Below are 243,019 nucleotides of genomic sequence, written 5' to 3'. Positions count from 1 at the left end.
TTGGTTTGGCTATGATATCCTCTACAGCTGAGTAGCCCCCAGACACTCAACTAGCACATGGGAAAAATGAGCATGGTTTCAGGACTCATGAGTAGAAAGACAAACTGGATTGTTTTACAAGGACAGAGGGTAATTTTTATCGGTGGGTGTCTGACAGGAACATAGGACGTAGGAGCAGGAGTAGGCCATTCAGCTGTTCAAACCTGCTTTGCCATTTTGATTGTGGTCTCTACTCATGTCCTGTCTGCCTTGACTCTGTTGTCTATCAAAAATCTATCTAACTCAGCCTTGAACAAATTCAATGACCCAGCTTCTGGGGAAGAGAATTCCACAAGTTCACAACCCTTTGAGGGAAAAAAAATTCTCCTCATCATTGTCCCCTTAAAATAATGGGTCTTATTGACATTAGGGGCACAAAGTAGCCACAGGAGCCGCATTACTGCCCAATAAGTGACATCTCAGCCAAGGTTTCCTCAACTGCACCGCAACTGGGGAGAGAAACCTTTTGCCTGGGTGTGAGTGAGACTGTCCATGGGAACTCAGCATGCACGTGGCAACTTTGTCCCCAAATGTCAATAAGACCTCTTATTTTAAAACTGTGTCTCCTAGCGTCTCCTCTCCAACAAGTGAGAATCCAATCATTGCCTCTGGATGTTCAATGACATTACCATCACTGAATCCCCCACTACCAACATTCTGGAGGTTACCATTGACCAGAAGCTGAACTAGACTAGCCATATAAATACTGTGACTACAAGAGCAGGTCAGAGGCTAGGAATTGTGCGACGAGTAACTCACCTCCTGGCTCCCCAAAGCCTATCCACCATCTATGAGGCAGAAGTCAGGGGTGTGATGGAATACTCCCCACTTGCCTGGATGAGTGCAGCTCCCACAACACTGAAGAAGCTGGAAGCCGTCCAGGACAAAGCAGTCTGCTTGATTGACACCATATCCACAAACATTCATTCCCTTCATCACCAACGCACAGTAGCAGCAGTGTGTACCATCTAAAAGATGCACTGCAGGGATTCACTAAGGCTCCTTAGACAGCACCTTCCAAACCCATGACCACTACCACCTAGAAGGACAAGGGCAGCTGATAGATGGGAACACCATCATCTGGAAGTTCCCCTCTAAGTCACTCACTATCCTGACTTGGAAATATATCGATGTCCCTTCACTGTCGCTGAGTCAAAATCCTGGAACTCCCTTCCTAGCTGCACTGTGGGTGTACCTACACCACGTGGACTGCAGCGGTTCAAGACGGCAGCTTACCACCACCTTCTCAAGGGCAACTAGGGATGGGCAACAAATGCTGGTCCAGCCAGCAAAGCCCACATCCCGTGAATGAATAAAACAAAAGTTGTTATGATGTCAATAGTTCTGAAAATACGAGTACAATTTACAATATTGGCTAAAATGGGAACTAAGAAGGAAAGTTGGGTGCTAACCAGTCTGCTATAAGGCCAAGGGAGCAGGAGGTGAGTCTCATGAATGAGGTGAGCTTGACTAAGAGGTTTCTGGTGAGATGGAAGATAAACTAGTGTGAAGCAAGGGTTTGGAACTCGGGTGCATACTTCCTTACAGTACAGTTCAAAAGTAATTAATTGGCTGCAAAGCACCAAGACGTAGCTTGGCTGGTGGTGAGAAAGGCCCTCCCCGTCAGATCCTTCCTACACGCCAGGAGGCTCACCCCCTCTGCACGTTGCCCTCGAGGTGGCTGTGGTGGGGAAGAGACCGTTGTTCACCTCCTTGTGGATTGTGCCTTTGCAAAGAAAGTCTGGAGAGAGATGCAGTGGTTGCTGTCGAGGTTCATCCTGAGCAGCTCTGTGACACAGGACTCTGTGCTCTACGGGCTGTTCCCAGGGACACACACCGAGACAAACATCAACTGCAGCTGGAGGATCATCAACTCGGTGAAAGACGCGCTTTGGTCTGCCCGAAACTTGTTGGTCTTCCAGCACAAAGAGTTGTCCCCGACCGATTGTTGCGGACTGGCACAATCCAAAGTCCAGGACTACGTGCTGAGGGACGCACTAAAGCTTGGGGCAGCTGCCGCAAAGGCGCAATGGGGAAGGGTCGCTGTCTAAGACCTTTCTACCACAGCGCACCGAGAGACTGGGAACTGTTTAGAGCCCCTCGGGCTGTACAGATCAAAATGAAAGGCTGTAAATGATTGTAATATTGTTTGTACTGATGCACCTGGTGATACATTTTGTAAAAGTTTAACCTGGATTGTACCCTTGTAATGTTGTTTTTGAAATGGTGTGGAATGTGATTGAAGATATTTTATGAATAAAGTATATTTTTACAAAAAAAAAAATTAATTGGCTGCAAAGCGCTTTGGGGACGTCCGGTGGTCGTTGAGAAGTGTTACATAAATGCAAGACTTAATTTTATTTCCCCTTGCTGACCATAACTTTCTGCGGTAAGGAATTCCCCGCTTTTTACCCATGATTGATACATCGGAGGGGCGTGACGCCGAACGAACGTAATGACGTCGCCGCGCGTGCTGGCGCCGCTCACGCATGCGTGCTGAGTGCCAGCCTGTCCCTCTTCAAGAGGTTGTGTTGAGCTCGGATTCCACCCCCCTCCCCCAGTAACCGGACTGTGGGTTCAAGTTGTCCTAGTCACGGGTCGCAGTTCCCGTGGACAGTCTCACTCACACCCGGGGAAAAGCCTTCTCTCCCCAGTTGCGGCGCGGCTGAGGGAACTTTGGCCGAGCTGTCGTTTCTTGGGTGGTAAGTGCGATGCAGCAACTTTGTGCCTTGTCCCCAAAATGTCAATAAGCAAAGTACAACATGGGAGCCAGCCAGAGAACGGAGAACAGGGAACAGGTGGGGGGGGAAAGAGTGTGAAGGGAAATGGTGGGGTGTTAAATGGTGGGGTGAGGGGGGGGTAATAAATGGTGGGGTGAGGGGGGGGGGTAATAAATGGTGGGGTGAGGGGGGGTAATAAATGGTGGGGTGAGGGGGGGTAATAAATGGTGGGGTGAGGGGGGGTAATAAATGGTGGGGTGAGGGGGGGTAATAAATGGTGGGGTGAGGGGGGGGTAATAAATGGTGGGGTGAGGGGGGGTAATAAATGGTGGGGTGAGGGGGGGGAAATAAATGGTGGGGTGAGGGGGAGGGAATAAATGGTGGGGTGAGGGGGGGGAATAAATGGTGGGGTGAGGGGGGGGAATAAATGGTGGGGTGAGGGGGGGGAATAAATGGTGGGGTGAGGGGGGGGAAATAAATGGTGGGGTGAGGGGGGGGAATAAATGGTGGGGTGAGGGGGGGGAATAAATGGTGGGGTGAGGGGGGGGAATAAATGGTGGGGTGAGGGGGGGGAATAAATGGTGGGGTGAGGGGGGGGGAATAAATGGTGGGGTGGGGGGGGGGAATAAATGGTGGGGTGAGGGGGGGGAATAAATGGTGGGGTGAGGGGGGGGAATAAATGGTGGGGTGAGGGGGGGAATAAATGGTGGGGTGAGGGGGGGGAATAAATGGTGGGGTGAGGGGGGGGGAATAAATGGTGGGGTGAGGGGGGGGGAATAAATGGTGGGGTGAGGCGGGGGGAATAAATGGTGGGGTGAGGGGGGGGGGATAAATGGTGGGGTGAGGGGGGGAATAAATGGTGGGGTGAGGGGGGGGAATAAATGGTGGGGTGAGGGGGGGGAATAAATGGTGGGGTGAGGGGGGGGAATAAATGGTGGGGTGAGGGGGGGGAAATAAATGGTGGGGTGAGGGGGGGGAATAAATGGTGGGGTGAGGCGGGGGGAATAAATGGGGTGAGGCGGGGGGAATAAATGGTGGGGTGAGGCGGGGGGAATAAATGGTGGGGTGAGGGGGGGGAATAAAGGAGGTGGGGAGGGAGGAACGGGGGTGGGAATGGGGAGAGGGAGGCTGGGGGGACTGGGGAGGGAAATGTGGAGAGGGGGAAATGTGGAGAGGGGGAAATGAGAGGTGAGGGTGGGGGGGGGATCAAGGAGAGGGGGGAGCTGGGGGGGGATCAAGGAGAGGGGGGAGCTGGGGAGGGAAATGGGGAGAGGGGGGAGCTGGGGGGTGGAATGGGGAGCGGGGGGAGCTGGGGGGGCGGGGGGAGCTGGGGGGCGGAAATGGGGAGCGGGGGGAGCTGGGGGGCGGAAATGGGGAGCGGGGGGAGCTGGGGGCGGAAATGGGGAGCGGGGGGAGCTGGGGGCGGAAATGGGGAGCGGGGGGAGCTGGGGGCGGAAATGGGGAGAGGGGGGAGCTGGGGGCGGAAATGGGGAGAGGGGGGAGCTGGGGGCTGAAATGGGGAGAGGGGGGAGCTGGGGGCGGAAATGGGGAGAGGGGGGAGCTGGGGGCGGAAATGGGGAGAGGGGGGAGCTGGGGGCGGAAATGGGGAGAGGGGGGAGCTGGGGGCGGTAATGGGGAGAGGGGGGAGCTGAGGGCGGGCATGGGGAGAGGGGGGGTGCTGGGGGCGGGCATGGGGAGAGGGGGGGTGCTGGGGGCGGGCATGGGGAGAGGGGGGGGGTGCTGGGGGCGGGCATGGGGAGAGGGGGGGTGCTGGGGGTGGGCATGGGGAGAGGGGGGAGCTGGGGGCGGGCATGGGGAGTAGGGGGAGTTGGGGGTGGGCAAGGGGGTGAGGGGCGTTGGGGGCGGGCATGGGGAGTGGGGACAGTGGGGCGGGCATGGGGAGTGGGGACAGTGGGGCGGGCATGGGGAGTGGGGGGCAGTGGGGGGGGCGGGCATGAGGAGTGGGGGCAGTGGGGGGGCGGGCATGGGGAGTGGGGGTGGGCATGGGGAGTGGGGGAGCGGTTGGGGGTGGGCATGGGGAGTGGGGGGGGCGGTTGGGGGCGGGCATGGGGAGTGGGGGGGGCGGTTGGGGGCGGGCATGGGGAGTGGGGGGGCGGGCATGGGGAATGGGGGTGGGCATGGGGGCAGGCATGGGGGCAGGCATGGGGAATGGGGGGCGGGCATGGGGAGTGGGGAGTGGTTGGGGGCGGGCATGGGGAGTGGGGAGCGGTTGGGGGCGGGCATGGGGAGTGGGGAGCGGTTGGGGGCGGGCATGGGGAGTGGGGAGCGGTTGGGGGCGGGCATGGGGAGTGGGGAGCGGTTGGGGGCGGGCATGGGGAGTGGGGAGCGGTTGGGGGCGGGCATGGGGAGTGGGGAGCGGTTGGGGGCGGGCATGGGGAGTGGGGGGCGGGCATGGGGGCAGGCATGGGGAGTGGGGGGCAGGCATGGGGAGTGGGGGGCGGGCATGGGGAGTGGGGGGGCGGGTATGGGGAGTGGGGGAGCGGTTGGGAGCGGGCATGGGGAGTGGGGGGCGGGCATGGGGAGTGGGGGGTGGGCATGGGGAGTGGGGGGCGGGCATGGGGAGTGGCATGGGGAGTGGGGGGCGGGCATGGGGGCAGCTGGGTGTGGGGGCGGGCAAGTGGAGAGGGAGGAGTGGGGGCGAGGGAGGAAATGGGTGAGGCGGGGGCGGGGGAGGAAATGGGGTGAGGCGGGGGAGGAAATGGGGTGGGGCGGGGGAGGAAATGGGGTGGGGCGGGGGAGGAAATGGGGTGGGGCGGGGGAGGAAATGGGGTGGGGCGGGGGAGGAAATGGGGTGGGGCGGGGGAGGAAATGGGGTGGGGCGGGGGAGGAAATGGGGTGGGGCGGGGGAGGAAATGGGGTGGGGCGGGGGAGGAAATGGGGTGGGGCGGGGGAGGAAATGGGGTGGGGCGGGGGAGGAAATGGGGTGGGGCGGGGGAGGAAATGGGGTGGGGCGGGGGAGGAAATGGGGTGGGGCGGGGGAGGAAATGGGGTGGGGCGGGGGAGGAAATGGGGTGGGGCGGGGGAGGAAATGGGGTGGGGCGGGGGAGGAAATGGGGTGGGGCGGGGGAGGAAATGGGGTGGGGCGGGGGAGGAAATGGGGTGGGGCGGGAATGGGGAGTGGGGTGGGAGAGGGGAGGGCGGGGGGGTGGAATGGGGAGTGGGGTGGGAGAGGGGAGGGCGGGTCGGGGGGTGAAATGGGGAGGGCGGGTGGGGGGGCTGAAATGGGGAGGGCGGGTGGGGGGGTGAAATGGGGCGGGCGGGCGGGGGCTGAAATGGGGAGGGCGGGGGGCGGGGGGCGCTGAAATGGGGAGGGCGGGGGGGGGGCTGAAATGGTGGGGGGGGTCTGGAATGGTGGGGGGGGCACTGAAATGGGGAGGGCGGGGGGGGCTGAAATGGGGAGAGGGGAGGTCGGGGGGGGGAAATGGGGAGAGGGGAGGTCGGGGGGGGGAAATGGGGAGAAGGGGAGGTCGGGGGGGGGAAATGGGGAGAAGGGGAGGTCGGGGGGGGGAAATGGGGAGAGGGGAGGTCGGGGGGGGGAAATGGGGAGAGGGGAGGTCGGGGGGGGGAGCTGGGGAGAGGGGAGGGCGGGGGGGAACTGGGGAGAGGGGAGGGCGGGGGGGAACTGGGGAGAGGGGAGGGCGGGGGGGATGAGGAAAAGATTTGGCGAGAAGTGTGGGGGAATGAGGAAAAGGTTTGGCGAGAGGGGTGGGGGGGATGGGGAAATGGCTTGGCGAGGGGTGGGGGGGTGGGGAAATGGTTTGGGGCGAGGGGAGAGGGGTGGGGGGCGGGGAAATGGTTTGGGGCGAGGGGAGAGGGGTGGGGGGATGGGGAAATGGTTTGGGGCGAGGGGAGAGGGGACGGGGAAATGGTTTGGGGCGAGGGGAGAGGGGACGGGGAAATGGTTTGGGGCGAGGGGAGAGGGGACGGGGAAATGGTTTGGGGCGATGGGACAGGGTTGGGTGGACAGGGAAATGGTTTGGGGAGAGGGGTCGGGGGGGATGGGAGATGGGGAAATGGTGAGGGGTGAGGGGAGAGGAGTGGGGTGGGAATGGGTGGAGTTGTGGGGGTAGAGGGGAATGGTTGGGGAGTGGGAGAAGGTGATGGGAAATGGGTAAGGGGAGGATGGAGGGTTAGGGTTAAGCGAGGGGTAAGAGGAGAGGTGTGCCTGAGGAAGGGGGAGGGGGCTGAGGAAGGTTGGGTAGGGGAGGGGCATAAGGAAGGGCAAATTTGTGAGGAAGGGTAAGAGGGTGGGAAGAGTCATAAGGAAGGGTGGATTTGGGAGTAAAGGTAAGGGGGTGGAGAGGGAAGGGGAGGGGCGGTAATAGAGGGCGTTGGAATGGGGTGAAAGGAGTGTGGTGGAAGGTTGTATGGGAGCGTGTAACGGAGATGGGAGAAAGGGGAAGGGGCCAATGGAAGCATGGTTACATGGTCAGGGTAAGGGACGGGCTGGAGTAAGGGGAGATGGTTAATGGAGGGGGAGGGGATAAGGGAGTGGGATGGGGTAAAGGGAGTTGTAGGGCTAGAGGAAAGAGGAGGGTCAGTAAGGGAGGGGTGGGGGTAATATGGGGATTGGTGGTAAGGGACATAGAGGGGGGTAGGGTGGAGGGTGGTGGGGTAAGGGGAGGGGGAGAGGGATAAGGGGATGGGGTACCGGCAGGGCAGGGAGACGGGGGGTAAGAGAACGGCAGTGAAGGGAGGAGGTAGGAGGTGAAGGGGCAAAGTGGGTGGGAGGAGCAGGCGAAAGGGGTAGTTGGAGGGGGTGAAGAGGGAGCAAGAGTGAGGTGGGATGGGGTGAGGAAGGTGAGAAAGGGACATTGGAAGGGAGCAGGCAGAAGGGGGAAAGCAGTTAGGGGAGAGGGGGTTGGAGGTAAGGTGGAGGGGGAAAGGGGGCGGGGTATGGAGGAAAGGGGCATTGGGGAGGAGATGGAGCAGGGGGCATGGGAATAGGGTTTGGAGGTAGTGGGAAGAAGGGGGGTTGAAGAAGTAGGGGAAGGATAAATGTGGAATGGGAAGGAGATTGGTAAGGGGAAAGAGGGAGGGAGCAAGGGGGAGGGTAAAAGGGGAGCAGGGGAGTGTGAAGGAGGGAAAGAGGGGTTCCCTTTGATCATAAATGTTCTAAAATATTTACCAAGAGTGCTGAATTCCTGGTCTCATGTTCTGAGCTGTTGTGCCAGGCAGCTGGTGGAGTGGGCACTTGGTCCCCTGGAGTCTGAAGGATTGATTTGAGCAGTCATGGTGTCCAGATCATGATATTAGTGCTAGTGACTTGGTATTTTCAGTGTGATGTTTATGACATTTGTGGTCTGGATGCTGATAACTGATAATGAACAACTAGTGGCACAAGTGGAATGGAAATTTTTAAGATGGAAGTGACTTTTCTGGGACCGTGACATCATGATGGCCATGTTTGATGTTTTTGATAGCAGGGTGTGGGTGAATTTGGCAATGTATTTACGCATAGCTTGGGCCTCCTTTGAACTGCAGGTAATGATGCTGTCACAATAGTGTTAGGTAGGGAATTCCAGGGAAGTGACCCAGTGACAATGAAAGAAGAGTGAAATGTGTCTAAATAGGGTGTGACTTGGAGAGGAATTTGCTGATCATGGTGTTAATCAGATTGTTCTGGCTCATGGTGCTAAAGGCCACAGGAGGGGAAGGCGTTGATGAAGTTGGTGAGTTCCTGTGGTGCTTCCCATAGATCAGTGGTTGCCAAACTTTCTTATTGCATACCCGTTCCAGACCTAAACAGTGTACCGGTTTAATATTTTAACTTCTTTAATGCTCAAGCACTATACAAAAATGTACAAGTTATAATACATGTATGCAACTTAAACAATGGCTTAATAGCATTACTCTCTCTTAATGTGACTTTTGACCTTGTTCAAGCATAAGCACATAACACTTGGAATGATGATTTTGATAATTCAAATTATCATGTTGCTCAATAAATTAAACATTGAAATGTAAGGTCAAATTTTTGAGCACTCCACAGTTGGGTGAACAATACCTTAGTTAAAAACAAAAAGCTAAAAGCTACTGCGGATGCTGGAAATCCAAAACAAAAACAGAATTACCTGGAAAAACTCAGCAGGTCTGGTAGCATCGGTGGAGAAGAAATCAGATAACATTTCGAGTCTTCATGACCCTTCGGCAGAACTGAAGCATAGTTAGGAGAAAGGTGAAATATAAGCTGGTTTAAGGTGGGGGGGCAGGGGGAGAGAGAAGTTGAGGGTGTGGTGATTGTGGAGATAAGCAAGCAGTGATAGGAGCAGATAATCAAAAGATGTCACAGACAAAAGGATCAAAGAGGTGTTGAAGGTGATGATATTGTCTAAGAAAAGTGCTAATTAAGAATGGAAGACAGGACACTCAAGGTACAGCTCTAGTGGGGGTGGGGTGGAAAGACTAACAAAGTTTTAGTTTTAGATTTAAAAATAATGGAAATAGGTGGGAAAAGAAGAATCTATATAAATTATTGAAAAAAAAGGGAGGGGGGAGAAACGGGGTGGGGATGGGGGGATGGGGAGTTTAAGATCTAAAGTTGTTGAATTCAATATTCAGCCCGGAAGGCTGTAAAGTGCCTAGTCGGAAGATGAGGTGCTGTTCCTCCAGTTTGCATTGGGCTTCACTGGAACAATGCAGCAAGCCAAGGACAGACATGTGGGCAAGAGAACAGGGTGGAGTGTTAAAATGGCAAACGACAGGGAGGTTTGGGTCTTTCTTGCGGACAGACCGCAGGTGTTCTGCAAAGCGGTCGCCCAGTTTGCGCTTGGTCTCTCCAATGTAGAGGAGACCGCATTGGGAGCAACGAATGCAGTAGACTAAGTTAGGGGAAATGCAAGTGAAATGCTGCTTCACTTGAAAGGAGTGTTTGGGCCCTTGGAAGGAGAGAGGAAGTGAAGGGGCAGGTGTTGCATCTTCTGCGTGGGCATGGGGAGGTGCCATAGGTGGGGGTTGAGGAGTAGGGGGTGATGGAGGAGTGGACCAGGGTGTCCTGGAGGGAACGATCCCTACGGAATGCCGTCGGGGGGGTGAAGGGAAGATGTGTTTGGTGGTGGCATCATGCTGGAGTTGGCGGAAATGGCGGAGGATGATCCTTTGAATGCGGAGGCTGGTGGGGTGATAAGTGAGGACAAGGGGGACCCTATCATGTTTCTGGGAAGGAGGAGAAGGCGTGAGGGAGGATGCGCGGGATATGGGCCGGACACGGTTGAGGGCCCTGTCAACGACCGTGGATGGAAAACCTCGGTTAAGGAAGAAGGAGGACATGTCAGAGGAGCTGTTTTTGAAGGTAGTGTCATCAGAACAGATGCGACGGAGGCGAAAGAACTGAGAGAATGGGATGGAGTCCTTACAGGAAGCGGGGTGTGAGGGGCTGTAGTCGAGGTAGCTGTGGGAGTCGGTAGGCTTGTAATGGATATTGGTGGACAGTCTATCATTAGAAATTGAGACAGAGAGGTCAAGGAAGGGAAGAGAAGTGTCAGAGATGGACCATGTGAAAATGATGGAGGGGTGGAGATTGGAAGCAAAATTAATAAATTTTTCCAGGTCCCGACGAGAGCATGAAGCAGCACCGAAGTAATCATCGATGTACCGGAGAAAGAGTTGTGGGAGGGGGCCGGAGTAGGACTGGAACAAGGAATGTTCCACATACCCCATAAAGAGACAGGCATAGCTGGGGCCCATGCGGGTACCCATAGCCACACCTTTTATTTGGAGGAAGTGAGAGGAGTTAAAGGAGAAATTGTTCAGTGTGAGAACAAGTTCAGCCAGACGGAGGAGAGTAGTGGTGGATGGGGATTGTTGGGGCCTCTGTTCAAGGAAGAAGCTAAGGGCCCTCAGACCATCCTGGTGGGGGATGGAGGTGTAGAGGGATTGGACATCCATGGTGAAGAGGAAGCGGTTGGGGCCAGGGAACTGGAAATTGTTGATGTGACGTAAGGTGTCAGAGGAATCACGGATGTAGGTGGGAAGGGACTGGACAAGGGGAGAGAGAAGGGAGTCAAGATAACGAGAAATGAGTTCCGTGGGGCAGGAACAGGCTGACACGATCGGTCTGCCAGGACAGTTCTGTTTGTGGATTTTGGGTAGGAGGTCGAAGCGGGCCGTCCGATGTTGGGCGACTATCAAGTTGGAAGCTGTGGGAGGAAGATCTCCAGAGGAGATGAGGTCAGTGACAGTCCTGGAAACAATGGCTTGATGTTCTGTGGTGGGGTCATGGTCCAGGGAGAGGTAGGAGGAAGTGTCTGCGAGTTGACGCTCAGCCTCCGCGAGGTAGAGGTCAATGCGCCAGACAACAACAGTACCACCCTTGTCAGCGGGTTTGATGACAATGTTGGGGTTGGACCTGAGAGAACGGAGTGCAGTGAGTTCAGAGAGAGACAGATTAGAATGGGTGAGAGGAGCAGAGAAATTGAGACAGCTAATGTCACGCCGACAGTTCTCAATGAAAAGATCAAGAGAAGGTAAGAATCCAGAGGGAGGGGTCCAGGTGCTTAGTTAACTTGCTCACCCTACCCCATCCCTCACGATATGTCCTCGTTAGACAGCTTTTTGAATTGTAGCCAATAGTTTGACTATGGGAATACTCTGTCGTTGTCTGCTATCACAATATGCCATGCTGTGGGACCAAATAAAATTGAAAGTGGCAGCTATAAACCCCATGCCCTTAGAATAGGAAATTTGCAGCACAGAAGGAGGCCATATCCAAGTCCAGGTCATAAACATCCATTCACTGCCACTGTCTGGCTCCTATTCCTTAGCCAATTTTGTACTGAAGTTCCACCATTCCTTTAATTCCAAGTGGTTCTACTTTACAAGTAAGTATGTTACGTGGTACTTTATCAAATGCCTTTTGAAAATTTATATGTATATCGATTGCAATCTTCATTCCTCTTTTCCGTTAATTCATCAAAGAATTCAGTCAGGTTAGTCGGGCATGGCTTGGCTTTAACAAGTCTGTGCTGGCTGTCTCCTATTAACCCCTATTTCTCCAAACACTGATTTCAATCCCCTCCCAGCTATATATTGCCTGAATCATTGATATTCAGTTTGATACTGAGCTGAATTTTAAATCCCATATCCTAACCCACTATTTCCACCTCTGCAACATTGCTGCTCCCCTGCCACTGAAACTGCCATCCATTCTTTGTTACCTCAGCACTCAATTATTCTAATGCCCTCCCTTCCTCCACATACTCGCATTTGCCCAAAATACAGTAGCCTGTGTCAATCTGCACTAAGTCCCATTTGCCCTTCCCCTTAATGAATCTGCACTGGTTTCTGTCCCACAGCATATTTAATTTTAAGCTGCTCATTCTTTAATTTCTTCATGGGCTTGCCACATGTATCTCTACAATGACTTCCAAGTCTTCTATTACATTCCATGGCAACCTTCAGTCCTCTGATTTGGATATTTTTATATCTCCCTTCTTTACCTCATCAATGGTGGACCCTTGGTGGCCTTGGCTCCACTCTCCCTCCTAACGTCTGTATGCTCATCTTATCTCTTTTTAAAAAAAAAGCTTCTCATCTATTTTGGCCACTTATCTCTCCCTTTTCTTGCCATCTTCTATTTGTGAAGTCCCCTCAAATGTTTATCTTTCCAGACTTTATGAATGCAAGCTTTAGTCTGAATTTGCAGTTCAGGCGATTGTTATTTCTGCATGCACTTATATAAAGTGTAAAATATATCTATCATTAATAGAATTTTAAATGGCGTGTGGATTATCTGATTCTATGATATCAAGAGTTAATATTTTTTAAAAACGTGTAAACTCTGTGAATTTCTTGACTAAATCTGTGAAGTCTCCTGCCTTACATGATATGGCTCTGGAACTGACCAGCCTCGCAGGCCCCATCTAGCTCCTTTGCACTAATCAAGGGTGGCAGGGACCAGAGTCCTCTGAGTGTAGAGAGGGTGAACATTGTTCTGTTCCTTGTCTGGCAAAATGAACCTGGAGGCACAGGGATCTCGTGGGGCCTGTGGTTGGTGAATTTAGGTCTGCAGGCTGGAGCAGTTGATTACCACCCCCAACCATTCCTGCAGTCTGCACAAGTCCATTTCCAACAGTGTACCTAATACTCTCAGGAAACTGCCATCAGTCAGCAGATTGCCTTGCTTCTGCAGACAAAAGCCCAGGTAAGCGGAGGTGATGGTCTCCTCCCAGACGGTGCACTGCTCCAAGTCGTTTGGAAGAGCACAAGTTCACTGTGAAGACCTCCAATCTGTGCTAGGAAGATGAAAGAGTGGGATGAGGGGTCACTGGCAATCAAATAGCACAGAGACCTGCCTCCTTGAGACAAACCTGCTAGCCTGACCCAGGGTTACACCAAATGCCCTCCTTTCATTTGGGAAATGAAAGAGCATAGGAGGCACCCAACTTTTTTTTCTTTATGCATGTACTCAGTGAAAAAGTAATAATTTTTTTTAAAAGCTAAAAATAGTTAAATGTTTGCAGCAAACCTTGGATTCACCATTAGACAATTTCTTCCTGCAGAGTATGGAGAAATGATAAAAAGACAGAATTACAGGCTCTTCACCTGAATGCATGCAGTATTTGTATGCTAGCACATGATAGCACAAATAGAAATAAATTAGTATGATATAATGTCCATTACAGGGACATGATTGCAAAGTGACCATGGCTGGAACTAAATTCAAGGATAGGAAAGACAGGAAAAAAGGAGAAGAAGGTGGAGTAAATCTGTTAATAAAGGTACAGTAGTGAGAAATGATCTTGATTTGGAGGATCAAAATATAGAATCAGCTTGGAGATAAGAAATAGCAAAGGAAAGAAGTCACTAATGGGGGTGGTTTATAAGCTACATTGTAGGACAGGGTATAAATCCAGAAAGAATGGGGCTTGTAAGAAAGGTACTGTAATAATCATGGGAGATATTAATCTTCTTAGATTGCACAAATCAAAGTGGCAAAGACAGCTTGGAGGATGAGTTTGTATTGTGTATTTGCGACAGTTTTGTAGAATAGTAGGATCATAATAAAGGACTTAGGATCAGGATCATACCATTTTTTCTTCATTCGTTGATAGGATGTGGGCATCGTTGGCTAGACCAGCATTTGTTGCCCATCCCTAATTTCACTGCTGCCTTAAACCACTGCACTCCATGTGGTGTAGGTATACCCACAGTGTTGTTAGGGAGGGAGTTCTGGGATTTTGACCCAGCGATAGTGAAGGAATGGCAATATATTTCCAAGTCAGGATGGTGAGGGCTTGGAAGGGAACTTCCAGGTGGTGGTGTTCCCATGTGTCTGCTGCCCTTGTCCTTTAGATGGTAGTGGTTGTGGGTTTGGAAGCTGCTTTCTAAGGAGGCTTAGTGAGTTCCTACAGTGCATCTTGTAGATGCTACGTTCCTATCACTTGCCATTTCAACTCACCATATTGCTCTCATGTCCATCCTTAGCCTGCTGCGATGTTCCAGTGAAGCCCAACGCAAACTGAAGTAACAGCACCTCATCTTCCGATTAGGCACTTTACAGCCTTCCAGACTTAACATTGAGTTTAGGAACTTCTGATCATGAGCTCTCTGCTCCATCTTTATCCCTTTTTTAATCCAAATTTTAAAAAAATTGATTGATTGTTAAAATCTATTTTTTAAATCCTTTTCCCCCAACCCCCATTTCCCCCACCCAACAGGGCCACCTGTCACTTGTTTTTAACTTTGGCTTTCACATAGCACTGACCCTTGTTGTGCTATTAACCAATTCTGCTATCTCACATCAATGCCACTGTTAGCATTCTTCCGTATTTAACACTACCATTAACATTCCCTTTGTCCTGTGTCCATGACACCTTTGTCAAATTTCTCCTTAGCTCCCACCTAACCCTGACCTTTTATTTTGCTCCATCCCCTCTTCAACAGTATAAAATCCATCATATTTCTACTTCTCTTTGGCTCTGAAGAAGAATCATATGGACTCGAAACATTAACTCCGTTTCTCTCTCCACAGATGCTGCCAGACTGCTGAGTTTTTGCAGCATTTTCTGTTTTTATTTCAGATTTCCAGCATCCGCAGTATTTTGCTTTTATATTATTGTAGATGGTACACACTTCTGCCACTGCGCATCAGTGGTGGAGAGAGTAAATGTTTGTGGATGGGGTGCCAATAAGCAGGCTGCTTTGTCCTGGATGGTGTCAAGCTTCTTGAGTGTTGTTGGAGCTGCATTCATCCAGGCAAGTGGCGAGTATTCCATCACACTCCTGACTTGTGCATTGTAGACGATGGACAGGTTTTGGGAGTCAGGAGGTGAGTTACTTGCCACATGACTCCTAGCCTGTGAACTGCTCTTGTAGCCACAGTATTTATATGGCTAATCCAGTTCAATTGCTGGTCAATAGTAATGAATGCCAGGGTGCTGATTGTGGGAGAATCAGTGATGATGTACCATTGAACATCAAGTGGCGAAGGTTAGATTCTCTCTTTTTGGGGATGGTTATTGCCTGGCACTTGTGTGGTGTGAATGTTACTTGCCACTTGTCAGCCCAAGCCTGGATATTGTCCAGGGTCTTGCTGCATTTGGACGTGGACTACTTCAGTATCTGAGGAGTTATGAGTGCTGCTGAACATTGTGCATTCATGAGCTGGGTTGGATTTGTCCTGCTTTTTGTGTACAGGACATACCTGGGCAATTTTCCACATTGCTGGGAAGATGTCAGTATTGTAGCTGTACTGGAACAGCTTAGCTAGTGGCGCGGTAAGTTCTGGAGCTCAAGTCCTCAGTACAATTGCTAGAATATTGTCAGGGCCCATAGCCTTTGCAGTATCCAGTGCCTTCAGCCGTTTTTGATATCACATGGAGTGAATCAAATTGGCTGAAGCCTGGCATCTGAGAGACTAAGGACCTCCGGAGTAGGTCAAGATGGATCATCCACTCAACACTTCTGGCTGAAGATTGTTGCAAATGCTTCAGCCTTATCTTTTGCACTGATGTGCTGGGCTTCCCCATCATTGAGGATGAGGATATTTGTGGAGCCTCCTCCTCCAGTTGTTTAATTGTCCACCACCATTTATGACTGGATGTGGCAGGACTGCAGAGCTTAGATCTGATTTGTTGGTTGTGCAATTACTTAGCTCTTTCTATCACTTGCTGCTTATGCTGTTTGGAATGCAATTAGTCCTGTGTTGTAGCTTTGCCAGGTTGACGCCTCATTTTTAGGTATGCCTGGTGCTGCTCCTGGCATTCCCTCCTGCACTCGTCATTGAACCAGGATGATCCCTTGGCTTGGTGGTAATGATAGAATGGGGGATTTGCTGGGACGTGAGGTTGCAGATTGTGTTTGAGTACAATTCTGCTGCTGATGGCCCACAGCACCTCATGGGTTCCCAGTCTTGAGTTGCTAGATCTGTTTGAAATCTATCCCATTTAGCATGGTTGTAGTGCCACACAGTATGATAGAGGATATCCTCAGTGTGAAGACGGAACTTTGTTTTCAAGAGGACTGTGTACTGGTTGATCTTACCGATACTGTCATAGGCAGATGCATCTGTGGCAGGCTGGTTGGTGAGGATGAGGTCAAGTTTGTTTTTCCCTCTTGTTTGTTCCCTCACCACCTGCTGCAGACGCAATCTAGTAGCTATGCCATTTAGGATTTGGCCAGCTCTGCCTGTAGTGGTACTACTGAGCCGCTCTTGGTGATGGACATTGAAGTCCCCCACCCAGAGTACATTCTGTGCCCTTGCCACCCTCAGTGCTTCCTCCAAATGATGTTCAGCAAGGAGGAACACTGATTCATCAGCTGAGGGCAAGGGGTTGGGTGGTACGTGGCAATCAGGAGGTTTCCTCACCCATGTTTGACCTGATACCATGAGACTTCAAGGGGTCCGGAGTCTATGTTGAGGACCCCCGGGGCAACTCCCTCCTGTCTGGATACCACTGTGCCGCCACCTCTGTTGGGTCTGTTCTGCTAGTGGAACAGGACGTTCCCAGGGATGGTAATGGTGGTGTCTGGGACATCGACATACTCATGGAATCATACATTACAGACAATGTCAGGCTGTTGCTTGACTAATCTGAGAGACAGCTTTCCCAATTTTGGCACAAGCTCCCGGATGAGGGGATTGAGGGGAGACAATAGCATGGTATTAATGTTATTGGATTAGTAATTAGGAGACTTGGGTTCAAATCCCACAGGTGGAATTTTAAAAAAGATCAGTAAGGGGTGCGTGAGGAGGCAGACAACAACGCCAGAATGAGATGGAGACTGAGTGAGTAGTGAATTACGTTCACATGGTAAGTTCTGGTAAGTCCTTTTCAGGTTTTAACTATAGATTAAGAATCAAGATCTGACATAGTACTAACCTTCAAGTACGTTAGGTTTGCTTGTTAAGTAGAGAACTGCCTGGAGTGGCAGTTGTCTGTCAATCACCTGAAAGCAGTTGGCTCAAGTGGTGTTGATTAATTTAGCAGGAAGCTAAACTAGCTAGTGGCTCATCGGAAGGTCCATGAAAGAGAAAGGCTTTTCAAACCTAACGATCTGTAAGGGGCATGTGAGGAGACGGGCGACTATGCCAGAGTGAGATGGAGACTGAGTGAGTAGTGAATTAGGTTCAAGTGGGAATTCGGTGCATGGTGCAAAGAGGTGTGGTATACGTAGGAATAAATCTAAGTTAATTAACTGAGCAATTAAGTTAACTAAATAACGTAAGTAACAATGGTAAGACAGATGTTATGTTGAATGTGGGAGCTTTTGAAAGCCAAGGCGATCCAGGACAAACACACCTGCTGAAAGTATAAACAGCTAGAGGAATTCTGGATCAGGCTTATTGATCTGGAAGCCGACCTGCGGATGCTGCAGAACATAAGGGAGGGTGAGAAGTATCTGGAAACTTTGTTCCAGGAGATGGTCACGCCTCTTAGAATAGGGTCATCTGTTTTGGTCAGCAGTAAGGGACAGGAGGTTGTGACTGTGAGTGAGGCAGGTAATGGGACCGAGCAGGCAGTAGTGGAGGAGCCTCAGACCTTGCAGTTATCAAACAGGTTTGAGGTGCTCACAACCTGTGTGGACAAAAGTGAGGTCTGCAAGGTGGATGAGCTGGCTGGCCTTGGCACCATGGTACAGGAAACCATTCAAGTTGGGGGAGCAAACAGGAATGTAGGGGTAGTAGGAAACAGTAGAGTGAGGGGATTGACACTCTTCTCTACAGAGAGCGAGAGCTCAGAAGGCTGTGTTGCCTGCCTAGTGCCAGGGCTCAAGACATCTGCTCAGGGCTGGAGAGGAACTTATAGTGGGAGGGGGAGGATCCAGCTGTTGAGGTCCACGTAGGTACCAACGACTTAGGCAGGATAAGGAAGGAGGTTCTGAGTAGTCAGTATGAGAAGCTAGATATCAAATTAATTAAGCAGAATCTCAAAGATAATCTGGATTATTACCTGTGCCACGTGTGTCTCGACATAGGGGAAATAAGGTTAAAGAGATGAACGCGTGGCTCAGAAACTGGTGTGGGAGAAGTGGGTTCCTGTTTTTGGGGCACTGGCATCAGTACTGGGGAAAGTGGGGGCTGTACCGTTGGGATGGTCTGTACCTGGACGGTGCTGGGATGAGTGTTCTTGCGAATCGCATAACTAGGGAAACTAAACAGTGTGGTGGGGGGCTAGCAGGGATGAGGGATTATGCTTGGGTAGATATGGCAAATCAAGAAGTAGATTCAAGGCAGGGGACCATAATAATAATATGGGAAATGAGGGTCATAGAATAGCAGGGAGGGGCAGAGAGATAAAACCTAACAATACACCAATAGTTAAGACTAGATGTTACAAAGATAACAAAAAGACAAAACTAAAGGCTCTGTATCTGAATGCGCATAGTGTTCAAAACGAAGTAAATGAATTGATAGCACATATTGAAGTAAATAAATATCTGATAGCCATTGTGGAGATGTCGCTGCAGGATGACAAGGATTGGGTCCTGAAAATTGATGGGTACATGACATTCAAGAAGAACGGGAAGCTAGGTAAAGGTGGAGGAGATAGCACTGTTGATCAAGGATGGCATTGGTGCAATAGTTAGAGATGACCTTGGTTCAGGAGATCAGGATGCAGAATCGGTTTGGTTGGCGTTAAGTAATAGGAGAAAGAAGTCACAAGTGGGAGTGGTTTGCAGGTCCCCTAACAGTAACCACAATTTAGGACAAAGTATATAAGAAATATTGGGTGCTTGTGATAAAGGGATGGCAATAATCATGGGTGATTTTAATCTACATGTAAACTAGAAATATCAGATTGGCAGTAGTAGCCTGGATGAGGAGTTCATAGAATGCTTTGGAGAGAGTTTCTAAGAGCAGCACGTTCTGGAACCAACCTGAGAGCAGATTTGGTATTGTGTATTGTAACAGGATTAATTAATGACCTCAGTGAAGGTAGCAGCAAATACAATGTGATTGAATTTGACATCCAATTTGAAAGGAAGAAGAGTGGGTCTAAGATTAGTATGTTAAACTTAAATAAGGGCAACTATGTGGGCATGAAAGCTGAGCTTGCTGAAGTTAACTGAGATACTAGGCTAGGGGATAGATCAATAGATGTTTTTTACAACAATCGACAATGGTTTCATGGTCATCATCAGATTTTTAATTCCAGATTTTTATTTAATTCAAATTTTCACCATCTGCTATGGTGGGATTTGAACCTGGTTCCCAGAGAATTACCCTGGATTTCTGGATTACTAGTCCAGTGACAATACCATTCGTAACACCATTGGTATATCTTGGTTGAAAGTTATGAAATATATGACATATATATTTATATAATATATATGATATTAATATGTATCATATGACATATGATTATATATATTATGACAATACCATTCGACCCCTCAAGCCTGCTCCGCCATTCAGTAAGATCATGGCTGATCTGGTGGTGGTCTGAACTCCACCTTACTGTCTGCCCTGTATAACCTTTGAGTCCCTTGTCTAACAAAAATCTGTCTCACTCTGCCTTGAATATATTCAATGACCCAGCCTTCACTGCACTTTGGGGAAGAGAATTCCACATGCTAATGACCCTCAGAGAAAAAAATGTCTCATCTCCGTCTTAAAAGGGAGACTTCTTATTCTTGATTGTGTCCTCTAGTCTTAGTCTCCCCTACAAGTGGAAGCATCCCCTGGTATCCACCCTGCCAAGTTCCCCCGGGGTTTCAATAAGATCACCCCTCGTTCTTCTAAACTCCAATGGGTATAGGCCCAACCTGTTCAACCTTTCTTCTTATGATAAGCCATTCATCGCAGGAATGAGTTGAGTGAACCTTCTGTTTTACTTCTAATGTAATTATATCTTTTTTCAAATAAGGAGACTAAAATTGTATGCAGTATTCCAGATGTGCTCTCACCAATGCCCTGTACAGTTGCAGTAAACTTTCCGTTCCCTTGCAATAAATCCCAACATTCCATTTGCCTTCCTTTTCACTTACAGTACCTACATACTAGCTTTTTGTGATTCATGTACCAGGAATGTTCTAGAAACAACCACAGAACAGGCTATTTTAGACTGTTAACGTCTAATGAGAGAGGATTAATTATTGACCTCATAGTAAAGGATCCCCTAAGTAAGAGTGATCATAACATGTCTGAAACTAGTGTCTTATACCATTGTAATTGCTTTTGAATTTGTGACAGTTGGCCAAAGTGGAATGGGAAAATAGGTTTAAAGGTAAGATGGTAAAGAGGCAGTGGTAGACAATTAAGGATATATTTTATAACTTTCAACAAAGATATACCATTGAGAAAGAAAGACGCTACAAGAAGGATACACTATCCGTGGCGAACTAAGGAAGTCAAGGATGGTATCAAATGAAAGAAAAAATGTACTATGCTGCAAAGATTAGTGTTAGGCCAGAATGTTGGTAAATTTTAGAAACCAGCAAAGGATAACAAAAAAAGAGGAAGAAATTGGAGTATGAGAGAAAACCAGCAAGGAATATAAGACAGACAGTGAAAGCTTCTACAAGCATATACATAGGAAAAGAATAGCAAAAGTAAGTGTTTGTCGCTTAGAGGGTAAGACTGGGGATTATAATGGGAAACAAGGAAATGGCAGAGATTTTGAATGAGTATTTTGTATCTGTCTTCACAGTACACAAAAAGCATCCTAAGAATAGTAGAAAAACAGGGAGCAAAAGAGGCGGAGGAACTTAAAACAGTGATGATCATTGAGCAAAAGTACTCGGAAAATTAATGGGACTAAAGGCTGACAAGGCCCCTGGACCTGATGGCTTGTATCCTTGAGTCTTAAAGGAAGTGACTGCTGAGATAGTAGATACATTGGTTGTAATCTTCCAAAACTCCCTAGATTTTGGAAGGCCCCAGCAGTTTGGAAAATGGCAAATGTAACACCTCTATTCGAGATAGGAGGGAGACAGAACGGAGAATTTTGAACATAGTTTAACATCTGTCATCGGGAAAATGCTAGAATTCATTGTTAGCAGGACATTTAGAAAATCGTAATATAATCAGGCAGTCAATATGGTTTTGTGAAAGAGAAATTATATTTGACAATTTTTTTTAAGAGTTCTTTGAGGATGTAGTAAGTTAGGTGGATAAAGGGAAATCAGTAAATGCGGTATATTTGAATTTCCAAAAGGCATTCGATAAAGCGCCACATAAAAGGCACTAGTTAAGAGCTCATGGTGTTGGGTTTGACATATTACCACGGATAGAGGATTGCCTAACGAACAGAAAAGTGTGTCAGGATAAATGGGCCATTTTCAGGTTGGCAAATTGAGGGGGTGTGATGGTAGATGCTGATAGGATCTTTTCTCTCTTTCCTCTCTTGGGAGAATTGAGATCTTGTGGCCACTGTTTCAAAATAAGGGGTCACCCATCTGAGTGAGTGATGAACATTCCAACATACTGTTGCATTTCTTGATCTGTGTAGATGGTGGAGAGACTTTGAGGGATCAGTAGTTGAGGTAGTGCTCTGCCCTTCTCTTGTGACCATGGTGTTGATGTGTCTGGTTAAGCTTCTGGCCAATAGAAAGCTCCACTTTCTTGTCCTATCCCCATATCCATTGATTCTAAGTCCAAAAATCTATTGATTTATATCTTGAATATATCCAGCGACTGAGCGTCCACAGTGTTCTGGATAGAGAACTTCAAAGATTCACAACTTCCTGAATGAAGAAATTTCTCTTCCTTCAGTCTTAAATGCTGGAACCCTTTCTGAGTTACAGACTCTCCAGCTTGGGGAAGCAGCTTCTCAGCATCCACCCTGTTAAGTCATCTCATAATGTTGCATTTTAATAAGATCATCCCCCATTGTTCTAAACTCCAGGGAGCATTGACCCATTCTACTTGATCTCTCCTCACAGGGTAACCCTCTCATCCCAGGAATTAATCTAGTAAATCTTTGCCCACCATCTCAGTATGTTCTTTCTTGGGTGCAGACCTAAACTGCGCGCAGTTATCTAACCAAAGCCCTGTACAATTGCAGCAAAGCTTCCTTAATCTTGTACCCCAACTCCCTTACAATAAAAGCATTCTATTTAGGCAGGAGAGGCTTGAGGATTTTTTCACTCACTTAGCAACGTGTAATAGCACATAGATTACTTTGTTTTAAGAACCATACCCCCCCTCCTCCCCGCCCCCCCTCGTAGTGATTCTTTTGACCTAAAAGAGTGTTATGTGGCAAAACTAAATAGCTCTTTAGATTCATTCTGATTGCAAACTTCTATGTTTAACAACTTTGGCAAATAAAATATCTAATTTCCCTTCCCCCTTCTGTCATGAAGAGATATTAATGTATATAATGTTATTGGAAATTATTTTAAATTGGACATGCAGTTGTCTGTGTCTGAGAGTGTGTGTGTTAATTGGATTAAAACTTGCTAGTCTGGGTGCTTTGATGTATAGTAGTTTTGAGATGTGAAACAGTAAGTAAAGAGTACATTTGCATTTTGTTGGATAAACCATTCAAAGATTGGGGATGAAATCTTGCACCTAGCTAGGAGACACCAAGCAATATGTTTATATTACTAATAAAATTGGTACTATGAAATGGGTTTTATTGTTAGAAGAGGTTGACTTCAAAGGGCCTGGTGATACAATGAGAATTTACATTCAAAGGGAAGGCTAGGTATATACAGAAGAGTTTTGTGTGTGGAAGTCAGAGGCATTTAACACCTAACCAGCCTGTAAGCCCACAACTGTCTGCAAAGGAATCAAAACACACAATGCTGGAAAATCTCAACAGGTCTAGCAGCATCTATGGAGAGAGAAACAGCTAACGTTTTGAGTCTGTATGACCCTTCTTCAGAGCTGAAGAGAACTGGAAATGTGATGAAATTTATACTGTTTAAGGGAGGTGGGGCAAGTGGAGTTGGACAGAAGGCCAGCGATAGGTGGGGACAAAGGATGGATTGACAAAGATGTCATGAACTAAAGGACAAAGAGAGTGTTAATGGTAGTGATTAGTGCTAAAAAAGGTGCTGATCGTGGCATAAAAGTAAGAAGGCAGAATGTGATAATAGCAGAACAAGGGTGGCATTGTGTGAAAGAACAACCTGGAACAAGTAACAGATGGCCCTGTAGGGGATATGGGGTGGTGGCAGGGGTAAGTAAAGGATAGAAAATGGGATATTTGGGGGGGTAAAAAGGGGATAAAACCACAGATAAATGAATAAAAATAAAAACAAGTGTGGATTGAAAAAAATGAATGTAGAAAACGGGATTAAAAAAGGGAGTGAGGATGGAGGAGAAAGTTCATGGTCTGAAGTTGTTGAACTCAGTGTTAAGTCTAGAAGGTTGTAAAGTGCCTAATCAGAAGATGAGGTACTGTTCCTCCAGTTTGCCTTGGGCTTCACTGGACCATTGCAGCAGGCCAAGGACGGACATGTGGGCATGAGAGCAGGGTGGAGTGTTGAAATGGCAAGTGACCGTAAAGTCTGGGTCATGCTTGCGGACAGACCAGAGGTGTTCCGCAAAGCGGTCAGTCTCCCTGATGTAGAGTAGACTGCATTGGGAGCAGCGGGTGCAGTAGACCAAATTGAAGGAGGTGCAAGTGAAGCACTGCATCACCTGAAAGGAGGGAGGAGGTAAAGGGACAAGTGTTGCACCTTCTGCGATTGCATGGGAAGGGGATGAGGTGCTGGGGGTGATGGAGGAGCGGACTAGGGTGTCCCGGAGGGAACGGTCCCTACGGAATGCTGATGTGGTTGGTGGTGGCATCCTGCTGGAGCTGGTGGAAATGGCGGAGGATGATCCTTTGAATACTTCTCACCCCACTCAGCCTTTACCAATTGCTGTGCCATAACACCTTTCAAACACCGTCTTATTTTGGTTTAAAACTTAATATTGTCAGCCATTGGTTAAAATAATTTTTGAGTTAAGTGATGCTGCAGTATACATAACCATTTATTATGCACACCATTTTGATTGACTTGTATTCCTCTCCTTGCAACCTCTCTCAAAGACCATTCTGAACTGGCTAATTTAAGGTTCCCTTTGTATCCATTAGTATGTGTGTCTTGTTTTCTGTTATCTTCTCCTCCCTCTAGCTCAGTTATGCTCTCTTTCAATTCCCCATTCACTGTTACCTTGCCCCTCATGGTCCCCCATCCCGCCCATCACCGTTCCCAGTCTATATTCTTTCCTCCTGTCCATCTTGACCAGCTTGTTCTTGGGGTTACTTTTACTAACCTCCTCACCATCCTACTTTATTTCTTTCACTCTGTCCCTTCTACCCCACCAGAGGATCATTTCACCTCTTCATATTGCCAACCAGAATCTTTACTTCCTTGCAAACAGGACTACTGATACTCATGAGCTCATTCTGGATGGATCTATTGACACCCTGGTACTAACAAAGACACTGAAATGTCTTAATGTGTCACTCTGCTTACCCTGCCTTAACTATTGCAGTGCCACTGCTGCTTCTACCAGATCGTTTTGGTATCTCCCTCTTCTCCTTAAGTACTTTGCCCTACTCTATGCCTTCAACTTTTCAATGAAAATCTTTCAGTTTCTGACTTCTCCACTGAGTTGCCTTTTCTTCTCTCCTTTCAGCCTCTGTGATTGTGATCTACTTCAAATTCCACTAACCCTCTTTCCTACTCTGCCCTCTTATCATTGAATCTTACCTTTTTATAAATGCTACTCCGTGTCCTTTGCCAGTACCCACTTCCCCATCTTAACACCGTTGCCTTTTGTGACCTTTCCCCTCTGACAAGATTATCTCCGAACGCTAACCCATGTTCCCAATTCTACTTCGTCACCGTTCTATCAGGGAAGAAAAAAACACCTCTGTCTGATAAACTACTTTGTTGCCTCTACCTTCAATTCCCATTGTATCCTCTGAACCAATCACAATTTCCCACTCCCAACAGTTCCCCTGAGTATAACCCTCATCTTCATTGCTTCAAGTCAGAGGAACACAGACTTGAGCATTATTGACCTAGGTATACATCAGAATTATGAGGGCCATATGAACACTACCGTGCTTTGTTATCTTCTGTGTACTACTGGGTGGCAATTCTAGGCTTTCTATCCAAGACTAACCATCTGTCCAAATACCTTCCCCCACCTGCTCCACCCTCACTTCCAATACCAAGCACAAAGAGCCTTGGATTTATTTCTGAATTAGAGGAGCCAGTGAAGCCTAGATTGTACCACAATTCCCTTTGCCCAGATTATATTGGCATGTGTTAAATGGCACTGGCATGGAATCTTCTACTAAACTGGAGCTTATAATAAGTTAATACTTATTCAATGTGCACAAAATGGCCAGGATATTTTAGATTTTGGATACAATACTTCCTCTAAAATGCAATGCAGCCACAACAACACATGCAGAATTCCCTCACAAGGTACTTTAAAAGCCTAATAAATAAGGACCTGTGCTGCCTAACATGCAGGATAACTAACATATTGCCTAAAATAAAGTACTTTTCTGTAATCATTTGGCACTGGTATGGAACAGCTATTATTGTGAATCATTCCGGAAAATTTGAGAAACATACTGTGGCATAGCACTCCTGCTGTTTCACCAGAGCTGCTGTTTTGTGCATGATAGACTGTAGTTACACGTTCCCACCCATCTGCAACCTAACCTAATTTCCCAGGAAGAATGTGGTACAGTGACAGACATGACAAATTCACCAGTAGGTCTGCCACTCCATCTGATCTAGAGAATGTGGGACCAGCTGGATAATTCTCAAAATGAATTCCAAAGAAAGGTCTGTCGATGAATGAGAATGCATTGTTTCATAAAGACTGCATTAAGCATTTTTAGAGAGCATCCAAGAGTCAATTCAGTCCTCCAAATGCATATTCTTCATAGATGAGAGTATACAATTGCTAATGTCAAGAAGAACTGCTTATTAAATAATTACTTTTATGATGACACACAAAAGCAGCTGTTCTCATAGAATCTTGGAAACTTATTTTGGCAACTAGCCACTGCTGTGTCGCTCCTGCACAAAATGAAGCAACATGAAAATAAATAGGCTTATGAAAAACTAGTGGCGAGGAAGATCTGTTTGCTGTGTTTTCCTGACTGCTATTGGACTAGTCTTCCTGGGATGTGTAGCCGTCCTGGTCCAGCAGCAGTTACTTGTTCTGGTGTGATGCCATGAAGCAATATCATGACTTCTGTGTATGCTGCTCTTCTCTATGTACCGACGTTGTGAAGGCTCCTCATAGCATCACTACTCTGTGCATATTCAGTGTCAAAAGTGCCATGGTCAGTCTAGACATACATGTGGTGGTGGGTCTCCACAACACAGCTGGTTTGCACACCTAAGTTACACATGGCCGCTGCACACTGTTGTTCATCACTTCCAGTCAGGACCATGCTCTGTAGGTAAATGTTTTCATGTTTGTGCAGAACTGAAATCCTTGGCAGTTGACTCTTAATATTATGAGAGTGACTTGAAAATCTGCTTCCTCCTAACATTAGATTTTGTATGAAGGTTAAAAAGGGATAATAGTACTCAATCAAATAATGATATTTCACAGAACATTAGATGAATTTATAATATAAATTGCATAGATACTTTTGCCAAAATAAATTGCAGCTGTTGTCTGCATAAAAATAATGGTGATCAATATGGCCTGGACAGTTGTGTTATGAATAAATAGAATCTTACTAAAAGATTCTTACAAACACCAGCCTATAGAATGTTGATCATATTTCAACGGAATACCTGTGTTTCAACATGTCTTAAGGAAAGAGAAGATCAGTGATGTATTTTTGTCTGATGAATTTACCCCAGAAATCATTGAATTTTTGAAGACTGTTGCAAACATGCAAGAGAACTGGTAACCGTTTATTGGCAGGGGATTCTATTACATTTAGATTTTATTGTAGGGTGGCCGAGGTGTACTTTTGATGATGGAGTTGATCTGCAGACACTTCTTGGGTGGAAACATTAAGTTTATTTACAACATACTAAGCAGGAACTACATGTGTGCTTTCAACTCTAACTCTATCTCTACACTTACTCCTGAGGTAGCCCACGCTACTCTCCTATTGGTTACTACAGATCATGTGATCTTGCCTAACACGTATTATTCTTAAAGGTACATTACACACTAAATAAAACCATAGCTACTTCATTCATCCCCCTTTAACTTAGCTATCCGTATTATATTTACAAGTACGTATTTTTCAAAACAACATAATACTTACACTGGGTAAGGAATTTACAAGTTCAGTCTTTCAGGTGGTCTCCTGGTACGTGTGGAACATCTCAGCTCCACAACTTCAGATTCTTTGTCAGGAAGCTCCTTTTCTGGAGTTGCCTGAACATCAGGTGCTTCAGTGGGCACTTGCAGTTCTGTATCCTCAACTCTTACAGGAACATAAGACATTTCAGTCCTGGGTTGAGTATCCTCAACAGGAAACAGACCTGGTCATGATCATTGGTGGAACCAAATCTTGGTGATTTGTCTCCCTCTTCCTTAAACAGTCCACATATTTTTAATGATCTGGCCTTCCACTTCCACATGTAAGATAGAGGTCCAGTCACTGCACTTATTTCACCCGGAAACCACTTTGGCCCTGCCCCAAAGTTTTTCAAGTATATCGGCTCTCCCACGGTAAATTTCCTCTCGCAAGTATGCCAGTTGTGTCTAGTTTTCTGGCTTCCCTGACTCCATTCCACCTTCCCCTCTAAATTCGGCATTATTAAGCTCAGTCTCGTCCTGAGACGATGTTTCGAGAATAACTCTGCAGTGACACCTGTTGTTGTGTGAGGGTTAGTCTTGTAATGAAAAAGAAAGCGTGCTAGCTTGGTTGCCAAGGAATCGCCAGTTAGCTTTTTCATGCCTTCAATGTTTGAACTACCCTTCAGGCCAGTCCGTTTGAAGAAGGGGTAGTACAGTGCAGTTTTCACGAGTGATATCGTTGAGGCAGATAAACCGTTGAAACTCAGCACTTGTAAATGCCGTGCCGTTGTCGGAAATGACTACATCTGGTTGTCCGTGAACGGCAAAACTCTGACGTAGTTTATCATTTGTAGTGGCCGACGTTGGTGACTTTACCTCACGTACGTCCAACCATTTTGAATAGGCATCAACAATGAGCAGAAACATTGTTCCCAGGAGAGGTCCAATGTAGTCAATGTGTAACCCAGGGTCCACCTGGCTACTCCTATAGGTGTAATGCTGGCAACTTTTGCAGTTGCTGACATTGCACACTGTGCTTTACTAAACTCTCTCTTTCGCCATCCATCCCAGGCCACCATAGATAGCTCCATGCCATGGTCGTCATTTGGGAAATTCCTGGATGGGCACTATGTAGTTCAATTAAAAGTGGCTCCCTTCCCTTTGGAGGAACTATCACTTGTGCTCCCCACAATAAGATGCCATCTTGGCTGGTTATTTCATGTCTTCTGTTGAAGTATGGTTTAGTTTAATCAGATACAGGCTTCTGTGACCAACCATGTAGCCCTTGTTCTTGTACTTGAGATAGGACTGGGTCCCGACTTGTCTGATCTGTTGAGCACATGCCGTCGAGGAATCTAAGAAATTTAACAGTAAAACAAGTTCCTGTGAAAATGGGACGTGCTCATCGTTTTCTTGTAAAGGCAAACGACTAGGGGCACCGGTGTTTGCGATTTTATTGTCAGGCCTATGTACAAAAGTGTATTCATATGCTGCCAGAATTAAAGCCCATTATTGTATTCTTGTTGAGGCTATGGATGGTATAACCTTGTCCTCACTAAACAATCCTAGCAATGGTTTGTGGCCTAAAATGATTGTAAAATGATGGCTGTGTAACTCTTTTGAGTCAAAACAATAAACTAAATGAGCAAAAAGAACAAGGGAGAAAACAAGCACAGCCCCTAAGTCAGGTCAGCTGTAAAATCAAGGAAAAACTGTAAAGGAACCTTACAAACATCAAACTAAGATGTGATTAAAGGGGTCAACAAAACACCCCAGACCCCGCGGTGCCCACCGAGCACGGATGATGGCTGTGTACATGCTGGTGAAATTTTCTGATGCCAAAGATGATGGACAGGCCAACTTTTTCTATCTGCGGATATCCCTTTTCTGCTGTGGCGAGCGCTCTTGATACATAACCTATTGGCTGTTCCATGCTGTTGTCCATCCCACCCCGTAGGGAGATGCGCTACATGTGAGCACCAATTCTTTCGTCTGGTCATAATGCACTAATAGATTGGATGAGTGCACCAATTGTTCACCTTTATGAAAGCTTCTTTCTGGGGTGCCTCCCAAGATCCATGTTGGTTCTTTTTGAGTAGAGAATGCAAGGGGGGGCAGCACTGTAGACAAATTGGGCAAGAACCACCCATAATAGTTGATAATTCCTTGGAATGATTTGAGCTCTGAGGAGTTTTTTGGCGCAGGTGCCTCTCTTATGGCTCTCACTTCCTCCTCAACCAGGTGGAGGCCCTGTGAATCTACCTGGTGACCCAAATAGATGAACTCCCTTGCCTGGAACGTGCACTTTTCCTTTTTTCTAGCGCAGACTTTAATCTCGGCCTCCTTTTTGACTTCACTGTTGGCCAGACTTCTCTCAGATGCAAGCTCAATTTGTTTGAGCTCAGTCTCCCAGAATTTTATCATCTGTCTGCTTCTTGGGAAATTCTGTGACTTTTGCTTCCAAAGCCTGTTTGGCTTTATTTAGCTGACTCTTCAGCTCTTCCGTCTCATTTTTATTTACTGCCTTCTGGAAAATTGTACATTGTTGTGACTTCTCTGCCAACTTATTCTTCAGTTTGTTCAGAGAGGTGCTGAATTCTTTCTGTTTCTCTTCATACTTTTCCAGAGGTGCAAACTTTGACCTGAGGGAATCTTGTAGTGTGTGAAGGTCTTTCAACAGGTTTTCTTTTTCCCTTTGAAGGTTGCTCACTTTGTCTCTGACTCTGTCAACAAGCAGGTCTCTTCTAATTCCTTCTGCTGTTCTTCCAGGTTTTGGCTTAAGACACCTGCATCTCTTCAGGTTGTTGGGTCCTTACACGCTCCTTTTTCAAAACTGGAATGCTTTTAGCTTTTGGAATCCCAGTGGCCAATCAAGGTTGATTTCCCTTCGCTAGTTTCGCCCTAGGAGGTTTGGTCCTCTGCCTCTCAATACCTACACTGGTAGCTTTGCCGATTGGCTTCCATAATGGACAGTTACTCTGCTTATGCCTTTTACTTGAATGTCTTCGCCTGTATATGTTTTTAGCTTGGTGGCTGTTTCTTCTAAACTTAATTGATGTTCACCATTATACAGATATCTGAAGGTATGTTCCCCAGTTACTGTAGTGGAAGCTCCCGTGTCCACTTCCATTCTAATAGGCTTGCCATTTATTTTCACTGACATATTGGTTCTGCCTTTCCAACTTTCAGATTAAACGACGAGTAAATGTCTGAATTTGTTGTTTCAAGTTCTTCTACATTGTAGATTTCATTGGGCTTCTTCTTTTGTTTACAAGCCTGCTTGAATCCTCGCATTGCCTTATCATATGTCCATTTCTATGACAATAGTAGCCTTCGATTTTTTTTAAACTGCCAGTTGCTAAAAGACTGCTTGTTTCCACCTCTATTAAAATTATTCTTTGATTTTGCTGCTAAGTTATTTTTCTTTTGTCTTCAGCTAGCGGGGGCTATTTCCTGCTTCTCGGTGGAGTCTTGCTTTTTGACGCCTCTTTTGGCTGAGTTTCCTGCCCGATGTGGAGGACGGTGCCATTTTGCGTACCCTTATTGCTTTAGAACCTCTTACTATGCTTTCCATGGTCAGCGCTATCTCTGGTGCCTTCTTGAAATCCAGATTCACTTCAGACAATAATCTTTTCCTAATAGCATCCTCTTTCACACCACATACCAAACGATCTCTGAGCATTCAGAGTCATACCGAACTCTCAATGTTCCGCTAGATGCTTCAGATTTTTCAGGTAGCATGCAATTGTCTCATCCGGGGCGCTATTTCGCGAATTAGACCTGAACCTCTGCATCGTGGCTGAGGGCTTTGGTTGAAAGTGACCCTTCACGAGGTCCACTATTTCATCAAAATTCTTTGAACTTGGGGCACTGGGTGCCATCAAACTTTTAATCAAGCTGTAGGTTTTGCTCCCACAAGCACTCCAGGATCTCTCGCCTCTTCTCTTCCTCCGTAATCTCGCTCACTGAAAAAAAAACGTTCTATGTATTGAGACCAATTGTCTGTGTGGCAAGTTCAAAAGGATCAATTCTCTCAAATTGTGGCATTTTGAGGGGAGGATAACTTCTTCAATTCTAACGGAGCTTGCTACTCACAATCACTGGGTGAGGTATAGCGCCGATTTCTTTTTAACCTGAATTCTTCTATTCAATCCTGTTTTATCCTCGTTGCCAGTTTGTTGTAGGGTGGCTGAGTTGTACAATTAATGATAGAGTTGATCTGCAGACAATTATTGGGTGGAAACATTTAAGTTTATTTACAATATACTAAGCAGCAAGTACACGTACGTGTGCTTTCAACTCTAACTCTATACTGTCTCCTGAGGTAGCCCGTGCTACTCTCCAATTGGTTACTGCAGATCATGTGATCTTGCCTAACCAGTGTTATTCTTAAAGGTACATTACACACTAAATAAAACCATAATTACTACAGATTTACTGAAAGGAGTGTTACTGTCACAGAACAGGAAAAAAGCTTGGATCCCTGAAATAATATAAAGAAACAACTGCAAATGTTAACCTAAAACAAAATTAGAAAATGCTAGCAGCCCAGTGCTCTAACACAGGATTCAGGTTGTATTATGACTACAGTATCATAGAATCTTAAAGCACAGTAGGAGGCCATTCAACTCATCATACCTGTGCTGGCCCTTCGAAAAAGCTATCCAATTAGTCACACTCTTTCACAATGGTAGCCTGAAGTCAAACCTTTGTTTTGCGTCAGCACCACAGTTATATTGTACAATTCAATCTTATTTGCAATCTGAAGTCTTCAAATGGCGCCTGAGGCAAGGAAGATGAATTACAAATTGTAAAGAACCAGCAAGGTGTCACAAATGGATATGATTTATGTATGTCCTTCTTAAAAATGGGGATAGTTAGATTGTTATCTGGCTAAGTGGAAAGTGTGCATCTTTTACACCTGCTTTATTAGTAGTTGATTGGAGTGTTCTGATTTTATCACCCCACCTCCCCCCACCCCGAAAAAAATGATTGTGGCCCTGCAGATGGCACACTTCCATGTTTTTCAGTTGTTGAACTTTCCTTGCAATGATGTCAAACCTGTAAGTGATAATAGTGCAGAATAGCACCATCTATTGGGAGCAGAATAAAATCAATGTAGATCTCAGTCTAAACTGAAAGATTTGTGGATTGTAAATGGTATGAGTTTTGACGACTTTTTTGATGTTTTAAAAAAAAGACTGACATTTATATAGTGTTTTTAGCAACCACTGGACTTCTCAAAGCATTTAATCTATATTCTTCACGACCTCTCAAGCAGCATTGTGCACAAGTTCTGCTCACTTCCCACCTTTGAAGCCCACTGGCTCCCCAATCCCCAAAAAACAGATTTCACAATCCTCACCTTTGTTTACAGATTGCAGTTCTTGCCCTACCCACATTTATGACCACCTTCGTCACAGTAGCAGCCCTATGCTCTTGCGAATCTGGGTCTTATTGTATGAGTTGCAGTGCTATCAGTGGCGAGATTGCAAGGTAGTTTCAGATAAAGAAAGCCCATTTGATTTCATTATTCCACAATACCAGTTACTCTAACTTGTAGTCAAAATCTAAAAAAATAAATATATAGGAAGAAGATTTGGGAATGATTTTTATATTAAAGTAAAGCCAAATAGCCAAAGATAGAAAGGCAAGACAATTTAAGAAATAAATCTACATTAAAAAGAGATAAGGACTTGCAAGACCTGGACAATATCCAGGCTTGCGCTGACTATTGATAAGTAACATTCGAGTCACACAAGTGCCAGGCAATGACCATCTCCAGCAACAGAGAATCTAACCATTGCCCCTTGACATTCAATGGCATTACCATTGCTGACTCCCCCACTATCAACATCCTGGGGCTTACATTGACCAGAAACTGAACTGGTTGAGCCATATAAATACTGTGGCTACGGGAGGAGGTCAGATGCTAGGAACCTGCAGCAAGTAACTCACCTCCTGACTCCCCACTCCATTATCTGCAAGACATGAGTCAGGAGTGTGATGGAATACCCTCCACTTGGCTGGATGAAGCGCAGCTCCAACAAGGCTCAAGAAGCTCCACACGAACCAGGACAAAACAGCCCACTTGACTGGCACCCTGTCCACAAACATTCATTCCCTCCACCACTGACGCAGTGGCAGCAGTATGTACCATCTACAAGATGTATTGCAGCAACTCACCAAGGCTCTTTAGACAGCACCTTCCAAACCCATGACCACTACCATCTAGAAGGACAAGGGCAGCAGGCACCACCTCCTGGAAGTTCTCCTCCAAGCCACTCACCACCCTGACTTGGAAATATACTGCTGTTCCTTCACTGTCGCCGGGTCAAGGTCTTAGAATTCCCTGTCTAACAGCACTGTAGGTGCACCTACCTCACATGGACAGCAGTGGTCCAAAAAGGCAGCTCACCATCACCTCAGGGCAATTAGGGATGGATAGTAAATGCTGGTCCAACCAGTGACACCCACACCCCATGAATGAATAAAAAAAAATTAAACTGATGGCTGATCGCATCTTCAGGATGTGGCAAAATACTTTGAAGTGCTGCAACTTGGTACATAGGCAAATGTAGCAAACAATTGGTGTGTAGTTTAAAAATATATCAACTTTTAAAATTAAAATGCTATGTTTATATTGTAGGCTATATAGAGCAGATTTCTGCAATTCATTCTTAAAATATTTTGTTTTGCAGTAGATTTCTCTTCTTAGGATGGTTACTTTGCAAATCTGAGCACAATACTTTTGAGAAAGAGCAAACCGCTTTTGCAACCTGTTTTTCAGTATAGCAATCTGACCCCTGATCTCCCTCTACTTAGTAACACAATCTGCTTAAAGTACTCTGCAGGCCGTATATTCCAGAGCAATTTGTTTAATCCATGTTTTTAGAACAGGTAATTGCATTTTGATGTCTCATCTCACCAATTTTTGAAAAGTTTCGGGATAGTGTAAAGCCAATAGGAGATGAGGCCCCTCACTCCCCAGGGGGTTGAGTGTCTGTTTTGTTTCATCCTACTTGGTGGAATGCAAGCTTGTATATTGAAGCTGTGAGGCCGACCTCCATTGGCTTAAGAGGATTTCAATCTATTTTTAAATTCCAGTCAGAAAAAGAAAAATTAGAAATTGTATCCTTTTCTTAAGAAAAACAGCACATCCTTGTAACACATTACTCATCTCTTATTACTTTTATGTTCAAACTCATACTGCTGTATTTATATCAGAACCTCCCCTGCCCTTTACTGGCTCAAATCTTTGCTTATGCTGTTATGGTAAATAGTAGTATTTGATCTATACAGTAATTGACCCATTACAAAATCTTTAACAAAATTGCAGCTATATAGACTGGGGTTTACTATTTAACATACGTTGTAAAACTTCTCACTATATAGGAAAAAATAAATGATTTTAGTAACGGAGCCAGTTCTGATATCCTGACACTGTGTACAACATAGCAGTCGCTTAACTCATGTTGAGGCTTTTATTATCGCCAGTGTCTGAAAAGTGCATACTAATGCATTTGTATTCAAAGCTAATTTTGAAACAAATGGAAAAGTTCTGAGTGGACAATTGGTGAACTATTGCACAGGTCTGCATGTGAATGATGCCAGTCATACATTTTTATTGTTGTCATTTTACAGTGCACTGTAAATGTTGGAATGGACTACTATCGCTAACCATGCTTAGAAAATAAAGCAATATTGTACTGAGGTTTAATTGCTACGCCCTGATGTAAAATGCCTATCTGAGAAAATCATAATACTGTGGATACTGTACAGTCATGAAATGTTGCGTTAAGCAAACCTGTTCATTTTGAAAATGAAAATGTACATTAAACCTGATTTGCATGTATGTTTAAAGGAAGCCTGTTTGGGTGGGTGTGGAGGAGGGTGGTGTGCTTTCTGTGTGCTGTCAGCCTTGGGAAGTTGTTTGTTTCCAATGTGTGTGGCACCTCCAATCCTAGTGCAGTTGCTGGATAGTGCTGCATAGGATTTAGTAGATGGAGGCTGTTCTGGAATTTGTGTTGGTATTTTTGAAGTAGCGTGAGTCCTCCTTGTGCCAGAAATGCTGAGTTTCCAGTTGTGGTCAGTAACTGCAAGTAATGTCTGTAGAAGAAAATCACAATTCTGTTGACCAGTTTTCTCAACATCAGTTTTCTTCAGAGGCAAAAAAGAATCATCTTGTGTCATTGTCGCCTTCCATTTGGGTAAGTCAAAATTTCAGATATCTTGCAAGGAGCTGAATTAATTTACTTTGACCAATATTTTGTGTATTCTACCTGTAGTGTAGTCCAGGTCAGTTTTCAATGAATTCTACAAGCTTAAAATGCTAAAATTTTGCTGGGTGGTTTGACGTTCTCTTTGGACAACATTTAAAGGAACATTTAAAAACTATTTCTGGAGGATAATATTTGTATATGCGGAGAAAGTAAAATAGAACTCGTAGTGAAGGATCTGACACTTTCTTATTATGGTAGCTCATTCTGAATACAGATTGTCCTCCCCTCAGTAATTTATCTTTGACACTAATTTTCTCTGCTTTCCTTCTCGAATACCTCTTTGCTGAAATACAATTCTGTGGGCGCACTGTCACTCTTTGTTACCTCACCCCAGATGATAAGTGTGAGGACATATGGCCATGGGTGGCATCACAAGTTTATTTGAGCCTGTCCTCACCCGGAGATTGTACATATATAGTTCCAGTAGGGATTAGTAAATAGTGGTCAGGAACAGGAACCTACTCTAATTTTCCCTCCCTTCATGTAGAATGTTTGAGTCAAGTTGATCTCCATTGCCACAATAGCCAAGATCATCTAGCACGGCAGGGGTTAGGAATTGAGCCTGGAATTGCCCTGTAATGCAAAAATATCCCACAATTTTTTCTTTCTACTGAAAACTATAATCTTATACCTATCTGCCATCTCCTCCAGCCTCAACTCCAAAAGAGCCTTTCTTTTGCATGTTCAGTATAGGATGTTCAGACAAAAATATATGCATAACTAAACTCTTGTACAAAAGGAGGAGCTACAGTAACAACAATAACTTGCGTTGATTTTAAAAAAAATTCATTTGTGGGATGTGGGCATTGCTGACTAGGGCACTTGTTCCTAGTTGCTCTTGAGAAGGTGGTGGTGAGCTGCCTCCTTGAACCGCTGCAGTCCATGTGATGTAGGTACACCCACAGTGCTGTTAGGGAGGGAATTCCAGGATTTTGACCAAATGACAGTGAAGGAACGGTGATATATTTCCAAGTCAGGATAATGAGTGTCTTGGAGGGGAATTTCCAGGTGGTGGTGGTCCAGTATCTGCTGCCCTTGAACTTCTAGATGGTAGTTGCTATGGGTTTGGAAGGTGCTGTCTAAGAGAAGTTCCTCTCCAAGCCACTCATCATCCTAACTTGGAAATATATCACCGTTCCTTCACTGTCGTTGGGACAAAACCCTGGAACTCCCTCACTAATAGCACTGTGGGTATACCTACACCACATGGACTGCAGTGGTTCAAGGAGGCAGCTCACCACCAACTTCTCGAGGGCAATTAGGGACAAGTATAAATGCTGGTCTAGTCAGCAACGCCCACATCCCACGAATGAATTTTTAAAAAAATCAACACAAATTATCGTTGTTACTATAGCTTCTCCTTTTGTGTAAGGGGGCTTGGTGAGATCCTGCAGTGCATCATGTAGATGGTACACACTGCTGCCACTGTGTGTTGGTGGTGGAGGGAGTGAATGGTTGTGGATGGGGTGCCAATTAAGAGGGCTGTTTTGTCTTGGATGTTGTCAAGCTTCTTGAGTGTTGTTGGAGCTGCAGTCATCCAGGAAAGTGTAGAATATTCCATCACACTCCTGACAATAGTGCCTTTAAAATAATACAATGTAGCAAAGTGCTTCACAGGAGTACAAAAGCAAAATTTGACACCAGACCATGTGAACTTTGGACAAATGGCCAAAAGATTGGTCCAAGAGGTAGATTTTAAGGCACGTCTTAAAGGAGGAAAGTGAGGGAGAGAACACTTATAGGCCAGTCAGTTTAACTTTGGTGATGGGAAAGCTTTTAGAAACGATAATTTGGGACAAAATTAATAGTCACTTGGGCAAATGTGGGTTAATTAACGAAAGCCAGCATGGATGCGTTTAGGGCAAATTATTTGTAACTAACTTGCTTGAGTTTGTTGATGAGAGTAATGCTGTTGGTGATGTGTACATGGACTTCCAAAAGACATTTGATAAAGTGCCGCATAATAGGCTTGAGAAAATTAGAGCTCATGGAATAAATAGACAGTAGCAACATGGAAATGAAATTGGCTGAGTGATAGGGTTCGGAGAGTAGTGCTGAACAGATGGAGTGAGGTTTATAGTGAAGTTCCCCATGAGTTCGTGTTAGGACCCCTACTCTTTCTAGCATATATTAATGGCCTGGAGCTTTGGTGTGCAAGGCACAATTTCAAAATTTAGAAGTATTGTGAACTGTGAGGAGGATGGTGTGGAACTTCAAAAGGACAAAGGTTAGTGAAATGGGCAGACAAGTGACAGATGAAATTTAATGCAGAGAAGTGTGAAGTGATTCATTTTTGTAGGAAGAATGCAGAGAGATGACACAAATAAAGGGTTTAATTCTAAAGTGGCTGCAGGAGCAGAGGGACCTGGGGGTATATGTGCACAAATCATTGAAGGTGGCAAGATGGGTCGAGAGCGTGCTTAATGAAGCATACAGCATCCTAGGTTTTATAAATATGGGCATAGAGTACAAAAGCAAGGAGATTATGTTAAACCTTAACAAAAACAGACAAACTCAGCAGGCCTGGCAGCATCGGTGGAGAAGAAAAGAGTCGATGTTTCGAGTCCACATGACCCTTCAACAGAACTGAGTATGTTAAACCTTTATGGCATACTGGTTCAGCCTCAACTGGAGTATTGTATCCTGTTCTGCACGCTACACTTTAGGAAGGAGGTGAAGGCATTAAATCGAATGCAGAAAAGATTCATGCAAATGGTTCCAGGAACGTGGAACTTCAGCTGCATAGATTTGAGAAGTTGGGACTGTTTTCCATGGAGAAGGCGGAGAGGAAATTTGATAGAGGTATTCAAAATCATGAGAGGGCTGGACAGAGCAGATGGGGAGAAACTGTTCCCATTGATGAAAGGATCAAGAACCAGAGAGCACAGATTTAAGGTAATGAGCAAAAAAAGCAATGGCGACATGAAGAAAAACTTTTTTACGCAGCGGGTGGTAAGGTTCTGGAATGCATTGCCTGAGTATGATGGAGGCAGGTTCAATGGAGGCGTTCAAAGCCATTATTTGAAAAGGTAAAATGTGCAGGGCTACGAGGAAAAGACAGAAGCTTGGCATTAGGTGAATTGTTCCTGCAGAGGCCAGCATGGACATGATGGGCTGAATATCCTCCTGTGCTGTAACAATTGTATGATTGTGAGAAACACAGATGTAGGGAGGAAATTTTGGAGCTTAAGGCCTGTGCATGACCACCAGTAATGGAGCAACTAAAAGTGGGGAAGCTCAAAAGGCCAGAATTAGATGGGTGCAGCTATCTCGTGGGATTAGTAGGAGATTGTACAGTTAGGGCAGGGTGAGGCCTTGGAGGGATTTGAGCATGGCGCAGAGTTTTGGATGCCCTCAATTTTATGGAGGATAGAATGTGGGAGACTAGCCAAGGTTGTGTTGGAGCAGTCAAGTCAGGAGGTAACAAAGGCATTGATGAGGGTTTCAGCGACAGAAGCTGAGGATGCAATGGAAGCGGATAAAGGCTGTCTTTGTGATGGCATGGATAGGTGGTCGGAAGCTCCGTCTGGTTCAGCCTCAGCATTTCCAAGGAGAAGAATGGAATTGTAGATGGGGAAAGGAGTTTGTAGCGAGAACCCAAGACAATGGCTTAGTCTTAGCAATATTTAATTGGGGGAAATATCTGTTCATTCGGTTCTGGATGCCGAGTAAGCAGCCTGATAATTTAATGACAGTATAGGAGGCAAGAGTGGTGATGGTGAGATAGAGCTGGGTATCATCAGCATATGTGAGAAAACTAATGCTATGATCTCGCTGAGGGGCACCATGTAGATGAGGAAAAGGAGAGGGCCAAGGATAGATCCTTGGGAACACCATAGGTGACAGTGTGGGAGAGGAAGGAGAAGTTGATACTACTGGCTTTGATTAGATATAGAAGAATGGAACCAAATGAGTACATTCCCACCCAGTTGTATTAAGACTGTGACCTTTTAGAATAGTTTATTTTTCAAGAGTTTTCCTTCTGTTTGGATGTCCTATCATAGACTTCCAGCTCACTTTCCTTGAAATTTTGACCCCAAACACTTTCCACTTCTTCCTTGGCTTTTAAGAGCCTTCTTACAACCCATCTCTTCAACAGAGCCTTTGGTTGTTTGTCTTAAGACTTCCCTGAAAGCTTGATGTCGATGCCTTTCTTTTGTTCATTACCTTAGGATATTTTTGTATGCTGAAAACACTGCAAATGTACATTGTAGATGTCATTGTAAAAGAAAATTAGATTCTCTCAGTCCCTTTGGGAAGGGAAGTTAACTTTTTCATTTGCTCAGTTAGCCTTTTGGATTAAGAATGCAACACAAAATGCTATCATCTGCCATCAAACATTCAACAGTCATTTCCTCTCAACTAATGAACTTTGGTATGGTAATCCAATCTAGATACTTAAAATAGAAAATGGTTTTAACTTTAATCATCTTTCCCTTTGTGGAAAAAAATGTTTCTATCCCCTTTCTCTTTTATTCAGTTAATTACCTGACTGAAAGCGCAGGAAATATATTCAGGCTCACTGCCACTAGAAGTTGTAGGGAACTACCTAGGATTGCATTGTCTTTGATTCATTGACTTTGTGCTTTCCCCTTCTACAAAAGCATTTTACCTTTTAAGTGCATAAATTAAGCAGCAGTGAATTCTGTGTGGCAAGTCGTGCATGCCAACCTGTGGAATTCAGTTACTCTATGCTGGGTCACCTTGACAAAGGGAAAGAAAGAAACAGTGATGGGATATGTTGTTAAAAATTGAATGAGAAGGAGGAGTGGAAAATACTGAAACCTTAGTATTTAAGTCTGAATCCGTTTGCAGCACTATGATCAGGCTATCTTCCAGGAATAAAAATAGAATATGCTGAAAGTATTGAGCAGATTTGGCAGCATCCTTGGAGAGCGAAACAGTTAATGTTGGAGGTCGATGATTCTTTGTCAGAACTTCCAGGAGTTCTTGAGCTTCCTGGAGTTGTTGATCTGACCTTTGTATTGAACATCATCAACTGACAAATAATGCATTATCTGACTGCAGTAATTTAGTTTAGACCTATAAAACTCTTGAGACTGACTTTTAAGAAACTGACATCAAAGACTGTGATACTATAATAATAAAGTTAACTAAAAACATTGGACTTGATGTTTATCAATCTAAAATGCAATTGAAACCAGAATCAAGTGAATTATCAGCAACTGTGAAAAAGCTAAAAATTTAATGAAACAATCTAAGTAACTAGCACTTAACTGCTATCCACTAATCCATTCTGTTCGTGGCAGCAACATCACTTTTCAATTTCTCTTTTCAGTATTCCATGTTCAGCTTGTACTTGGACTCTGACTTACAGGAGAGCACTCTCAGCAGCTTCCTCTGCTCTTGGCTGCTGGTTCTCCCACTTGGCCCCTTGTACTGTTTCCTGTCAGGTTTGCTGAACCTGCTCTGTGACTGTCTCATCCTCCAACCTAGCACCTTGAGGCTCCATAAGTTTTCTTTCATTTACATTTGAATTGCACTGGACAATTATTCAGGTTTATAATTATTTAATGTTTGGACTTATTCTAGTGAGATTGGTAGGAGATTTAAGCTTTACTTGACATGGACAGAATCATCCAAAAAAAGGATGTTTGCCAATTCAGTGAGTGTTTAACTGAATACTATTACTGTAAAAGAAATACATTTAGGCTCCCTTATCTTTTTAAAAAAAAGAGGATGGCGTTTATTGTACTTAACTCTGGTCTAGATAAAAATAATAAAAAAAAGCTTTAGCTTTCACGTACAAGCATACAGGTTCACATACACCCACACAAGGAAGTTACAAAGTGAGAGGATAGATTAAGTGGTATTTTTAAAGTCCCATGAAAGCTAAAGGTATACGGATCTTAAAAGTTGATGATTTAGGATGGCCTCAGGTTGGACAAGGTCCCTCAGGATTCAGCGTTGAGATGGTCTAAAGATATTGGTGGCAATCTATCTTTTCTTCCAGAGACAGAAGTTGCTGATTACTTTTCTGATTTTTTTTTAATAGTCTCTGCCTGCAGCACATGGATGGTCAAATAGCAGATAGCGCTTGAGCTTGCAAAATGAGGGAGTGGTTGGGAGAGTGTCCTCTCAGGCACCTTCTGTTCCTGGCTCTTCCATTCTGATCTGTGGCCTGGAGAAAGCAGTTTCTTAAAACACAAAAGAGGGTTTGCTGGCTTGTCACTTGATCTCCTCTCTCCAACTGACCAGTTACCCAAATATAGTCATGCCTAGTGGATTCCAGGTGTCAGGTTTCAACTTGATTAGATTATGTCTGGGCAAATTCCTTTCACAGCCAGAGTCCCGTTGGCCAAGTGATTTTTGTTTAATGGCTTGCCCCCGTCTAGATGATTGTCTAGATGCCCTGTGAATGGATTAGGAGATGATCCCATTCACGCTCCTTTAAGGTAATTTTCTCTGCTGGGCTTTACGAGACAGGTTGACTCCACTTTAATGGCTTTTGAATTTGTATGGTGCAGTGATGCATCTTAGCAATTACTAAACCATCTTAGGAATTACTGTTTCAAGTTCCTGGAATGTTGTTTCAGTCCTTTTAAAACTCAGTCAGTAGTTCTCAGCCAGTAAATCTGTAAAGTCATTTTTGATATAAAGCATGGCTTTATAACAATTTGTATACAGCTACTCCCATTGCCTATAGCATAACGGAGAGGCACTTAGTTAGAATGTTGCATAGGTTAGATGTGAAGTTTAAATGTGAAACTTAAATATAAGCAATTTTTATAATTGCACTCTATTCTGAAAATCCGCTGCTGTAGATTTTCTGAACTTCGCCCTTTTAATCATTGCATTATGTTTAGGTTTTAATTTCCATGACACAGATTTTCACCAGTTATTCAGCAGCTTATTTGACTGACTGATTGCTTTTACTATCAGGTCATATCACAGGTAGTGATGAATCAGAGACTAAAGGGTATAACTGACATGTATTGCTCCAGAGTTCCCTTTTACTGCGATACTACATGAAATAACAAAGTCATTTGCAGATTTGAAAGTGAATTAAGTAGTTCTGCCGAAGGGTCGTGAGGACTCGAAACGTCAACTGATTTCTTCTCCACCGATGCTGCCAGACCTGCTGAGTTTTTCCAGGTAATTCTGTTTTTGTTGTGTAAGTAGTTCTTTATTGGATGCAAAGCTTAAGAGTTAGAATGGCAAAGTGACAACAGTCTGCTGAGCTTGTTTTGGAGTATATACTATTGAAGTTTCTGCAACATTGCTTTATTTAAAACAACAACTTACTTAACAGAGTTAGAAAATACTAAAGGCATCTTTAGCTCTCCTGGAGTTCATTTGGAGAGTCCCAGGAGGAATCTGAGAGCTATTGCTGAATTGGCCAGGTTTTTTTCACTTTTTGTCCTAGGAGTTGGTGTTGCTAGGGGTTGGTGGACAGTGTGAGGGAGTTTACCTTTAACAGGATGGGTAGGGTTAGTGGTTTTGATGGTCTTTTAGTATGTTTGCTTGTAACAAATAGTCTTATTACAGTGCTTACGAGTTTAGATTTTTTTTACATCAACTAGACAGCAAACCAACGTATCTAGCAAAAGCTAAACAAGTTTGGTATGATAATGGAATCACGGCTTTGGACAAAAATCAAGTGTAAGCCTATGCTTTTGAGAGAGGGTGAGACCTTCAACTGAGAACATTACTAAAGGCATTAAAATATATACATATATAAATCCATGGATCAACATTAAAATGTAACTGTTGAAAATGTAATATATTTGATTTAAAAGAAAAGGTTAAACCTTTATTCTGGATGATAGAAACTTCAGTTACTGAGAATAAGCGCAAGGGATTTTTTTTGCAAAAGCACCTGGAAACCTGTGGTAATCTGAGGTGCAGTACAGCTTTCAGAGAATGTGAGCAGGTTGACCATGTGACTGTAAGACCCAATAGCTGTGTAGCACGGGCTACCATGTTAATGTTAGCCTAGAGTAGGGCCTGGTTGGAGAAGCACACATCATGTTAGTGCTCTGTTGTTTGTGCAAGGAAATAGCATGTGCTTCATTTCATATTGGTCTCTGTGTCTGCAGTAATTGACTCACCTGCCGACAGATAAGCGTGAAACCGAGTCACGAGCAAAGTGACCTTGTAGTAAAACATAACTGGCAACGAGGCAAAGCACAACCAGTCGACAACACCAAGGAAAGCTGCAGAAACTCATTGTAGTGAATTAGCCATGCCCTGCAGGCCAATTGTAAGTACATTACAATTATAAGCCCTCACCGTATTCTTCGAAATTATCTTCCTCCAGTATGCTACAATTTGGCCACATTGGACCGTTTGATCAGACCACTGAAGACTGGTCACACTATATTGAATGCCTCGTGTTTTTCTTTTTGGCCAACGACATATCGGGGGAGGAGAAGAGGCGGATGATCCACTTGTCGACATGTTGCAGTAAAACATATGGCCCAAATTATGTAGTCTAACGATACTCAACACCCCAGATTTCAAGAGCTTTGATGAGTTGGTGGATCTTGTGAAAGGCCACTTTCAACTGAAACATTTGGTAACACGCAGCATTTTAAACTCAATTCGAGGTGTTGCGCTCCTGGGGAGACAGGTACTTGCTATGTAGCAGCCTTAAAACAGCTGACAGAGCACAGAGTTTGGGACATCAATTAATGACATGTTAAGAGACCGGTTAGTGTGTGGGATTAACAAAGACGCCATTCAAAAAAGGTGGTTGTGAGAGAGAAATTTAGACTTCAGCAAGGCGCTGGAGTTGACATTCGCAATGGAAAGCGTTGTCAGGGATTTGGAAGAAATCAAGGGAGCACAAAATGGCACCGTTCTTCACATTGGGAGGGAGGCAGTGGTTAGAAATGGCGCAGAAGCGCAGGGCTCCGCGGAAAGGTGGGAAACAGTCGCCATCAACAGACCAGCAAAAATCAATGGTCTAAGGGATAAAAACCACATTTGTAATAGCAGAATTAGGTCCAGACAGCCTACATACGAACAACAATTTAAAAGAACCTAGTGTTTCTACTGCCCTCACAATGGGCACATTATGCGATATTGTAAAGAAAGATTGAGGCAAAATTTTGAACACACAGGCAGAAAGCGTGAAATTTATAATGGAGAAGCCAGAAGAAAGAGTTAGATATTTACTCGCTACGCAACTTAAAAATGGGTAAAATAGAGCCAATCAACATGACAGCAGAAGTCAACAGAAAACCCATTTGAATGGGAGGTGGATATAGGCACATCCATGACAGTCATAGGGGAACACACGTTTAAGTATCTGAATGGAAGAGGCCACTCACTAAAGTTGGAAAACTCCGATGCCAGACTAAAGACAAGTACTGGTGAAAACATAGGAGTGAAAGGTATATGCAAGGTTCCAGTACAATATGGAAGCCAATCTGCTAACCTACCTCTGATAGTGGTAGCAGGTGAGGGTCGGAACTGGCTTAAGGAAATAAAGTTGGAGTGGATTGAGATTTTTCAACTTGGAATGAAAATCTTCAAGAATTATTACAGAAATACGCCTCTGTGTTTGGGGAAGAGCTCGGGAAGATTCAGAAGCTGCAAGCTAAAATCTACATGGATCCTGGAGCAACCCCCAGATATTTGAAGGCGAGGCCAGTCCCCTATGCATTACGAGAAAAAGTGGATTTTGAACTGGACAGACTGGAAAGGTTGGGAGTCTTACAACCTGTACAATTTTCCGAATGGGCAGTGCCCATTGTTCCCGTACTAAAGCCTGACCAGAGTGTACAAATATGCGGGGACTAAAAGTTGACCATTAACAAAGTGGCCAGACATGATAGGCACCCTGTACCAAAAATTGATGAATTGCACTCCCAAGCTGGCAGGGGAACTGCATATATGAAATTCGACATGAGCCATGCTTACCAGCAAGTCGAGCTAGAAAAGGCTTCTCAGGATTTTGTCACTATCAACACCTGGCTATACCAGATTACCCTTTGGAGTCTCGTCGGCTTGTGCTATTTTCCAACGGACTATGGAAAATTTATTCCAAAGTATACCCCTTGTGGTGGTTTATCTCGATGATGTCCTAGTAACAGGACTAACTGATGAAGAACACCTGGCTAACTTGGAGGAGGCATTGAAACGTTTCTCAGAAGCTGGAGTACGCTTCAAAAGGGAAAATGTATCTTCCAAGCAAAAGAAGCGATTTACCTGGGTCATAGGGTCGACTTGCAGGGCCTTCACCCTTCAAGGTGAGAGTTATTAGTGAGGCGCCAGTCCCAAAAAATGCCACAGAACTCAAGTCCTTCTTGGGAACAGTTAACTACTGCGGTCGCTTTCTTCCAAATTTGTCGACAGTACTGGCTCCATTATATGGGTTACTCAAGAAAAACCACAGGTGGGCTTGGCAAGCCCCACGACAACAGGCTTTTACGGCAGTAAAAAAATTACTACATTCAGCGGCCCTGTTGGTACATTTTGACCCAAAGAATTATTTTAACCTGCAATGTATCCCCTTGTGGAGTAGGGGCAGTACTCTCCCACCGGATGGCTCTGAACGGCCCATTGGCTACATCTCAAGAACACAGTGTGGCTGAACGAAGACGCTCACAAATAAAGAAAGAAGCCTTATCCATTGTATTTGGCATTAAATTCCACCAATACATCCATGGTCACCACTTCACCATTGTATCCAATCACAAGCCACTACTAGGCTTGTCTGGGGAAGATGAGGCAATACCGCCAATCGCCTTGGCACACATCCAAAAGTGCGCACTGATTCTAGCTGCTTACAAATATACTTTTATCCACCAGCCGGGAAGTCACATTGCCAATGCCGATGTGCTGAGCTGATTACCTCTAAAGGACAGCAATGTGAATGTCCCCATCCCTCAAGAACTTGTCTTGTTATTAGGCTTTCTGGATTTATCACCAGTGAATGCCAAACAGATCAAAGAATGGACAGACCGCAGTCTAGTTTTGCCTCACATCAGGGAACAAGTCTTGCAGGGATGGCCTAACGAGCCAAAGTCGGATGAAATGAAGCCCTGTTTTAACAGGAGATACGAGTTCACCTCCTAGGATGGTATCTTACTGTGGGGAGCAAGAGTCATTGTGCCTCCCAGAGGAAGACAACTATTATTGATAGAATTGCATAGCGATCAACCCAGCATTTCCAGAATTAAAATGTTGGCATGCAGTTACTTATGGTGGCCAGAGATGGACGCTGAAATCAAAACATGGTCAAGAGCTGCATGCAGTGCCGACAGGTGCAGAAATTGCCAGCCTCCTGCTCCCCTGCATCCTTGGGAATGACCAGGAAGGCCTTGGGTCCACCTCCATGTTGACTATGTGGGGGCCTTTTTTGGGCGCAGTGTTCCTCCTCCTTATCACTCACTCCAATGTATGAGGTGAGATCACTCACGTCGGCCGCCACCATAGACAGATTGCGTCAGAGTTTTGCGATACATGGTTTACCAGAGATAATATTTGATAGTGGAACGGCATTCACTAGTGGGGAATTCCAAAGATTTACAAGTCCCAATAGTATAACACATGTCAAGATCTCGCCGTACCACCCTGCATCCAATGGGTTGGCTGAGAGGGCAGTTCAGACCTTCAAGGCCGAATGAACAAACTAGAGGGTGAATCTGTAGTAACTAAGTTATCATGTTTCCTGCTCAGCTATAGGACTATGCCATGTACGACCACTGGTATTGCCCCCGCAGAGTTATTAATAAAGAGACGTCTCAGGACACGGTTAAGACTCATAAGGCCAAATTTAGTGGGGAGGGTAGAGAGAAGTCAGGAGGCCCAGAAAAATGAACACGATTACCACAGTTGTGAAAGAAACTTCACTGTAGGAGATGCAGTTTTTGCAAAGAACTTTGAAGATGGGCCCAAATGTCTATCAGGTGAAGTCAGTGCTGTTTCAGGACCCTTGTCCTACCATATATTGGTTGAAGGTTGGATAATCAGGAGACATGTAGATCACCTCGGGAAAAGGGAAACAGATCCACAAGAAAAGGTGTGCTAAACATTCCTGTTGGAGTCTACACCACAGGTAGAAGGAACTCCTCTTGCTTTGGAAGTACCTGTAGGACCCGTTGAGCTTGAGAGAGTTGGAGAGGCAAACTTACAGGTTCCTACTGGGGAGTCTAGTGGGCAGATAACCCCTGAGAGGGCGACCTCAGATAAACCATCCGAAGTTGTAGAACTACGGCAGTCGACATGTTTGAAAAAGCCTCCTGAGAGACTGGATTTGTAAATAGTTCATTTTTGTAAATAGTTAATGTATTGTAAAATGTGCTTTCAAGTAAAAGGGGAGGGATGTGTTAATCTGAGGTGTAATACACCTTTTAAGAGAATGTGAGCAGATTGACCACGTGGCTGTAAGATCCAATAGCTCTGTAGCGCGGGCTACCATATTAATAGTCTAGAGTAGGGGCAGGCTGGAGAAGCACACATCATGTAGTGCTCTGTTGTCTGTGTAAATAAATAGTACATGCTTCATTTTGTATTGGCCTCTGTGTCTGCAGTACATTGTAATTGACTCACCTGCCGACAGACAAACATGCAAACAGCTCGTGAGCAAAGCGACCCCATAGTAAAATATAACAAAACCCTTTGGTCAAAGTGCATATGACTGAGATAATGCATTGATTAGATCAGTTATTGTTCTTTTAGCAGTGAAAATATCTATCATGGTATCACTGATAAGAGTAATATCCATGCAGGTGCTTATTAAGAGTTTTAATTGAAGTGTCCCCCTCCTTCCAAAAGTGAATTTAGAGCATAATAGATAGGGGCAGTGGATTCCGAATCACTGGAAAAGATTCGGATGTATAAGATGTTAGTTGGCATACTGTTTACTGTTTTGAACACCTTTCTATAGAAGGGATGTGGAAAGGTGCAACATAGTTTTCCTAGGATAATACCAGGATGAGAGGCTATTATTAAGGTGAGAAGCTTGAAGAATCTGTATTTACTCATGCACAGAAATCTAAAGGGGGTATCTAATAAAAGTTCTCAGTTTTGAGAAAGTAAGCAGTGATTATTTCCACTGTTTGGTGAATCTAATGAAATCGTGATTGGAACTATCAGCTTAAAGCAAGGTAAGATTTTTTTCATGCAAAGGTGCTATGAAAGCATCGAGTACAAGTGACTATATAAGCACAGCCAATCACAATAAATAAGAGAGAAAAAAAATTCAAAGGAAATGGAACTAAAATTGAAGGCTGCTATGTAGAATTAATATTGGCACAACCATGATGGACTGTAGTGTTCTCCTCCCGTGTTGGGATTTGTGATTTTTTGATTTCAAATTTGATTCATATTTGGCTAATATACAATTAGATGAAGGCAGGAAAATTCCTATCCTGTTGAAGAAAGGTAAATCTCTGAGAAGGGCTAAATTGCCTCCCCTAAGGCCTCTAATACGATAGTTTTTAGCAAACCTGTTAAAAGGCCAAAGAAAATGATGAAGCATACTAAATACTTTCAAAATTCACTGATTATGCAGGAAAGATTCTGATCTTTTTTTCTCTACAGATGAAAGTATAATTTGGTTATTCAGAATTTGGGTCTATTTTTTAATATGCCATTTAATTCATTGCCCAAAAAGAGCTTATTGTTAATCTGTTAGAGTTTATCTGTCATATTGTCCCTGATTTTCTCCTAATTTTATTGCAGTCCCAAACCATGAATTATGTTGGACAGTTGGCTGAGCAGGTGTTTGTCACAGTGAAGGAGCTGTACAAAGGACTGAATCCAGCCACCTTGACAGGATGTATCGATGTCATAGTAGTGAGACAGCCGGATGGCACATACCATTGTTCACCCTTTCATGTCCGTTTTGGGAAGCTTGGGGTATTGCGATCGAAAGAGAAGGTGGTAAGTTCTCATATCATCATTTATTGAGCTAATCGGAACAGCCTGTTTAACAGGCCTCAATTCATGATCTAAATGCTCCAAAATATTTTTTTCTGTCTTGCATCTCCACCGTTTAAAGGAAAATCATCAGTTTACACCACTAATTGTGGTCAGATTTGTATGTAATTCACTGTTTTGATATTTTAATCCAAGTGTTCTTGAATGAAAAAAATACTTTGTGAATACTTGTGCAGATGGTGGCAGGTTCTAGAATAACACTGCACTTGGAATTTGCTGGAAGCTAACCATCTAAGTTAATGTTCTGTCATTTATATCTTTCTTGAGTAGGCTTCTTTTGCCGTTCTTTTTTATCTAGTGAGGATTGAATCTTGTTTACAGTTGTGAGACAAAATATTCAGAACCTTCTTTGAGCTTTAAGTACTTTACAAGTTCTTTTTAAAAAAAAAAAACCCATTGCTGTGCATATTTAGTGTTTTGTGAAGCATTCCTTGTCATAAATTTGTGTTTAATAATCTTGTGATCTGAGGGGAGGATATGAGATTTGGAACTTGAGTTAATGAAGGAACAATTGATTTAAGGTTATTTTTTTGAATCAGTTTTGTTATTGAAAGCGACATATGTTTGTGACATTATTCCATTTGCAAGGTGACCTTTAACCTCATGATGAGCGTAAAACAAGATTCAGTATTGGCGTCCAGTAATTCAACGATGTGAACACCATTGTATATAGCTTCCCAATTTTCATTGTGAAGCTACAAAGCTTTCTTTTGGAAAATGGAAATGCCTTTTGCAATATTCTTGTCCAATCCAGTAGGTTGCAGTCTTGCTGTGAGATATATCATTGAGTGACCTTGCACTAGTGAAGCTCATCATACATTCACTGCCAAATCTGAGGAATGGCTTTTATTTGGGCTGGAGATTTTTTATTTGTTCTAACTTGTATGAATATTATGAAAGAGATTGTAAACCATCGAAAATGAATAGTCTTGTACTGACAATTCATTTTTATTGGCTATCTCCAATATTGAAACATGCACATGGTTCTTTGCACTCTAAAATATCCTTTGAATTAAAAGGTGCAAAGCAGTTGTGTGTTTTTGAAGCACGTGACTTTGAATGCAGATTTGACTAGAGCAGCAAAACTATGAAGTGCAGACTACTTACAACGTTTCTGTTTATTTCAGGTGGACATTGAAATCAATGGCGAACCAGTAGAGCTGCAGATGAAACTTGGAGACAATGGAGAGGCTTTTTTTGTGGAAGAAACTGAGAAAGATGAGGTATGCTGCTGATCTAGAAATGAGTCAGGTGACTTTTGCAGCAGTTTATACTTTAGATTTTCATTTTTCTGACATGGGTTCACAACAAAATAATATGATGATGTGATGCTTCAAGTGAGTTTGGCCAGTGGCTCCTTGTTAGATTTGTCAATAATTGTCACTTTGCTGGTTTTACCTCTTTTAATCCAAATTTAGAAAAAATGAAACCTGAAAATCAAAGTCAAATTATATTAGCGCTAACTCCTCAAGATAAATTGATAATTGAATGTATTCATTCAATAATATTTTATTAATGACATCCTCAAAAAATTCAACTGCATTATCATACATGACTTGCACAAGACAAAACTGTCAGCTCTCTGATCAACTCATCTTAGCCTGTGTTCAGTTACCCTTGCACCCATCCCCCCCGCCTCCCCGACCCGACCTGCTCCCCCGCCCTCGCTCAATGGCAGAATGTTCAAATCAGGAAACCCGTGAAAGTTCATGTCTAATAATTCTGCTATTTCTTCACCTTTTAATACCCTGGGGTGAAAAACCATCAGGTCCTCGATGTTTATCTACCCTTAGTCCCATTTTCTCAATTACAATTATAAACTCCTTTAAAAATGAAAAGGAAGCAATGATGTGACAACTGGGGTTTAAATTTTATGAGGGTGCCAGTTTTGCTCACAGTTTTATTTTTTTCATAGGGTGTTGTTCCCATACACTTAACAACATCACCGATTCCAGTTGAAGGAGCTTATTTTACAAGGGAACCAAATTTGTCTAGTCCTGAGTTTATTCAGAATCAGGATTTACCAAGTGGCGCAGAAATTGATAACACTGTAAATAACACTTCAGCCAAAAAGAAAAGACGTCGAAAAAGGAAACACAAACCAGAGAATTCAAAGAAGGATGACCAGGAGTCCTCTTCAGATGAGCAAGATATACTTGACATGGACTTTAATTCAGAGGAGCAACTGCGATGTGTAGCTACAAAGTAGGTTAATTCTCAACCTATAAAGGTTTTTGCATTGACATTGTTTTTTTTGTGCATGACAATTAGTTACTTGTTTCTGTCTCACTCATCAATCTATCCCTGTATAACACTTCATAAAATTGTAAGACTTCTATTAAGCCACTCCTTAACCTACTCAGCTGCAGTGAAAAAAAACCCAACATTTCGAATATCTCGATGCCTAATACTATCCTAGCAAATGTGTGGTGTACCATTTCTATTGCTTGTATTTGACCTCATAAGGGGAAGCCAGAGACAATACAATTGTGCATTAATTAAGTTCCTATACAAGGTAAAGTTCAACTTAGTATCTCTGTACCAAACCTAAGAGACACTGTTCCCTATTTTGTGGCATTTGAATGGTATGCACACTAAAGTTCTGGTACTCTGCTTAAAATATTACCATAAAAACCTTGCCATTGTTACTATTCCTTTTCCCTTTCTTCCAAAATCTATCGTTTTATATTTTTCTATTGCATGTGCCACCTATGAGCCTATCCTGCTCAACTGTGTCCTCCTACAGTCTTTGTCAATTTGCCTTTATCCCCAATTTCTTAGCATTTATTTGATTTTATTTTCTTACACTGTCTTGAAGTTGAATTTTTATGCTGGTTTGCCTTCTATTTTCTCCCCTGACTGCAGAACCAACGTAAATTTGTGAGTAGATCAGAAAAATGGTTCTGGATTTTTGGCCCTGAGGAATATTCCATAATGTGTGGCTGTTTTGAGGCTGGGAAAGCTGAAAAAATGGGTTTCCTGAATGCCATGCACTGTAGGGTTTTCTTTTTTCAAATTATTTTGTCAATTTCTTGCCCACAGGCAGCCTGATTGGTAGACCAGAGGTCTGTCAGGCGAGGAAGCCTGCAGCACAAGACTGCAACCAAGGAGAGCAAGTGGGTCTAGTTGGAGAGGGTCCTAATGCTGGAAGGGGAGGTGCCACAAATGCGTCTTTGGGGAGGTGGGTCTAATGATTTGTGGGGCAAAGGGGGAGGCAGTTGGAGCGGTGGGAGCTGGTGAGGGGCAAACAGATCATGGGGGTGTGGGATTACTGACTAGCTTGTGAACCTCAAGAAAACACTTGCTTTTCCCAGCCCACAAGCAGTGTTGTAAAGGAACTAACTTTGAGTTCAACCCTTCTCGCTTCCTTTCATCTGTCAGGTTCCCAAGGTTTAGGAGACCCAACCAACGTAAGTTTAAAAATAGTATGATTGTAAAATGAAGATAGGCAGCAGCATTATGATATTAAAATAGCCAAACAGCCCCTCATGAGCAGATTGGCCATATGCCACTTGTCTTGCCATTGTCAAAACTGGAAGTGTGTGGGTTCAAGGCAGGCTGGATTCCAGCTTTAGACTTTCTGAATTTTAACCTCTGACCCAATCTCCACCCACCTGGTTTTGAGAGTTAAGACTCACTCAGCCATGGTACGTACCTGAGTTTACTTCTGCTTATCCTTCAGTTAACCATTTGCCTGTGGTCGTAATGAATTTTATATGTACTTTGATTTAGGTTTATTCAATCAGATTTTATGTTCAATAAAAATCCTGGCAGTTATAAAATGTCATAATTTGTTCACTTTAGCAAACCTGCTTTCAATAATGAAGTTCACTAACTTTTCTCTTCCTCTCTTCGCTTGTTTGTGCATTCCCAGTTTGTGCTTTTGTTTTTCCTTTTATCACAACTTAGTCATATTCATCCCAATTCACGCACAAACTGTCAAAATCAATTCTAGTCGTGGCAGCTTCCCCAAGGTACTGAGTTAACCATAATCAATGTAAAATAATGTTTTTGTCCTTCCCCAAGCCATCATTTTTTTTGTCAAACTGTTCAGATATATTCTACAGCAAATCTTTGAACAATTCAGTTTTTGTCTAAAGCAACAGCATGCATTACAGAAGAAATTGCTTTACAAGTTCAAGCAGTAACTGGGTAGAGTAATGTAACTATGCAATAATGATTTAAGAACTAGTTAACTTACAATAATTTCATATGTAGTTAATTATCCTGAGCAGATGAAGATTTTAGCACAAACTTATTTATAAATTCACCTGTGGCCATTAGCTTTTGTGTTCTGACATCTTAAGTACTTGGATGACATAATACCCATTAAGGGCGCATGTAATTTGCAACTGCCTATATTACGCCAGTTGCTGCAGTTTGGATTCAAGCCAGACAGAATCCTCTTTGCACTTGTTGGCACCTGCTTGCCTGGAATATGACTGTCCTGTTTGGTGGGGAGAAGCTCAATGCAAGTTAGAGAGTGGTGAAGGAGAAGCTCTTCTTCCTAAACATTTCAATTAAGCCAAGTACGTTAACAAAATGTTCAGCTGGCCTCCTGAGCACACGGCAAAGCAAGATTTGTTGCCATACTGGACAAACACTGCAGGCAATATTGAATGAAAACATTGAGTTTACTGCTTCCAGGGTATCTCCACTTCACTTTGGAACAGGTTTGGCACTGGATTTACGCTACTAGTTTAGCATCTGTGTGAACCTGAAATCGCTGCATGGCAATACTAGACTTGCACCCAAAGCCTGAGTCCAGGGGAACTGGAGACAGCCTTAAATATCTTTGGGTGTTGTAAGAGTTTAATTGTGCTTTGTTTATAATAGGTTCTCAGAAGCACTTGATTAACTAACATAAACATGGGGTTCATGTATAGCGTATACCATGAAATGTATACTTAAGCAGTTCTAATAAGTACACTTTTTTCCCTAAAACTATGAAGTGTGAAAAGAGTAAAATATTACATATATGTGGTGCTTATTGCATCTCAAAACACTCCATGTAAATGCTCTTTGCAGTCCAGTGCCCACGATTTGTAAATGTACTTTGCAATCTGGAGCCTATGATTGTGTCAGCAAACACAAACGTTGTGCATACAAGATCCCACAGGAATGAAATTAATGAAATTTTGATTGCTTTTTTTTCAGTGATATTAATTATGGAAGGAATGTTGATCAGGATATTGGGAAACTTTCTTTTTGTCTTTGAATAATGCCATGGAACTTTTGATGTCAAATTTCATATAGGCGTAAAGTTTATTTCACTCAGCCTAAATTAAAAAGTTGTATGTATTTTAAACATGTGCCAATCATAATTCTTTATCTTTCCTACAGCAGTGAAATGTATAATTTATTTTCTGAGTTACCCAATGAAGATTCAAGCACTTACCATTCACGTGAAATCTATCCGTATTCAGATGGTGAATGGTCTTCTGTTGAAAGGTATAGTTACTGAAGTTGGTTTTAAAGTTTATTTTCATTACCATAATGTTATGAAACTTATAACAAAATGTATTGTTTTAGCCATTCTTACAACAGACTTTCATCACCAAAAAGTGACTCAGAATTGGTTGTAAAATCACATGAAGGATCCTTTATGGGAACAGAGTCTCGGATGCAGTGGACATGGGGAGGTTTTCCACAGGTATGGTATCAATTGATAACCTTGTCAAATATTTGTACTACTACAGTTCATGCAGATTATAAAATGTCCCTGCAGCTGCATAAAAATTGCCAGTGTTCCCTGTTAAATCTTGCTGTGGACAGACAGTTTTTTAAATACACAGTACCCTCAATTTTTTTTTCATGTAGCCATTCCGACATAGTATTTAGCACTCAACAAGGCATGTGTGGTACCTTCCTGGCTTCTGTGTGACTACAGCTAAGTGGGAACATTGGAAACTGAACTTTACAAGTGGTTCAAAATGCTCATTGATTAATCTCAGCAATTTATAAGGACTCGTTTAGAGCAATGTCTTGAAACTTAACCTCACAAACATGTTGCAGATTGAAGACTATAGATGAAGATCTTGTTTGTTTTTATTGTCCATTTTTGTCAGCGATTTCACTGTTTTTAAATTGGCTAATTATGTTAACATAAGTGTTTTCAAATCTTGTTTGATAAAGTAATTACACTCTTTAAAAAGTTTTAGATTGCCAAACACTTTAATTCATATTACCAACAAAAGGGTAGTCTAAGAAAAACTTATAATAGTTTTATCTCTACTGAATGATTTATATATGTAGTATATGTATTGATTTAGTAGAAAACATTTTAAATATTTATAAAGCATTTTTCTTTTGATTTATAAATGTTCAAAGTTAACTTTATTTCAACGTGTTTATGGTGGGACATGTTCCAATCACTGCTTCATGGCTACTTAATGAAATGGCTTTCATCTTACAGGTCAGTAAAATGGAAAAGTCTGAGCAACCAAGAGTAGCTACTATCACACCTTCTGAGCATACACATTTTCGAGTCATCATGGACAGCAGTGTAGTAGATGCAACTGCTTGTGATTCCTCTGAAAACAACAATATTATAACCATTTTCAAACCTCAGCCTCGAACTCAAAGAAGCCCTGCATTGCTTGAAACATCCATGGAACAGACTGCTCCATCCACAGCAGAGCCAGCTTTTATAGAAGCCACCTCCTGGCCACTGGAGCACACAGAAGTTGTGACAGAGAATTTAGCATCAAATATTGCTGCCCAAACATCGCCATCAGAAACTACTGAAATATGTACGTCAGAAGTCCAAAACGTTGAAATCTTTCAATCCACTTCTCAGCCAGAACATGAAAGCCCAGCCATTTTAGAAAGCAGTAATAGTCCAGCCCAACAGACATTAAACCTAGATGCCAGTGTAAAAACAGAAGAAATAGATAAAAAGAAAGGTAAACACAAAAATAACATTTTTTCCGTGGCATTTTTAGGTTTTTCAGTGAGTTCTGGATATCTTTTCTAGAAATGAATGGCGTTCTACAGATTATACGTTTTACTTACATTAATATGCTTTTGGCATTATTAGTGTTAATTCATATTGATTTTCAGGAAAATATGTTTAGAGCTATTTTATATTCAAAGTTTTGATATTGAAACTAGATTTTGATGTAATAAACAACCATAAATGAAAAGAAAAAATATTTTACTAGGCCAAAAGTTAAGCAAATTCATGAATAACCTGGTATGGGTGCTTCATTTTTCAACATTTATAATAGCAGCAACCTGCACTTAAACAGAGCTTTTAATGTAGAAAAATATATCACAGGAGTATTAAAAATTGATGGAGAGCCAATGAGGGAGGTATTGGGAGGTTGACTAAAAGCTTGGTTAAAGAGAGGAGAGTCTTAAAGGAGAAGAGAGAGCCAGTGAGGTTTAGGGAAGGAATTCCAGAAACTAGGTTCTAGGCAGCTGAAGGCACAGCAACCAGTAGAGTGACTCGAAGAATGGGGATTCTCAAGCTGCTGGAATCGAAGGAACAAAGTTCTTGGAGATTGTAGGGCTGGAGGAGTTAAAAATGTTGTGAAAATTGGGTTTTAATCTTTTGGCAAACAAAAAAAAAATGCTCCTGTTTTGGAAGTTGCCTTCCTTGCAACTTGAAAATGGAGACTGGAGTTCAATTGTTGGTGAGACCCTGACTTGACCTTTACTTCGTAAGTTTATCAGGGTTTTGACCTAAGTTGGCCAATATGTAAGACCTGGCTGAGGTGTGAACAGCTGCTCCTGAGCAGGATGTCATGTTATATTGTGCTGTAGAAGTTTTGGAACTTTTGGAAGTTTTTGGAACTGTTAAGGATTAACATCCTTAATTCTCATTGGAGATCTGACCTTGTGGGAAAACTGAAATTTTTGTAACTGACGTACCACTATTGCATATATTTTGTCTGGAAGTCCTATTCATCATCAAGGTGTACAAGATGTACATTCTAAAAAGGGTAAATATCTTTTAAATTACCCTTGCAGTGAAGTAATGTATTCTAAGTAATGTATTCTGTATCTTGTGCCTCACTGCTTCTGTGTGTTATTCTACATGTAAATTAATCTGTTAGTTTTAGCTTGTACACATTGGTGTGACAGCTTGGTACCTTCTACCTTTTTTGAGAAAAAAAGGAGCATGGACTGGATATTCCAAGCGATCTCTCTAATTGATACCGTGATTTACAGGTAATTATTAATCCTGTGCATTACCCACACATTGCATGTGCAAGGGAGCAGGTTTTAGTTTGAAGTGGCTCACTGTGCACTTGGAAGTTGCCTTTCGGTATGAGCATGAAGTGTTAGGAGAGAGCCTGAACTGCTACAATGCTTTCCTGACTAAGTATGCGTTTTCTGCCTTGTTTTTTTTAAAAAAAAATTCTCCTTTTGCATGAAAATCTTTATCACAGAACCTAGCCACATTTGCTGAAGTGAGGGTAAACAAGGACATAAACTAGATGGGAAGATTGACCTGATTTTATAATGTAACTTTGATTAACTCTTTGCAGTTGTCCCACCATCAGTAGGAACAATTCAAAGTTGGAACACAAAAATGACAATGGGGTAAGACTGTGTATTGAGAGCTAAGAAAAGCTTCTCTGATGTCCTTGTGACCAAAGGCACCAAGTTTAATTTTTGGTCGGTGCTGAATGAGGTGGTTTCAGCTTGGGCTTGGGAAGAGGATTTCTACTTCTAACCGTTATCCAGCAACCCTTGCTGGAAAATATCTGGATGTTGGGTGAGAATAGAATTAGGCAACTGTATAAAGCACTCAACAATCAAATAGCCTGCAACTCTCACTGTTCAGACTGATGCATGATGACTGATCAGGTCACCTGAGGCTGCAGGCTTTTATACTACAAAAATTTTTTATGCCCATCCAAAGCTGGCACCGTTGAGAGGGGGCCAGAAATAGGCAAGGGGTGGATGGAAAAACTGGGAGTTTTTCACGGCTGTTTTATAATTGTTCAAACAACTCAGTTTTGTGATTTCACGCTTAACTGCCATAAATCCTCTTGCATACAAACTACTGTGTAAAGCTATAAAGTGTGGCGATTTGGGAAAAAATGACTTTGAGTTTAATACAAACTTTAATTTCATGGTGCTACTAGGTGCAGCACTTCAGGGAGCAGTTAATTAGCTGTTAATTGTCAGGTTGTTGGAATTTCATGTATATCTGTCAAATAGAGTTACAGATGCAGGATAATCTTATAAAGAAAAGAGAATGCAAACCAGTCGCTAAAACTGGACATTGAAAGTTACAATAATTTACTGATCTCAGCTAATTAGAAGGAAGCAGCTGCAATTACATGGATTCCTATAGGGAGGACTGTGGCCTTATCTCTTCCTCCTATCATATTTTAAAATTGCACAAAAGGTTTGGTGGTATCTATCAGTACAATAAAATTCAAAACTGCAATGACTAAACTCCAAAAGAAAAAATTGAAAATGCATATTGCATTGAAAATCATATTTAGAAATGTGGTCAAATATGTTGGACAGAATCAAGATTTAGAACACTCTGAATGGTTCAACTTTCATACCAGATTTGAGTTTGTCATTCTAAATCTCCCTCTGTGGGACATGCTCCCAATCATTGTTTATTCTATCACATATAAAATGGTAATTTTCTTCATCAGACAATGGATCTCCTGTGGTGCTGTTCATCGGTAGTTTGTGGGCCTGGGGCATGATTGCAATGATTGCTTGGTTGCTAACCTTTTGATGTCGCTTTTTACAAATCATGATGTTAGGCAGATTATCTTGAAGAGGGTATTTTTAATATAGTGGTTTATGTGGAATCTCTACATAATACGTAGAAATAAAGAATTCACAAGAGAGACTCTGGCTGTAAAGCTGATGTACTTAAGCTGCCATTTTTGCATTACTATAAAGTAGAATAAAAATGATGCTCAGATACTGATATGGAATGTTAGTGTTAGATTACTACATATACAGTTTGCATTTGTCACTATAAGGAATGTGGTTAGGGTCAGCTACTCCCACTTCTAGTCTGATCTGATGCCCATATGTGAAGCACCTTGGGATATTTCACTGTTAAAAGCCTTTAAAAATCTTTTTGAGAGTCCTCTATGCAGCCATAAATTCAAAAAACTTTTATTTGGTCTGTCCTCTTGTGTCGTTACTCAGTAGCAACTTCATATTTTATGATTTGCTGTCTGCTGTCCACCACTAAACAGCTAATCTTTCAGCCATTATGCACTTGCCATGTGGAAGCCCCTATCATCAGCACCTGCACTTTGTTACCCCTCTTCATGTCTTCAAAAGCGTTCTAAGACCTATCTCTCGGACAGTCGTTCAGCTCCCTTTTCTTCCTCCTGCTCAAAGTCCACTCATTGATCATCGTGTGTGTTCTGAGACATCATTCTAACTGTGAAGAGTGCTGCAGATTTGTAAGTTGATTTATGTCTTAATTTTCTTTCCTCTGTTTTTAAGTATTCTTGTGTTATTTTGTATCGGACAAGTGCAACTAGATAACATGACCATAATTCCTTGATTTACAGCCTCTTACCTGCCCCATCTGGACCCACCTAGAGATTTGTTTCTTTCTTGGGAAGTGGACATTGCTGGCTCAGCATTTTTGCCATCCATAATTGCCCTTGAATGTGTTGATGGTTTTGCCTTTTTTGAACCACTGCAGTCCATTTGGTGTGGGTACACCCGCCTTATTGTTAGGAAGGAAGTTTCAGGATTTTGACCCAGTGACTGTGAAGGAGCAGCTATATAATTTCAAGCCAGGATGGTGTGTTTGGAGGGCAGCTTGTAGGTGGTTGTAAATTCTTTTCTCAGACAGATTGAAATGTACATTTTAAGAATACAAGTATTTGTCCTTATAATTAGAGGTACATTTTGCTCATACATTAACACGTTGTCTCAGTTTTATGTAAATATTGGGTTAAACTTGTTACGATCTGGTTGGCAGTCAGTAACTTTTTGTTTAAAGTAGACCAAGTTTGAAATCCCAGTTACCAACTAGGAGAATAAAGCCACAAAATTCCACGGTAATAAACAACTAAAATAAACTTTACAAAGTCAGAAAAGTAAGACAATCTACAATATCTATCTTATACTCTAACATTCAGAATTAACATGAGGTAAATATGAATTAGCAGGCAAACTGTGGTCGAACACACAATACTGTACATTAAATGACAGATGCAGCCAAAATAGATCTCTCAAATTCCTGAGCAACTCATCCAGATATCAGTGACCACCGTGACTCACGCAATCTTGTTAAAACTCCGTCTCCCTCACAAAGGATTTCAACATTTTCAAAGATCTAGCCTCTGAATTCCCTCAAAAGCCCCTCCAACTTGGTCTGTCTCAATTACTTTTCACCACCTGATGGTTCAGCCTCTACTTCTGAGACTGCAGTGATTGGGATTCACAAAACTGCACTCCCGCCTCGGTTCCGGCAAAGTTCCAACTCTTTTGCAGACTGCTAGCTTCTCTAAGCTGGCAATGCCCTGGGTTTCTCTGAACTCCAGTCTCCCGGTTACATAGAGCTATAAATAGTACCCAGGGCTTCTTTTGATCCCTAACCCTTTTCGGCATGGAACCAGCGACCTTCTGCCATCTTCTTGGCTCCCCAGGATTTCTCCTGAGCCCTAACTGCACAGAATGACTCCCAGGGCTTCTCTGTGACCTGCAAACCATATGAGCTCCAAACTGCAACTGACCCCCTCTCCCAGCAATCACAAATTGAAACCAGAGAACTTTCTTGAGCTCCACCTATATAGCCTTTCAGGGTTCACTGAGTACTTTTAAACTAATTTAGCTCTAATTCCCAAAATAAACATCTCTCTGTACTGCATGTCTTTGCATGCAGTGTAGACCTTAAGTCTCCAGTTCTCCAGCTAGGTAAGCTCACATGCTGTTTTATGGCTCCATCTCTTCTGTTCTGACTCTCTTAAGCAAACATAGGTAATCTTCTGAACTGGTGGTCTGGCAATATCTAAACCCCAGCATTTTAGTTACTTTGCCTTCACAACAACAATCTTTCCAGTACTAAACATTACCACTAAAATATTAACATAAACCACGAACTAATATTCGTAACAAACTGCACTGTAGCTCAATACAGTAGGTTATGTTCACTCATTTTAATTTTGAGCTTGTACTGACCGAACTTACAATTGTACATTCAAAAAAGATTTTCAAGCTAAGCTGTTGCAGAGTAAGAAGTTGTGGGGAAAAAACAGAATATTATTGTTAGCAAACAGTGTAGTAATATTACATAGTAGATTATGACCCTGGTTTATTTTAATGAGAGGCATAGGAAGTAAGAGAAGCATGAATGTTTGCGAACTGTTTTCTTACTATATACATTGACCTTTTCAGGGCATATTCCTCATTCTTTGTCTTGTGCATTCCTTCTCTTGTCAACGAGCAACCCGAAACTGAGGGTGGTGGATATTGGATACAGTTGTACAATTGCTTTGACCAATATGCCTCCGCCTTTTCTGTTGACCCCGTTCTCTATCTTTGCCATCTAACCTCATCAGTCCCACCCTCAGATATATCACTACAAAATGCTTCAGAAAGCCTGACTCTATCAGCCCACTTACTTTCCTTGTCCCAATCAAAAAATGTGGATGGAAGGCTGCAGCTGGCAGATCTGATTTCCATCATTTTTTTTTGATCCTCGTTTGTTCACTTATCATTTTCTTTCTTGAATTCTGCATGTTTAACTATATTTGCAACTTCCATTTTTGGAAATTGGTAGCAGACACAGATTGAGTCTTGGGTAACATGCTAACAATTGAGACAGTGGCTTCAGCTGAGACCCTGTCAACTACAAACAAATGAAGTAATGGGGTATGGTGTTCCCAGGATCCTAACGGAGAACAAAATGCTGGAGCAGTTCAGCGAATCTGCACTCAAACTATTCAGAATTCTTAGTTGGAATTAAAAATGCTATCACTTGAAACACTATGTTGACTGCATTCAAATAAAGTAGCTCTTTGCGCATAGTAGATCCTTTTCAATATGACAAAAATGGGATGTTGGGCAAAATGATGTTTTGAATTGGTGTGATTTATTCATCCGCTGTTAATGATTTAAACTAGAAAGTTTATTTATGTATATACAAGCAGGTAAATAGGCAGCTGCTGTATTTCAAAATTTAGTGAATATGCAAGTTCAGTATTAACACCTTATTCTAATCTGGCACGTATAACTTTTTCAAGCAAATACATGGTAGATACTAAGATGGATTGCAATAATCGCATTTAGGTTCCTATCTTGTGTGTTTATATTTTTTTAAATGGCAACTGATATAGGTGAATGCTAATATTACATTTTTTTGTGCTCTGGGATAGGTGGACCGAAAAGAAGCCAACATCTGGGCCCTTGTGATATTTATTTGGATGACCTACAAAAGTTGGATCCTAATACTGCGGCTCTATATTTCCCAAAGAGGTACTGTGATCGAAATAGAGAAAAGGAAGATGGTGAAAGGATTCAGCAGACTAATAATAGCAGTGTCTTCATTTTCTCTGTTACTTCTAACCATAAAGTCTGCTCTACATAGGAAAAAATTTGTTCAATATTTATTTGACTGACCTGACTCTGTATGTTTTCTGTTGTGGGGATAGAAGATATTTTTTGAAAGTAAAATTTGCTTGTGTAGTTCTTTTTGACTAAACAAAAGAGTACTGATATAATGTGTAACATGATTGGCAGAACAATAGGATGAGCTGTGAGGCCCGGCACATCGTAATAAACATCAGGCCTCAATTTCTTACTGGTGCTTGTAAGAGGAAGTAGATGAAAGCAGGTTAAAGAGAGAGGAGAGATTGAAGAGAAGACAAAATGTGGGAGGGTAACAGATTCAAGCATAAATGGGAAAAATGTAAAGTATGAAACCTGAAGAGTTGGGAGCTGTGCAATCAGCTTCCCCAGATAGTTGGAAGAAACTGAAAAGGGGTGCCCTATAATTTATAGCATTGCTAAACTATTCATGATAGGTTTTAGTCTTTGAAAAATCTAATCCAATGTGTTTTTGGACAAATTCATTTTGCTGCATACCCTTTTATGAACAGTGTACTGAAAATTAAGTTGACCAAGCAAGTGATGACTCCTTGGTTTCCTAAACTGCCACCTGCTAAGACAGTTTAATTTTTTTTACGACCATATGAATTAGGAGCCGGAGTAGGCCATACAGCCCCTCGAGCTTGCGCTGCCATTCAGTAAGATCAAGGCCGATTTGATCGTGTCCTCAACTCCATTTTCCTTCCTATCTCCTTTGACTCCCTTGAATCGTATACCCAATTTTGAATAACTAATTGGAGCTAAAGTAGAGAACTTAAAAATGACACAATAATATAGCAAGCATCACTTATTGAGATAGTTTATATGAATGAAGCAAAGAGAGAAATAAAGAATGGAAGAAGTTATTGAATCTGCAGTTGGAAGTTGCATGTGCCCTAAGTTATCTTGCTGTTTTAGCAAAGCTCACTTAGTTATTGGGTCTTATATATTTGGCACTCTTGTTCAATGAGAAGTGTAGGAGAACATGCCAGAAGCAGCCCCAGGGTATAAAGATTTTCAGCCATTTTTTTGTTCGTTCTTTCCAAGATGCGGTAGCATTTCTAGTGAAATCTTGTCAAGGCTGCAAGCTTTTCCTGCTCTCTCCATTTTCTCTGTGGAGAGTGGTTTGAAAATGTCTTTCTCACTGAGCTAAGACCACTTTGCATCATGTCACTTCTGCTTTAGTGATTCTTCAAACATCTTATCTCTTTTGATACTGTTTAGCACATTTTACACTGACTTATAGGTGGCTTCTCTGCTGCCCCTGCTCCCTTTTGAGAGATGGTGCTTTTCTGCTAAACTTTGTCATGTTCATATCTGATGCACTTTCTTTGCAACCTTAAAGGCATTGATGATTTGCTATTTGAGTCACTAGATTTTTCATGCTGGTTCAGAAGTTTAACAGCCATGTGGAATGAATTTAATGGCTGCTTTGAACATTGCTTTGTAAGCATTTTTTTTTTACAGAGGATTATGTGGCATGCACATGTATACGTCAGTCAGCTTTTATGTATTTTTGCCAGTCAAATTCCACCTTAATTTGGGATGTTAGTTATTATAAGGTTATCACACCTATCAGAGTAGGAATTTATTTTTCCCACCATTCATGGGATATGTGTACCACTGCAAAGCAAGCATGTATCGCCCATCCTTTGAGAAGGTGCTGGTGAACCGCTGCAGTTCATGTGATGTAGATACACCCACAGTGCTAATAGGGAATGGGTTCCAAGATTTTGACTTGCCAACAGCAAATAAACGGCAATATGTTTCCAAGTCAGGATGGTGTATTACTTGGATGGGAACTTGCAGATGGTTGTGTTCCCATGTGCCTGCTGCCCTTGTATGTCTGGGTAATAGAGATTGCAGGTTTGGAATTTGATGGGTTGCTGCAATGCATCTTGTAGATCATACTACAGCCTGTGATAGAGGGGGTGAATATTTAAGGTGGTGGTTGGGTGCCAATCAAGTACACTACTTTTCCTTGGATGCTGTCGAGCTTCTTAATGTGTTGTTGGAGCTGCGCCATCTAGGCCAATTAAGCGCTTCCCCTCTTATTCCCATTGACTTGAATTTTACTAGGGCTCCTTGATGCCACTCTTAGTCGAATGATGACTTGATGTCAAGAGCAAGTCACTATTACCTCACCCCTGGATTTCAGCTCTTTGGTCCATATTTAGACTAAGGTTGTAATGAGATTTGGATAGTCCTGGTGGAACCCAGACTGAGTGGTGAGCTGGCTATTGCTGAGTAAGTGCTACTTAATAGTATTATCAATGATATCTTCCATTAATTTGTTTTGATTGAGACTAGACTGATGGGGTGGTAATTGGCTAGATTGGATTTGTCCTGCTTATTGTGGATAGGACATATCTGGGCAATTTTCTACCTAGTTGCATAGATAGCAGTGTTGTAGCTGTACTGGAACAGGTTAGCCAGGGGCGTAGCTAGTTCTAGGATGTAGATCTTCCGTATTACGGTCAGGATGTTGTCAGGGCCCTATAGCCTTTGCTGAATTCACTCAGCTGTTTCTTGATATCAAATGAAATGAATTGAAGTGGCTGAAGAGTGGCATCTGTGATGATAGGGATCTCAGGAGAAGGCCAAGACAGATCATCCACTCCTCACCACTGACTAATGATTGCAAATTTCTCCCTTGTTGAAACTATGCTTCAGTTCTGCTGAAGGGCCATGAGGGCTCGAAACGTTGACTGATTTCTTCTCCGCCGATGCTGCCAGACTTGCTGAGTTTTTCCAGGTAATTCTGTTTTTATTTTGTTTTGGATTTCCAGCATCCGCAGTAGCTTTTAGCTTTTTGTTTTTATCTTTATGTTTCAGCCTTATCTATTACGCTGACCTGCTGGGCTCTGCCATCATTGAGAATGGGCATGTTCATTGAGCCTTCTTCCATTTGTTTACTTGCTCCTCACCATTCATGACTGGAAGTAGCAGCAGTGCTGAGCTTTGATCTGATCTGTTAGTTGTGGAATTGCTTAGTTCTGCCTACAGCATTCCCTTGTTTGCACATGGTCCTGTGTTGTGGCTTCACTGGGTTGGGAACTCGTTTTTAGGTGTTCCTGGTGCTGCTTCTGGCAAGCTCTCCTAAACTACTCATTGAACCATGTTTGGACCCTGACTAGATAGTGATGGTAGAATGAGGGATATGCTGAGCTATGACGTTGCAGATTGTGGTAGAATACAATTCTGTTGTTGATGGCCCATAGGCGCTTAATAATTGCCCAGTTTTGAGCTATTAGATCTGTTCTGAATCTGTTCCATTTAGCATGGTGGTAGTGAAGCAAAACATTGTGGATAGCATCCTCAGTGTGAAGGCGGGACTTTGTTTCCACAATGGCTGTGTGGTGGTCACTCCTACCAATACTGTCATGGACTGGAGCATCAGCAACGGGTAGATTGTGAGGATGAAGTAGAATAGGTTTTTTCCTCTTGTCAGTTTTCCCATCTGCCTGAGGGCCAGTCTGCACTCTGTGACCTTGCTACACTTAGTGCTGCTTCCAACTGGTGTTCAAAATGGAGTTTCACTGATTCATCAGTTGAGGAGTGTGGTAGGTGGTAAACAGCAAGAGGTATCTTTGTCCATGTTTGACCTGATGCCTTGAGACTTCATAGGGTCTGCAGTCAATGTTGAGGACTCCCATCACCAATTACTCCTGACTTAGGGGTCTGGGATATTTATTGTGGTTATGACTATGTCAGGCTATTGCTCAAGGTATCTGCGAGACAGCTCTCCCAATTTTGGCACAAGTCCCAGATGTTAGTGAGGAGGAATTTGCAAGATTGACTGCGCTGGGTTAGTCCTTGTCTTGTCCAGTGCTTAGGTTGATGCCAGTTGGTCTATCCAATTTTATTCATTCTCAACTTTTCTGTAGCAGTTTGATACAGCTGCATGGCTTGCTAGGACATCGCAGAGGGCAGTTTAAATAGTCAACCACTCTACTTACTAGGTAAAAATGGCAGCTTTCCTCTCCTAAAGGACATTTTGAACCAAAAATAAAAACAAAGCGCTGGAAAAACTCAGCAGGTCTGGTGCCATCTTTGGAGATAGAAACAGAGTTAACATTTTGAGTCCAATATGTCTCCTCTTTGTGATGTAAATGGGCTTTTTGGATAATCCGGTCATTTCATGGCCATTGTTTTATTCCATATATTTTATTTAATTAATTGAATTTAAATTCCCCCAGCTGCAGTAGTGGGATTTGAACTTCTGTCTCCAGAGCATTAGTCCAGTCCACTTCTGTCAGATCCTCTGCAACTACCGAATGTGTGATAGCTGTTGAAGTTCCCAGCATAAATGGATGAATTTTGAAGTTTTGGTAAAGGTGGGCATTCTAGGCTTCGTCAAGAAGTTTAGAAACATTAGAACTTCAAATTGCCTGACTTTTACAACATTTCAGTGAAACAAAATAATCTTTACGGTCTCCACGTTAATCAGAACACATATAACATAAATAGCTTTTCTTTGTTTTCCATGAAGATTTTAATTAACAATGTCATAGTCTCTTATTGTAGCTGACTGGCGAAGAAGTGAGCCTACATACATTTCTTGGAGATGGATAACATCAACTTGATGATAGTTCAAGGTTCTCTATTACTGAGCACTTTGCAACTGATAGACTTTCAACACTAATTTGAGTAATTAAATGCAAAGAACCAATGCAAAGTAATCTAGTACTACTGTGACTGGGATGTGGGTTGTCTAGATGCAGTCTGCTGTTGGCTGCTTTGGTTTACTTTGAAGGGTAATCATAGGATGTGCAATGAGTGCATAGCAATATTGCACTCCATTTAGAACATGGTGGCTCTCATCTTTAGGTTTTTGATGATGTTGATGTCACCAATGTAGAATGTATAAAGTTAAATTGCCATATTTCAAGTATTACCATGAGTGCTTTGTAATTGGATTTGCTGATTGTGTAATTTGTCATTTCATTAGAACTACTTTTTGTTTTTAATTACTTTGTCTGCTGCTGGACTTAACTTTCTGCTTCCTTTTCAGTGAACAGGATTTTGGTTCTAAGCAGTTGAATGAACCTGGTACACATTCAGAGTCTCAATCTCCGCAATCAGTAGGAAGTACAGGTGCAGATAGTGGCACAGAGTATTTGTCTGATTCAGCTGGCGAACTGCCAGATGTAAATCTCTCCCTGTGTGGTGGTCTCAGTGAAAACAATGAGATTTCCCAAGGTAAAGTGAACTGGAGTACAAAGGTTAAAGATTGCTAATTTGGAGAATTCTAATATTTTGAATTGTGCTGGATATGGTAACAATTCTGCCTGGCTTTTGATCACTCAATATTATTTTGTCCATTTTTCTTTTAAGAATGTTTTTGCTGTCTTCTGCAAGTTGGTACTTATATATTCATTGTGTTGCGTTTAGCTAACATATTGTCAAAACTCTTACAGACTTGGTGCACTGTTGTTTCAATTTTTTGCTTTATTGCTGGAAAAAAAGAGATATGTTGTCGAAGCTTTTCATCTTGCACTCATCAGGGCAGTTGCAAGAATGCCAAATTTCAAAGGAAACAATCATTTATACTGCATGAAGAAAGTGGTGTTGATTGGTTGGCAAGTCAGCTCTGGTTGAGATGTTGCCATGGAGAATGCACCAGGCAGAGCCGACTTACCAACCATTCAGCATCCTTTTTCTCATGCAGTATAAATTGTTGTTCGCTTTGAAATTTGGCATTCTTGGGTCTGTCCTAATAAATTCAACAGCATGTCTCTTTTGTCAGGAACACTCAAGTTCTGTACTAACAAGTGACTTTTTTGATTTGTTTTATTTAAATACCTTTTTAAATACAGATGCAAATGTGTTTTGCATTGGTGCAATACTCTCTTCATTTGCAATTTGTACAGAAGTCCTCAACTGCCATATTTGAAAGCTTTCTCCTTTATTAACTGATATAGAACAAAAAACTGTATATACACTAATGATTCACTAGTACTTGTGATTTGGTCCACTTTTATCGTTATCATTTGTAGGGGACAAAATGTAAAGATTGGGCCAAGAGATTGGTGATTTTGCCATGAACGGTGTTGACCTTGATAAATTCAACACAATATTAATTGCTGCATTAAAAAAAATAATAATTGCAGTATGCATACTCATGTTTGTGTTAGTCTACAAACTAATTCTGGAATTAAAAGCTAGTTTCAGTAATGGTGATAATGAAACTACCTGATTCTTCTAAAAAGAAACTCACCTGGTTCACTGATGACATTACCACTGTACTAATTGGGCTAGAACCAGAACAGATCTAGCAGCTCAAAAGTGGTCATCCATGATGCACTGTGGGCCATTAGCAGCAGAATTGTATTCGACCACAACCTGTAATCTTATGGTCTGCCATATCACTCACTCTGTCATTACCATCAAGCCAAGGGATCAATCTGGTTCAATGAAAATCGCAGGAAACAATGCCAGAAGCAGTACCAGGCATAACCTAAAAATGAGGTGTCAAACAAGTAAAGCTACAAGCATGCTAAAGAGCAGAAACAGCCTGCAATAGGCAGAGCTAAACAATCACACAACCAACAATACCTGTCCCCGGTGTTGCGAAGGATGGGTCTGGCCACACTGCCGTGGAATGCTCCAAGTAGTTGGACCATGCCATAACCACCTGTCCTTCGTGGAAAAATTTATGCAGAGAAACACCTTTGACCACAAGTCCATTAGGCAGTAGTCGGCACGTAACGTCTTAGAGGCCCTGCGGGAAAAGGAGAGGGTGGATCCTGTCGGATGGTTCCCTGAGCAGACTGTCAAAGTCATTTGGCAGAATGCCTCATCGCCAGAACTTTCCAACAAGCACCAAAATGTAGCTTGGCTGGTGGTGAGAAAGGCCCTCCCAGTCAGCTCCTTCCTACACGCCAGGAGTTTCATCCCCTCTGCACGTTGCCTTCGAGGTAGCTGTGGTGGGGACGAGACCCATTGTTCACCTCCTTGTGGATTGTGCCTTTGCAAAGAAGGTCTGGAGAGAGATGCAGTGGTTTCTGTCGAGGTTCATCCCGAGCAGTTCTGTGACACAGGTCTCTGTGCTCTACGGACTGTTCCCAGGGACACACACCGAGACAAACATCAACTACAGCTGGAGGATCATCAACTCGGTGAAAGACGCTCTTTGATCTGCCCGAAACTTGTTGGTCTTCCAGTGCAAAGAGTTCTCCCAACCGAGTGTTGCAGACTGGCACATTCCAAAGTCCAGGACTACGTGCTGAGGGATGCACTAAAGCTCGGGGCAGCCGCCGCAAAGGCGCAGTGGGGAAAGGTCGCTGTCCAAGACCTTTCTGCCATAGTGCACCGAGGGACTGGGAACTGTTTAGAGCCCCTTGGGCTGTACAGCTCACAATGAATGTATGCATTGAATACTAGTTGTATTATAATTGTATTGAAGCACCTCAGAGTGTAACATGATGTATGTTGATAACTCCAATACCATTGTCTGATTGTCTGAAATGACCATATTGAAATGATTGTAATATTCATTGATTGTATTGATGCACCTTGTGATCCATGTATAAAAGTTGAATCTGATTGTACTTTTTGTGATGGCGATTTTGAAATATTTTGTAATGTTCTTCCATATACTTTATGAATAAAGTATATTTTTCAAAAAAAATCACACAACCAACAGATTAAATCAAAGCTATGCAGCCCTACCACATCTAGTGATGAATGGCGGATGACATTTAAACAACTATGGTAACTAGAGGAGGAGGCTCAACAAATATCCCCATCCTCAATGATGGGGGAGCCTACCACGTCAGTGCAAAAGACAAAGCTGAAGGATTTTCAACCGTCATCAGCCAGAAGTACCAAGTGGATGATCCATTTCGTTTTCCTCCTGAGGTCCCCAGCATCTCAAACACCAGTCTTCAGCCAATTCAATTCACTTCACAAGATATCAAGAAGCAACTGAAGGCAATGGATACAGCAAAGGCTATGGGCCCTGGCAGCACCCGATTAATAGTACTGAAGACTTGTGTTCCAGAACTAGCTGTGCCCTGAGCCAAACTGCTCCAATACAGTTACAGCGCTGGCATGCACCTGGCAACGTGGAAAATTGCCGAGGTATACCCTGTTCACTGAAAGCAGCCAGCCCGTCGGCCTACTCTTGATCATCAGTAAATTAATGGAAGGTGTCGCAAAAGGGGCACTTACACAGCAATAACCTGCTCAATGATGCTCCACTTGGGTTCTGCCAGGGCCACTAGGCTCTAGACCTCATTACAGCCTTGGTCCAAACATGGACAAAAGACCTGAATTCAAGACCATGAGGTGAGAGTGACTGTGTTAGACGTCCAGGCAGCACTTGACTCGGGGGCATCAAGCAGCCCTAGTAAAATTGAAGTCAGTGGGGAAAAAGAGGGAAAACTCTCAATCTGCCTGGTTGTCAGCAGCTCCAACAACACTCAAGAAGTTTGACACCACCCAGGAAAAAGGAGCTCACTGATGGGCACCCCATCCACCGCTTTAAACATTCACTCCCTCCACCATGGGCGAGTAGTGTCAGCAGTGTATACCATCTATAAGATGCACTGCAACAACTCTCCTTTGATAGCACCTTCCCAACCTTGAATTAGCACCTTCCAAAGCAGTGACTTCTATTGTCTGGAAGGACAGGGACAGCAGATGCATGGCAACACCACCCTTTCAAGTTCCCCGCCAAGCCACACACCATCCTGACTTGGAGCTATATCTGTTCCTACAGAGTATCCATAATCATCTAAATGCAATTTAAATTCGAACATGAGAATGCACTGTTTTGCTACCGATATGTTCACCGACTGGAGAGCAACAATAAATGAACAAGCATCACCAAAACAATGAATCAGAATAATTTCTTTTCCTTTGGTGAAGCTACATTAAGTGACTTTATTGCATGTTTGTATATTTGCTGATCAGTTCATGAAGTTCTGAATGACCATTTAGTTTGTTTTTTTTTTGTTAAGAATTTAAGATGTCACTGTAAAATTCTTTGCATGCATGATAGTCATTCTTAGCTGAAACTCTTCCAATGGTTGTTTATTAATTGTGCCACAGGAAAATTTGTGCAGCACATGGTCACATACCACGACCTGGTTGAAAATCCTGGAATTATTGATGATCCAAATTTGGTTATTGGAATAAATAAAAAGTAAGTTCATAAACTTCGTAACAATGTGCACTGTTATACTGCATGTTATTATGCAGCTGCGTAAATTCCTGTTTTCATAAAATGGTTGAATTCTCAGTAATATGTGAAAATTGGTTAAAATCAATTTGCTAATTTATTATATAAAGCACTTTGTGTTTATCCTGATTTATTATTGGTGAAATAAAAATAAAACCTCTGCAATTTCTGAAAATCTGAAAGAAAAATGCTGACATTACACAGCGTATCAGTCAGCTGCTGAGAACAGAATTATATCCAAACCTTGCTTTGCTCTTTGTAAGTGCTGAGTGACATGCTGTATTTTTTCAGCATTTCTTGATTTTGTTTTAGTAATTGTACAGCTACTCTGATTATTTGCAAGCCTGTTTTTCAATACTGTAATTTTCTTTGTTTCATCCTGATTTGTTCATTGCCTGTTTTGTATTTCCCATTGTATACTGTGATTCTTAATATTTAGTCAGCTTCATTTATTTAATTGTAAAGCTTTATGTGGATTTTGGACTAATTCTGGGTAACAGAATAGAAGCCAGAAATCCCTTAACCACTCATCACTACATGCAACATTCTGAACACAGTAATCAAAAGACTCAAGGTGTTGGACATCTAATTCTGATCTTAAAATTGTCACCACAAAAAAATCTTGAATTCATAGAACTGCTATTTAGTAATGTACAATAATTCAAAATGGCAGACTGAGCTTCTTGTTGGAGTATGTTGGTTTTTTGCCTCCAGCACATGCTCTCTAAACCTATGTTTCCAATTCCAAGTCTTGATGAGACGGCGAATTATTAATGTCAATAAAATTCCTCATCAACTGTAGGATGTGGGTGAACCAGCATATATAATCCTAGCTCTCCGTGGAATGGGAAAGCTATGTCAGGAAAGAATGATTTACTTTATATAGGACATTTTCAAATGTTTTTAAGTGTTTCACACTAAAAATTAATTTTGAAGTAGAATAGAAAAAAAAATCGCCCTTGTTCGCAAGAAATATAGGTAGCATTTTTTAACTTGGTAAAACAGGCCATTGCATTATTGTAAATTGGAGGTTAGAGTACTAAATTAATATTTTAAAGGTAGATTTATTTATAATAGCATTAAAAACCCTGGACATTTTGTTTTTCGTAGATATTACAACTGGGCAGTTGCTGCTCCCATGATTCTCTGCATTCAAGCTTTTCAGAAGAGCTTACCCAAGGTAGATATTACACAGTTGACAAGTTGTTCTGGTTCAACAAAAGGGTTAGAATTTACAAGGTGATTTATATGTCTTTTCCGATAATCATTAGTCAATTTTATACCTCAGAATTACCTTCTAAGTGAAATAATTATTTCTTGCCCCTCTACTCCTGAAGACAACAACCGACACTAAAATATAGTTCTCTCTGTGCCAACAACTCTTCAGCATCATTCTGAAGTGAATAATTGGTGAGTTTAGATGATGAGGATTGACAGGTGATTTGATTATGGCATGTGCTCTTGTCTCTTCCCACACTTGGTGTTCATATCTGCAGTGCCAACAGTGGCCACTAGTTAGTGATCAGGAACCTTTGCAGATTTTCCTTTTGCTCTCCCCTTTTTAGTTCTTGTGAACAGTTGTTATGCCATTACTGATCCATTGGCTGAGACCAGCTTATTCAGCATATTCAGAGATCAATCCTGGGATTCATACCACTCTGTGACTCAGTGGTGAAACACTCGATCAGTTCTATATGGCTCATCAATGCATCTCATGATGCATGTACCCACTCAGCAAAGGGGCAACTCCTAATACCATTATAAGGCAGTAGGTAAGCATAATTATCTGAGTTAGCTTTCTTTACTGCTTCTTTCCTTTGTGAACCTGTCTCAATGTTTTAAACAAGAAACTGCAGATGGTAAAAATTTAGAAACAAACAGAAAATGCTGGAAGCACGGAACAAATCAGGTAACATCTATGGCGAGCACAGGTTACTGCTTTAGGAGTGGGCTAGTCTTCAAATATTTTTAAAGCTGCTAACCAGATGAACTGAGAAACCAGCAGTGCTGTCTGGTATTGTGATTGGTCATTTTATAAACCATTGAGTATTTTTATGTCATCAGATGCAATTTTCAAGCCAGCTTATCTGGCACTTTTGATAAACATACTTTTTTTTGAGAAAATTCCACTAACTTGTATACTGCTGTGCCCATAAATAGTAAATAGTGGTAGATTTCATATTTCAAATTAAAATGTACACATGTATTATGTGTTGAGGCATTATAAGATTAGGATAATATGTTTTTGAGGAGAAGAAATGTAGAGGCTTAATGATTTAGAGGATTCATAACTATATTCTTGTGACTTGATCCATAAGTCCCTGTTCCTATTCATCTTAGGCTACTATAGATAAGCTGGTAAAGGAAAAGATGCCAAAAAAGACTGGCGGGTGGTGGTTCTCCTGGCGCAGAAAAAACTCTACAGTAAAAGAGGTATGCTTTATTTTCTGATTCTTTGTTTTGTCACTTTTAATATAGTTATGAAGCAAGAACAAACAGACAAAAATAGCATGGTTGATGATTGAGGTGGTAGCACTCAATGGGAATCTGTTTTTAGTCTCTCAATATTTATGCATGACCTTCATTGATTCTGAGGCAGCACACACCCTATGGGCAACGAATAATGACTAGATTGGAGTTTATTTGAGAATGAATCTGATCACTACAGTTGTAAACACAATATAAGAAACGAGATGCATAACAAAAAGATCTTTTCTATAAAAATGCAATACATGTTTCGGTTGGATTTTTTTTAGATGCATTTAAGGTACAGATTAAAATTCAGCTGGTATGAGCTTTGTAATGGCTTTGCTATAGGACAGCTTTGCTTTGAGCATGTGCAGAGCTTTGATGCAGTGTCTTTATTTTTTAGCCAGAATCCAGTATCAAAAAAGGTGAAGAACAGAATGAAAGAAGTGAAACTAAACAAGCCAGCTTACTTGAAGGTTGCAGGTAATATTCAAGCATCAACTTTTCTTTTCACAACCTTTACAAAAGTTAAGGCTGTTTTGAACTATTAACACTTGTTAACTGTATGTGAAACAAATTGCGGCCACAATGAGAGTCTGTGGTAAAAGGGATATGGATGTTGACTACTGTGGCAGGTGCATCATGCAGGTGCTCTGTCTTAGATGATATTCTTGAATATTCTTGAATTTGAGTATTATTGCAGCTGCACCTATCCAGATGATGTTGTGAGTGTTGCAGGTGTTGGAGAGGCTTTGAGGAGTCAGGAGGTGAGCCAATTATTGTAGACCAATTGTGCAGGATGACCAGATAAATTGCACCCCAAAACTGCACCTGGATTTCATGGTAACAGATTAAGGGTCAATGATTTTGAACAGTCAGTTCAAAGTGCAATATAAAACACGTTGGAAATGACTTACAGCAGTATTTTGATTGTGAAATCCTCATTTTGTTATGGAATGGCTGAATGGACCAGGGATCTGTATTGGAGCCTCAGCTTTTCACCATGGTTATTCATGATTTGTGTGAAGGAATCAGAAGTTGTGTATGTAAGCTTGCAGATGACAAGCTAGAATGCACACTAAATTGTGTGAATGGGATCGCAGAATAATGCCAGAGCTTAGAGTTTAATTTATATATAGAGGTTACAGAATCTTAGCTTTATTCTGAGTTCAGACATTTGAATTGATCAAGGTGGTAAAATGAGAAAAGGATTTAATTGGGTAGATAGAAACTAATTCCTCTGATGGGGAAGTCCAGAAAAAGAGGGCTTAAACTTCAAATTACACCTAGGCAATTTAAGAGTAAAACCTGGAACCTGCTCCCCCAAAAGGCTGTGGATGTTGGATTGTTGAAATTTTGAAGATGGGGATTGATAATTTTTTGTTAGGTAAGGTCTCAAGGATATGGATCAAAGGCTGGTAAATGGAGTTCTTAACAGACTATCCATGGTCTAACTGAATAGGGGAACAGGCTTGAGGACCTTGTTGAACCACTAAATACCTAGACAAGCCATCGTGAATTTTTTTTTTGTGTAAGTCAGAACTCTCGTGAAAAATTTACACCCTTCAACAATTCGCTGTAGTTTTCCTTCAGATACAAAATTTATAAAATTTAGTCTTCCTATTTCTATTTATGTAAACTGATGTTTTGTATCTTAATATCATATAGGATTATGTCAACAGATGTTATATTTATTTTCAGCATACAATCTGTAATTTGTGGTGCACATATTAACTTGTACTATATGTCGCTATGAATATTCTAATCAATTGTATAGGAAAACCTGGCTATGACAACATTAACACGTCGAATGTTGTCATTTGCTTGCATTTTAATACTTCATTATTTATGGAACAGGCCTAAAGAAGAGTTTACTTCTAGTGACGATGACTTCTGCGCCATCAAGGACCGTCCAAAGCCAGGTTCTAAATGTCGAGATTCCCCTTGTCAAAGCAGTACGGCTACGTACAAAAAATCCCTGAGGCTGTCCTCAGAAAAACTAGTAAGCAAATAGTTCTTAAATCCCTGCTTCAACCATGTTGTAATTTAAGTCGTTTAAAGAAATTATTGACCTGTTTTTATATTTAATACTTTCTGCAGCCTTGAAAGTTTATATGCAAAAGTTATTGGTTTGGGTAATAAAGAAAGAGCTGACATTTATATTGTACATATCATGATTTTAGGACATCCCAAAGTGTGTCTCAGCCTCTTAACATGTTGCCATTGTTGTAATTTGGGGAAAAATGGCAGCTAGTTTGTGTGCAACAATGTTCCACAGGCAACAGTGGGATAAATGACCAGAAGACTGTTCTAGCGACGTTGGTTGAGGGATAAAAGAACTCTGGGTGAAATCCCCTGTTTTTCAAATAATAGCATAGAATCTTCAAGTGGCTTCACTTGCATACCTGGATTTTTTATTGAGAATAATGGCAATCCAAACAACGCACACTGTTATCACATTATAAATCAATGAGCACGCGTATGCTGAAATCCAAAGTTGCAGTCAGAGTTACCTTGCTTTTCCCACATGCTGTGCTTATAACCGTACCTCACCAATCAATTTGGCATTGAAATCAATGTAAGGGCATGAAGTTGTGGTACTTCCTATTAGCTATCCGCAGAACACACCAGAAAAGGTTAGGGCTGGTGCATTCCGCTGTGAGTGATCAGTCATAATTATTGCCAAACAATGTCTTTGACCCTGAAAATTTAATTTTACAATTTTTATTTCGTCAATCCAATTATTGTTGGAAACTTTTAAAAGGTTTCTTTTTACTTTCCTGTCTTTCTCTTTTACTTCTCTCTTTCAATCTTACTTTCCCAATATTTATTTCACGTTATGTACATGATTTAAATCTAATTTATAGCTTTTGGCTTATACTTCCGGGTTTAGACTCTGTGGGCCAGGTTTTCAAAAGGCTGAGGGATTGGGATCCGCTGGGGGTGGCAATTAAAAATCATTGTCCCGGAATCCCAATGCCTCTGGGACAGATTTGAATTTTCAAAAGGCTGGCTGGCCGCGGGCGGGGGAGCAGGAAACGTGGTCACCACTAATTAGCAACCCCTTGAGCACATTAAGGAGCTTGTTAAGGGATTTGTCCGTTCACCATCGGAATTTGTAAAGCTCAATTCAGTTCTGTAAAGCAAAACTGTCTGATACACGTTAGTTCACTGTGGGGTCACTAGAAACTTTCTTCACATTGATTTATAACTGACCTTTCCTGGATCTCCTGCTCTGTAATCTCGCCTGCATGACCCCCTTGCATTACTGTGGATGCTTGCTGGCCCTCCAGGGAGCTGCCTGCTTTCTCTGGCAAGAAAGTAGCAGCAATCAACATGGCTACTGCTTGCTTTGCCACTGGCACCAGGCAGGCAACTCTTTGAGGGTTCTTGGTGCCACTAATTGGACGCCAAGCTCATCATCTGTCCCACTCGGTCTTTTACATTTGATAATAGGCAGAGTGACGCAGCTTGGTGTTGGGGCCTGGATTCATCTGGGTGTCGGGTCCCCAACCCTGCGCTGAAAATCCAGCCCTGTGTCTCTGTGAAGTTTCTTCAGTCTGGTTGAAGCCCCCACTGCTGCTTGCCCTGCTCACAGACGCCACAGATCTTCCGGGTCAGATGCTGGACGACAGAAAGTCTCTGCTCAGAAGACTGCATAAACTCTGTGGGCAGCTGTCAGCCAAGTGATCGGCATTCACCGCTCCTTCGCGGCTGGCCTTTAAATCCGAGCCATGGCCGTCTGACTCAGGTGAAAGTGTTACCACTGAGCCAAGGATGACACCATCTGCAGAATTTAAATATTTCAACCCCAGCTTCAAATTTAATTTTAAAAGTAAAAGAGCGCTGATCCTGAGCTGTGTTTTCAGGTGCTTGCGAATGGAAAGTTGAAGGTCAATGACTGGCTATCTCTCTACTCCACATCTCCTACCCCCTATCGCCCCCAAACTCCTGTAGACTGTAATTAAAAAAAAGTATAGGTGGGCATGAGATTTATGCATCGTGTTTATATTAAGTTACCAATGTTACAAGTTAACAAATTTATAAAAATGACACTGCCACGTAAAGTATGGTTTTTTAAAAATTATTCATTTGCGGGATGTGAGCGTCACTGGCTAGGCCAGCATTTATTGCCCATCCCTAATTGCCCTTGAGAAGGTGGTGGTGAGCTGCCTCCTTGAATCGCTGGAGCCCCTGTGGTATAGGTACACCCACAGTGCTGTGCAAGATGCATTTCTTAATGATTGAAGATAATAGCCCAAATTTTGCCACGGTAATGGCGGTGAAGCTGGCAGCACCATTGGGAGTTTGCACTTTCACCGAATGACGCAGAAATCCGAAAGTTGCTGTCAGTGATTCTACACTTCTCCAGTGGGTGTGTTGCTGAGTTTATCCTGCAGTGCAATCCATAAGCCTTCAGTGAATTCACGCAAACGTCTGCTTTTAAGCTGTTTGTCTCACTGCAAAATGTTGAAAAAGTTACACCTTGTTGAATGAGGTGTAACTGGGTTTTTAATGGTGTATTAAGTTCATATCTGGTAACACCCTCACTGGCCTTGAAAGCATATTTGTGGAATGTCACATTTCTCCATGATTTAAAATAAAATCACATTTTTAAAATCACATTTAGAAAGTTTGTTTTGTTTTTATCTTAATCCAGTCTTGCTCATTTCTTTTTTGCTATCTGAAATTTTAAATTCAAAGTGAAGGATAAACAGTGCTTTTAACTTTGATTTGTCCTAAGAATACTCCTTTGGCTGCTTCCCCTGCTTGATGACATCGCTGTTGCTGGATGCCTAGCGATCCCCTTGACTAGGCGCCACATGTAAACTGCCATTGGGAAAGGGGAAATCCTCACCACAGGTATTGCTAAATCTTTGTGGGCAGCATTCTTCAGGTCAGCAGTGATGCCATTGCTTCGCTGCTGATGCAAAATCCCATACAAATCAGTTCAGGCAGCTAATGCTTGTTTGGAGTGAACCAGCAGTGCTTAATTATAGTGTTGAATTATTCTCAATATATGTTTGTTTCTTTGTGTCTTTTAGAAAAGCTTAAATCTAAAGGATGGCCCAAATAATGCAGTGTTCAGTGTGACAACTCAATATCAGGGAACCTGTCGTTGTGAAGGTACCGTTTACCTCTGGAACTGGGATGATAAGGTTATTATATCTGATATTGATGGGACAATAACAAAGTAAGTGTACCTGTAACCCTAGTTATTTTTACTGAAATCTGTGTTCATTTGGAAAAAAAAAGGTCTGAATTAATAGGAATCCATATCTTAATTTTATAATTGAATATCATATTTTACTTTTGATGGGAATGTGAAGTAAGTTTTCCCCTTTCCATGCTGCGAAAAGGGATGAACAGTCCTTGAACCATATTCCAAGGCTTGCAAAATGAAACTAGTCATTTATCTTTACCAATTGAGAAGTATAGTGAAGCTCACATAAAAGCACACTTTGGTTAATTGTACAATTGTTAGGAGTGCTGATTCTTTTGTCTCCTACTAAATGCTAAGCATTCTGGTTAAATGCAAACTGGTTTAAAGCATATGCCATGTAAACACATAGATTTTCATAGCTATGGGTTGACCATTCACTCACCTAAATTTACAGATTGTACTTTAATCAACTTGATGCCTCGAGAGAAAATAACTCTTTATGACCATTACTTTGTGTTAAAGATGAGCCTATGTGAGGTGTTAATTTTCTGTTTAAATGGGATTAAGGGAGAGAGATAAAAAGACAAAGGAAAAGTGAAAAATTAAATATTTTAAAAAACCTCCAACAATAATTAAAATCTGAAAGAATGAGACACTATACTTCTAAAAGTACATTTTCAGTACCAGGGATGTTGTTTGGGAGAAATTAAGACTATGCTGTTAAAGGTGGGAGGGCATGTTGATAAGGTGATTAAAAAGCATATGGGTTACTTGAGTTTATAAATAGAGGCATAGAATATCAAAGCAAAGGTATCATTCTGGAATCTTATCATTGGATAGGCCTCAGCTGAAGTATTGTGGACAATTCTGGGCCCCAAACTTCAAGAAAAATGTAAAGGTATTAGAAAAGGGCAGAGAAGGATGTTATCAAGGACGAGGGACTCTTGATTATGAAGACAGTTTGGAAAAATTAGGACTGCCCTCCTTAGAACAGAAGGTTAAGAAGTGACCCAGTAAAGGTTTTCAGGATGATGAGAGGTTTTAATAGATTAAATGTGGAATAAATAAGCTTTGGCTAGTGGGTCAATAACTAGAGGTCCTAGATTCAAAATCATTAGAAAAAGATTGAGGGGAGGTGAGGAGAAATCTGAGCATTGTCAGGATTTGGAATGTTTTACCTAAGAAGGTGGTGGGAGCTGATTCTGTAAATTTTTAAAGGGAGTTAGGTAGGTACTTGAGGACGAGGAGCTTAGAGCATTAAGGGCAGAAAGCGAGGATATGGGAAATTTCAAAGAGCCAGCACAGGCACAACTAACCAAATGACGACCTCCTTGTACTTTAAGTTTCTGTGGTTCTATGAAAGCTGTTAGTTCATTCTTCAATATAACAGTAAAAAGGGCACGATTTTCCTTTAAACAGCAACCGTGAGTGCTGCTGCTGGAAGTTATGGGGTAGAAATTCATGTCAGGCAGTGTCGTAAAACAGGTGGTATTGGATTAGCTGCCTGTGATATGCGGTACCTGATATTTTCTTTGACTAAGGTGGAACTGAATATCAGGCGCTGTGTTTAATGGGCAGCTGATCTGATATCACTAGTTTTGTGCCACTGCCCGAGACAAATTTCTACCCCTTTATTTTTTCATCCTATGTATAAATTAACTATAAATTCACATTTGACCACCTTGGAGAAAATTCTGCCTTGGGCCTCAACCATACATACACCTGTGCTTTGGCTCACTTATGCTTTGAACTCTGATGCAGTTGAGCCATGTTTCAGTGAAATATTGAATGTATATGTTTAATACCAATGATTATTTTGTGTATTTCCAGATCCGATGCTTTAGGCCACATTTTGCCACAGCTGGGAAAGGATTGGACCCACCAGGGCATTGCAAAACTCTACCATAAGATACATCAGTATGTGTTTACATCTGTTAAATAGATAACAGGAAATTATAAAACCAGAACTTTTTGTTGACCCCTTTTATTTTTTTTCTCAAACAGCAGTTCTTGCTGAAGCATAACTCCATAGGAATTGTTGGTTGACCTCTGCTGTTCAAATGAGTGTTGCTGGATTAGTGCACCATGAAAATCATGCCCATGTTTGATCTTTCAACCACATATCCTTTTCATCACTAAGACTGTTTACTTCCCACCTCTATGGCATTACCCACCACTCCTGCCATAGCCTATCTGCTGCTGAAACTCTCACGCGTGCCTTTGTTACCTCCAGCCTCAACTATTCCAGTGTTCCCCTGACCGGTCTTTAATCTTCCACTCTCTGTGAATTTGAGCTTAACCAAGTACCTTCTACCTTAATGTTAGCTTGCACCAATCCCATTGACCTATCATTTCTGTGCTCTGACCTACGTTGGCTCATGGTTAAGCAATGTCTCAATTTAAAATTCTTACCATTATTTTCACATCCCTCCACGGCCTCTCCCATATCTATCTCTGTAACCTCCTCCAGCCCTACAACCCGTGCAATATCTGTTCCTATATTGTTGCACATCCACCTTTTCTTTCATTAGACCATTAATGGCTTTGCCTTCAGCTGCCTCAGCCCTAAACTCTGGAATTCAATCCCTAAACCCTTCTCCTCCTTTATATCAGTCTTACAAGTGCATCTCTTTGCTCAAGCTTTTTGCCACGTGTATTAATGTTTCTTTGTCTGGAAACCAGGCTTGGAGATTTTAAATAGACTCCTCAGATACTGAAGCAGTCCATGTCCAAACGCAGCAAGATCTGGACAATATCCAGGCTTGGGCTGACAAGTGGCAAGTAACATTCGTGCCACACAAATGCCAGGCAATGACCATCTCCAACAAGAGAGAATCTAACCATTGCCCACTGACGTTCAACAGCATTACCATCACTGAATCCCCCTGTATCAACATCTTGGGGGGGGGGTTACCATTGACCAGAAACTGAACTGGGCTAGCCATATAAATACTGTAGCTATAAGAGCAGATCAGAGGCTGGGAATCCTGCGACGAGTAACTTACTCCTGGCTCCCCAAAGCCTGTCCACCATCTACAAGGCACAAGTCAGGAGTGTGATGGAAAACTTCCCACTTGCCTGAATGAGTGCAGCTCCCACAACATTCAAGAAGCTTGACACCGTCCAGGACAAAGCAGCCTGCTTGATTGGCACCACACCCACAAATATTCACTCCCTCCACCACCGATCCACAGTAGCAGCAGTGTGTACCATCTACAAGATGCACAATAGGAATTCACCAAGGCTCCTTTGACAGCACCTTCCAAACCCACGACTGCTACCATCTAGAAGGGCAAGGGCAGCAGATAGATGGGAACACCACCACCTGGAAGTTCCTCTCCAAGTCACTCACCATCCTGCCTTGGAAATATATCGCCGTTCCTTCACTGTCACTGGGTCAAAATCCTGGAACTCTAACAGCACTGTGGGTGTACCTACACCACATGGACTGAAGCGGTTCAAGAAGGCAGCTCACCACCACCTTCTTGAGGGCAGTTAGGGATGGGCAATAAATGCTACCCCAGCCAGCGAAGCCTACATCCCATGAATGAATAAAAAAAATAGAATGATGACTTCCCCACTCCTTTCTTGACCCAGCCTGGCTGTCTACAATTCTAAATTGCAGGTGGCAAGGATACTCGCCCCGAGCTGGTTGGGCATTCTTTGAACATGCAGATTGTGCTCCATTAACAGCATTGCGACTCTACCTATTATTTTGACTTGAGACCTGAGCAAGGGAGCAGTGGTGGCCAGGTGAAACTTGCTGGGAACAGCAGCCAGAACGATGGACCAGTAAATTTGTAAAAACATTCTTTTTCCTAAAGTAATTTGTGATTCATAACATGAAACGGTAATCGGGGCACAGTTTAGCTAGCCACTGTACAGGGACAAAATTTGTTGTAAACTCAGACTTCGATTTAAAAAAAAATCAAATCGTATTTCAAAATTGTCGGAGGCTTGGTAGCTGTGTAGGTGTTAATATTATCAGTGAATGAACTGAATTAGGCTGGCATCCAAGTGTAATTGAATTTTCTAAGAGCAGGTTGAAATTGAGAATAGAGAGAAATTTTGTTTGTAATGTATTTTTTAGATTCCACCACCAGGTGGTGTGCAATATTGTTTTAAGCGTTTAAATTTCAGTTTGTTTTCTATATATAGGGCAGAATTTTATGTGTGACGTGTGGGTGGCGGACCCCGCACGACAGCGCTTAAAATGTCACGTGCTGAGGTCGGGCGAGCTTGCCGACATCAGCGTGCGCCATCGCGATATTTAGCTAGGTGGGCACGCGATGAAGTGCGACACGCGCCCGCCGTTAATTAAAGGCCTTGTTAAGGCCCTTAACTCTGCAATCGACGCTGATTTTGAGGTGCCTGTGCGATCTTTGGCTCTGTGCACGGGTGCATCGGGCAGGTGGCTAAGTGACTTTTTAACAAACCTCATCCACGGGCGGGATATGTGGACTCAGAGGGGTTGTTAATGTTTTACCTGAAGTATTTATTGCAGAAAGTGTTTTAAACTTGCCCGTGTGATCAGTAGCAGTTCAGATCGATTTCCAACAGCTTTCTCTGTATTTTGAAGCTTCAACTCACCAGTCTGCAGACAGGAATCTTTATCGGGCCTGCAGCTTTCCGGAGGCCACCATTTAGCCTGGGGGTATGGGTTCTGACATCTCCACTGGAGGTAGCTCCTCTGAGGAGGAAGGGTGGGCTAGAATAAGGAGGAGGCCAGGAGTGGACGATCAGCCTCCAGGGGAGCCAACTTTGGGAGGCCAGGCGCAGGCACAAGGGGCGCAGGGCCAAGAGGTTGTCCAAGGTGGAAGGGGTCGCAGAAGACGCCACTATCCTGCTGCCAGGGTATACAGGAGGCGAAGCAGCTACCTCAATATGACCGAGGTGCAGTGTCGAAGGAGGCTCCGACTGTCGAAGGGGATAGTGAACTATATCTGTCAGGTGATTGGCCCTGACATCTCCCCTGTGTAGGTGGATACCCCATGCCAGCGACTCTGATGGCCACAGTTGCCCTCCATTTCTGTGCATCTGGCTCCTTCCAGGTCTCAGTGGGTGATCTTTGCAGTGTCTCCCAATCAGCTGTCCACACTTGTGTCAAGCAGGTTGCATACGCTATGTTTAGACGTGCATTGACCTTCATCCACTTCCGCTGCGACCAGGCAAGTCAGACACAGCGAGCCAGAGGCTTCGCGGCCATTGCTGGCTTCCCCCGTATCCAGGGTGCAATAGACTGCACACATGTGGCCATCAAGGCACCAGCAGGTGAGCCCGGTGCCATTGTCAACAGGAAGGGCTTCCACTCTATGAACGTGCAGATAGTGTGTGATCACAGGATGCAGATTCTGCAAGTTTGTGTGAGGTACCCAGGCAGCCCCCATGATGCCTACATCCTCAGACACTCCCAGGTGCCGGGGGTCTTCAGTGCACCGGCTCGGCTGGATGGATGGCTGCTGGGTGACGAGGGCTATCCCCTCAGAAGGTGGCTCGTGACGCCTCTCCGCCATCCAAGAACAGAAGCTGAGGAGCGCTACAATAGGAGCCACGGCTGTGGGCTGTGGTGGAGAGAGCCTTCGGTCTTCTCAAGGTGCGCTTCCGATGCCTGGACCGCTCGGGGTGCACTCCAGTACCCCCCCAGATCGTATCTCTGTGATAGTGGTAGCATGCTGCGCTCTACACAGTCTTGTGCTGAAAAGGGGGGACACGGTAGACGATAAAGACCTTGACGCAGTGGACGCGTCTGCACATGATGAATCCAGCAGTGGCTCAGAGGATGAGGAAGCACAGGGCAATGATGAGGGGCAGCATGCTGACCCACTGCTACACCAAGGAGGCAGGGACATTCGGGACACTTTAATCCAATGAACCTTCAGCTAGCTCCACACACATGGATCAGCAGGAGCAGCATTGCCAGGCGCTTCCACACGTGGCACTTAGGGGCTACATCTTCCACCGCATCAGCTGCAACTAAAGGCTTAGTACATAAAGATAAATGTCCACTCAAAACATGATATGTCTGTGAAACAGACAAATGCAGCACAAAGGAAACACCCTCAGCCATGGTCACAAATGTGGACTTTATTGCCACCAAAAACATGAACAATCGTCGCTCTGACATTGAGAATCAAACGTTCCCTAATCTAAGGCCAACACAAAATCACCAGTGACAAACCCGTGGAGTGCCTAAACGTACCTTATGCTTTCGTTTGTGGGTGCTACGTCTAGGTGCCGCCCCATCGCTCGGAGTGGCTTGTGAGACAGCCTGCTGACTCTGCTATCCTGTTGGCCCTGATGACCTTGGCGGCTGTCCTCTGGCCCGTGGATTCTGTGCTGGCCCTGCCTGGGAGGGTGGCCAGTTCCAGAACTGGCACCTCCCCAGTCGTCGCAGCCTCAACGGATGCAATAGTCACTGGCAGAGGGGTGGAGGAGCTGCTGCCCTCATCCGGAGCGCCCTGAGAGGAGCTCACAGCGACGACAGGCAGCTGCTGCGCTGACATGAGGGCACATTGGACCGCCCTGCTCACTGCAGATGGATGGGCACCGAGCTGGGACACTTGGTGCTCAGAACATCTCCCACATTGCCAATGACCACCTGTGGCCAGTAGCGCTGTGAGGGCTTGCAGGTCAGAGCGTAACCCAATCAGATGATTATCAATCTGTTGGAAGCCCCTCTCCATGAGAGTTGCCAATCTCTCAATGGAGGAAGCCTGAAGCTCTGTCCTGAGGTTCATGCCATCACTGACACTCTGCCTGGACTCCTCCATCACAGAGACCAACTGAAGGACACCCTCATGCAACCCTGCCGGATGCTCCCGTACACCCTGCCGCTTGTCCTGCCGCTGCTGCATGGCGGACATCTCCAGAGGTACATCATCACTGCCCAACTCAGCATGTGCCTGGTCCCCTGCAGTCCTCCGGCTGCTGGCGCCATCGGCACTCTCTGTCCGTGCCATCTCCTCCAGCGATTGTGAAGTGCCCTCTCCACTGTGCCCCGGGACACTAGCCGACGTTATAATCCCCACTGATGTAGTAGTCGCTGCGCTGGTGCCTGGCTCGCTGAAATGATATGAAGCAAGTTGCAAGTGATGCCCCTCAGGTGTGGAGGGGGCGCTCTGGACTTGTTGCTGGCAGCCATGCGGTGGCGATGCTGAATTTAACAACAAGGACAGTGCATCAGTTAGCGTTCAGTCAGTAACACCATTCATCCCTTTCCCCCCAGGCTCATAATGCACTCAACCTTCAAGAACCTAAGGAGACCAACATTGGTGGGGTGGTAAATAGAGGAGGCCCAAACATTATATGTGCATAAAGACAGGCTGGTCAGATGGCCTAAGGAATGCCACATGGAATGTAATGTGAATAAGTGTGCGGTTAAGCACTTGGGCAAGACAAGCATGGTACAGGAATACGTGAGTAATAGGAGGACCGGGACCTTGCTGGGCAGACCCGTTAAGGTAGCAGAACAGGAACATAAGACGTTTAACAAGGTCAAAGCCAGACTTACCTTTATTAGCCGAGGAATAGAATATAGGAAAAGGGAGGTCATGTTGCAAGTGCAGAAAACGCTGTCGAGGCCAGAGCTACACCTCTGCGTTCAGTTGTGACCTGTGCTTCATGAGAGGGTTGGCATTGGTGTGGGGAGAGTGCAGAGGTTCCTGACCTGGATGCATGCTGGCCTGGAGAGTTGGAGTGATGCGGAAACATTGCAAACACTTGCGACATTTGCCGTGGAGCACAGGAAATTGACAGGTCACATTAATGACCTTCATACCGTTATGAATATACGGCATAGAATATTACGGCATAGAACAGAAGGTAACATTTCCCCTTGGCGCAGGGATGCCTAACGTGGTGGCATTTATTTAAGTTGAGTGCCATGAGGTTGACAGGTGAGGTGCTGAGCACCTTTTGGACAGAGTAATGTGGGATGCACTGGCTGAAAGGATGGTGGAGGTACAAACCCTCCTAAGATGCAGTAAGTCTATGGATGTGCAGCAGCGATGCCATGGCATGTTAGGCCATAGGGATAGTGGTCACAAATGGGATAAGGTGACTTTGGAAGGTGCTAGAGACGCACATCCTCAAGAGGCCGAGGGACCTTTGTGTATGACCCACATGTCTGACTGTATCAGTCTGTGAATGAGCAGTGTTGCTGCATTAACGATTGCAGCAATCATCAGTGCTTTGGATGGTGGGGAGACAGAGTGGATGGGACTGTGGGCTTCAAATACCGGGCCGCTGCACCCCAGCCTCACCGACGTGTGAGGCCCTCTTCCTTCCATCCTCGGGAAACAACACCTCCTGCCGTTGTCACACCTCTTCAAGGAGGGCAGCAAGGCAGGCCTCAGAGAAGCGAGGGGCACATTGCCTCCCTGCTGGCCTACCCTGCAGCCTGCTCCCCTCCTCCTCTGCCCTGCCCTCCTCTAGAGCCCGCTGTGCAGAACAGCCTAAAGGAGGCTGCCTGGCCTTTCTTTATACAGACTGCCAGTTCCCCTTTGGAACCGACGGTCTGTACACGCACGCTGCACATTTGAAATTCCCGCTGTACACGGGTGTCTGCAACGCGCTGGAGGCCCGCCTGCGCAAAATGGTGGTGTGGCCCATTTCGCCGGTGGAGATCAGCCACACGCCCGCCGCCGATTGGGTCCGGCCCGTCTGCCCAACAAACATAAAATTCTGCCCATAGTTTCTGCTAGCGAGGTTACAGAAAAGTTCACACACTGCCTTTTTAAAAAATGGATCCCTGAAACATTTAACTGCTAATAATTTTGATCAATAATTTGGCCACCGGGTGTTTATTTTGAAGCTATGTTTATTTCTTGTCTAAAAAGATAGGAACAAAATGTCTTGTTTTGTAAAGCTAAAAGGTTAGATTTGCAGCCAATGGATAGAAAATTTAACTTAATGTCTGTAAACAAGTACTTTAAGCAACATCAGTAAATGATCTACAGTTTACTGTTAATTCAGAGTTGGCTTCCTGCTGTAAAAAATGAATTATCCAGTGATTAGATTTAAGTAATTGGAATAAAATAGATTTGGAAGCTGTGAAATACAAATTCAGATTATCCAGAAGTTCAACTTAAATGAATTAACAGGGTAGCTGTGTTTACTTGATTTATCTTTGAGATGGTTTCTGTTTAGTTTGGTGAGGTAATACAACCTTTTCTTAAATTAGAATCTTTCTTGTTCAGATTGCAATTTGACATTTTGTGTGACTCAGAATTTTTTATTCATGGGATGTGGGCATCACAGTCAAAGCCAGCATTTGTTGTCCAACCTTAATTGTCCTTGAGAAGATGGTGGTGAGCTGGCGCCATAAACCACTCTAGTCCTGAGGCGTAGGAATATCCACAGAGGGAGATCCAGGATTTTGACGCCACCAATTTAAAAGGACAGCCTTATATTTCCAAGTCAGAATAGTGTGTGGCTTGAAGGGGAGCTTGTAGGTGGTGTAGGTAGGTAGGTAGGTTCCATGTGCCTGCTGCCCTTGCTGTTTGAGATGGTAGAGGTCATGGGTTTACAAGGTGATGTCGAAGGAATCTTGGTGAGTTGCTATAGTGCACTTGTAGGTGGTATACACTGCTGCAACTATGTGCGGTGGTGGAGCAAGTGAATGTTTACAGTGGTGGATGAGGTGCCAGCCAGGCGAGTTTCTTTGCCATGGATGGTAATTTACACACTTTATTTTTTCAATATATTTGCTATTTCAATGAATATGTGAAGTTAAGCTACTTAAACAATGTAAAATTTCAATATGTAACATTTGGTTTGAAACCTTCAATCTTGAACAATAGGTGGGTTCTGCGTGACTCTAATGCTACCTGCACCTGCCAAGGCCATGTTGACATTTAGGAAGCAATGAGTCTTTTTTTAATATAAAGCTACTGTAGCACACTTAGTGATGTTATTAAAGGCAACCTGTTTCCATTTATTTTTCTCTTGCTTACCTGAGTTTGCGCTTTTGCATTGGTCCTGCATGAGGGAAAAGCCTTGTTGAGCATTATCCCCATTTTTGGCCTGTGAATGAAATTTTTAGCTCCTGATTTTGTGCTCATTGAAGAGTAAGTTAGACTTCTGCCACTTGATGTACAAAAGATACTTGGGCTGGGATTTTCCAGTCCTACCCATGGCAGGAATCGCTGCAGGGGGTGGTCCAGAAAATTTGGAGAGCAGTCAAAAGCCTGTTGACTTTGAGTGGGAATTTCTGAACCTGCCAAAATGCCGCCCTTGCATACATATAGAACTCCATGGCCTCAGGGCATCCCAAAGCACTTTACAGCCAGTTAAATGTTTTTGAAGTGTAATGTAAGAAACATGACACCAATTTGTGCACAGGAAGCTCTCAATATTATAATGATCAGATCACCTGATTTTGTGATTTTGATTGAGGAAGAGATATTGGCCAGGATTAACTCCCCTGCTCATCTTCAAAATTGTGCTGTAGGATCTTTTCCATCCAACCTGAGAGCAGACAGAGCACTTGGTTTAACATCTCAATCAAAATACAGCGCCTCTGACCACACAGCTCTCCCTCAATACTTCACTGGAGTGTCGGCCTAGATTTTTGTGGTCAAGTTTCGGGAGTGAGGCATGAACCCACACCTTTTGATCCTGTGAGATTGCTATCATTGAATCATGGCTGATGCAAGCAAGTTATTAAGTGGACTGTAGTGAATGATTTCCTGTCACAGATCACCACTGTTCCTTTCTGCAGATTGTAACCTCACAGCTTGTGATTTTGCAGTTATTTTTAGGGAAAAAATTGAAAAGTTAGTGGAACTGGTAAAAGCTCAAATCATTGAAGCACTGAACACTGCCAAGTTGCATTCTGTCTGTCGATTCTAAATATCTTTTTTTAACTCCTTTCTCCACGTTTCCCCATGGAGTTGACCTTCATCTCAAAGTGGAAAGATTGTGTGCTGCTTGGTGTTCAGTCCATCTAATGGATGAAATGTGTATTATTGAATAGAGGGCAGAAGCAGGCCATTAGGTCAGTTAAGCCTGCACAGATATTTCCCTGCATAAGCTACCTAGTCAAATTCCACTCTTGTTAAAATCGTTGCAAAATCATCAGAGACCATGGAGTGCTTTTTCTAAGCAGCAAACATTTGTTACTAGTGAAAATTCCTCATCTTTCTCTACTATTCTCTTTGTTTTTGCAGGGTAACTTAGTTGTTTGATAGGTGGTCATGCAGAGCTCTCTGTCAAAAATATGGAATTTTTTTTTAAAACAGGTTTTTCTATTTGGATTAATGAATCCTAAAGTCTATATCCTGCAGCTTAAATGCAAGTAAACACTAGTCCAAGTGAAATAAATTGTGGTTATGCAAGACCAAGTTAAGAATACCATTATTAATAGTGTCATTTGGATTGTTATACAGGAATGGCTACAAATTTCTTTACTGCTCTGCCCGCGCAATAGGAATGGCAGATATAACCAGAGGATACTTACACTGGGTTAATGATAGAGGTACTGTACTTCCCAGAGGACCTCTTCTGTTGGCACCAAGTAGTTTGATTTCAGCATTACACAGGTAATGTTTCTTTTCAGTATTTATGTATTTGATTAATAATAAAATTGCCACCATTTATTTATGTCAGCAAATCTAATTGTGTTTTAAGCTTCACTTAAGCTTTAAGGTACAGTCATATTTAAAGGGAAAAATTCTCCAAGTGTTTGCGCTTTAAATAAAAACCTGTACCTTTTTATACTGTCATAGCAGAGTTAATGAAAAACTCACCTGTTTGGAGAATTTCACTATAACTTGTAACAGGGGAAGTCTCGACACGTCAGTTGATTCCATCCGCAAACTATCTGCAAATACCCCTAATGACTCAATCTGGACAAATCTAACTTTCTCTTGTGGTTTTCTAAAGATCACATTCATTAAACAGCTTCAACAACTGACAAAAGTTCTTTAATGATGACTTGGGTCTTCAGATGGGTATAGCATTGTGCTGGTAATTTTTACTTGTAGGTAGTAAAACTTGTTTTTCCTTTTTCGTACTATCAGGAATTCAGTTTCAAATTTAAAAAAAAAATCTAATAAAGAAGCTACTGAAATTGCAACACTTGCATAGTCTTTGCATTTTTCACATGAATAGTTTTACATTTTACTGCCTATACTTCTAGGAATTCCAGTGACCTTTTTCCAACGTCTTTAAATTCAAAACAATAAGTTATTCTATAACCCGAAATCATCTCACATGCATGGCGTGTGGGTTAATTGAGCTTCATAGCATCTGTTTTTCAGGGGCTATGTGGTCTCCTAAGGCCTCAAAATAGTGGGCTTGTAGTGCACACGCACGTCTGACTAGAAATATGTTGCCCACCACATTGGATAAGGACAAACAAAAGGAAGGCGTTTGGTAGGTGCATGTGCAAATAGGGGATCCAATGCCAGCTTCAGGTGCTCGCTGCAACATTGGCTCCATGCTGGCTGTGTCAGAGAAGATCAACCCTAAACATCACCTACATTTAAAAAACGTTAAGTACAAATGACCGTTGACACTCCCAGTTCCAACATAATCAATCTCTGGACCCCCAAACTCCTCCTCCTCCTCCCTGCCGATGCCCAATCTTTCTCACCTCCCATCCCAACCCATGACAAACTGCTCATTTGGTTAGTTTAACCTTACGAAGCAGCACGTTAAAGAGTATTTCCTGGTTAATGCATTATTGAATAACGTGTTTGAAAATGCAGTAATGGATCATTTTAATTGGCACAGAGTTTTACCCACATCTATTGAGATAGAAACAATGAATAGAATTTGAATAGAATAGAAACAATTTGAATAGAAACAACGTGTCGGGGGACGGGGAATAGGCAGGGCAATGGCACTAGGTCATAATGCTCATTTGGAGAGCTGGTGCAGACACATTGGGCTGAATGGCCTCCTCCTGTGCCATTAACAATCTGTGATAGCAAAATCTTCTGTAGTAATGTGGTGCGATATAATGCCAAAAAACTTGTTCCTTCTGTTTTCAGGGAAGTAATTGAGAAGAAACCAGAAGTGTTCAAAATTCATTGCTTGAATGACATCAGGAATCTATTTAATCCACATAGGTGTCCATTTTATGCTGCTTTTGGAAACAGGACTAATGTAAGTAAAGTATCTTTTGAAGTAAGAGCTGAATGCAAAAGCAAACAATTCCTGTCATTAAATACTATTTTAATCCAATTTCTGCCATTTTCTGTGCTCATCTGTCTCATGCATATACCATTCAACACAGTAAAAACTTCTGGAGACAGGCTGGGCGGGTTAACCTTGCTGTGGATTTCTCAAGAGGACATTGGTGTCCTGTGATCAGCTCACAGGAAATGCTTGCAGCCATAGAAAGTGGACAGTGTTGGTTATTCCATTTCTTCAAGATGGAATGTTCATACCGTGCTTGCTAAAAGTTGATAAACCGTCACAATTGAAGCCAGCAAATTTCATGCATCAGGCAAGTCTGAGGCCTGGATTTGTATCATTTTAACAGTGAAGTCAGCACTGTTTTTGCTAACCTGCCTGGCCATTTAAAAGCTTTTCTTTGTGACTGATAGCTTTATTCACGAGCTAAAGTTATTCTTAAAACATTTGTGGTGACCTTTTTTGCTGATATTCAATTGCAGGATGCTTATGCATACAAACAAGTCAGAGTCCAAGAAAGCAGAATTTTCATAGTGAATCCCAAAGGAGAATTAATTCAGGAACAAACCAAGAGCAACAAGTCATCGTAAGTAGATTTATCACTTGTATCCTTAAAAAGAGGGCATGCGTAAATTTCTTTTGTTTACGGCACTGGTACAACTATTGAAGAGGTAGTGAGCTCTGCTGATACGAATTACATTTCTTTGGATTTTTCCCCTCCCCCAACTCAAATTTTGATTTTTGTGGGTTTTCCAGGATCTTGAAGTAGGAACACAGGAACAGGATTATTGGATCAGCCCCTCCAGTCTGTTCTGCCATTCGGTTAGGACATAGTTGATCAGTAGCTCAACTTCATTTACCCACCTTTGTTCCATATCTGTATTGTTACGACTGGGCCCTGGGTGAGGCCCCCCAATTTGTTATGATCCCCAGTGAGGAGGGGTGAACTGGCTCCCTTTCTTTATTCAACCCCCTCAGTTGGTCGCAACAAGTTAATTTACAAAGGATCCCTTACCTCGTGGATACCTTTTCCCAGTCCAAATGTATTTATGTTTTAAAAAGAGCCAATTTAACCAGGCTTTCTTGAGTCAAAGAAAGAGTGAGTTTATTAGTTATTAAATGCGAGAAGAAATAATAAAAACGCAACATACATATGCACAGATTAGAAATGAGATATTGAATCCAAAAGTAAAAGTTAAAGAAATACGAATCAGCCCTTTGGCTTGTCCGTAAGGAGAAGATGGTGAAATGTTGAGGCTGTTAAGTTGGGGTGATTCCAATAGTGCTGACTTTGGCAGTTGAGCAGCTGGTTTGGAGATTCTTGGTTCTGCAGGTTAGCTGAAAGGAGTTGTCTTATTTTCTTTTCATTTGTGGCTTTGCTGACTTGTGACTTGCTTCTGGCAATCATAGCAATAAAGTTTTTACCTGCAAGTGCAGGGATGCCCAGTGGTGTTCTTCAGCTGTGACCTTCACAACGCGCACACACACACACACACACACACACACACACCAAAACAGAACACCAGACTAGCACATGGAACTAGGGTTGCAGTTGGCTTTTTTAACCCCTTTCCTTGTATATTCCTGGAAGGAGAAAAAACAAACATGCTTTGCCCAAATCTGTTTTCTTTTCAACTCAGTTCCTGTTCACAGTCTGGGATATAACTCGACAGGAGATGATTTTAGCTGAGATGGTAATCATTTTCCATTATCTCCGCAAATGCAGGAGATTATGGTTCAGTTTGCATTGTATCTTATCCTTTGACGTGCCTCTGTCTGAAGCAGGCCATGTTGCACCTTTTTAGGTGCAACATTCCATTCTCTCTGAACTAGTTGGTCAAATAATCCGCATAGGAATTTTCCAGCAAGTGGTTACCTTATAGCCTCAACCAGCTTTCACTTGTATGTCTTTTCTTAAAAAAATCGCGCCTTTCTTAAAAGTTCAATATGTTCAGAAGTAATTGGGGATAGGACCTATGGTCATGACGATATCCAATAGAAATGTATTGATCTTGACCTTGAAAATTTCAATTAACCCAATAGCCTTTAGGGAGAGCATGTTCCAGAATTCCACTAACGTTTGTAAGGAAGATGTTTTTCTTTGCTTCAGTCCTGAATGGCTTAATTCTTATTTTAAAATTATGTCCTCTTTTAGATTCCGTGAGTAAAGGAAATGGTTTCTGTGTATTTGCCTTATTGAATCCCTTTCTCATTTGAGTAGGTTACCCTTCTACCTTCTAATCTCAGGTGTACTATGATATAGTTTTTGAAGCCAAAAATAATTTATTGTTCAATGGTTTAAAAAGCATTGCTGCAAAGGAATTGGCTGGGACTACTTAGTATTGTGGGTTTCTTCCTTTCTCTCAGTAGCAACAATGAGTACTGCTGAGAAAAGCGACATGCTGTCGAAGCGTTTTGTCTTGCAATCATCAGGACAGAGGCAAGAATGCCAAATTTCAAAGGGAGCAACAGTTTATACTGTATGAGAAAAGCTGATTGGTTGGCAAGTCAACTCTGGTCGAAGTGTTGCTGTGGAGAATGCAGTAGGGAACTTTTGTCCCTCAGGCTTTTGTTTAATTCAAATAAGGTGCAATGCCTGGACATGTTCCTTTTGCCTGCAGAGAAGAGCCCTGCGTGTGAATATATGTAGCTTCCAATATGAGCCACATTGTGATAATCAATTGGTTGTTAATATAATTAAATAACAACTTTTTTCAGCAATACTCAAGTTCTGTGCTACCTAGCACCTACTTAACTATAATGAACGCAATGAGCAAATACTTTGATTTATAAACTGGAAAAGCTGTGCTGGTAAAAAAGAGATAGAAATCTAATTGGAGGTAAGACAACTACAGTAGAAGTGTAGTTGTTGTACCTAGATCGTAGTTTGTTTGTAATAGTGCTCTATGTGATTTTTCATATTGACAGTTTGAATTTTGATAGTGTAGTGAGTTAATCTTGTGCTTCCACATGTTGATTCTACTTCAGGCATTGATTTCTGCCAGCAGCTGATTTCCCAAGAACTGAGGTTGAGAAAGCTGGCTATCTGTATGTTGATAGTTATCATCTTGGTACTGCCATTTGAAATGGCAGATTCTGAAGTTTAAAAAAATATGAAAAGAAGATTTGGGGGGCAAGACATCTGCCCACTTTAGAGTTTCAACACCAATGTGTTGTTATCTGTTCTGTCCAGACTTCTTTTTTCTAAATGAGATTTGTAATTCTTGAATTCAATATACCATGGGATTTGAAGTCATGTTCTCCAGTATATTATGCCTCAACATTATTAATCTAGTATAACCACTGAACTACCATAGCAGACTTGTTAACAGGTTGCCCAGTTGTACCATGACTAACTCATAATAAATGACCTCTCAGCCACCCCATTTTTACAGTGTTAAGTTTATGGATGATGTGCTTAGCAGTACTGTTGATACAGCTTAATGTTGCAAAGTGCCTCTGTAAGCCACATAATGCAGAGCAATTTGTAATCTAACATTGTGACAATTACAATGGTATGCTCCCAATTCTGGGCTGTCTCTTATCTACCATAGTATTTTACTGCATAGTTGTAATTGTCATGTAGTGATGGAAAAAAAAATAGAATAAATGATTCACGTGTAATGCCAAAACAGCATTGATTGATTTGATCTATTGATTTGTTACTAGGGTTTACATGGGATGCTTCCTGTGTCTCATGAGTGACATTGTGACATGTTTTATATGTTGGTAATTAATAGTGTGGAAAAATGTTTTGCAGTCATTTATTAAAATGTTCTTTTTCTCTCTCAGGTATCCACGATTGGGTGAATTAGTGGAACATGTATTTCCACTAATAGCACAAGAAAGAAGCTCAGCTTTTCTTTACCCTGAATACAGTCATTTTGCATTTTGGAGGGAACCACTTCGCGAACTTGATGCAGATGAGCTCAATGAACTTAAAATCACTAAAGAATAATGGGACATTGCAAGAACTGAGAGCAACACATAGGCATATCAGTGCCTTCAATTCTAATATAGCACATTGTGATCTGTAACTTCTGATTTGAAGTCCAATGATGTGGAGAATCTATAACCTGTTTAACAGTTAAAGTACTAGTTGTAAGTATTATTCCAAGTGAAGTCAAGTGGGGTTTCAGTAGGTGCCACTTGTGACCAGTCTCGTGTTACTGTTTCTCCATCTAACTGCAATCGGAAAGTTCAGATTACAGGTAAAGCACTTTGCACGCTAAAGACTTGAGATATAAATGAAGATATGTTATAGACTGCAAATCCTTTGAAAAGCCATTGTGCTTATGGCACAGCACTTTCATCTCTATGGGAGAATTCCCATATTTTATTGTATTTCTGTGAGGATGCAGATGACAATCTCTTATTTCCTAATTTATAGATTTTCCAGTCTCCATCAAAACTGGAAAATTGATGCAATTCTCATGCAGAACACTTGTTTCTGAAGTTAACTCCTCTTCATTGCTCCCATGTCTCACAACAGTGGACCACTTTAGCGCAATGGAGCCTTTTTGCGATGCATGGATATCTAAATAAGCTGTGCCTAAAAGTAGCATAAAAGAGGCTGCCTTACATGGATGGGAGTGAGAAGGGCTGACATAGAAATCAAGCAGTCAAATCTTTGGGAGAGACTTTGATTTTTTTTTGTTTGAACTGAGCAGAAGCCTGCAAATGGAGTGAGATTGAGTAACTGGAAGTCTTAGAAAATTGGGGGAACAAATTGGATTAGAGATGATTAGAAACCTGGCCATAAACAAGAGACGGGAAGCTGGAATGAGGCAGTTGGCCACTAGAAATGTAGCTGTAAGGCAGACCAAAATGACAGTAAGTGCGGGAGTCATAATGCCTGACTGCAGACTAGAATCTAGAGCTTTTCCCATGTTGCAATAGTACAGCACAAGGCAAAGAAGAAAATGAATAGAAAATAAAACAAATCTACAGTAGTGGTAAGCAAAAAAGCATGACATAAAAGAAGTTTATGTCTTGCTCACCTTTTAAATAGTTTTATGGCCGGCTGAGTATTTGCTTCCTCTTGGTCTGCCTCTCAAAACGGAGTTCAGAGTAAATGTAGTAAATTTTAAGCTACACAATACGATGGCACATCTTAAAAAAAAATTTATTCATTCCTTTTTAAAACTGTGACAAGTAGAACAATAGCCCTGATATATCTCATGTAATCGCATGGCAAGGAGGGACATGCGGTCTATGAGAAATTTTGCCAGTGGACACTAACTTTACTAAATTTGGCAAAGGCAAAGATCTCTATTCATTTTGATTTTCTTTTTAGACTCACCATTTATAGCAGATTTAAATTCAACCAATTTTTTTTGTTCGTTTGGTGCCGTTTTGCAGTTATAAATAAAATACTGCATTTCCCTATCTGGTGTTTTGGCAGAAAACAGCTTCCACAACAAGTTTGACAAGTTGTATGCTACACATTTACTCTGGTGTGGAAGCAGTGAAATTACACTGAAATAGATCCTGTAGTACAAATGAGCAGTAAGCCATAAAGATCTTTTTATGCAAGATGTTATAATATTTTAGATCAACATGTTTAATGAACATACTGATCCATGGTTTGTGTGGTATAAATTTGATTGTGGTGCAAACCCAGTGTGAAAACTCTTTTGATAAAAATGCTACTGAAATGTGAAGCAGGATGGGAACTTAAGCTAATGAGCTCACAACTGCCAAACAAAAACTTGCAAGCTTAAATCCTTGAACTAACTAACCTCAGTTACACAGACTGCTTGAATGAGCTATGAGATGAAGTGTCATGTGAAAAGGAAGAATTTAATATTGTAAACAGCAAAAAAATCCTGTTCCTCCTGCCTAAACCTTTTGGTTTAGTTTGGTGCTAGTGATTGTGCAGCCATTAAGACCATAATTCAATTCTTTGTTGGGGCTAGGCTCATGATAGTGAGACATCTGTAAGAGGGAAGCAGAAAAATTTTATAATGCAACTGTGCAGTTTTGGAACAGTTATTACACAGGGGTTTGAAAGACTGGTACTTTTCTGTTATTTCACTTTATAAATGCAAAATATGTTGGGTTGCGTTTTGATCTAAATGGAAAAGTTATATTGTTACCATTCAGCAAGTACTGATTGGACATTAGTAGAACAGACCATTTGAAATGTATGTTCTTTCTGTGAAAGTTCAGACATTTGCAAAGAATCACATTTTAGCTAATTTTTTTTCTATTTTAACTATGCTGCACGTACTCCCTGTGTGAATGAGCTGAGTTTTTTATGGGTTTGGTTTTTTTTCGTAAGGCACAAATCACATAGCAGATGTTCATTGATGTAACAATCCTGCTCTGGATCAGGGTCAAAGCACAGTGTAGCATAGAAAGCAAATGCTTACAAGTAAATAGTTCTCTTAACTGGCCTGGAAAATATTTTGCTTCTTGAACAGTGGTGCAAGATAATTTATTAAACCATCAGTTCTATGGGAGTTTCTTTTTTGCAGTTATGAATGTTGGTTAAAATAGACACAATCTTAAATGGTGAGCATTCTACATGCTCAATATTCATATTTGTGATCAAAATTAAGATGATTGTTCTATAGCATGTTAAAATAAGTCTTAAGTGCAAATTCAGAAAATCACTCCATAATCAACCTGTAATATGGTGTTGAAAAAGTAGCAGAGTTTCCAAATATATTTGATTTGCCACATTGAAGTTATTATAATTTATATAATTATTAAAGTGAATGTGTTTCAAATATCACTGTTGAATATTTCTTAAGTATACCTAAGGTGGAATTTTCACGGCAGGGCCGGAAAAAAACCATTCAAAAGCCCATTGACTTTGGCAGGACTGGAAAATCCCCCTGGCGGGAAGGGCCGTAAATTTCCGTCCCAAGAGTAATTAAAGAAATGAACTTAATGAGTGGTATGTCTGACTTGTTATTTTTATGGTAAGCTGTCAAAATGTTTACATCTCATTCTAATGTTAAATAACATAGCCAAGGACTAAAAAATGTAATTATATTTACTAAATATTATACACCAAGTATTTTACAATGGGAGAAAAGAACATTTTCGCTTTTGACAATGAAAACATCAAGGACTCACTTTAAGTACAAACTGGGCCAGATTCAGAGCAAAAGTCTGTCTCTTGTGTCTGAAAAATATCCCTTACCCTCTTCTTTGGAAGTCACTACCGCATCAAGCTCCAATTAAGTTTAACAAACTGAGTTTCAAAGGAAATTCAGGATATTTTAAAGAAGTAAAGCTTTTTATAGATCTTTCCTTAATTTAAAACATCTCTAGCTGCAGTTGCTTTGTCGTGACCTGTTGTAGATCCATTCCATCCCATGCATAATTCTAACCATATCTTTGATTGTTTTTGCAATAATGGCTTCCTCTGGGTAGTTGAAACCAGTCAGAGACTATCTGGCATGTAAAACAACTGGATCTTTGAACTGTGTGGCTGATAGTTCAGTGCTTTTCAAATGCTGTGATGTAAGTCAACGGACAGGAAACCTGCTGGCAACAAGACACATACAACAGGCCAGAACTTAACCTGTTCTCTTTGGACACATGCCAGGTATGTTAATACTAGATTACTGTCTTGGCACAGCATGCAATAGAAAAACTGTGTGTGTCCGTCAGTGCCCTAGGCAGGAACAATGTACACTTTTACAGTGGACCTTTCAGCACTAGTCAGCAGATGGGATTGTACATTTGATAGCCATCTTTTAATACAAGAAGCTGGATGTATTTTGTTGCCACCTTTGAGAACAGGAAGTTGAAATTGGTTTTGTTGCTAGACTCAGGACTGCCTTGCACCATCATTCAAAGGAGCCTTTCTTTTCTAACTGGATGATGTTTCTCAGTTCATTCTTGACCACTCACTGGTTTAGTTACAGTTGTGCTTCATGTTTTCTGTTACTGCAGCACATAAATCACATTGCAACAATGCAAAATGGGTAACTGCCCCATTAGCATTAGAGTTGCCATCTTTGGCCAAGAACAAAACCACAAGGGTTGCACCTGAGATTCATCTTGTAAGAATACATCTTACATATTTTCACATTTTGCTAACAAATAATTAGAACGTGTACTAGCTTAATTTCAAACCATATGTTTATTGCAAACATTAAATTAAACAGTAGAAAACGTGTATTTAATTTACAGAAAATAGCACCAATACTTGTTCACAAAGTTTAGTTCCATATGTTCAAAGATGTACACTAATATACAAAACAAGAGGACTTCAAGTTCATACGTATGTTGAACAGTTCTTCAATGTCAATTACAAATGACTGAATTGCAATGTAATGCTAGCATTTATTACTAAAAAAGATAAACAATTATACTTTCTCATTTGAATACATTTTTCAACAAAATGTTTTAAATTATTACAAATGTGGCAGTTTGCTTCATCTTGAACAAGTGTCACCTTCCCCAAAATACAGTCATCTGATCAAAAATTTGGTGGGTTGTTTCTGCCCGTTCAAAATTTGAATTTGAAAGTTTTTTTTCTTAACCCAGTAAAATACACTCAGCCACAAAACAGTCCTTGATCTTTCACAACCACTCATTAACATTTTTAAACAACATAGAAGATCTCATTTTAGTCTCTGCCACAGAACTGTGCTTGAACTTTACAGATCCAATAAAGCACAAGATTTACAAACGTTTTGCTGGTGCAGAAAATATTTATGGTCCCCATAATGTTCAAATCTTGTAGACGGCAACTGGTAAAAGCTTATTCATCTTGATCAAACGTTGTGTATCATTTCATTGTTAAAGACAACTGAACTAGTGGACTGTAGTTGGCAAACTAGGTGAAATTTTGTAATTCTTGACCACATACGTACAGATGTGCACACAATTTTGTGCTGTCATTTCTCGCTTTGATTGGTGTTTGCTAGTGCTGAACTTAGGTAATTTGCTTTCCATCTGTGTACATATGCTATCTGAATCTTTGGATGTTTAGAGTGAAAAAATGCAATACTCAAGATTTCATGCGTTGTTTTATGAGAAAATAAATGTTGGCACAGATTATGTAACATTAGCCAGTATTTAGGATGAAGGTCAGTCGACAGATTTTCATAGAAAAGAATTAATTTAAAGCTTACATTTGGAAAAAAAAAAATAACACTGGCATCTGTATGGATGTTTTAATGCTACCTGAGTCAATATTTTTGCTATTATGAATAAAAAAAAACCTTTGGCTTTATTAGCTAATGTAATGCCTAACTGGCTAATGGTAGCTTACATCCTGGTAGTGAGCAGTGATGGTGCCAGTATAGTACAGATCATCTAACTAATGCAGAATATTTTTGAACTCCAAACGTTGAGATTTTCCCCCAGCCACCCCAGTGCTTATCTTGCATCAGTTTGTATTTGATGCTGTTTAATATGGTAAATTTTATTACTTTTGAGGCACTTTCTTTGAGGAAAAGAATTCTTGGGGTTAAATGGGCATTTAACTGGAACATTTCTTTCAAGATCCCATATAAAATCTTTAGCATTTTAGCCCTTTGAGCACTGAGACTTTAAGCTTTCTAAGTACAAGTATTTTTGCATGAATTATGTAAAACTGGAAATTTCTGAAAATATGTATTAAAAATAGAATTATATATGTACAAAAGCAACAGACATTTATTAAATGTGTTCCTAGATTTTAAAAAATGGCATTGTCAATATTGTAGTAATTTTGTCTTGTTCTCAAAGGGTTAATGCACAAACATCAGAGGCAATGACTTAAACTTGTTGTTTTCTGAAGGTGTAATCATACTTGATAGGCAGCAACCCAAATTTGTGTTTTGCTCAGTGGTGCTTGATTTAAAAATATAGATTAGCCTCAGACCATTTTTGGTTCTAGTATGGTTCGATCTGCCAAATGTTTACATTTGAAATGAATCTTTCCAGTTCACTGTTTGCTCTACAAGAAGCATTTTAAATCAGATGATGGCCAGTTCCTTCAGTTCTAGCTGCTGTCAAAATTACCTGGGCTTTGTCAACTGTGCATTGGTGAATCGTTCAGCAGAACACCACTGAATGTAGAGTGTAGCTCCTCAGTTCCTGCGTAAGCTAATTTTCCTGACATGACGACAACACTCACTTCGTCACCAGTTTTCAGACCAAGAATTAGGCTGAACACAGCAAGGCCACCTCCAGGATGATTCTCAATTTTATCCACGGCAATTTCTAATAGCTCAGTTCTGTAGCCAGCTGTGTCCACTTGTGCAACACTCACGTTGGATACAGTGAGCACAGCCTCAATGCGCTCATTTCTCTGAGGAGTCAGTACAGCACTAATAAAGTACTGTCCACTGTAAGGAACTGTAAATATACCTGCAAAACAAATAAATTATAAACCTTTAGTGAGTACTGTTGTGGAAAAATCTTTGAGTGAATCAAATGCCACAACAGCAGTTAAAATTTATATAATGCCTTTAACGTCCCAAAGTGTTTCAGAAGTGGTACCCAAGTGAATGTAACAAAATTTGACACCAAGCTACATAAGGAGTTATTGGGGCAGGTGATCAAAAGCTTGGTCAAAGAGATATGTTGTAAGAAGCATCTTAAAACAGTTTAAAAGCCAGAGGTTTAGAAAGGGAGGGGAGAACTTGGGGCCAAAGCAGTTGAAGGCACAACTGTTAGATTGGGAAAGCATGAGAGACCTTAATGAAAGATGGGAGGGGATAAGGCGATGGAGTGATTTGAACACAAGGATGAGAATTTTAAATTTGTGACATTGCTGGATGCTCCTCTATAAATAATACATTTTAGTACCTTAATGGTGAAATAATCATTCTCTAGATTTCTTCTTTTGCAAAAAGGCATTTGTCAGGAATCACCTGGGGGGCTTTAGATGTGTTGTTGAAAACATTGTAGTTGCTTGGATGGTAAATAGCCTCTTGTCAAATATGATATTACAGACTTAATTCCAACTAGATATTTTTATCATTAATGTTTTTCAAATTAATCACTTGTTAGGCAATGGAAGTGATTTGACTCAAACATGTTGTGCTGTATTATTTTGGCAAAGAACTATTAAGAGAAGATAATAGAATGTGAAAAAGACTTGGAGGGAAAGAAAGCAATATAGGAATGGTTATTGTTCACAATAGAAAAAGGATGGGTTCAATGTAAAATTGTTTGAGCAGATAAGGAATGAAATAGCATGATGAATTGCAATTACCTGGAACTGCTGGATTGAAGATGGAGACCATCCAGAAGGAGGAGATAAATTCAAGAAGCTAATGTATAGCAGATGGTTCCCTGTCCTCTGCTCGAGGCAATGACTTGAAATGAGATGAAACTACCCTCTGCACAGAGACTGAAGTGGTTCTGTATTACTCACCTGCACGGAACTTCCCCAGTGATTTCTGAAGTTAATGGGAGCCAAAGTAAATTTTTTTAAAAACTTGTGTAGAACTGCGTATCCACAAATTACTGTTGTTTTTTTTTCCAGATGGGCAGTTTCAAAATTACTCCTCAAAAGAACTATAAACTTTGGCTTTCATAAACTTCCCAAAGGCTTAGGCATTGGTAAATGATACTGGCACTTCTCCACCCCTTGTACTGAGGAGACTAATAATATGCTTTGTTCATTCGCACAGCAATAGCCATGATTCTTGACTCACCAGTTAATTTAAAAAGTACTCCTACATATAAATGGTTTTACTGCTACAAGATTGAAAGTTGAATCAATAAAATCATACACTTCAAAATAAGTGAGGTATCACTGATCACTAGAAGAAAGCAAAGCAATTGGTATTAAATGTGCAGATGATAAAGTTACCAGACCTTATTCAGTATTCAGTTGTGAGCCAGAGATGGGAGGTAATCTGGAGGTGAACTTGATTTTTCTCATCTGACTACTCGTTTCAACTGTAGCCTAATATATTAAAGACTGATATTCCACAAGGCAGGCTAAATTTTCAGATGTTAAAGATGTAAAAGAAGGAGTTGGATTAACAGATTTAAATGAAGTTTTTCAGTTGTAATCTGCTGGTCTGCTATGGGAGTATGCCACCCTCTCCTCTGGCAGTAGGTAGGAAAAAAGCCATCAACAAATTAATAATGTGTGGTGTGACTTGGGGGGAGGTGGCAGTATGCTCAAAAATGGCTCACGTGTATAATTTCTCCAGACAGTAAGTTTCCAATCCCATCTGTGTTTAAATGGAGGAATGGATGATTGATGGGTATGCTATCCCGGTCCCCATTTCTAGCTGTCCGTCGAGGAGCAGTAAATGGCATAGACATGGGAGCAGATCGCCTTACTGCTGTGGATTGATGTGTAGCCTTCATAAGCTCCGAAAAGGCACACTTGCTGTTAGAAATGGCTTGCTTCAGCCTGTAAAGTGGTTTATACTGTTTTGAAATGACTAAAAGCATTGTGCCAATAAAGCAGCTGCGAATGTGCTAGATGATATCATACCTGTGCGGGGTTCATAGTGACTTCCATCATTGATGAGAATTTTGTTGAATCTTACAACACCATTATCGGCAGAGTAGGGCTTTTCGGTCAGACCCACAGAAAATATAACGTGTTTTTCAAAGGCTGGTAATCCTGGAAATAAAACTTATAATCAATGGACTCTTTTAAAAAAGATAATTACAATGAAAAAAGCTTGGAATTGGTTGATTTTACTATTTTAATTGAAAACCCACAAAGACCTATGACATAATTTGTGACTAAACATTGACAGCAGTATTCAATAATGGAAAACATTCATGCATATTGAATCTATTTAGTGAAAGCAGTCTTGGGATAAATAAAACCTGATTTTTATCAAGGAAAAATAAAACTTGGCCAGCTGGTTACTGCCAGTACAGGAAATGTTTGTGATGGAAAGAATCTGTTCAAGGCACTTTCTATGTTGGGAACGTTAAACAAAACGTTTAAATGATCTTAACTTTTGAATGTTATGCTTTTCTTAATTGGATGTAAACCAATGCTATAATATGAAGTGGCCTTTGGGTTATCACTATTAGGATAGATCTGTATAAAATAGATCTACATTTTAAATTGATATATTCCAGTACTCTTTTTAAAAAAAAAAAATAGCATGGAATTCATGCCAAATTAACCCAAGTAAAGGTCTATTGGATGTGGTTGGCATAAAGACTTTGAACACTGTGCTTTGACCCTTTGAAGTGATGAACTTGACACTGGTATAGACAAATGCAATGAACAAATCTTGACTAGTGCAGTTAAATTTAGTCCAAACTCAATTTGGATACAAAAGTACAGCACAAACCTAAAGTGAAACTTGGCATAATTATCAAGGAAAATATTCCCTAGCTCTGTCATTATTCATGTTAAACTTAAATACATGCAGAGAATTCAAAAGTTAGAACAAAGTTCAGAAAGGAAATACCTCTGATGCATTCAACATAGTTCGCACAGAAGTGTTGCTGTTGCTCTCTAATACACAAACCCTCTTGTGCAGCTATCTTAATATGACTACAGCATGTGATGTGCATTATGGCTGGAGTTTTCTGCTTCTGCACTTGCCAACCCATATTTTTTCTCCCATTCACTAATTGGGATTATGTTTTGGTTTGGTGATTGCAGAAGCAGAAACAATGGCTAGATGCCATTTTCAAATTAAGAGAACTGGACGCTGTGGTAAGCTACTGAATACAAAATCTTGCCAACTTGGAGGGATGCTTCAGTTTTGAAGTTGTCTTCTTCTGACAATCTCATACTTATCCCCTGCATTTGTTTCTGATCTGAAAACTACCCTTTTTATGCCATACGTTACAGGTAGTGTGTGTGTCAGAGTTAATAAACACCTCATTTACAATAATCTGTTTATTTGCTGTAGCCTTGCAGAATATTATTACATTCTTTTCAAAATAGTGTTTGTTATGTAGCAAAGATTTACGGACTAAAGCAATTGACTATTTACATAGCCAATTGAAGCACAATAACTGTCATACTAAAATTGGAATAAATGTTTGTAAACTGACATAGTTGGAAATGGATTAATTACCCTTTATACTAAGGGCTCCTGTGTTGGTCTGTGCATTTCTACCAATGGATGAACAAAGAAATGTTTCAAAGCCTTAGATTTTATACAAGGCATTAAACTCAAAGTTCTTATTTGGTCTTGAGAGTGATTGTTAGATCATAAGTAGCAGCAGCAGGAGTAGGCCATTTGGCCCATTAAGACTGCTGCCATTCAATAAAGTCATGGCCGATCTGATTGTGGTCTTAACTCCACTTTCCACCAAGTTCTTCATAACCCTTGACTCCCTTGTGAATCAAAAATCTGTCAAGCTCAGACTTGAATATATTCAGTGACATAGCATCCACTGCTCTGTCGAAGAGAAATCCCAAGACTAATGATACTCAGAAGAAATTCCTCCACATTTCCGTCTTAAATGGGAGGCCCCTTATTTTTAAATTGTGCCCCCTAGTTCTAGAGTCCCCCATGAGGGCTATGTAAAGAGAAAATATAAAACCACTCTCATTTACGTAAATGTCCCAAGGCACTTAATGAAGATGTAACTGGATGCAAATGGATGGTAATGGCCAACAAACCGATATTAGAAGAGGTGATCAAAAGCAAGGATGCGAAGAAATTCAAACAGCATGTTAACTGTTGTGTATGAACAATTCACACATCTATGAGGAAAATATGATGGAACAAACCAGTATTTTAAATCAAAGGAATCATTTGGTAATTTAAATCTCTGAGCCAAACTAATCTGTAACTCAAACAAGCAATTCAGGTTTGCCCACAGAAATGACTGGCAGAGGCAGAAGTTCAGGCCCTACTCAAATGTAGTAAATTCAAAATACAAAATTTGGGCAGAATATTATGACTACTCAATTATATTTGACTGTACATATGGGATACATACACGTCCCACAAAGGGGGCTTTCAACTCTCTAGATTTTTTCTACCATTATGAAATGAATACAAACTGGGAATATGTGAAAAAAGTGCAAGTGCAGACTAACAGCATATTCAATGATCTGTTGTGAAATTAGTTTAAATATTCAGTTAACTTACCTTCTAACATTAAATATGTACAAGAATACAAATGTTTTCAGTGGCAGCATGCAACAGTCCTGCTAGCTGCTGATCATTCCTGACTGGCACATAAATTTCTATCTCTGAATGCAAGCATCTTTAATGCTTACAATTGACTGAAATGCACTATCTTTGGACATACAAACATAGGAAACAGGAGAAGAAGTAGGCCATTTGTGATCTCAAGCCTGTTCTGCCATTTGATAAGATCATAGCTGATCTGTTTGTTTTGAACTCCCCATTGCCATCTACCCCCAATAACCTTTGACTCCGTTGCCTAACAAAAATCTATCTACCTCTGCCTTAAAAATATTCAATGACCCTGCCTTGAGGCAAAGTGTTCCAAAATTGCACAACCCTCAGGGGAAAAATATCTCCATCTGCCCTAAAAGGGTGGCCCCTAATTTTAAAACAGTGCCCCCTAGTTCTGGAATCACCCACAAGAGGAAACATCCTTTCCCTGTCCACCTTGTAAAGACCATTCAGGATCTTATATACTTCAATCTTCTAAACTCCAGTGGAAACAAGCCCAGTCTGTCCAACCTTTCCTCATAAGCCAACCCACTCATTCCAGGTATCAATCCAGTAAACCTCCTTTGAACTGCCTCCAATGCATTTATATCCTTCCTTAAACAAGGAGACCAAAACTGCAAACAGTATTAGAGGTGCGTCTCACCAATGCCCTGTAAACTGAAGCATAGCATCCTTACTTTTATAATATAAAAGCAAAATACTGAAAATCTTAAACAAAACAGAAAACGCTGGAAAAACTCAGCAGGTCTAGCAGCATCTGTGGAGAGAGAAACAGAGTTAACGTTTCGAGTCCGTATGACCCTTCATTAAAGCTTTTATGTTCAATTCATCGCGTAAAGGAGGAATTCCATTAGCCACTTTAATTACTTGCTGTACCTGCATACTAACTTTTTGTGACTTGCACTAGAACACCTAGATCCCGCTGTGCCCTGAATTCTGCAGCCATTCTCCGTTTAAGTAATACTCTGCTTTTTTATTAACTTATGAACAACTTCACATTTCCCCATGTTATATTCCATCTGCCAAATTTTTGCCCACTCACTCAACCTATCTATATCCGTCTGCAACCTCCTTTTGTCCTCTTCAGAACAAAACTTTCCTACCTATCTTTGTGTCATCTGCAAATTTAGCTACCAAGTCTTCGCTTCCCTCATCTAAGTCATTGATATAAATTGTAAAAAGTTGAGGCCCCAACACATACCCCTGCAGGACTCGTCACATCCTGCCAGTCTGAAAAAGACCCATTTACGCGTACTGTTTTTTGTCATCCAATCAATTTTCTATCCACGTTAATATGTTATTCCCCTGCATCATGAGATTTTATTTTCCGCAATAACCTTTGATATGGCACCTTATCAAATGCCTTCTGGAAATCCAAGTATAGTACATCTACAGGCTCCCCTTTATCCACAGCACATGTTACTCCTTCAAAGAACTCCAATAAATTAGTTAAGCACGATTTCCTTTTCGCAAAACCATGCTGACTCCTCCCGATTTTCTCTAAGTGCCCAGCTATAACCACCTTAATGATCAATTCTAACACCTTCCAACGATAGACGTCAAGCTAACTGGCCTACAGTTTCCAGTTTTCTGCCTCCCTCTCTTCTTGAATAGAGGGATTATATTTGCTACTTTCCAGTCTGATGGAACCTTTGCAGGATCTAGCGAATTTTAGAAAATTAACTATCTCATTTGCCACCTTTTTTATGACCCTAGGATGAAATCAAAGAACAAAAAAAAGTACAGCACAGGAACAGGCCCTTCGGCCCTCCAAGCCTGCACCGATCATATTGCCTGTCAAACTAAAACATTTTGTACTTCCGGGGTCCGTATCCCTCTATTCGCATCCTATTCATGTATTTCTCAGGCTGCCTCTTAAACACCACTATCGTACCTGCTTCCACCACCACCTCTGGCAGCGAATTCCGGACACTCACTACCCTCTGCGTAAAAAACTTGCCCCGCACATCTCCAAAGTTTTCTCCCCTCACCTTAAATCTATGTCCCCTAGTAAATGACTCTTCCATCCTGGGGAAAAGCTTCTGACTATCTACTCTGTCCGTGCCACTCATAATTTTGTAAATGTCTATCAAGTCGCCCCTCAATCTCCGTCGCTCTAGTGAGAACAATCCGAGTTTCTCCAACCTCTCTTCATAGCTAATAACCTCCAGACCAGGCAGCATTCTGGTAAACCTCCTCTGCACCCTCTCCAATGCCTCCATATCCTTCTGGTAATCCATCAGGATCTGGAGACTTGTCGGCCCGCAGCTCCATCAGTTTGCTCAGTACTGCTTTCCTAGTGATTGTAATTTCACCAAGTTCCTCTCTTCCTTCCACCTCCTGATTTATAGCTATTACTGGAATGTTCTTTGCATTTTTATAGTGAAGTCAGAAGCAAAAAATGTGTTCATTTAATCTGCCATTTCCTTATTATTTACTATTTACTCCCCATTCACACTCTCTGGAGGACCAACACACTTTCTTTTACTCTTTTCCTTTTTAAATACCTGTAGAAACTCTTGTTATCTGTTTTGCATTTCTAGCTAGCTTCCTCTCATACTAATTCCTTTCAACCAAGGCAATCTAGGGCTTTGTGTGTTAAATACTACCACAACTTAGGACACATTGCTATGTTAATGCAAGGCACTTCACAGAAGCACCATGAAGCAGAATTTGTCACTGAGCCATGTCAGGTGGTGACCAAAAACTTGGTTGAAAAGGAGCGTCTTGAAGGCAGAGACATCTAGGGAAGGGGATCCAGAGCTTAGGGCCCAATCAGCAGAAGGCATAGCCACCAATGATGGAGCAATGGAAATTGGGAATATGTAAGAGGCTAGTATTAGAGAAGCGCAGAAATCTTAAAGGGATATAAGGGCTGGAAGAGGTTACAGAGAAAGGGAAGGGTAAGGCCATGGAGTGATTTTAAAACTAAGATGAGAATATAACATAGGCAGCAGGACTTTGGATCAGCTCGAGTTTACCGAGGGTGAGGGGTCAGCCAGAGGAGCATTGGAACAGTCAATTATAGAGGTCACCAAGTCATAGATAGGAATTTCAGGAACACATGAGCAGAGGCAGAGATGATGGAGGTAAAAGTAGGCAATCTTGGTGATGAGGCTATGGGATTGGAAACTCAGTTCAGGGTGGACTGGGACACGAAGGATGAAAACAGTTTGGTTCAGCATCAGACAAAAGTTAGGAACAGAGTTTGTGGCAGGACCTAAAGACAATGGCTTCGGTCTTTGCATTATTCAACTGGAAGAAATTCCTGCTCATCCAATACTGGGTGTCAAATAAGCAGCGTGACACATCGGAGACAGTGGAGAGTTTGAGAGAGATGGCGTTGAAGTAGACTTGGGTGTCATCAGCTTACATATGGAATTTGACGTTTTCAGATGATGTTGAGGGGCAGCATGTAGATGAGGAATAGGATGGGGCTAAGGATAGATCCTTGGGGGACACCAAAAGGTAATGGTGTAGGAATGGGAAGAGAAACCATCATAGGTAATTCTTTGGCTACGACTGGATAGATAAGAATGGAACCAAGTGGGTACAGTCCCAACCATCTGGATGATGGTGGAGAGGTGCTGGAGAAGAATGCCATGGTCAGCCGTGGCAAAGACTGCAGACAGGCCAAAAAGAATGAAAGGGGATAGTTTATCACGCTCATTCTTAGATGGGCAGAAACCTGATTGGAAAGGTTAAAACATAAAGTTCAGAGATAGATGGACACAGATTTGGTAGGTGTTCAAATATTTAGAAGAGAAAAGAGATTGGAAATGGGGTTGTAGTTTGCAAGGACAAGAAGGGTCAGAGTAGTTTGTAAGGAGGGGGGATGGTGGCAGATTTGAAAGGGAGTGGTACCTTTAAGAAAAACAACTAACATGAGGGCTAGGAAGGGAGGCTGGGTGGTCAGCAGCTTGGTGGCCAAAGGAGTCAGAGGTAAATCTCAGGCTCAGAGAGGGCATGAGGGAAGATGGCAAAGAAACTAGAGAAAGCTAAGAGTTCAGGGCTAGGGCAGGGTTGGGGGGGCGGGGGGAAGCAGCAGAGGAAGCTGAAAAGATGGTCTCAAACTTGTGACAAGAAGCTCCTTAGGTATGTTGGAACAGTGTGGCGAAGGGGTTCGGAAGAGGGGTTAAGATGGCAGTTTGTAGTGAAGAGAAGCCAGGAGATACCTCTGCATTCCTGGAATAGCAAACAGTTTTGGCAGAGTAAAGCTGAACTTGAGTACATTTCTGGTCCAGCCAGATCTGGTGGTAAATGGCTCAACCATATGTCTGCCTTAAACATATGAGAATGGAGATGGAGTGGTACTGGGGGAACGACGAAGATGAGAGAAAGGGTTTAACTGGGGATAAAGGGTATCAAAGTGGGGGGCAAGAGATTAAGCAGATTGGTAGCTGCAGGAATATTGTGGTGAATGGGGGAGGGGGTTAGAGGGGCTTTGAAAGTTTAAGTTTTCCATGTGACTTAAAGATATCAATAAAAACTGATTAGGTATGATTCTAAAATTTGGAAATTTATCTGGCAATCATGAACCTTAATCTTTTGTGATGTGCTGTACTACTGGTATTTTTAATATCAAAGTACTGACTGGAAAATAATTGGTACCAGTAGTCTATAAAGTATTTTTTGCATACTTTTAGTAATTTTACCTGATGATCCAGGTGGGCCTATGGGTCCTTGTAAATCTGAAATGCAGAATAACACAATTAGATTTTGGAAACCTGCCACTGACTGTATTTCAAGAGTTTGACATTTAATTCCATCCATTTTTATATTGGCATTTTTCATTTAGTAAGGAGCTTTGCCTAGATATGCAAGTAATTTCCTTTAACAAAATATCAAAATACCAACATTGAGAACTGTCACTGGCTAATTATTATACAAGTAATCTTCAATTACTATTGCATGGATCTGTTTAATTATGTACCGTATAGGCCACTTAGTGAACTCATAAATCCAGGTGACCTATCTAATCCAGGAACATAAAACAATCCAGGGAAAATTGATAGATTTAGTTGTAACTTTTTATCAACAAGATCCATGTGTATAGAATATGTGCTTGTTCTGCTTCAATGTCTGTATTGTTATTACCTCAGAGTTCTATCTTCGTTATGCATAGTATGGCTTCATGTGTTGCGTATTGCATGTGCTGTGGGAGTGTAACGGATCAGTTTAAGGCGTCTCTGGCATCTACTTAATCTAAACCAGCCAAATTCTGATCACAGATTGACCAATGATTTATTATAATTTGGATTTTTTTTCCTGACCTGAAATACATTTTAGAAATCATTGCCAATATAGAGTATTGGATTAAATAATTGTGCAACTATGCATTATAATAAGAATGGATTTGTAAAATCACCAGCTGATTTTTTGGTTGCCCTTTTTGAACAAATTAAACTAAAAAACAGTTGTCTATCTCTTTACATTATTTCAATAATAATAATCTGATATAGCCCTTCAAAAGTACTCAACTAATTAGATAGCTCTTTCAAATAGCCTACACAGACACAAGGGGAGGAATGACCTCCCTTTGTACTCTATGATTCTGCAAAACTCCATAGCTTTACTTATATTTGGCCTGACTAGATACTGTGTAGAAAACAAAAAAACATTTTTAATGGATTGGCCTGTGTGAAACACTTGGTTCTAGCTTTAAACCTACACTAAACCAACAGAAATTTACTCTAGAACCAGGGTTTTTAACAAATAAATATTAAAAGAACAATCCTGTTGGAATAATTGCTACATATATTCCTTACTAACACTTAAAATAATACAGATGAACAAACTCTGCCATTTGCTACAATCATCTCTTCATTTAATGATACTAAATGTGAGGCAATTACAAAAAGCATGACATACAACTATCAGTAAATTACAAGACAAATTCAATCCCGCATTTCTGATGAGATGCTAAACAGGTTTGATCTGTTGTGAATGAAAGCAGGATCCCTAAAATGAGATAACTGCCTTAAATTCATTGCTAAGCGTTTGACCTTCATAAGGGATTTTCTTTTCTCAAAGCCTGTAGCAAGTTTATTATCGGTTGCATGATGGACTGCAAAGTGTAATAAAAATGAAGATTTGAGAACTGTGCTCTAATTCAATTAACAATTGCAGATTACATTACAAACTATGAAGTTTAGTGGTTTGTGAACAATTAGTTCCCCAAAGTGTGTCTCCCAAATGTGTGTGTGTTGAATATAATATAGCAGTCTTTTTTAAAAGAGCATCATTTTATAACATTGTGTTCCAAATATTCAGCTGTCACATTAAAGCACTATGATACAGGGCCTCGATCGGATATTACTATTGATTGTGATATTTGCAACCTCGAAATGAACAGCATATCATAAAAGGATCCATAGGATCATAAATAATTACAGCACAGGGGGCCTCATTTCAGTGCTGGCTCTCTGAGAGCAACTCAGCTAGTCTCACTATCCTGTCCTTTCCCCATTGCCTTGCAAATCTTTTTTCTTCAGAGAATTATCCAATTCCCTCTTGAATGTCACAGCTGAATCTGCCTCCACCACATTCTCAAACCATGCATTCCAAATTCAAACTAGTTGTTGCGTAAAAATGTTTTTCCTCACGCTACCCAAATTCATCAGCCTAAATTGGTGTCCTGTGATTCTTGACCCTTCTGTCAATAGGAACAGTTTTTTCCCATTTACTCTGTCTTGACCCCTTATGATTTTGAACACCTCTATTAAATCTCCTCTTAATGGAGAACAATGCTAGGTTCACCAATCTATCAAGGTAACCTAAGTCTCTCATGCCTGGAATTATTCTCAAACTTTTCCTGCATGCTATCCAATGCCTTCACATTGTTCCTAAAGTGTGGTGCCCAATAATATTCTAGTTGAGGTTAAACTTGTTTTATACAGATTCACCATAACTTCCTTGCTTTTGTGCTCTATGCCTCTCCTAGGCATATGAACTGCTTTCTCAATGCCCTACCACCTTCAACAATTTGTGCATATATACCTTAAGGTTATTCTGTGTCTACAACCCCTTTAGAATTGTATTCTTTATTTTATACTGTCTTTCCTCATTCCGCCTACCAAAATGTATAACTTCACACTTCTTCATTAAATTTCATCTGCCACCTGTCCACCCATTCCGCCAACTTGCCTGTGCCCTCTTGAAGTTTATCAGTACCCTTCGCACAGTTCACAATACTTACAATTTTTGTGTCATCTGCAAATTTTGAAATTGAAATTAATCCAGATTGAGAAAAGCAGTGGGCTTCATATGGACCCCTGGGAAACCTAACTATATACTGTTCCCCAGCCTGAAAAACAATGGCTCTCTGCTACCTGGCACTCAACCAACTTAGTATCCCTGCTGGCACTGTCCCTTTTATTCCATGGGCTTCAATTTTGCTGACAAGCCTGTCATCTGTCAGTTTATCCAATAACCACTCACACCAGATCAATTGTATTATCCACAAAGCCTCTGTTACCTCAACAAAAAACTCAATCAAATTAGAGTTAAGGACAAATTGTGTTCAACTCTGTGCTGGCTTTCCTTAATTAATCCACATTTGTCCAAGTGACTTAATTTTGACTCAGATGATCATTTCTAAAAACTTTCCCACCTTTGAAGTTAAACTGACTGGCCTGTTGCAGGTGTCAGGAAGATATAATAATTCTCAATGTTATTGAAATTTATTGTAAAATAGTGTAATAGGGGTGTGTGTGTGTGAGAGAGAGAGAGAGAAAGAGTTAATTGGATTAAAGGCAGCTGGCCTGAAGGGTTTGATGTAAACATGGTAAAGACTGGGTAAGTTTAAAATGCAAGAGGTAAAGGGAACATTTGCATTTTAAATAAGGCCAGACTAGATTATTTTCAAAAGAGGGAGTGAAATGTGTCACCTAGCCAGGTGAAGTTTAGAAAATATGTTTATTTTTCCCAAAGATTACTGGTAAAACTTAGTTCTATGAGAGGTTTTTATTATCAGGAATATAAAGTCCAAAGACATAGAGAAACAATGGGAGTTTGCATTCAAAGGGGGAATATGTATGAAGGAGTGAAACCTGTGTGTAAAGGTAGGCATTTTAAGATCTTACAAGTGTGAAAAGCCTTCAGCATCTATGCCTCATCTGCTGTTTTCAAAGAACTGAAGTTAAGAAAACTCACTTTGAATCCGACTGGTTCAGGGTATCATGTTTCTTTGCCTGGGTCTTTTAAAATCTGTGTGTCTTACTGTTGCCTTAACAAAAGTGTAACTGGGAGTTAGATTAATTAGGGGATTTAGAAGTTATCATAGTAGTAATTTGTAGATCTATGTATGTATTTAAAAATCACTTCTCTTATTAATAGATGTTTAATCTAGTTTTGTAAAATCTATAAGACTTGGTGGCCATATTACTACTGAATTCAAGGCACGCATCTCTAAATTTATACAAACTGCAAAACCAGTTGTGGCAGTTGTTTCAAGTTTCCCTTTGGGATTTGAACAACTCTGCATTTACCATCGGCTGTGCCATAACACTGGGCTTAACTTTACACCTTTTTTTGAACAAGGGTGTAACATTTGCAGTCATCTAGTCCTCTGGCACCACTTTTTCATCTAAGGAGGATTGGAAGACTATGACCAGTGCCGCCTCAATTTCCACCCTTCCTTCCCTCAGTATCCTTGGATGTATCTGATCTGGTACTGGTGACTAAGTTCAGCCAGCCTTTCTAATACCTCTTTATCAATTTTTAACCCATCCGATATCGCAACTACTTCCTCTTTCACTATGATTTGGCAGCATCTTCTTCCTTGGTAAAGAAAGTTGCAACGTGTACTCATTAAATACCACAGCCATGCCCTCTGCCTGCATGTATAAATCCCCTTTTCAGTCTCTAATTGATCCTACTCCTCCTATCATCCTATTATTATTTTTATGCCTATAGAAGACTTTTGCAATCTCTTTTATGTTGGCTGCCAGTCTCATCTCGTACACACTCTTTGCTGCTCTTATTTCTTTTTGCACTTCCACTCCGAACCTTGTATATTCAGCCTGGCTCTCCTAACTATATTTAAACCTGCCTTTTGTCAAACATAACATTTTTCTGCAAAATCATATGCTCTATCTCTTTCATCCTCCAGGAGAGCTCTGGCTTTGTTTATCCAATCTTGCCCGCTCATGGGAATGTATTTCAATGGTACTCAAACTACCTCCTTTGTAAAGGCGGCCCATTGCTCCATCACAATTTTGCCTGCCAATCTTTGATTCCAGTTTATTTCAGTCAAAACTGATGACACAAAGATGGGTGGGTGGGTGAGCTGTGAAGAGGATACAGAGATGCTTCAGGGTGATTTGCACAAGTTGAGTGAGTGGGCAAATGCATAGTAGAAGCATGTGGATAAATGTGAGGTTATCCACTTTGGTAGCAAAAACAGGAAGGCAGATTATTATCTGAATGGCTATAAATTGAGAGATGGGAATGTGCAACGAGACCTGGGTGTCATCGTTGAAGGTAAGCATGCAGGTGCAGCAGGCGGTAAAGAAGGCAAATGGTATGTTGGCCTTCATAGCCAGAGGATTCGAGTACAAGAGCAGGGATGTCTTGCTGCAATTATACAGGGCCTTGGTGAGACCACACTTGGAATATTGTGTGCAGTTTTGGTCTCCTTATCTGAGGATGTCCTTGCTACAGAGGGAGTGCAGCGAAGGTTTATCAGACTGATTCTTGGGATGGCGGGACTGACATATGAGGAGAGATTGAATCGGTTAGGATTATATTCGCTGGAGTTCAGAAGAATGAGGGGGGATCTCACAGAAGCCTATAAAATTCTAACAGGACTAGACAGGGTAGATGCAGGAAGGATGTTCCCGATGGTGGGGGAGTCCAGAACCGGGGGTCACAGTCTGAGGATATGGGATGGATCATTTAGGACTAAGATGAGGAGAAATTTCTTTACCCAGAGAGTGATGAGCCTGTGGAATTCGCTACCACAGAAAGTTGTTGAGGCCAAAACATTGTATGTTTTCAAGAAGGACTTAGATATAGCTCTTGGGGCGAAAGGGATCAAAGGATATGGGGAGAAACCGGGAGCAGGCTATTGAGTTGGGTGATCAGCCATGATTATAAAGAATGGCGGAGCAGGCTCGAAGGGCCGAATGGCCTACTCCTGCTCCTAGTTTCTATGTTTCTATAAAACCATTTTTCTCATCTGCTGAAATTTGCCCTCTACCAGATTAACTACTTTTATTCTGGGTTGCTCCTTGTCCTTTTACATAGCTAAACTAAACCATATCATACTATGACCACCGTCCCCTAAAGGTTCCCTTATTGGCACTTGTCCTACCTCATTCCTCAGAACCAAATCCAGCCTTGTTGGACTGGAAACATACCGATTTAGGAAATTCTCCTGCACACACTTTAGATACTCTTTCCCCCTCTCTGGCCTTTACACTATTGCTATCCCCGTCTATATTAAAGTCCCCATTATAATAACTCTATAGTTTTTGCATCTCTGTGATTTCTTTACAAATTTGTTCCTCTCTATCTTTCCCAACAGTGGTGACCTATAGAATATACCCAGTAGTGTAATGATTAGACAGGTCTTGTGGAGCAGCGGTAACATCCCTACCTCTGAACCAGAAGCTCCAGGCTCAAGTCCCACTTCAGAACTTGATGGCCACAGAAGGCGTTCATAACGTGGCCAAACAGGTTGATTATCAGCCTGTAAATCCTTCGAATAAACCTGATGGCAGGCAGTAAGAGCAGGAGAGTCTCCTGGTCAGCAACACTGCAGAAGGCAATGGCAAACCACTGTAGTACTTTGCCAAGCATAATCATGCTTAATATTATAAACATACTCATAATTATATGATTCATAGTCATGGACCAATCCAATGGAAGTCCATGGTCGCTTAGGGCATGGTACCTGGAGGTATTTAATGGTACCTCTATTATTTCTTAACTCTAACCAAAAGGATTCTGTTCTTGACCTCCCCTAGGACATCCTCCCTTCTAACACTATAATATTCTCCTTAATCAATACCACCACCCCTCCTCCTTTCTTTCTTTCCCTACTTTCCTGAACACCTTTGTAGTTCGTATCCAGCCCTGCTCTTTTTTTCAGCCAGGTCTCCATTATCTACACAACATCATATTTCCACATGGCTACTTGCATCTGCAGCTTACCATCTTTATTTACCGCACTGTGTGTTCACATGCATGTACAATAAACCCAATTTGTGCCTTATTGCATTCACTCTAATACTTTGTTTCTTACTTTGTGAGTATGTGTCTCTCCCAATTCTTTGTACTCCTTGTGTTCCTCTCTAATGCTATTTCCTGGTTGCAATCCTCTGTCAAGTTAGATAAACCCTGCTGTAAAGCACTACCAAACCTCCCAGTGAGGGCATTGGCCTTGTCTCTATTCAGGTGCAACCTGTTTGGCCTGTACAGGCCCATCTCCCCCCGGATCCAGACCCAGTGTGCCAGGAATCTAAAACCGCCCCTCCTGCATCATCTCCCCAGTCACACATTCTTGTGCTCTATCCTATTTCAGTACTCACTACTGCGTGGCACTGAGAGTAATCCGGAGATTACTACCTTCGCGATCCTGCCTGCTGGTTTCTTTCCTAGCTTCTTAAAATCTGCCTGCAGGATTACACTCCTCTTTCTGCCTATGTTGTTGGTACTGCTAAGAACCACAACTGGTGGCTGCTCACTCTCCCTGTCTGAGTGCTCTGCAGCCACTCAGTGGCATCCTTGACCGTGGTACCAGGGAGACAACATAGCATCCTGGAGTCGTGTCTGTCTGTTCCCCTCACTACTGAATCCCCTACCACTATTGCTCCTCCACTCTTCTGCCTTTCCCCTTGTGCAGCTGAACCACCCTGGTGTCATTGCCAAAGAGACCACCACTCTCACCAGTATTCAGAACTGAATACTAATTGGTGAGTGAAAGGACTCCGATTCCTGCACTACTTGTCTGGTCCTTCTTAACTGCCCGGCGATCATCCATTCCCTCGCCACCTGCACACCCTCAAGCTGCAGGGTGACCCACATCCAGAAACATGCTATCCACCTAGGTCTCAGGATCACAGATGCACGGCAGTGAAGCCAGCTGCAGTTCTATTTCAGATAAAAGCAAAATAATGCGGATGCTGGAAATCTGAAATAAAAACAAAAAATGCTGGGAAAAACTCAGGTCTGGCAGCTTCTGTGTAGAGAGAAACAGAGTTAACGTTTTGAGTCCATATGACTCCTCTTCAGAGCTAAAGGGAGGTTGGAATGTGATGGATTTTATACTGGTTAAGAGGGGTGGAGCAAGTGGAGCAAAATAGGTCAGTGCTAGGTGGACACTCAAGAGAGATTTGACAAAGATGTCATGGACATAAGACAAAGGGAGTGTTAAGGGTAATGTTAAAGACTAAAGGAGGTGCTGATAGTGGCATAAAGGTAAGATGGCAGGATGTGTTAATAGCAGAACAAGGGTCAGCACTCTGTGAAAGCAAAGCATAAGAACAAGTATCAATGGCCCTGTTTGGGGGTGGGGCGTGGGATGTTGGAGGAAAAAAAATTGGATTTAAAAAAAAGGGGTCAAGATGGAGGACAGAGTTCATGGTCTGAAGTTGTTGAACTCAATGCTAAGTCCGGAAGGCTGTAAAGTGCCTAATCGGAAGATGAGGTGCTGTTCCTCCAGTTTGCATTGGGCTTCACTGGAACATTGCAGCAGGCCAAGGATGGAAATGTGGGTATGAGAGCAGGGTGGTGAATTGAAATGGCAAGCGACAGGGAGGTCTGGGTCATGCTTGCATACTGAGTGAAAGTGTTCCGTAAAGTGCTCACCAGTCTGTGTTTCGCCTCCCCAATGTAGAGGCAATCGCATTGGGAACAGCGAATACAGTAGACTAAATTGAAGTGTCTTCCTTTTTCCTCAACTGAGGGTTCCCCTACTTAGTGGTTGACAGGGCCCTCAACCGTGTCTGACCCTTATCCCTTCACCTCCCTCCCAGAGCAATGATAGGGTCCCCCTTGTCCTTCCTTTTCGCCCCACCAGCCTCTGCATTCAAAGGATCAGCCTCTGCCATTTTTGTCAACTCCAGTAGACCAAATTGAAGGAGGTGCAAGTGAAGTGCTGCTTGTCCTGAAAGGAGTGTTTGGGGCCTTGGACAGTGAGGAGGGAGCTGGTAAAGGGACAGGTGTTGTGATTGCATGGAAAGGTGCCATGGGAAGGGGATGAGGATTTGGGGATTGACCAGGGTGTCATGGAGGGAACAGTTTCTACAGAATGCTGCTGGGTTTGGAGGCGTGGTGGTGGTGGGGGTTCGCGATGGTGATGGTGGTGTCTGGGACATTGTCTGTAAGGTAGGATTCCGTGACTATGTTAGGCTGTTGCTTGATTAGTCTGTGAGATAGCTCTCCCAATTTTGGCACTAGCCCCCAGATGTTAGTAAGGGTTCATTCCTTATTGATAAAAGCAAAAAACTGCGGATGCTGGAAATCCAAAACAGAAAACAAAAATACCTGGAAAAACTCAGCAGGTCTGGCAGCATCTGTGGAGAGGGACACAGTTAACGTTTCGAGTCCGAGTGACCTGTTCTGTTGAAGGGTCATTCGGACTCGAAACGCTAACTGTGTCCCTCTCTGCAGATGCTGCCAGACCTGCTGAGTTTTTCCAGGTATTTTTGTTTTTTCATTCCTTATTGACTTGTTTTTAGTAGTTTGACACAACTGAGTGGCTTGCTAGGCCATTTCAGAAGTCAGTTAAGAGTCAATCACATTGTGGTTGTCCAGACTGGGTAAGGATGGCAATGAACCAACAATCAGCAATGCTTTCATTAGACTTTTCATTCCAGATATTTTATTGAACCCGGGTCCCCAGAGCATTATGCTGGGTCTCTGGATTACTAGCCCAGTGACAATACCACTATACCACTGATACTTTTGGATTTTAATAAACGTTGCTCTTTGAAATTCATGCTCAAACCAGCCTGCTGATCCATATTAAAACAGCTTAGCAACAACAGATAAATAATTCCTTTTAAAAAAAAAAGAGCTCCAATTTAACACTGTCAAGTGTCAAGTTGGCAGCTTCTCTAGTTTCAAAACTGGTCCAAGTCTCTCATTTCAGATATACACAAGAAAAAACTTGTAACACATGTCTTGGTGTTCAGTTGCAACTGGTGATTGCAGTAGGATTACAGATGTTAAAATATGTTTCAGCACTGTCTTAATACTGCTGCTGCCACCAAGGGTTGAATTTTCGTTGGGATGCAGAGGCAGGACTAGAGGTGGGAGAACCCACCATTTCCAGCTACCAGCTGGCATGCCAGCCTAGTGTCATGGTCCCATCTCTAGGAAATTTTCATTGAGACCAGATCGGTGGGAGGGGGGGTGTATAAAAGGCTGCCCGCCCACTAGTGGTGGGTAGTTGATGAGTTCAATTAAATTCCCCATTGAGGTCACTTGATAGAAGCTATCTGGAATTTCCCAGACGGCAGGCTGGGCCCCTCTGCTGGTGGGGCTTCTGATCTTTGTGGTAGAGGGCCTTCTACTGGGCGTCCAGCCTCAGGAGTGTGCCGTGACACCACCTTGAAAATCACCCTCTAGGCACCAGCGCTGGCTTCCCAACCCACATTTCCTTTCTAAGGCAGGATTGGGAACCGAAAATGAAAATTCAGCCCCAAATGACCGATTCATTTCTTAAATCTCATTCTTCTTTCTCTAGTCCTTGCCCCCGCCACCACCCCCACCATCCAAAGCGGAATGCTTCATAGTTCGCTTGACTCATTTTGAGGAGGGAAAGGCTTATTTTATGAAGAATGGTTGAACGGGTTGGAGTGCTCCACAATGGAGTATACCCATTGGAGTTTTGAAGAAAGGGAGGTAATCTTATTGAAACATTTTGAGGGAACTTGATCGGGTGGATACCAGGAGGATATTTCCTCTTGTGGGGAAGACTAGAACTAGGGTGCACAGTTTACGAATAACAGATCTCCCTTAAGGTGGAGATGAGGAAAACTGTTATTTCTCAGTAGGTCATTATTCTGTGGAATTCTCTTCCCCAGAGAGCAGTGGAGGCTGAGTCATTGAGTTTATTCAAGGCTGAGTTAGACAACTTATTGATAGACTAGGGAGTCAAGGGTTATGGAGGACAGACAGGAAAAAGTGGAAGTGAGACCACAACCAGACATCATCCATGATCTTACTGAATGGAGGAGAAGACTCAAAGGGCCGAATGGCCTAATCCTCCTATGTTCCTATATTTTTTAAATAGAATACTTAATATAGTTGTTTCCTGTGGGTCAAATCATATTGTAGTTTTGTGCAGGCGCTAAATAACTGGGTGGCCTGTGTATGACTGGCAGCAGACCTTAATGATCATAATGATCATAGTGGCTTTTGCTTACTTGAATTAAGGTTCTTTTAAGTATCAAGAATTTCAGCAATTTATTTTAGAGTTTTGTTTTAGGTTATAATTTTTGGTAATTTTAGAATAAAGCTTTAAAATTCAGATTGACTTAATGCATTCAATGGCTAGTTCCGAACATTAGGCGACAGATTTTGGTCTGGGTACAAAAGTGTAAGTGTATGAACTTGCACTAATTTCTCAGTATAATAGGAGCTCTAAGGTGCTATATAAGATGCTGAAAATTCCAAGTGCTCCAACATTAGTGTAATAAAGCTTCTATTGTTGGAAGGAGAGAAATCTGAGCACATGCACATAAGCAGGGTTGGCTGAATCTAAATCCACATTCTTAACATCAGTTTTCATAGTACCGAATTCCTCTTTGAAGTGAATTCAAATCACATTGTTATTGTCGTGTAATTTGAGAGCTGCAGTTTCTGCGTCTAAAAGGTTGTGGGTTCAAAGACTACCCCGAGACCAGGACACAATTTAGGCTGAAATTTGGTAAAGTAATGATCCTACACCACTGTGTTTTTTCATTCATTGGATGTGGATGTCACTGGCTCTGCCAGCATTTATTGTCCATCCCTAAAGGCATTTTAGAGTCAAGGTCTGGAGTCACATGTAGGCCAGACCAGGTAAGGACGGCCGATTTCCTTCCCTAAAGGGCACTAGTGAACCATAGAACCATAGAACACTACAGCACAGAAAACAGGCCATTCGGCCCTTCTAGTCTGTGCCGAAATATTATTCCGCTAGTCCCACTGACCTGCACCTAGTCCATAACCCTCCAGACCTCTCCCATCCATGTATCTATCTAATTTATTCTTAAAACTTAAGAGTGAGCCCGCATTTACCACATCAGGTGGTAGCTCGTTCCACACACTCACCACTCTCTGAGTGAAGAAGTTCCCCCTAATGTTCCCCCTAAACCTTTCCCCTTTCACCCTAAAGCCATGTCCTCTCGTGTTTATTTCTCCTAATCTAAGTGGAAAGAGCCTACTCGCATTTACTCTGTCTATACCCCTCACCCCTATACCCAGATGGGTTTTTACAACGATGGTTTCATAGTTATCATTAGATTTTTAATACCAGATTTTTATTGAATTCAAATTCCACCACTTGCCATGGCAGGATTTGAACAGGTCCCCTGAGCATTACCCTGGGTTTCTGGATTACTAGTCCAGCAATAATACCTTGCCATCACCTCCCCTGCAGTGTAGGAAGTTCTGCTGTCCTGCCCAACATTCCTCTTTCATCCAAAATTTTTTAAAAAATCAACTAATCATTTACTCAACATACTGTTTGACGACCTCACTGTGTAGAAATTGACTGCATTGTTTAACTAAAAGACAACAGTGATTACAGATTAAAGGTAATTAACTGTCTGTAAAGCAATTTGGACATTCTAAGGACATGAGAAGAGGCTATCATAATCCAAGTTATTTTAATTGGATTGTGACATTTGGTTGAAATGGAGCAAATTTCAAAACAAATAAACATGAAGTAGTCTTGTTCAGAAAGAACTTTGGAACCTGTCCCAGAGACTTTACCATATATTCCTACTGATCAGTATAGTTGGACACACTATAAATAATAAAATGTTCTTTTAATCTTTACAAGCTAAACAGTGGTGCTATTCACTGCTTTTAATGGAGTCCCAGCCAGTACAGTTCAACAGCCAAGTTTTTAGATCACACTAACAAACCTCAATCTTCTCATTAAAACTATATGAATTTGGTGAGACTGTGACACTGCAGATGTACTGAAAATAGAGAACAATTTGCTTTCAGGAAAGACTTAGAGACCAGCTGGCATTCACAAGCTTAATTGCAACTTTTCAAATAAACTACATATACGAGAAAACAGTAAACCACGTGTTTCAGGGTTCAGTAGAATAGTGCCTTGTGTAATAATTTGCTTTTAGATTAAAAATGCTTTTTTTAAATAATTAGTCAGGTTTCCTGTAGAAAACCAATAATTGTTATTTATAAAAAACACATGTAATTATGCCAAGTCTGTTCATCTGCAAAACTGGGTGGAAATCAACACCTTAGTTAGGATGCTTCCGTGGCCATCATCTGCTGTGAATTATCCATCTGAATGAATGAAAATCATCACTAAGAGGCTACGTAATTGACTAAAATTGCAACAGCGATATCAATTTGTGGGATTGTTGATTAGGTGGTCTCAAACCAAGTCATCATTTTCAAAATGAACGTTGTTCATCGGAAATAGATGTTCAAAGGCTTATGTTGCTCACAATACCTTTGGTCCCCTTCCACAAAAAAGTATTAAAAGGCTCCAATTTATTGCTCCTCATTATGAAAGCTCTGACTTAGACTGGGATACAGTTCTACTGGGTAATTAATCAGTTCTCCACCTTCTAGCTTAGAGAGTGAGTCTCTCTCATATTCTCCAGATTGGCTGCAGAGGTCTTATCCTGATCTAGCATGATGTCCACAGACATTCACTTTCTAGCAAGGTCCCTGGGTATCAATTTGGGGGTTGAGAGCCTGGCTGATTTCAAAGAATCAGAATCACAGAATCACACAATGCAGAAGAGGCCCTTCAGCCCATCGAGTCTGCACCGACACGTGAGAAACACCTGACCTACCTACCTAATCCCATTTACCAGCACTTGGCCCATAGCCTTGAATGTTATGATGTGACAAGTGCTCATCCAGGTACTTTATAAAGGATGTGAGGCAACCTGCCTCCACCACCCTCCCAGGCAGTGCATTCCAGATCTTCACTACCCTCTGGTTAAAAAAGTTTTTCCTCACATCCCCCCTAAACCTCCTGCCCCTCACCTTGAACTTATGTCACCTCATGACTGACCCTTCAACTAAGGGGAACAGCTGCTTCCTATCCACCCTGTCCATGCCCCTCATAATCTTGTATACCTCGATCAGGTCGCCCCCCAGTCTTCTCTGCTCCAACGAAAACAACCCAAGTCTATCCAACCTTTCTTCATAACTTAAATATTTCATCCCAGGCAACATCCTGGTGAATCTCCTCTGCACCCCCTCCAATGCAATCTCATCCTTCCTATAATGTGGCAACCAGAACTGCACACACTACTCCAGCTGTGGCCTCACTAAGGTTCTATATAACTCCATACTTTTGTATGCCTCGATTGATAAAGGCAAGCGTCCCATATGCCTTTTTCACCACCCCACTAACATGCCCCTCCGCCTTCAGAGATCTATGGACACACACGCCAAGGTTTCTTTGTTCCTCAGAACTTCCTAGTGTCATGCCGTATATTGAATACTTCCTTGGCAAATTACTCCTTTCAAAGTGTATCACCTCACACTTTTCAGGGTTAAATTCCATCTGCCACTTTTCTGCCCATTTGACCATCCCATCTATATCTTCCTGTAGCCCAAGACACTCAACCTCACTGTTAACCATCTGGCCAATCTTTGTGTCATTTGCAAACTTACTAATCCTACTCCCCCACATAGTCATCTATGTCGTTTATATAAATGACGAATAATAGGGAACCGAGCACAGATCCCTGTGGTATGCCACTGGACACTGGCTTCCAATCACTAAAGCATCCTTCTGTCATCACCCTCTATCTCCTACAACTAAGCCAATTTTGAATCCACCTTATCAAATTACCCTATGTCGCATGTGCATTTGCCTTCTTTATAAGTCTCCCATGTGGGACCTTGTCAAAGGCTTTGTTGAAATCCATATAAACTACATCAACTGCACTACCCTCATTTACACACCTGGTCACCTCCCCAAAAAATTCAATCAAATTTGTTAGGCATGACCTCCCTCTGACAAAGCCATGCTGACTATCCCTGATCAAACCTTGCCTCTCCAAATAGAGAAAGATTCTCTCCTTCAGTATTTTCTCCAAATAGTTTCCCTACCACTGACGTTAGACTCACTGGCCTGTAGTTCCCTGGCTTATCTCTACAACTCTTCTTAAATAGCGGAACCACATTAGCTGTTCTCCAGTCCTCTGGCACCTCCCCCATGGCCAGAGAGGAATTAAAAATTTGGGTCAGAGCCCCTGCAATCTCCTCCCTTGCCTCCCTCAGCAGTCTGGGACACAAATCATCCGGACCTGGAGATTTGTCCACTTTTAAGCCTGTCAACACCTCCAATACCTTGTCACTCCCTATATCAATTTGCTCAAGAACCTCGCAGTCTTTCTCCCCGAGTTCGATACCTTCGTCCTCATTCTCTTGGATGAAGACGGATGTGAAGTATTCGTTCAACAGTCTACCGATGTCCTCTGGCTCCACCCATAGATTGCCCCCTTGGTCCCTAATGGGCCCTACTCTTTCCCTGGTTATCCTCTTCCCATTGATATACTTGCAGAATATCTTGGGATTTTCCCTACTTTTACCAGCCAGAGCTTTTTCATATCCCGTCTTTGCTCTCCTAATTGCTTTTTTAAGCTCCACCCTGCACTTTCTGTACTCCACTAATGCCTCCGCTGATTTGCTTCCCTTGTACCTGCTAAAAGCCTCTCTCTTCCTTCTCATTGTATCCTGAATATTTCCGGTCATCCATGGTTCTCTGGGCTTGTTACTCCTTCCTATCACCCTAGAGGGTACATGTTGAGCCTGTACCCTCCCCATTTCCTTTTTGAACGCCCCCCAATGCTCTTCTGTAGATTTCCCCACAAGTAACTGTTCCCAGTCTACCTTGGCCAGATCCTGCCTTATTTTACTAAAATCCGCTCTCCCCCAATCCAAAGCATTTTTTTGCAACTTGTCTATTTCTTTGTCCATAACTAGCTTAAACTGTACCATGTTGTGGTCGCTATCACTAAAATGGTCCCCCACCACCACCTCAGCCACCTGTCCGGCTTCATTCCCCAGAATTAGTCCAGCACTGCGCCGTCCCTTGTTAGACCCTCTACATATTGACCTAAAAAGTTCTCTTGTACACATTTCAAGAAATCCACTCCATCCAAGCCCTTAACACTTTGTCTATCCCAATTAATGTTGGGAAAGTTGAAATCACCTAATATAATTACCCTATTGTTATTGTTTTTACACACCTCCGCAAATTGTGCACATATTTGTTCAATTTCCCGCTGACTATCTGGAGGTCTATAATAAACACCTAACAATGTGGCTGCCCCTTTTTTTATTCCTAAGCTCTACCCACAAAGCTTCATTCGATGCCCACTCCAAGATATCATCTCTCCTTATTGCAGTAACTGACTCCTTAACTAATAATGCAATGCCTCCTCCTCTTTTACCCCCTCCCCTATCTCGCCTGAAGATTCTATATCCCGGAATGTTGTGCTGCCAATCCTGCCCCTCCCCCAACCACATCTCAGTGGTGGCTACTATATCACAATTCCACGTGTCAATCCTCACCCTTAACTCATCCGTTTTACCTGTAATACTCCTGGCATTAAAGTAGAGGCCATCCAGCCTTGCCTTACTCCCTTGAAACTTAATGCAGCTGTACTCCCTCTGACTTGATTGTTTTACTGTATTATGATGTATCCCTATTCTGCTAACATTCTGTGTCCCCTCCCCCTGCCAAATTAGTTTAAACTCCTCCCAACAGCACTAGTAAACCCGCCCACAAGGATGTTAGTCCCTCTCTGGTTCAGATGTAGACCTTCCCGCCTGTACAGGTCCCACCTTCCCCAGAAACGGTCCCAGTGATCCAGGAATCTAAAACTCTCTCTCCTGCACCAACTCTTAAGCCGCGTATTCATCTGCGCTATTCTGCTATTTCTGAGCTCGACAGCATGTGGCACTGGGAGTAATCCAGAGATTACAACCCGAGAGATCTTGCTTTTTAGTCTACTGCCTAACTCCCTGAATTCTTGATGCAAGACCTCATCCCTCTTTCTACCTATGTCATTTCCTTCTTATTTCTCCTCCTACGGCAGTGATGCAATTTGTCAGGCCTCTAGAGGTGTCAGCTGTGGCTCAGTCCATAGCACCCTCGCCTTTGAATCAGAAGGTTGTGGGTTCATGTCCCACTCCCGGAAACCAAGAACTGTGATTGTACTCAAAAGAGTTGCAATCTGTGACTGTTGATAACTCGAAATAATTTTTGTCAGGCCTCTACAGCCGCCCTTGTTGAAACTCTGCAACTATTTCAGCTTCTTGACCCATATTGTTCACACTTGGTACCACTTTGAAAAATCAGAGCCACGGAAATTAATACCAAGGGAAATACCAGTAAAACATTTCTTTGCATCCCCCATTTCATTGATCATCTACTAGTCAACTTTATAAATCTTGATCGATCGTCTATTTTCGAGCTATTTTCATAAAAGAATTTTTGTATATGCAGTATTATCTTTACAACGAGGTGTTTTAAAAATCAGACATTAAAGTCCAATTGCTTATAGCTGAGCTATTGTACGCTGTCATCTAAAAGAGGAAACACAGCACTGATGTATATTAAAAGCAGAAACAAAGTGGGCAGGCAGCCACACACATTTAGATGGGATCTGAGATCCGGAATTCATTTTAAATGGAAATTAAAAGATTGGATTTTAAGATTGGTGGTCAAGTCCACAAAGGAAATTTCTAAATCTCAGCCTAGCAGAAGCATCATGTTACCTTATTGTTTCTTTAACATAAATATATCAAATAACAGTTTATATAGTAAAGAATGCTGTAGAATGAAACACAAAGTTCTAGAAATGAATGAAATTGAGTACAAAACGGAGAGTCAAGTTTCGAAGAGAGCTCCGATGAAAGTATGAAACAAGAAGAAGCAGAAAGAGCAGTACGCAGATTTAAAATTGAATAATCCAAAGTTTTCATCAATGAACGCTGAATATTCCTTCCCAATAAATTACTCCCCTTTGAATTTGAAATGAGCAGGTTATACAATTTCCTGTTATGTTCTTTTATTAAGCCTCTGGGTAATGTCTTTGTTCAATTTATATTAGAGGGAAAAGCATGTCTTTTGCCAAAAATTGACACATGGGGCCAGTCTGTCCCAAGGACTGCTCAATTATTGGAGCCATTAGGTGTAACTCAAGATGTAGCTCCTTTTAGTACTCGTCTAAAAAAGGAATCCCAGAAGTTGAACTTGTTATAAATGCACGTTCTTTTCTTTCTTTCTTTATATGTTGGTTGTAAGTTATACATTAAACCACTTTAGATAGCAAGGTTATGTCTTAAAACATCTCTATCCTTAGCAACAGCCTGTATAGTACCATATTAACAAATATTTTGTAGCCTAATTAAGGCCAATATTTATGAATATTAATTACCATCGTGCCCACTTGTATCTTTTTTTCTATTAACCTGAAGGAAAGTCTTTTAATGATGCATATCAACTGCCCCAGTACAAAAGCAAAATACTGCAAAAAAAAATGCAGCAAATTTGAAATAAAAACAGAAAATGTTGGAAATACTCAGCAGGTCTGGTAGCATACATGGAGAGAGTAACAGAGTTAAGGTTTCGGAGCTGTGATCTTTCATCAGAACATTAACTCTGTCTCTCTCTCTCTCTTCAATTATGCTGTCAGATCTGTCCACTTCCTCAATGTGGGTCAGACTAATCTAAAATTTGACTTTAACTGGAACCAAGCTTGATACAGCCATGCATTAGATATGTGAAGGCAACATTTTCTCCTAAAAGACGGTATGGTTTCCTTCACTCTTTATCCTGCTAAAGTGTTTTTTAAAATTCATAATATTGGGTTTTCATCCTTCAGGAATCTCCAATGTAATAACTTTTCCCATCTGCCTAATGCAACGAGCATAATGCAATTTACCATTAATTCCACAGCTTCCTTCAGTATACTACTCAAACGTCTAGTTTCAGGAGTGTCTGTGGTTTCTGTTCTCCAAGCTGAAAGGTCCATATCATGGAACCTCAGATCATGATGTATGAAATTTAAACTCCTATTCCGATTAAGTTGCTGATACACCAGGTTTTGGTGTTCTGATCTCTGATATGCCAATGAGGCATCAAAAAGAGCCCCCCCCGATGGCCTTCAAAATTCAAAAGGGACAACCCATTAATTGCAAAACAGAAGTGCAACTAAGACTGAGTTGCTTGAAATTTGAGAGCTAGTTTGTCAGGGTTTTAAGGCCGCATATGGCCATGGGCCATGGCTGAACATTGTTGAGCTTTTCTGTACCAATTTATGTACTTCTTACACCACATCCTATTCAACATAAGGTGCAGGTACAATTGGAGGTGGGCTGGGGGAGTGGTGGAGAAATGTACAACACAATGCACTCAGAGGGTGAACACGAAGCATTTCTGCTCCCCAACAGCACGTCGAAGATCATTATGTGTGGAACTCAGTGTTGGAGCAATATTATCTTTGACAATTCAATTCAAGACGAATTTCAATAATCCTTTTTTCTTTTCCTTTCTTCCTGCTTGCTATATAGAAGTGCACAACATACTCTGTAGATTGTTCTAGCTTGTTACAGCATTATAAAATTAGAAAAATCTTTACGTGCCTATGCTCTAAGAAATGTTATCTAAATATGCTATGAAAAAGTATTCAAGCAGCACTAGGTATGAACTGAGTTAGCGTGGTGTATATGGGCCCAGCTTCTGTTCTATTGGGGCATACTGCAGATGATCAATGATGCCTATACATGGGCAACAAATAGGGGCTGTTGGGAGATTTCAACTTTCCATGTCTTGTGTGTTAATGAGTTTGAAATTTGAGAGAATTGGAATTGCTGTAATTTTGTGTTTATAACCTAAAACCTGTCTATTAATTAAATACTGTCTGTCAAAATATAACTGAATGCTTTGCTTGAGGTAAATGATATGAGTTGGAGGTGCAGCATTTCTTCTAACAAGCCTTCAATTTTGCGTCATTTTAGGTTGCAACAGAAATGAGAAAGGTTCCTCTGTGAAGTAAATCGCATTCCAAAGCTATTAAAATGATTGGAGTCTCCTGTTGGTGCTTAAATAAAATAAAATTTTACCTTGACATTTGCAGCACAACAAAATATAACAATTTGGTCTACAATTTAATAGTGACCCAGGATCGCTGTTCAAAATGTGAAATGAGTAATTATAATCTAACACTCAGTAATGGGATGTTAATAGTTTGTGCAACAGCTGCATAATTTCAATAGTTTTAGGAAAGTTATTAGTGCATGTTGTACTGAAGATAATATCGACAGTTCCAAATGGACACAAAAGAATATTTGGATTTCTCTTCTCAGGTACAGAAGCTTTCGTACATCGAGTGAGTACGTTTGCCCCTGAATATTGATGGTTCTGACTGAACCTGAAGTACTGTGACTATTTCCACTAGAGCAGGGAAGGCTAAAAGAAGTTTTAAGGGATGTTTAAGATTATGAAAGGTTTTGATGGGGGGCAGGAGCTAGAGAAAGACTATTTCCTTTGGTTAGCAAGTTAATGACCTGGAGTAGTTAATTTAAAATGTTAACAGGGATTGAGAAGTTTGGGGAAATTTGTTTACACAGTGAATCGTTTAGAAATGGACCAGGGAGTAGTTGAGGCAAAGACAATTTGCACCTTTTAAGGGAAAGTGTATAAACATTTAAACCAGAGAAAGGTACAGGGCTATGGAGACACAGCAGAGCAGTAAGATTTGACAGCATCTGTGGAGAGGAAGACAGAGTTAACGTATCAAGTCCGTTTGACTCTTCATCAGAACTCTGAAGAGTCATACGGACTCGATACGTTAACTCTGTCTTTCTCTCCACAGATGCTGTCAGACTTGCTGAGTTTTTCCAGCAATTTTTGTTTTTGTTTCAGATTTCCAGCATCCGCAGTATTTTGCTTCTATCTTGAGCAGTACAATTTGTTTAGAACTGGTCTAGGAAAATGCTAATACAAGCAAGATTGGCTGCTGTGCTGTAAACTTCCACAGTTCTATGTTGTTTTAGGTAGATATGTGAATTTGGCAGTCAGCGCACATCTCATGTTTGCTTATATAAGACCATGCATGGTAGAAAAGGAATACGCTGTGTACTTTCTTTCATTTGCTAAGTGTTGTTTTGTTTCGTTTTATTTGTTCACTAGATGTGGGCATTGCTGGCTAGGCCAGCATTTATCGCCCATCCCTAATAGCCCTTGAGAAGGTGGCTGTGAGCTGCCTTCTTGAACCGTTGCAGTCCTTGAGGTGTGGGTACACCCACAGCGCTGTTAGGGAGGGAGTTCCAGGGTTTTGACCCAGTGACAGTGAAGGAACTGCAGTACAGTTTCAAGTCAGGATTGTGTGTGGCTTGAAAGACACTTTCAAATGGCGGTGTTCCCATGCTTCTCCTGCCTTTGTCCTGCTATGTGGTAGAGTTCGCAGGTTTGTAAGGTGCTGTTGAAGGAGCCTTGATGAGTTGCTGCAGTACATCTTGTAGATGGTACACACTGCTGCCACCGTGAGTCAGGGGTAGAGGGAATGAATTTTTAAGGTGGTGGATGGGGTGCCAATCAATTGGGCTGCTTTGTCCTGGATGGTGTTGGAGCTGCACTCATCCAGGCAAGTGGGGGTTATTCCATCACACTCCTGACTTGTGCCTTGTAGATGGTGGGCAGACTTTGGGGAGTCAGGAAATAAGTTACTCTCTGCAGAATTCCTAGCCTCAGACCTGCTTTTGTAGCCACAGTATTTTAAAAATACAATTTAACTAGGAAATGCCACTGAATTGTAATTTTTTCCTCTCTAATTCAGTTGTGTAATCAAAATAATAATGGTTCAATTTATGTGACCAGTAATTTCACTGTCGGGATAATTACACATGAAGTTCCAAATTGATATCTCAATATGGAAAAAAAAAATAGGTGAATGAGCAGGGAGCCTCACTATTCTGCTTTTGTGCTAGTTTGAGTCTTAATACCTTATCTACATGACATAAATTTAGCATTGAAGCAAAGATTAAACTGGTTCTTACCAATGCTAAATTTGAAGTGAAAATTTATTTTTAAAATAACACTCCAGGATAAGGGTTGCACAATGTCGTTGTCATTGTGCATTCGTAAGAACATAAGAAGTAGGAACAAGAGTAGGCAATATGGCCCTTGAAGCCTGCTCCACCATCTAATAAAATTATGGCTGACCTTCTCTCTCTGCTCCACATTTTGGCTCTATCCCCATATTATTTGATTCCCAAGTGCCCAAAAATCTCTCCATCTCAATCCTGGGTATACTCAAAGACTGAGCATCTACAGTCCTTGTGGGTGCAGAATTCCAAAGATTCTGAATCATCTGAATGAAGAAATGTCTTCACATCTCAGTTCTAAATGGCCTACCCTTCTCCCGAGACTATGACCCTTAGTTCTAGGCTCTCAGAGGGCAAAATCTCTCCCATCACACCCCTCTCAGTCTCAGCTCAACTTCTTAAAAAATGTTATGATTTTGTTCTTAAAACTCATGTAAATTTATTGCTTTTGAAACCAAGTCCTATGAAATTGATTTAGATGTAATAGCCCAAATACAGGATTCAACTGAAAATCAAACAAGCTTGGCGATTTATGTGTCTAAACCCTTTTCTCTAGATTACTGCTTTATAACTGATTTATAGAATAAATGCTGCTTGTAATTAATAATTATCTCTGTGCTTTTTTTTTTACTATATTGTGTACACTTATTTCATAATAAAGATAGTAACAATATTGAGATCTGATAGGACTTGTTCCAAATTCCTAAAAAGGTCTTTATAAGGTTTTTGAATTGGTTGTTTTATATTCTATTTGTAAAGTTGTAGTGAAGGTACAGCATTTTTGATGCTTACCATCTAATGCCCGATTTCCAATGCCTGTTATTCTGGTATGGCACTCACGGACTGAATCTTTCAGACCAGTGATATCTTGACTGTGTACCACAAGAGTTCCATTCACTTGGTCTAAGTAACTCCACAGGTCACCAGCATGATTATCCAAATCATCCTTAATATAATCCAGACTCCTTAATACTGCACTTAGTTTGCTGCACAGACTCTCCATCTCAGCTACCCGTCTGTCAACTTGTGACACTTCCTTCTGGATATCTTGAGCATTGTGCTTGCAGTTATGGAGATCTGACATTATCCTGTGGTTAATTCGTTCCAGATCTCCTTTGAGCTCATGGACACGCTTGTCATTAAACATGAGCTGGGAACCTTGGCTGTTCACTATCTGTTGGATCAGATGGACCTCATCTGTCATTTTGCGCTCGTGTTCATCCCATGTTGAATTGGCAAATGCAAAGTCATCAGCATATTTGTTGACAGAATCCTTGATCCCTTTTAGTGTTCTGTTAACAGAGTTGATGTTGATCTTTAATAAAGTAATTTCTCCCTGCACTGCGCTGGATTCTTCTTCCTCTTTAATTTTTCTGTTTATTTCAAACATGGAGTAGTTAAGTTTATTAAGTAGACCAGAGTTCTTATCTAGTTTGGTCACAATATCTTGGCAGTTTTTCTGGCAAGCATCAATATCTGTTCTCAGAGTTTCAATTTCATTAATAATTGAGGTACAACCAATAGTACACAGATTCTCCAAAGCTACTAGCCTTCCTTCCAAATTATCTAGGCCGTCATTAGTTTTCTTTTTAATTGCGGCAATCTCTGCTTCCAGCATTGGGATTACTTCTCCCTCTAGGTTGGCAGGTACAGACACATTACTCAACTCCTCAACAATAATGGTAACACGGCCTTCAATGTCCTTTAGCTTATCATGCAGGAGTGTCTTCATTCCATCCAGCTCAGTTCCAAGATGTCCCTTCATGTTGTTCTCTATGGACAGACAATTTTCTTCTATACTCCTCTCCGTGGCATTGATTTTAGCCTCGATGTCATCCAGCCTACTATCGTAGACATTTTCCACATGAATACTGGAGAATTGTGGCAGCTCACTCTCAAACCGGGTCGTCAATGACATTTGATAGTCCGAGATTTCTTGCAGGTTCCGTTCCAGAGCATTGATTTTTTCTGATAGGTACTTAACAGTGTCACAGCAATTTTCAGTGACAGCCAAACCATCGATTTGTGTTTGTAAGTTATTAATCTCCTTTTTTAGGCCAGATTCTGTCCCATCTATCATTCCTTCAAGTCTTTGATTTATGCCCTTCTGTTCTTCACACTGTTGTTGGACCAACTTTACTTTATAATCACAGACAGTTTGTACATCGGTGAATTTGTTTTCAAAACCATCTAGTAGGTCAGCTCTGAACTTGGTGAGCTTGTTATCTATGTAACTATCAAGGAAATCCACAGTTGCTAAAGGCGAAGGTGGTCTATTGGCCTCCAGAAGTTGCCTGATTTGGCCATCGTGGCCAATCACCATCCCGTGAACTTCATCAAGCAAGTCACTCTTTGTTTTCAGGACATCCTTGACCTCCGTCACTTTGGCTACTAAGTCTCCCATTGCTGGTGGATATGTTGCTTCTCCTTTACTTAGGTTTTCCAGGCCATCAGTTATATATCCAAAGCCTACTACAGAATCTGGATATTTTAGATTATTCAGCAGTGATACAATCATTTTATTGGTGTCTTCCTGAATTGATAGCCTGAGACTGTCACTGATCCCACTCACCATGGATTGGAGTCTCTCAAACGATTGTGAAAAGCGTCGCATTTCATCTTCCAAACGGTCTATTCGTTCTCCATAGACATCCGGAGCCTTGGGACCTGGGAAGGACAAGTATTATCAGATTAAAGAATTATACAAATTAAATATAAATTGAGATTTTAAAAAGCTGTTAACTAATTGTACCATTATTTAATATTCTCTCTCTGTATAACTACTAATACAAGGACCTATGGTTTATACGCCATGTTCCATAAAGGTTAGGACTCTAAACCAAGCTAAGTGACATAAATGAAGTATCAAGGTGTTACTCACAAGTGATCTGGAGGATAATTATGATAAGTGACTAGCCTGACCTGTACTTTTAAAGCCACTATTGAGATGAGAAGGATCCAAGTATATCCTGAGGTCAATCAAGTACTCTTGGTTGTGAAACATTTCTAGACTGTCAGGCGCTTGTAAATTTTCAGCTCCAAGTCAGAAAAAAAATAGTCCTTCCCTCCCCCACCTCCCCCATCCCTTCCTTAATACTGCTGACACTTTAAAGGGTGATGTCTGGCTTCAATAATTTAATCTATATTTGATACTCAGGATAAGATAGTGAATGAGTTGGGACCTTTTATAATAAAGAATCAAATTAGAAAGTATCTGTTTTGCATAACTGTTTTACAAAACATCAAATATTCATAGTGACATCTTAGCCTGCAGCCATGAACATCCTATTTACATTCAAACTTGGAGCTTTTCCTTCTGATTATTTGTTTGGATATAAAAGTTAAGCCATGGAGTCAGATAATCTGGCAATGCAATTGTAAAAATCTTCCTGTTACTGCAGGGCAGATTCTTCCACAAATGAGTTTACACACATGGCCTTCAGAGGAATGAATATATTAGAGATTTGAACTTTTGGGTGGCTTGTGAACGTTGCTCCATGTTTTCATAATTGTCAAAGCCCCATGTAAGAACATTTTTCTACACAAGGTGTAGCAGTTAAAAGCTTATCCTGGAAAGAACCAAGGGGGTAAAATTACTCTTGGGTTATGGTGTGACATGTGCAGTTATGTTTCAGATGCCACCAGTTTATTTTTCCCCAAGTCACTGGAAGCAAAACATGCAAACTGGGCTGCCAATCCCAAGTGCCCATTTTGTGTGACTGCCCAAGATCGATCCTGCAAATCTTCATTATTGCTTCCTAAATGCATTTAAGTGCCACGCATCAAAGATAAATGGAATCAGATTGTTTCTTCCTCTGCAGCTCTTTTTTTTTCGGGGGGGGGCAGAAACTGCTGTAAAACTTAGGATACATTGATGCACCATCAAGTACATCTATTCTTTACTAATGTTTTACCCAATGAAAGTAGAATTGCCCAAGCTTTTTATCTTATTGGATCCCTTAGTAAATAATGTGGAGTTTCCGGCTTAACAGCCCGGAATTTCCTCAAAATTTGCACAAAAGCAACAGATTCAAATCAGCAAAACCGCTGTTGTTCATTAATGCTGTTCCACCTCATCATGCAAAAGATGGGAGAATCCAAGTTTCCTGCATTTAGGCTCCTTACAAATGGGCTGTAAAATTACACCTGAAATTTTAGGAGCAGTAGGATTTAGTCATATTTCTTATATTTAATTTTTAAATCAATTTGTTTGTTTCTCATGATGGAGGACTACACTGTATGTTTGCATCACAAGAACTCCATGAAAAATTGAAAAGTTTTCATGCTATTTTCTTAAATGTGTTAATTGATGTTCATAATCTATGTAAAGGGCGGTCTGATGAGTACAAACTTTAATTATCATGCATAAAAAAGGACTTAAAGAGGGAATTACCTTGTGACATTTCTTTAAGCCCCAATTAATGCTGATTTCTGTACTTTTTTTAACATTCTGATGTATTCTAAATGAGATTCTTAGGAAATTTCACAAGCAACTTTTAGCATAGTTATGCCATTGTAGGAAATTTCAGGCCAATGTTCAAATGAATGTTCCCATTAATTTGTACATATCTCATGTGAATACTAGATCTACAGACCTTGTGGTTTTGATTCTGGATTTATGCACCAGTGAAGAAACAAACACTAAAGAGCGCCCTTTTCAAATTAACATTCAAATTAACAAGCAAGATATATAAACAGAGTTAAGCAGGCTGGGTTGTCCGTGGTTGTAGTTTGGACACTCGAGTAATTGAAGAACCAAATCTCACTTGGCTATCTTGTTTTAAGCTTATTGCAAATTAACACGAAAAAACGTTACTGGACAAGTCAGAAAAGATCAGATTGCTCCAGTACCTTACAATTCCAACTAGCCTCAGGGCCCAAACACAGCTAATAAAACACTATATATGTCCATGAAATATAAAAAAAAACAGACAAAAAAATCCTCGAATGAAATTAAAACTTACCATAATAACCTTTTCTGGGTCCAGGGTGTGATGGCACAAGTTCAGGCAGTCCAGTAGGACCTTCCTGGCATGCATCACCCGAATACCCTGGACAACATCTCCATTCTAACTCTGTAACGGTCTTGTATCCAATTTTGTATTTAGGTTTGTAAAAGGTCCGGTACCTGTGTGGAGAAATGATTATCTTTGATCAGTAAACAGTTATTTACAGTCTGAAGGCTAATAAAAATAGTTAAAACAAACTATGCGCTTTCCAATATGGCAGTAATTTTAAAATAGTGTGAAATTAAGCTCAAAAGTGACTTGGTCCTGATTTCCTGGTTTAGTCATTTATTGTTTACTTTGAACTTTTTAACCCCAGTACAAAGCTTTACTAGCTGAGGCACGGCTGTAGATATGCAAGATGACACAGAATCTTTTTTTATTTCTGGAACCTGGGTATGAGGGAGAGAGAGTCTAGGTTAAGAAGCTGAAGGTTTCTTTTTACTGAGAATTTGGAACCAAATTGAACGCCATCTCAATGGGATACGTACTGAAAGTTATTCCTGACTTCAAGTTCACAGGCTGCATTCTTTAACTCAATCAACCCGCTATCCTCAAAACCCTACAGATAGAGCTCATTATTAGTAATGAATCATGCTTTCTGCTACTCTTTAAGCTATTACCTTGATGCTTTTGGGTTCTCGCCACCTCTATTCATATTGTAACAAAACACTTTTGTTGCTGATGTATCGAAGGGAGTGATTGACTCATCCCTTACACATGCAAGAGTATCTCAGGCCCGAGTTAAACATAGTTTTGTATCTTCACATACTCTTATTAAATCTAAATTAAATGATAGCTGTGAAGTAGATCTCAGCATTCGATTGAGGTTCAAAGTCATCCAGGTTATTCAGTTGTTTCTAACAACTAAAAATAGCCAGTTAAATAAAGCAATGTGTTTTTCATTAACCGTGGTAGTAACAGAACACACAAAGGGAGCACATGAGAGCCAGCTTACGTAGCACACTGGGCTCCCACCTGACTTTCCATGTTGCTTCTGATTGAGTATCTTCTGTTAACATTTATTCAAAAACAAAATCGATTGTTTTAACCTTCCTAATCCAGTGTGTAGTTTGGTATTTATATAATACACATTTGCACGTCAAAACATTGTTCATATTACAATAGGTCTGTGCCATTCTTTTGGCAATCCTTTCAACTTCAATCGTAAATGCCAAAGATGTTGAGTTATTTTTCCAACAGGTAGAGATTTAGCATCTACATGATTCTGTTGCTGCGAGACATTTGCAAGTTGTACTCAACATCACTTTGTATAATGGTGTATTTTATGTTAGTGAAACTTTGCATTGAATAACAGTGGCTGAATCTGGAGGCATTTAAAGCTAAGGCAGTCTAGCCTTTTGTACAGATATATAACTGTCACATTATTATACATATACTATCCTCCCTTAGGCAGATTTACAACCCAAATATTTTCACCTCTACTCAGTTGTCAGCAAAGGCCTTGTAAAAAACAGAATTTGCATTTATATAATCCCTTTCACATCCTCATCATATCACAATGCACTTTGCAACTAATTAATCACTGTTGTTATGTATGAAAATACAGCAACAACTTTACTCAATTCATGTCCCATTGTCAATAAATCAGTTACTTGTTAACCTGCTAGTGTTGTATGAGGGAGGAATTACCCTAAAATAACTTTCTGCTCTTCTCCGGATAGTATCCCAGGACCATTTAGATCTACCTGAACAGGCAGATAATTTAATTTAGCATCTTCCCAGCACATTGATGGGGTCAGTCTAACGTCAGTAATAGTTAATGTATTTTTTCCCTGGAATAATCATTTAAAGTTAATTGACCCACTGATCAACAGGTGCCTCTGTGATAAAATGTTTGGGAAGGTTTGTTAAAACCCAGAATTGTGGAAAAAAAGTCCGTGGCTACTTTGAATGTCCTGGCTTTGATATTGAGGTTCAAAGCAACAATTTCTTGCAACAGTCAAATGCTGTGGTCATTATTCTGCTCAGATTATTAATTATTTGAAGACAGAGTGGAGTCCTAATGCAGTCTTATTGCTATGATAATCTAAACATTCCAAGTCAACTGGTAGTTTCAGTGAGAGGCAACAAAATCAGAAATACTGCAATCCAATTTGATATTCCATTCCAATTTCAGTCTATGCTTAACTGTTGTATTATAATAATTTTCCATGTCTGGTTATCAGCCAGAGAAGCCTGCTTCTGATGTCTTACGGTTTTAAGTTTATATTTTCTCTTTCAGCCAGCTGCAGTTTATTGGCCAACTTTAGGCAAGAGAGTGGAGACTGACCTGCTCTCGGGCCACCACCAGTGCTGTGCCAAAGAAGAAATGTCCAAAAGCGAACAGGTGACAATTTATCTCCAGATTTTCCCTTCTCTCTAATTAGAGCACAAATTCTGCTCCCCACTCAAGGTGTGAAAATATTTCATTCCTTATTTAATTGGCACTGCACATTAGAAAAGATGTGAAGGCATTGGAGAGAATACAGAAAAGATTCACAAGAATGCTTCAAAGAATTAGGAACTTCAGTTACAAAGACAGATTGGAGAAACTGGGACTGTTTCCTTGGAGAAGAGTAGGTTGAGAGGAGATTTGATAGAGGTATTCAAAATCATGAGGGGCCTGGACAGGGTAAATAGGAAGAAACTGTTCTCATTTTGAAAGGATTGAGAATGAGAGGGCACAGATTTAAAGTAATTGGCAAAGCAAAGGTGACATGAAGCAAAACTTTCTCACACAGCGAGTGGTTAAGGTCTGGAATGCACTGCCTGAGAGATTGTGCTGGAGGCAGGTTGAATCGAGACATTCAGAAGGGAATTAGACTGTTATCTGAAAAGGAAGTATGTGCAGGGATACAAGGAGAAGGCAGGGGAATGGCACTAGGGGAAGTTGCTCTTTGGAGAGCCTGTGTAGACACAATGAGCCGAATGGCCTCCTTGTGCACTGTTACAATTCTGTGTGCAGTTACACAACTGGCCACATCTTTTTGCTCCTAGTTATTATATTTATTGGACTTTAAGTTGAAAAGTGGTGGTAAGCAGAGTAATCGCACTAAGTGCGTCGGATCAATAATCCACTTCTGCTGCATAAAAACTGCAAACAAACTGTAACTAGTAGCATAAGGAGGTTTCCCCCTATATAAGCAGGTTTCTCTGGCTGATACCAATACATGAAAGAATGATTATAAGCTACTATAACTTTGATTTATGCTACTACCAACATGGACATTATTGTTTAGCATGATCAGGAATATGAAATTACTCCTAATAAGACGTATGTTGCTGCATTGCTGACAGCATCTGACATGACTAATTCTTTGTTTTCATTACAGCTTAAATTGTAAAAACCTTTGAACGAGAAAACACTGTGCAAATTTCTGCTACAGCAGATGTAACATCTGCAGCACAACTTGCCCTAGTAGCCAACCTGCTTTTGAATTGCAGCTGCCCTTCATTCTTTGGGGTTCTTGATAGCATCTGCTAATAGATTTTGGAAGAGGCTACTCCAGTAACAGAGCTTGCCCAAAATGATGACCTAATATGAAACATCTTCCCAAACACACATTTGCTTCTAATGCTGAGTGTTTAATTCAGTGGTTGCTTTTAATACCTGGCAGATCTTCAACTGCTTTGCTCCTGGTGCCAGTCTAAGGCTTCCAGCATACGCACTATTGTTGTCTTTCAATTGGAAACTGTGTCATTGACAAATTGGAAGGACACCAATATGATAATGATGCCACCATACTGGTGTCCTTTATGACGTATAGATGTGCATGTGAAGATAGAAGCACCCTCTTGTATCAATCCATCAAATCACAGAAGCTTGCAGCACAGGAGGAGGTCAAACAGCCCATGCTGTCTGTACCAGCTCTTTGAAAGTCATTGAATCCATCCCACTTTGTCCCTCCCTGCATCATTTTTTTCTTTGAGTGCATATCCAATTCCCTTTCAAAAATTATTATTGAACCTGCTTGCCCCATCCTTTCAGGCAGTGCATTCCAGAGTGTAACAAAAGCTGCCTGAAAATATTCTCATCATCACCCCTCTGATTCGTTTGCTAATTAGCTTAAATCTGTGTCCTCTGGTTATTGATTTACAGACCAGTGGAAACAGTTTCTCCTGATTTACTCTGAAAATCCCTCACAAACTTTGAACATTTTAAAAAAACAAATCTACCTTTAACCTCCCCCACTCTAAGGACAACAATTCAGCTTTCCCAGTCTCTCTGCCGTGTATTCAATTAAACAACTCTAATAGAAAACTCCACCTTTTTCAATCAAGGGTGCCTTTGACCATTTTAGTGGATTTTAAATAAGCTGCACTAGTTGTTTTTATTTTTAAAGTTCAATCCTGCTTGGAGTCTTTGTTCAGTGCAGTCTGTACTACCAATTGAATTTAATGAATCTTAAATAGGTAATTTTTGTACCAAATCATATCGATGTCATTAAAGCCATCAAATGTATTTTCTGATGAAAAATACCTGGCATCTAAATTTTGTAAGAGGGTGTTGGATACTGAGACGCGTGATTGCCTTTTCCGTGCCACCAGAGGGCACAACTGCGCCACTGCTCAGAAAGCTCCCTTTTCCCCACACTCAAAAGATAAATGACTCTACAAGCAATGCAGTTTCTCGGTTCCGAATCTTATTTCAGTTTGTTTTTTTCTCCTTTGTCAATTTAGAGCAACCGTCTCAAATGTGTATATCGCCGCACGGAAACAATCCCCCCCCATTTAAAATCGTCCAATGTATTAATTTTCACAGAATGTGAAAACGTTGAATAATATTAAGCCAGAAACACTCAACCATCAAGTTTTAATCAGCTCAGACCATTCTGCGCAATCTTCCATTGAACGCTGCACAAAAGCACTCATTTAAGCTTGTGTTCTTTTGTGCACGTGAAGTGACCCTAGGTTTATTTTGAAACCATGAAAATCACTTGTGGATTGGAGTTTAAAGGAGATGCGTACTTAAAAAGTCACGCAATAGCAGCCCCCCCTACCACCCCACCCCTTTAATGATTTGCCCTGGATTAAAACGTGTCCCTTATTCCCTGATGGATGGAAGGTCCCGTCAAAATAAATCTGCATAGAGCATTCTACTGTGACAGGGTCTTTTAAAGAAAAAAGTCTGTAGTGTTCAGGGCACCACCAGACTGGAAACAAATATACAGACACCGCAGCTGTAATGGCAAATTAGCAGCCCGTTTCCTCTCGGGCTCCTCCAGCGTTACTGATGTGGTGTCGTGCAGCGTTTCGAGGTTTGAAAAAGACTTACATGACCACTCCCGGACACTTTAATTGGCCCCAAGCACACTGGTGGTACTCGGCTTTCACATAGGTGTCTGTACCGTCCTGCATCGTGCAAGTGATATTCTTTTTCACAATATAGGCACAGTAGTTCCTACAAAAACAAAACAGACCATACACATATATATATATATATATATATTTTTCTCTCTCTGCACTGGGACGTTTACAAGAGCAACACTAGATGCCAGATCTCTCTACCTTACAGAGCTGAAACTTTGTATCAACACATATGACGAGGTTCATGTCAAAAACAAATGCAACGGATCTATTTTCCGATGTCGCATAAAATGTGGATTGCTCTTAAATGTTGCTCAAAAAAAAATAGAATTATTTGACTAGGTAGAAAATCAAAAGCTTGGCAGTGTTCAAAGCTGGAAAAAAAAAGTTATTTTGTCTTCACTTTACTCCGTTGCGTTCAGCTTTGCAAAATAATCAATGCATCAAATATCTGGAGGCTTAACATTGCAGGCAGTTTGGAGAATAATTGTGGTTTATTTCTTGAGCAAAGTTTTTTTTAAAAAAGAAAAATAAATAAGACTCACTTGTGCCGGCCGGTGACCCGTCCTGCTCCTTTCAGAGTGGGGCTAGACCCTGAGGTGAAGAGGTTGTATCGGTAAGGAGGGTAGAAACTGCCCTTCGCATCGATGAGCGTGAGGATGGTCAGTAGCAACAGGCAGGGTAGGGTGACAGGGGCAGAGCCCGCGGTGCTCTCCAACATCGTGACAGCTTCTCCCAGTGACACGACAATGCCACCTCAGATCCCTTTTTGCTTGTCTGAGCGGAGGAGAAGGCAAAATCCCTGGGTGCGGAAGGAGGAATTCACTGTGGAAAGGGACTGACCCAGTTCGAGCTACAGTCTCACTGGAGGGAGAGGAGGAGGTGGTGGTGGTAAATAGAAGTCTTGCTCCCCCCTTGGTAAGAGACAAGAAGCCAGATCAGAGCTGAGATGTTGGGGGTTGCTGCACAGGAGGCAATCGATGAGCCATTCACTCTGGATCTGGGTCTATGTGTCAGCACTCATCGCCTGTACCTCGAGAAGAAGCGGACCCGTACAAGTGGGCGTTTCATTGATATTTAGTATGGCAGTAAAGAGGAACAACCCCTACCCCACCTTCCCACAGCGCTGCCAATGAGGGAGCAGCGACCCTCAGCCACCCCCCCCCCCTCCCACCTTTCCTATAAACTCTCACTACCGTTCGGGCAGAAGCCAATCTTTTGATCTCTTAACAATCACACACACATTCACTAGAAGCGCAGGTTTCCCAGTTTGAATGCAGTTCTCCCCGCCCCGCGCATTGTTGCACGAAAGCCTCGCCGCTTTCCCCTTTTAGCAGCAGCCTGTGCCTCTCCGGGACAACAGGGGCAGGCACCTTCTCATTTCATTGGAGATTATTACAGGCAGAGAGACCGCGCGTTTGCAGCAATATAATCCAACTGAGCAAAACAGCCCCAAAGTGTTGGCAAATAAAGCAATCCACCCTCCCCTCCTCTCCACCCTCCCCAGCAACCAATAAGCACCATTCGAAAAGATAAAAGCAAAACACTGAGGATGCTGGAAATCACAATTTTAAAAAAAAAATAGGACAGAAAATGCTGGAAAAACTCAGCAGGTCTGGCAGCATCTGTGGAGAGGGACACAGAGTTAACGTTTCGACTCCTCCAGAGTTTCGCTGGAGGTGTCACTCCGGGATTAATGAGTTCGGGCTGCTGGTGGAAGATGAGTCTCTGTGTTTTTATAACCTTCGCTGCTGACTTTCTGACGAGAGAGAGAGAGAGAGAGGGAGGGAGAGAGAGAGAGGGAGAGAGAGAGGAAAGTGGAAGGTGGCTTATTTTTTCCCCCCCTCTTTTTGAAAACAATGTCACGCCATTGGAAGTGGATTGTGAAAATAAAATAAAGTGTCAGTCAAGAGTTGAAGAGGATGGGGGAAATCTTGCCCCCCAGTGTGTGGGGCAGGTTAGAGAGTCTGTCCAGCTCCATTGAGCAGCCTCTCTGCCGAGTCCGCTTAATTCCTCACCGCAGCTTTGGATCAGGTTGGACCTTAACGTGTGGGGTTAATAGAAAATAATAACCATTGGGAGTTTTAATGTGGAGGGATGCGGCTTGAATTATCCTGGCTATAGTTAGAAAGGGATAATGTGAATCATTTGGCACACACACCCTATAAAGCCCATAGTTGTTTATACCCTGGTAGCCGCAATGACAATCTGGACCTTGCAGTCACTGACCTAATTCCAGGTCACAATTCACTTTGAGCAAGATATTTCTTGCTCAATGTTTTATCCTCTAAAAGAGGAAGCGGGTGGAATCACTGAATAATGCTCACCCCCACCCCCACATTAAAGAAAGGGTCTGTCTGATAGTGGCTTGTGTTCTCCATGGGTACAGTACTGGCTGCCCGCACCCAGCAGTTAGATCGGAAAGTGTTTCGTCCGCAGCTCCCATGTCCCTGAATTTCGTGTGGTTTTAACTGACATTTGAGTATCGCGCTCAGTGGTTGCACGATTCATGAATCGGAGCCAAACTTTGACGCTGGGCGGGGTATAGAGGCATTTCCCAGCACTAAACCAGGAAATCTGCTATTTGTTTAAAAATCAAACGTACGCTCCCGAGAGATGGAAACCTCCAACCGCTGTATCTTCATCTTTGCCAGGTCAGCTCAATTGTACCCACCTTAAAATGGCCCAATGTCAACCCCCCGCGATCTCATCACGAACAATGCAGACCCCATTTTTTGACATGAAAAAGGATCATTGCCCACCTCCCTTCTAGAATGTGCCTTTGCAAAGAAGGAGTGAAAAGAGACGCAGAGGCTGTTGTCGAGGTTGATTCCCGGCAGTTCTGCCATGCAGGACTCTGTCCTCTGGGGGGGTTACATACCAAGATAAAGCACCAACTGCTGTTGGAGGACCATCAATGCTTCGAAAGCCGTTGTTTGGTATTCCTGAAACTTGATGCTTTCCCAGTGCAAAGAGCTGTCCATGCCCAAGTGTTGTAGGCTGGCACATTCCAAAAACCAGGAACCTGCTAATGGGATGCAAGGAAGTTTGGGGCAGCCACCATAAAGGCTCAGTGAGGAAAGGCCACAGTCTAAGCCCCTCTCCTCCTCCACATACCGAATCGCACTTTAATATAATGTCAAATTTGAATTGTTTTGTCATGTACTTTTACAAGTTTTATGAATAAAGTATAATTTTGGAGGGAAAATCATTTTCCGTATTAAGGAGTTGATTTTCAAACCGACGTTGATTTATCCTTCAGATGAGTTTGAATCATTGTTGGGATACGGGTATCGCTGGTAAGACCCGCATTTGTTGCCCTTCCCCAGGTGCCCTTGAGAAGGTGGTGGTGAGCTGCCTTCTTGAACCGCTGCAGTCCTGTGTGTTGTAGCTACTCCCACTTGTACTGTTAGGTAGGAAGCTCCAGGAACTGGGCCCAATAACGATGAAGGAATAAATAATCGAAGTCAGGATGGTGTGTGAATTTGAGGGAAAGTTGGATATTCTTCCCATTGACCTTCCAGGTGGTAGAGGTTGCGGGTTTGGGAGGTGCTGCGGAAGAAGGGTTGACCATGATACCGTTTAGATGAAGGAATATTTTAAGGGAAAAGGTTCTTTCAACCGAATCTTTTATTAAACAACTGATGCAGCACCACGCTTGAAATTTCCTTTCTCAATCTTGTGCTGATGCATGTGACTAAGCATCAAAGGTATAGCTCCTCTGAAAATTCCTAACAAAAAGAAAATTAATGAAACAATCCTTGAGCTTCTAAGGAAGAGCATTCAGGGTTATTCAATAGATAGCACTCCACCCAGAATGCCAATAATGTAAACAAAGCACATTAAGTTTTGCTATTGGCATTCGTGAAACTGATTAGAATATACCAGCTTTGCGTCTATAATTCTCAGCTGCAACCCTCCTTACTTGCATACCAACACTTCATGATCAAACCTTGTCCTGTGTATGTGCATGCCATATGCAAACTTTTGATGAGGTAGTTGTCAACTTGGTGTGACACCTGAATTTTCCCTGCTGGAAAGTACAAAAAAAAATGATCCAACCGTCCCAAAAATAAAAGGGCTTTAGGGCAGCGGACATGTTCTGAAATGAAAAGTGATCCATAACTCATGGGAGTCTTGTGTTTCCCGGTTGGTGTTTAAGGCTGTGGTTATACTCTTAGCTACCGAGCTTACAGCTGGCAGCTGTGAATTTATATTGTCTGGCTGTGAATCTAACTCCTCTGGCCAAGAGGGAGCTCAGTGTTTGTGGTTCTTACGTACACATGCAGAACTCTGCTGCTAGTTGACACATTAAAAAATTTTGGAAATGTGAGAACATGAGATAATTTTTCTGAAGGGGTTTTGCACTGCCCGATTTAAGGGTTCGCTCTTAAGTTATTTTGTGACTTCTGTGTTGCAGTGAAAGATTTCAGTAAAACTGCACTCTGACAGTGCAAATTTTATCACTTGAGTTTTTCTCTCTAAAAATCAATGTCCAGAGTTGATTTATGTTTAGAAGGTCAATGCACATTCCTCTGAGAAAGTGCCAAACTCAGTTACTACAGATGTGCAATAAAGGTTTATCAAGTTCTATACAACAGCTAGGTTTTTTGTAGCCTAAACCAGATGTCCAATTTGTGACTTACGTTGATGCACATCAGACTGACAGCAGCATAACTCCCGCAATCGTTGTGAAAATGTAAGAGCCAAAGAATACACTTCCATAGGAATTTATTGTTTCTGCTGTACGTCATGACTGAACTGTTGTAAGAGTTGGTGTGTGATTAAAGCACTATGATCTCACTTTTTTGTTTGCACTTCCACAGTACAAGGACAAGGATCTCTGGAAAATATTTGCGATAAAGTAAGAAATTTTATTTGCAGAGACAAATGGACTCTCAGAGTAATTACCACAACAATTATCACCCCGTATCCGCTGGGTGGACTAAATTAAAATCAACCTTTATTTTCTCAAATTTCCCCCTACAAACGAAGCTTCTTAATCCTGGTATCATCTCTGTGACTGCGTTCTATACTCTTTCCATAGCCTTGATGATATGCAAACCCCACCCACCCCCGTACAAAGTTGGACATAGCCCATTAGTAAAATAGGATTGTGTTTTATTTTTGTTGTTGCCAGTTTTCCTTCCCCTCTAAGCATTGACATTGAAGTACGGATTCACAGGTGACCCTTGGTACCCTGCCTGTGCATGAGCATAGTAAGTGTATTCAGGCCGTTCATAGAATAGTCGAATTCTTTCCTTGCCATGCAAGATTCCAGCAGGGGATTACTGGATAGTGATCACGTTTGCAAACCCTGCTGATTTTCACCTCTTTATCCTGGGGCTGCTGTGATCAGATATTATGCCCAGGTGAGATTAAAAGCTCCTTGGACCTACTTCGTCAGTATGGCTTATTTACTCACTGACTAAACTATCAGGAAGAATTTGTTTTAACTCCTTTGAAATCTTATACTTTCGACTCCTTCCCCCATTTTATAACTGTAATTATTTTGGGAATTTAAACAATATCGTTTACCAGGGGAATGGATAAGTGTGCTAGCCACAAAGTGTTGCTTGTTTCATACTTACTGTTTCATCAAGCCAAGTCTTCATACAACCTCTCAGTTTTTTCTTTGATAACCATACATACTGGACTCCAGCAGGGCACACATTCAAGCTGCAAGAGTTCCCTACTTACACTGAACAGACATCTTATGTAGAAAGAACATTAACTTAGATTCCAGAACATTGATACCGTTGGGATACAACACATCAGGCTAATACACTCATCTTTGTTAAGGTTTTAAACAGGACCCCACTTCAACAACATAAAAGCAAAAAACTGCGGATGCTGGAAACCCAAAACAAAAATAAAAACACCTGGAAAAACTCAGCAGGTCTGGCAGCATCTGCGGAGATTTCCCACTTCAGCAATACCCAGAGTTTGCTTCTGATAGTTCAGAATAACATTTTAGCACATATAAGATAGGTGCCCAAGGTAGTTGAGTAAATCAAGAGGGTAATGTCGGTAATGTTGGATTGGATCACTGCATTGTGCACATATGAATGTTGTGCAATGGACAATGTAGGCATTTAAGTGACGGGGGCAGTTATGCATTTGTCCCTTTGACTCTCTTGTGGTTCCTTTTATGGTTCAGTGCCTCAGATCATTCCCGCAGCTGAGCCTTCACTTTCCAAGTCCAGAGAATGCTACCACTTGCTCTGACATCTCTGTACACTTGTAGGGGATCAAATAAGGAGACTTATTGTTCTCACTAGGGCGACGGAGATTGACGGGCGACTTGATAGAAGTTTACAAAATTATGAGTGGCATGGACAGAGTAGGTAGTCAGACGCTTTTTCCCAGGGTGGAAGAGTCAATTCCTAGGGAACATAGATTTAAGGTGAGAGGAGAAAACTATAGAGGAGATGTGCGGGGCAAGTTTTTTACGCAGAGGGTAGTGAGTGTCTGGAATTCGCTGCCAGAGGAGGTGGTGGAAGCAGGTACGATAGTGGTGTTTAAGAGGCAGCTTGACAAATACATGAAAAGGATGGGAATAGAGGGATACGGACCCCGGAAGTGCAAAATGTTTTAGTTGACGGGCAATATGATTGGCGCAGGCTTGGAGGGCCGAAGGGCCTGTTCCTGTGCTGTACTTTTCTTTGTTCTTTGTTCTTTGTTCTTTACTTTGTGACAGTTGTTATTTACTCATAGAAGCTCACACACCTTACTATTTCTTTCTGAAGGTTTACGTACAAACAGGAGTCCACCATTCAGCCCCTTGAGCCTGTTCCATCATTCAGTCGGATTATGGCTGATCTGTATCTCAACTTCATTTACTCACCTTTGCATTGTATCCCTTGATACCTTATCCAATAAAAATCCATTAATCTTAGACGTGAACATTTTTATTGCCCTAGAACCCTCAGCCTTTTGGGAAGCAAGTGCCACATTTCCACTACACTTTGTGTGAAAAAGTGCTTTCCAATTTCCAAAATCCAATTGATTTTCCCACCAGAGGAAATATCCTTTCAAGTTGCTTTGTTATTTTAAACAGCTCGATTAGATCACCCCTCAACCTTTTAAACCCAAGGGAATATAAGCCACGGTTGCGCAGCCTGCTTCATTAATGCTAACTCTTTTAGCCATGCTATCATTCTGATGAATCTGCGATGTACCCTCTTCAAGTGCAGTGTATTCTTTTGAGGACTGGGGCCTAAAACTGAACATAGTATTCCAAATGGGTTCTGACCAAGCATCACTTGCTCACTTTTGAATTCCAACCCCTTTGACATAAAGGTCAATATTCTATTCGCCTCTTTGATTACGTTTTGCAGCTGTGTATCAGTTTTAATGATTTGTATACATGGGTACTTAAATCGGTTTGTTCTGTAGCTTTGCCTGCCTCCATCCTTACCTCATGCCGACTGCTACTGAAATTTTTATTCATGCTTTAATTTCAGAGTCAGTGTCGTTAATTGTCACCTAACTTGCCCATTAGGAAATTGATAGGATAAGGTGTAATGTTGATTTTATACCCTGCCAGTTTTATTCTCCATTGAAGTCAAATAAGAATAACATGGGTTGAATTCTACAGCAGCGGCATTTTATGGTCCAGCCGAAATCAGTGGAGTTTAGAATGGCTCGCCACATTTTATGGCCCAGTTCCTGCGTGACGGGGCCGTAAAATTCTGGCCATTGAGAGGGGAATAAAACCAGCATTTCACCCAATCCTGTGGGTATCCACCTTGGCCAATCGGTGAAAATCACTGATTTTCATCTTTGGCATACATCAGGTCGGCACTATCATCAGACGCCAATTTGTCTGGTTCTGGCAGGTGCTCTGGCCACCTACATTGAGACCCATTTGAAAATGACAGTGAGCAGGTCTCAGGTGAGAAGTCAGCTGTAAGCTTAATTTTGACAGTATAGGCTCACTACATCACCATTCCCAATGATAAATTGGCTGATAGAGAGACCAAAATTGGGGCCAATTACTCCAAAACTGCCTGCTGGCCTCCCTACTTCAGTCCTTCACAGAGTGAAACTTCTCTAAGTCCCCGTTTCTTATCATCCCTGTCCTCACCAATCTTTGTTTTCTCTCTTCCTCCAATTCATCAATTTCAAAATGATTGATCTCATCGGTGAGACCCTCCATGATCTTGCCCCATGCTACCCTTTGTTTGATTCTTCGAACTGTGGCTGACTTTGTATTCCCCACCCTCCCTCTGTACCATTAGTGACAACCGATCATTAACTTAGCCCCACATTCTGGAATGGCCTCTCTAAATACATCTGCATTGCTATCTCTCTCCTTTGCTTCAAAACCTATAATTTTGGTTACCACAGACAACACCACTCTTACCAGTTCACAATTATTTTCATGTTTGTCAAGCGATCTGAAATAGTTAATTATTGTTACTGATGGTAGGACAGGGCAAATTATGACTTTTAATGAGGAATAAGCATAACATGTGTTTGATCCTCATTCTTAACCTCCAAAAATAAAAACGACAGTGCTAAGTATATTCCCAGTTACATGCTGTCAAATGTAGGCCGACTCTTACCATCAAAAATTAAAAGTAGATAAGCCCAATACATCCTCCTGTAGATTTCTTGTTGGAAGTTTCTGGATGATAAAGTCAAGGAGCACGCAGAGGAGAACAGTAATCATGGAGACACAATGGGGTTGTACTCCAACCCTGCCTCCACTCCCCCCACCTCCGATCCATGCAGGGATCTAAACTTCTGCTTTAAGATGCTGACTGTATATTCAGTAGTGACCCTGTTGACTGTGTATTTTTTTTTGGTTAGTTGCTGTTGGATATTGCAATGGTCTCTGGCTGGTCTCCCACATCTTACCCTCCATAACCTTGAGGTCACCCAAGCCTCAGCTGACCATTGTCTTAACTTGCACCAAGTTCTGTTCCCTTATCACCCTCTGCTTTCTGACCAACATTGGCTCCTGGTCGAGCAATGTCTTGATTTTAAAATTCTCATCCTTGGCCGGGATTTTTTGGCCTTGGTGCAGTGGGCCCCACCGCGGCGAACCAGCCAGAAGGTCATTGACTTCGGCGGCACTGGTAAATCCCGCTAGTGGGCAGGACCGGAAAATTCCACTGCTTGTTTTCAAATTCCTCCATGGCCTTGCCCCTCCCTATCTCTGCAATCGCTCCCAACCCCATAACCTTGTGAGATATCTGTGTTCAACTAATCCTGGGCGCTTGTGCATTACCTATTATAATATATTTGCTCCACCATTGGTGGCCGTGCTTTCAGTTGCCTAGGCCCCAAGCTCTCGAAATCCCTCCCTACACCTCTCCGCCTCTCTCTCTTGCTTCCCTCCTTAAAGACACTTCTTGAAACCTACCTCTTTGACCAAGCTTTTGGTTATCTGATTTAATATCTCCTTATGTGGTTTGGTGTCTTACTTTATTTTATAATGCTCCTGTAAAGCACATTGGGATGTTTCATTATATTAAAGACATTATATAAATATAAATTGTTGTTGATTTTCTAAGCCAGCACTGAAGATCGTGGCTTCTGTCTCCTAAGAGCCATCTTTCTAGTATACCTTTTTCTTCAAATAACTCATCATAGATGGTTGTCTTAAAATGGAAGATTCATGACTGCTGCCTCACTATCTGTATATTAATGGAATGGAAAGCCCTTGTCATGTATGAAGGCATTTTTGTGTATTAGGGTCTTGGTGTCCGCATGGGTACTGGTAATAATGTCCTGGACTTGGTGGAATTGTGCAGTGCAGAAAAATTGCAGTGCCCTCACATTTTGTTGTTGGATTGCCATAGAAAAAGTGATGAAAATGTTTGTATCGGTAAACAACTCGTCAGAGCTTTACTTGAATCTTCTTCGTTCATTAATTGATGTGGCCCCTGACACAGTAAGAATGAGCCAAAGGCTAAAAGTTCAATGCTTTGGTGACCTTGATTCACAATCAGTTCCATCCCTGTGGTGAAACTTGTCTGCAGTGCAGATTCCAGCAGATGGCACAATTCACTGATGAGGCTATTTTCCTCAGACCTTCCCCTATAGGTGTCACTCAGTATGTAGACACAGCTGTATTGGTAAGGGTGGGTGCAAGGTTCCACTTCTGGTGCATTTGAACCTGCCTTTTATCCCTTCCTTCACTGTCTTCTTCCTCTATTTAAAAATAAGCATGGGATAATTATATCCAGAATTTTAATCATAGCAACCAAACATATTGCTACCAGAAATATTGTAAACTGAAAGCAGCTAAAATTCAGCCAGAAATGTTACAAATACAGTGGTCAAAAATACAGAATTAAAGGCCATAACATTAAAAACTCTGTTGATTAAGATTTTAACCGGAAGACTTTGACATGCTTCACTTTCTTCAGTTATTTCATATGGATGAGCTGAGGACGCAGCACGTTTTCTGTAAGAAAAAGAGATAATATGTCTTAGAGATTTCTGAATTTGATAATTCTATTGGAAAACCAAGATCAATAGTGCAATCCATTTGCAGGTTTGAAAAAAAGTACAAAAGGTGAAGTATGTCACACCAACCTTGAATTTAAAATAAATGAAGTTCAAACAAAGAAGAACAGGCTGAAGGGTGCAAGAAGGTCCACAATTCCGAGGTACTCGGGAAAAATGGGGTTGAATAGAAGACCATGTGATGAGTTTTGATATAAACCTGCTGAGGAAGAGGAGCAGAAAGAGTGATATTTTTGCTCTTTAGAAGGAAGAACAGAGAAAAAAAGTTAGTATTGAAAAACTATCAATAAAATAAACGCAAGAAAGATTATGGGAAATGTCAGTAGGAGAAGTTGAAGGGACGAGAGAAGGGTTGGCCTTTATTGCAAGGGGAATGGAGTATAAAAGTAGGGAAATGTTAAGGGGTGAAAATAACTTAAATTTCTTACCGGTACGGTCGTATTGCAACCCACCTCCCCACCTCCACTCCAATCGAACAGTGATAATCATGAAATAAAACTCCAAATCAGAAGGCACAGATTGGACACCTTTCACATCCGATTAGTGCTGTTTGTGCAGCTGCTGATAGTTATTCATTTGATCACTCACTGAAAAGTCAGGAAGACAGCTGATCTGGGCTGCACTTCACGAGTGAATAGCTGAGAGAGGAACAGCTGGGGACCTCACCAGGATCAGCACAGAATATCAGAAGCAACTGGGTTGAAAATTCCCTTACCCTCAGCTCCAGGGAAGAAGCTGATGAGAGAGAGAGTGTAAGAGAGAGAGAGGGGGGTGGCCTCACATATGGAGGTGAGTGGCCAAATCGAAATGGAAGCCTTCACTGGGATCATAAACCCTCTTCCTCTTACCGTTCTGTGACCTTGGCATCCTGATGTTCCTGCAGGAATCTCCGAAAACTTTGATTGCTCATGGGAATTCATCTGATAGGTTAATGTCGAAAGTATAAATTGTGCAGCAGTACAAGTCAAAAAACACTCCTTCATTTATATCCACTCAGCCAATCAGAAATACAAACCAACAGTTACAAATGGAGGTACTTGCCCATGTGATAATGCACAAGTCACTTTCTTACCGGTATGCTGTACTGGACCATCCCAGTTTACTTTCACCTCTGGAAGTGTTGCCTCAGCAGTACAGGGCCTCAGTGAGACCGCATCTGGAGTACTGTGTACAGTTTTGGTCTCCTTATTTAAGGATGGATGTAATTGCATCAGAAGCAGTTCAGAGAAGGTTCACTCTGCTGATCCCTAGGAGGAAGGGGTTGTGAGGATGAAGAGAAAAGGTTGAGCAGGTTAGGTCTATATTCATTGGAGTTTAGAAGAGGTGATCTTATTGAAACATGGGGATGAATTTTGCTGTCAGCGAGCAGAGGGTGGGGCCCGCTCGCCAACGCGTAAAATGACGTGGGATGATGTCGGGCAGAACCCCCGACGTCATCCCACCCCATTTAAACTTTCAGGAAGGCGGGGGCACAGCAAAATCAGCTGTGGGCCCGCCGACCTGTCAATGGCCAATTGAGGCCATTGACAGGATCATTGAAACAATTAAAGGACCTGCCTGTCCAACCTTAAGGTTGGTGGGTCGGCCAGGAGCCCCGGCGGCAAATAGAAAAAAATGAAACCTCATCCATCGGTGGGATGAGGTTTCGTGTAGGGATTTAAAAAGTTTAATAAAGTTTTAGTGTAATTTATGAACATGTCACATGAGGGGGATTTGACAGGGTGGATGCTGGGAGGATGTTTTCTCTTGCGATGGAGTCTAGGACTAGGGGGCACAGTTTCAAAATAAAAGAGTTGCCCCATTCGAGATGGAGACAAGGAGGATTTTTTTCTATCAGACGGTTGTTAGACTTTGGAATTCTTTCCTCCAGTGAGCTGTGTCATTGAATATATTCAAGACTGAGTTAGACAAATTTTTGATCAACAAGGGAGTCAAGGGTTATGGAGTGCCAGGCAGGAAAGTGTAGTTAAGGCCATTAGGTCAGCTATGATCTTATTGAATGGCAGAACAGGCTCGAAGGACTGAATAGCCTACTCTGACTTCTATTTCTCATGAACTTAAGATCTTATGGATTGCTTATCAGACAACAAGTACTTTCTTGAATCCTGCCTGGGAGTGTAAAAGAGTGCAGAAATGACTGCCTTGTTATGCAAGTTGTGCATTAACTTGAATTTTATAGAGTTTATGCAATTAGCAGCATAACTGCAGTCTTAAGCACACTGTCACTAGTTAAGTAATGCCAGCAACGCATTGCTGTAAATCCTATATATTGTTATATTTGTATTAATGCTCAGGGGAAGAAAGGATGAAATAAATATTGTTAGATATTAAAGTTTGCTGAAATTTTGTCAAAAATTTAACTTATCTTGACTATTTAAAAGTTTAATCATTATAATATGTTGAGTTTTTGAGCTATGGATATTTTAGATGTTCAATTTTCATGTCCTTTTTGTGGTACAAGTGATTGACAGTGTTCTTGTAATCACATGCCTTTTGATAGTGACACAGCAAGTGGTTGGAACATCAAAACATTCATGGTATAAAATATCACAGGCAAGGGATATGAGAGCAATTAATGACATGCAGTAAAATTTTAATGGAATACAATAATTACAGGTTACTCACAGTAAGATTTAGCATGTCAAAAGTTTAATTTGTAAACACCTCTTTGCAACAAGAATGAAAATATGACCTTGAATGTACATTTAGGTTTAAGAAGTACTATTTTGTCTGTTACATTAAGCAGTGATGCAAGGGTTCACATCTGTGCTATCTTCAAGGGTCTCCCATGCAAGTCTGCCATTATGCCAATAAATACATGGCTTCAGTGTTCAATCTTAGAGTTTGGAAAATCTACATTTTGGATAATTCAAGCCCTAAGCCATATTTATCACCAGTGTTGGACTAACACCAGAGAGATAATGCTGCATTAACATGCGGCATCAGCTGTTGCCGAGTGACAAAGAAGGATGATAAAATGCAGATTTTATGCTCACTCTGGCTTATCTGGCAATAACACCATGAACGTAGGACTGGGGCTTAGTTGCAGTAATACCATGAGGTGGTTTACATTATAAATTCCTTTCCAAATGATATTATACTGGGTTCTGGCCAAAGTGGTGCTTTGGTTGTAAGTAAGACTTTTGAATCTCAGGAAGATAATGAGATGGATAGGAAACATTGAGGGGCACTTTTGGATCAGAAGGGAAGAAAACTACAAATTAAAATTGAAATTAAACCATTGGGCAAAATGAAAGCTACGAACTATGGACACACAACTTCAAGTTACCATCAACTTGCTATATTAAGTATCAGGAATTCATCTGTCACCAGTAAGGTTAAATACTTACGGCGTGACACTCATTTTAATTTATTCACCTACTTTTCAAATGAAAAATAACAGAGGAGGATTATTAATAATAGCATTTAAATAAACTGAAAGTCTCCCATTTTGTCACGATTTTGGAAGCAGTACATGAATAGTTTGAAGGAACCTTGTGGAAGTAAGTTATAAATTAAACAGTAAATCTATCACAGGTTCATTACATCAGTAATGATTCAATAAATGGAGCTCATGTGAAACACAGATTAAATCATATCCTTCATTATTCCAAAATTTTAACCTACTGGGATTTTTTGATTATTGATATATGATGAACATAATGCTGGATGTAAAAAAATTCCAAAACACACAGTATTTAATGGTATTATTCAATATGCTTAACACTGCAAAACAGCAAAATATTTTTTGCAGTAGGTACTTATATATTAACAGCCTGATTGTATACATTTTAGCACAGGTGAGGCATTATTGTCGTAAACCAGGAAACTGAGTTAGGAATCCATGAGAAAAAAGATGGAAAGTAATTTAAGAATCAAAATGGCAATTCTGTTGGATTTTACACTGGCTGTTACTCTGGAAGTTCGGAGCAATCAAACAGGGCAATTCTATACGTTCTCTACATCTGCCATTTAACTCACTGGTGATGGAAACCTGGGGCTGAGTTTCCTGTTTACAGGGAAGCGGAGCGGGCGCAGGCCCGATCGCTGTCATGATTGGGTCCGCACCGCCATTTTATGCGGGCGGGCCAATTAAGGCCCGCCCAGCGTAATGCCCAACTCCCGAGGATAGCAGGAGTGGGTGGGCGGAGGCGGGAGTGCATTGTCTGCTGGGTCCAATGGCCATCCGCGGCCTGTTTATCAGAAGCGCTGGCAGCCTTGGAAAGGCGGTTCACAATGTCAAGTGGAAGGGCTCACCAGAGACCTTCCAGTGAATAGGCCAGTCTGGAGGGTAGGCCAGCGGGGCAGGCCAGTCTGGAGGGTAGGGCGGGGGGGCCAGTGTGCCCCTCATTTCTTGCATGATTGCCTTGCTGCCCTCCTCAAGGAGGTGGCAGCACGGCAGGAAGTGCTGGTTCCCCAGGATGGGAGGAGGAGGCCCCCCCATATGACGAAACGTGCCTAGGAGGAGGTGGCGGAGGTGGTGAGCTCCCACGGTGAGGTGTGGCGCACCTGGATCCAGTGTCGCAAGCGCTTCAACGATATTTTACGTTCAGGAAGGGTAAGGACAATGTTGGCATTGGTCAGTTAACCCAGCAGGCCGGCTTTCGCCCCTGCTGCCACGGCATTCCCCTCCCTCCCCGCACACCTGCCGTCTCCCCCAAGTCTGAGTGTAGGGACTGCATTGAATCATTGACGGCATTTGTCCTTTGCTGGGTGGGCAAACAGATACTACCCATGCTGAGATCAGCCTGAGAGGGTGATGAAGAGATGTGTTTTGCCCCCGCAGCATGTGTTACACTGAGTCCCACATGATTGTTTTGGGGGTAACCTGGAGGAGCTGCACCTGGGCCCTGTGCTTGAACTGCAGGACATGTCCAAGTCAGGGGGATGAGATGGTGGGAGGGAAGCTTCAAGGTGGTGTGGCAATGAACCATCTGCTGTCCTCTGCGCTCCACGTGCTTGCGCCTCCTTGCTATGAAAGGATATTCTGTATGGTGCCTAATATGATGTAGGCAACATGTGTCCGGGGGGGTGGCGGGGTGGGGAACAGGCCTAGTACCTTTGTGTGTGTGTTCGGCAGCAGCGGGGTGAGGAGACACTGGAGCCCTGATATGTCCCACTCTGGTTGGGGTGGGCCTTGCGCGAAGAGAGTCCATGTGCAATTTGCACAAATCAATGCTCGTCTCTCATTTTCAGGAGAAGAATGCTCATAACATGGCAGAGCGGGTGAGGACTGGTGATGGCCAGGCGCAGTTAGCCATTCTTAGCCGCTTTGAGCAGGAGGCCCTAGATCTGGAGAGGTACCATGTGCCAAGGTCCACTGGTGTCGGTGAGGCTGGGGTGCCACGGCCAGGTATTTATGCCCAACAGTGAGGTCAGCATTGTTCTCCCAACAGCCATGGCAGTGCTGAATGTTAATTGATTTAATTTTGCAACATGGTTTGACCATTGCTTATGGAAGGATGAGCGCATAATGATCCAGGGGACAGGGATGCACTTTGACATTGCCTCCACGTTAACTGATCCAATGTCCTTGTTCTTCCTTTCAGCATCATTGGAGCAGGGCCGGGTGAGGAGCAGCAGAGGGGCTTGAAGACTCACCAGCATCACACCATCTCTGCCAGGCAGGCACCAGTGCAGATACTAGCACCTCGGTGGGAATTCAAACATCAGCTAGTGTCCCGGGGCACAGCGGTGAGGGCACTTCACAGTCGCTGGAGGAGCTGGCAGAGACAGAGAGTGCCCATGGCGCCAGCAGTCAGAGGACTGCAGGGGACCAGGCACATGCTCAGTCTGCGCCTGATGATGTGCCTCTGGAGTCGTCTGTGACATAGCAAATGCAGGAAATGCGGCCGGGTGTGCAGGAGCATCTGGGGGAGATACATGAGGCTATGCTTGGCTTGGTCTCCGTGGTGGAGGAATCTTCGCGGATGATCGCCGAAGCAATGAGCCACATGTCCAAGCGCCATGCGTCCTCCATGGAGACAGTGGTGATTCTCATGGAAAGGCTCCTCCAGGAGACACATTGGGGCTTCCTGGGATGTGCTCAGACCTGCAAGCCCTCACGTCGGCATTAACCTCAGCTGGTCAGTGCCAGTGTGGGAGGTGGTTTGGGCATCAGCTTTCATAGCTCAGTGCCCATCTATCCTTGGTGAGCAGGGAGGTCCGAAGCGACCTCATGTCGGCGCAGCAGCTGGCTGGCATCTCTGAGGGCACCTCTCAGGGTGCTCCAGATGAGGGCAGCAGCTCCTCCACCCCTCTGCCAGTGACTGTAGCATCCAGTGAGGCTGCGATGACTGGGGAGATGCCAGCTGTGGAACTGGCCGATACCTCCCAGGCGGGACCACCACTGGCACCACAGGCCAGGGGACGGCTGCCAAGGTCATCGAGGTCAACAGGACAGCAGAGTCAGCAGGCTGTCTCAGATGCCACTCCGAGCGATGGGGCAGCTCCAAGACGTAGCACCCGGAAACGTAAACATAAGGCACCTTAGGCACACCACGGGTTTCTCACTCCTGCTTTTGTGTTGGCCCGAGATGAGGTCTTTATGATTTGCTTTGTTTGGTAACACTATTCTCTTTTCTTTTGGAATAAGTTGCTTTGCTTGACAGAATTAATTCAGATATGTCACCATGGCTGAGGGTGCCTCTTTTCTTCTGCATGTGTTTGGTTTCCAAAACTGTAATGAGTGCTTGGTTGGACATTCAGCTTTATTAACAAGGTCCTAGTGACTGTTCCTAACCTAGCAGATTTTGCAGTTAGGTGTCAAGTATGGAGCCTACAGCCCAGGCTTGTCCTGGTGGTCCATCTCGGGTGTGCTAGCTGAAGGTTCATTGGATTAAAGCCTTCTGGGTGTCCCTGCCTCCATGCAGTATGCCCGGGTCAGCGTCTACCCCCTCAGCATTTCCCTGTGCCTGCTCATCTTCGGACTCACTGCTGGACTCATCGTGTGCAGCCGCAGCCACTGTGTCGACGTCCCCCCTTTCCAGCGCAAGATTGTGGAGAGCGCAGCATACAACCGCTATCACTGACACACGATCTGGGGGCTACTGGAGTGCGCCCAGTCCAGGCATCAAAAGCGCATCTTAAGAAGACCGATGGTTCTCTCCACCACAGCCCTTGTGGTGTCGTGGCTCCTATTGTACCGCTGCTCGGCTTCTGTTCTTGGATGGCGGAGAGGAGTCATGAGCCACCTTCTGAGGGGATAGCCCTTGTCACCCAGCAGCCATCCATTCAGCCAGGCTGGAGCACTGAAGAGCCCCGGCACCTGGGAGCGTCTGAGGATGTAGGCGTCGTGGGAGCTGCCTGGGTACCTTGCACAGACTTGTGGAATCAGCATCTTGTGATCACACACTATCTGCATGTTCATGGAGTGGAAGCCCTTCCTGTTGACGAAGGCACCGGGCTCACCTGCTGGCGCCTTGATGGCCACATGTGTACAGTCTATTGCACCCTGGACGTGGGGGAAGCCAGCAATGGCCGTGAAGCCTCTGGCTCGCTGTGTCTGGCTTGCCTGGCTTCAACGAAAGTGGATGAAGGTCAATGCATGCCTGAACAGAGTGTCTGTAACCTGCTTGACACAAGTGTGGACAGCTGATTGGGAGACACCGCAAAGATCACCCACTGAGCCCTGGAAGGAGCCAGATGCATAGAAGTTGAGGGTAGCTGTGACCTTCAGAGCCACTGGCATGGGGTGTCCACCCACACAGTTAGGGGATATCTCAGGATCTCAGGCCCTATCATCTGACAGATATAGTTTACTGTCTCCCTTGAGAGATGGAGCCTCCTTCGGCACTGCACTTCAGCACCTCAGGCATCTTGAGTTAGCTGCTTTGCCACCTGTATACCCTGGCAGCAAGATAGTGGCATCTTCTGTGGCCCCTTCCGCCTTGGACTATTTTTTGGCCCTGCGCCCCTTGTGCCTGTGCCTGTCCTCCCAAAGGTGGCTCCCCTGGAGGCTGAATGTGCACCCCTGGCCTCCTCCCCCTTCTAGCCCTCCCTTCCTCCTCAGAGGAGCTGCCACTGGTGGACAGTTTAGCTTCCATTCTCAGGCTAAGGGAAGACTTCCTGAAACCAGCAGGCCCAGAAAATATTCCTCACTGCAGAGTGCTGAGCTGAAGGTTAAGAGTCCAGACAAAGCACCTGGTATGAGTTTTGAAGTACTGCAGATCACACAGGCAAGTTTCAAAAACTTTCAGAAATAAATGATTGACTGTGCACACTTGTGACCCCAATGAGCCCTCTTATCTCGCCCTTGGATGAGGTTAATACAAATGTGTTGTACCCTGCCTGTTGCGCCCATGCGCCGACCCGAAGATTGCACGGCTGCTAAAAAATCGGCGTTGATTGGCGCCTCAAGGGCCTTAAGTGGCCCATTAATTAATGGCGGGCGCCCGCCCAGCAAAATATCGCAGTGCCGCGCGGTGAGGTCAGGACGCTCGCCTGATGTCACCGCGCGTCGTTTTATGCGCAGACGTACGGGGCCCTCCCCCGCCTGCCAAAGGGAAAATTCCGCCCCTGGTTTTACAACAATATCACGCTCCTCAGAATTGAGCTCTCCAGACAGTTGCAGTCAAATCATCATGAAGCAATTGCAGGAATAGAACTCATATCAGCCCACACCGGGTCAGCCAAATATTCCACCTCCGATACACGTTGAAGGAGAGATTTTGCAATGTGTCGAACACTTCCCCTACCTTGGCAGCCACCTCTTTCAAAAGGCCACCATTGATGAGGAGAACCAACTCAGGATCAGCTGCGCCAGCCTAACCATCTGCAAGCTGTGGCAGCGAGGGTTTGACAACAAAGTCCTCCGCAAGACCTAGTGTACAAAACAATTGTTGTCACCAGGCTCTTGTACTTCAGTTAGAGCTGGACTGTGTATCAGCAACACATAAAAGCACTAGAGATATTCCACCAGCAATGCCTCTCCTGCATCCTCTGTGTTCAATGGGAGGACTGTTGAACAAATGCTAGTGTCCTTCTTGAAGCCAGCTCCACAAGCATTCAGGCAAAACTCCTGCAAAATCAACTTCAATGGACTAGACACTATGTCGGGCTGGCTGATAAGCTTCTGTCTCACCAGGTTCTGTCCTCTCAACTCTCAAATGGCCAACGTTCCAGGAGCGGACAAAGAAAACACTTCAAAGGCACACTGAAGCTTTTTTTGAAGCGTGGCGGCATTGACATTAATGACTGGGTGGAGTTTGCTACCAATTATTTAAAATGCCGACAACTTGTCCATCAAGCTGCATCACACATTGAGCCATAATGTCTTAGTGGTGAGGCAGAGCGATAGCAGAGAAGGAAAGAAAAGGAAGCCAATCTTGCTCTCTGGATCCCACTACCTCATGGGACAGCTTGTCCCTTGTGCCCAAAGATCTGTGGGTCGAGAATCGGCCTGTTCAGTCACATGAAGACCCATGGCAAAATCTCAGGACCCTGAGTCAACATCATCCTCGGATCGAGGGACAGATGTGACGAGTAGGACCTGCCTTCATGGATGTTTTTTTTACCACGCTCTCTTATCTTGAGCGAGTTGTTCCCACCATTGATGGTTATCTTGCACTGATTCAAAGGTGTGTTTAAAGCATGCTTCAGGGGGGGATGGTAGCATAGTGGTAATGTCACTGGACAACCAGAGGCCCAGGCTAATGCTCCAGGGACATGGGTTCAAATCCCACCATGGCAGCTGCTGGAACTTAAATTCAATGAATTAATAAATCTGAATATAAAGCTAGTCTCAGTGATGGTTCCCATGTCAAATATCATCAATTGTTGTAAAAGCCTATCTGATTCACTAATGCCCTTTAGGGAAGGAAATCTGACATCCTTAGCTGGTCTGGCTTACATGTGACTCCAGACCCACAGCAATGTGGTTGATTCTGTACTTCCCTCTGAAATGACCTAGCAAGCCATTCAGTTCAAGGGTAATTAGGGATGGGCAACAAATGTTGGCTTTGGCAGCTATGCCCACATCCCATGAGAGAATAAACAAAGTTCACATCACATAACCTAACCAACATAGCCATGGCTTTAAGATAAAAGAGGAAAGTCTGCATTTGCATAGCACCTTTTGCAACCACTGGATGTCCCAAAGTGTTTTACAGCCAATGAAGTACTTTTGAAGTGTAGTCACTGTTATAATGTAGAAAACATGGCAACTAATTTATACACAGCAGCTCCCACAAACAACAATGTGATAATTACCAAATAATCTGTTTTTGTGATGCTAATTAAGGGATAAATATTGGCTAGGACACAGGGATAACTCCCCTGCTCTTCTTCAAAGCAGTACAATGGGATCTTTAACATGAACCTGAGAGGCCACTGAAGGCCTTGGTTTATTCTTACTCATCCTTTGAGGCAAAGATGACCATTTTCATCATCTGGGGTGTTTGGTAAGGTTCCGATGGTTATGTAGGTGACTGCTAAAGCCAATCTATACCCACAAGGTTCTGCTCCAAATAGGCCTGGATGCTGCAGATGATTGAATTTTGGATGAGTTACTGGATCAGGATTTCTTCTCCTTGTGTTTTCTCTCTGCCTCTGATGTGCGCTTGCTTTTGAACAAGGCCGCACTGTTTTTATTTGGTGGCGCTAGGTACAACGATCCTGTGCAAGCTTCTCCCAGAATTTGAAGGCAATAGCAAAATATCTAAGTGAAGCCAGGTAGTGCTTCACAGGTGACTGTGTCAAAGGCCTCAGCCAGTTCGACACACTTGGTGTGGAGGTCCATGTTCTGCTCTTGGCATTTCTCCGAGAGCTGTCTAACTGCAAACACCATATCAGTGGCTCCTGGACCTTTTCTGAAACTGCACTGACTCACTGACAGCAGACACTGGTCGAGATGTTGCAGTCAGTGATTCAGAAGGATTCTTGTGAAGATTTTGCTGGTGATGGGGAGGAATGAGATTCCTCTATAATTGTTGTGTTCCTTTCCACTTGTATAGGTGGACAATGGAAACTTTGAATCTTTGTATTCTTGTGGGGTCGCTCCTTGCTTCCACATAGACTGAAAGAGTTCAGTCAGCTTCTTGACCAGACATTGACCTCCAGCCTTGTAGGCCTCACCTGGAATAGCATCAGCATCTGGAGCTTTGGCGTGAGACTACAGATTGTTTGCATCCATCATTTCTAACAGCATGGAAGGGTTATCGTGAGAGTAGCTGATGACAACCCAAAACAGCCTGTTGATTGTTACTTCACTGACAGATGAAGGCTGATTGAGGATGTAGTTAAGGTGCTCTGCCCATCTTTCTAAAATTTGGGCTTTTTCTGTGAGCAGCATTGACCAGTATTGGTGATGAATTCATAGACTGGGGCTTGTAGACAGAGTTCAGAGCATCATAGAATCTCTTCCAGTCTTGGGTTAACATCTCATCTGAAAGATGGCATCTCTGACATTGTAGCACTCCTTCATTACTACACAGGAGCGTCAGATTTTTGTGCTCAAGTGCTGGATTGGGACTAGAACCCACAACACAGAAGTGAGAGTACTACCAACTGAGCCACACCTGACACCCATGTTCAGACTGTCTATGTTTGGTATGGCAATTTGTATTAGGAACTTAGTTGTCAGGGATTTTGTCTTGCCATCTGATCTGCATTAGTCATGACAAGCACTTCAGATGCAAGTGATTTTGTTTGCTAATGTGGTATGGATATGCTGTCCAAGTTTCAGAGGCATAAGCCAGAGTCATTAGAATGGATACTTTGAGCTTGGTCTAACAGCTGATGCCTCTTATCTCAGATATGGTCACACCGTTGTAAAAAGCTAAGTTGACTAAGGTGATTCTGCAGGATGCTTCAGTATTGATATAGACTTCTCTCAATAGAGTGCTACCCAACTAGGTCAATCTGTTCATAGCCTGAAGTGTGCTGATAGTGATGCTAGCTGAGCTGTAATCTTTGTCTGGGGCTGGTTGTGACAAATTGCACGTAAGCTATTATAAAGTGGTTCAAGATTGTTTGCATATAATTTTGGGAGTGAACCAAAGAGCACAGTCATCTGCAAATGGCAGCAAACAAAATGTGGAAGATTGATGGTGCAAACAACTACTCTCACTTAGTGCCATTTGTAATGGGGAAGGAGTTGGAATTGTCCCCAACTTCCTTCACTCTAGCCACATGACACCTCGCAATTGACCATTTAAATGAATTTTTCCAGAGAGCTTTTTGACTGACCACATCGAATGTCATGGTCAGGTCAACAAAGCCACAGTAGAGGCCTATATTTCTCTCTTTACATTATTCTTGGAGCTGTCTGGCTGCAAAGATTGTATCAGTTGCTCCTTTTTATTTTCTGAACCCGCACTAACTGTCTAGTCGGATATTTTCAGCATTGTGTTGAATGGATTTCAATCTTACTCTTGAAAGTAAATTTCTGGTAATAACAAGCAGAGATTCCCTGGTGATTATCTTAAGCTGCAGGATAAATCTAGCTTAACTGCCTTTACCAGCCTGGCGATTGGACAGCCCCTCTACCCTGTGCCAACATCTCCCACTATGTCATCATCTCCCCTCAAGCCCTGATGTCCCAAAGTCCGCACCAGAGGCAGAATTTTGTCTTTGGTAGGCGGGCTTGGTGGGAGTGGTCGGGAAGCCGACTGCCACCCGCGATAGGCACTGGACAGCAATTTCAAGCTCGCAGGCCAATTAAGGCCCACCCAGCGTGATACCCGAATGACAGCGCTCAGCACTGACTGCGGGGGTGGGGGTGGTGGGTGAGTACGGACTTTGTGCATGCAGGTGAGTGAGCACTTCACAGGGCTGGATTTTACCACCGGTGAGCGGGGGCGGGGCCCGGGGCCCGCCCGCCAATGCGTAAAATGATGCGCGGTGAAGTCGGGCGGAACTCCTGAAGTCACCGCGCCCCATTTAAATTTTCAGGTAGGCGGGGGCGCAGCAAAATCAGCTGTGCGCCCACCGACCTGTCAATGGCCAATTGAGGCCATTGACAGGGCAATTAAAGTAATTAGTGGACCTGCCCATCCAACCTTAAGGTTGGCGGGCAGGCCAGGAGCCCCGGCATGAACTAGAAAAAACATGAAACCTCATCCGGGATGAGGTTTCATGTAGAGTTTTAAAAATTTTAATAAAGTCTTTTTGGAAATTATGAACATGTCCCAACTCATGTGACATTGCCTCCATTTTATGTGGGCGGGCCAATTAAGGCCCATCCAGCGTGACGTCCGGCGGGAAGCACTATGCGCTGCCTGTGCGGGCGGGGGGGATTCCCCAAAAGCGAGAGTGCGCTCTTTCATGCATGCGCATGACAGAGCGCACATCTCCCTGAGGCTAAGTGCTGCCTCAGGGATATCGCTGACACTTATAAAAATATTAAAAATAGAAAAAAAAATATTCCCTAACATGTCCCCCTCATGTGACAATGTCACATGAGATGGGACATGTTCATAATTTACATTAAAACTTTATTAAACTTTTTAAATCGCTACATGAAACCTCATCCCGCAGGTGGATGAGGTTTCATGTTTTACCTATTAGCTGGCGGGGCTCCTGGCCTGCCCGCCAACCTAAAGGTTGGACGGGCAGGTCCTTTAATTGTTTAAATGACCCTGTCAATGGCCTCAATTGGCCATTGACAGGTCAGCGGGCCCGCAACTGATTTTGCTGCGCCCCCACCTTCCTGAAAATTTAAATGGGGCGGGATGACGTCGGGGGTTCCGCCTGACATCATCCCGCGTCATTTTACGTGTCGGCAAGCGGGCCCCGCCCCCTGCTCGCCGACGGCAAAATTCTGCCCCTGAGGCTGCACTTAGCCCCAGGAAGACGAGTGCGCTCTTTCGTGCGAAAGAGCGCACCCTCGATTTTAGGAATCCCCCCCATCACCCATGCATGGAGCGCATAGCACTTCTGTGCGGATGTCATGCTGGGCAGGCCTTCATTGGCCCACCCACGTAAAATGGCACCGCAACTCTGATCGGAAACGCGCCCGCCCATCAACTTCCCCCCCAAAGGGGGGAAAATTCAGCCCATACTCTCCGTTTTTAAAGAAGGAAATGAAGAAAAGAAAAAAATAATAAAAAGTCCCCTCATGTGACTCTCTCACATGAGCAGGGACATGTGATTCAATTGTAAAACTTTTATTTCATTTTTATTTGCTTTTGGAAACCTCACCCCGCCCGTGGATGAGGTTTCCAAAAAAATGCAAAGGCTGCTTGGCCTTTTCGTCTGCCTGTCAACTGTTAGGTTGGATTGGCAGCGAAAAATTTAGGTTCACAGAATCACATAGTGCAGAAGAGGCCCTTTGGCCCATCGAGTCTGCACTGACACGTGAGAAACACCTGACCTACCTACCTAATCCCATTTACTAGCACTTGGCTCATAGCCTTGAATGTTATGACGTGTCAAGTGCTCATCCAGGCTCTTTTTAAAGAATGTGAGGCAACCCGCCTCCACCACCCTCCCAGGCAGTGCATTCCAGACCGTCACCACTCTCTGGGTAAAAAGATTTTTCCTCACATCCCCCTAAACCTCCTGCCCCTCACCTTGAACTTATGTCCCCTCGTGACTGACCCTTCAACTAAGGGGAACAGCTGCTCCCTATCCACCCTGTCCATGCCCCTCATAATTTTGTACACCTCGATCAGGTCGCCCCTCAGTCTTCTTTGCTCCAATGAAAACAACCCAAGTCTATCCAACCTCTCATCATAACTTAAAAGTTTTATCCTAGGCAACATCCTGGTGAATCTTCTCTGCACCCCCTCCAGGGCAATCACATCCTTCCTATAATGTGGCGACCAGAACTGCACACAGTACTCCAGCTGTGGCCTCACCAAGGTTCTATACAACTCCAACATGACCTCCCTACTTTTGTAATCTATGTCTCGATTGATAAAGGCAAGTGACCCATATGCCTTTTTCACCAACCCACTAATATGCCCCTCTGCCTTCAGAGATCTATGGACATACACGCCAAGATCACTTTGTTCCTCAGAACTTTCTAGTGCCATGCCGTTCATTGAATTCCTTGTCAAATTACTCCTTCCAAAGTGTATCACCTCACACTTTTCGGGGTTAAATTCCATCTGCCACTTATCTGCCCATTTGACCATCCTGTCTCTTTCTTCCTGTAGCCCAAGACACTCAACCTCACTGTTAACCACCCGACCAATCTTTGATTTGATTGGTTAATTGATTATTTAATGGCCTTAACAGGCCTTTTAGTTTTCATCAGGTGTGCTGCTGACTCCAGCGCGTGACCGCAGACCAAACTATCGCACGACTGCGTGTTGACGTGGGCATGCACACCCCACGTCAATGTGCGTCATCTCACGCATGAGCAGGTCGGGCATGTGCCCGCCCGCTGAGCGAAAATTTCTGCCCTAGATCTTTCCTATCCCGTGCTCCACAACCCCCCACTCCATGTGCCCCCCTACAGTAGCCTCCAATCTTCACCCCTCTTCCAAACTAGTTCCCCCACCATCAGCCGGCACCCACCACGCCACCACCACCCAGAGGTACTTCCAATCTCACCCATGGTTCCCATTCTCACTTCCCCACCCCCAGCCTTTTCGAACACTCTCTCTCTCTTCTTGGGTCCCTGGCCAATCTGGTTGGCTGAGGCCAGGAACCAGTGACAAGCAATATTAAATTTGGCAAGATCTGAGGGAAATGTTACGTCATTTTAGTTCCTAATTACTCTTCTACCAATATTCTCTTTCCATCTTAAATTTTTGTTTCTTTTCAAATTTCTCTCCTGTTCTGCAGAAAGTCCTGGCGAAGATACATTTTCACCAGTAACTCTCCAACACCATGCAGTACATGAATCAGAACGGAGTCTGTCCTCTGCAGTCATTCACAGACCTGCTTGCCCGATCAGAAGCTAAAAAGAAACCTGCTGAATCTTCCACTCTCAACCCAAGAACGATGAGGCCAGTAGTTCCTCATTGGTCTCCCCAGCTGAGATTAACCAATTTACAGACCGGGAATTAAACCTGGGATTTCTAGTTCGTATGATTCAGGTACACACTGACCTTACAACTGAACAATTTGGAGAGCTATTTGTCAGGTTTATTATAAGCAAGAAAAGTAATTGAAACATGGGAAACCTACTAGGAATATGTAATGCAGGTGTTGAATTGTTTTATGAAATATATTTAGTCGTTGGTTAAAGTTACAGGTCAGGAAAGCTCTACAGCCTAGTGAATGTTTTAAGCAAGATGATTGGTGATTACAATGAACTTTGCCAAATTTGCCTGCATCGTTTAATAGTAGAGGGAAAGTGGTAAAGGCATAGAAGTGCAAATTTTTTGTAGCTTTCTGGTGTGAATTTCTTTGACAGTTGACCAAGGTCCAGCTCTTTTGGCACATTTTAGTGGTTATCTGGCTGATCACTGCCAAATTTGTCTCCATAATAGCTCCCACCCACTGCTAGGACCATTGAGAATGTAGCAAATTTGCAACTTCTGATTTTAATAACCTTCCTCCATTGTCTAGAATCATTCGATTAATCTCTCTACAACTCTTAACGAGGTTAATTGTCTCTTTTTGTTTATTGAACAAGTTGACATGTTTCACGATGCAGTAAACACGTATTACTTGAACAATGTTGCCAGATTGAGGGCATCATCATTGGTTTTAAGCGGTCAAGGTAAAACAGCAGGAGTTAGAATAAAAGTGACAAGTTTTCTAACACTTTTACAATGGGGAATTCTGGAAGTCTATATATAATACTAGTTCAGCACTTTACATATTTAAATATTTATGGAGATGCCTACGGAATAGATGACCTTATTGCCTTGGCAAAGGAGCTTAATGATGAATTTAGAACAAAATAGGGAAAAGATTAGAAATACAAGTAGAAAACCTTGGAACCATCACTTTGATTTTTTTTTCTAATATTAAGCTTTTCGGTTTGATCTCAACAAAAATATTAAATATTGAATAAATTTTGACTTTTCATTGTCTGTTCTCAACAGCTGGAAATGATACTTGGGAATGTCTGGGGATAATCCTGATGGAGAAATAATGGAATTGCCAAAGTCCATAAAAAAACAAGTAACTCTTCAGACTGCCAACTTGGACCTATCTCCATTGCAATTGGATCTGAATTGGCTTGCTTGGAAATGAGAGAATGTTTAGACAGGAGAGCAGCATTGGTTCCACAGTGTAGAAGTAAGCTGCTGACAGTGCAAGGCTCAGTAGACGGAAATAAATTACTGTTGCATATCATCATGCCCATGCATCAAAACATTATGATTTCATTTCCCTTCCCAGCACGCTCTGCAGTGGCAATATAAATTCATTAGCTCAAACATAGTCAGATCAGTACCCAGTGGTAAATTTGAGTGCCTGTCTGAATAGACATTGCCAAACTGTCATCAGAGCAGCCCTGGTCACTGGTAGGACTGCCTTCTGGGGCTAATGTCAATGCAGCAAATCTACAATTTTTACATTAGAAGTTTAAATAATGGCAAAATAAATATTTCCTGAGAGTTTGAACAAGGTGAAATAACATTTTGTTTTGTTTGACCTGACTTGTACCCTTTTAAATGATTTTAGACTAAAGCTATATTCAAACAAGCAAATTTCACAATGCACTCATAATGACCAATTCTAGATGGTCCTGAAACTATTGTATGTAGATGTGCTGCTGCATTCCAGATTTCTACCCGTCTCTCCCACAACACCTTGTTTGAATTGTCAGGCACAGCCCTAATCAAAACCACAAACTTTGATTATGATCATGGTGTGTTCCAGTTTTCTTCCTCCCAATGCCTCTCTTGTCCAATGCTGTAGGGCTGCTCAGTTCCATTTTTACTTATCCAGTCGTAGCCAAAGCAATTTGAGCATTAGCTTCCTTCCCATATCTGTACATCTCAGAAGTCCCCCAGGAGCTCTCCTTTTGCTTCTTCCTCATCCTTGTCTGACACCAAGGGCAGAATCTTGTCCACTTAGTGCCTGCTGGAATGACAGGATCATTTTCAGGTCTGGAACTCAATTTCCAATGAGCGGGCTTTGCCAAGGATCTTTCCCAAAGCAAAGACATGATCATCCCACTCTGGTTCCCTGAACAATTAGAGAAGTGGATAAGACAAGGCATTCATTCTATCAAAAGAAGACTTTCTAATTAAAAGGACCATGGCATAAGTTAGAATGGCTCACCATTACTTAGATTTTTAAACCTGCAGCTACCAGAGGAATGTAGAGGGGATCTGGGAAGGCTGTATCCTGGGGTGTCTCACTCTTACCTGGAGTTTGAGCCATGGGTTCTGAGGAACTTCAGTGAGATGCGCCCTCCCAAGGACGGGAGGAAGAGGGCAACCTCTCCAACCAAGCAGGTGTGGATGGAAGTGGCCGAGGAACTCAACAGCACAGCTGTGATCCCTCCAGTCTGGAGACTGTGCACCAAGAGCATCAAGGACTTCAGGAGGGTAGGGAAGGTGAGTGGCATAACACTTTCAGGTGACAAGCCCCACACTCTGCCTTTCCCAGCATTCTTCTGCACCCCTCAAAACACCACACTTTGCAGTGCCACTCATTCCTCTCTCTCCAGGCACTCACGCATATCCCCATCTGAACAGCCAACACTCACACTCACGCTATTGCCTTCTTACACTCATGCCTCACAATCAACCTGCACAAATATTGCCCTTTCCTCCTCTGAACATAAGATGATATGAACACTCACACACCTCTCTGCTTAATCTCCTTATAGGAGAAGAGAGCACACAACTTGGTGAGAGGCAGAGACCCGAGTGAGAGGGTCTCTGCCTCTCCACTGAAAGGCACATTGTTGGCCACTGGCAAGATGTTCCCACCTGCTCCATTGGGAAGAAGCTCTTGTTCCAGGAGGCTGCAGCTGTCAGCAGCAACGTGTCCCCACCCCCGTGAGAGGTTGGACCTCGTGAGGCACTGGTGCTCAGACATGTCGAGAGAGCTGCTCCTCGGGCTTTAGACTCTGTATCGGGGATCTTGCCTCTTTCAGACTGGATCTCTGTGTCCATGTCCCCTGCTCTGTGGAGGGGGCATGCAGTTGAGGAGAAGACAGTTGGTGCTGCTGTGCATGCTGCTGCTCCTGCCGCTGCGGGTGGTAAGGCTTTGCTTTTGAACCTCAGTAGAAGTTTAAGGTGAGCTGCACAAACAGCTTCTATGGGCTGAATTTTCCCCCCTGTCGAGGGGGTTGTGTGGGGTCGGGCACGAACCCGAGTTGCCTCAGGTTTGATATGTGTAAATTTAAATAAAGGGAAATAAAAACTTTGAAAACATGCTCCCTCATGTGGCACTGTCACAAGAACTAGGACGTGTGAAAGAATTATTTTAAAAATTTTTATTGACTTTTAAAACACTTCATGAAACCTCATCTCGCCCATGGATGAGGTTGCATGAAAAATGCAAAGGCTGCCTGGGCTCTTTGCCTGCCCACCAATCTTAAGGTTGGACGGGCAGCTCAGCTAATTGAATTAATTACTATTTAAATGGCCTTAATAGGCCTTTGACAGTTCGGCAGGGACGCAGCTGAGTCGGCTGCGCACCCACCGAACTGAAAACCTAAATGACGCGTGGTGATGTCGGGATGCCCGCCTGATGCCACTGTGTGTCATTTTACACGTCGGCGAGTGGGTCCTGCTCCCGCTCATCGACCAGAGAATTCTGCCCTATGCTTTGTTGAAGTCTGGGAGCTGAAAGTGAGTGAAGTGCTAGAAAGATGAAGCAATGATAGAATTCTCTGAGAGAAGTGCTTTGAACAGCAATCTCCCAATGGCCATGGCTGGAGCTCTTCAGTGTAACTGACCAAAACCTTCACAGCTTGTCAGTTTCATTGAAGAAGCCCTTCCCACTGTGCACTTGCCTCAGTGACCCTGGTGAGGTGCAGACACAGTGTGGAATCAGAGCACTTGTGAAAGGAGGAATTAATGGTTAGAAAAATTCTAAATTGCCTTTTCAGTCACCATAATTACTTTTCCGCCAGATACACAGGGACTCCCTGCAGGACTTGGAACCTGCTCCGGGGGGAGATGGAAGGAGGGGGGGGGGGGGATGATGTGGGATGCTGGCCGAAAGCCATTTTCAGGACTTTCCCACTATGCATGTATCTGAACCCACCTCACACACTTGAAATTCCCTCTGCCTCTTCACCTCCATTTTCTCCTTCAAGAACCTACTTTAAATACATCTCTTCAACCAAGGATTTCCTCACCCCTCACCCATCCTTTTATGTGGCAGCATTATTTTTACTTGTACCTCCGTGAAGCACTTGGGATAGTTTTCTGTGTTCAAGGTGCTATATAAATGCAAGGTGTCACTGTTGAATGTTTAATCTTCACATGAGAATTCTCTACCTCAGTGACTGAAATCTTTGTTAAACTACTTAACAAAAAATATCATAAATTTTATTAATACTTTCTAATTTTAAGACCAAGGCCCATAACTTATAGTTGTATGTTAAATATTTATGCAAACATGCATTTATAAAAGATCCAACACAAAGTTCACTGCATAAGTGCACAAGTGCAGAAATAGTGAATTTTAAAAATCTTTATTTTTGTTTGCTTTACATCTATGCGATTATTATATTTGGAATATTTGTTATAAAATCTAGATAGCAGATTGGCTGCTGCTATTGAGATGCCAGAGATCTCTTTACATGAAATATTAAAACCTGGTGCTGGACTTTATTAAAAATTTCAATCTGCTAAGTGACACTTTCCTGTAAAGTATCAATTAAGTAATTCACAAAATTACTTAATTGGCTGTAAGGCACTTTGGGACATTCTAAAGTCATGAAAGGAGCTATGGAAATGCAAGTTTTTCTTTTTCCTTTAACCTATAAGTACACCCCATAATTAACCAGAAACAAAAATATGTATGTCCTGTGCACCTCCATTTAGGATAGCATATATTCAATGTACTTTTAACTAAATAACAACATAACTGTATCCATTGCAGAAAAAAGAAATTATACTCTTTGCATAAACCTAGGATAAGGACTCTCAGATATCAACAGCTATGGAACCACATCATTGGAGGACTCAACAGCTGAATATGCCATACATTTTGATGATTTTCATCACTTTGTAAATGGATTCAAGAGTGGCAGGATGGATGTAACTCAATAACTGCAGCTGTCCTGAGTGAAGGAGGGGAAGCAAACTGCTTGAATCTCCCTTCATGTAATGTACTTAGTATAATCTTACTTTCTCAACTTTGGGAACTACAGTAATCTGACCAGCGAGGCTCCTTTTACACTATAGTGTTAATTCTCCAACTTTGTGCTTTTTGCAGGAAACCATTTAAATCTATGGTCAGAAAATCCTGCACAGGGCATGTGCCCAATTTCTGATATGCATTGTTTGTGAACAAGACTCTCCACCAGAAGGGTAAACAGAGGTCTTACATCTCACATCAGGGTAAGGTTTTTCGGTCTTAGTTTATGGATTTATGCACAGGAGCTTGGAATGTGCATCCACTATATTTATGTTGAGCCTTCACTTTATAAATGGACCTCTTTGTGATTGGTTGGTTGATATAAAACTATAACATTGCAAGCTGGAAGTATATCAAGGTCAATAAACATTTCTACTCGTAAAATATCGGTCTGAAGTCCAGGATTTATCAGGTGAGTTTTCAACACACTTTTATACCAGAGTCGAATCACTGCCAACTTTGTAAAGTTCCTGCAGATGGAGAAAAGGAAATACTGCAAAAAATATTGGGCCAGAAATTGCTCGAAAAATAATGGCAAGTTCATGGCACCTGCCATTATTAGTGTGTGAAATATCTAGCCACTTGTGGACAGTAAAAGATATGCTAGGAGTTGCAAATTGTCACAAATTGCATGAAGAATTGAGTCCCTTCACCGTTAGCCTTGCAAGAATGGGAGCACATTCTACCATGTGCTACACATGGCTACCTCATAAATCTATAGAAATTGCTGGATTTGTGCTGTAAGTATGAATTAATCTGGCCACAGCCTTTCATGCAGTAAGGGCCCTGTTAATGATATGATTTATGATCCACATGTGACCCACATGGAGGTCCAAAGGAGAACTGAAACGATGGAGTGGCGCTCCTACAAAGTTAGAGGCTTTTTAAGATAAAACTTTCAGTTTTTAAAAATGTTTTTCTTGTTTTCCTTCCTGTTTCTTTCTCTCGTAATCCGATTGTTCTTTCCTGCTCTTTATCTCTCGTTCTGTATCTAATTTGACTAAAATTCACCTTCTCCATCATTCTCTCTGTTTCTTTCTCTCGCCTTAAATGTCATGTTAAGGAGATAGGCCATTAGACCTGACGTTCAGGAGGTCTCAGATGCCTTATTATCAATTTGCATTTCCTGCTTTTGAATCCCAAAAATAATACAACCTGAAGGTTGAGGTTAAAAAAAACCACAACATTTGACGCTAGTTGCTCTTCTATAATAATTTCTGGTACAATACACCTTTGTTTATTTGCAGCTCAGAAGACATTTAATTATCTTACCTATCATTGTTTCTTCTTGGTCCTGTAACTCTTGCTTCTTTATATGGAACCACAGTCTGGTCAGTAACCAGACTGGCGAGATTTGCACAAACATTGCACAATATCACACACTACTTTGAAGTAAATGAGTGCAGAATTCATACTTCTGCTTAAGATTATAACAAGGTTTGAATTGTCAGTAGCAGAAAAGTCTGTCTGTTTCATAACCTACAGAAAATAGCCTGCATTGCCTGGAGAACAAAGCTGCCTTTTACATGAAAAACCCAAAGCTGAAAATCTCATTGGTTCCAATTTCTTTTGCATGATATCTCACTATTTTGTGAGTTGCCCATACATGAGTTTTGTAAGATAGTGGAAATTGGCTGAACAGTGACTAAAAGGAGTTTTACTGCCATATAGTCCAGACTGGATAAGAAATGATTGAAAAAGTGCCTCCAGGTTTGATTCCTGCAGCAATAGAAATATTGTACTATTTACTGCACACACTAGACAAAAAGGACAAATGACTTCCAGATGAATACTGGCTGTAGAAAGTGCTCAAATGGACCAAAAACAGATCTCTTAACAAATTAGTAATCTCCATGGTCTGGTTCAGCTCATGCTCTTTATGTATCCACTACCAGTGCCAACGATTTATCATAGATATGTATTGGTGCATAATGGCACAAAAAGATGTTAACTCACGCATGATACCAATGAAATAAGATATTCAGTGAAATCTCAGAAATGGCTATCAATGTGTTATTTAGTTTGGTAGTGCAGTATCAGACCCCTGAAAATTCTGTCAGTCTGCCCTGCTACTTTTCCAACAGCCTGACTTTTATAGCCTCTCTTCTGACTGAATCAAAAAGCAAATTTTACAATTATATTCAACCAGCCAGGAGCTTGTTTCAAAGGATATACTATTGTCTCTATTGTGAGGAAAACAAAATGTCCCGAAGAATTGTAGTGGAGGAACCACTTGAGGTTTAATACTAGTAAGTGTATTTTTTACCCAATAAAAACTGATAAGTAGGAAAAGTGTTACATGGAATTCTAAGATAATTTCAGTCAGGCTGAGAAAATGTGTGTTAAAGACCTAAAAAAATGGATAAAACATAATGAAATAGGAACGAAGGAACCCATCAAGAAAATAGGGAAGACAACTTTGGAAGAAACAGAAATTAATGTTCAGGTTATGTGTTGCTAGGCAGGTTGGCACCATGTGCCTCTGGTGTTGCCTGACCAGTATCTATTCATCAGTTGTGTTTCTTCCAAAAATTCACCACTTCTATTCTATAATAGAATTCTCATTAGGAATCTGATGTGTGCTGTCTAAAATGTCAGTGAGCTCCCTTGGCAAATGGCACAGAAGCTGGTGGAAAGTAGTTGGCATCAAAAAGAAGTTATGGAAAGCCTACAGATATAGCTGCTGGGTGCTTTAAATTTGTTTTCATCTTTTCTAACACACCAGGCAACAATGGATGCACAGTTTATTCTTGCCCACTCCTTGTAACAGGGTTAACTGGATGTTTGCGGGACAAGCTCTGAAGCCAGTTGTCGCATCCTCAATAGTGCTCTGCTGGCATCAATTAACTTAGCAGAGCCTGGGTGGGGACTGGGATCCTGAGATCTCCTGATCTACATAGCCCAGTTTCATACTGACCAATGCATTCACTAACTTGATTTGTTACTGTTTGCATAAACTCAATAATAGATAATAACTTTAAAAGAGCCTGTACAAGATAAAAGCATGAAGATAACTGAGACAAGCAGTAAAATCAGACAAAAGTAAACCATATGGCTCAAACTGGATATGATATCACATTATTCAGGTGAAGTTAATTTTTAGGACTGTTTGATGCCAGTAATACAGAACTGTGTCCTGCATCAAAGTAAGTGAAATATATACCCATAAAGATAAAAATCCACACAATTTATGGCAAGTTCCAAAGGCAAATATGCACAACATACTATAAAAGATGGGGCCTACACCAATTTTTGATGCAATCTATTGCAGCATTATTTATGAACATTATTTAACCCAACTGTATAAGTGAGACTGCCTCTGCAATGCATAGTCAGAAATTCCAGATTGTCCACCCACTCTTTAGATTCATAAATCACCCGATACATCCAACCAAAAAGTATAAGGCACAGGGAGAGAAGGAACATTTCAATATACACATACGTAAACAACATAACCCATCCCCTTGACAAATCTTTTTGGTCTTTCCTAACCTTTCTGTTCTTAGTTCTAGAATCCATTTTTCTTCTGACATTGAAGTGCCTAAGGATTTTAAATCATTTTTAAGACATGTTATAGATTCAAGGTTTGAAAATCAAAATACATTGTGCAAAAAAAAAGCGTCTTTGCCTAAGGCTATTCGACCTCATGTGGTATTACACGGAGGGAGTCAAGAGCAAGTATACTTATGAATAGAGGGTACCGATAAATTGACCTTGCATTTAAATGGCACCTATAACATAAGAAAAAACTCTCAAGGTGCTTCACAGAAAATTATAAGATAGCCACCAAGCCTACGTGGGAATGCTTTGCCATATAGCTACGTTTTGAGAAAATGCATGAAGGTTAGGAAGAGACAAAGTAAAATTATAAGATTTAAAAACAGAATGGAGTTAGAATATTTAGTTAGAGGATGACCTTTGCATGTTTAAAATAACAGGGTTGAAAGTGAACAAACAGAAAGCTGAAAACAAAGTCATCTTGAATTTGCTGAGAATACAGAGATTGTGTTTACATTGCAGTCAGGAGCCTGCATTTAGGGTTCACACCCCACTGCTGTGTGTGTTTCACTTTCAGCTTCCTATTGTAAACAGAGAATAGGTCCACTAATCTGTCTGTGTTTGCACACCATCTGTAGTGTTGCAAAAAAGAGGAAATCAACCATTAGAAGCTAGAGGATCCTTTATTTTGTAACATATTTAATTCTTTTTCAAAGCACAATCATTCTAACGCTGATCATTATAAATTAGTCCATGGGTGTGCAATTTTAAAAGTGACTTCATTTTTCATACTTCCACTTTCAAAGTGTTTGGCTGGAGTCTGCAAATGATTTGCTGTGCATTTTCTTTTTTTAATTTTCTGTCAGATTTTATCCCCTTCTCACAATTTTCTTCAAAGTTGTAACTGATGCTGGACTTTGATTTCACTGGCAGGAGTCATCTAGTTGCTTACCCAGCTGTCAATTCCACATACATGAAGCAGGGCTTTAAGTGTCAGTGAGCTGTTCGACCACAGATGGTTCATCATTGACTGGTCTTTCTCACCAGATGCCTTGCACATGTAATTCCTGCAGAGGCAGCTGATTATTGACCAGGGGTAGGGACCACTGTCATCTCTATTTATATCACAGGGATGCTGAGCCCTTCTCGCTGTTATCCCAGAACTAAGTGCTAACTTAGCACAGAGTAAGCTTAGTGCCACACCGCATGGTATATTTTACCCACTGAACCATCAGGAAGGATCAAATACAAGGGGTGATACCAGGATCTGGAGGTCCCTCAATTTAAAGCATGAAAAATAATGGGTTATGTGGTTGAGAAAGTTCCCCTCTGACTGCTGCTCTTTGCTGGAGCATTGGACCTGTAATAACCCCTATAATGTATTAGATGTTAATTTGGCAGCATCATATTTGGAATGAAATAAGTCCCACAAACTTTTGAGAAAGCTCATTGAATACTGTTAGAGTTAATCTATTTTACAAGTTTAACGATGAAGAAATATGAGTGACGTTATATCTCTGTGAGGTCAACATATTACCTTTTAAAAATAACTGCAGCAAAACAAATATATAAATTGTCATTGCATCTACATTTTAGTATAGCTTATGTTAAATGCTATTAAGACCTGGAAAAAGAATGTATAATATTTTAAGAAGAGCTGTAGTTTCTCTTTGCAGTTAGTTGTAGCCTCAATGGGCTGATTAAGCTTTACTGTGCACTTATCTTCCTACATACCAATCATTACATCAGGGCATTAAAATGGTGTTTTTGGCTTTGAAATAACAGTGATGAGGTATACAGGTGATATATTTTATCAGCTTAACTCAAAAAAGTGATTTAATGTTTTCCCCAGAAATGGCGGGTGGAATTTTACACCGGTGGGATTTTACAGTCCTGCTGAAGTTAATGGGCTTTTGAATGGCCCGCTGTAGCTTTTCACTGAATCTATCAATGCTCTATGAAACCTTGTGGCCCTGACTGATGCAATTTGTGCTAATAATTTGCGTGTATACAGTTTTTCTGACAACGTCAACTTTTTAATTTGACAAGCCCACATGGGATTTCCCTGCATGTTTCTGTATGAAATGAATTGCTAGAGTTATGTCATTTGGCAGACACACAATTCACACCGTAAATCAATGTTACAAGGTGCAATTGTATACTGTACAAATATAGAACCCAATTAAAGTATCTGAGAAAGTTGGTAAAGCCCCTTCCAGACAAGGCTATTAAAGGTACCATTAAATCATCCATTATTTTGTTGCCTGTGCAAAGGCTTGGTATGTAAGAAGTGCGAAAGTTTAACTCAGCTGTGTTTGTTCATTTCAGTACATTCTGAATATTGTGAAAAAATAGACCATTATGAACAGCAGTGTGTGCATATATTAAGCTCAACTGTGGAAGTCATTGTTTTCTATGCGACAAAACTCAGCAACAAAAATCTCATTAAAGTTCGTTGTAACCATGCCTAGGAGCACATTAGGACCAAATCTCTCAGGATTTTACAACATATTGTTTTACTTTTTTAAAAAAAAAGTATGATTGAAAACTAAAAATGACAGTTAAACTTAGCAATGGGAATAAGAGGGAGCAATTGAAATTCAAAATGGATGTTTTAAGTGCTTATGCTGGGGGTGATAACCATGCAGGATTTATTGTTTCATGAGTGATCCAATATAATTCAATAATGGAAGCAATACCTGTATACTGAACTGAATGGTAACAATAAGAATAAGGTCAGGGTTGTACAAAGTCCTGAATTGATTTCAACTATTTTTCATTTGAAGGTTATAAAAATCATGAAACTGTCAGCTCCAAAGCAATAAAGAATCAGGTGGAAGTGTATTTTTTCCTTTACTACACAGGTAGGCTTAATTTCCTGTTTTAAAAAAAATTCATTCACCGGATGTGGGTTTCGCTGGCTGGGCCATCATTTATTGCCCATCCCTAGTTGCCCTTGAGAAGGTGGTGGTGAGCTGCCTTCTTTAACTACTGCAGTCCATTAAAGTTAAAGGATGATAAATCTTAGGCAAAGCAAAGCCATTTTTCAATGAGTTGCCCATTCCATGAGAGACCCTGCTGGTGGAGCCAAGCCCCACTCCTTTGTCTTTTCTTCAATGTATTGAGAACTGGGGTTTTAAAAGTTTGCTGAAACAAAGTACTCCAGAAGCTGGAAATCTGAAATAAAAGCAGAAAATGCTGGAAAGGCTCAGTAGGTCAGGCGACACCTGTGGAAAGAAGAATCATGTTGATAATATTTTATCAGAGCTCTTAAAGATTCATTTGTACAATTCAGCCAGTTTCATCACGACATTTTGTTGGGCGGGTGCGTGATGATCTCTGCTGCGCGCTTGCCATTAGTTAACGGGCTACTTAAGGCCCTTGACTCACCAATCAATGCTGATTTTTCGGCTCCCGTGCAATCTTTGGGTCGGCGCACAGGCACAACGGGCAGGCGGGTAGAACACATTTGTATAAACCTCATCCACGGGTGGGATAAAAGGGCTCACTGGGGTCGCGAGTGTGCTCTGTCAAATATTGATTTTTCAAAGTTTTTGAAATTTGCCTGTGTGATCTGCAATACTTCAAAACGCATTCCAGCTGCTTTGTCTGGACTCTTAACCCTCAGGTCAGCACTCTGCAGTGAGGAATCTTTTTTGGGCCTGCACGTTTCTGGAAGCCTTTCCATAGCCTGGGAATGGGAGCTGAACTCTCCACTGGAGGCACCTTCACTGAGGAGGAAGGGAGGGCTAGAAAGGGGAGGAAGCCTGGAGTGCACATTCAGCCTCCAGGGGAGCCACTTTTGGGAGGACAGGCGCAACCACAAGGGGCGCAGGGCCAAGAGGTAGACCAAGGTGGAAGGGGCTGCAGAAGATGCCACTATCCTGCTGCCAGGGTTTACAGGCGCCAAAGTGGTTACCTCAATAAGTCTGAGGTGCAATGCTGAAGGAGGCTCTGTCCCTCAAGGGAGACAGTCAACTATATCTGTCAGATGATAGGGCCTGAGATCTCTGCTAACTGTGTGGATAGACACCCCATGCCTGTGGCTCTACAGGTTATAGCTGCCCTCAACTTCTATGCTTCTGGCTCCTTCTAGGGGTGGTGGGTGATCTTTGCAATGTCTCCCAATCAGCTGTTCACACTTGTGTCAAGCAGGTTACAGACGATCTGGTTAGGCATGCATTGACTTTCATCCACTTCTGTTGGGACCAAGCAAGCCAGACACAGCGAGCCAGAGGCTTTGCAGCGATTGCTGGCTTCCCCCGTGTTCAGGGTGCAATAGACTGCACACATGTGGCCATCAAGGCGCCAGCAGGTGGTAGCTGAGCAGCGGTACAATAGGAGCCACGCCTCCACAAGGGCTGTGGTGGAGAGAGCCATCAGTCTTCTCAAAATACGCTTCTGATGCCTGGACCGCTCGGGAGGGCGCACTCCAGTACCCCCCAGATCGTATGTCGGTGATAGTGGTTGCATGCTGCGCTCTCCACAATCTTCTGCTGGAAAGGGCACAGTGGACGATGAAGACATCGAAGCAGTGGCTGCAGCTGCACACAATGGGCTGAATTTTCCCCCCATTAGTGGGGGGAAGTTGATGGGTGGGCGCATACGGGCACACTTCCGATCAGCGCCCCTGATTGGAGACGCAGCGCCATTTTACGTGGGCGGGCCAATTAAGGCCCACCCAACGTGACGTCCGCAGGGGAGCGTTATGCGCTCCCTGTGCGGGCGGGGGAGGGGGAATTCCAAAATCGAGAGTGCGCTCTTTTGCGCATGCGCACGAAAGAGCGCATATCTCCCTGAGGCTAAGTGCAGCCTCAGGGAGATCAACTCTAAATGCAAACAAGCTAAAAATAGAAAAATAAACTTTCCCTTACATGTCCCCTCATCTGACAATGTCACATGAGTTGGGACATGTCCATAATTTTAATAAAATCTTTATTTAAATTTTTTAAAGCCTACATAAAATCTCATCCCGCCCGTGGATGAGGTTTCATGTTTTTTCTAGTTCCCGTCGGGGCTCCTGGCCTGTCCGCCAACCTTAAGGTTGGACGGGCAGGTCCTTCAATTGCTTAATTGACCCTGTCAATGGCCTCAATTGGTCAGTGACAGGTCGGTGAGCGCGCAGCTGATTTTGCTGCGCTCCCGCCTTCCTGAAAATTTAAATCGGGCGCGGTGATGTTAGGAGTTCCACCGACATCACCGCACGTCATTTTACGTGTCGGCGAATGGGCCCCACCCCCGCTCGCTGACTCATAAAATTCTGCCCAATGAGTCGAGCAGTAAGTCCAAGGATGAGCAAGCACAGGGAAATGCTGAGGGGGTAGTCACTGACCCGGGCATACTGCAGGGAGGCAGTGACACCCGGGAGGCTTTAATCTAATGAACCTTCAGCTAGCACACCACAGATCGACCTCTAGGACAAGCCTGGGCTGTAGGCTCCATACTCGATACCTATGTGCCAAATCTTCCAGGTTAGGAACAATTACTAAGGGCCTTGTTAATAAAGCTGAATGTCCCACAAAGCACTCCTAATATTTTTGGAAACCATACACATGCAGGAGAAAAGAGACACCCTCAGCTGTGGTCACATGTCTGAATTTAATATCACAGGCAAAGAAAGTTAATGAAACAAAATGACAATGGTGTTCCAGTTCAAAGCAAATTATAAAGACCTCATCTCGGGCCAACACAGAAGCACCGGTGATAAACCCGTGGTGTGCCTAAGGTGCTTTATGTTTACACTTCCAGGTGCTACATCTTGGTGCCGCCTCATCGCTCGGAGTGGCATCTGAGACAGCCTGCTGACTCTGCTGTCCTGTTGGCCTTGATGACCTTGGCGGTCGTCCTCTGGCCCGTGGAGCCTGTGATGGCCCCGCCTGGGAGGGAGCTGCCAGTTCCAGAACTGGCACCTCCCCAGTCGTCGCAGCCTCATCAGATGCTACGGACACTGGCAGAGGGGCGGAGGTGCTGCCTCCTTCATCCAGAGCACCCTGAGAGGTGCCTGCAGAGACAACAGGCATCTGCTGCTCTGAAGTGAGATCGCTTTGGACCTCCTTGCTCACCGTGGATGGGTGGGCACCGAGCTGGGAAACTTGGTGCCCACACCATCTCCCACACCGGCACTGACCAACTGAGGTCAATGCTGATGTGAGGGCTTGCTGGTCACAGCGCATCCCCAGGAAGCCCTGGAGGAGGCTCTCCATGAGAGTCACCTCTCTCCCCATGGAGGGCGCATGGCGCTCGAACATGTGGCTCATTGCTTCAGCAATCGTCCGCGTAGACTCCTCCACCATGGAGACCAAGCCAAGCATAGCCTCATGTATTTCCCCCAGATGCTCCAGCACACCCGGCTGCATTTCATGCCCCTGCTGCGGACAACTCCAGAGGCACATCATCAGCTACCGACTGAGCATGTGCCTGGTCCCCTGCAGTCCTCCAACTGCTGGTGCCATGGGCACTCTCAGTCTCTGCCAGCTCCTCCAGTGACTGTGAAGTGCCCTCACCGCTGTGCCCCAGGACACTAGCCGATGTTCTAATTCTCACCGAGGTGCTAGTATCTACGCTGGTGCCTGCCTGGCAGAGATGGTGTGACACTGGTGAGACTTCAGGCCCCTCAGGTGTGAGAGGGGGCCTCTGCTGCTCCTCCTCCCAGCCCTGCTCCGATGATGCTGAAAGGAAGAACAAGGACATTGGACCAGTTAACGTAGAGTCAATGACAATGTGCATCCCTGTCCTCCGGATTATTATGCGCTCATCCTTCCATAAGCAATAATCAAGCTATGATGCAAAATTAAATCACTTAACATTCAGCACTGCCATGGCTGTTGGGAGAGCAATGCTGACCGCACTGCTGGGCAAACATACCTGGCTGTGGCAACCCAGCCTCACTGACATCAGTGGACCTGGACGCATGGCACTTCTCCAAATCAGGGAGAAAAACCGACCTGATGGGTTAAGTGACCAATGCCAACATTGTCCTCACCCTTCCTGAGCGCAACAAGTCGTTGAAATGCTTGTGACACTGGATCCAGGTGTGTTGCACCACATCGCGGGAGCTCACTACCTCTGCCACCTCCTCCCAGGCATGTTTCGTCATGTGAGGGGGCCTCCTCCTCCCATCCTGGGGTACCAGCACCTTCCGCCATGTTGCCACCTCCTCGAGGAGTGCAGCAAGGCAATCATCGGAAAAACGTGGGTCACACTGGCTCCCCGCCCTACCCACCGGCCTGGCCTGCCCCGATGGCCTACCCGCCGGCCTGACCTGCCCCGATAGCCTACCCACTGGACTGGCCTGCCCCGATGGCCTATCCTCCGGCCTGGCCTGCCCCGATGGCCTACTCTCCGGCCTGGCCTGCCCTGCCCTGATGGCCTACCCTCTGGACTTGCGTCACCTCCATTGCCCGTCTGCAGAGCCCTTCACCCAGCCATTGAGCAGCCTTTCCAAGTCTGCCAGGCCTTCCTTTATACAGGTCTCTGGGTCGCCATTGGACCCGGTGGGCTGAGCACGCCCGCCTATGCCCGCCCATTCCCGCTATGCACGGGAGTCATGAAGCATGCTGGGCAGGCCTTAATTGGCCCGCCTGTGTAAAATGGTGGCGTGGACCCAATCGTGAGCGGCGATCGGGTCCGCACTCACCCGTGCCTGCTCCCGCTCCACCCCTCCGCCATCCAGAAAATTCTACCCCATGAATTCCTTGATTAGGCAGATCATTGAAAATCGGTTCTCTCCTGTCTTTACTATATAAATCCCTGAATTTCCTGTGCTTTTCACGCTGAAAATCAGATGAATCACATTCCCGATATCCCAAATTTTCAGTGACGAGTTAAATGGAGAATTGTCATCATGTGAGTCAGACTTGAGAATTATCTAGATATGTCAATGATGTAATTTGTGGTTATCATTGAGTGTTATTTTAGTGATATATCAGTGGGTGTTATTTATGGGTATCAGTGAAAATTATTTCATTGGTTTATCAGCGAGTGTTGCTAATGGCTCTTGCTACTTGTTGTTTTATTGATGTATCAGTGAATGTTATTTTGGCTCCTATTTTATAGTCAGTGGCAAAACAAGGGTACTTACTACTGATCTCAAAGAATGTTGCACTGAGAGATTTAATAATCTCTGTGGTGAGAACTGTAATTTTCTTGATGTGCAATTGATTGTAGCATAGTTTAATGGGGATTCCCAGCATGGGACTGTAATGATGTAATCAAGCTGACCAAAAAAGCAATCACATTAAAGAATTCTCACAGTCAGCCAATCAGAAAATGAAAATCAAACTACAATTAAACCACTTTTTAAGAAGTTTCCAGAGAGTGAAATAAGGATTGAAGCACACACAGGGAGATTAGTTTGAAACAGAAATATCATGAACAAACTTAAAAAGAACTATTTATAAAGACCTAGTCACTGGTCTTGTAACCCAGACGCCCAGGCTAATGCCCTGGTTCAATAGGTTCAAATCCCACCACAGCAAATGGTGGAACTTAAACTCAATTAATTAATTCAAATTGACTAATAAAAAAATCTGGAATTGAAAACTAGTTTCAGTATTGGTGCCATAAAAATATCACTGATTTTTGAAAAACTGGAAATCTGCCATATTTACCTGGTCTGGACTACATGTGACTCCAGGCCCACATCAATGGGGTTGACTCTTAACTGTCCTCTGAAATGGCCTAGCTAGTTGTATAAAACCACTACAGCAAAATCAAAAAGGAAAGAAACCAGGTGGACCATTTGGCATTGACTTAGGAACTGGAAACAACAACAGCATAATCAGCGCTGTTGACTCTGCAAAGTTCTCCTTACTAACATCTGAGTCTTGTGCTAAAATTGGGTGAGCTGTTCCACAGACTAGTCAAGTGACAGGCTGACATAGTCATACTCACCGAATCATATCTTACAGCCAATGTCCCAAACACCACCATCACCATCCCTGGATATATCCTGTCTCACCAGCAGGACAGACCCAGCAGAGGTGGTGGCACAGTGAGAATTGTCCTGGGAGTCCTCAACATTGGCTCCAGACCCCATGACGTTTCATGACATCAGGTCAAACATGGGCAAGGAAACCTCTAACTGATTAACACTTACTTCTGTCCTTCAGTTGATGAATCAGTGCTCCCCCATGTTGGACCCCACTTGGATGAAGCTCTGAAGGTGGCAATGGCACAGAATGAGAGACTTCAATGCCAATCATCAAGCCTGGTTTGGTAGCACCACTACTGACTGAGCTGGCCAAGTCCTAAAGGACATAGCTGCCAGACTGGGCCTGTGGCAGGTGGTGAATGTATCAACAAGAGTGAAAATCCTGCTGGATCTTGTCCTCACAAATCTACCTGTCACAGATGCATCTGTCCATGATAGTATAGGTAAGAATAACCACCACATTATCCTTGTGAAGATAAAGTCCTGTCTTCACATTGACGATAACCTCCATCTTGTTGCGTGGCACTACCACCGTGCTAAATGGGCTAGATTCAGAACAGTTCTAGCAGATCAAAACTGGGCATCCAGGAGCCACAGTGAGCCATCAGCAGCAGAATTGTATTCAACCACAATCTGCAATCTCATGGTCTGGCATTTCCCTCAATATTCCAATACCATCAAGCCAAGGGATCAACCCTGGTTCAAAGAAGAGTGCAGGAGGGCATGCCAGGAGCAGCACCAGGCATATCTAAAAATGAGGTGTCATCTTGTGAAGCTACAACACAGAGCTTGTTGTATGCCAAACAGCATTTGATAGACAGAGCTAAGTGATCCCACAACCAATGGATCAGATCAAAGCTCTGCAGTCCTGCCACATCCAATTGCGAATGGTGGGGGACAATTAAACAACCAACAAGAGGAGGCGGCTCCACAAATATCCCCATCATCAATGATGGGGGAACCCAGCACCTTAGTGCAAAACACAAGGCTGAAGCATTTGCAACCATCTTTAGCCAGAAGTGCCGAGTGGATGATTCATCTTGACCTCTTGTTGAGGTCCCCAGCATCCAGTTGTCAATCTTCCACCAATTTGATTTGCTCCACATGACATCAAGAAATGGCTGAAGTCAATTGTTCCCCTTTTATCATTCCTTGTTGTGGATATCTAACACCATCTTGTAGATTCTGGCATCATTCTAGTGTAGGAGGAGTTATTGCTTCTTTAGTACAGTACTTCGTGAAACACTTGTTATGTGCAGCCAGAAGCATTTTACTCTGCAATACTAAGTTCAGAGTCATCCCAGGGCACTCAGGTCAGGCACAATTTCTCATCTTAGCCATTACTTTGTTGAATGCAGTTCCATTTTCTGCAGACTGCTTTGTCGCATTTTTGGCAGTGAGGATGAATAGTTAAACAATAAAATGTTATTTTTTCCAACTATGAAGTATTGTGGAGGGAAAAAGTATGACATCAGAGACCAACACATCATATGGATTGCCTTTCCCAGTGATGAGCTGAGCCAGTAAAATAATTAGGTGTTGTGATTGATTACCCCCCTTGAGGGTAGGACTTCTCCCTTGCTTCCATAATGTTCTGTTAGTTTAAATGATTCCATCCCTGATTTTCTTTCTATTGCATTGCAGTTTCAAGAGACGGTGATTTGTTGCGTAACTTATGTGGTTTGAGTGATGTTTTTACTTTTTTCAGGTTACGTTCTCCTGGTTATCATTTGGACTTTTTGCTTCTTGAAGTGCATTCATTTACAAAGAAAGAAATAATTTATATAGCACCTTTCACATCCTCAGGACATTCAAAGTGCTTCACACCTAACAAAGTACTTTAGAAGTGCATTTGCTATGGTCATTTAGACAAACACAAGTTAAGTTACATACAGCAAGGTTCCACAAAGGGCAATGAGATAACTGACTAGTCAGTCTGCTTTTGATAGTGTTGGTTGATGAATAAATGTCTTGTATTGTGATTATGTCTGTCGGTCTTCTGAATATTAAAAAAAAATATAAACAAAACTTAAGGCAAGGAAAAGAGTTGAATTCTGAGTTCAGAACTTAATTGCATTGAGCATTGCTTAGCTCTCTTGGAAACAAAATACAATTGGTAAATTATTAATTATCAATTGAAGATGTTAATAGTTATGGGCACTTTATTTAAAGAAGCAGAACTGCAGACTGCTATGTCGCATTTTTGGCAGTGAGGATGAATAGTTAAACAATAAAATGTTATTTTTTCCAACTATGAAGTATTGTGAAGTTCTCCTAAGTTATGCATTCATGGGCCTGAATTTTACCTTTGGTGGGTGCACACGATAGGTGGGCCCCAAGAGTGGCCAGTAAATGAGCCCCCGACTGCAATTTCAAGCTGGCTGGCCAATTAACAGCCAGACAGTGTGAAACACGCACTGAAAAGCTCAGTGCTGCCGGGGTGGGGGTGGGAAGAGTGCAGGCAATGACGTCACCACGGGTGCGGGTGAGCGCTGCGAGAGAGTTTCCTGAAGGCAGACAGCTGCCTCAGGGAGCTGCAGACCTTCAAACGATGAAATAAAGGTTTAAAAAGCTGCAAAAAAAAATGTCCATGCATCACAATCAAGCACCTGAAAATACACCTCCTTAAAAATGCTGTCCAGAGATATTTATTTATTTTTTATTTCATAACAGAGATTTCATCCTGCCTTTGGATGAGGTTTGGCGAAAAATATAAAGGCCGCCTGGCCGATTCGCCCGTCCGCCAACTGTAAGGTTGGATGAGCCATGAAAAATGGGAGACAATTGCACTGTTAATGGGTTTAATTGCCCTCCTAATTGTCGGCAGGCACGCTTCTTTTGCACGTGCTCACTGAGTGAAATATTGCGTGAGTGCACGATGACATAAGGATTCTAGCCCGATGTCATCTTGTGCAATTTTACGCCCAATTGGGCCTGGTGTGCGCCCACCCACGGGATGTAAAATTCTGCCCATAGTTTCATATTCAACAGTGCTTCGACCCACTAAGTTGATCCTTCAAAAGGGGTAGAAATCGGTAAGCATCGATTAAAGTGGGTGCAAAGTATACCAAGTTAGCAGTTGGAGAGGCTGTACCCAGTTTGCACAGGCATTGGTCCCAATGTTAAAGTCTGGGGGCCCTTTGTTTTCCCTGGCCCCTTATATCAGTAAATTAGAAACCTAACACCTGTTGAAGGACCCAGTCGAGAAATTAGTTGGTGATGAGTAGGGCAGACATTGGGCATGCCCCACTCAAGATCCTTCAGACACCTCTCTAGCTGCTAACTCCAAGAAAGTTAAAAACCCATCCTGTAGAGGCAGGAGAATCAAGAGTGCTCTCCTGAATCCACAGGAGTCGAAATAGGTGCACCCAACCTATATGCGGCCTCTTACAACCTCTCCCCCCAGCAAAGCAGGCAGCTTGTCTTTGCTTGGGCTGAATGTGAAGGTGTCAGTAACAAATGCCGAGTATGCTGTTGAGGCTCGAGAGTTTTTAAAATCAATCCATGGCCTTCTCAGGTCAACTGAGTGTTCGTTACACATTATGAGCCTGGGCACAAAAACCAAACTAGCTTCCAGACACGGATGTGCCAAATTATGTCTTGTACATTATTTATTTATACATGAAGTAACAACTGCAAGATAAGACTCATATTGAACTATTTTGTCAGGAAATAAGAACGTGCTAAATATTTGAAGTCTCACAGCTGTTTCCATGCTAAACAGTGAACATTTCCTAATTATCTAATTAAATTGTCCCTGTAGTAACAGCTGAAATAATGTTGACAGACCATTAATTATCATAATTTCTGTGGAGGATAAATGATGCGGAAGAGTGATAGGTTATCTACTTTTGGTGTGTGTTATTTTTCTCACATTTTGAGTGAAGCTCATTCTGCTCCTACATGGCACCATCAATCCCCATTTTGCCTCTTTGGAATTTTGCTAAAACAATAGATACTTGCTCATTCCACTTGAATAGAGGTTTTGGAAACAATTTTTTTCCAGTGTATCGTTTATAATATATTGTATTCGAATGTAGTTGATCAATAATCTGTGCAATCCTAAAAGAAAGCGACATTGTACATGTTTAGAAATTACATGTCATGATTCTGCATGACTGTGCCAAGACGTAAAACCAATCTTAGCTGTGCCGTGGGGAATGGTACACAACAGAGGCCCAGTGCTTCTGACACAAGGGGATAGGGATACTCTGTGAATTAGTTGCCATTCGCAATATTCTTGCAAGTGCCGGCTTGTTGAAGAGTAGTAAAGACTTACACCTGGAGGTGTTTAATGTACCAGCCTTTTGACCAAGGGGCAGCATGTTCTGCAAGGGGTCTAAAAGGAGGACTGTGTCACATGAGATGGGACACGTTTTTATTTTCAAAATAAAGTTTTTATTTAATTTGTATTAGCTTTAGGAAACTTCATCCCGCTCATGGATGAGGCTTCCAAAAAAATGTAAAGGCCGCTTGGCCTTTTCGCCTGCCCGTCAACCATTAGGTTGGGCAGGCAGCATAAATTTCATACTAATTAGCTCGTTAATGGCCTTAATAGGCCTTTCAATTATCGACGGGCGCGCAGCCGACTCTGGCGCACGCCTGCCGAACGAAATGTCGCGCGAGGGCGCGATGACGACGGGAAGCACGCCTGACGTCATCGCGCGTAATATTACATTCAGCCATGTCAGGCAGGCGCCCACACGCCGAAGGTAAAATTCTGCCCTATGTCCCTGTTACCCGAATTTCCTTCCTGCCTTCTTTCGAAAGCTTCCTGAAAATTAAACTCTTCCGCTGTGCTGTTGAATATTCTCCCAATCCTTCTTGTCTCCTACTTCGGTATAACATTCTGAGATATTTTATGTGACGGTTGATGTAGAACTGTAAGGTGTTAACATAAAATTGTGGTTAATCTGATCGGTAGGGATTCAGTCAAATAGCAGGAGATAAGTGGTTCACAAAGATATCTTTCACAATTTAGACTCTGTTCAAAATACATTTGTTCCTGCAGAATATTATTTTAGTTGCTGCAAAAAGTTCATAATCTTCATGCAAATTGCGATTTTCAAAGAATTATTGAAAGTTTTTTTTAAGGTTTAATTTATCAGCTTCCCTTTATTATCAAACAATAACAACTCAGTTAAAACAGCAGAGAGAAGAACTTACATATGAGCATACGAATTAGGAACAGGAGTAGGCCAGTCAGCCCCTCGAGCCTGCTCTGCCATTCAATAAGATCATGGCTGACCTGATTGAGGCCTCAAAACCACATGAGAGAACTCCTTCCTCCATCCCCATCCCCTTTCCGTTTCTTCCCCCTTCCTTTTGTTTTTTCCAATAATTTATATAGATTTTTCTTTTCCTACCTATTTCCATTATTTTTAAATCTATACCTTTTGTGCCGTTAGTCTTTCCACCCCACCCCCACTAGAGCTGTACCTTGTGTGTCCTGCCATCCATTCTTAATTAGCACATTCGTTTAGATAATATCACCACCTTCAACACCTCTTTGTTCTTTTGTCTGTGACATCTTTTGATTATCTGCTCCTATCACTGCTTGCTTGTCCCTACAACCACACCCACCCCCCCACTTCTCCCCCCACCCACCTCCCCCCCCCCCACCCCCACCCCCTTAAACCAGCTTATATTTCACCCCTCTCCTAATATTACTCAGTTCTGTTGAAGGGTCATGAGGACTCGAAACGTCAACTCTTTTCTTCTCCGCCGATGCTGCCAGACCTGCTGAGTTTTTCTAGGTAATTCTGTTTTTGCCTCAAAACCACATTCTGTCTACTCCCCCCATAAACTTTGACTACTTTGTTAGTCAAGGATCTCCCTTTGCCTTAAAAATATTCAATGACTCTGCCTCCACTACTTTTTGGGGAAGAGAGTTCTAAAGATTCACAACCCTTTGAGGGAAAAAAATTCCACTCATCTCCGTTTTAAATGGGGGACTGGTTATTTTGAAGTTGTGTCCCCTAGTTCTAGTCTCTCCCACAGGGGAAACATCCTTTCATCATCCACCCTGCCAAGCCCTGTCAGGATCTTATATGTTTCAATAAGATCACCTCTCATTCTTCTAACCTCCAATGGATACAGGCTCAGCCTGTCCAACCTTTCCTCATAAGATAACCCCCGCACCGCATCCCAGGTATCAGACAAGTGAACCTTATCTGAACTGCTTCTAACACATTTATACCCTTTCTTAAATAAGGAGACCAAAACTGTACACAGTAGCCCAGATGTGGTCTCACCAACACCCTATACAACTGTAGCAAAACATCCCTACTTTTATATTCCATTCCCCTTGAAATAAATGACAACATTCTATTTGCCTTCCTAATCACCTGATGTACCTGCATACTAAGTTTTTGTGATTCATGTACCAGGATACCCAGATCCCTCGCTACCTCAGTATTCTGCAATCTCTCCCCTTTTAAATAATATGCTGCTTTTCTATTCTTCCTGCCAAAGTGGACAAGTTCACATTTTCCCACATTATACTCCATCTGCCAAATGTTTGCCCATTCACTTAACCTATCTATGTCCCTTTGCAGACTCCTTATGTTCTCTTCACAACTTACTTTTCTACCTATCTTTGTGTCATCTGCAATTTTAGCAACCATACATTCGGTCCCCTCACCCATGTCATTACATAAATTGTAAATAATTGAGACCGCAGCACTGCTCCCTGTGGCATTCCATTTGTTATATGCTGCCAACCTGAAAATGACCCATGCCTACTCTCTGTTTCCTGGCAGCTAACCAATCCTCTATCCATGCTAATATGTTAACCCTTACACCATGAGCTCTTATTTTGTGTAGTAGCCCTTGATGTGTCACCTTGTCAAATGCCTTCTGGTAATCTAAGTACAGCACGTGCACTGGTTCCCCTTTATACACATTGCTTGTTACTTCCTCAAAGAACTCTAATAAATTAGTTAAACATGGTTTCCCTTTCACAAAACCATGTTGACTGTCTGATTGCATTGAGATTTTCTAAGTGCCCCACAATAACCTCCTTAATAATAAATTCCAGCAATTTCCCTATGACAGATGTTAAGCTAACTGGTCTGTAGTTTCCTGCTTTTTGTCTCCTTCCTTTCTTGAATAGAGGAGTCACATTCACTATTTGCCAACCTGATAGGATCTTTCCAGAATCTAGGGAATTTTGTAAAATTAAAACCAATGCAACTATTTTCTCAGCAGCCACTTTTTTAAGACTCTGGGATGAAGCCCATCAGAACCTGGGGACTTGTCAGCTTTTAGTTCTAATAATTTTCTTAACGTTCTTTCCCTGGTGATTGTAATTGTTTTAAGTTCCTCCCTTTCATTTCTGATTCACAATTATTTCTAGGATGTTATTTGTATTCTCTATAGTGAAACCAGATGCCAACTATCTGTTCAATTCATCCACCATTTCCCTATTTTCCATTATTAATTCCCCTGACACTCTCTCTAGAGTATCTACATTCACATTACTTACTCTTTTCCCTTTTAAGTACCTGTAGAAACTCTTACTATCTGTTTTTATATTTCTAGCTAGTTTTCTCTCATACTCTAATTTCCCCCTCCTTTTTAATCCTTTATTAATTCTTTGCTTATCTTAATATTATGTCAAATCTTTTGACCAGCTGCTCATCTTTGTGGAATATATGCTTTTTCTTTCAATTTGATACTATCTTTAGTTATCCTTAGTTAGTTACAGATGGTGCATCCTTCCCTTAGAGTCTTTCTCACTGGAATGTATCTTTTTTGAGTATTCTGAAATATCTCCTTAAATGTCTGCCACTGCATCTCTACTGACCTATTCCTTAAATTAATTTCCCAGTTCACTTTAGCCAATTCTCTCTTCATTCTTTCATAATTGCTCTTTTTAAAGTTTAAAATACTAGTCTTAGATCACTCCTTTCTCCCTCAAATTGAATGTGAAATTCATATTATGATCAGTGCTACCTAGGGATGGCTTCACTATGAAGTCAATAATTAACCCTGCCTCATTGCACATTACCAGATCTAGTATAGCCTGCTCTCTGGTTAGTGCTAGAATATGCTGCTCTAAGAAACTGTCCCAAAAACACCCTATGAGCTCATTATCCAGGCTATCTTTGCAAACTTGATTCATCCAATCTATATGTAGAAATGGTTATTGCTGTATCTTTCTTACAAGCCGCCATTATTTCTTCCTGTGTACCCCATTCTACAATGTGGTTACTGTTGTGGGGCTTATAAACTACTTCCACGAGTGACTTCTTACCTTTACTATTCCTCATCTCTACCCAAACTGATTTTACATCTGGATCCCCAGAACTAAGGTCATCCCTCTCCATTGTACCAATGTCATCGTTAATTAACAGAGCTACCCCTCCATCTTTTCCTGGCTTTTACCCTTCCTAAATGTCTTGTACCCTTGAGTATTCAGATCCCAGTCTTTGTCATCCTGCAGCCATGTCTCTATAATGGCTATCAGATCAAACATATTTATCTCTACTTTCATCGTCAATTCACCTGTTTTGCTATAAATGCTATGTGTATTCAGATACAGAAAGATACTTTAGTTCCATCTTTTTACTATTTTTGTAACCTCTAGCCTTATCTGTTGGTGCACTCTTAGGTTTGAACACTCTACCCCTTCCTGCCATGCTATGATCATCATTTCCCTTATTCCTATCTTGCTCCCTTGCCTTGTCTTCTCGATTTAATTTATCACATCTTCCCAAATTTGACCCCTCACCTTCACTATTTAGTTTAAAGCCCTCTCTACATATTTATACAACTCATCAGAACACTTGTCCCAGTACAGCTCAGATGAAGACCGTCCCAATGGTACAGTTCCTAATTTCCCCAGTACTGATGCCAGTGTCCCATGAATCGCAACCCATTTCTCCCACGCCAATCTTTGAGCCATGCATTTAATGCTCTAATCTGCTTTACTTTATGCCAATTTGCTCGTGGCTCAGGTAGTAATTTGGAGATTATTACTTTTGTGGTTCTGCTTTTTTAATTCCCTAGCTGCTCATACACCCTCAGTAGAATGTCTTTCTTAGTTTTACCTATTTCTTTGGTACCTACATGGACCACAACCACTGGATCCTCCCCCTCTAATGGAAGTTCCTTTCCAGCCCAGAGCAGATGTCCCGAACCCTGGCATCGGGCAGGCAACACAACCACCTGGATTCCCGCTCTCGGCTGCAGAGTGTAGAAATTCCCTTGACTATATTTGCAACCTGGATGGATGAAAGCAAAGGTTGCAGGGTGAATGAGCACTATGGTACAGGCAGCCAATCAAGCAGGGGAAGTTAATAGGAAATTTTCTACAATGTTGTAATGGCAAGAACATTCCACAAAAATACTTACAAAACTAATATAATGGGGTTTACTCAATTATGGTCAACATTGACTACGATGAATGATTATCATAGAGTAAATATATTAATTTCAACTTCTGTACAATTCACATACAAAGAGATTTAAGGTGTCACGGACAATTTTAAAGGTGTTTCCTTTTATTTGCCCATGATCAAACATATGTGTGTGGGGGTGTACTTTCTTACCCTTGAAGTGGTTGAGTCAACTTAAATAACCCAGCAGCAAGTTTTAGTTTTTTAAAATGAAGGTTAGTTTATTTCTCACACATTTGCCCTGGAGGTTAACGAAAGTGTGATCTCGCACTCCCATGACACACCCACACTATCACACACACAAAAACTAGATACAATTGCAGGTAAAACAGTAATGATAAAAATGGAACTTAACTCAGTCTCGATTTCAATGCAGGCCTGATGTTTCATAGTCAAGTTGTTACTTTAGTTGAAGTGAAGGTCTCAAAAATGCAGAGATTTGCTAGTAATTGTGATGGTTTCTATAGATGATCTGCCTAGAGGTTGTTTTTACAGGTATGCTTTAAGATGGAATGGGTTAGAGGAGAGAGAGGCTTTATTTATCTTTCAAGATACTGATGGTAGTTAAAAAGTTTGCTGTTTAACTGACTGCGGTAGTTAATGTCTTTGCCTGTCAGTCTCTCTCTGATGGAATTCTGTCTGTGTCTCTGAAAAACAGCTTGAATTTTCTGCTGTATCTTTAGCAGAGAAGCAAGATGGCCACCGTATCATGTAACCCCACCCAAAGCAGTGTTGAGTCATGGTCCCAAATAAGGAATTTTGGTAATTTAGTTTATAGTCTGAAATCTTCGTCCACTGGGATTTATTTTAGGTGACCAAAGCCCTTAGACTTCACAATTAAGGCAAATTTTGCATTTTTACAATGAAGGCGTCAATGGAGTTTGGTTTATCTCCTGGCTGAAACCACAGTGAGTCAGTATCAGAAAAGGTACAAACATAAAAACAAAAAACTGCGGACGCTGGAAATCCAAAACAAAAACAGAAATACCTGGAAAAACTCAGCAGGTCTGGCAGCATCTGCGGAGAAGAACAAAGTTGACGTTTTGAGTCCTTGAGTCATGAGGACTCGAAACGTCAACTTTGTTCTTCTCCGCCGATGCTGCCAGACCTGCTGAGTTTTTCCAGATATTTCTGTTTTTGTTTCAGAAAAGATACCTTTGTCCTATTTATCGTCTTGAGAGATAAGATGGAATCCACAAAATGCTCTGGTAGCTCTGAGGAGCCATCTTAAGTTCCAGTTTTATTTATTTAAAAATGTAGTCTTTAAAAATATGCCTTTAAAGATTTATAATACTGTCATGCAGGTACTTGACATGACAAAGGCTTAGATAATATAGTTAATACCTTTCACCTGAAATCTATTTATTGGCCCTGAACTGTAACAGTTGAAGAGAAAAGCTTTCCTTAACTTATATGGAGCATTTAAATACCTCAAAATGGAAAGATAATTTAATTCAGGGCAGCATGTTTTCAATTAATCAGGATTGTAAGTAAAACATTTTGAGCAAACCTGTGGAAGGCTTGAAAGTAATATATGTTTTGTTTAATAATATATGCTTAATATATCCCTTTTGAATTGTTTAGCCAGAATGTTATGGTTGATGAAAAACTGATGGTATTACTCCCAGATGCAATGTTGCAATATAATTAACTGGATTTCTTTCAAATAGGGCATTCTCGGACAACAAGCACGAGGAATGATTCCACTGCTGCCATTTATTACTCCTCTTCACCCATCTTTTCTCTTTACTTGTCCCATTGGCACCCACTTTTACACTGCACCATCATCACTTTTGTATTTTTATCACTCCTGCCTTCCACTCTTCCTCCTCTCACCCAACTTTCCCTGCTTCTGTAATTGCTTACAAACTGTTACATCTGTAAGACTTTCCAATTCTGATGAAAGGGCATTGACCTGAAACATTGGGCAGTATTTAATCCAGGTAATGGGGATCCCGCTGCAGGCCCAGAAGTTGACGGGATTCGCAAGCGGTCGGGAAGGGGCTGGCCGACTGCAATCATGCAGCGGTCAACCAATTAGTGGAAGTGATGCTCCTCCAATTACATGGCAGGGGCAGGCTCTTTTGCTGCTCCTACCTCTATGATAATGGTGCTTCTGGTGCCAACAGATCCCCCCCCTCAACGCTGCTCCTTCCTTCAATGCTCATACGTCCAACAAGTTTGGGATCTACTGGGTCTGATTTGAGCCCATTCATCGGCTGCTGACCCTGGATTTAAAGTTGAACGTATGCCTTTAATAAACTTGGAGTACCAGACAAGTTTCTTGTAAGAAACAGTAAACTTTATTTGCAGAGCTCCTGATGAAGCTACATGCTTGTACCAAGAACAAGGTTAGAAAACCCTGTCCCTAAGGTTACCTGCGCTAAGGGCTGATTCGTCTGTACAGTCACATGATCCCCATAACATGAAAGGTTTAACTTACAATTACTACAATGCACCTCAGAATGTTCTGTCAGGCCCTCCCCCCCCACAATCTATGCCCCTCAGTCTGCAACTTTGCAAACTCCTCCTGTCCTCCTGTGGAGGGCAGCTGTCAAATGGTTGATCTTTCAGCTCGGAGAGACGCCGCCCTGCAACACCTCCGGCTTTCACTGGTCAGACAGCTGAATGCCCACGATCCCCGCTTGTCACTCACATAATTCCAGAAGGTGAATTTGATAGCATTCAGCAGCATGCAAATGACTCTTAACAGTCTTCTTAACAACCTTAATCGGCTTCCAACCACATTGATGCAGGGTTGCTGCCTCGCTGCTTTCCTGCCGACCATTTAATTTCTCCTTCAGTTTTCACTGGGAATCTGGATCGTCCCATCCTGCGCGATTCTATGACACCTCCCACCACGAATGCCGTTTCGGCAGGCTTCATTAAATTGCTCCCATCAACTCTGTTTCTCTCTCTCTCTCTCTCTCTCCACAATGCTGCCTGGCCTACTGAGTGTGTCCAGCATTTTCTGTTTTTATTTCATATTTCCAGCATCTTCAGTATTCTGCTTTTGTAGAGCATTTTAGAGTTCAGGACATCTTGTAGAAGTGTGTAAACTAGTTAAATTTGAGAGGGGGGAGGAAGCTGTGAGGAATGTAGTTTTGCAGCCAACCTCAAAACAAAGAAAATCAAACTCTTATCACTCTAACAAGAACAATTAACTGTGGGTGCTGGAAATCTAAAATAAAAATGAAAAATGCTGGAAAAACTCAGCATGTCTAAAATAGGATATTCAGTATTGAAACAGGCCATTTGGCCCTAACAGGCCATGCTGGTATTTATGTTCCACTCAAGCCTTCTCCCATCTTTTCTTATCAAAATTCACAATTTTAACCATCTATTCCCTGCTCCCTCATTTGCTTGTCTAGTTTCCCCTTAAATATATTTATACTATTCACTTCAAACATTGACTGCGGTACAAAGTTCCACATTCTTATCATTCTTTGGGTGAAGAGGTTTCTTCTGAATTCCCTTTTGGATTTCTTGGTGACTACTTTATATTGATGGCCCCTAGTTATGCGCTTCACCACAAGAGGAAACACTCTCTCTGAATCATCCTTTTTTAAAATTCATTCGTGGGATGTGGTTGTGGCTGGCTAAGCCAGCATTTATTGTCCATCCCTAATTGCCCTTGAGAAGGTGGTGGTGAGCTGCCTTCTTGAGCCGCTGCAGTCCATGTGGTGTAGGTACACCCACAGTGCTGTTAGGGAGGGAATTCCAGGATTTTAACCCAACAGCAGTGAAGGCACGGCGATATATTTCCAAGTCTCGATGGTATGTGGCTTGGAGGGGAACTTGCAGGTGGTGGTGTTCCCAGGCTGGCCTTGTTCTCCTAGATGATAGTGGTCGTGGGTGTAGAAGATGCTGTCAAAGGAGACTGGTGAGTTGCAGCAGTGTATCTTTTAGATGGGTCACACTGCTGTCACTGTGTGTCAGTGGTGGAAGGAGTCAGTATTTGTGGATGTGGTGCCAATGAAGTAGGCTGCTTTGTCCTGGATGATCAAGTTTCTTGAGTGTTTTTGGAGCTGCACTCATCCAAGCAAGTGGGGAGTATTCCATCACACTCCTGACTTGTGTCTTGTAGGTGGTGGACATGCTTTGGGGAATCCAGTGTTGAATTACTTGCCACAGGATTCCTAGCCTCTGACCTGCTCTTGTAGCCACAGTATTTTTATGGCTATGCAAGTTCAATTTCTGGTCAATGGTAACCCCCAGGATGTTGATAGTGGGAGATTCAGTGATGGTAATGCCATTGAATGGCAAGGGGTGATGGTTAGATTCTTTCTTATTGGAAATGGCCACTGCCTGGCACTTGCATGGCATGAATGTTACTCGACACTTGGCAGCCCAAGCCTGGATATTGTCCAGGCCTAGCTGCATTTGGACATTTTTTTTTATTCATTCAGGGGATGTGGGATGTGGCCAGCATTTGTTGCCCATACTTAGTTACCCTTGAGAAGGTGGTGGTGAGCTGCCTTCTTGAACCGCTGCAGTCCATGTAGTGTAGGTACACCCACAGTGCTGTTAGGAAGGGAGTTCACATGAGAGTTCAACATGGACTGCTTCAGCATTTGAGGAGTCACGAATGGTGCTGAACATTGTTCAATCATCAGCAAACATCCCCACTTCTGACCTTATGATGGAAGGAAGTTCATTGATGAAGCAGCTGAAGATGGTTGGGCTGAGACCACTGCACTGAGAAACTCATGCAGTGATGTTCTGGAACTTAGACAATTGACCTCCAGCAACTATCTTCTTTTGTGCTAGTTATGAATCCAACCAGCAGAAAGTTTCCCCCCGATTCCCAATGATTCCAGTTTTGTGAGAGTTCCTTGATGCTATACTCTGTCAAATGCTCAGTCAAGGGCAGTCTCTCTCACCTCACCTCCATGTTTGAACCAAGGCTGTAATGAGGTCAGGAGCTGAGTTATCCTGGTGGAACCTAAACTGAACATCAGTGAGCAGGTTATTGCTAAGCAAGAGCAACTTGATAGCACTGTCAATGACCCCCTTACATTACTTTACTGATGATCAAAAGTAGATTGAAGGCGCAATAATTGGCCAGGTTTGTCCTGCTTTTTGTGTACGAAACACATCTGGGCAATTTTCCACATTGCTGGGTAGATGCCAATGTTGTAGCTGTACTGGAACAACATAGCTAATGGTGCAGCAAGTTCTGGAGCACAAGTCTTCAGTACCATTGCTGGAATATTGTGAGAACCCATAGCCTTTGCAGTATCCAGTGTCTTCAGCCGTCTCTTGATATCATGTGGAATGAATTGAATTGGGTGAAGACTGGCATCTGTGATGTTGGGGACCTCAGGAGGAGGCAGAGATGGGTCACTCAATGGCAATTATAATGCTGAAACATTTTTCAATAATCTTCAGCCATCTTTTGCACTGATGTGCTGGGGATATTTTGGAGCCTTGTAAATATTCTCCTGTGCCTCTATATCCTTTTTATAATATGGCAAACAGAACTGCATGCAGTACTCTAAGGGACTAACCAAGGTTCACTATAGGTTGAGCATAACTTCCCTACTTTTCAGTTCCAACCTTGCTAATCTGTGGCACAACTTTTACTGATTGATGTATTTGTACTCCAAGATCCCTTTAATCCTCTACCTCACCTAGACTTGCACCTTTAAGTAATAAATGACCTCCCTATTCTTCCTACCAAAATATACTCCCTCACATTTATGTGTGTTGAACCTCATTTGCCCATTCTGCGAGTTTATTAATGCAATTTGTTGCAGAGCACCTCAGCCCTGACCATTCCCCCAACACCACCCCCCCTCCCAATTTGGTGCCTTCCACAAATTTAGAAACTAGTTTTGATTACAGAGTCCTAATTGTTAATGTAAATACATCGCTGAATGTTCAATTAATTTTATTTCAATACTGAATTTGAAAAGCTTTCCCACAATTGATGTTACACTAATTAATTCACTCAGCGTCTCCACTATCCCATACGCTATGTATTGAGGGTCCACTGCAGCTTTGGGTGGTTTGCTCAGAAATTATGACCCCCATGGTTGAACACCCTGCTGACTCACTCCCACACTTGAAAATGAAGTACAGCAATTTGAAAAATGAAAAAAAAAATCTAAAAAGTATTTGGAGCTAAATAGCCTGTACATCTTAATACTAAATACCTGTGTAAGAGATATTCCAGGCAATAGCCAGTGACATCTGGAGAGAGGTGAGAGGCAGATTACATGACGCAAATGGGAGTATTAAAGTGGCCTTGAGGTTTTAATCATCTCCATTAGAGCTAAATGAATAATAAATCAAATATTATTTTGATGGTGTTGTACAAAGCAGACTGTGGGTGTGTGCTTAAGATATTACACCTGTGAGGAGATACTAATCTTTGGCAATGCCAAGTGGGAAGAAGCATTGAGTGGAGGTTAGTTACGAGCACACTAGATGAAGGATAAAAGGGTGGGAGTCCAACTGCAGCATTTGGAAACAGGTTGCCTGCTTGTTTGGTCAGGGCAGCTTTGCTCAGTTGACATGAAACTCATGATATATCATCAAATTTCTTCACACATATGGCCCTGTTGATCTTAAGATCTCCCAAATTCACATAGGGGAGGATTGTCCCCCTGTCAGGGGGGTTGTGCAGGGGTGGGCGGGAGCAGGCGTGAACCTGATTGGCAGCACCGATCGGGTCCGTGCCAACATTTTACGTGGGCTGAACCTTAAGGTTGAATGGGCAGCTCAGTTTATTACTTTAATTGATATTTAAATGGCCTTAATAGGCCTTTGACACTTCAGCGGGTGCGCAGCTGACTCGGCTGCATGTCCGCCAAACCGAAAATCTAAATGATGCGCGGTGACGTAGGGACGCACGCCCGACGTCACCCCGCGTCATTTTACTCCTTGGCGAGTGGACCCCGCCTCCGCTCACCGAGCCGAAAATTCTGGCCATAGTTACACTTGTCAATCCAGTTCACATTGCATGCATTACTACTGTTAGCAAATGAGATATTTACCAAAGATGTTCCACCCAATCTAATGAGATCCCACTTAATAGCACAACCACATTCATAGATGGGAGACAAAAGAGTTTCTGCAAAATCTATGTTGGAGTTAAAAAGTACACTGTTTTCTGGTAGGACTGTATTGGGAATGTTACAACTGATGATTTGTGCCTCCGGTCAAGATTGCTAAGTTGCTTTCTTTCTCTTGCTTTTTATTGTTCTGGTAAATCTCCCCCGGCATTCCTGACTGCAAGTTGGGTGTTATATCTTGAGACAATTAAAATCTGTAGCTCTCTCTGCTTTGATGTTGCCTGTGTCAGTGATTTCCTCACACTAGTCCTGACCTTGGTCCTGCTGTCTGCTGGAGACTATAATTTTACACCACTGGAAAATTTCATAAATCAATCATCAATATAGTGGTGGTTATATCTGAGGCAAATTGTTCTAACTTTAGCTTGGTCTGTAGCTCAACTTAGGGGTAAAATTGGATAAGGTCGGAGAACAGACATAGGGATTACAATGTGCAATTAGTCCATTATTCACAAACTTCATGCTGCCTGCTAATTTAATTGATACTTGGTGCAGGAGGTGGAGAGGAGGTGAGTGATCTCTTCTCACAGGGAGTCAGGAGGTCCTCCATACAGACATTAAGAATGCAGTGGGAGTAGATAGCCACCACTGTCAATGCAAGCAATCTAGCCCTGAGCACCTGGGAGGGAGTTTAATGACCTCATTTAAGTAGCCAAGGCAGTCACTGAATTCATCATCAACTGCCATATCTTTATAACTGAACTACTAGCCTTACTCACTGGTCCATTCACCAACCCCTTTATACAACGACCAACAATCTCTACCAAACATGACCATAACTAACATTCATAGACTTACCTCACCCTTACAGCCTTAGCACTGCTGCAAGCTTCACACCTACATCCCTCTGCTTGCACACACTGCCAGCTATTCAATCATGACAGGCACCTCATCCATAGAGATTGCACCACACTCTTGCAGGAAAAGGTAGTACATAATCACAGTCAGCAACACCTGATTGCCAGGGAGCAGACACGGTTGCATATCCTCACCCACATGGAGGAAATGGTTCCGACCATCATCTGAGTGGCCATGTTCTCAGGGGCTTGCAGAATCTCACAACAGTCCAGCAAACACACGAACACAGAATTATATGACCAGGGTTGCTGGGGTATCACCGTGAGGGAGTGACGTTGGTCCCTTGGAGCCCAAGCCTGCTGCCCTCTCTCGTGATGAAAGTGTTCATTGTCCGATTATTGCCCTTGGCCAGTGCCATTGCAGTTCCCTGTCAGTCAGCCAGACTGCTGCTGCCCATGCAGAGCTTTGGAATGGGGAGGCGATGGTGTAGTTATGCTGGACTTGTAATTCAGAAGCCCAGGTTAATTCCCTGGGCACATAGGGTCCACTGGTGGCAGGCATGAGTGGACAATATGGCAGGAAGGCCAAAAATCTGTTTCATGCCATCGTAAAACGTGTTTACAATCATCCGCGCTGCCCATCAATCGTGGGCCACGTTTCCTGCCACCAGATGTCGGGAACTTCATTGTAATATATTTGCATATCATATAAGCCCAGCTCACCAGAATCATCTCCTCACGCCAAATTTACCACCCATGTCGGAGGGAAACCACACCGGTGCAGAACACGCCTTGACAAGTGTGACGTGCAGAAGTCTGGATTTACTGTCATGGCCTTGCTCATATCATGGACATCCGAGGAGCAAAAGATGCTGGAGCCTGACAGCAATGGGACCTTGGAGGAATGTCCATCGCAGGCTGGGTGGACTCTCATGGACGTGGCTCCACCACAAAGCAGCTCACAGAAGGTGGCAAATCACCGTTGAGGGTCTGCTTCGAGACTTCAGTGTCTTGGCCTTGGTCGATATGGGTGATTATTGAGGGGGTGGAAAGTAAGGTCCAGCTGTGAGTGGGAGAGGAAGAGGAGTTCGGCCAGAGGAGTTCTGATGGAGGGAGGAGTTCCAGGGGGAGGAGTAAGGGTGGACGATGTCTGGGTGAATGTGTAAGGGAGGGGTCTGTGGAGTCGATGACAGCCTCCAGGGGACCGAAATGAGAGTGGGCGTGGTAGGAGGGAATGAGAGAGGGCAGAGTGAGGCAGGAGGGTGGGAGAGTGAGGGTGCCATGGTATTGGTAGAACGGGCAGTGAGGTTGGTTGGTGGGGACTCAGAGGCAGATGTGGACTCTGGGCATGGGAAAGAGGGGGTTGGGAAGGTTAATGTGGATGGGATAGGGTTCTTGGGAAGGTAGGGAACGTGCACATTCACCTGGACATCCCTGAAAGAAAAGGGTGGTAGGTGACGGCGGGGAGGTGAAAGGTGATGCCAGGGGGTTCAACAGTGACGGGGGAAAGGGCATGGGTGATTGGGGGAGGGGAAAGGACGGGGGAGCTAAAGAAGAATGTTATGTACACCGTGCTTATAAATTCAAAAGTGAAAGGAGACTCATGGTGGGCAGGAAAACAGGTGCTGCATGGGAGTGTGATCAGTGGGTGGGTGGAGATGCAGGTCAGCTCAGATGGACAACTGAAAGAGAACCCCAGTAGACAGCATTGAAAATACTCGGGACAGTGAGCTGAGTGTGATGGATGAAGGCTCCATGTGTGTGGGAGAGAGCTTGCATAAGTCTCCGAAAGGCCCTGCCACACACATACTTCTCCCTCCAGGAACACTCGTGGTCCGGCTGAACTGCTAGTTGGGTGGTGGCGGAGGATGCAGAGGGAGGACTCGCCAAGCCTGTCAATGAAGCTGAAAGACACCATTACACAATATTTTCAGATTATAAAATGACAAAATGGATTCACCTGTGCAACCAACTATAATCAGAATTTTTTAAGCTTTCTAGGCCTAACACGGTGCTGCCCTGACATCCGCAGCAGTGGTGGAGGCAGCCTGTGCAATGGTTGGCCCTTTTGCTCCTGATGACTTCGGCGTGGGTCCTCTGGAGAGCCGAGGCCTAGAGGGCCCCAGCTTTCTTTGGCTGTCCTCCTTTGGGCCAGCTGCTTCCTCTGTGGTGACAGAGGATGAGGTTGAGGGGGCCACAGCCAAAGGGGACTCAAAGGGAGCAGACAGCCTCTGAGATTCCTGAGTGGATGACCCAGGGGTATCCAGCTGCCGCTCCTCCTCCCTTCAGGTGCCCGAGGGCCCCGGCCTGACTCCTTGAGGGGAAGGAGAACCTGGAGGGACACTGAGGTGTCCCGCTTCCCCCTCACATTGTCACTGCAGGAACTCGTCCATGGCTATCGCAGTGGTGTGCAGGCCTGTCCGCAACTCCGTATTTTGCTGGATTAGGGTCTCCATGTGGTCCATCATCCCCCTCCATGGAGACCTCAATATGTGCACGTGTGGGTACCACTTCATCAGAGAGCAGGTGGATGTACTCCTCCGACTTGTGTGCCACTCTTTTGAGGGCTTCCAACAACTCTGCGTGATGTTCCCCCACCTTCTGCTGACTCTCCACGATGAGTTGGAAGGCCGAATCCAAAGGTTGTCGTCTGACCCGGACTTCACAGATGCCTCTTCCCCAACTAACCTCCATGTGCCAGGGAGCTCAGCTGAACCTGCCCCCTCCTGCTATGGGGTGACCACCAGATTGTAAACCCAAGCCTGCTCTAGATCTATGTCCCACGGAGGTGTTTGTCTCTGTGCTGGTGGAGGGTGTGGGTAAGCGCTGTGATGGGTCTTCCAGGCTGCTTATTTCCAGCTCTTCAAGGGAGGAGGTATCCTCTTGGCTGGAGGTGAGGACCTGGATGGAGCTGAGGGACTGGCTGGCTGAGGGTGTCAGTTGCTTGGCAGAGCTCCCTGTGAACCAAAGTAGAAATAATTAGTGCACGGCAGCAGAGTCAAAAGCAGGAGAGAGAGAGAGCACTCACAGTTGCATTGAGGGAGGTATGATGTGGTGCAGAATCCTCACGAGGGTGTTTGACACCGACCTCACCGTCGCAGCAGACACGGTCCACATCCTCACCAGTCAGTGCAATGGCATGATCCTCAAAGTGAGCGATGGGCCTAATGTGGGTCACTCCATCCCTGGTCTGGGACTTCTCCCTGCTGCTGTGAGCAGGCTTCACCTGCATGAAAACAGATGGAGAGAGTGTGAGCAGGACACATGGCACTGCGTGGAATGTTTGTGTGGTGAGCGAAGCCATGGACTGGATGAGAACACAAGCTCCAGAGGATATGAGCCTGATGGAGATGTGAGGGTGTGTGTGAGAGTTAGTGGTGTTGTCCCTTGAGGTGTGAGATCCCTGTGGATGTGCGATGGGTTTGTGAGTGTGTGAGTTGAGAGTGATGAGAAGAGTGACTTACCCTGCTGAACGGATGAGACCTTTTGGCACTGGGTGGCTGTCCTCTTTTGCAGGGCATTGGCGCTGACCACTGCTGCCATCGCCTCCCATGCAGGATTGGTGACCTTGATTGCTGGCCTTCGCCCAGAGCGGGGGTAGTGGACGTCACAGTGGGCCTCCACATCATTAAACCAGGGTGGTGGTGTAAGGGGGCGGAGGGCTGCAGTCTTCTTGCCTTTCAGGGCCATGTCTTCTGTGCAGCAGGTCCTGGGCTGGAAGCGCTGAGAGGTGTGTGCGTGGCTGCACTTTAAATATGGCGCCTGACATGAGGAAGCGTGGCGGGAAAATGAAAGCCCACCTGCCGTCGAAATGGCGTGTTTCCCGGAAATGCATGATTAATGAGGCGGGATTGGGACGATACGGCGTGAAAAGCCGCCATTGCGGCCAAGAGATAAAATGTTCTTTTTCCCACCTGGCTACCGCACTTAGTGCAAATCTGGGACGATTCCTCCCATAGATTTAAAACTCAGCGCAGCAGCTTTTTCTATATATTTTCTTTTCCTATATATTTGTAGAAAAGTATTACAGCTTCATCTGCTATTCTTAGACCTAACGTGTTGTGGCACACGTTTTAAAGATCTCTTAAGACTAAACAATTTCAAAGCTGGGTTAAGGGAAATGAGCAGTTTAAAATTGTATCATTTATTCATGAGGGGCTTATTAAAAAAGCCACAAAAATAACAATAAGTAGTAGCTGATAGCAGAGACAGCATTCAAAATCACTACATGGCTGAGTTAATGAAAAAGTGGAACAGGTGAGAACAAGGCCAACCAGAGCAAAACGGTGAAAGTCCGTAATTCAAGAGTTTAATACGATAAAGTGTACTTATTTTCTTGGTTTTGTTTTTCTAAACATTTAGGAATGTTGTTACAAATGCAATTGGTATAAGAGTTATGCAGCTAACTCAACTCAGAAAGAACCAATATGAGTCTTTGGATTTGTGTGAACCTCAGATATTAAATTTATCATTAGATATCCATTAATGTCTATTATTCAAACTTACTGGGTGAGAAACTGGGCTCATCTGCTCCTGGCTGTTGGGTGCTATGAGTGCTTTGGAAGTTCCAAAATGGCATCCAGTGTGTGCACTTTTGGGGCAAATCACACTGGATGCCATATTGGTGAGATCATTAGTGCGCACAGGGAACATCCACTGGAAATATGAGGAGCAGAGAGATCGTGGCATCAATGCTGATTTGACACCAGAGGGACCCTCACAGAAGTTTGCCGCTGCTGCAGTCAAAACTGCAACTTCAGAGCAGGGCAAGGACTGCATTGCCAGTCCAGAGTGAGTCTGAGATGTTTGCAACATCTCACAGTTCTTCATCCATTGTTGTGTAAGGGGGCGGTGAGGTGGTGGGGGGTGGGTGGTGGTGGGGGGCATTGTTGGGGGTGGTCACCTGAGGTTCCTTTATTCAAAGAGAGCTGAATATATTTCATTCAACATATGAACATATGATCAAGGAGCAGGAGTAGATCATTCGACCCTTCGAGCCTGCTCCGCCATTCAATAAGATCATGGCTGATCTGATAGTAACCTCAAATCTGCATTTGTCTACCCCGATAACCTATCGTCCCATTGCTTACCAAAAATTTATCCGCCTCTGCCTTAAAAAGACTCTGCGTCCAACGTCTTTTCAGGAAGAGAGTTCCAAAGACTCACGACCCTCTGAGAGAATTTTTTTTTTCTCATCTCTGTTTTAAATGGGCGACCCCTTATTTTTAAACAGTGACCACTATTTCTAGATTCTTCCACAAGAGGAAACATCCTCTCCACATCCAACCTGTCAAGAGCCCTCAGGGTCTTATATGTTTCAATAAAGTCAGCTCTTACTCTTCTAAACTTCAACAGATACAAGCCTAGCCTGTCCAACCTTTCCTCATAAGACAACCCACCCATTCTAGCTATTAGCCTGGTAAACCTTCTCTGAACTGCTTCCAACACACTTTTGCTGGAGACGAGCAACTGAGTGAGCATGCGGCTTCACCAAGATTGCAGGCGTCAGCGTGGTGCAGGGTACCATTGACTGCATGCACATCGCCTAGCAGGCACCACATGCCAACTCTGCCATGCACCGGAACCATAAGCGATTCCTCAATGTCCAGCTGATGTGTGACCATAGGCAGCAATTCATGCAAGCTAATGCCTAATGTCATAGTAGCAGTCATGAAGCCTTCATTCCACAGCAGTCTACTATGCCAGCTGCATTTCGGCTACCATGGGAAACGAAGGGATAGCTACTGAACCACAAAGGCTATTGGCTGACAACATGGAGGATGGTTCCTACGCCCATATGCGCATCATGCAAAAGAATTGAAGCCATGTTGCCATACAACATGCGGTAGAGCTACCATTAGCATGCTGAAACAGCCCTTCCATTGCCTGGAGCACCGTGGAAGAGTTCTGTAGTACTCAGCAGAGCAGCTGCCAAGACTCGGAGTGGCCTGCTGCATACTGCACAACTTTGCTATCATGAGGCAAGAGCCCTTTTCACCAACTATATGGTAAGCAGCTGAGGAGCAGGAGCAGGAGGAGGAGGATTGTCATGTCACCATGTTTTATGCCCATAAGACATGAAAGAGGTCATAAACTGTTTAAATCAAACCTTACTTTCTGCTTATTTCAAAATGGACTTTGTTGGACCAAAAACATGACTATCACAGGTCATGTGATTTGCAAGTTGACTACAGTTCTGGAAACTTCCAACAGTAATTATAGGACAAAGCTAAATCCTCATTGTGTGGAATCTCACACCTAACATTGTGTGGACACATTACAATCAACAAAGCAAGGGAGCAGCAGATGGTCCGTCTCCCCAGCCTGGACCTATAACAGAAGTGAGCCATTGAAACTCATTATACCTGCAGAGGCACTAATAGCCACCATCTATCTCCTAAGCTGAACAATGGATTTTGACCAGAAACATCTAAACTGATTGTTAACCAAAACTGACTTGTCAATGGGCAATACCACATGACCTAAGCTCTTTTGGCCTTTGGAAAGTTTTAATGTTACATTCCTAGGCTCCCAGGGTAATATGCTTTTAAACATCCAGCCTGTCAACATCATAGCTGGATTCCAGGCTGACAGCAAAGCCTGCGTCAAGTCTAAACCTCCTTGAAACCTGGTTCTCTGGAAGATTTCTGCTATTGTCTGTAGAGTGGACCAAGTCACTGGATACCAGCCTCATCTTGTTGCGCCATCACCAACTCTAAAGGAATTTGGCAACTCCTGCTTTCAGCTAGCCCAACCCACCAGAACTTTAACTCCTATATGAAGAAACCCTCATTGGACTCTGACATTCATGTGAATTAATATCCATATTTTTGGTTTCTTGTTGTTTTAAGTTATTCCTAGTTGTAAAACTCTTTTCTTTCCTTTCTCCTTCTTGTATGCTTGTGCGTGTGTGTGTGTGTGTAGTTGTGCCGACTATCCCCAGGTTTGAATGAATGAATAAACAGTATTTCTCATTTAACACTAAAGAGAGTTTGCAGTGATGCTCACGAACAGAGGGTTTGGGCAAACACGCTCCCAGCCCATTTCAAAAATTAAAACACCTTTGCTTATGGACAGATGATGAAAAAATTAGAGGAGTTCAGTTTGCCTCATCCTGTAAAACCCTTTGCACGCTGTATTCCACAGTCACAGTGGGAGCAGTCTGAGCTGGTTGCACTGTAGCAAGCTGACCTTGACCACAAGCTTTCTGGCAGACTTCCCAGTACACCAAGCATTTTGTTGTGCATACCAAACTGTGTTTTTCTGTATGCTGCCCCATCAAAGTAAACGTGTGAATCCTGTGCAGCAGAACATATGTGCTATCTTGCTCTCTGGTGACCTAGCACCTGTGATACCCTCACTCCCTGTCCTGGTTACAGAGCACTCATACCCAGTAATGACCACTTACAACCACGTAAAAGATGCTTCCATAAAGTGGTCCGTGAACCAAGAACTTGTGTGTGTATGTAGCCCTCTTTTTAATTTGAGAGTGATTCAGTTTAAAAATAACCCAGCAACAAAGCTTTAGTCTTAAACAAGATAATGGTTAGTTTATTTTGAAACAACTGCTGTAAGTTACTTAAATAGAAGTGATATTGCTTTTTGACTAAAATACAGCTATAAAGATTAAAATGCAGATAAAGGAAGAACACACTTAAAAGATGAGACTTCAAATCAGTCTCTGAGATATCGTTGTGGGCCTGCTGCTTGAATTCCTTCTTTCTGAGGTGATGTGGTTGAAACTTGAGATTCAGTTTAGCAGCTGTGATGGCTTCTGTAGTTGAGTTGGAGGTTTGCATTTTCAGGTGGATCAACAGGTCAGGAGGTTTTTTGAGGGAGAAAGGAGGTTTCCTATTCCTTATTGATTCTGTGGTTATGGCACTTGAAGATTGCCTGTATTCTTTTGGCAGAACAGCAGTTGATTTTTAAAATCTTCCTCTTTCTCCTATCTTGGCCAAGAAGCCTCTCTGATGTTGTCTTTCAGAGTTCTTCCTGAGAGTTCTGCACCAAATTAGCTGTTCTCAGCCAGATTTTATACAGTTCAAAATTTAAAATGGCTGCTATGTTAATTTTGAAGGAGTCGTTGTTTCATTAGGCAAAGAAATTAATTATGTCATGGTGCTTTGAAGTCCCTTCCTGTCTCCTGTTCCTTCAGAAGCAAAAGGATTTTCATACCTTTTAGAAGATTCAACGGACATTCCTGGAGGTGACTTTGCATTTTAATGACTCTTCATAGCCAGTTAAATTATGAGTCTAACAAGGTTTGAACAAATACAGAAAGGTGCCATGTTGCCTGTCCATATTTCCATTTTGGAAAAGGCTTTTAAACTCAATATAAAAGTTTGAAAACAGAAATGTGCCTTTAAAACAGGGGTCCTGAAAACCTGTAATATCAAAATTACACATTTGTGACTCCAGTATCTCACCATGTGCAGATTCCACCTCTATGTTATCCTTTAAATAGTGCACAGTGAGTATCTGAACTGCTGGTTGTGAGTGAAAAATTGATGTGTCTGATTGGGGGTGGGGGGGGGGGGGGGGGGGGGTGGTTGGAAGGGGCGTGGTTGGTTTGGTCAGTACTGAGGAGGTCGTGACAAATTACAGGAGGACATTAATACACTTGCAGGATGAACAAATATATGGCAAATAAAGTTCAACAGAGATAAATGTGAGGAAGTACATTTTGCTAGGAAAAGTAGGAAGGCCACTTAATACTTGAAAGGCGCAAGTCGAGTTAGGGTTGAAGAACAAAAGAATTTCGGAGTACAAGCACATCAATCATTAAAAGTTGCACCACAGATTAGCAAGGCCATAAAAACCAACCAAGCACTGGACTTCATTTCTAAAGGGAGAGAATTGAGAAGTAGGGAAATTAGGCTAGATCTGTATCGAACCTTGGGTATACCACATTTAGAGACTGTGTGCAGTTCTGGCTGCCATATTATAAAAAGGATATAAAAGCACTGGAGAGGGTGCAGAGAAGACTTACAATAATGATACCAGAAATGCCTGGGTAGGTTGAACAGGCTGGGTCTCTTTTCTCTTGGAATAAAAGAGAGCAGAGGAGGGGTTGACCTAATAGAGGTCTTTAAAATTATGAAAGATTTTGATAGTGAGGATAAAGAGAATGTTTCTTCTTGTGGGGAAGAGCATAACTAGAGGCCATCATTATAAGATAGTCACTAAGAAATCCAATAGGGAATTTAGAAGAACCTTCTTTATCCGAAGAGTGGTAAGATTTCGCTGCCACAGGGAGTGGTTGAGGCGAATAGTGTAGATGCATTTAAGGGGAAGCTAGAGAAACATATGAGAAAGAAGGGAATAGAGGGTTAAGATGATAGATTTGGATGAGGAAAGGTGGGAGGAGGCTCAGGTGGGCATAAACGTTGGCATACCTAGCAGAATGCTGAATTTCTGTGACTCTTTTCCTATACGTTCTGTGTAACCCTGTGTGCGCCACCTTGCCCTACATGAGAGAGGAAAATGAGTCAATGCTTGCCATGCGATCTGTTTGGGTGATGTGGTTGTCAAGGTTGTAGAGCTGTGAGTGAATAAAAGCTGTGGGGTGAGGGTGTGAAGCCTGCAACAGTGCTAAGTCTGTGAGGGTGTGGTAGAGCATATGAACATTAGTTCTCAGTCCTGATTGGTAGAGATTTCTGTTAATGACTGATGGGGGTGGGGGATGTGGTGGATTGAGCAATGTGTGAGGATAGTGGTGCAGTTGGTAGAATAGGGCATTTGAAGATGCATTCACTGATCTTGACCACTTGTGAGAAGTTATTGAACTCCTTGCAGCACTGCATCCAGGTCTTCCTGGTATCGACATCTAGGGCTAGCTGCTCCCATTGCCTTCTGAGTATGTATCTGGAGAGTTACCTGACGCTCTGTGGAAACAGGGCATCACCTTTCCTTTTACCTCCTCCACCAAGACCTCCAGTGCAGCATTGGCATGCTCCCTGCAAGGCAATCAATGGGCACGGGTTAATCACATATTGCTTGCTTTCCGGGGCTATTGATTTTAGCCCCACTTATCTTGTCTCTTTCATACCCCACCCCACTATTTTCTCAAATGAGCAGCTTGGTGGCACACTACTTTGGAGATATTAGTAAACTGCACCCAGAGGTAGAAGCATTGGTTTCTGTCCACAATACCGTACACAATGGCCAAAAACTTATTTATGGTGGGTGGGCTGGGCGGGAACGGGCGGGGGCGAGAGTGGCGCCAATCATCGCCTGCGATTGGCTGCGCGCAGCCATTTTACATGGGCGGGCCACCTGTGTGGGCGGGGGGAGGATGGAGAGTCATGGCCTGCTCTCTTTCGTGCGTGTGCGCAAAAAAGTGCAGAAATCTCCAGGGAGATTAAGTACATAATACAAGTTCATAAATAATTAAGTTAAAAATTATTTAGACATGTCTCCTCATGTGACAGTGTCACATGAGCTGGGACATGTTTATGAATTGTGCAAAAATTAATTAATAATTTTATAAAACCTTCAGGAAACCTCATCCCGACCGTGGATGAGTTTTCCTGAAGAACGCGAAGGCCGCTTGGGCTCTTCGCCTGCCCGCCGACCTTAAGATTGGACGGGCAGCGCTGTTAATTACCTGAATTACTTCCCTAATGGCCTTAATAGGACTTTGACAGATCGGCGGCTGCGCAGCCGCTTCCAGCGCACACCCACCGAATGAAAGATCTAAATAACGCACGATGACGTCAGGACGCATGCCCAACGTCATTGCACGTCATTTTACATGTCAGGCCTGCCCCCACACGCTGATGGCAATATTCTGGCCAATGAGCTCTTGTTGGAGGAGATGCTTCAAGATTAGAAGATAGGTTAATTGTTTGCTTCACAGTTAGGGTGGCCCAGTCAGGATATGCAAGAAAGTCTCTTGCTCTCTCTTACAACCAAAGAATCCTGCAGGACGTTGGGAACATTGAGGAAGAGAATTCAAATTGTGAGAGAAAGGGGAAAGACCAGTTTTAAATCTAGTCTTGCTTTGACACTGCAGGAAGGGTTGATTATCAAATCAATCCTAAATCTTTTCACTCTACAGCAAGGCCATAGCACATCATAAAGACATTTCCCCAGTGGAAACCACTTATTATTCTTCCCACGGATAAAGTCCTCACATTGAGACTCGCAATGATTTTGGATCCAAGCAAATGCTTGAGGGCTTAGTGCCCAGTGAGTCACTTTATGTAAATTGATAGTCAGAATGTCTTTATAAATTCACTCTGGAGTGTGGTAAACTAATGAGGGCATCCCAATTAACATATCAATTGCAACCATATGCCAGACCTCTGGGACTATACTCCTGGTAACATTATTAACAGACCTTCAAATCAAATTTTCACTCACAGGACACAACATTAACGATGAATAATAAATATAGCAATAACCATTATACTTTTAAATACTTACACTGATTAAATTTTGTATATTATGTAAGATGAGATGCCATTTGGGCTCCTTGAATAGTTTTGCAAGTTTATCCATTGGGCTAAACAAACCAGAAAGATTCAATGTTTGATCTATAGTGTATATTTTGTTACCTGATCTTTGCCTTGATCAACTGTACACAAAGCGTTCTTCTTTGTTAGGCAGGAGAAAATTGTTTAGACATTCCATTCTTGATTGCTATTCAGCAACTTTACTAGAAATGTATGTGTGGATATCAAGTGAGGACGAGATTAGGACTGATTATAATAAGGTCAAGTTATGTGAAGAACATAGACTATTCCATGCTGCCCCTTGGTACCTTACCCAAGGAGCAAATGTCTTGTAATTAAGTATTTTTATTTTGTTTTTCACCTTCCCAATTTTGAGATTATCCTTTTCTTCTCTTTTTTTTTTGTCCCCTTCCTTGCTTGGGACAACGCATTCTTCTCTGGTGAGAGATCAACTTCAAAGCTGGTGAGGTCACCTGAAATCTTACTCATCTCTCCAAATAATTTCAATGTCAGCAGAATTTAATTAACCGTTTCTTCCCCTCAAACTCATTTCATGTATCCAGGGCTTCAAATGAAAAATATTAAACTTGTGTCCATGTATAAGTTTTATTCAGCAGGTTAAGAAGGTTGACCAGCATTAGTGTAGATATTATTATTCATTCACAAAGTGAAATGTGAAACTGTTTATTCTTACTGGGATCAGACATTTATGGGCTCTCCATAAACCTATATCTTAGGTCACCCAACACATATTCATTGATGATTGCGCAATGTTCAGTACCATTCACAGCTCCACAGATACTAAAGCAGTCATGTGCACGTGGCAAGACCTGGACAACATTCAGACTTGAACTGATAAGTGACAAGTAACATTCACTCCAGCAAAGTGCCAGGCAATGGTTATCACCAAAAAGAGAGAATCTAACTACCTCCACTTGACACTCAATGAAGGTCTGTTAATCACTGTTACCAGGAGTGTAGTCCCAGGGGCCTGGCATGTGGTTGCAATTGATATGTTAATTAGGATGCCCTCATTAATACCATCATCGAATCCCCCACCATCAATTTCCAGAGGGTCAAAATTGACCAGAACTTAACTGAACCAGCCACATAAATATTGTGGCAATGAGAGCAGGCTAGAAGCTGGGTATTGTGCATTGAACACCTCACCTCGTGACTCCCAAAAGCCTGTCCACCATCCACAAGGCACAAGTCAGGAGTGTTATGGAATACTGTCCATTTTCTCGGAAGAGTCCATCTCTAGCAACACTCAAGAAGCTCGACACCATCCAGGACGAAGCAGCCCACTTGATTACCATACCACCCTTAAAGATTCTCTCCCTCCACCACTGATGCACTATAACTACAATTTGTACCACTTATAAATGCTATGACCTCTACCATGCAGACCAGCAGTTGCATCGGAATGACACCACCTCCAAGTTCACCAGCAAGTCAGACACCATCCTGACTTGGAACAATATTGCCTGTTCCTTCACTGTAATTGGGTCAAAATCCTGGTACTCCATTTCTAACAGCACTGTGGGTGTACCTACACCACATGGGCTGCAGTGGTTCAAGAAAATGGCTCACCACTGCCTTCTCAAGGGCAATTAGGAATGGATAATGAATGTGGTACCCGCAGTCTGTGAGTAAAAAAAACAACATGCAAACTGTCCTTCTAACATATTCATGATCAATATTGATCTGCAGTTGCTTGCATCTGTGTGATACATATCGATTCTGTAAGCTGCAGACAGGTCTGAGGTAGCATTAAGCAGGAATTGCTAGTTTGGCATACAATGGTTTGTTTTAAGGTAGGAGGAAGTTAATTGCAGCATATAAATTAAGGAATTATAATGCTCTATAATTCCTCTTCCTAGCATTACAGAAATTAAGGCTCCAAAATTAACCTGGATAGGGGTGGAGGTGATTTGCGGGGGTGGGGGTGTGGGTGGTGTTGGGGGGAGAAGTTTTTCATTCAGGAAACTCCAAAAACAGATTTCCCTCAGATCCTACTTAATTTAGAAGTTCCCAACTCAGCACCAATTCGCTATCAATTTTCAACCTTACTCGGATCACAAGGAGGGCTGGTGTGCAAAACGAAATATCACTACAATGGAGTAACACTAGTAATGGTACTGTTTAAGATTGGATTCAAGCAAGTTGTTTGGCTAATGCACAGGGATGTTTATTCTGTATCTGACTCAATACTCTACTTGTCCTGGGAGGGGTTATTTCCGACAAATTCGGGCAAAAAATGTTCAGTTATTCAACAAAGATATTGCTTACTTTGATTCCCTACAATATTGCAAATAGCCAAACACCTTCCTGCATTCCAGACTTGTATTATTGCAGTTATTATGAGGCTTAAGCTTATTTGTATAACCCCAACATATAGGGCGGGATTTTCCCCTCTAAGTGTGGTGGCGGGCAAGAACAGCAACATTTTTCCTGTTGGCTGCAATGGCAGGTTTCCGCACTTTATTGTCCGTTTCCAGCCTCATTAAATATGTATCAGCAGGAAACACATCATCTTGCGGGCGGGAGGCCTCTGATTCGCTCACCGGCCGTGACTTCAGTGGATCATTGCTCCGGGCGCCATATTTAAACCACACAAGCACACAGCTTTCTCAATACCTGCATCCCAGGACTGCTCCAGGCGAGAGTGGCCCTCAAAGCCATGAAACATTCAGCCCCCAAATTTAGTTTCGCCTTGCTGGGCTGCCTTCTGGGTGCTGCAGAGGCCTGCCGGGAGGTGCTCTACCCCCATGATGGCCGGAGAAGGTCCACAAATCTTTCAGCTGCAGCTTGGGAGGCAGTGTCGACGGCAGTGAGCGGCAACACCGCACAGAAGAAGTCAGCCATCCAGTGCAGAAAGAGGGTGATTGATCTCATCCATTCCGCTAGGGTAAATCAACCAGGTCATCACTCTCAACTTGCACATTTACAAGCCCATCAGACATTTACAGCATGGCATTTCACAGGGATCTCACACATTGCCAGCTCAAGGGACATCACCACTCATTCTCTCACATATGTCTTCACTTTTCCATCTGGGCTCATATCCTGTGTAGCTTGCGTCCTCATCCCAGTCACGACTCCAATCTCCATCCAAGCAAGGCCGGCATCCTTATCCTCTGCCTTGGCATGTGTCCTGTTCACACACCCAAATGAGGATCCAGCACCAGCTGATCCCTCAGACAACAGTTCTGTGAGTCCATTGTCCTGTTTTTCGAGTCATCTGCTATGCACGAATTTTCTCTATTCTCTTTCCTAGGCACCTTTGGAAAGTGCCCCAGGAACATCATAAGCCAGACCCTCATCTCAAGCCCTGAGGATACCTCGAATGAGGATGCTGAAGATACGCTTCTGGAAGATCCATCACAGTGCTCACCCACACCCTCCACCAACACAGAGACACACACCTCAGCAGAACCAAGTTCGAGAGTAGGCTTGGGGTCACAAACTGGTGAGAATGCACACAATCTGGTCTACAGTAGGTGGAGGCAGGGACATCGACCCTCGGGTCACCGACAGTCAGAAGACTGCTAGGGGCCAGGATTCTGCTGAGTCCAAGTCAGATGATGAGCCACTGGACTTGGTCCTAACTCAGTTGGTGGAGTTGCAGCGACAGTCAGCAGAATATCAGGGAGGATTGTCAACTGCTTTCCATATTTTGCAACATACAATGAAGGAGTCCATCTGTGTTCAGTCTGAGGTGATAACACCGGCATGCCAATACACTGACGTGAATACTGGTAGGATGGCAGCTGCCATGGGGACCTTTTGTCTAGGACATAGCACCTGTGCTGCAACAGAAGTTGCACTCTATCGCTGTAGGCATTTGTGGCATCCAGCAGTGGCTATGTGAGAGGGGGCCAGGGCTGTATTGTGCCCACAAGGCTCTCGTCATAATGTAGTGAAGCAGCGCTGGGCCATATATTCTGCTTAGCATCCCCTCAATCTCACTCTAGCTGCCCCTTCTCCTCAAGGAGCCAGCAGGGGCCCTGGAGCGCCAATAGGGATGAGGATCAGCAGCTGGACATGCTGGGGCCATCCACTGAGGTGACCCTGGGAGTGTCCAGCCGATTCCAATCCCCTCTTCCTGTGACTCCATCACCTCCAACCCCACAGGCCGAGGGGGGTGCACTTGCCCTACAGCAGGATGCCCAAAGCAGGCTGGGGCCCTCCAGGTCTCAGCCCTCCAGAGGGTGCCCACCAAAGTCATCACAGACAACAGGGCATAGCAGTCAGCAGGCTGCCTTCACCTCCACTGTGGATGTCAGGGATGCACCAAGACGCGGTGGTAGGGTTAGGAAGACCAAGAAATATTTGGAGTACAACGGTGTTCGTCAAATGTATATACTTCTCACCACTGTAAATAGGCACCCATGTCACATCTCCTCTTGTGTATATCTTCTCTTTATGCTGAGCTGTGTTATACTCAATCAGGTGTAACATCATGGTCCCTCCCTCCACTTATTGCAGATGTCGCTCTCGTATGCCTCTGTGCGATGTTGCGTACATCCATCTCACCACAGTGTGTGTCCTTTCTCAGATCATTGCCGACATCAGTGATGCTTCACCCTCACTGTAAAGTGTTCTTGTGGAAGGCACCTTATTCACACACTTGCTGGATCTTGTCATGTTCATTCTTGGGTGCATAAGATTGAGGCTGAGGAGTTCACCTGACTCACCTGCATTCTTGAAAGGTCAAGGTGTAGTGTAGAAGGATAGGTGTCGAAATGCATGGCGAAGGGGAATACTTCCCGGAATTCTGTCATCCGGCAGGGTTTACAATCGATGAGTCATTCAGAGCTCGTGCGCTCTCCTTTCTGCCTTGCGTGTTGCCAACTCTCAGAGTGTACATCAGCTAAGCTCACCAATAGGTGCGAGCACCTTCCCACCTCAATCTGCCGGAGATCTGCCCATTGTAGCCATATTATTTTCCTGGCGCTCGAAGCTACAACATTGAGCGTTTCCCACTTTGCAGTTGTCTGTATTGCGCCCACAAGGCCCTCGTCACAATGTAGCGATGCAGTGCTGCACCATGTGTCCTACTTAGCATCCCTTCACCTAAACACCCACTGAGGTCAGTGATGATAAATCCAATTGGTAATGTGTTGATGTCAATGGAGCTTTTGAGCCTGCTCTCAATGTGCATATGTTAGCTTGATGGGAAGACAATGTTGAGGGCAGCAATGTAATGAAGCTGTTGTGTGCTCTTTATGATCAACAAAGCATCACCTTGAAGGCTCCATGGTATGTTTGAGATTTGAGGCTTTTGAGATCGCAAGTGTCAGGCAAGTGTGCGAACATGGTCATCCTGAGGTGCTCCACCTCCATTGAAAGGTCTGGCTAAATGCAGGCCTGCATCCTTAACTGAGCAGAACATCTTCAGCTGCCTTTTTTTTAATATTCGGGTTATATAATGGGTGTCACTAGCTAGGCCACCAGCATTTATTGCCCATCCCTAATTGCACTTGTTCAGAGGGCATTTAAGAGTCAACCACATTGCTGTGGGTCTGGAGTCACATGTAGGCCAGACCAGGTAAGGACAGTAGATTTCCTTCCCTAAAGAACATTAGTGAACCAGATGGGTCCTTACAGCAATGGTCATCATCAGACTTTTAATTCCAGTTTTTTATTGAATTCAAATTTGAACCCCAGTCCCCAGAACATTACCCTGGGTCTCTGGAGTACCAGTCCAGTGACAATACTACTATGCCACTGCACAAGTGTCACCTATCAGTATCACCATTGAGATTACACAGAATGCATTGTTCTGTGGCTGGAGATAGACCTTCTTGAGGAGCTTTGTCAGACTGAAAGAATGCTGCTATGAGCCCACTAAATATTGTAGAACAGCTCCTGCCTCTACCATGACAACTAGGTTCCTGGAGAGACACTTGAAGAGGTAGCACCTTCTGACATCTGATGCCATATGCCCTCCTTCAGTTAGCACCTCATCTCAGCAAGGATACATGGTCCCAAGGCTTCATTATCCTTCAAAGGATCAGGATAATGGTGAGCCTAATGTGTAAGTGCTTACTCTCTGATTGATGTAGATGGTTGAAATGAGAGGGTTAGCAATTCTGGTGTTCATGTTGGCCTATGATGGAAGGCACTTGTCCAAGAGGAAACTACTACTTGTCGTCCTCCTTGTGGACTCTGGTAGCTATGAGGGCCTCACGTGCCTTGTCTGGCCCGTGCTATGGCTTCTTCCCCTGCAGCCTCATCTTCCTCAACCTCATCCTTTCGAGGTCCTCCTCATCGGAGGAGACATGCAACTCCTCCATGTCGGCATCTGGTAAATTCTCCCCATTTTGCAGCGCCAAGTTGTGCAGCGCGCAGCAAGCCACAATGATCCATGAGACCCTCTGGGGAGTATACTGGAGTGCTCCGCCAGATCTGTTGAGGCATTGGAATTGCATTTTCAAAATGCCAATGATCTGCTCCTCCAATGTTTGGTTAGCGGTCTGAGCATCATTGTACCTTCTCTCAGCTGGATTTTGCAGCCACCGCATTGGCGTCATCAGCCAGGTCCTTTGCGGGCATCCTTTGCCACTGAGGAACCAACCCTGGATCCTGTGTGGTCCCTTGAAGATGTCTGGGATATGTGATCTACTCAAGATGTAGGAGTCATGGCAGCTTCCCGAGTACCTTCCACAAACCTGCATGATTTTTTTCTTGTGCTATTACAACCGCAGCTGATGTTACTCGCTGAGCAAGCCAAATCCAAAAGGGAAACTTGTCTTACTGATCATAACTTTTTTTTTGTATTTTGAAAACAAGGGGAAAATGACTAATCCCAAAAGCATAGAATCCCACTAACACTTTTAGGATCTTAAAATTAAAAAGATTAATTAACAAGAAGAAAAAGAACTTAAACACACAAGATTAAAATTACACAGTTAGAACAGTCTTACAAAACATTCCCCAAAAAACCCACTTGGTCAAAACACGCAAGTAAACTACTTGGCAACAGGTCGCTTACAGATTTTAACCATAAAAATCCAGAGATATTGCCCCAGGCAAAAACTGCTGCGACTTTAATAAAATGTACCATACAACTTCTAACTCTCTTCCACTCTGCTGTGGAAAGCCAAAGGAAGTTCAGAAACAGTCTGCTTTCTGGAAACATAGACTCCTCTGGCTTGAAACTGGACGGATGCTTCAAATTCACAACTTTTCTCAGCACAGAGCTGGTCTCAGGGCATCTCCCACACAGCCAACATACTCAATTAAACATCTTTCCTTAAATAGCATTTTCCCTTTTGATCTTAGATTCCATCATTCTAAGCACCTCCTTGAACTCAACTTTTTCAAAATATAAAAACCTTTCATGACTTCCTATTGCCTCCACTTTCAGGTCAAATAAAATGTAATAACCTTCCCTTGTTTACGTGTGGAACCTTTGTAAGTTGTAAAAGCCCCTTGTCACTTTTAAACTCCCTTTGAAATTTAACAGCTAGAAAGTCAGCTCCTTACCTACCTAATGCAAATGTTAAAACCCAACCTATTTACTCATACGTTCAACTTCACCATGGCCTCTCATTACAAATGCATGCATCTAACACCTTTACCTTTCATCTCTCTGCTCCCACAGAAAAACTGTCTTTACCAACCTTCCCCCAGTTTAATTACACCACACGCACACACACACACAAATACACAGCCTTCTTTACAGAATACCACCATATTCCCAAAAAATATTTTTAAAAATTATATCCATCTTCACAGTGCTCTCAGACTGGCTGCACATTGAGCGAGTGGAATCCTTTCCTATTGATATTGGAGTGCCTGTTGCCAGGGAGCTTTTATATGCACATGAGTGCACTCGATGGCACCCTGCCCCTGTGGGAATCTGGAAATAGCAGCAAAATCCAGTACTCTAGGATAGGATTTTTCACTGAGCAGGCGGGCGTGCTGGTGCGCAAAATGACGCGCAATGATGTAGGGTGAGTGTCCCGACGTCAGCGCGCACTCGTGCGATATTTCAGTCAGCAGGGGCATGCGGGAGTTGGCAGCACGCCCGCCAACAATTAAAAGGCCTATTAAGACCATTAACAATGTAATTAAATGAAATTTTTTGCTGCCCGTGCGACCTTACGGTTGGCGGGCAGGTGAAAAGGCCAAGCAGCCTTTGCACATTTTAGGAAACCTCATTCACAGGCGGGATGAGCCTCATTCACAGGCGGAATGAGCCTCATTCACAGGCGGGTTGAACCTCATTCACAGGCGGAATGAACCTCATTCACAGGCGGGTTGAACCTCATTCACAGGCGGAATGAGGTTTCCAACAGCAGTTAAAACAGACAGAGTCACCTGAGCAGGGACAGTGTCTTTTAACAATTTAAAATGGTTTATTTTTGATTCTTAAACTCTTCATCTCCCTGAGGCAGCTCTGTGTCTCAGGGAGCTTTTCCAATGCACACTCGCGCGCATGTGCGAAGTTGAGCGCCCACCCTCCTCCTCCCCAAACACAGGCAGCGCTGAGTGCTGCCATGCGTGTTTCACGCTGCGCAGGTCTTAATTGACCGGCCAGCATGAAATCGTAGTCTGGCCCCGATCGCGGGCTGCAGTTGGCTTCCCGACTGCTCCTGCCCACTCCCGCCTGCCCCCACCGAGCCCGCCTGACGAGGGAAAAATCCTGGCCCTAGTGTCCTGGCTAGCATGACCTCTAGCAAAGTGCACGTAATTGTGAACTGTAAAATCCAAACCCAGTGTTGACGGAGTGTTAGCTATGTGGGTGAGATTTCCACCCACCTAAGGGCACCCGCGCCCTAATGACCAGTAAGTTATTTTCACTACCTCACATCACAATGTACAATAACAATAGCCAAGGAGCGCAGCAATGGAGCCCCCTTGTTATATGGATTGTTATTCTGCACACATGACCCAATGTGCTCTTCTCTAACATCCAAAAAGGCTGACTGGTTAACCCCTAAGTGAGATCAGGTCAGGTATAATTCGTTAACACGCTTTATTCTAGAGAAAATAAGCAAATGTATAGAGCAACTGGTTATAGCAAATCACACTAATTTAATTTCAGTCCCTTTTTGTTCTGTAAAATAATAACATACCACTTTACCTGATTTGTTCTGAGCTTTGTTTACTCTTTCCTTAAGATACACTTGTCTAGGTTTTACCACTTCCCACAGTAAACCTTACTAACTGACTGAATATGTGGACTTTTTCTGGTCTCTCTAGATTAGAATGTTGCCAGTTTGACCCCTGACTCCTTTCCTGTGTGAGGGCTGACTAGTAGTGCTGCCATTTAAACTGGATCCTGCCCAACCAAAAGTGTTTTCACATGGGAGCAACTGACATGGGGCACACAGGCACTCCACACTCATTCATGACTAGAAGTGTATAATATTGATAATAGTTTCAATAGCCAGTGTGTTAACTCTCAGGGGAATTCATTAACGTGCAAAATCCTTTTTTTGATGCCATCACTTTGCATCTGTAATAGTAACAGAAAGGATGCTGGGCATCATCGTCCACAGCCTACATTTATATAGCACCTTTAATATAAACATATTACATATAACAAAATGTCCCAAGGCACTTCACAGGAGCATTATAAAACAAAATATGACACCGAGCCTCATGAGGAGATAATGGGTCAGATATCCAAAAGCTTGGAGAGCCTTAAAAGAGGAAAGTGAGGTACAGAGTCAGAGAGATATAGGGAGGCAATTCCAAAGCTTAGGCCAAGGCAACAGCAGGTACGGTCATCAAGGGTGGAGCGATGAAAATCAGGGATGCTCAAAAGGCCAGAATTAGATGAACGTAGATATCTAGGAAGCTGGTGGGGCTGGAGGAGATTATAAATATAGGGTTGAACGAGGCCATGAAGGAATTTGAAAACAAGGATAAGAATTTTAAAATCAAGATTTTTCTTGACCAGGAGCCATTGTAGGTCAACAGTTACAGGGGTGATATGTGAATAGGACTTGGTGAGAGTAAGGACAGAGTGTTGGATGAACTTACATTGTAATAGTCAAGTCTAGATGTAACATAGGCATAATGAGGCTGTCAGCAGCACATGAGCTGAGACAGGTGTGAATTTAAGCAATGTTACGGAGGTAGAATTAGGCAGTCTTAGTGATGGTGTGTATATGTGGTCAGAAGCTCACCTTGGGGTCAAATATCACACCAAAGTTGTGAACAGTCTGGTTGAGTCTCAGACTGTTGCCAGGGAGGGAAATTGAGTCAGTAGCTAGGGAATGGAGTTTGGAACAGAATATACAAGCTCAGGAGACAACTTTGATATAGTTGGCCAGTTCTCAATTTCAAAATCAGAATACACTGTTCCGTATCTATATCTTTCAATTGATTTTCTCATCAAATACCTTAAAATTAATGATGATATTAGCCTTGCTTGCTTCCTTGGGCAATCTAATTCCAAGCATTCATTACCTTCTATGTGAAATAGTTCTATCTAACCTATCCATTCATCTTTCCTCTTGGCTTTATGTCATGCTGCTTCCTTTCATTTAATGAAGCATTTGAATGTCCATTATCGGTGCCTTAAGATGGTGCAAAAGTGATGGGGGGTTTGGATGTATTACAAGGACAGCTAAATAGATAGACAGTTAGATAGTTTAGTGCTTTCCTTCTACATGCAACTATTTAAAGGAGTGATCACACTAATAACATTTCCAAACCTTTCCTAGAATAACAACAGAAAACCGTGAATAGTCCAGGTGGAAAAATAAGTGCAAAGCACATCAGTGCAATTAACTAAACCTTTATTTAAAAAAACCCCCCAAATATTTGTATACTGGTAACAGCAGGACAAATATTGTTGTCGTGACTTTGATGCTTGATGGCCTGCAGGAAATATTCAATCACACAAGTCCATAAATCACAGCCGTGGTTTTACAAGTCATTTGCAGGTCATAAAAACCCACGTAAGGTATGACCTATGTACCAGGTTTTATGATAGGCAGCAGCAAATTTACAAGCACTTTTCACTTCATTTTCCTTGTAGGAGAGCTTAACTCTTGGTGCTGTCACTCCAGGCAGGCTTTAGGTGTGTTTTAATGAGCATTAGTGTTAAAAATAAAGTTTTACATTACAATGAGCTGAAGCTAGAATCTAATTTTGATAGATTTTGATAGATTTCCTGGAGTCCATTTGCAGTTCTCATGCAGGAAGATCCACACAACATGCAGATGGCTATGCTGCACAGAAACATTTGTTTAAATAGCCATAGGCTGGAATTTTATGCCACCCCAACCCGCAGGGTGGCAAGTGGGGGCTGTGCCATGCCCATTGCCTACCCACCTCCGCTGGAATTTTATCAGCAGCAGGGTAGGCATCGGGCCAATTGAGGCCGTTGAGTGACTGATTAATGGCTACTTAAGTGCCTCAACCCAATGCCACTGGTATTTTACCAGTGGCGGGGGTGGGGGAGTGGGAGGGGTTCCACGCTATGTGGTTGAGCGCTTAAGGGGATCCCTCCTGTTTCAGCGCTCGGTGCAGGAAGGGCCACCTCCACTTGCACCCTACCGGGCATACCGGTCACACCCACCACTGCACCACCACCCCCCCACCCCCCCGGCCCCCCACCACCCCCACCCTCGCTGGGCCCTGTCTGTCTGGTGCCCCACTTACCTTGTACTCCAGCCTCCTCCATGACTCCTTCTTGGGGACTGATTGTAGTCCCAGCAGTGGTCACTGTCCCCAGAGAATGCTGCTGGCCATCTGATTGGCAGTCAGCTCTTGGAGGCAGCAAATCCTTCCACGTAGGGGGTGGAAGCCACGATCTCAGGCTGTTATCTGCCTGATGACCTTAAAATCTGGTTCCGGCTTCCTGGGCTGGTGGAGGAGGTATCACCCCCAACTTTTCAGCAGGTAGGCAGGATCACTGCCTCTCCATAAAATCATAGCTATAGAGTCATTTGGCTGGATTTTCACCATTGGGATGACTTGAGAGCCCTTTAAAAATATGGTTGGGACCTGATCCTGAGTTTTGCAACCCCATTCCCAGGGTTTCCAATTTTTGGGTGTGCCTTTTGAGGATGTGGACTGGTTTGGGCCCGGCACTCTTGACCTGGCCAGCTCCATTCCAGGGATAGGCATGCCCTACTCCTCCGCAATTTTCATGGAGTCAGGCTAAGTTTTCAATGAGTCGTGGTTCATGGCACATCAAAGGTCTCATGAACCATAGTCTGCATGAAGAGACCTTTAAAAAGTTAAATTCAAAAAGTCCTCCTCATCCCTTTCATTCTAAGGTATGCCCCCCCACCCACTCCCCGCGGCCCGTCATTCTTTCATGGCACTTCCATGTTCACTGACCCATTACACATTGTATAAAACCAATGAACACTGTAGTGACAATAGGGTGTATAAAAAGAAAAAATCTTTAAAAAAGTGACTCATTCATAACTTTCCACTATGCTAAAAAAGTCATTTTACTACAGGGCAATAGAAGTGTCAATTAGTCAGGCCCTTTAAAGTTTCAATAGCTGAAACTGTGATCACTTGAAACCTCTTAACCTTGTGTAAATAAATATTGTGCAATTGACAGCAGAGATCAGAGAGGCAGAGTTGTCAATTAAGCAATGTTTTCCTGGGGGCTCAGGTGTTTCAACAGACTAATGGATTTCTGGGCTCTTAGCAAAGCCTCATTATGTACTCTTAGCTAAGAGCCCAGACATTCATTGGAACAATAAAACAGCTAAGCCCCAGAGAAATCATTCCTTGACTGACAGCTCTGGCTCTCTGATCTCTGCTGCCAATCACATAATGTTAATTTACAAAAGGTTAAAAGGTTTCAAGTGATTGCAGTTTCAGCTATTTAATCTTTAAAGGGTCTGGATGATTAACGCTTTTATTGCCCTGTAGTAGAAAGACTTTTTAACATAGTTAAATGAAAGTTAAAAACGAATAACTTTTTAAAAAGCTTTTCTTTTAACACATCCTGTTGTCACTATAAAGTTCATTGGAGCTATACAGTGTATAGTGGGTCAGTGGGCATGGAAGTGCCACAGCTTGGCATAGGGAGCATGATGGGCCATGTGGGTTGGGTAGGGTCATGAGGTGGCATGGATGGGGCATGGATAGTGTGTAGGAGGCAAGGGAGTGTGTGGGATGAGGGTAGGAGTGCCTTTCTGTTTTTATTTTAACTGGGATGAAGTCCCACAGCATTGAGGCAGGACTTTTAAACAGGCGCCTTGGCACCTAGCAGCGCCTGTGGCTGCCTGCAAACTTCTTCTGGGTTGGCTGGCCCAACTGCGGCCCGCATCCTCCCCCAATTCCTCCCTCACCTCCCACACACAACAAAAATCCTCTCCTTGTGGGTGCCTGGGTGGGCCAAGCCAGGAATTTTCCTGACTCCCACTACGAGGATGAAAATCCACACCATTGAGAGTTGTTACGGGACAGAAGGAGGTCATTCAGCCCAAATGGAGTAGTTCAGAGGAGTTCATTAGAGGAGCTGCAAAACATGTCCCAGGGTTGATTTGCATGAGCACATATTTTGGAACTGACAGGATGAAATTTTTCAAATACGTGCTTAGCACTTTGTGGGGGAAAATGACAGCAGTAGGTTGTGTGGGTTTATTTTATGGCCATTTCAATAAAACAAGACTTTGTAGGACAAACAAAAGGGATATTGTCTGTTTCATTTTCTTGAGTTAAACTCAAAAAATATGCACAATAAGTGAAAGTATGCATTAAGTGGAAAACTATGCACAGTTATTATGCATGGATTTACTTAGCACAAGTAAACAATACAGACATTTTGCGATTAATATACCTGTAATGTGACTAAGAAAAATAAGTACGATGAATGATATTATAAGATGAATTTACTGAACAGTTTTCTTTATGCTGCCGGTCTTTGATCGTTAAATTAATTAAGCAGATAAAGTGGAGCTAAACTGACCCAAATATAATAAACTCTATACATGGGCTAATTTGTCCCATTGAAGCAATACAAAAGAAAATCCAGTGGGATGGATAACAGGCAGCTGGACTGCTATTACTAGTTCTGCACTCCCACCATAGTGGAGAATTACCCTCATGATTTCTGCAATTTCATAGATAATAAAGGAAATAGCTGCCCATCACATTACACCTGTTACGATCTATTAAAGCTTCTCAAGCAGCTAACGAGCCACTTCACCCATATAAATGTCAGAAAGCTCATTAATCTCACTGTGGAATGTACAATTGTAGTAGGCAATGTCTCCAAAACAGCAGGAAAACAAGAGCTAAATCTAATGTCCAGGCACTGCAAGCCATTATGGACTCAATTTAAAAAATCCTAAGGACCTTTCTCCTGGGGGAAGACATCATTCAAATATGCAGAAGAGGCAACTATAAGAGTACATCACAGAGAATGTTAATGAAGGTCTGGCTGGCAGTGAAAAAGTTACTGATTGTCAGGAAGAACGTAAAATATTTCATGAATATTACCGTGGGACATATATAGATGTGATGAAAATTGTAATAATGAAAAAGAAGCCATTTAAATATTTGTAAGAATGTGTAACTGAAGCTTTAGAAGCAAGAATAACAATGTTACAGAAATTACATTACACTTTTAAAAACCCATTTCTTGGAATGTAAGCAGAACTTATTGTCTATTCCTAGTTACCCTGAGGGCATTAAGAGTCAACTAAATGCTTGATGCATGTTCAGGGTCATTCCTTAGATATTCTCTTTAGTCCTCCTGTTAGCATCTTAGGTTTATCAGTGTACTGTACTTGTACTGCCCAATATCCAACAATGTGACAGCACCAAGCAAGGGTAACAACAGTATCCCTTGTAATCTTAACAGGATATATATGTGTTTTGTCTATTCGCTTCAGTATTTTCAAAGGTGAATCAAGAAAACATTATTAAGATGAAACAAGATACAAATTGCTAAAGCTGCTTTATTTCATTCCAAATGTCAATACAGAGAAATGGTTATGGTTGGACTCACTCACTTCCAATCAGTACAATTTTTCTCTGTGTAACAACACAAAAATTCTCAACACACCATAAGGGTTAACTCCTGAAAAGCAGGCTAGGATTGTGGTATGCATTAAATTTGTGTTGCCTACTGTTTTAAATGATTGCTGTGGGCAGCCAGCATTAACTGCATTGTTCATTGGTGGTACACATCAGCAGGGAGCCTGATATTGCAATTGGCTAATGCTACTTAAAGGCAGCCTGCACATCTTAAAGGGGAGGTAATGGAAAAAAGTTGTGAGAGTTTTTTGACAGATTAATCTGGGCTGTGATGTTTTGAGGAATGGCTGAGCAATCAAGAGCGCAAACACCAAGGTTTCCTGAAAATGTACTGGAGGTCTTGGTGTAAGATGTTGAGAGAAGGAGAGACATTCTATATCTGTAGAAGGGAAGGATGCTCTCCAGACATGCTCAGGAGGCAGTGGGAAGAAATAGCAGCTGAGGTCAATGCTTGGAGTATTCCTTCAAGAATACTGATGCAGTGCAGGAAGAAGTTTAAGGATCTGACACAAGTTGTCAAGGTGAGTTCATCTTCAAATGGAATATCCTGCCAACCACACTTTCTCCTCACTCAAAAACCAACCTTTTTCCATTTCAGATACCCCAAAACAGGCATCTTCTCAATAAAAGGGAAGAGAGAGAGAAGATAATGAAGATAAAAACACACCATGGAGACACATCTTGTTCTTGCATTTGCAGCCAGTAGCTCAGAAACTTACACAAAGGTCCAGATTTTTACTTGTAAGTTGAGTGCACAGAGATGGGAGAATTCTCAGCTCCATGAACATAACTTTTAGAAATGTCTGCCTGGATGTCAGATTTTCAGTCTGGGGCGGGGGTGGGGGTGGGGGCGGTGGTGGCCTAGAATAGGACTGGGTGCAGGAGACCCCAGAAGAAGTGAGGAGGCTGCTGGGTGCAGAGGTGGGCTAGACGGAAGGACTGTCTTGGGGCTCCAGCACTGTGTCCAAAAAAAAAATTAAAATATAAATCATCCTTCACCTCCCGTACACCCCCCATTCCCCACCCATGTCATCTCATTCCCTGTACCCACTCCCATGATCCCTCATACCCTCCATGCTAACCTATGCCCCTGCACCCACCCCCATGCCCTCCATGCCAACTTATGCATCATGTACCCATTCCCATAGCTCTTTATAGCCCCTATGCCAACTTAGCGCCAACTCATACCAACCCATGTTTCCTACCCAGTATCCTTTGCACTTACATCTACCATGTCAACTCACCTAATATCCACCATGGGCAGTCCTCAGGATCCCTGCAGAGATGAGATAAAATAAAGTTTTATCAAATAAGGTTCTAAGTGCCAATTGCAGACTTCACTATTAAAAAGACACTTGTTTATAAAAAAATATTTACTACATTAACTCCCTTCAACTACATAAAGCCTACTAAGAACAAATATTTCATTCAAGTGCACAATCCCATATAACAGCAAGTACCGGAATTCATAGTCCAGCATCAAAGAGTCTAGAACAACTTATAGATGTGAATCAAATTGTGAAATAGCAGTCACCCTGCTGTGATAATGGATTGTTCTAAAGCAGTCATGCAATACTAAATGAGTAAGCCTCAGGCTTATGTCAACAAAGAGAGTGAACTAGCAATCAATAACCTTTTTAGCAACACTCCAGACAATTTTTAAAAAAAAGATTTAAAGGGCTGGACTTTTAAACACCTTGACAGCTTGACAGGTCCCTTTAACAGGTGCTTCTGAGAGCTTTGACAGTTGATTTTGACTGATTTGTTGATAGTTCCAATGAGTATGAATTCATACACTTTTTATGCACATTTATGCCTACTATTAACACTTCCACAGGGCACCTGAGCTATCCCAAAGGGCATCTGACCTATCATAAAGGACATCAGACCTCCACCAAATGGCACCTTACCTCTCCAAAGATGTCCCAAGACCATATACAATGTGGTACCTAACCTCTCCAAAGGAGTACCTTGGCTATCCAGACAAATCCACAAAGTTCAGACCTGCTCTTACCTTGTCTAATCTGCACAGGGTGGGGTGTTTCACACTCCTGGCCTACCAAAATCCCACTTCAGTGGAGGCAACTGATGGTTTAAATGGCCTAGTGCCTCCGTAAAACACCGCTGTGAAAATGGGAAGTGATGTGTTCAGGGGCAGGATTTTGATTTTCAGGCATTTCTGCTATTTGCGCCATGATGGAGAGCTTCTAAGTGTTTTAGAAGCTAGGACAGAGGAAGGATCTGCATACAGTGAGACACCGGGCACAAGTATACAGGGCCCAAGGAGTAGGGAAAGGGTAGAACAGGTGTGAGCTCACAGGAGGGTGAGGTCACACATGAGTTCTGCTGCTGTGGAGTCAGATGAGGACTTTGATGGGCCACATCGCAAAAGATGTATATGTAACAAAATGCTTGTGCACTGGAACCCAGCCAGACAGCCAGTGCTCAATGTCAAGGTGCAAGGAGGATACAACAACTTAGCACAGGGCTTTGTGTCGAGCATGGAATCCCTCGATTCCAGAATGGAACTGTGCTCACTTCCATCAGCACACCTGTAGAATCCACTATCACACAATGTTTGATGGCCAATATCACAGTGTGATTTGCAGTACAAACAGATTCCATCAAACGCCTGAGTGCTGGAGTGGAAGCTTAGACTGCTCTTACTCTGGCTCTGAATGCTATTGTTCAAAAGGACTTCCAGGGCTTCATAACAGTCCTTCAAGTGTCCTCAACAAATCAGCAGGATGGTTGACATGTTGCCTGGGAGAGTGGTAGTGGCTTATGGAATGCAGGCCTGCTGTCCTCAAAAGTGACGACGTTCATATGAGGTGCGAGATGCATGTAAGGCAATGTGTGTGTTGTCAATAGCACCTTGAAACATGGGGAAAGCTACTATCCATGGAAACCCTTGTGCTCACTCTGCCTACTTGTCTCTGGCAAGAGCAAATTAGATTAACTGTTTCTCTGTTTACAGAGACCCTCAGGAAGCTCTATTATACAGCAGTGAATTGCAAATTGTGAGCTGCTGCTTATATCCCCATCAGTAGCCAGGAAGGAAACAGACACATAAAAGTTAAAAGCCACAGTCTCCTTGATAGCCACAAGTAATGCTGTCCTTACCCTGCTTTAAGGTTATACTTTGTTTCTGCAGCAGTGAACAGATTTCAGTCATGGCCTCCTTCGTGAAGCAAAGCCATCTCTTCCACTGGTCTACACTCAAGCTGAGGTAAGAGAACTGCTCTCCTGCTGAGAGCCCTTCTCCTCCTTCTCCTTCTTCTAGCAACTTATCCTCCTCTGTGTTGCCTCTCTTTATTCTCACAATCATGCTCAGTTCCAAGAGAATGCCCTACTTGGCCACTTATGTCTGGAAGCAATCTGTTTCAGCATAAGCATTTAAATGAACAGAAAAGTATTTCAGGACCAGCCAGACCACTCCCTGTAGACTATTCAAATGTTAGCCAAGCATAAGAAAATTCCAAAAACATGTACAATTGCATCAAGAGAAATAATCCAGCAATTAACCTGTAAGTAGTTCATGATTCCTTTAAATATATCTGGCGGAGGGGCCTTCATTCTGTTTAAAGTCATGTTCAGCTGTGCATGATTAAGATAAGGCATTGACTGGAGTGTGCAGTCGGAAAATAGCAGTGCTGGTGTCAAATCAATGTTGCACACTGATTTACATTATTACCTTCCTGTTCTGTACGCTACTGATGGTTGTTGGGTACATGCATGCAAACCTCTGTAACGAGATGGTGGCCTGCACACTTCCTGTTGACCATTGGCTGGCCGTGTAGTACCTAAAATGGCGCTGCATCACCCAAGGTAGCCTACTGTGTTTCCCTACATGGATGGATTGCCTTACTTTGCTAAGTCATACAATTTCCTAAATGCCCTTCTTTTTGAGCATAGCCAAAGCTTGCCTTTGCAGCCTCTGTTTAAAAATCCAGCTGCTTTTGCTGGACCATCCTGTCTCCCTCTTTCTCAGATTTTGACTTTGCTTTTCTTTAATTTAGTTTCCCTTTGTTCACAGCCAAAATGGAAAGCCTGCCAACAATCTCTTGCCAAGCATCAGGGACCAGAGACTTGCCAACATAATAGGGCTGAGGTTTTTATTGATTTAGCTAGCATATTAACAGATTGCTTTGTGTTTGCAGCTATTGGGGAAAATATTTTCCATTAGCATATTTAACCCCCTTTCATCTAGGTGTTTTCGCCAGCCTGAATTTGTACAAATACACTTGGCTATAATTTACAGAGTCAACCTTTAAAAGTAACCTTATCTCCCGTAAAGTGTTTCTGCGGAAAAAAGAGTCAGAAAATCCCAAAATATAATAATGTTATAATGCGAGAGAAAATGTACTGCGGAAAATGTTTTTCATGGGCCAAATCATAATAACTTTGAATATAAGAAAGTAAAGACTAGCATGTGGTTGGAGTGAATAAGGTTGAATTGGTAATAGATGTGAAGAGCAACATTTATTGACCCAGAAGAAGCTATCATTCAATGGTTTGAGAGTAAAGGCATGGAAATCATGAGGATCTGTGGAACTTGGAGGATAGGCTAGAACTCCTGCTATGCATCATATTACTTACATATGCTCCAATTTCTGTGATATGTTACATGAACATGTCCATTTACTTTTTTTATTCTTTCCTAGGATGTGGGCATCATTGACAAGACCAGCATTTACTGCCCATCCATAAACGCCCTGAGAAGGTGATGGTGAGACACCTTCTTGAACTGCTGCAGTCCATGTGGTGTACATAAACCCACTGTGCTGTTAGGAAGGGAGTTCCAGGATTTTGATCCAAGAACAGTGATGCAGTTCTAAGTCAGGATGGTGTGTGGCTTGGAGGGGAACTTGCAGGCAATCGTGTTCAGGGGAATAATCAGAGAAGGAAATGACAATACAATACCCATATCAATAAAAGTGTTTATTTCCTTAAAGCATCAATTGCTCTTTTTACTGAGCAAGGAAATTGGGCACCAGCAGTAAAACTGAAGAGTACCAACCATCACAATTCACGCTTGAATCAGTCACTAACATAGATACACAAGCCCTGAGAAAGAAGCATAGTGAGGTTGGAATGAAACTGTAACATTGACAGTGGGGCTTGATGAGGGACCAACCTCTGCAGGCTAAAAGCCCAGCATGTTGAATGCGCTGAATGTGTTGGATACAGACCTTAGAGCACCTGTTTGGAATACAGCCTGGTACAGCACCAAGAAAATATTGAGAAGTCACTTGCCTCCTTGTTTATGACAGTAGGATGACCAACACTTGACTCCACTGTCCTTGTAAACTACCATCCCATCTCCAACCTCCCTTTCCTCTCCAAAGTCCTTTGGAAGGTATGTTGTCCATTCCCATCTTTCCCAGAATTCCATATTTGAATTCCTCCAGTTTAGTTTCCACCCCTGCCACTATACCGAAAGGGCTCTTATCAAAGTCATAAATGACATTCAATGTGACAGTGACAAAGGTAAACTTTCCCTCCTCATCCTCCTTGACCTTTCTTCAGACTTTGACAAGGTTGACCATGGCATCAGCCTCCCACACCTCTCCACTGTTGTCCAGCCAGTTGGGTCAGCTCTCACCTGGTTCCATTCTGATCTATCTAGTCATAGCCAAGAGAATCACTTGCAATGGCTTCTTTTCCTGCTCCCGCACCATTACCTCTGGCACCCTGTAAGGATCTAGCCTCGAAATGTCTTCCATTTAAATATTGGAAAGACTGAAGCCACTGTTTCAGTCCCTGCTCCAAACCCTCTTCCTAACAACTGACTCTGCCCCTCTCCCTAGCAACAGTCAGAGATTAAGCTCTGGTATCACATTGGTATCACATATGATCATAAGATGAGCCTCTGACCTCATATTCGCACCATCACTAAGACTGCTTATTTCCAGCTCTGTAAAATTGCCAAAATGTCACCCCTATCTCAGCTCATCTGCTGCTGAAACCCTCATTTATGCCTTCATTACAGCTAGACTGGACAATTCCAATGCATTCCTGGCTGTCCTCTCACATTATACTTTCTGTATACTTGAGGTCATCCAAAACTCTGCTGCCTATATCTTAACTTGCAGCAAGTCACGCCCCTATCAGCCCTGTGTTCACTGACTTACAATGGCGCCTGGTCAAGCAGCATCTTGATTTTAAAATTTGCATCCTTGTTTTCAAATTCTTCCATGTGCTCATCCCGCCCTATATCTGTAATCTGCTCCAGCCCAACAACCCTCAGCTATCAACACCCCTCTAATTCTGGCATCTTGTGCATTCCCAATTCTAATCTTCCACCATTAATGGCCATACCTTTGGTTGCCTAGGCCCCAAGCTCTGGAAATCCCTCCCTATATCTCCCTGCCTCCCTACCTGGTTTTCCTCCTTTAAGACATTCCTTAAAACCTACCTATTTGACCAAGCTTTTGGTTATCTGACCTAATATCTCCTTATGTGGCTTTGTATCTTATTTTGTTTTATAATGCTCCTGTGAAGTGCCTTGGGATGTTTCATTGCATTAAAGGAGCTATCTAAATGTAAGTTGTTTTTGGGATGGAAAAACCTATTACTGAATATTAAAACTGAGGATAAAATCCATTTCTCACATGAGTAATGACATGGAGGAATGATTGTTGGCACTGTAGTCTGTCATTGCGTGTATGACAACAACAGTAGTATTGACAGTGTGAACCTTAGTTCCCCAAGCTCCAGGTAAAATGGATACGTTTCTTTAGAGTGCTGCCATTGATATTTGAGAGACTTTGAGATTTAAAACCTAAGATGCAGTCATGATCATCAACTCAGTAGAAGCATGATGACAAAAGAAACTGTGAGGGAGGGACTTCAAGCTTTGGTAGATACCCACTATTCTATTCTGTGATAGGCACAATGAAAATGGTTGCACTGTGATCATGGTAAGATGATGCCTTCTGGCAATGATGAAGAAGCAACTGATGGATTTCATGTCAGGTGCAATTTAATACCATTGAATAACTGTGCAATTAATGCATTTAAGAGGAAGCTATTTAAGTACATCAGGCAGTAAAGAATAGAAGGATATGTCGATAGAGTGAGATGAAGTAGACAACTGGGCCAAATGACCTGTTTTTGACTCCATCAAAACATACCTTCGGCGCTGGCACTGGGCAATGGGAGTTCATTAGATACAGGCTATAGTTGTGTGTCCTCTGCACATAAGTAGTTGACTATGGAAATACCCAACAATCTACTACCATGTGTTGTTCACAAACAGCAAAAGAAAAATGCACCAGGAACGCACAGGAAGATACATATACCATTATATTATTTGATATGACAATTATTGATTTTCACTGTATCTTGCAACTCATTGTGCAGATTAGAAAATTTTGTTTATGCAAACATACATACGAACATACGAATTAGGAGCAGGAGTAGGCCATTTGGCCTATTGAGCCTGCTCCACCATTTGTTAAGACCATGGCTGATCTGATGGTGGTTTCTACTTTCTGCCTATCCCCTATACCCTTTTACTGCCTTGTCAGGTCAAGAATCTATCTAACTCAGCCTTAAAAATATTCAATGGTGCTGCCTCCCCTGCTCTCTGGGGAAGAGAATTCCACATACTGACAACCCTCAGAGAAAAAAATTTGTCCTCATAACCATCTTAAATGACACTGGCCTGGATTTTCCCGTTAGAGGCGAGAATTGGGAGGCGAGATCGATTCTGGATTGTGAACACACCCCTGACACAAAACAGGAAGTGGCTGCTATTTTCACTGAGTCAAGAAGTTAACTATCTAAGGGACTGGTCTGTCGTCCAATGACCCAGCAAGGGTGTTGAAAGGGAGGCAGGTCAGTCAAAAGAAGGGCTACATTGTGACTCACTTTGGCAACTATTGTTGTGGCTGCCACAATAGGCCCAAGTCATCTGTGAAGTGGCAATCACAGTTGGATTGCCGCTCAGCTCCTACTTTTCTGTACCATGATGGAGCTCCACATTTCTGGCCTGGTCTTCCGATTCTGGCTTCTTCAGAAATATGGAGTGGCCTTCCATCGAATGATTACCTTGTGATGCTAGATCACTGAGGGGGAAGACAAGCCATGCCATCTTTTTACGGCAATAGCTGCCATATTCTGGTAAATGTGCTTACCACTGAAAAGCTTTGGAACATTTAAACGTCTTTTCAGCGCTTCGTGAATGAGTGTACGGGTGAATGGGAGGGTGAATGTGTAGATGTGTAAGTGGGCAGGGCAGCATGTGGCTGATGGGGGTGGGGCTGGTCAGGTCGAGAGAGGTTGGCAGCCCGGGACCAGAGCCAAGTAGTGGGGGCTAGTCAAGTTGGGTCAGGTGGTGAGGGCTAGTCAGGTTGGGTCAGGGAGGGGGAGTTGGGTGCCGTGGGCTGGTCAGTTATATAGTTATCCCAGAGTTAGACTAGGATTTTTCCACCTAACATTTCCTGAATAATTATCCAGGTAAGGAAATCAGAACTGTCTAACATCTCCGACACTAAGTCAGAGTCTAAGACTTTTGCGGAGGGTCCTGGGGAGCAGTGGAATTGCCTATTAGAAGTTCAAACTCCTGGACACTGAAAGGTCTGAGCTATTAACGTTTTAGAACAAGCATTGCCAAAGTTATAATTTCCCATATTTCAGAGGGCATTTGAAAGCCTGGAACCTGGGAAAGGGTAGTGTTATGGACAGGAGAGAGAAGTGAACTGAACTTCTTTACCCTCTTACTGTCTGTCCATAAGCAGAGGTGTTTTAATTGTTTTAAAATCAGGTTGTGGTGTGTTTCCCCAAACCCTCAGTTTGTGTGGTCCAATTTTATAAGTAACTCACAGCAGACTCTCTTTATGATTAAAACAGAGGGCTAGTTTAATCACAGTTCAAGCCTGGGGTTGGTGGGGGGGGGAGGTGAATGTTCGCAATCGCAAACACACACACACACGCACACAGAGAAAGGAGGGGTTTTACAACAATGGACAACAACAGTAAAGGAACCACAGAAATTAGTATTAGTTCACATGGGGTAGAATTTTACCCCCATTGGAGGGAAAGTGCAGGACCGGGCACGTGTGGGTGCGCCTCCGATCGGGGGCACGCCATTTTACTTTACATGGGCAGGCCAATTATGGCCCGCCCAGCGGGACGTCTGCCAGGAAGCACTATGCGCTCCCTGTGCGGGCGGAGGGCATAGCGCTTCCCGCCGGACATCACGCTGTGTGGCCCTTAATTGGCCCACCCATGTAAAATGGCAGCGGGGCCCACTTCTCCGGCGGGGATCGATTCCCCGCCCTCTGGAGAGTGGGTTGGGCCCGCCCGCCCGCCCGCCAGGCAGAATATTCTGCCCCAAGTCTCTGAATATCAATCTCACCTTGTTTCACCGCCCTCCGCTTTAAAGGAATTTTATGCTGCTGTCCAAAGCCTGGAGTCCACCAGAATTGGAACATTTCCATAAAGGAATCCACCTACCACAGATAAATGCTGCCTCAGGGAGATCGCTTACACTTCTAAAAATATGAAAATTAGAAAAAAAAAGTTCTCTAACATGTCCCCCTCATGTGACAATGTCACATGAGATGGGACATGTTCATAATTTATATTATAAGTTTATTCAACTTTTTAAATCCCTACATGAAACCTCATCCCGCCGGTGGATGAGGTTTCATGTTTTCTCTATTCCCTGCCGGGGCTCCTGGCCTGCCCACCAACCTTAAGGTTGGACGGGCAGGTCCTTTAATTGTTTAAATGACTCTGTCAATGGCCTCAATTGGCCATTGACAGGTCGGCGGGCCCGCAGCTGATTTCGCTGCGCCCCCACCTTCCTTAAAATTTAAATGGACCGGGATGACATTGGGGGTTCCCCCGCCGTCATCCCGCGTCATTTTACGCGTCGGCGAGCGGGCCCCGCCCCCTGCTCACCGACGGCAAAATTCAGCTGTTGTTCAGCTTGGCAGACAGTGGTCAGCGTCCTCCAGGTGAACAGGCTTCAAGGAGCTGAGATTTGTTGCCTGCTGCTTAGTCAGCTGGGAGCCCTGCTGTTGTTTCTTTCAGGTTGGAAGTAAATCAGCAGACTGGTCTGCTTCTGAATTCGCAACTGTACAGAAAGATTTCAAAACGGTCACTCGAGTTTCTCCACAATGGTTTCAAAAGGGATGTTATCTGGTGTCTGGGTCTGGCTTTTGTTTTATGACTAATAATGTCTCAGTCATTAGCTTCTGAAAGACTCACCATCCATATTGATGACTCTGGTTTGCGTAGCCATTGTCTTGATAGCCCGTATGACTCTGCTAGACGGGTAAACTTATAAAGATACAAATGATGTCCATTTCCCTTCAATGGTTCATTTTTGAAATGGACCTTGACAGTCCGAGGTGTGAGAACGGGCTGTTAGCACCTCTGCAGGAATAATGAGTTTCGTTGTCTGTGAGCCCTATTGTTTCATGATTATAATGTGTTCTTACAATGAGGTGTGAGAATGCACAAGGATGAAAGTG

General features: G+C 42.8%; 2 protein-coding genes across 5 annotated transcripts; one reads left to right on the top strand and one right to left on the bottom strand.

The window, feature by feature from the left end:
* Nucleotides 1-2,520: 2,520 nt before the first annotated feature.
* Nucleotides 2,521-99,992, top strand: LOC144688479 (phosphatidate phosphatase LPIN2-like). 2 transcript variants are annotated; one of them, XM_078555080.1, is made up of 20 exons: nt 2,521-2,741; nt 49,338-49,538; nt 50,723-50,818; nt 51,511-51,800; nt 54,939-55,046; nt 55,128-55,248; nt 56,011-56,500; nt 62,924-63,023; nt 68,149-68,336; nt 72,192-72,285; nt 73,432-73,501; nt 74,662-74,754; nt 75,194-75,273; nt 76,648-76,792; nt 79,836-79,984; nt 81,785-81,871; nt 91,342-91,494; nt 92,950-93,064; nt 93,577-93,680; nt 96,887-99,992. In XM_078555080.1, the coding sequence occupies exons 2-20, from the start codon at nt 49,347-49,349 to the stop codon at nt 97,050-97,052; spliced, it is 2,841 nt and encodes a 946-aa protein (XP_078411206.1). In that variant the 5' UTR covers nt 2,521-2,741; nt 49,338-49,346; the 3' UTR covers nt 97,053-99,992. The 2 variants fall into 2 exon arrangements, with proteins under 2 accessions (XP_078411206.1, XP_078411207.1); XM_078555081.1 differs by lacking the exon at nt 49,338-49,538 and having other exon boundaries at nt 2,549-2,741.
* Nucleotides 99,993-101,176: 1,184 nt separating this feature from the next.
* On the bottom strand, nt 101,177-145,819 carry emilin3b (elastin microfibril interfacer 3b). 3 transcript variants are annotated; one of them, XM_078555077.1, is made up of 7 exons: nt 145,283-145,819; nt 144,706-144,831; nt 139,386-139,549; nt 135,214-137,088; nt 112,788-112,838; nt 105,507-105,638; nt 101,177-103,414 (listed from the first exon to the last, which is right to left on the bottom strand). In XM_078555077.1, exons 1-7 carry the CDS (start codon nt 145,456-145,458, stop codon nt 103,077-103,079), a joined length of 2,862 nt encoding a protein of 953 aa, XP_078411203.1. In that variant the 5' UTR covers nt 145,459-145,819; the 3' UTR covers nt 101,177-103,076. The 3 variants fall into 3 exon arrangements, with proteins under 3 accessions (XP_078411203.1, XP_078411204.1, XP_078411205.1); XM_078555078.1 differs by having other exon boundaries at nt 112,803-112,838; nt 145,283-145,818; XM_078555079.1 differs by lacking the exon at nt 112,788-112,838.
* Between the last annotated feature and the right edge of the window lie 97,200 nt (nt 145,820-243,019).

Source organism: Cetorhinus maximus, chromosome 13 (assembly GCF_964194155.1).
Source record: "Cetorhinus maximus chromosome 13, sCetMax3.hap1.1, whole genome shotgun sequence".
NCBI classification, from domain to species: domain Eukaryota; kingdom Metazoa; phylum Chordata; class Chondrichthyes; order Lamniformes; family Cetorhinidae; genus Cetorhinus; species Cetorhinus maximus.
Note: the sequence above shows the minus strand (reverse complement) of the source record. Positions and strands in the feature narration are given on the sequence as shown.

Bases quoted from the DNA above. Each gene is read 5' to 3' on its own strand.
- LOC144688479 (XM_078555080.1), top strand. From the start codon at position 49,347: ATGAATTATGTTGGACAGTTGGCTGAGCAGGTGTTTGTCACAGTGAAG. The intron at 73,502-74,661 runs GTAGATATTACA...TATTCATCTTAG, and splicing joins TTCAGAAGAGCTTACCCAAG to GCTACTATAGATAAGCTGGT. The intron at 91,495-92,949 runs GTAATGTTTCTT...TTCTGTTTTCAG, and splicing joins TTGATTTCAGCATTACACAG to GGAAGTAATTGAGAAGAAAC.
- emilin3b (XM_078555077.1), bottom strand. From the start codon at position 145,458: ATGTTGGAGAGCACCGCGGGCTCTGCCCCTGTCACCCTACCCTGCCTG. The intron at 105,639-112,787 runs GTATGCAAAAAA...TTTTATTTCCAG, and splicing joins ATCAGGTAAAATTACTAAAA to GATTACCAGCCTTTGAAAAA. The intron at 103,415-105,506 runs GTATGATATCAT...TTTGTTTTGCAG, and splicing joins TCACTATGAACCCCGCACAG to GTATATTTACAGTTCCTTAC.